This window comes from Marmota flaviventris, chromosome 1 (assembly GCF_047511675.1).
Source record: "Marmota flaviventris isolate mMarFla1 chromosome 1, mMarFla1.hap1, whole genome shotgun sequence".
Lineage (NCBI taxonomy): Eukaryota > Metazoa > Chordata > Mammalia > Rodentia > Sciuridae > Marmota > Marmota flaviventris.
In genome coordinates, this window is record NC_092498.1 from 170257647 (window position 1) to 170544252 (window position 286606).

General features: G+C 43.9%; 8 protein-coding genes across 17 annotated transcripts in view; 5 read left to right on the forward strand and 3 right to left on the reverse strand.

Moving 5' to 3' along the window:
- The first annotated feature begins 27450 nt into the window (after positions 1-27450).
- Positions 27451-71887, forward strand: Abhd6 (abhydrolase domain containing 6, acylglycerol lipase). The gene is made up of 10 exons (XM_027951323.2): positions 27451-27533; positions 38942-39006; positions 47634-47786; positions 57209-57365; positions 59060-59173; positions 60567-60699; positions 62059-62216; positions 64584-64638; positions 65191-65291; positions 71614-71887. The coding sequence occupies exons 3-10, from the start codon at positions 47668-47670 to the stop codon at positions 71788-71790; spliced, it is 1014 nt and encodes a 337-aa protein (XP_027807124.2). The 5' UTR covers positions 27451-27533; positions 38942-39006; positions 47634-47667; the 3' UTR covers positions 71791-71887.
- A 9047-nt stretch (positions 71888-80934) lies between these two features.
- On the forward strand, positions 80935-88467 carry Rpp14 (ribonuclease P/MRP subunit p14). The gene is made up of 6 exons (XM_027951321.2): positions 80935-81114; positions 83402-83499; positions 83604-83688; positions 86954-87030; positions 87484-87562; positions 88380-88467. Exons 2-6 carry the CDS (start codon positions 83423-83425, stop codon positions 88434-88436), a joined length of 375 nt encoding a protein of 124 aa, XP_027807122.1. The 5' UTR covers positions 80935-81114; positions 83402-83422; the 3' UTR covers positions 88437-88467.
- A 72-nt stretch (positions 88468-88539) lies between these two features.
- Positions 88540-97012, forward strand: Htd2 (hydroxyacyl-thioester dehydratase type 2). The gene has a single exon (XM_071619099.1). It carries the CDS (start codon positions 88540-88542, stop codon positions 89059-89061), a length of 522 nt encoding a protein of 173 aa, XP_071475200.1. The 3' UTR covers positions 89062-97012.
- A 1127-nt stretch (positions 97013-98139) lies between these two features.
- Positions 98140-173393, forward strand: Pxk (PX domain containing serine/threonine kinase like). 3 transcript variants are annotated; one of them, XM_027951312.2, is made up of 18 exons: positions 98140-98323; positions 125464-125514; positions 127805-127852; positions 135089-135275; positions 141918-141995; positions 143002-143075; positions 143837-143911; positions 147474-147578; positions 148270-148371; positions 150224-150385; positions 150749-150866; positions 152113-152191; positions 154760-154808; positions 158953-159030; positions 160050-160136; positions 160557-160626; positions 162850-162912; positions 172128-173393. In XM_027951312.2, the coding sequence occupies exons 1-18, from the start codon at positions 98222-98224 to the stop codon at positions 172337-172339; spliced, it is 1740 nt and encodes a 579-aa protein (XP_027807113.1). In that variant the 5' UTR covers positions 98140-98221; the 3' UTR covers positions 172340-173393. The 3 variants fall into 3 exon arrangements, with proteins under 3 accessions (XP_027807113.1, XP_027807115.1, XP_071475222.1); XM_027951314.2 differs by having other exon boundaries at positions 162853-162912; XM_071619121.1 differs by lacking the exon at positions 172128-173393 and adding an exon at positions 168316-168345.
- A 1085-nt stretch (positions 173394-174478) lies between these two features.
- Pdhb (pyruvate dehydrogenase E1 subunit beta) lies at positions 174479-179942 on the reverse strand. Its single transcript, XM_027951324.2, has 10 exons — positions 179861-179942; positions 179719-179772; positions 178147-178254; positions 177993-178055; positions 177854-177889; positions 177427-177712; positions 176669-176779; positions 176131-176222; positions 175317-175458; positions 174479-175012 (listed from the first exon to the last, which is right to left on the reverse strand). Exons 1-10 carry the CDS (start codon positions 179900-179902, stop codon positions 174867-174869), a joined length of 1080 nt encoding a protein of 359 aa, XP_027807125.2. The 5' UTR covers positions 179903-179942; the 3' UTR covers positions 174479-174866.
- A 40617-nt stretch (positions 179943-220559) lies between these two features.
- On the forward strand, positions 220560-230922 carry Kctd6 (potassium channel tetramerization domain containing 6). Of its 6 annotated transcripts, none has more exons than XM_071619169.1 (4): positions 220970-223192; positions 224261-224528; positions 227803-227872; positions 229496-230922. In XM_071619169.1, the coding sequence occupies exons 3-4, from the start codon at positions 227846-227848 to the stop codon at positions 230180-230182; spliced, it is 714 nt and encodes a 237-aa protein (XP_071475270.1). In that variant the 5' UTR covers positions 220970-223192; positions 224261-224528; positions 227803-227845; the 3' UTR covers positions 230183-230922. The 6 variants fall into 6 exon arrangements, with proteins under 6 accessions (XP_027807131.1, XP_071475270.1, XP_071475275.1 ...); XM_071619174.1 differs by lacking the exon at positions 224261-224528 and having other exon boundaries at positions 220970-221715; positions 223161-223192; XM_027951330.2 differs by lacking the exons at positions 220970-223192; positions 224261-224528 and adding an exon at positions 220560-220650.
- A 2250-nt stretch (positions 230923-233172) lies between these two features.
- On the reverse strand, positions 233173-261507 carry Acox2 (acyl-CoA oxidase 2). The gene is made up of 14 exons (XM_027951315.3): positions 261348-261507; positions 260484-260646; positions 260126-260277; positions 259625-259732; positions 257973-258092; positions 257555-257670; positions 256337-256509; positions 253983-254145; positions 252240-252430; positions 250452-250631; positions 248725-248830; positions 244525-244742; positions 237034-237166; positions 233173-233317 (listed from the first exon to the last, which is right to left on the reverse strand). Exons 1-14 carry the CDS (start codon positions 261505-261507, stop codon positions 233255-233257), a joined length of 2046 nt encoding a protein of 681 aa, XP_027807116.2. The 3' UTR covers positions 233173-233254.
- Positions 261508-273008: 11501 nt separating this feature from the next.
- The window catches only part of Fam107a (family with sequence similarity 107 member A), a 21868-nt gene continuing 8270 nt past the window's right edge, over positions 273009-286606 (reverse strand). For 2 of the 3 annotated variants that reach the window (XM_027951316.2, XM_071619134.1), the window contains exons 2-4: positions 279976-280150; positions 277987-278143; positions 273009-277553 (exon numbers count right to left, since the gene is read on the reverse strand). In XM_027951316.2, coding sequence (XP_027807117.1) covers positions 277446-277553; positions 277987-278143; positions 279976-280150 — 440 coding nt within the window. In that variant the 3' untranslated portion in view covers positions 273009-277445. Of the gene's footprint in view, positions 277554-277986; positions 278144-279975; positions 280151-285896; positions 285975-286606 lie in introns of those variants that run through there. The other variant, XM_071619141.1, reaches the window with a different exon arrangement.

The following is a 286606-nucleotide window of genomic DNA, read 5'->3' on the forward strand; positions in this document are numbered from 1 at the left end:
TGTCAACCTTGCAAAGACATAAATAAGTCCTGCTTGCATACTTCTGAGTGAGGTAAGGCAGTTTGAAGAAGCTATTCACTGCATGACCCACTCTTCACATGACACGCTGGAAGAAGGAAAACTACAGAGATGATAAACAGGCCAGTGGGTTCAGGGGGCAGGGTTGAAGCATTCTGGATGATGGTTTGATGAAGGATACCCAACATTATGCATTTGAGAATGCCTTTGGAAATCATGGTCTATTTTAATTATTCAGGATATAGAAAATACCCCAGGAGTCTGGCTTCGTGGTGTATACCTGTAATCCCAGGGGTTCAGGAGGCTGAGGCAGGAGGACCATAAATTCAAGGCCAGACTTGGGCAACTTAGTGAGACTCTGTTGCAAAAAAAAAAAAAAAAAAAAAAAAAAAAATTTAAAAGGGGCTGGGGCTGTAGCTCAGTGGTAGAGCACCCGCCTCGCAAGTGTGAGGCACTGGGTTCAATCCTAACACCACATAAAAATAAATAAAGCTATTGTGTCCATCTACAACTACAAAAAAAATTCTTTTTAAAAAGGGGTTTGAGATGTAGCTCAGGGGTAAGGAGCCCCTGGGTTTGATCCCCTGAAATCCCCCCACACCCCTCCTCAAAAAAAAATGAACCCATGAAACATATCTTTCCTGTAGGTAATGGCTTATTATCTCAAATCAGGTTTCTCTGTTATAAGTTGTACTTCTAACAAGTGCAAAACACTAATAGGCAATAATTATAAATTTTTCCAAGAAAAATACAAAACAAAATTAACAAGAGCCAAAAGCATATTCAGTTTGTATAAACAGTTTTGAACCAAGAAGCGTAATTTTTATAATAACACTAATAAACATTTGATATCTATTTAGCCTCTGTAGAAACTCAAAATATGTCAACCCCATCACACATAAAATCTTTTACAAGTTCTATTTATTTTAGGAACCCTTTCATAACCTTGAAATACCTTTTATAATTTACCCAAACTCTTATTTAGCTTTGCATTATATCTTTCTCTATTTGGGGATCACAGTAATCTTTATGGGAAAAATTCTTTTGAACAGAACTCTTAAATGGGCTTAATTTCAACCTATTTTGGAGGGCTGTCCTAACATGGCGCAAGCAACAGGCAGAGCATTATCCCGGGTGAGGCTGGCCTTTTGACAGATCTTAGCTGCAATTTTTACATTTGAAGCTAATCCAGGCCTCTTTCTAAACATCACTCCATTTAGGAATATAAGATAACAAAGGCTGAGCACAGTGGCGCAAGTCTGTAATATCAACAGCTCAGGAGGCTGAGGCAGGAGGATCGTGAGTTCAAAGCCAGCCTCAGCAACTTAGTGAGGCCCTAAACGCAACTCAGCAAGACCCTGTCTCTAAATAAAATATTTAAAAGGGCTGGAGTTGTGGCTCAGTGGTTGAGTGCCCCTAGGTTCAATCCCCAGTACCAAAAAAAAAAAAGGATAAAAAATAAAACAAAGGTTTTATACATTGTCTCCTGAGTCCATTTGAAGACTAGCACAATAACATCACACCTGAAACATGAATCAAACAGAAAGACTAAGAGATCTGAATTTTCTTTATGTAAAAAGTAGATAAGCCTTTTTTTGTTTCACCTTTAAGCTTTAAATCAATCAGGCTTTCCCTATTTTCTTTTCCAAAAATACATTGAAATTCCTACCCCAACATCAAGAATAACACAATTCTTCATATATAACTGACCAATAACAGGTAACTTTTAGCCAATTGTAAAATATTAAATCAAATAAATAAATCCCCATTTAATTTTGTCTTTTAAGAAAAAATAAAATGGTTTTAAAATAAAGTCAAATATACTTGTTTATAAATATATCCCCCAGGTGGCCGATGTCCAATCTTTATAATTATCCAAGTGGCATTGTTTGGGGTACCAAGTGTTTAGGCATATCTAACTATCTTTGCTCAAAGACAATAATCATGATAATTAGGAGCACACAACACAAAATGAAAAAGGCTGTCCCTTGCCAGTACGTGAGTTTGGAGGACACCAGCCTTGCAAAGTGTTCTCCTAAGTTTTGCATCTTCGGAGGTTCATACGCTTGGGTAACATAAATAAGTTTAACAGAAAGAGACCAGTACTGATTAGCATCACAGCTTCACAGAAGTCATGTTTGTGTATGCACGTGTGTGTGCGCGCGCGCGTGTGGTGTGTGTGTGTGTGTGTGTGTGTGTGTGTGTGTGTAATCTAAGCCCAAGAGTGAGGATGCTAGATTCTATTGAGCTATCAGTTTAGAAGGCCAGCCCTCTCCTGAATTCAGCCCAAGTTGCGAAATACTTTTCCGTGACTCAGCCGTGAGGTGACTGAGGCCCCTCCTGCTTTGGGAAGGAAGAAGAGATGTGCTGGAGACTGGGGGGTAGCTTAGGCCCTGGGCTCCATCCTCAGAACACAGAGACAGAGACAGAGAAAATCAATGAGAGGAGAGAGGCTTGTCTCTCCCTGGAGTGCATGGCTCAGTCCAGGCAGGTTGGGAGCACTGGTGGTGGGAAGACTTGCCCTAGGTTGACTGAGGGGAGCTGCCTGGAGCCCACCTGTCCCCCACACTCCTGAAAACTGACATGGGCCACTCCAAGGAAGACTGAGGGGGCTAAGAATAGGGCACTGGCTTTGATCCAGGTTAAATGTAGGCTCAACCATTTACTGTCTGGGTGACCTTGGGCAGGTCCTTCCTCTCTGTGCCTCAGTTCCCCCAGCTATAAGGGAAGCAGTAATCGTACCCACCCCACTGGGTTCTCTGGGGAGTAAATGAAATAGCACATGTAAATAGATTAGCAGCTCCCTGGCCAGGAGTTAGGGTATCAGTGGTAGCTGTTGTAAGCAAAAATAACCAAACCGGTTTCAGCACCATAATGAAAAGCACAAATACCCGTGGTGGGAGCAGACTTCATGGATCAGCTATGTCTTTTATTCAGCAGTGGAGTCAGGCATCGGAGGGGCTCACTTTCTGGGTAGAAAATGGCCCTCCGATTACAGGAGGGGTAATAGGTTTATGTAGGTTGCATTGGGAGGTGACTTAGTCCTTGAAGACTTTAACAGGATGTGCTCAAAAAGTTGCAAACATCTGGAACTTGTTTTTACTTGGCATAGTTTTTATTAGGCAGTGTTTTTACAGGGCATGGATGGAAGGTTCAGAGTTCAGGGTTCAGTGCTCATGTTGACCTCCAGGGGTCATTGTATTTTCCGGGGGACAAGATTAATGTGTAGTTTCATTGTTACTGGGAGAGAATTTACTTGGGAAAGGATCCCTCTTCCCAGGGACTTCTATTTTCTGATTGATGGTTATCTCCTTTCCAGGGTTTGTTTTGTCACTGGGAAATGATTTATTGGAAGGATCAAAGTTTTGGGCTCTCTCTTCCTCGCTCTTCCCGGGTCATACACTGTCTTGGCCGGGGCCCAGGGAGGGTACAATTTCTATATCCTTCAGCTGTGGCCCCTCGGACCACCACCTGCCATTATAACTCCCTTTCATTTAGTAATTGTAGACACCATTGGCACTTATTGATCATGCCTACACAAAAGGCACTGTCCAACCACTTATGTGCATGAGCTAATTTAATCATCCCAGGAAGGTGGCTCTACATGAGCCCCATTTTGCACATGAGTAAAAGAGGCACAAAGAAGTTCAGTAACTTACCAAAGCATGGCACAGCCCAAGTAAAATGACTTTTAGTCATCTGTGCAGGAAAATATGACGATCTGTAAAGCAAAAGAAACATGAAATCCAGTCTGTCTGTATTTTTGGACTTTGACAAAGACAATTCTGCAAGAAAAGTGAAGGGAGTGAAATAACTCAAAGCTAGCCTTGGGATCCCTGGGCCACCCCTCTGAATTAAGACATGGGGCTGTGGCTGGAGCCCCAGGGAAAAATGCAGGCGTATCACCTGAATCCATACGTCAGCGTTCCAGCCACACACACCCAGGAATTCTGAGAGATAACCCTGAACAGTACATGAGAGGAAATAATGGTTTCTTGAACTCAGTAAGATGAATTTGCCGCGTGTCTGCAATCTCAGAGTCAGGCCTGGTTGAGTCTCTGGTGTTTCCCTCCATGAATGGGTATCTTCCAGCCAGAGGAAGATGTAGAATGACATGTAGAAATGCTCAAAGAGATTCAGCTGCAGCACAAATTTTTCATATTTAAAGATGGAATCTGAGCCAGGTGTGGTGCGCACGCCTTTAAACCCAGTGGCTCAGGAGGCTGAGGCAGGAGGATCTCGAATTCAAAGCCAGACTCAGCAACTTAGCGAGGCCCTAAGCAACTCAATGAGACTCTGTCTCTAATATATATATATGGCTGGGGATATGGCTCAATGGTTAAGCACCAATGGGGTCAATCCCCAGTACCAAAAAAAAAAAAAGATGGAATCTGAGCATGTGTGGTATTTTATGAACTTGTAACAGCTGAGAGATTTCTGGCCTGCTAAATGGACAATGTTGCAACTCCAAGATAAAATGTGCAACTAGGCGGATCAATTGATTAGATTTGTGACTAAGTTGAAATCTTGCAAAGTGTATGTACCATTTGGGACACATCCTTTAAAGACTTTGGACTAGCCGTGTTTTATGAGATTATTAAACTTAGAAGCATTTTTAAAAAGTGGCTTTTTGTTGTTGTTGTTACTGGATGAGACAATTGAAGAATTTCAAAAAGGAAGTAAGGTAAAGCATATTTAATTTGTAAAAGAAGTTTGTTTAGAATATGTGTAAATCAGCTCCAAACCCCTTAAAAGTAACCATTTAAATTTCTGGATTTAGGGTTGCCAGATTTAGCAAATGAAAATACAGAATAGTAGAGAGATTTGAATTTTAGATCATTTAAATTTAATTGAGCAATGTGTATTTTATATGGAAATCCTAGCTGGAAGGATAAAAAGTGTCTGAACTTTTGTAAGCTGAATTTTAATATGTGGTACTTTGTAAGAGTCCTGGAAAAACTTTCAGTGTAGAATGACATGCAGAATTGTAATTTCATTGTTACTGGGAGAGAACCCAGCTCAGCATGGTGGCACATACCTGTCATCCCAGCAGCTCTGCAGGCTGAGGCAGGAGGATTGCAAAATTGAGGCCAGCCTCTACAATTTAGCAAGTCTCTAAGCAACTTAGCAAGATCCTGTTTCAAAATAAAAAGGACTGGGGATGTGCTCAGTGGCTTAGTGCCCCTGGGATCATCCATGGTACAGATAAATAAATTAAAACCCTGGGTGGAATGTTGCTCAGTGGTACAGCACTTACCCAGCATGTGTGAAGTCCCAGGTTCAGTCCTCAACATAATAAATAAATAAATAGCCAGGCTAGCCTGTAGGATATAGAGAGTTAACTGATTGGTTTTTCTTCATTTTTAACTTTGGTAATTTGAATATTCATTTGAAAAAAAAATTTAAATCTCTAAATACTGGTTTCTGTATATCAATGCTGTCCTTTAGGACTTAAAATTGACATGAACAGTCTGAAGAGATGGACACCATTCATTTCATGAAATTAGGCTTTTCTTAAAAGTGCCTGGATTCTGGAAGAAAATCCTGAGTCCAAATTTAACTGACTCCAATTTGGTCTACATCCAGGCTGTTTCAGGTCACTCGATTCTTGCCCAGGACCAAGGATACAAAGCTCGTGCAAGGTAGAGCTGGGATTCAAACCCAGTGCCTCTGACTCAGAGGAGAGTTTTCATGCTCCAAAGATTCATTTCCCAGAACCGCCCACACTGTGGTCAAGGGGCTGAACAGGGGACTTCCACTTCTTTATTTTGTTACTGAGGGTTGAACTCAGGGGCACTTAATCACTAAGCCACATCCCCAGCCCTTTTTATATTTTATTTTGAGACAGGGTTTTGCTAAACTGCTTAGACCTCCCGGAGTTGCTAAGACTGTCTTTGAACTTAGGATCCTCCTGCCTCAGCCTCCTGAGTCGCTGGGATTACAGGTGTACTTCATCATGCCCTGGCATATACCTGTAATCCTAGTGGCTTGACAGACTGAAGCAGGAGGATTCCACTTTTGATCATAACCATATGTCCTATGTGCATGTGTATTGCTTGAGATATATATATATTTTTTTCTTTAAACCAACACATGTACTTTAGTCATTGAAGAGAAAGAAGCAAAGGCCAAATGCTTTTCATACTAACTTTTCATACTAACTATGCCCATGCAAACACGTTTCTGTCTCTGGGTGCCACAGAGTCAAAAGAAGTTCCTGCTCTCAGGAGTCACTGAGAAGGTGGAGGGTCTGAGTGGACAGGGTAGTCCTGGGGGCCCAGGGAGAGAGGAGCCCTTCCTCCTGCTCTGAAGTTGGGTCCTAGTGCTGGGACTCGGGGTTCCCTGACAGCTGAGAACCTAGGAGGAAAGTTAGACACTGGCCTGACCCTCACAGACCATTCTAGGCTCTCCTTACTTCTGTCATTTAGTGGCTGTGCATGACATTTCCTGCTGCATGTACTTTCAAACACTAGTGTGCAGGATGCTCATGGAATAAAGGATAAATATGTATCGCTCCTTTCAAGAGACTTACAATGCCTATTAGTGCATCAAATGTTCTGAGATGACCTGTAATTTTAAAAAAGTTGCTTAAATGAGTTGAGACAGGATGTTCCAAATTTATTGTCCTTCTACTTCCCTTTTTCCCCCCATGGGGCTAGTGGAGCTTAACCCAGGACCTCACACATGCTAGCGAGTGCTCTACCCCTGAGTCACATCACCAGTCCTATTGTACTTTTTTCTTCAAGATTGCTTTGAATATTTTGAGCAACATCCACCTTGGGAAATATGTTTGATTGTGCAGGGTTAATCAGATGACCTCAAAGCCTCAAGCTCTTGTTCTTGTTGGTAAGTCTTATGCATGTTAGGTGAATGGGCAGAAATGAGGGCTGAGAGTTAAGACACATGACCCCAAACATCACCAGCAGCCACAGCCATTTGCCCAGGCCCTGGTGGACAGGTACCTTGGAATCTGAGGAAGATACAGAGTCCAGGAGGAGCAAAAGTGTCACAGGCCAAGTCGCTCAAAAGCAGCAAAGAAACAAGGGGCTGGCAGGAAAGTCCTCACTACTAGCAGGGATGGGCCATGTGATCCAAACAGGTGTTTCCAGTGATGGGTGCTGCCCATTGTCTAATGATGAATGAGCCCCGGCAAGAATCTCATAATGCATGCAGATTGCTCCGTGGTCATGTTTCACAACCAGCTTGTGGCATTGGGGTGAGGAAGGTGCATTATTTAAGGTTGTGTAATTGGGACAACTTCACCTTTGTAGGATGGTTTTCAGTTCATGAAACAGGCTCTGGATTTCAGCCTCACACAGCATCTTTTATATGGGACTATGCCTGGACCTCAATAGGGACATTCTATGAAGGGCAGGCCTGAATGTGTCTCTGCTCCAGTTAAAATTCTTCAGAGGCTCTTATTATAGAAAGACTGAGCTCCTTGATGGGGCCTCTACCTACCCACATTGTCAAGGCCATGTGCTCTACTCCCTCCCCACTTCCTCTCCCAGTGCCTCCCGTCACACTGCCCAGCTTTCAGTTCCCACATCAGGGCCTTTGCTTAGCTATCTCCTACCTGCAGTGCTGTACGTGTCTTCTGTTTTCACTTGTTGGCTTTAAGTTGTTCCCTCAGTAGTCTTCCTGGCCCCCTCAGCTCATAATGTATCAGTGTGTGTTTGTGTGTGTGTGTGTGTGTGTGTGTGTTTTTCCTCCTAATGTCTTGTCTCCCTGCGAGGCGGCTGGGTTGGGGGAAGGTGTAGGGACACCTCGATGTGTCTTGCTGACCAGGACAGGTTGGGCATGGAGCGGGTGCTCACTAAGTCATTGTTGAATACAAGATGTAATTCTCTGACTTCAGAACCCAGGTTCTTGCCGGCATGGTGGTACACACCTGTAATCCCAGCTATTAGGGAGGTGGAGACAGGAGGATTGCAGGTTCAAGGCCAGCCTGGGCAATTTAGTGAGATCTTGTCTCAAAATATAAAAAGATTTGGGGTATAGCTCAGTGGTGGAACACCCCTGGGTTCAATCCCCATACTGGATAAAAAAAAATGAGCCCACGTTCTCCACCACCACATAGGTGCTGAGCCAGAGGAACTCAGCTTCCCTGAGTAAGGAGAGGGAACCTGCCACACACACCACAAAAGGCAGCAGTGACAACAGCCACAATAGTGCCTCCTTTTATGCAGCTCTCAGTGCCAACTCTGGCTCTAACTCCCTGATTCAGGAGTAGAGCATAGAGCAGACTTCTAACCCTAACCCTAACCCTAACCCTACTGACATCTTGGGTCCTGCTACAGCTTGGATCTGGAATGTCCTCAAAGGTCCACGTGTTAAAGCTTAGTCCTTAGCTTGCAGCTATTAGTAGGTGGTGGAAACTTTAGGAGGTGGGGTCTGGTGGGAGGTGTGGTCACTGAGGCTGTGCCCTCAAAAGGAACTGTAGGATCCATCACTTCCTCTCTCTTCTTTGCACCTCAGTGAGGAGATGAGCAGCTTTGTTCCACTACATGTTCCTACCATGATGTGCTGCTTCACCACAGGCTCAAAAAAAAAAAAGTCAACTGACCATGAGCTCAAAGCTATAAAATAAAACAAACCTTTTCTTTTTTATAAGTTGATTATCTAAGGGGTTTGTTGTAGTAATGGAAGACTGACTAATGTAGGGCCAGATCATTCTCTGTTGTAGGGGGTTGTTCTGAGTGTCATCTGTGCATATTTAGCAGCATCCTAGGTCTCTACTCTCTAGTTGCCTAGTTGGACAAACAAAACTGTCTTCAACATGGCCAAATGTGAATCCAGGACAGGAGGGCTCACTCTATATTGATAATGTTGGAAGTTAAACTATACTCACTTCCACTTACTGAATGTTCAACCTTGGAAAAATTACAAATCTCTCTGTGTCCACTTCCTCACCTTTAAGATGAGGATAATAAAGCCTCTTATATTGGAGCTGTGAATATTTAGTGAGTTGATAATGAAAGGGCAGATTTAGCACAGTGGTCTTTAGGGGTACTCAGGTGGATCGTCTGTCTTCATAATTAACTGTGCTATCCTCATCTTACAGATGAAGACATTGAGACTTGGAGATAAAGATGTCAGTCTGGCTGATGGCTGTGAAGTGACCTCGAAGACAGGGGCATTTGGTTGGGTTTTCAGGACTAATTTATTTTCCCAGGCTTTTGGGTGCATATAACTTCAGACGTTATTTGACCAACTACAAGCTCTGAGGTGGTATTGTTGCAATGAATGAATCCTTAGATCTGCCAGGACAGAACTAGAACACTGACCTCAAGCAGCAAACTTAAGGGAGTGTCAAACAACTCAATCAAGATCAATAATCTAATTTTGTAGAAAAAAAATCAATGCAGAAAAAAAAATCCATGACGAATAGAGTATTTACGTTTTTAAAGACACCATCCAATCCTGCCCTTGCACCTGACCTTGATCCTGCCCCTGGGATCTGCAGATCTGTGGAACCTCTCAGCCAGTGTCCAAGCTTGCTGTGGCCAATCAGAGCAGGAAGCGGGAGAGACAGCGCTCTCTTCTGGCTGATGAGGAGCGCCGCTCCTCTCCTTGGAGCGAGGCTGGCCTTTCTTGTCCCCAACACAGCTCTACAACACTTCTGACCCTTCAAGAGACAGCTAAGTCAAAAGGGCGCGGGCAGGTCAAACGACGTCACTGGAGCCCCCACCCCATCTCTTTCCATTGGCTGCACCACTCTGGATCCACTGCCTACCGCCCATTGCACGCACGCACGCGCAGGACGCACCACTTTCGTGGCGATCCTAAAGTAGCCTGTTCGTATCAGGCTGACCACAAGAGGGCGCAGTGAAGAGGCGCGGCCTAGACTGGGGGTGCTCCTTACAGCAGCTGTCTGGTGGGCCTAGCGCAGGTCAGTTTCTTATTCTCCTAAGAATCTAGTCGTTTCTTAGCTTCACTTTACTTTTTTAATTTTTATTTTGAAATAATCTAAAGTGTGCATAAAAATGGGAAAAATGGTACAAAGAACTCTTATATACCCCCTTACCCAGATTCCAGGGGACATTCGCCACCTTGCTTTGTCACTAGTTTGCTGTACGTATTTTTCTCATTCGGGAGTAAGTTGTAGACATTGTGACTCTTTACTTGTAAACACTTCAGGCTGTATTTCTCAAGAACAATTACATTTTTTTACATAACCACTAGACATTGATCCAAACCAGAAGATTGAGCCATGATTTAAAATCATTACCAAAGCTATAAATCTTATTCCAGATTTGCCAACTGTTTTAATCATGTCTTATCAATTTTTTTCTTTCTGGTCCAGGATCCAATCCAAGATTGCAAATTGATTTAGCAGACTTTGGCTCTCTATTAATTGGAACATTTCTCCGTCATCTCTTTGATCTTTCATGACTTTGACATTTTTGGACTGTACACACCATTGATTTAGCTGAATCTAACTCCATCTGACTTTGTCTGAGGTTCCTCATGATTGGATTCAAAGGATGTATTTAGGGCAGTAACACTGCTTATAAGATGTATCTTGAAGAAAATCTTGTTTTATGGTGGGGTACCAGGGATTGAACTCCAGGGTGTTCAACCACTGAGTCATATCCCCTACCCATTTTTTAATTTTTCATTTTTAGACAGGATCTCATTAAGTTGCTTAGGACCTCTCTAAGTTTTTGAGGCTGGGTTTGAACTTGCGATCCTCCTGCCTCCGTCTCCCAAGCCGCTGGGATTATAGGTGTGCTCCACCACACCCGGCAGGAATTTCTTAAGTAAGCATCTTCTGTCCTTGCCAGAGCATCTGGGTGACTCTGAGTCACAGGAAGCTGATTCAGACTTGAAAGCTGTTAATTAAACTAGCTGACAGTTAATGAGTGCTTGTATTTGACACTCTGTTTGATGACTTGGGGGATATTTTCCCCTTGGAACAATGTCGTGTGGTGTGCTTCTGTTGGATCATCACATTATAGAACAATAATGATGACTGAGTCATATTAGGCACCACATCCCATATTCTTTTTAGATGCACTAGGTCCTTTAAGCCTGAGTACTATTTTTTTTTTGTACCAGGGATTGAACTCAAGGGCACTCAACCACTGAGCCACACCCTCAGCTCTATTTTGTATTTTATTTAGAGACAGGATCTCACTGCATTGCTTAGTGCCTCACCATTGCTGAGTCTGGCTTTGAATACAGGAGCCTCCTGCCTCAGCCTCCCGAGCCGCTGGGATTACAGGCATTTGCCACTGTGCCCAGCTAAGCCTGAGAATTATTATCCTCCCTATTTTACAGATGAGAAAACTGAGCCTCAGAGAGGGTAAATCACCTGCCCCAGATCTCACTGTAAGAGGCAGAGCCAGGATGTTTGACAGCACAGCCTGGTCACCGGGTTAGCCTCCTAACCATTTCTCTTCTGCAGGTTAACAGGGGCTGCCAGGCCACCATTCCACCTCAGAACACTGAGAACAATGCATGCCCCACCCCACCCCCCAGATTCCCAGCAGATGGGGATTTCTCCCTATATTCTGGAACTCCCCTGCTTAGTCAACTTAAATCACAATGGGAGAGAGATTCTTAAAAAAAATAACAATGTTTATTTTAGGACTAGCAGAGTCCTGCACTGGGAATATGTGTGCTATAGTAAACCATGGGCATGTCCAAAGAGGCTGAGGCAAGGGGAAGTTTTTCAAGGTAAAATGAGGGGATTACGGAAGATATTCTGAAACACTAATCCTTGGCCACAAGGCCACTAACAAAAGTGGCACCATGTCTGAGGTCAAGCAGACATGTTGCCAGGCAGACAACCTTGCAGAAGTATTTTTTGGGCAAGGCGATGTCCTTTGTGCAAGTTGGGGTTCTGGCAGAGTCGTCTGTGATAGCTGCCATCAGCAGTGGTGCGTGAGAAGCTTCCTTCATAACCTCCTGGCTTCCTTCTGTGTTAGGGTAAGGGATGCGGTTTCTATTCTGATGACTTTTGCACCTATGAGGCGTCCGAGGGATGAGAAAATCCTGGCTGGGAAAAGGGGCTCCAGGGATTGTGTGGGGTTTCCTGGGAGCAGACCCCCATCCTGAGTCATGGTGCAGGAGACGTGAGTCTGTCAATCTGCTGAAAACTACACCAGTGAGGCAGGAGGATCTCAAGTTCAAAGCCAGCCTCAGCAACGGGGAGGCACTAAGCCACTCAGTGAGATCCTGTCTCTAAATAAAATACATAATAGGGCTGGGGATGTGGCTCAGTGGTCGAGTGCCCCTGAGTTCAATTTCCAGTAACAACAACAAAAAAAGAAACCACACCAGTCTCCAAGGCCGGGTGAGGAGAGCAGGTCTGACCAGAAGGTGTTACTCCTTAACAAACAGTGACTCATGAGTAATTCTCCAGGCATTCTCCCACACCCCGGGGAGGGATTCCCCCACCAGAGGCAGAGCCTGCTGCAAAGTTGTCCCCCAACTGGATTTGGATGCAAGCCAGTGTCATTCATGACATGTGTTCTTAAGAAGTCAGCCCTAGATTGTTGGAACAAGCAGCTCCTGGTGTGGGACTTGGGATCATTTTGCAAGATGGGTTTTTAGATTTGATATTTATTCATTGAACAATTCACCCTCCTAAGGGTGAACGGCGCTAAGATTTGAATGTGGTTTGCCTCCCCCCCCAACACATGTTGAAATTGATTCTGATTATAATGGTGTTGCGAGGTAGTGGGCCTTTGAGAAGTGATTAGGTCCCTAAAGAGGGAGTAATGCCTTTCTCTGTGAGCAAGGCATTACTCCCTCTTGGGGACCTGTTCTAACAAAAACAGGTTATTAAATCAAGGCCACCAATTTGTTCTGGGCCTTTCAAAGCACCTGCTTCCTTTCCATTGCTCTTCCATGAGCTGAAGCAGACCGGGCCCTCACCCAACACACTGCCTGATCCTGGACTTTCCAGCCTCCTGAATTGTGAGTCAAGATAAACCTGTTTTCTTTATTGATTACTCAAGTCTTGGATAATCTGTGATAGCAACAGAAAATATACAAAGAGGGGGGGTATAAAAATGAATAAGAGGAGCTGGAGTTGTGGCTCAGTGGTAGAGCCCTGGCCTAGCATGCATGAGGCACTGAGTTTGATCCTTAGCACCACATAAAAATTAAATAAAGATATTGTGTCCAACTAAAACTAAAAAATATTTTTTAAAAAAAATGAATAAGACAATTTCTACCATTGAAGACTCAAAATTAGTTTAATTGATGGGGCTCACCTTGGGTTTCACTGAGTTTTCTGTACCTCTGAGTTATCATTCTGTAACCGATGGCTTTGAAACTGTCACAGTTTTAAGTTGTCAGTGTAAATCTTGGGCTTAAACCATCTTGAGCCTCATGGGCCTCCGTTTGATCTGGACTATTACGACTTCTCTGACTGCGGTATTGGGGGAGACAACCAACCAATCTGGTTTGCCCAAACTAGGAGCAGCGAGGAGGGTGTTCCCAGGTGTACCAAAGTTAGGTAACTTTGAACAAGTTACCTAACTTCAAGTTTAGGCTTTCAGTGGCCAATCAGAATAAGTCCCAAGCAAACCAGCAGGGATTGGTCACCCTAGTGTTGGGAACAGGGGACATGAAGAGGGAACAGGAGGGGAAAGGGTAGGTAAAAGAGGAATAATCATTACTAATGTGTATTTTAAGATTTTTATCTTTCTTTTTTCTTCCTTTTTAATTTTATTGTTGGTGCTGGGAAATTTGATAATTGAGTAACACCTGGAGCAAATTATTTATACGGTGTTACCTCTATTTTATAGGAGTCTAAACTTGGACCCAAAGAAGGTAAATCACTTGTCAGAAATGTCTACTTGGAGCTGGGTGTGGTGGTTCATCCCTATAATCCCAGCAGCTCAGGAATCTGAGGCAGGAGGATCACGAGTTCAAAGCCAGTCTCAGCAACTTAGCGAGGCCTTAAGCAACTCAGTGAGACCCTGTCTCTAAATAAAATACAAAATAGGGCTGGGGATGTGGCTCAGTGGTCAAGTGCCCCTGAGTTCAACCCCTGGTACCCCCCCCACTCCACCAAAAAAAGAAAAGAAAAGAAAAGAAATGTCCACTCGGTCAGGGGCAGAGTCCAGCCTGTCACAGTGCAAATCTGTGTCCCCGCCCCCATTACTCTTCCCTGCCTTACCGGGCCCTATGTAAATGTGGTGTGGATAAAGTCCTGAAACTATATTTGAAATTAATTCTCAGAGGCCAGAAGCAGACTCCTAAGGAATCACAAGTCAGTGGAAGATGTGTTGCCATGGATACCCACTCATCTCCAGCCAGGCTGTGTGCAAATGTAGCCACAGCGGTGGGGAGCCTCCGTCCCTAAAATGAGGTGCAGTCCTTAAGGAAGAGACTCTTGGAGCGATTTCCCGAGCTTCCCCCTCAATGCGCATGCCATTGCTTGCTTCTTCAGGAGAGTCTCCATGGCAGCACAAAGCCCTAGGAGGTGCTCATCGAGTACCAAGTGACAGAGTGGCTCAGAGCATGGATTTAGGGACAACTTCTTCCTCCACCAGCTGCTGGCCGGGTGACCTTGAGCAAGTTACCTAACCTTGGAGTTTCTTCATTGTTCAGTGGTGGAAGTAGTCACACTCACACTCAACGGCTGTCAGCTGTCATGAAGGTGGAAAGAAATGGGATGATGTCCCAAAAGCACAATGCGAGGCCCAGAGCAATCCAGGAAGAAACGTTCACTAGCTGCCAGTAGCCACCTGCCCACCCTGAGTCTTTAAATGAGAACAACCCACTTGAGAATTGACACGAAGGAGCAGATGGCATGCCAGTCGATTCTCCATTACTTCCTTCTTCTTCTAGCTCAGCCATCCCACTTCTGACTATTTGGACTGTTCCCAGCCACAGCCACATTGGGACCTCTGAGAATACATGACCGATCTACTTTTTTTTGGGGGGTAGGGTACCTGGGATTGAACTCAGGGGCACTCAACCACTGAGCCACACCCCCCAGCCCTATTTTGTATTTTACTTAGAGACTGGGTCTCACTGAGTTGCTTAGCACCTCACTTTTGCTGAGGCTGGCTTTGAACTCGAGATGCTTCTGCCTCAGCCTCCTGAGCAGCTAGGATTACAGGCATGCACCACTGCACCCAGCTACCAATCTTGATTGTGCTTGCTCCTGGCCCTGATGGGTCTCCAGAACTCCTTATCCCCAGAAGCTCAATCCATGCACCAGGACCACCATCTGAAGGGTGACCAGACTGTGACCCATCCTTATGAATATGTAACCCTGCACGCACATGACCTTAGCAACTCATCGAAGAGAGGAGATGGGGGAAAAAATGAGGATGTGTTATCCATGTGATGAATTAGGTGGGTTAGAAAGCATCGTGATTTATTTGGCATAAAGTAGCCGGCATCTCTGAAAGTTACATCAAGATGTTCATGTTTAAGTGGCAATATGGCAGGGTGCTTTAAGAGCCCCCGGAGAGACACCAGACACCAAGGACAGCTAAGGGGGAGAGGTCCAGGTACAATGCCATGGGTGATATAGAGACTGAAATGAAGCTTGTGAGGCATCCAGCAAGAAGCCCTGGGAGTCTTGTGTTTTCTCAGCAAGAACAACTCTGCCCTGAGTTTATACACAGGTGTGTGCACCTGCTGGTAGGCTTCACCCAATGATTCTCCACGTTTGAGGTCATTGCAATCTCTTCTACAACCAAAATTTAATCATTGAGGGAGTTTTCAGATCCTTGGAGGACCCAGTGAGCCCTGTAAATGCCTGCTGTAGGAACAGCAAGGATGCTGAGCAGCTCAGGTGGTGCACCGTGCCTCTGCCAATCTGTAAATATACCGATCAGCCGGGCGCCGTGGCGCATGCCTGTAATCCCAGTGGCTCAGGAGGCTGAGACAGGAGGATCACGAGTTCAAAGCCAGTTTCAATAACTCAGTGAGACCCTGTCTCAAAATATTAAAAAGGGCTAGGGATGTAGCTCAGTGGTTAAGCATCCCTGGGTTTAATGCCCCAGTCCCCCACTCCCCAAATGCCTAGTTTGATCTCAGAGCCCTGTGAGGTGGATGCCATTATCATCCCCTATTTACAGATGAAAACTGAGGTTTGGAGAGTTGAACAGCTATCGGCAGAGGGAGGCTTTATGAAACTGGAGTGCACAGATTTCTCCTGAGACGTGTTCAAGTGATTCAAATCCTTGGAACTGTTTCCCCTTCGCAACTGCCTGCTGTTCTTCTGCCACTCAGCCCCCTTACTACAAATTCAGCACCTAAACCCTGTTTCCTTGGTCCACCATTTCCCCTAGTCTCAATCCATAAAAAGCACTAAACATCAAGGATAATTTGACTATATTAACACCAACTGGGAAAAGAGATTTGCTGCATATTTAACTACTGACCATTAAGACAATAAGAAAGCCAGGAGCAATGTTGCACACAGTGTAATCCCAGTGACTCAGGAGGCTGAGGCAGGAGGACTGAAAGTTTGAGTACAGACTCAGCAACTTAGCAAGACTCTAAGCAACTTAGTGAGACCCTATCTTAAAATAAATAATAAAAAGGGCTGGGATATGGCTCAGTGGTTAAGTACCTGTGGGCTCAATAGCCATACCAAAAGAGAGAGAGAGAGAGAGAGAGAGAGAGAAATGGGGAAATGACAGGAGCAGATATTCCACTAACGCAGAAACACAAATGGCAAATGAACAAATGGAAAGTTGCTACACCTGATCCGAAGTCGTGGGCACAAGAATTAAGAACACAGAGTTTCCATTTCACACCCACTTGATGAGAAAAGCTCCAATCTTACGAGGTGTTGACAGAGATGGCCCCTAGATCCTGAAGATGGTTTCCTTGTTGTCTTCTAAAAGTTAAAAAACAAAACAAACAAACAAACCATTTACATTAAATAACTGCTATAAATAAGATGTCCATAATTTCTCCAGTTTTGGTCTGAACATTAAACTTACAATAAGAAGATGCAGGTTCTAGAACAGAATTTCTGGTTAAATGACCCTGGCCCAGCCAATTTAGATCTCTGCCTTTACCCACGTCAAACAGGGGTACCTTTTCTTAACCCTTTTTCTAGACAAGCAGACACAAGTTTATGTGGCAATATTTTGTTAAAGTTACTAAACAAAAATAGAGTCAAGTACATAAGATTTTTATCATATCAGCTCTTTTCTAACATTTGAGTAATATTTTTATAATTTAACCAAAGCAAAAATTGTATATGCTCAACAATACAAAAATGTAGGTAAACAAGGTAAAACAAAATGGTAAAACCAGTCATAATAATATATCCATTCACCCAATGTTTTCAATTATACTAAGAATTAATTGTGTGGTGGCACACACTTGTAAATCCTAGTGGCTTGGGAGGCTGAGGCAGGAGGATCACAAGTTCAGGGCCAGCCTCAGCAACTTAGTGAGACCCTATCATAAAATAAGAAGTAAAAAGGGCTGGGCATGTGGCTCAGTGGTTAAGTGCCCCTGGGTTCAACCTCTGGTACAAAAAAAAAAAAAAAAGAGTTAATTCTAAAAATCGGTAAAATTTCATGGAAATCTTCCCTCTTAGCTCAGGAATTCATGTCTTTGTCAACAGGTTGTCTGGTATCAGCCCCTGCTTCCAGTACTGGAGCAGTTGTATCGTCCATAGCTTTGGTGGAACAGATTTGGCCACCAGCCGTGATCTGTCTGTGAGTCCCTCAGCCAGATCCAGCCTGCCATTCTCCTCATCAGTGATTGTGTCTAACTTCTCAGATATGAAATCTTTAAAGATGAGGTGACAAGCCCAGGTTCCCTCAACAGCGCCCAAACCATCAATAACTAGATTATTTTCAACCACAACATTTAGCAGAATCACCAACTTTTCCTTTGGTTGTTAAGGTCACACTATCACGATTCATAAAATAGTCAGGGACCTTCTGAGTGATTAGGATTTTGTTTTAGCCTTGAAACTTTTTCAGCCTTTAGAGTTGCCACAGGAACAATCTACTCTAAAAGCCGACTGTAGTTCCAGAGGCTGGGAAGTCAAAAGCCAAGATGCCAGCAGGTTCTGTACCTGGTGAGGGCCCAGCCTCTGCTTCCAAGATGGCGCTTTGTTGCCGTGTCTTCATGTAACCCAGGGTAAAAGCAAAAGGCTAAATAGTTTTTCAAATTGTATTTTTTAGTTATAGGTGGACACAATATCTTTATTTTATTTTCATGTGGTGCTGAGGAGCGAACCCAGTGCCTCACACATGCTAGGCAAGCACTCTACCACTGAGCCACAACCCCAGCCCAAGGCTAAACATTTTTTAATTAAAGTCTGCAATCCATCGTGATTTGGGTTGTTTGGGTGGGCAGGTGAGAGAATGGTTATACCCTTTGTATTTCTATGTGGATCCTCAGTTGTCCTAGTACTTTTTACTAGATTCTCCCTTCTTTCCCAGTGTCTGAAATGTCATCTCTGAGATAAATCATTCCCCTGTGCACCTGAGTCTGTTTCAGTGATGTCTGTGGTGTTTCATGTTTTTGTCTTTGGCTACATAAGCACCATACTATCCTAATGATTCTTCTTTTATGATAAGGCTTGACATCATCTTTTTAGTTTTCACTCTTTTAGTTTAGTTTTGACTTTTCTTGACTTTGCTTTCCCATTTGAATGGTAGAATAAGCTCCTTAACTTCTTAGAAAACCCCGGTTGAAATTTTGATGACTATTGTCCTGTTTCTGAGGACACTGGAAGCAATGTAACTTTTCATTTTATTTCCATTATATTTGTTCAAAATATTTATTTTAGTTTTTTTTTTTTTTGTGGGGGGGACCAGGGATTGAAATCAGGGGTATTTAATCACTGAGCCACATCCCCAGCCCTATTTTGTATTTTATTTAGAGACAGGGTCTCAATGAGTTACTTAGTGCCTCCTTTTGCTGAGGCTGGCTTGGAACTCATGATCCACCTTGAAGTTTTTTCAGCCTTTAGAGTTGCCACATAGGAACAATCTACTCTTAAAGCAGCCTCACGAGCAGCTGGGATTACAGGTCGGCACCACTGCACCTGGCTCTTTTAGGTTTTTGGTAGATGCCTTTTATCCGGATAAGGGAGTTCTCTTCTGTTTTTAGTTTGCCCTGAGTTATTACCGTGAAGGTTGTTGAATTTTATCAAAAAATATTTTTCCAACTATTGAGATTGTCTTATAGCTCTTTAATATATTAATGTGGTTACTATAGGAATATGTATTTTCTAATGTTAAATTATACTGGCATTCCTGGGATAAACCCAACTTTATTATGATGTATCATTCTTTTTATATTTTGATAGAATGTATTTACTAATATTTAACTTAGAATTTTTTCCATTTTATTTATTTTATTTTTTATTTGTTCTAATTAGTTATACATGACAGTAGAATGCATTTTGACACATCCTACATAAATAAAGTATAAGTTCTCATACTTCGGGTTGTACATGATGTAGAGTTACACAGGTCATGTAATCATATTAACTTGGGATTTTCTGTGTTTTTGGTGATATTGATCTTGTCTTTTTTTATTTTTTTGAAGAATAACTACTTCTTTTTTAAAATTTATTTTGAACCCAGTGCTTCACACGTGCTAAGTGAGCATTCTATCACTGAGCCACAACTCCAGCCCTGGTCTTGTTTTGATATCGAGTTTGTTCAGACATCATAGAGTGAGTTGTGATATATTCCATACCAGAAGAGGTATGGAACAGAATGATCAATTGCTTGAAAGTTTAGTACAACTTGCTTCTAGGACCACTTCAAAATTTCATCAATTTCCTTAATAATTCTAGAATGCATATTTTCTGTAGTTTCAAACTGACATATTTTGCTGGGGAATTGAACTTTTTATCATTAGGTAGTGATCCTGTCCATCTTTAACAGTATTTTTTGTTAACCTGTGTTATCTAAAATTAATATGGTTGCTGGGCACAGTGGTGCACATCTGTAATCCCAGCAGCTCAGGAGACTGAGGCAGGAGGATCTCCAGTTCAAAGCCAGCCTCAACAAAAGCAAGGCACTAAGCAACTCAGTGAGACCCTGACCCTAAATAAAACACAAAACAGGGCTAGGGATGTGGCTCAGTGGTTAAGTGCCCCTGAGTTCAATCCTTGGAACCGATAAGTAAATAAATAAATAGAATTTAATATGGCTACACTGGCTTTCTTTGGCATAGTGTTTGCTAGGTGTATCATTTCCCCTCACCTCTCCTTTCAACCTGTTCAAATTCCTGTGTTTTAGGAGTACCTTTTGGAATGATCCCATTAAGAAGACATGCAATGAAAGCAGTAGGGACTTGGTAAGTACAGTAAATTGAAGCAAAATTGTCAGTGCACAATAATAACAATGACATTAACATAAAATTTGTGGGTTTGGAAGAAGGATGAAATGAAATATTGGACAACAATAAATTATCAAGGAGGGATTGGAGTTAAGGAAGGGAATGAAGATAACTAGGGCCTTGTTAAATATGGGTAGTAGAATGTTCCTGCCTTGGGACTTTGTGTAGTGAGCTCATACGACTCATCTCTTCTGCTGTATGTGGCATCTTTCAGTAAGCTCGGATGTGGTTCATCATGATCTATGGGAATCCTGGGTTCCTCCTTACAGAGCACCCTTCTTTGTGCATGCTTGGTTTGAAGGAAGGCTGTCCACCTGAGACCATCATAGCTTATTTGCAGGTTTTGGCTAAATATGGGGCTCTTAGGTTCAGCTCCTTCAAGTTACAGCTGGCCAAGGTTTAGTCTCCTGACACTATTAATAAGTGCTATGTCTCAGGACAACCCTGTATTTCCAATTTATTTGTTGCTCACTGGGCCCTATTCTAATTTTGACATGCTTTCAGTCCAATAACACATGGCAAAACCTGTTTTATCCAGGATAGAGGTGTTTGGAAAAGGGTTCATCTGGTCCACCATATGCTGAGATGCAATTTGAATTTTAAAAGCTTAAAGGTGAGACTGTTAAAAGTCACCAGCAGATTTTTAGCATATTCCAAATGACTGGAACACTTTGGAACTCCCTTTTCTTTCTTTCTTTTTTTTCTTTTTTTTGGTACCAGGGATTGAACTCAGGGGCACCTGACCACTGAGCCACATCCCTAGCCCTATTTTGAATTTTATTTGTAGACAGGATCTCACTGAGTTGCTTAGGGCCTCACTAATTTGCTGAGGCTGGCTTTGAACTCATGATCCTCCCTGCTTCAGCCTCCCAAGCTGCTGGGATTGCCACCATGCCCAACTGAACCCCGGTTTTCTTCTGAGCTTTGTTTGCTTTAAAATTTGATGAAGGGGTTGGGAATAGAGCTCAGTGGTTGAGGATGTGTTTAGCATACCCAAGACCCTGGGTTAAATCCCCAGTACCAAATAAATGAATTAAATAAAATTTAGGAGACATCCAGATCTATGTTCATCGAAATTTTTTTTTTTTTTTTTTTAATTTCAGGGACAGGGGCTGGGGTTGTGGCTCAGTGGCAGAGAGCTTGCCTAGAACATGTGAGGCACTGGGTTCGATCCTCAGCACCACATAAAATAAAAGAAAGAAAGGTATTGTGTACATCTATAACTAATTTTTTTATTTTTTATTTTAGGGACAGAGAATTGGGGCATCCATTAGAAAATTGCTTTTAGCCTGAACTTGTTGTTTTAAATAAAATTGAGTCACTGTTTTTAGCCTTTTATGAATCCACCAAAATGTGATATTTAGCAGATTAGATGTCTTAATTTTGCCCAGAAACAGATCATAAAACGCTTTGTCCAAAGCCTACTACAGTCTAAGTTCTGTATGTGATATCAAGCTTCCAAGATCTACTCATGGCAGTCACTGCGTAAAGTATTCTGTGGTGTAATTACTCACAGGGCACCAACACTAGCTCTGGGTACTCACCTCTTGTGCTTGAGTTTAATAATCAGGTGCAGAGGGCTGGGGCTGGGGCTCAGAAGTAGAGCGCTTGCCTAGCATTCGTGAGGCACTGGGTTCGATCCTCAGCACCACATAAAAATAAAATAATGGTATTGTGTCCACCTACAACTAAAAAAATAAATATTTTTTTAAAAAAATAATCAGGTGCAGAATTTTTCTGGGAATAGACACCATACCTCTTGGTTTCTGGATCTGTGCATCAGTCTATCTCCCCTATTTGAAATGGGAGCCTCACTCATCATTCCATCATTCTCAAAGATCACTGTGCACATCCAAGTGGCTCTGGAGGCGGAGGCAGGAGGATGGTGAATTCAAAGCCAGCCTCAGCCACAGTGAGAGACCCTAAGCAACTTGGTGAGACCCTGTCTCTAAATAAAATATTAAAAAGGGCAGGGATGTGGCTCTGTGGTCAAGAGCCCCTGGGTTCAATCCCTGGTACAAACAAAACAACACTATGTACACTTCTGAGATGCTTTTGGTACTCTGGTAATTTCTCTTGATCTGGTAACTTGGATCAGTATAAATTGCTGAGTGCTCTTTCCCCATCTTTCTTCCTATCTGGAGCTGAAGTTCTCTCTGCGTGATGTTCTAAGAAGATGAAGTAAAATAGGAAAGTGGGAGTCTTCCTTTCCTTCTGCTGCCTGTTAACATACCATATGCTCAAATCCCTTTTTATTCATCTCGATCCAAATCTGGGTTTCAATTGACCTTTTTCTGTCTAGCGTTTGAGTACCAACCCTTCTGCATCTTAGTCTCCTTTGCTTCTCCTTAATGGTACAGGTTAGTCGGAAAATTTCCATCACTTTCCAACTTCCACGCAGGTGCTTGGAAAATCTGAGTTTATCTGAGTAACTACTCCCTCAAAGTCCGCTTTGTCCTTCCCCTCCAAGACACTCCCAGGCCCAGGGCTGGGCGCAACTGGCATTTTCAACAAGTGAATCCATACAGCAAGAATCCCAAGTTTAGAAGTTCCTTATTATTTCGTCTTTCTGTGATCATATACTTCACTTTGACATATGTTGACTTGTGATATATTATTTTTTTGGAACTAGGATTAAACCCAGGGGTGGGTGCTTAACCCCTGAGCCACATCCCCATCCCTCAGCTTCTCACTGAGTTGCTTAGAGCTGGCTTTGAACTCATGTCTCCGAAGTTGCCCAGGCTGGCTTTGAACTCGTGATCCTCCTACCTCATCCTCCAAAGCTGCTGGGATTATAGGCGTGCACCACCTCACCCAACATGAATATATTCTTATTACTTGACTCTTGCATTGATGTAATTTTTTTTCATGTGTATGAAAGTCATCCTATAATTTAGTTTGTTCTCCTTGCAGGAAGGAGTCAAATTGTATCTTCCATAGCTTGAGTCCTAGGCACAACTAGATGCTTGATAAATATTTAACTCACAAATAAATGAAGAAGCAATATTTTGAGTCATTTGAAGAGATATTTTTTTGGGGCGCTAAAGTATTGATAATTCATAGATTTCTGGGTACAAGCTCTTTTAAGGTCCCACTTTGTTATAGCTTACACATTTAATTCCGTTACTTGTTACGAAAGCAGGAAGTTTAGTGATTAGAATATAAATTTGGGTGGGGGGGTCCTGGGGATTGAACTCAGGGGCACTCAACCACTGGGCCACATCCCCAGCCCTATTTTGTATTTTATTTAGAGACACGGTCTCCCTGAGTTGCTTAGCGCCTCATCATAGCTGAGGCTGGCTTTGAACTCATGATCCTCCTGCCACAGCTTCCTGAGCCGCTATGATTACAGGCGTGTGTCAAGATGCCTGGCTAGAACATGGATTTTTTTTTGTTCAGATATATACAACTTTGTTTGGGTATCAGCAGTATCCCTGATGAGCTGTGAGACCTAAGGTGGGTCGTTTAACCTCTTTGAGCCACAAAAATTTCCTCATTTGTCAAGTGGAGACTAAGAGTTCCATCTTGGAGAGTTGTTGTTGGGTGGCTTCAATGAGATGATGGACATAAAGCACGGAGTGCAAGGTGAACTACACAGGAACAGCTAACTGATACTTGCCTGTTTCCTGCCACTCATCGTCATCCTATTCCCTGGGGTGATGGAGGTGGGAAAGGTCACAGCCTGGTGGAGTCGAGAGCCACCCAAGAGAACAAATGCCCATGATGTACCATGGGCTGCAGGGCTGTGGGTGATGGAACAATTAATTTTGCCTGGATAAGGCTGCTGCAAGGTGGTGGCCACTGAGCTGCAGATTGGGCAGAGGGCTCGGTGGCTGGCTTAGAGTTGTCCTGCGGGGTCTGCTTGGGGAATGGATCATGCAAATGGCTTCTAAGCCCTGAGGTGTTGTCCAGCGGCATCTGTGTACGCACGGTGTCTTGTGCTATCCGTTTTTTCTCTTATACACATTCTCATGTGCCTATACGGCCTTTGTCTGATTCCATCACAGTTTGCGTGGGATTCCCTAATCAAATAGTATCTCATATTTTCTTCTTATAAACAGACTCTAAGCCAGGTGCAATGACGTATGCCTGCAATCCCAGCAGCTCAGGAGGCTGAGGCAGGAGGATCGTGAGTTCAAAGCCAGCCTCAGCAACTTAGCGAGACCCTAAGCAGTTTAGGGAGAACCTGTCTCTAAATAAAATGTGAAACAGGGCTGGGGACGTGTTTCAGTGGCTAAGCGCCCATGGGTTCAATCCCTGGTGCTCCCCCCCGCCAAAAAAGATAAACTCTAAGTCTTTGGAGGCAAGAAATGTGTCTTTGTTCACACAAACAGTACCAAACACATAGTGGGTCATGTTTGATGAGTGAATGAATAAAAGAACAAGTGAATGAATACCTCTGATGGCTAGCTCCACCATGTGCTGGCTATGAGATCATCATCCCTCTCTGCATTTCCGTGCTTCTGTCTGTAAAGTGGGTTTAGTAACAAGTGCACATTAGACAGTGGTCCCTGTAGGCACCATTCAGGTCTGGCTGATGTGCTGTTGCATTTGGGAGATATCTGCAGACTTGGGCAGGATGAAGCCTAGGCATTCTGCTTCAGTGGCTGATAGGAGAAGGCTTCAGAACTCTGCCAAGGCTGGGTTGGGACTTGTCTGATGATAAGGAATTCCTCTCTCTCTTATCTGCCACCCAGAAAGGAGAGTGCACCTGGGAAGGATCCCTGGCCTCCCACCTGTCTCAGGGGAGTCACTGATTCAGGGAGAGCTGGAGGTGAATTCCCCATCTCCTCCTGCCTCCTTGGCTATGCTGTGAAACTGGAGCTAATTAAAACTTCTTTCTTGTCATCCACTGGGTGAAGAAGAGTCACCCAGAATATGATTCATCCCTGGAGATCACCTAAGTATGTCTAAATAATAAAACTGTGACAGGGAAAAACCTCATCTGGATAAAGAAATTCCAGGCCCTGGGAGTCCTGGGGGTAGGGAGAGTCCACAGACTGTGAGTTACAAGAAAGAATGAACTGCCCTGTGCTGTGGCGCATGCCTGTAATCCCAGCAGCTCTGGAGGCTGAGGCAGGAGGATCATGAGTTCATTGCCAGCCTCAGCAACTTATGGAGGCCCTAAGCAGCTTTCAGGCTGGGACCTCCCGGAAAGTCATTTGTTAATTTAATTCCTTTATTCATTTATTCACCTGATGAATATTCCCAGAGCCCACATGTTTTGGTCAGATTTTTTTTGCTGCTGTGACCAAAACACCTGACAAGAACAATTAACAAGGAGAAAATGTTTATTTGGCACTCATGGTTTGAGAGGTCTCAATCCATAGATAGCTGCTCCATTTCTCTGAGTCCGAAGTGAGGCAGAACATCATGGTGGAAGGTTGTGGTGGAGGAAAGCAGCTCAGAACAAGACAATCAGGAAGCAAAGAAAGAGGTCTGCTCACCAGCAACAAAATATGGCTCCTTCAGCCATACCCTACCTGTGGAACCCAGTTAATCCACATCAGTGGATTAATGCACTGATTAGGTTAAGGCTCTCATAACCCAATCATTTCCCCTCTAAACTTACTTTCATTGACTCACTCATGAACTTTTGGGGGAATGTCTCATGTCTAAACCATAATGCCACAACTGCAGGACCAATACGTGGCCCACGGAGAAGAAAGGGCAGCTCAGTTTTATTTCTCCTTGTCTCTCTGTGGCAGATAAACTGGCTTGGAAAGGTGCAAGTTTAGCAGTGAGGAGAGATAAAACCAAGAGGGAGGAGTAAGGAAGCAGACTTTGAGGAATAAATTATCATGGGGACTGGGAATTGAAACTTGAGGTGTGAGTGAAGAGGCGGCCAAGAACTTGGAGGAAGATGCTCCAGCCCAAACCAGATAGATTGGCCCAAAGCCAGCATAAATTTCAGAAGCCCTGATAGAGTGAGCTTTCTTTCAGGCATGGGTGTTCGTTCACCAGTGGCCTCGGAGATGCCCCTCTGCTGTGTCTCTGAGGCTTCCTGCCCATGGCACATTCTTAATGGAATATGCTTAACTCAGCCAGGATATACCCCACCTGTCTGGAGGGCTTGGAGGGCACAGGTCTGGAAGGTTCCCTTGTGGTGGATTTAAGTGGTCAAGAGGCTCCCTCTCAAGTGGGAGGCAAGGCTCAGCGCAGCCAGAAGACCCAGATGAGGTCACACAGCAGGAGCTCACTACTCCTTGTTAACTGAATGAATGCTTTGATGAAAGAAACCCCACAGTGCAATGTGAGCCCAATATGGCCTTAGAGAAGACTTCCTGGTGGAAGTGACATTAAATTAAGATGTGTAAACAGAAAGGAGCAGCCAGACTGAGATGAGATTTAAATGTCCCTAAAAGAAAAGACCATAATGGGGATTTAACCAGTGGTTGTCTAAAGGCCTTTCCAGATGCTCCCCAGCTTTGGAGTCAGGCTGTCCTGGATTGGAATTCCCTGTTCTGTCCTTTCCAGGCAGAGCCCCTGGGCAAGCCCTCGCTGTCCGCGGGAGCCTGGGTTTCTTCTGAGAAAGGAAGCCAGTACCAGTGTCTGCTTCAGAGGATGACATAGGACAACTCAAGTAGCGTTACTCTTTTGGCCTGTGAACCCATATCAGTTCCGTTTCTTTCTCCTGGAGCCCTCTTTGGACAGAGATCCTGGCTGAGTCTCTTCGGTGAATGCAGCGCTCAGTAGCAACAGGTACATGGTAGATGTTCAATAAACTCGGCCCCTCGATTTCTGGCCTCACTTTGTGGAATCCTGCTTCCTGGGTTGCAATGCCTTCCGACTACACCCCGCCCCACTGTGCACCCTCTGGGAGAGTAATGTTCAGTTCTGACATCCAGAACATAGTAGGTGCTTGTGCAGCAACCCTGGCTTTAGGTCTTTGCAGAAAGGCTGTTGGGGTCTGGTTGTGCAGGATATCAACTTGTTCTCTGGGTTTAACGTTTTGAGCCGGGGTCGCGGAGAAGCCGGAGTTAACGCCCGGGAATCCCCTAGACCGAGCGCTGTTGGAGGCGGGGCCGGCTTTTCTGTCGGCGAACAAGGGCCGATGCGCTGCACCTTTAAGGAGTCGAGCCGGCAGGGGCGGGAGTGAGAGCGGCTCGGGAGCGTGCGCGGCGGGGCCGAGCTGAGCCGGGGTCTGGGGACCGAGGGCCGGGCCGGGCCGGGCGGGGCGGCGGGATCAGGCGGCTGAGGCCGGTCAGGTGAGCGGAGCGGAGTGTGTGTGTGTGTGTGTGGGGAGCACCCAGGAGAGGGCTGGGGGCGCCCCAGTGGCCCGTGACCTGCCCCCACTTTCCGAGTCCAGGCTGTCCCCTTCCTGCGACGCGCTGGGTGCAAATGGGTCCTGGATCCGCAGCTCCCTTTCTGGTCCGTTTTCCCGCGGTGGCATCTGCCCTCCTCCTTGGTGCTTGGAAGGGCCCGAGACTCCCGAACCCGGGTGCATCTACATCACCAGGCTTCCCGGGCCGAGCTGCCACCCTCCCGAAGCCCGGGGACAGGGCGAGGTCGGGGTCGGTCCCGCACCCTCCGGCCACTCCGCCTCCCACCTCCCGCGCCCGCAGCAGCCCGGACACCCCAGTGCCTGGAAGGCTAGGGTCCTGCGCTCCAGTTTCCTCCCCTGCCTGGAGAAAGGTCACAGTCGCCCTCCCAGGCTACAGCAGGTTCCATGTCACTTCCCCCGCGTCGCCCCCGATGTCCATCCATACCCCCTGACATCGCTCTCCTTGAACACCTCTCCACTGCAGCCTGTCGGCAACCCTCACCCCCGCCCGCCCCAACTCCCTCGCCCTTGCGCCCTTGCCCCGGGCCCTCCCGGAGACCCACTCGCGGGGTGCTGGTCCACCCACCCCGGCAGCCCGGTGCCCGCCGGCATCCCTGACACCCCGCCTGCGCGGACCCGGGCTTCCCGGGTGCGGGTTTTGTAATGCCGGCTGCAGGGCAGAGCACGTGCAGGATTTTCGTCCCCAGCCTGCAGCCGCCTGGGGAGGCCAATTGACCGGGAGGCATGGGGAAGGAAGAGGGTGTCGGAGGAGCCAGAGGCTTGGCGTCCGGGGAACACATCTTTTGAACCTGTTTTGATGCCCTGGAAGCTGAGAAGAGGAAATAAGAGGAAGGTCCTGCCCAAGCAGAGACCTGGAGGCCAGCATTTGTGTCACCCTCTTACCTGCCCAGAAATCCCTCATGGCTGGCTGCACCTGCCTTGCCAGTTAAAAATAGTTTATAATTAGCGGGTGCAGTGGCCCAACCTGTCATCCCAGCGGCTCCAGAGGCTGAGGCAGGAGGATGCAAGCCAGCCTGGGCAACTTAGGGAGGCTACCTCACAGACACACACAAAAGAACTGGGCAGGTAACTCAGTGGTAGAGCACCCCTGAATTCAACCCCCGGTACCCACCCACCCCCCAAAAAAGGAAAATAAAAATTGCTATAATTAATAATAGCTAACATAGAATAAACAAGTACTGAGTGCCAGGTGGTAATCCCCTTTAAAAGATTATAGCCCTTACTCCCTTCAAGAGCCCCTTGAGGTGGGTGCCACTTTTAGGCCCACTTGACAGGGGAGGTATAGGAAGCTTCCAGAGGTGGTCTTTTCCTAGGACACAGTGAGTGACCTCAGTTCCCCACTGTGAACCACTAGACTTTTTACCCAGTATTAACTAATCAATCCTTCTCAACATTTTGCTCTTTATTATTCATTTATATTTTTTAGTTTTTTGGTACCAGGGATTGAACCCAGGGGTGCTTCATCGCTCCCAGCCCCCACTTTTTAAAAACTTTTTTTAGATTCTTTTTCTTTTTTTTGTAGTTGTAGATGCCTGTAATCTTTTAAAAGGGATTATTACCTGCACTCAGTACTTGTTTATTATATTATGTCTTTATTTTATTTATTTTTGTAGGTGGTGCTAAGGGTCGAACCCCGTGCCTCACACGTACTAGGTGAGCACTCTGCCACTGAGCCACAACTCCAGCCCCCTCAGCCCTTTTATGTATTTTTTTTCAATATTTATTTTTTTAGTTGTAGTTGGACACAATACCTTTATTCCATTCATTTATTTATTTTTTTATGTGGTACTCAGGATCGAACCCAGGGCCCCGTGCATGCTAGACGAGCACTCTACCGCTAAGACACAATCCCAGCCCCCTGTATTTTTTTTTTAAAGACAGGGTCTCCCTGGGTTGCTCAGGGCCTTGTCTTTGCTGAGGCTGGCTTTGAACTTGTGATCCTCCTGCTTCAGCCTCCTGTGCCAAGGCCCCCTGTTTGTTTGTTTGTTTGTTTGTTTATCTATTTATTTATTTATTTTGCATGCTGAGGATTGAACCCAGGGCTTTGTACGTTATCAGTATTTTTATAACATAGGAAACTAGAAATAATTTGTGTTCTTGGCACCAGTTTATTTTCAAAAATTAGGTTCTGGGGCTGGGGATGTAGCTGTGTGGTAGAGCACTTGCCTAGTCGGTTGAGGCCCTGGGTCTGATCCCCAGTACTACATAAATAAATAAATTAGTTAATTAGCTCATTTTTCAGACGACCAAGGGGTCTTCGATGCCCTCCTCCAGGACATCGAGGCCCAGAGAAGAGAAGGGACTTGCTTGAGGCCACACAACTGGAAAGTGCCAGGGCTGGAATGCAAACAGGTTCTGGGATGGTTCATGGGTTGCTTCCTGGGCACCCTCTGCTGCTCTGGTCCCTTTGCCTAGGCTCCTGGAGACCATTTCCTCCCTCCTGGCTTCCTCTGCTGAGGCCCAAGAGGGGAACACACTTCTCCACGGGCTGCCTTTGCCTAGGCCCTTCCAGAAATCTCTGCTGCTAACTCTTACTGCCCTCTAGGGTGTAGCTCGGCAGCTCTGTGGATCCCTCCAGGAACACTTCCCTGATTTCTCTTGTCCCCAACTAAAAGCTTTTCCTGCCTCCCACTCCCATGGTGGCACTTGGAAAGTTCTGCTGTGTGCATCTGTCTTGTCCCTTGGGTGCAGTTGTGTTGGCAGGATCAGAAATGCTCCCCAAGGCCCCTCTCTCCACCTACCTGGTCAAGCCCCAGGACAGAAAGAGGGTGAGAGAGAAGGGGCAGGGGGAGGACCACAGCAGGTGCAGTGGGTCCCAAAATAAAAATAGACCCAGGATTTATGAACCCTGCATCACCAACCCCCCTCAGTGAGTTTCAGTCTGATCTCAGGGAAAGTTATTTCGCCTGGCGTCTACCATTGTAACCTTGCATATTTGCTTTTGTTTATAACACAAAGGATTTCCACCACAAAATCAGGCAGGCTGCGCCCATATCTCCCTTTTACCACTTGCTATAGCTATGTGTCCCTGGACAAGTTACCTAACTTCTCTGAGCCTCAGCTTTTGGAAACAGGACCTACTTCAGAGGGTAGTGGTAATCCTTAGCTAAAATAATGCACAGGGCCTAGTGTGTGGTAGACACTCAATAAACACCAGCCAGCTATTATGAAGAGCAGCAGTAGTTGACCACTACTTTGAATCACAAGAACTCTGTTAAATCATTAATAAACGGCTCACATCGACCCTACTTAGGAGGCAGGCAGGGGAGTTCAGGCCAAGCAGAAGTAATCATATTTTGTATTCACTAAGGCCATGGGCAAGCTGCTGGATGATGGAGTTAAGTTCCTTTTTTTTTTTGTACCAGGGATTGAACTCAGGGGCACTTAACCACTGAGCCACATTCCCCAGCCCTTTTTTATGTTTTATTTAGAGACAGGGTCTCACTGAGTTGCTTAGGGCCTTGCTAAGTTGCTGAGGCTGGCTTTGAATTCATAATCCTCCTGCCTCAGCCTCCTGAGGCCCAAAGATCAGAATTTTGTGAAAGCTCTCCCCGGGGGATTCAAATGGGTTGAGAAGAACTGCCTTAAGACAGTGAACTTAAACAAAAATCCTTGTGGACTGTAAGACGGTGTTTTGGGGTAGATGGTATGAGTGGTTACAATGTCTGTCACATTTATCACAGTGATGAGACCAGGTCAGAGTGGAGCAATTTTGTTTCCTCTAAAAGAATTAGTGGCTGGAAGTCTGGAGACTTTTGTTTGTTTGTTTGTTTTTGGTACCAGGGATTGAACCCAGGGGCGCTTAAACACTGAGCCACATCCCCAGCCCTATTATATTTATTTAGAGACAGGGTCTTGCTGAGTTGCTTAGGGCCTCACTAAGTTGCTGAGGCTGGCTTTGAACTCAAAATCCTCCTGCCTCAGCCTCCCGAGCTGCTGGGATTACAGGCATGCACTACCGTGCCTGCTGGAGACATTTTTGATTATCATAACTTGTGGATAGCATCAGTGGCCAGTTATGCTGCTGAATGTCCTACAATGCACAGGAAAGCCCCACAACAATTACTGGCCCCCATGGTCAGTTGTGCCAAATAGAGAAACCTGTGCCACGCGTGTTTTCCACAGCATTCTTTCTGACCTTGAATGTAGATGAAGATGTTTCCCCAGATCAATCCCTGAGAAGCCCTCTGGACCAGTCCAACCTTCCCCGTCCCAGAGCCCAGGTGGCCATCGCCGCCTGTGGCTGAATGCACTGGGTCTGTCCTGGGCTCCACTGGTACTCTGGAGCTGTGCCCAGCAAACTGCTGACTCAGGGGAGCAGACGGCTCCGGAGGGTGCGGGCCAAGGTCCTGACGCTGCTGCGGGCTGGGATCCTCATCTTAAGTCATCACCTAAAGTAATAGCAGCCTTTATCTGAGGCAGTTTCCAGAAGCTTTGGCTGTTTGACTGTTGGCATGGAATGATGTACCCAGACTTGGATGCCAGCCCTGGGTATAGTGACATCTGGGGACTGCGTTTGATAGGTGAGACTCCTGATTATAGAGACAGTGGCACAGATGCTGCCCACAGAGCTCTCAAGCATCTGGACAGTTCCTGAGCAGTGTAGGGCAGGGGACTGCGGTGTGACAGGGCTGCCTGACTCCCATGAGGGCAGGTGGGATCTCCCCAGCTGAGCAGGGAGCTCAGAATGTGCCAGTCACCACTCTGAACTGGTTCCTTGTACCATCTCCTCGTCTCATTTTGTCCCCATACTGATGTTCCAAGAGGTTCAAGGTCCCATGGCTGGTCTGTGGCACAGCAGAGATTGAACCCAGGTTATTGAAGTACAAAACTGAATCTTCCGAGAAGCATTTGCAGATGGTAGTGCCACGTTAACAGCCAGGACTGGCAGATGCGCAGAGCTTGCTAGGTGAGAGGGAATTCTGTGTGCCTGGAGAGGAGAGCCCGTGCATTAGAGTCCGTGCACTAGTGCAGAAGGGCATAGTGTGTTTGGGGTTGCAGATCTATCCAGGAAAGAGGTGGGGGGAGATGGGACTTGAAAGATGGACAGGCACCAAATCATATGTGGCCTTGCACCTCATGCTGAGGGCCATTGGCGGACCACTGGTGAGTTGGGTCAGGGGAAGAGAAAGGTGTGTGATGTTGGGTAGCTTGCTTAACCTCTCTGGGTCCCAGATCCCCATCAGGACTGGCGTCTCGAACCATGCTGCTCAGATGAATGTTCATTGTGTCAGTGGCTATAAGAATAGAGCAGCCCACATTGACGATGGCCCTGCAGCGTGTTGATTTATGGCTTGTTTCCTCTCACTCTGAGCAGCTGGTGGTATTTTGACTTTCCATCCTGGTTTTTGGTATTTATCAAATGCCACCAAGGGCAAGACACTGTGGATACTAAGGACTGAGACAGATCCAATGATGTGGTTGGACTTAACTTGGAGGAGCTGGCATCCTGTGAAGGGCACAACCAGTGTTCCCACCCCAAGGGACAAGCCACAGATGTCACGAGATGTGCAAACACCCTGGGCAGGAGGATGAGGGGGTGGTTGCTGGGCACCCAGGAAAGGCTAAGGGAGCCAATTGCTCTGTTAGAAGAGTTTTAAAGGAATAGATGGGGTAGGGAGAGGGTGTCTTACTGGTAGAGAGAGTGGGGACAGCCAGGCTAGGTGGCACACACCGTAATCCAGCAGTTTGGGAGGCTGAGACAGGAGGATGGCGAATTCAAAGCCAGTCTCAGCAACTTAGCAAGGTCCTAAGCAACTCAGTGAGACCCTGTCTTTAAATAAAATACAAAATAGGGCTGGGGTGTGGCTCAGTGGTTGAGTTGCCCCTGAATTCAATCCCTGGTACACCACCCTCCCCCACCAAAAGAGAGTGGGGACAGTGGAGGAAAACAGAAAGCCCATCCAGGGCACTCACAAGAGGGTCAGATCAACAGTGTGTCTAGTACCTATTCCCCGGGTTTCCAGGTTGTAGACGGAAACAGGTTTTCACACCAGGGAGATGTTACTAATGGATCTGTGTCCTATGTTCCGCTCCACTCTGTCTGTTCTCCACCATGGGACCTGCCAGGCAGACCCCAGGGGCATCTGTTTCCCCAGGTCATAGAATGTTTTGTAAATGGAAGACACACAGTGAAAAGTGAGATCATGACTCTTACAAGAGACAGGATTCTGCGCAAAGCAGGGGATGCTAAAATGTCACCTGAAGGACATGTCAAGGCTGTTAGAGGACCTAGCAGGGTGAGGCCTGTCGACCATTGAGGAAGGGAAGGGACAGGGACTCAGAAAACAGAAACCTGACAGACCCGTGAGAAATCAATGAAGCCATGAGATAAGTTTGTAAAAGTGACCTCTCTCTGGTAGGGCCACCATAGCCAAATTGAAGTGGGGAGGATTTTTCATAGAGTGAACTAATCTACATGAGGCTATTCTCTGTCCTGACAATTAGCACGGGTGATAATTACCACCTGATCTTGGTTTAGTATTGCTATTAAAATGGTGATTTTTCTGGGGAGGAAGGGGTACCTGGGATCGAACTCAGGAGCACTCAACCACTGAGTCACATCCCCAGCCCTGTTTTGTATTTTATTTAGAGACAGGGTCTCCCTGAGTTGTTTAGTGCTTCGCTTTTGCTGAGGCTGGCTTCGAACTCACAATCCTCCTGCCTCAGCTTCTCGAGCTCCGGGGATTACAGGTGTGCACCACCGCACCCTGCTAAAATGGCAATTTTGCTTTTGATTTTATTCATTTTGATACAGTTCCAAACAAAAGGGTGTGGCACTCTTAACCATTTTCCTGGGTAACTGAGACAGCCTCCTTGGGGGAGATTCTGGCTTGAAGGAAAGTGGGGACCAACTCCCAAAGGGCCCCCAATGGGGGGGCTAGACTTTTTGCAGGAAGCCAGAAATCTTGCCCCTGAACCTCGCCACCTTGTATTAACAGAGCCCTGATTTCCTTTAACACCAGCTTTGCTTCCAAAGCTAGAAAAGGCTGCAGGCCAGCTCCATCTGTAGTGAAGACTCTTCATCTCCTAGTTTTTCCTTTTATTTGGGAGAGTAAGTTGCATCAATGGGAGAATGTCTGTGGGTGCCCAGGTTCTAGTTTAGGCCTCCGCTATAATCCATGCATATCCAGGGCTATTTTATTCCTTTTAGTCATGGGGAAAATAGTTTCTTACATGATGCTGTTTCTTTCCTTTGAGCGGGGGATGAAGGCTCTTGTGGGCTCCCCTAGAGCCTGAAGACTTTAGGGTCCTTGGAGATAAAGGGTCAAGTGGCTTTGGCTTCTGTTTTAACCAGCAACAGGTTGGCTTGCATTTCAGCTGTCTTCTTGAAGACAAGATTTCAAGCAGGTGGTTCTTTCAGACTGTTATAGCCCACACACCTTGGCCCAAGAGTCTGACTTTTTGAGGTGCTCAGCCAGGCCAGTGTAGTATGGTTTATTGTCTTACTTTGTGGCCAATAAGTCTTTTTTTTTTTTTTTTGTCCCAGGAATTAAACCCATTGCATTTACCACTGAGCCACATCCCCAGCACTTTTTTTTGTATTTTTATTTAGAGACAGAGTCTCAATGAGTTGCTTAGGGCCTTGCTCAGTTGTGGAGACTGGCTGTGACTCATGATCCTCCTGCCTCAGCCTCCCAGGTTGCTGGGATTACAGATGGGTGCCACCCTTCCTGGCTCCAAAACAACTTTCTAGAAGCTGGGCCACAGGATAGGCCAGCCTCCTGCCTTTCAAATGAGCCCCTGATTGATCTGCCTTTTCTCCCCTCTGGCTGTGACTTCTCCCAGAGGACTGGGTAGTAGGACTTGCTGGTGTTCTCTGATCCTCCACCCACAGGCCCAACCTGGCTGGGCTTCTTCTCTTGCCCAGTGCTGCCCTAGTGGCAGAAGTTGCCAGCTGGTTCTTGAGCAAGGACCCCAAGAGGACCTGTTGCTGGTACTTTGTGAAGCAGGACAGTGATCCCTCTCCTCAGTCCCTCTCTACCATAAAGAAGATAGGAATCTATGGCTATTTATGGTTGTGTAATTCCAGGCCATGTGGTTCCAAAAGGGAAAATTCTTATCATTTGCTATCTTAGAGTGCTGGACTTTGATCCTTAAAGACTAAAGTTCCTGCCAGGCAGACTTAACCTCTGGACAGTGGCATAGGACAGGAGGGTCTGTCCCGAGCCTCAGGCCACCCAGCTCATGTTCAGATATGATGAATTTTCACTGTAACACATTCAAGTTCGTATTTCTTCTTATGAGAAATTATTAAGGCTTGATTACTGCCTCTCATGGGCCTTTTGAATGAATATAAAGCTCAGGACTGGGCTGGGTTCCGTGGAACACACCTGTAATCCCAGTGGCTCGAGAGGCTGGGGCAGGAGGATCGTGAGTTCAAAGCCAGCCTGAGCAACTTAATGAGGCCCTGAGTAACTCAGCGAGACCTTGTCTCTAAATACAAAGAAAAAAGGTGGTGGTGGTGGGGGTGGGCTGAGGATGTGGCTCCATGGTTAAGTGTCCCTGGGTTCAATCCTTAGTACCAAAGGAAAGAAAATTCATGTCTAGCCAGTAGGACTCTCTGTGATAATTAAAATGTTCTGGATTTTCATTTTCCAATATGGTAGCCACAAGCCACATGTGGCTATTGAGCATTTGACATGTGGCTGATATTGCTGAGGAGCTGAACTTTAAATTTCATTTAGTTTTAATGAATTTAAATAGCCACATGTATAATGGCTACTGTGTTGAACAATACAGAATAGAGTTGTTTTTTTTTTTAATAGTATTGGAGATTGAACCCAATGCTAGGCAAGTGCAGTACCACTAAGCTACATCCCCAGCCCTTTTTAACATTATTTTGAAACAAAGTCTCACTAAGTTGTCCAGGTTGATTTGCAATCCTCCTGCTTCATTCTCCTAAGTAGCTAGGATTACAGGTGTGCACCTCCATACCTGGCTTCAAGATAGACCATTTTATTTGAGTTCATATTGTATTTTTTAATTAAATAGGAAAAAACCCTTCATACCTGTGTACAGTAGCAATTCAAAATTTACAAAAAGAATATCAGTGAAAAATTTTACTCTCATCTCTGCCTCCAGAATCCCATTCCCTCCCACCAGAGCCAGCTACTAGTCCCAGTTTTGTGGGTTTTTTTTTTGTGTGTGTGTATCCATGTAGAATCATTTCATACATATGTAATCATAACATATACAATCTCTTTTTTTTTAAGCACAAATGGTGTTATTCTATCTACTGTCTTCTGTTCCTCACTTTTTTGAATTAATAATGTATCTTGGAGGTCATTACCTATGGGGAAAATTGAACTGCCTTATATTTAGTTTCTATTTGTATTTAATGCCTGTATGTAATTTTTTTTTTTTTGTAAAGCTATACCATTGTTTACTTACCAGGTTCCCTGTAAGTGGACATATGAATTTATTATCTTTTATTATGGTATAAATGAAACTGTAATGAATAACCTTGTACAAATATATTGTTACACATGTTCAGATATAAATATAGGTAAATTCTTAGAAGAAAAAATATTACTAGGTCAAAGGCAGGTGAATTTCCCAGGGCCACATATTTGGACTTTGTTGATGGATGTGTACTTTTTTTTTTTTAAGTATCAGGAATTGAACCCAGGGGTGCTTAACCACTGAGTCACATCCTCAGCCCTTTTAAATTTTACTTTGAGACAGTGTCTCACTAACTTGCTTAAGGCCTTGCTAAGTTGCTGAGGCTGGCTTTGAACTCTCGATCCTCTTGCCTCAGCCTCCCAAGCTGCTGGGTTTACAGGCATGTGCCACTGCACCTGGCTGGGAGTATAATATGTACATGATATGAGAGCATCTAGTTCTACAATGGCCTCAGATACACAGTCTGTTTCTAAACTTTTTGTGCATTGTTGAATAAAGACCACCACAAACCTGTAGACGTGATTTGCCTGTCTCTCTTTTAAATAAGATTGAGCACCTTCTATGTTTAAGAGTCATTCCAGTTTCCTTTCTGGTATGTTATTTATGCAGATTATTTGCTCATCTTTTCTTTAATGGATTTTGTTCTTGTTGATTTGTAGGACCCCTTTATACATTAAGGAAGTTTGTTACCTTTGATATGTGTTGACATATTTTAATCCTGTTGATGATATCACTTTTGAGTGGATGTTTAAAAAACAGTTTTAGCCATTGTAGTAATGCACGATTTAAATTGCAAGTCTGAGGTCAGCCTGAGCAACCGAGACCCTGTCTCAAAATGAAATGAGAAGGGCTGAGCATGTAGCTCAGTGGTAGAGCATTTGGCAGAGTTTGGCCTCAGTGATTAATGCTTTGACATTTTATTTCTTATGATCCCCAGAATCTCATGTGGGAGTCCTTGGGCTCGATTCTTAGTACAATAAACATTTTTATGTCATCAGCTTCTTACTCTTTTGTAATGATAATAATAATGCAAAAATTATTTTGTAAATAGTGATGTTTTTGTCATGGCTTCTGTTTTTTTTTTTAGTATTGATGGACCTTTATTTTATTCATTTATTATTTATATGCAGTGCTGGGCATTGAACCCAGTGCCTCACACACAGGAGGCAAGCCCTCTACTACTGAGCCACAACCCCAGCCCCCCCATGGCTTCTGGTTTTTTATACCTCTCTTGGAAAGGCCTTCCCCTTGGAGATATTTTAGGACAGAGTTCTCATGATTTCTTCTAGACGTTTCATGGTTAAACACTCACCTATCTGAAACAGTCCCTGGATCCTCTGGCTTTATTTTCCCTTACCTGTGGCTTCACACTCCTGTCACAGAGCCTTTGCCAGTTCCTCTGTGCTTCTGGCCAGCCCTGTGCGTGCTGTCCCTAACACTCCAATAGCCCTATTGACCTTTGGTCCTCACCCTTCCTCCATAACTTCCTGAATGCAATGTTTAGGGAAGCTGGGGTCCAAAAGGGGAAGGAGATTTCGGTATCTTTATCCAAGGTTCTTTGTTAAGTTTGTAGGCCTAGAGCCAAGTACATCTGGTCTTCCCATTGTTGTGCTTCCCACCCAGGGAACCAGGCTGTCCTGTGGCCCTTCCCTGCTTGACCTTCACCTGCTTTCCTCTTTGACCTGTAACCCTTCCTAGGCCTGGCTCCTTATCAGAGATGCCCCGCCCTCCATGCGCTTTTGCCTAATTGGGGAGGTAACCTGAACCTAGGGCAGACTATAAAGCCACAGGATGTTTGCACTCCCCTGTGCTGGCTAGGCAGAGCAGCTTTGCTCTATTCAGCCAGCCATTTGGCCGCTCTGAGCGCTCCATTCATATTCCCTAAGATGATTTAATGCTTTGTCATCTTATTTCTTGTGATTCCAGAATCTCATTTTCAGCTCCTGTCAAAGCCAGTAGCAGTTGGGAAAGAAAGCTGTGCTCTTTGCAGAGTAAGTATGGATCTTTTAATTTTATTTTTATGTTTTGAACTGGGGATTGAACCCAGGAGCACTTACCCACTGAGCCGCATCCCCAACTCTTTTTTATATTTTATTTAGAGACAGGGTCTTGCTGAGTTGCTCAGGGCCTCATAAATGCTGAGGCTGGCCTCAAACTTGCAATCCTTCTGCCTCAGCCTCCCCAGCCACCAAGATTACAGGAGTGTGCCACTACACCTGGAAAATATGGATTTTTAACACCATAGACAACAAAGTAGCCCTTCCTGAGGCTAGGCTGCTTCTGAGCCCCCTCCCCCCTACACAGGTCACCTATGTGGGTGGTTCTTTCAGTCTGATGGGAGGGGATTGGACTCCTGGAGGCTTTCAAAGCTTCAGCATTGGGCTGGGGATGTGGCTCAAGCGGTAGCGGAAGCGCGCTCGCGCTCGCCTGGCATGCGTGCGGCCCGGGTTCGATCCTCAGCACCACATACAGACAAAGATGTTGTGTCCACCGAAAACTAAAAAAATAAATAAATATTAAAATTAAAAAAAAAAAAAAAGCTTCAGCATCCACCCCTGCCCCATAAACAGTTCTCCAAAACTGTACCTGGAGCAGAGCTCTGATGTGAAAGAATTCTAGAAGGCCTAGGCTTCTGGAACCACTGTGCTTTCCTGTGGAATATGGTACTGGAACTGGCCCTGGATGCACAAAAAAAGTTCACCAGGTAGCCAGGATGGCAGGGCACTCCACTGGCAGGAGGCCGTGTGGGCCTGGCATGGGGCAAGGAACTGGTTAGTTGGTGCAGGCAGAATGGGGAAGTCAGAACTGGGCAGTGGGGCTGGGACCCTAAGGGGTGCTTCACACTTTATCTGGTAGACATTGGACCAGTGCAGTCCAATCCTGGAGTTGGTGGTGGAGGAACGCAAAATGTAAAATAATAGTTTTTATAGAAATGGGAGTCCGGCCCCTATGTGCTGCCGGGGGAGTTGTCAGATTCCTAGGAAGTCCTCCATCTGACATGAGAGCTGAATTTCAGATTTGATTGAATTTGATTAATTTTAACTTAAATGACAGTTTATCTAGATTCAGACAAGTTGACTTCAGAGACAGCGCCTCTCCGCTATTGCATAGCTGGAGTGGTGAGAGGAAGTGATGGGGGTGTGGAGGCCCATGAGTCAGGAGGAGCCGGGAGAGACATGCCTGGAGCATAGCAGGGCCGTGGGATCATTGGTGTGGTAAAGCAGGCATTTGGAAAAGTCTGGAAGGAGCTCTGATCTTGCAGAGGAGAGAGCTGGAGGATGGAAGTGAGGAGGAATTAAGGAGAGCATTATGGGAATATCCAAGGGAGAGAGTGAGGAGAGCATGTGGTACCCTGGCCAGGCATGCTCAGCCTTGGCTTGCTTCTGCAGTGCAGTTACTGGGGCAGCAAAGTACAGGAGAAATGGTTCAGCCAGAGTGAGAGGGAGACAATGAGGTCACGAAGAAGGCAGAGGTGAGCACCTGTGGACAGTAATCCTGGGGGCTTTGTCACCCTTGCATTCATAACTGGTGCAAACTAACTTACTTGTTTGGAAATTTCACTGTGATTTTCCTCTATGATGGAGAAGATGTATTGTTAAGGCAAGATTGCGATAAATCACCGAGTCGATCTTAAAGCGGGAGATGGAAGCTTTATTCACCAACCAGCAGTCTGGATCCACCAGCTTTTTTAGCTGTTGATCTTCAGTGATAGTTTTGAGAAATTCATTTTTCCTTCCAAGAACTCATTCCAGAAATCAGTGTGGGGTAGATGCAGTGCTGTTTAACAGTTGGGGACTTAAATTCATTTCAAGAACATACTGTTTTTCTAGTGGAAAACATTGTGGGGAGAATTTTTTTTCTATATTGCACAATTAAAGAAAAAAAAATTATAAGCAGCACCCAATAGTTTTTAAAACATACCAGCAAGAACAGGGAGTAAGCTTAATGGTAAATTGTAAAGTTATTAACATGTTCATTGCTGTTGCAACAGTTCTAAAGAAATATGGATATTGCCCATGAGGACATTGAACTCTGTGCCTTGTGCATAACTGATGCACAATGAATATCTGATACAGCAAGCTTTGCAAAGGCAAAGATAGCATGAACTGGGGACATCCACAGGAGAGGGTTAAAATTCAGGTCATAGCATTTACCAACTGGAAGACTAAGGACATTTGTTAACTTCTTTAAGTCTCAGTTTTCCCATCTTTAAAAGGGGAAGATTATGTGAACCTCTTCCTGGGACCTAGCACAGAGTCCTCAGTAGACGGAGGTTGTTGCTCTTAGGTCTCTGGTGATGGTCACAGTTATTGTTTTTTGTTGTTGTCATGACAACCATTGCTATTTTGGAGGGAGCAAAACTTCAGTTTGTCAAATCTGATGGACTATACAGAGACATATAGAGAAGGGCAAGATTCTAGAAAGCGCTCTACATTGTGTTTACTCTTGGGTTTTGCTTTACACCCTGAAGATTAAGGGATTGTAGCTCAAGATCCCCGGTTTTCAATGAGAGCATTGAAAGAGAATGGTGAAATGTCATGCCTGACTTCTAACCCCAGAATCACTCCATTTCTCTCATGCTGTGTTTTATTAGGATCCACTAACATCTCCTGTCCAATTAATCTTTGGCCCTGTGTTCAGAGCTACAGGCCCCAGATGCACAGCTTGGATGTTAACAGGTGGCAGAGGAGGTTGAGTGGCAGGCTCTGGCATGGGATGTGACAGCGTGTTTCCATCCCACGATGGCCAGCTTGACATTACCTCACTTCACACGGTGCTGCGGGGGGGTGGGGGGGGCCATGGGGTGCCTCACCTTATACAATAGCCATGGAAAAAAAGAGTGTTTTTCTTTTTCAGTTTATGAAATCAGGCATGAACATTATTTAAGCACCAAATGTCTGCTAGGTACTGTTTTAGCTTCTGTGAAAAATATAGGGGACAAGATGCTGGAGAGGATAAGCCAGGTTCTACTCTTTAATTGTCTGGCATAATTTCAGAAATGTTTTAAGAGTAGGAAAGAACAGAAGGGGTGATCTGGTTGAATGGTCTCATTTTATAAATGAGGAAAACAAGGTCTTGTAGTGGATGTGTGGAAGAGCTGGGTAGGGGACAGCTGGCTGGAACAACCCCCAGCCCAGTGGGCCCTGTGCACCTGCTCCTCCGCTGCAGCCTTGTATACACCAGGTCATGGTTCTCCTAGATCCATGTGTTACCTAGTTAGCATTTTTCTTTCTTTTCTTTTTACTTAAATTTCTTCTTCTTGTTGTTCTTCTTTTCCTTTTTTGGGGTGCCGGGAATTGAATCCAGGGCCACTTAACCGCTGAGCCACATCCCCAGCCCTTTTTTTTTATTTTGAGACAGGGCCTTGCTAAGTTGCTGAGGCTGGCTTTAAACTCATGATCCTCCTGCCTCAGCTGGGATTACAGGCTTGTGCTACAGCGCCTGGCTTAAATTTCTCCTTAATATTAATTTGCATGTCTACCATACTTGAAAGTATCCATAAAAATAAATAAAAGGGAACCATGTTACCAACTAGCTGAATACCTCCAAGAGGCTGTAGGATCAGATTGCTGTTTAATACCCTCATCCTGAGAGTTAGTCTTTGACCTAAATAGGACCTGAACTGAAAAGCACCTGTCATCCCAGCAGCTCAGGAGGCTGAGGCAGGAGGATTGCAAGTTCAAAGCTGGCCTCAGCAATTTAGCAAGGTCCTAAGCAATTGAACAAGGCCCTTATCTAAAAATCAAAAGATCTAGGGATGTGGCTCAGGGGTTAAGTGCCACTGGGTTCCATCCCTCGAATCAAAAAATAAAATGAAATAAAATAAAAAAGAGGTGGCTGTCTTAGAATGTATGTCAGTGTGAGCTGATGCAGCGTACCCCTGAAGCATTACTTAGTGTTCTCCCACTCCCTAAAATCATCTCACAAGCCATCAGTTATGTAGACCCCTAGTTTGGCAAACTCTGGGTTACATGCGATAGTTGGTTTTCTGATTTTTCTGTCATTGGTGGTTCCTGGATCCCAGGGAATCAGGTTCCTTTCTGTCTTCAGCCTTCCCTGGGGGTCACTGTCATTTATTAATAGAATAAAGTGCTCTATTAATAATACCCACCGGCAGAGGAGCTGCTCTTTTAAAGGAATGCTGGGTCCAATCCTTTGTCAAATGGAGGATGTCGCAGAGATAGGCATGATCCTCTGCTCCTTATCTGTATGAAAACACTGCCATCAGGAAGCACTTTGGTCTCTTCAGTGAGGGCCTGGCTTTATTTGACTTCATCAGGCAAAGTGTGCAGTTCTCTGTAATAAAACCAAACTTTACTAAAGGGATCATGCGCTACCCAAGACTTTATTTTGCTATTGAATGAAAAGGAGCCTGGTAGACCTTCCCTTGGAACTGAGGGTGACATCCACAGCAGGCACCTGTCAAGCAGGGAGGTTTCTCTTTTCCCAATCTTACCTTCAGTTCAGTCCTTCAGTCTATATATATATGGCTTTGGACTAAAGTACTCTAATTCCTGGTCCAAAGGTAAGTGGTGTATTAACATCCTACAGCTCTGGGGTCAGAATTCGCAATGGCCCTCAGCATTTTTTAAAGACTTTCTGAGATGTGGAAGAGTCTTGGCGAAGCCGACACTTCCCACATTCATCAGCTCACATGAGATCCATGATGTTCAGATTTGTACAAATCCCTTTCTCTCCGGGATGAATTTGCTTACCCCTTGATGGCAAGGCCTCTTAGAGCCACAAATTATGCCCAGCAGTTCTTTTATTCTGTTCACAGTGCTGAGGTCTGAACCCAGAGCTTTGCACAGGCTAATAAGTGCTCTACCACCCAGCCATGCTCCCAGCTCTTGTACCCAGAATTTACCAGGTGACTCCTCTGGCAATTTTGTGATTATTGAAAGCAATAAAACATCAGAGCTGGGTGGGCATGGTGGCCCATGCTTGTCATCTCAGCGGCTTGGGAGGCTGAGGCAGGAGGATCACAAGTTCAAAGCCAGCCTCTGCAACTTAGTGAGGTTATAAGCAACTCAGCCAGACCCTGTCTCTGAATAAAATGTAAAAAGGGGCTGGGGGTATGGATCAGTGGTTATTCAGTGGATTGGTACCCCTGGGTTCAATCCCTGGTATCAAAAAAAACAAAAACAAAATAACCATCAGGTCTCACAGTATCACTGGGAATGGTTGTTCCTAAAACAAATTAAACAGGATGGAGCCCATTTTGTAATTACTTTCCATTAATCCATTTGTAGTTTTTGTGTCCTGTGCCATAGCTGGCCCTGAGAAAGGGCAGGGATGATTGTCCCCACCCTCATGGAACTCTGCTCCAGAAGAAATAGGCCAACAATTTAAGCATGCTGGGAAAATTGCAAATAGTAAGAAGCCCAGAGGTAGCTGAATGAGAAGCAGAGTCGGCGCTGTGCCCTGGGAAGGAGGCAGTTGTCATCACGACCCAGACAAAATGTGCATGAGATGGAAAAGGACCATCTAACCCACCTACCATGCATCTGTCACCTGGGTCTTTTGGGTCTTCAGGAAGACATTAGGATACCACCTTATGGGCTTGTTTTCCCCTGCTTCTTACTGGGTATTATTTATTTTTTAATAGCTTATATACCAATATAATACAAAAGATTTAAAAAGTTAAAGACAAATCTCGTGTCTATCCCAGAAATGAGAGGGGCTCGTGGGGCCAAAAAACCTGTCTGAAAAATAGAGTTCAAATCTTCAGGAGAAATTGGGAGTGGAGTGATGAGTGTGAGTTCCTTTTTTTTTGTACTGGGGATTGAACCCAGGAGAGCTTAGCCACAGAGCCACATCTCCCTTACTTTGTATTTTATTTAGAGACAGGGTCTCACTAAGTTGCTTAGGGCCTCACTAAGTTGCTGAGGCTGGCTTTGAACTCTTGATCCTCCTGCCTCAGCCTCCCCAGCCACTGGGATTACACCATATGCCACCATGCCCAGTGAATATGTGTTCTTATCAGCAAAGTGATTACAAAGATGGCAGAAAGGCCATTTGAAAAAAATTAAGTAGACCTCCCTGCAAAGGCAATGTGCCTAAGTTCAAAACCTATTTTGTAATCTACCAACTGGATGACCTCTGGCAGGTTACTTAACCTTATGGAGTCTCGATTTCCCTAGCCTATAAAATGTGATGAAACACCACCTGGCCTCTCTGACAGGGTTGGTGTGATCTATCAAGGATTGGCAAATACAGCCTGTAGGCCTAATGCAGTCTACAGCCTAATTTTATAAATAAAGTTTTATTGGAACGCAGTCACACCCACTGATCACACATTGTTCACTACTGCTCTCTCACTCTGATGGCAGGCTGAGTAGTTGTGGCAGAGACTCCATGGCCCATAGCACAAACACAGGCATCATGTGGCCCTTTATGGGACACATTTGCCAGACCTTGTGCTCGATGGTTGTGAGGTCAGTGAGTTCATTATAAAATTGAAATAAATATCACTTGACAGGGGTGTGTGGGAGAAATCTCTTTACAGGAAACATAAGGAAGGCCATGATTTGGTGGGTCTTAATGCTTTTTCTTGGAGCAGTGTGTTCTGGGGAAATATATGGCTTTGGCAGAAAATGCTCTAATTCCTGGTCCAAAGTTCCATGGTGTGATTAACTTCTGGCAGCTGGGTCAGAATTCCCAATGGCCCTCAGCATTTTTTAAGGACTTTCTGATTTAACACAGGTAGCTGGGTGTCACGGCAGAGCATCACACCTGGCTTGCAGGTCCTTGCAGGAGTTGTATTCTGTGTCAGGGAGGGTAATGGGACTTGCAATAGTTTTCATTCCACATCAGAATGAACCATGTTGTGAGTTCATGAGACAGGATTAGATAGGGACTTTTGATTGAACTGAATTTCAATCAAAAGGGCCTGTTACATGTCAGGCTTTAGTCTCAGCTCAGGGGACATCGTCCCTGCCCTGTGGACCCTACATGCTAGCCTTATTTGTGCCTGGTGAAGGTCTTTTTTTTTTTTGATACCAGGGAATGAATCCAGGGGCACTTAACCACTGAGCCACACCTCCAGCCCTATTTTGTATTTTATTTAGAGACAGGGTTTGCTGGATTGCTTAGAGCCTTACTATCGCTGAGGCTGGGTTTGAACTCACAATCCTCCTGCCTCAGCCTCCCAAGCCACTGGGATTACAGGCATGCGCCACCGCACCCTGCTCCCCCAACTTCTTATGGTGTATTATTTTCAATAGGTTATATATTTATATGATAATTCAAAAGATTTAAAAAGCAAAAAACAAATCTCATATCTATCCCTGACATGCAGCTGCATGATTCCCCACCTTAAATGTAACCACCATTGCCAGTTTCTTTTATACCCATCCAGTGATATTCTGTGTGTATAAGCACACATGTCTATATGTCTATTCCATTTATTTATTTAAGGTTCTGTGTGCTTTTTATTTTTTATTATTAAAATTATTATTATCTTGGTACCAGGGATTGAAACCCGGAGGTGCCTAACCACTGAGCCATATCCTCTTTTATACTTTATTTAGAGACAGGGTCTCACTGATTTGTTTAGGACCACACTAAGTTGCTGAGGGTGGCTTTGAACTTGTGATCCTCCTACCGCAGCCTCCTGAGCTGCTGAGATTACAGGCATGTACCACCATGCCCAATTCCTCTTTTTATTTTTTAAAATTTCAAGTGTGTTGAGAGTAGAAGGAGTCATACCATATCATCCACCTGGATTCCCTAGTGGTTAACATTCCCTGTATTTGCTTTATTTCTTTCCCTCCCTCTCCACTTATATTTACATTACCTTTTCTCTTCTGAACTTTTAAAAGTGAGGAGCAGATACCATCATATGCCACTTAAAACTTCAGCAGGTACAGAAGAATGAGGTCATTTTTTGCTACACACATATATAGCCACAGCTTCTTTTTAAAAATATTTTATTTTTTAATTGTAGGTGGACATAATACCTTATTTTTTGTATGGTGCTAAGGATTGAACCCAGTGCCTCATATTTGTGAGGCAAATGCTCTACCACTGAGCTATAACCCCAACCCCATGGTTTCTTTATCATACTTAAGAAATACAGCATTAGCCAATGTAGCTGCGCACACCTGTAATCCCAGTGACTTGGGAGTGTGAGGCAAGATCGCAAGTTCAAGGCCAGCCTTAGCAATTTAGCAAGACCCTGTCTCAAAATAAAAAGGCTAGGAATGTAGTTCAGTGGTAGCACACCCCTGGGTTCAATGCCTGGTACCACAGACAGAATTGTAGCTGTGATAGAATAATATTATCTAATACTTAGTCCTTACTCAGATCTTCCCAGTTATCCCACAAGGTACCTTAAAGTTTTGATTTTCCTTCTCTAAAAATGCAAGACCTGGACTGGGGATCTAGCTCAGTTGGTAGAGTGCTTGTCTTGCATGCACAAAGCCCTGGGTTCAATCCCCAGCACCTAAAAAAAAAGAAGAAGAAAAAAAAATACACAAGACCCTCTGAAGGATTCCTCATTACCTTTGTCTGTCTGAAGCATTTGTCTGCTTTGCTTCCTCCTGATCTGTTCCTTTCTTGTGGATCTTTCACTTTTCCTCTCCGGAGAAGGTTTCAAAACCATTGCTCTCTCCAGCCCCTGCAGGTGTTGGCTGACCTTGAAGAACAGGATGGACCTGGACGTGGTGAACATGTTTGTGATCGCAGGCGGGACGCTGGCCATCCCCATCTTGGCATTTGTAGCCTCCTTTCTCCTGTGGCCTTCGGCACTGATAAGAATCTATTATTGGTAAGTTGATTATGTAATTGATGTTCTCAAGAGTACCATGATGTTATCTCCTCTGCCTGTCCCATTGTTCACCATCTGATCCTGAAATATTTCAAGCATGAAGAAAAGTTGAAAGACGTGCACTCTCCTGAATTCTGGGAGGGTTTGGGAAGAGTTGGTAGTTGCTTTTCACCAGGTTAATTCTTGCAGATTTCTGGTCTTACAGATTTCTGGTAACACTTTGCTCTTGAGGTCATCACAACCCCAGAGCCCCTGGCTGGCTATGAGCAAGGGCTGTGCATGTCTGTGAGGCTCCTTTGGTGTTTTTCTCATCTCTGGATTCTGACCTAGCAGTGTCCTGGCAGGTGCATCGATGTCATTGAAAAATGAACTACAGCCAGGCGTGGTAGTACATGCCTGTAATCCCAGCGGCTTGGGAGGCTGAGACAGGAGGATTGTTGAGTTCAAAGCCAGCCTCAGTAACTTTTAATGAGGCACTAAGCAACTCAAAGAGACCCTCTCTCTAAATTAAAAAAAAAAAAGTTCTGGCGATGTGGCTCAGTCAGTTCAATCCTTGGTACTTAAAAAAAAAAACAGTATTAGAAACTCCAGGACCAGTGAGAGGCATGTGTAGGGCAGAATGCCTTAGAGTTGCTCTAAATTATAAAGTGACAGAAAAAAGAAAGACATTTCAAAAATGTCTGACATTCTTGTTCCACCTGTTTCTGCCCTAAAAGAACTACTTGTTCTTTTCTTTTGTATTTTCTTTAGAGTAAGTCACCTTTTTTTTTTTTTTTAACCTCAAATTTATTCATTTAAAAAGTGATGTGCCAGACATGGTGGCACAAGTCTGTAATCCTGGCGCCTCGGGAGGCTGAGACAAGAGGATCACAAGCTCAAGGCCAGGATCAGCAACTTAGTAAGACCCTGTCTCCAAATAAAAAATAAAAAGGGCTGGGGATGTAGCTCAGTGACTAAGCACCCCTGGGTTCCATCCCCTGTACCAAAAAAAAGAGAAGAAAAGAAAAAGGACTGAGGACATAGCTCAGTGGTAGGTAGAGTGCTCCTGGGTTCAATCCCTGGTCCAAAACAAAAAAGTGATACAAATATCACCACTGTAAATTGCAAGCTTGCCCTGTGTACCATAAGCCGAAAGTTAGTATAAAAAAAATAAATAAAAAACACAGTGACATTAGAGAACCTTGTTAAGTTCTAGCCCTGATACTGTTGCGGGCCAAAGGCTCTGAGCCTCTTTTTTCCTTGGTACCTGGAATGAGAGGCCAGAAAGGTGGGGCTGCCCTGCACAGAGCCTTTGTCCTTGGGGGGAATCAGGTTAGCACTTGAAAAGGAAGCAACCTCTTCATGACTCTTTTCTTCCTGTCCATTTATCAAATAAACCTACCCCTCCTGCCACCATGGTAAAGTGGATACAGTTCCTCTGTGCTGGGTAAGCCCACTGGGGTTTAACTGGGACTTGGGGAAGGTGGAGGAGCTTTGGTAACTCCTGTGCACAGAAGACTGCTGTTGACTAGCCCTTCTTTCTGGCTCCCCTTGGTTTGAGTGTGGAATTTTCCACCTGCCATCAGGCTCTGATCCTGGAAAAGAAGCTAATCGAACAGAAGGCAGCTTTTCATCTTTTACTGTTTCACTGTCTTTAGGATGAGTAAGGAGTGGTGACCTCTTCAGAGGATCATCTAGGACCCTCTTCTGCATGGGCAAAAGCCTTTAGCTACTTAAATGGCAGTGCCCTTACAGTACTGGTAGCAGGAATTCTGGGTGGCCCCCAGATGGGGAGGCCAGGGATGTGCCCCCATCTCATGGCCCTTCCAAGGCACCGTGGGCTTCCACACACAAATGCCATTTTTTTGTTAAATCTAATTGGAGCTGAGAATGCAGCTCACTGATGTGGACTGTAACCATGGATATGGCTGCACACAGAGGTGTGATTATAAAAGGCTAATTCCACCCACCTCGTGGGAGGCCAGTCTCCATCCTGCCTTGGTCTCTCCACTCCCAGGCTCCCCAGGCTCTCAAGGAGAAGGCTGTCAGAGTAATTTTGATTTTTAAAGAGGAAAAATAAACTCATGGGAAATATTTCATCTTTATGTTGAATTCAAATTTGCATAATGTAAAATTCACCATGTTGAAGTAAATAGTTCAGTGGTTTTGTTGTTGTACAGTTGTTGCCACTATCTAATTCTAGAACTCTTCCACCTCCCCAAAGGAACCCCCATTCTGGTTAGCAGTCACGCTCAGTTGCTTTCTTTCCCCATCTCCTGGCAATCACTAATTTTTGTCTCTTTGGGATTTGCCTGTTATGTACATACACTATATGGCCTTTCTTTCTTTCACTTAGCATGTATTTTTAAGGTTTGTTCATTCCTGTTATAGCTGAATAATGTCTGTGCAGTGGTTTCTGTCCTCCACAATTCCTGTTGAGGTTTGATTCCCACCATAACAGCACTGAGAGGTAGTGGAGCCTTTTAGAGGTGATTAGGTCATTAAGAGGGATTAGTGCAGTTCTAGAAGAGCTGGATTAGCTATTGCATGTCGGTGGGTTGTTATAAAGCAAGGCAGATCCTCATGTTTGTCTTTTCTGTACATGCCCATTTGCCCTTCTGCTTTTTGCTCAGTTGAAGCAGACAAAGCCCTCACCAGAAGCTGAGCAGAGGCCAGCACCATATTCTTGGACTTGCCCACCTCCAGAATCATGAATCACCAAAAAAAAATTAAAAAAAATCCCCACAAACCTCTTACCTTTGAAAATTACCCAATGTCAGATATTTTGTTATAAAAACAGAAAACAGACTAAGACAATATGATTCTACCACATTTTGTTTATCCATCCAACTGTTGATGGACATTTTGGATGTTGCCACGTTTTGTCTATTGTGAATCATACCGCATAGCAAAAAATTCATTTTTATTGAGCCCGGGGGCAATCCACCACTAAGCTGCATCTTCAGCCCTTTTTATGTTTTATTTTGAGTCAGACTGGCCTCAAACTTGCAATCCTCCTGCCTCAGCCTCCCAAGTCACTGGTATTATAGGCATATACCTGGCTCAATGCATGTGATCTTAAAGCCTGCCCATTCTGGTTACCCAGCTCAGAGCAGTGGCCCAGAGACAAACACAATGCTCGTTATCTTGTGTACTCAAACACACAGGCCGAGAAGTCCCAGCTGGGTTGAAAAGGATGGGGGAAAAAAATCCTGGAAAACCTTTCGGATCATGCCAGATGGTATTGTGACATGGAGATTATGATGACAGTAATAGCGCCCAGGATGCCATGGCAGAGAGCTGTCAGAAGTCCTGTGAGTGGCTTCCTCTGCTGTTCCGAAAAGCACAGCCTGTTTCCACCAAAGAAACTCACGACAGGTGACATTTATGCAGTGGTTGTCAGAGAATGAGCAACTTTACCCTTATATCCCTCAATCACAGCTATCCCAAAGGCCTTCCTCTGCTCAGCTGCCCATAATAAACTGGCAGACCTGGGTGAGTCAGGTGAAGTTTCAAGATTGCCAGACAAACAGGAACAGCAGGCAGCAGAGGTAGCTCCACACCCGAACACACCCCCACACCCCCACCCTGCCCTGCTGCCTGTCCCAGCACAAGGGCTTGGTGAGGTCATCTCAGCACGCGCTCCTGACTCCCTCTGGAATATTGGAGTACAGGGAGAGGTGTCCCTGGTAGTCCGCAGTAAGTCTTAAGATCAGTTCTCTTTGGATTAAATTGTCCCTCATTTCCATAGTGACTGGAACCGTGAACCGTAGTTGCTCCTGCAGAAGGTGCCAGATGCTTTGCCGTGAGTTGACAGAGAAGCACAACTGGGGGTTCTGTAGCTATGGTGGATGAGCAGCTTCTGCTCCGTCAGAGACTATACTGACTTTCATTGCATAATGAAAATATCAGGGCTTCCCAGGGTGAAAAAGACTGAGATTTTTTTCTAAGTTTTTTGCTTTTCCAAAGAAACTTGTTTGTGCAATAAAGAAATCTTAGCAAATAATTTGCTTGTATACATACAAGAGAGAAGAATGGATAAGGGTCAGAAATGAAGAAATAAAACTGACACTGTTTGCACGTGGCAGGCTTGTATGCATAAAAAGTCTAAAAAAAATCTGTAGACAATTTATCGGAATTAATAGGTAAATTTGGCTAGGTTGCTGAATACAAGATAAGTAACCCCAAATCAGTTGCACTCCCATAGGCCAGCAACAGACAGAGAATGAGAGTGTCATGATACCATTTACCATAGTATCAACAATTATAAAATACTGAGGCTAAGTCTAGAGAACAATATGGAAGAATTCTACACAGAAAACTACAATGTATTCATGAGAGAAAGTTAAAAAGACCTAAATGAGGGCTGGGGCCATAGCTCAGTGGTAGAATGTTTGCCTAGCATGCGAGAGACACTGAGTTCGATCCTCAGTACCATAAAAATAAATAAATAAAACAAAGAGCATTGTGTCCATCTACAATTTTAAAAAAAATTTTAAAAATGACCTAAATGAATAGAAGAACAGACTATATTGTGGGATGGAAAACTTCTTATTATAGAGATGTCAGATTTCCCTACAGTGATCTGTGGATTTCGTGTACATGCATTTGAAATCCCAACAGGTTTTTTTTTTTTTTTTTTAATGGATTTTAATAAGCTTATTCTTAAGTTTACAAGGAAAAGCAAAGGGCTAATTAAGCAAGATGATTTTGAAGGAGAACAAAGCTAGATGATTTATATTACTAGCTATCAAGACTATTTGTAAAGTTATAATAAATCAAGTCGTGTGAAATTAGCACAGAGGGGAGCAGATAGACCCAGAGAGTCTAGCAAGAGACGGAGATATGGGGTTTTGATTTTTTTTTTTTTTTTTTTTTTTTGCATGGTGGATCAAACCCAGGGCCTTACACATGCTAGTCAAGTGCTGTTCCACCAAAGTGCTCCAGCCCTGTCTGTCTCTGTCTGTCTCTGTCTCTCTCTTTCTCTCTCTCTCTCTGTCTTTGGTAACAGGGATGGAACCCAGAGACACTTAACCACTGAGTCATATCCCCAGCCCTTTTTCATATTTTATTTAGAGACAGGGTCTTGCTGAGTTGCTTAGGGTCTCACTAAATTGCTGAGGTTGATTTGAAACTTGCAATCCTCTTGCCTCAGCCTCCTGAGCCACCATGGGATTACAGGCCTGGACGCCCTGCTCCAGCCCTATCTCTTGATCTCTAACAAAGGTAGCAATGGGGTAAGTGGACTGGGTTAACTAGATATCCATGGAAAACAGCTTAATCTTGACCCCTTTAGTTGGCAGAATTACTAAGTTGGTTTCTCAAAGATGTCCCTCCCCAATCCCCAGGATCTATGATTCTGATGACATACCATTCCCATGGTTGTTATGTTATATACAGTTATGTTGTATATAGCTGATTTTAAAACTGGAGGATGTCCACATGGGCCTGATCTAATGACATTAACCCTTAAAAGCAGAGGGGCGCAAGCTGGTTGTGTTGGTGCACATCGGTAATCCCAGCGACTCAGAAGCCAGAGGCAGGAGGATGGTAAATTCAAGGCCAGCCCAAATGAGTGCTATCGAGTATGAGTTTCTTTCTTTTTATTGTGGAAAAATATACATGACATTTAAAAAATAAACGTGGGAAGATATGCAGAAATTGTAACCTTTATGCATTGCTGGTGTGACTGTAAAATGGCATAGTGACTGCGAACAAATTTAGTGTTTCCTCAGAACAGAAAACAGAATTAACATACAATCTAGCTATTCCACTCCATAGGTATATACCACAAAGCACTGAAAGTAAGGACTCAAACAATATTCATATGCTAATATTCATAACAGCAATCTTTAAAATAGTCAAAAGATGGAAACAAATGGCTGGGCATGGTGGCACATGCCTGTAATCCCAGAGGCTTGGGAGGCTGAAGCAGGAAGATTGCAAATTCAAGGCCAGCCTCAGCAATTTAGCCAGGCCCTAAGCAACTCAGTCACTTAGGGCCTGGCTAAGTTGCTGAGGCTGGCTTTGAACTCATGATCCTCCTGCCTCAGCCTCCTGAAATGCTGGGATGACAGGTGTGTGCCACCGCGCCCAGCTTGGGCTTCTTGATTTAGATCAATAGAGTCTTCAATGACTTCTGTCCCTGAAATAGGAGCAGTTTGGCTTCTTTACTAAATCTGGGAAAGAACTTGATCTTGAGACATTTATTCATCCCAACTTAATTCTTCTGGTTGTTTCTGTTCTGTAAAGTGGCAGCTAAGTCTAATCTCCAAGTTTGTGAGTCAGAATTTACTATTATCATTCAACCAAAGAAGTTGGGCCACGGGGTTTTCCTTCTGGGCCATTGGCATCATTTTTTAGCTGGACCAACCGCTTAGAATCCTTTGGCCGTTCTTTCATTGAGGGTGTCATTTTAAGTTAATGAAAATATTTGTCCTTCTGCTCCCTGTTTCTGGAGCCATAGGTCAGGTTTTCCAGTACCAGAGAGCTCCACCTGGTGACGGGGTCCTCACTTGCCAGCCCTGGCTCTCTCCACCCTGGGTTCAGTTGGCCTAGCTGGCCACGCCCTGGCCTCTGCGGGTTTACACCTTTCCCAACGTCTTCAGCGAATGCTTGTTGAGTATCCAGTAGCTTGCTCAGGTCTCGCCTAGTCCAGAAGGGCTTCCCAGATCCTCCTTGATCTGTATGAGTTCTAGAGAATTAGAAGACTATTAAAAAGTAACGAAGAAAACACAAAAGAACCCATAATCCCTTGAATCATTTTCTTTAATTCCTCTGTTGTTCTTTCTGCCTCTCTCCCCCCCCACCTTATCAGTGTATAATTCAAAATGTTTTAGCAGAATCAGAATCAGAATCCATAGTATAAAAAATTGGGTCCTGTTTTTTTTGTTTTTGGGTTTTGGTACTGGGGATTGAACTCAGGGGCACTTGACCACTGAGCCACATCTCTAGACCTATTTTGCATTTTATTTAGAGACAGGGTCTCACTGAGTTGTTTAGTGCCTCACAGTTGCTCAACCTGTCTTTGAACTCCTGATCCTCCTGCCTCAGCCTCCTGAGCTACTAGGATTACAGTTGTGCCCAGCGGGTCCTGCTTTTTACTTGAAATGATGTCATAGATATTTTTCCATATTATTGAATATTCTTTGAAAACCTTTTTAAATAACAAAAACACTACATTGTGTAGCTATTTAGTGATTTAGGTAATACATTTTCTATTAATGGACACTAAGATTAACATTGATTAACATTCTGATTTTATTTATTTTCTTTTTTGTTTCCTTTCCCCGCCCCCCTGTCTTTATTTTATTTATTTATTTTTTCATGCTAGAGATTGAACCCAAGAGCACTTTACCACTGAGCAACATCCCTAGACTTTTTGTATTTTTTTTTCTTTTAATACAGGGTCTCACTAAGTTGCAGAGGGTCTTCACTAAGTTGCTGAGGCTGGCCTCCGACTTGCAATCCTCCTACCTTAGTCTCCTGTGCCACCATGTCCAACTTCTTTTTCTAATTTTTTTTTTTTTTACATTTTTTTTAGTTGTCAATGGACCTTTATTTATTTATTTATATGTGGTGCTGAGAATCAAACCCAGTGCCTCACACATGCAAGGGCTCTACCATGAGCCACAACCCCAGCCCATTCCTTTTCCAATTTTAATAACACTGTTTGAACATGTTAAAAAATTATTTTTCGGGGCTCAAGTGGTAGCGCGCTCTCCTGGCATGCGTGCGGCCCGGGTTCAATCCTCAGCACCACATACAAACAAAGATGTTGTGTCCACCGAAAACTAAAAAAAATAAATATTAAAAAAAATCTCTCTCTCTCTCTCTCTCTCTCTTTAAAAAAAATTATTTTTCTCAAGACTTCTGCTTATTTCCTTAAGACATTTTCTTTCTCATTTCTGGAAGTACAATCACTAAGTCAAAGGGCATGAGGACTGTTTTGTTTTGGTGGTGCTAAGGATCAAACCCAAGGCCTTGCATATGCTAGGAAGGTGCTCTACCACTGAGCTACAAAAGGTGTATCTTGTTGGGATTTTTTTTTTTTTTTTTTTTTTTTTTGGTACCAGGGATTGAACTCAGGGGTTCTTAATCACTGAGCCACATTCTCAGCCCTTTTTATTTTTTATTTTAGGACAGAATCTTGCTAAGTTGCTGAGGCTGACTTTGAACTTGGGATCCTCCTGCCTCAGTCTCCCAAGCCCCTAGGATTACAGGCGTGCACTTCCGTACCCAGTGAATTTTCTCTTTTAACCTTTCCTATATCCTTAGCAGAATGCAACATTTCCCCATATTGTTGATGAAGAAATTGAGGTTCAAAATCATATAGTTAAAGCCAGGTGTGGTGGTACATGCCTGTAATCCCAGCAGTTTAGGATGCTGAGGAAGGAGGATCACAGGTTCAATTTAGTGAGACTGCAGGCAACTTAGACTCTGTCTCAAAATAAAAAAAGGCTCGGGATGTGCCTCAATGGTTAAGCACCCTTGAGTTCGATCCCTGGTACAAAAAAAAAAAAAAGAAAGAAAGAAAAAGAAAAAAAAATGTATAGTTAGTAAATGAATGAGCCAGGATATGAATGAATGAAATGTTCACATTATGGTGCCATGATTTAGAATTTTGAAATATGCTCACTTCCTGATAAGGAGAGCTTTTAAGCTAGCCAACTTTATTGCGTTTTTAATCTTTTGAGTAGGCAATGCACTCATTGAAAAATACCAAAAAGAACACAAAAGTCTCCCTCCCACCTCTATTCTGTTCCACTTACTTCTCACCTCATTCTCTACCTCCGCTCTAGCTACTTGTCTTAATGATGCCTTTTTAGTGTTCCCACACTTTTGTGTGCAGATACAAGTAAATAAGACTCTAATTCCTTATTCCCCTTTCCCCTTATTTTTACACAAATGTTAAGACCAGTGGGTTAAGGTTATTTGCTTTTACAGGACTTTGCTTCTTTTTTAGTGCAAAGTACATCACAAAGTGAATCTCTGATTGAATTAATTATTTTTGATCTTGGAGAGCTTCTTCACATACAGAGTTCAGTTTGTTTCTATGGTAATTTCATATTGAAATTGATATGGGGCCAAACTGCACCACTGCCAAGTCTTATGTAACCAACAGAAGCCAAGCTTCAGCCCCCAGCCATATGTTGTGAGAATCAGAGCCAGAGGACGGGGGTGCACACGGTTCCCAGGAAAGAAGTTAGCCCTCTGGAGTCTCCAGAAATGTATTTTAGCAAGAGGTTTATTAAATGTGACCTGTTTCTTAAGAAAACACCTCTTTTCCCTTCTTAGTGCTCCTTGAGGTTGAAGTCCTGGGTGGTCTCCCAGACAGCAAGATCTGGGAGAAGTTTGTCCCACCACTAAGGAGGACATCTAGGGAGGACCTGAAGCCACTTACCAGAGCATGCTGCCTTCTGTTTACCTTTATCTCCCCTTAGGTACTGGCGGAGGACGTTGGGCATGCAGGTCCGCTACGTGCACCATGAAGACTATCAGTTCTGTTACTCCTTCCGGGGCAGACCGGGGCACAAGCCGTCCATCCTCATGCTCCACGGATTCTCTGCGCACAAGGACATGTGGCTCAGTGTGGTCAAGGTGCAGTTCCAAAGTCTTCTCTCTCAGATAGAAAGGGTTTCCACTTGTATGTGACATCATGGGCAATGCTAGAAAGCAAAGGGAACCCAGGACCGTGCAGTTCAAGTTCAGTCTCAAAATCAACACAGTGCCGTCTTCAAACTCTTTTGTCAGAAGAAGTCGATTGAGTTGAATATTATTTGTGAAACCTTAGAAAGCTTTTAACCTCGTGAATATTTGTTAAGGAAGGTTTCTGACCCAGGCTGGGATTTAAAAAACCATTTATTCCTTTTTTTTTTTAATGGGTACTGGGGATTGAACTCGGGGGCCCTCGACCACTGAGCCACATCCCCTGACCTATTTTGTATTTTATTTAGAGACAGGGTCTCACTGAGTTGCTTAGGGCCTCGCTTTTGCTGAGGCTGGCTTTGAACTCACGGATCCTCCTGCCTCAGCCTCCTGAGCCGCTGGGATTTCAGGGGTGTACCACTGCGCCCAGCCATTTATTATTTTATACTCCAGGATACCTCTCTCTCCCCCTGCCTCATGCTGGTTTTGCTCCTTCCTCCCCTCCCCCACTTCTACTTCTGCTTTTTTTTTTTTTTTTTTCTTAGCCAGAGAAATGTTCTTGATCTGGCAGCTTCCTGGAGTAGTTTTCCAACTCACTTTTTGCCCAGGTGTATGTGGTGTGGTGCATGCTGTACTTGGTAAGAGTGAACAGCTAATGAAGGCTGGAGCTTGCAGAAGTCATGGGAAGGCAGCGGCATCCCAGGCTCCCACCCCCAGCAGGTATTATTTGGACTGAGAGGAAAAGGCTCACATAGCTTCTAGTGTCTTGGTCAATGGTACCTTCTAGTTCCAAACACCACCATGAAGACAGCCTCACTTCCTGTCCCCACCTCAGATAAACATCTTCTATGTGACTGGATGTTCATTGTTGATAACTGATGTTTCTCAGTTTCCTGTTTAAAAGTGGTATCTTCTCTGCATGGAAGAGGTGGTTTAGGGTAACGATAGTCGCAAGAATTAGATCTTAGCTGGGCGCGGTGATGCACATCTGTAATCCCTGCGGCTTGGGAGGCTGAGGCAGGAGGATCACGAGTTCAAAGCCAGCCTCAGCAACTTAGTGAGGCACTAAGGAACTCAGTGAGACCCTGTCTCTAAATAAAATACAAAATAGGGCTGGGGATGGGGCTCAGTGATTGAGTGCTCCTGAGTTCAATCCCCAGTACCAAAAAAAAAAGTATTAGACCTTAATGCCAAGAAAAAAAAAAATTGAAACCAGCATCAGGGTAACCAGACATAATTTGGGGAAAACATTGCTTCTCTTGGCTCTGTAGATGGTCAGGTCTCTGGGAGGATAGAACCATCCTTCCTGTTTCCTTCGGTGGCTGTACAGCTAGAGTGAACTGTGGAAGGAAAAGGAAAGGAAGGTGGACGTGCTCAGCAGTGTCAAGGAAGAGCGGGAGAGAGCCTGCTGGCCTAAGCTCTGTCTCCTCTTCCCACTCCTCCCCGAGCCCCTTTCCATCTGTGTCTTAGTCCTTGGGGGCCTCTGCTCCCTGTGAGGCTCTGACCATGCTTATTCATAGTAGTCGGGTAAAACAGGCCCAAGAAAGGCTGTCCAGGTCTTGTCAAGACAGAGGGACCTCCCCAGCAAAGTGAGCAGACACCTTTTACACACCACACACTGATTCTCTGGGTCTCTGTATCCTTAGTTCCTGCCAAAGAACCTGCACTTGGTCTGCGTGGACATGCCAGGACACGAGGGCACCACTCGCTCCTCCCTGGATGACCTGTCCATAGATGGGCAAGTCAAGAGGATACATCAGGTAAGAAGGAGGCGCCCCACCCCACCCCCAAATTTCCAAGACTGGGTCTTGCCCATCATCCCATGCCCAACCCTTAGGAGCAGGAAAGAGAATTTCACACTGACTCCTGACCAGTCTCCAGAACATTCTGTCTGCAAGTGATCACAAACCAAACAGATGAGGTCGTGGTCAGCTGTGGAGGGCTTGGGCTAATTAGGTGCTGTTCTCCTCTAAGTGGACTGTGTCTGTGAAGAAGTACATTCTGAGCATTTTCTCAGCTCTTGGAAAAAGGAGTTGAGAATTCTTCAATTCTGTTTCCCTGTTTGGAGGTCTGTTTTTCTGCTCACCAGCTGCATGATAACAGCAGTAGCACCTCTGCCTAGCATCTGTCTCTAGCTTTCTCCCCCTGAGCTCTCAAGGTCATGGGGTCTCATGAGCCATTTCAGGATTGTGTAGCTCATAAGTTTCAGGTTAACATTAAGTATTTTCTCCAGATGAAGATATTGATTTAATAATGTCTGTCTCCTCTATTAAACCATGCGTTGTTGTTCTTATTATTATTATCTGCAGTATTGGGGATCAAACCCAAGGCCTTATGCATGCTAGGCAAGCTGTGTGCCACTGAGCTACATCCCGAGCCCATAAATTTTTTTAATAAGGTCAGGAACCTTATCTCTTTGACTCTTTGCTCTATCCCCAGCACCTGACCCTAGTTCCTTGTACAAAATATGTTTTTAGACAATAGGTGGATGGTTGGTTGGAAAGGACAGACTTTAAGTTAGGGCTGCAAATTTTTTTGGCTGGGAATTGAACTCAGAGGCACTCAACCACTGCTGCATATCCTCATCCCTGTTTATATTTTATTTAGAGACAGGATCTTACTAGGTTGCTGAGGGCCTTGCTAAGTTGCTGAGGCTGGATTTGACTTGCATTCCTCCTGCCTCAAATTCCCAAGCCACTGGGATGACACGTGTGTGCTACCACTCCTGGCCTAGGACCACAGTTTTTGTAAACAAAGTTAAACTGGAACACAGCCATGTTCATTTGCATAGGGATTGTCTCTGACTGCTTTTGTGGTGTAGCTGCAGAGCTGAAGACTAGGAACAACAGACTGTATGTCCCATGACACAGAAAATATTTACTCTCTTGACCTATATGGAAAAACTTACTGGCTTATTAATTAGGGGTATCCTTGGAGATTTATACCTAGATGGTCACTTGCCCTGGGTAAAGAGAAGTACATCCAGGCACCAGGCTTGTCTTGATAATGGATCTAGGAGGGTGTCAGACCTCTTATCAATAGCCATTCTCAGCTGTCCACAGCCATGTTCTGTTGGACGGGGGCCTCTGCACTGGAATTACCTTTGTCATCGTCTCAGCTGTATAACTACCTCCTTCTTGTTTCCCTTCCTAGTTTGTGGAATGCCTTAAGCTGAACAAAAAACCCTTCCACCTGATAGGCACCTCCATGGGCGGCCACGTGGCTGGAGTGTACGCGGCCTACTACCCATCGGATGTCTCCAGCCTGTGTCTCGTGTGCCCTGCTGGTGAGTCATGAGGCCGAACCTCCCTGTGAGAGACTGGAGCAGGGCGGGGTGAATCTCTGACCATCTTTTAAGATCATCTGTTTTTTTTTTTTTTTTGGTACAGGGATTGAATCCAGGGGCACTCGACCACTGAGCCACATCCCCAGCCCTATTTTGTATTTTATTTAGAGACAGGGTCTTACTGAGTGGCTTAGCACTCGCTTTTGCTGAGGCTGGCTTTGAACTTGTGATCCTCCTGCCTTAGCCTCCTGAGCCACTGGGATTAAGGCGTGCGCCACCGTGCCCGGATTAAGTGTTGCCCTTCTGTGTAATGCCAGCCACTGGACTCTCTCGTGTCATGCTTCAGGGTTATAGGAAAAAATGGGCAACCTCAAAGGGAATCAGTCTCAGCTGTGCCCTAATGCTCTTCTAGAGGCAGAAGGCCTATGTTCTGCCCCAAACCAGGGATAGCTCAAGAGAAGATTCACACACTCCCTATGCTTTGGGAGAGGACCAAGGGGGTCCAGGACAAGGGAAGAAGGAACAGTCCATCACTCCAGCCCTGAGTTTTCCTCCAACCTGTGGTGCCTCAGATAGCCTCTAAACGACACAGGTGTGCATAGGGCACAGGCCAGGTGCTTCTAGGCTTGTTCTCATATTGTGTCATATAAAATGCAGATTCTGCTTCAAGAGGTTGAGCCTCCTGCATTTTTTTTTGGTGGGGGGGGGCAGTCCAGATGTTCCTGAGGCATGGACTTGTGTGAATAACCAGCCCTAAAATACCTTGAAGGATTTTTATTTTTTTCTGTGTTGCTTAGAGCATGGTTTTGACTTTGAACACACATGACAGTGCCAATTAAAAAGAAATCTTGGGAGGCTGAGGCAGGATAATAGCTTGTTCAAAGCCAGCCTCAGCAATTTAGTGAGGCCCTAAGCAACACAGCGAGACCCTTCTCTAGATAAAATATAAAAAGAACTGGGGATGTGGCTCAGTAGTTAGGGAGCCCCTGGGTTCAATCCTTGTAGCAAAAGAAAAGAAAAGAAATCTACTGGTGAAAGAAACTGGAAATGTATTAGCTTTTGGCTGCTATTGAAAGTTGCCTACATAAAATGGGGGTTGGATGAGCTGGACGCAGTAACACATACCTGTAATCCCTGCAACTCAGGAGGCGGAGGGAAGAGGATTGCAAGTTCAAGGCCAGCCTTAAAAAAGCAACTTAGCAAAACTTTGTCTCAAAATTAAGAAAAAAAAAAAAAAAGGACTGGGGCTGTTTATGTAACTCAGTAGTACTGTAGTATTGCACCCCTGGGATCAATCTCTACTACCGAAATAAAAGAAGGTAGATGTATTGTCCAGCTGTTTGGGTTTAAATCCCACAGGTTTGCAGTATTCAACTGATAATCAGTTTGTACAACGACTCAAAGAACTGCAGGACTCGGCCGCCATGCAGAAGATTCCCTTGATCCCGTCTACCCCAGAAGAGATGAGTGAAATGCTCCAGCTCTGCTCCTATGTCCGCTTCAAGGTGCCCCAGCAGGTAAGGTGGTCTCAGCATGACGCTCTTGCCATCTACGCGGGGCTCTGGTGGTGAACGCCAGCTTCCCTGCTCCATCTGCTCATCTACAAGTAAACAAAAAATTAAAAATTTAAACTAGTTTTAGAAAGGAAATGAAGATCGTGTGTTGATTAAAAACAGAGGGACATGGATATCTCTAATAATCCTCTGTGAGGAAACCCCTTGTGCAGTATTGGAAAAGGCATACAAGTTCAGGGCTAGGGAAGGAGAGCAGATGGCTGGAGCTGAGAAAGAATGGGTTGTGATAACGTTGGAAAGGGAAATGGGGACTAAATCAGATTCTCAATTAAAAAAAAGAAATCTATTACGAGTTGTCAGGCATGGGAAATTTTTAAGACAAAATAAATGGCACTTCCAAAATCTTTCCTTCCCAGGAGAGCAGAAATACCCAACACGGCTCGCTGTGCCATCTTGTGATTGTATTCACTTGTCTGTGTCATCTACTCTAAGCTCTTAAGATCAGGGACTTTGTCTTAATTGGTTGTTCTGTCCCTAGATCTTAGCACAGTGCTTGCATGAGGTAGGTCCTGGGTGTAGAGAGGATTGACCGATGCTTGCATAGGATGCCTTGACAATGTAGGGATGGAAAATGTGTGGATGGGTGGATGTAGGAATGATGGATACATAGCTCATGCATGATCTATATGTGCATGATCTCTGAAGGTGCACGTATAGATGAATTAGTGGCTGAATGGTTGGTTGGATGGGTTGCAGGATGTGTGGATACTGCAGGAATGGAAGATGGATGGATTAATGAATTCAGGATGGGATAGACACAGGAATATATGACTCAGGGAAGCGGGGTGGATGGATTCATCCATCAAGCAAGCAGAGGTGAAGGATGGACGGATGCAGGATGGTTAGAGGCAGGGGTACAGGATGAATAGCAGAACAAAGAAAATGTCTGATGCCAAGCAGAGTATTGTGCAAAAAATTTTCATTGGTCTCACTTCAGCCTTTTTATTTCTAAAACCATTCAGATTCTAGTCATGCTCCAAGAGGTCGGTTTAGTCAAAGCAGCCATGAGTGGTTCTTTCCAGCTTCAGTCAGTGCACAGGACTCCAGAGAGAATACATTTGAGGGACTAGCTATGTTCCCAAGTAGATGAGAGGAGTAGCAGCTGCTCGTGTGAACCCTGTACTCTACCTATGACTCCTGAGGCAGAGGAAGTAGAGGACTGTGTTCCTTCTGGCTATAATAATATTATTATTATTGGTCCCAGGGATTGAACCCAGAGGCGCTTAACCACTGAGCCACATCCCAGTCCTTTTTTATGTTTTATTTAGAGACGGTCTCCCTGAGTTGCTTAGCGCCTTGCTAAGTTGCTCAGGCTGGTTTTGAACTCGCGATCCCCCTGTCTCAGCCTCCTGAGCCCCTGGGATTTCAGGCATGTGCCACTGTGCCCAACCTGGCCATGGCCACTTCTTTGGGTCAGCAGACTAGGTGCAGGTGATTTGGCCTGTCCACATTTGCTGCCACCCTTACCAGTCCTCAGCAAGAAGGGCAAAGATGATGCTAAATGATGAACAGAGCAGTATGAGACCCTCTCCAGAATTTTCTCAATAGATTATTTCTTCGTTGTTAATAAGCCCTTTATCCCCAATGTTTCAATTTAAAAAAAAGTTTTATATTTGGATATCACTGAATAATTCCTTGATATTATATTCATCCTCATTGCATCATGAGCTAAGCAGAGAATTTCTCAAGATAAAGCAGCTGTCAGGCCATGTTAGCTGTCTTTTCTATCCTGCAGGGGACCTTGGGCTTCACAGTATTACCCAAGTTCCTCCCTAATTTAAAAGAAAAGCCTTTTAAGATCCCACTCCCCACTGCATTGTATCATCATGAGAATTTGTAGGACCTGCCTTTGGCAATGCAGTAAATTGCTAAATTTTCTTCCCCTTTTGTAGTGAAGATTTTCTTCCTCTTTTGTAGTGCTAGGGACTGGGCCCAGGGTGCATGCTGGGCAAGCACACAACCATCGAGCTGCATCCCCAGCACTTTTAATTTAATTTGTTTATTTTTTAATATTTATTTTTTAGTTGTAGTTGGACATAATACCTTTATTTTATTTATTTATTTTTATGTGGAGCTGAGGATTGAACCCAGGGCCTTGCCCATGCTAGGTGGGTGCACTACCGCTGAGCCACAACCCCAGTCCCATTTTAATTTTATTTTGAGACACAGTCTCGCTCAGTTGCCCAGGATGGCCTTAAACTTGCGATCCTCCTGCCTCAGCCTCCCTAGTAGCTGAGATTACAGGTGTGTGCCACCGCCCCTGGCTCTGAGTCTTCTCTTGCCATCTAACTTTGGGCTCTTTATCCTCAGATCCTGCAAGGCCTTGTCGATGTCCGCATCCCTCATAACAACTTCTACAGAAAGTGTAAGTAGCCCCAGCTTTCAGCTTGGAACGTATTGGAAGTCACGCTTCATGACTGGCTGCCTTTCATTTCTTAAACCTCTGCAACTTTGAACCTTTCCTGGGCCCCTGAGGAGAGGAGGTAGTATCCTTGACTGGATGATCTCTTGTCTGTACTGCAGTGTCCCCAGGCACAACCTGGCATACAATTTTTTTTTAATTGTTTTTTATTGGGTCTTTTTAGTTAGACACAACAGTAGAGTGTATTTTGACATATTATACTCACATAGAATATAATGTCCCATTCTTGTGGTACGTGATGTGGAGTTTCACTGGTTGTGTATCCATATACGAACATAGGAAAGTCATGTCTGATTCATTCCCCTGTCTTTCCCATTCCCATCCTCCCCACCCGCACTCCACCCTGTCCAATACGGTGACCCCCCCCCACACACACACACACACAGAGCCCATCTTTTGTGAGTCAGCATCTGCATATCAGAGAGAACATTCAGCCTTTGGTTTGTTTGCAACCAGGCATACACTTAACTCCGTTTTCCTTTTGGTCTTGACAAGTGTTTTTAGAAATCGTCAATGAAAAGTCCAGATATTCTCTTCATCAGAACATGGACAAGATCAAGGTCCCGACACAGATCATCTGGGGGAAACAGGACCAGGTATGTCATAGGGCCCTGCAGAAGACTTGCCTTGAGGAAAAGCAATTTTCTGCTATCAGGAGAGGCGGCGGATAGCCATGCCACGTGCCAAGGGGCATAGTTCCCTGATTCACGAGTAGTGACATTTGATTTTTAAAATAAAAGGCAATTTAAAATTTATTTTTTTATATATCATACTTATATTATTAATAACAAATCTTATTAAACCTCTACCTATTTTCTGTAAATCATTCTCTTTTTAAAAATTTTTGAAATCTGTTTTAATTAGTTATATATGACAGTAGAATGCACTTCGATACATCATATTTAATGGAGTATAATTCCTCATTCTTCTGGTTGTACATGATGTAGAATCCCACTAGTCTTATAGTTATATATGCACATAGGATAATAATGTCTGATTCTTTCTACTGTCCTTCTTACCCCCTCGCCCCCTCCCCTCCCTTCACTCTCCTTAAAATTATTTTCATCACCTCTAGTCCCAGCCACTTGGGAGGCTGAAGCAGGGGACCCCTTGAACCTAGGAGTTGGAGCCCAGCCTGAGCAACTTAGCGAGATCCTGACTTGAAATATAAAGTGAAAAAGGGCTGGGCTGGGGGTGGGGGTGGAGCTCTACAGTCCCAGGAGTCCAATCCCCACTACTGTAAAAAAAAAAAAAAAAAAAAAAGGGCGGGGGAGAATATGGGAATAAATTTTAATAGGTTCTATCAGTTTGGTAGGGCAAAGTACCATAGCCTCAGCAACTTAAACAACAGAAGCTTATTGTCTCATAGTTCTAGAGGCTAGAAGTCCAAGATCAGGGTGTCAACCATGTTGGTAATTTCTGTGGGCCCAGAGGGAGAATCTTCTGGGGCTTTCTGGCCTCTTTGGCATTCCTTGGCTTATACATACATTCTTCTCATTTCTACCTTCATCTTCACATGGGATTCTGTCTGTGTGGCTGGCTGGCTCTCTGTCCAAATTTCCCCTCTTTATAAGAACACCAGTAGCTGGGCATGCATGCCTGTAAATCCAGCAGCTTAGGAGGCTGAGACAGGAGGATCGTGAGTTCAAAGCCAGCCTCAACAACTTAATGAGGCCCCAAGCAACTCAGTGAGATCCTGTCTCTAAATCAAATATAAAAAAGGGCTGAGGATGTGGCTCAGTGATTAAGCACCCCTGAGTTTAATCCCACCAGTCCTATTGAATTAGGGCCACCCTGTATCCACATTTTAATTAATTACATCTGTAATGTCTCTGTTTCCAAATAAGGTCACATTCTAAGGTACTGGGAGTTAGGGCTTTAATATATAGGTTTGTGAGGGGCACAATCAGCTGATTAACAGGCTCTGCAAAGAGATTCTGATTGACACTTCCAGAATCTCCTTTTCTAACTGCTATTTAGAAATCATGTCTTACTGAAAGTTCTTCAAAATGTGCAAAGCAAGAGGAGGCAATGAGAAATGAAGCCTTTAGAAGGTCTACAATGCAGGCAGAGTGATATTGTCTGCTCAACAGTATGCTATTGAATATTATGAGAAAGGATATTGAAGTTATAGTCAGTTTTCTGTTGCTGTAATAAACTGCCCAAGACCAGGTAGTTTATAAAGACTGAAAGTCTATTTGGCTCAATTCTGGAGGCTGGGAAGTCCATACGCAGGGTACCAGCATCTGCTCAGTGTCTGGGGAGGGTCTTCTTGCTGCTTTATAACATGGTACAGGGTATCACATGGTAGAACAGAGCATGCATACTAGACACAGCTCACTTTTATTTATTTATTATTTGATTTGGAGACAGAGTCTCACTAAGTCGCCCACGGTGGCCTCAAACTTGCAATCTTCCTGCCTTCGACTCCCAAGTAGTTAGAATCTCAGGTGTGTGACACCGCACGTGGACCTAAGTCACCTCTATAACAAAATTATTCGCACGGCACTGAACCTACTCCCATGGCAGTGATACTAATTTGTTAATGAGGACACAGGATAAAGTTTCCAACCCATGAACTTTTGGGGACACATTCAACCCACATTAGGCTCTGACATAAAAACCATCGTTGTGAGCCCGGTCAGGGCTATGAAAGCAAAGATAGGAGGTCAGGCTGCAGTCCCAGAGGCCCACGAGTGCACAGATGGCCCAGGCAGAAAACACTGGAAGGAGAAGTCAGCTGTGTGCTCATGGTGCGTGCGAGGAGGCAGGGGATGGTGTCTCAGGGCAGCCAGGTGCGACCAAAGATGCACAGCACAGGAATGGGAGCAGAGAAAGGAGGAGGGTCTCCTTTCTGCCGCAGCCAAGGGACTGAAAGAAGCTTTGTGCCTCATTAGAGAAGTGGGATCCAGGCTCGGCCAGAAGGGAGTCACTTGATCAGAGACCAAAACCAGAACAATGAAGGCCTTTCTTCATTGTGAGAATCTCAAAGGTGGATCGGGGCTCTCGGGGGGGCCAGCAGGGAGAAGCTGTGACTCGTGGTCCTACAGGAGCCAGAGCGCTGGCCTTGGGGGCAGCAAGTCTCCATTCCAGCCCTGCCTTTGCTCTTCATTAGCCTGTGACCTTGAGCAGGTCACCCAGCCCCTCCAAATCGAGGGTGTCTCTTCCACTGCTGGGGTTTTTGTGAGGCTCTCATGAGCTAATGTGTGTTGCAGTGGTCTTTCTCCAGTTATCAAAGAACACATGATTTATTACACATGTCCTTTGCCTCAACTCATGGTCCAGAATTTTCTCCCAGACTCTTGAGATTCATTTTGCTCCAGGGAAAGAGCCCAGCATTCCATGGGTCTGCCACAAATAATATGATCAGGTCCCTTACTTTTCATGGACCATCCCAGGACCGAGGCCAAACAGCAGAGGGGACAGGGGCCCTTTATTTCATGAACTTTTTGTTCTCTGGCTCTTCTTCTGCTCTGTCATCAACAGTTGGTGTTATAGCACCCATCCCCGTCAGGCTGAATTCAGCCTCTCTCTTTTTTGGACCCCATCACCTGCAGCTCTACTGCCCAACCAGAGGGGAAGCTGGGTGCACTGCCATCTATGTGAATAGGGCCTCCTGGATTTGGGCAATAGACAACCTGCACAAGTGAACCTGACCGCCCTTATGTCTCTTCTCCCTGCTGGCACGTGCCTAGTAGGCAGGAGACCCAGAGTACACGGTGAGTGAGCAAGCAAGAAAGTGAGTGAACGAACTAGCAGAGGGACAAACCCATCAGCTAACTGCCAACATGTCTGAAGTCAGTTAACAGATATTTATTGAGCACCTACTATATATCTGATACTATATAGGCCCAGGAGAGACTAAGACAGGACCCTGCCCTCTGGCAGCTTATGATCTACCAGCCACTGTAATACATGACAGGGTTAGAACATGGGTGAGATGACAGAGATGTATCATGCAAGTTCCAGGGTTGGATCTTATCTATAATTATAATTTTAGGGGGCGAGGGGTTTACCAGAAATTGAACCCAAGTGGTGCTTAACCACTGAGCCACATCCAGCCCTTTTTTATATTTGATTTAGAGACAGGGTCTTGTTGAGTTATTCAGGGCCTTGCTAAGTTGCTGAGGCTCACTTTGAACTCACAATTCTCCTGCCTCAGCCTCCTGAGCCACTGGGATTACAGGTATGTGCCACCACTCCCAGCTCATATTTATAATTTCTATAGTTTGCTCATCATGCATTTTTTGCATTTGTGTTTATTTTATAAAATATTTTAAATTTTTCATCTTGATTGCTGAGTATTCTGATGCCCATTTAAATTTTGTGCCCCTGGTGAATACCTCATTTGGCTCACCTCATTCTGTCCCTGGCCTAGGATAGAATGGAGGCAAGATTTTTTTTTCTTTGTCATTTATATGAATAATCTGTTTGAGAAATTGCTGCTCTGATTCCGCAATTGTGCATATCTCATCAGGGCCCATTGAGCAATTTCACATGGGTGGCAGTGGAGAATGCTGGTTTTGTAATGCCAGCCAGCGTAACAGTGCCCAAACCAGAACTCACATGGGGATTTTGCCCTTGAGTTGTGGTTTCTGGTTTCTCAGCAGGATGCAAGTTCCTATCATCTCCATCTGCATTCCCTTTCAGTATTTTTCCATATCACTGAGCTTCACTCCTGCCCAAATAGTGAGACCACAGCAGAAATGTCCAAGCTCCACTGGCTGCTCCCCTCCGCCTGGGCTCTGTATTCCCTGATCCTTTCCCTGGGTGCTCTGTAGTGCTCCTTTCCCTGGCTGAGGCTTCTGCCCACCTTGCTTCTGGGTGGGTAGAAAACCTTCATTTCCAGGCACGGTGGTGGCTCAGGCCTGTAATCCTGACAACTCAGGAGGCTGAGGCAGGAGGATCATGAGTTCAAGGCCAGCGTCAGCAATTTAGCAAGGCCCTCAGCAACTCAGTGAGACCCTGTCTCTAAATAAAACATTAAAAGGAGTGAGGATATGGATCAGTGGTCGAGTGCCCCTGAGTTCAGTCCCTGATACAAAAAAACAAAAAACTTCATTTAATAATCTGGGTGGATGAGACTAAAGCTCGAAAACAAAAAAATGCTAGAGTAGCTGGGCATGGTGGAGCACACCCCTAATCCCAGCGGCTCAGGAGGCTGAGGCAAGAGGATCGAAAAGTTCAAAGCCAGCCTTGGCAACTTAGTGAGGACCTAAGCAATTCAGTGAGACCCTGTCTCTAAATAAAATATAAAAAAGGGCTGGGGATGTGGCTCAGTGGTTAAGAGTGCCCCTGAGTTCAATCCCCAGTAACAGAGAAAGAAAAGAGTGCTCAAATTGGGTGGCCTCTTTGCTTTTGCCATTAAGGTTGGAGAGGAGGGGCCCTCTTGTCTGGGATGAGTTGCAGGTGAAGGCCATTAAGAGAGGGGCAGTGATTAAAAAATGACAAAATCATAGAATTTACAGGGAAATGGATGGCATTAGAGCAGATTATGCTAAGTGAAGCTAGCCAATCCCTAAAAAACAAATGCCAAATGTCTTCTTTGATATAAGGAGAGTAACTAAGAACAGAGTAGGGTCGAAGAGCATGAGAAGAAGATTAACATTAAACAGGGATGAGAGGTGGGAGGGAAAGGGAGAGAGAAGGGAAAATGCATGGAAACGGAAGGAGACCCTCAGAGTTATACAAAAGTACATACAAGAGGAAGTGAGGGGAAGGGGAAAAATAATACAAGGGGGACAAACGAATGTCAGTAGAGGGGGCAGAGAGAGAAGAGGGGAGGGGAGGGGAGGGGAGGGGTGATAGTAGAGGATAGGAAAGGCAGCAGAATACAACAGACACTAGTATGGCAATATGTAAATCAATGGATGTGTAACTGATGTGGTTCTGCAATCTGTATATGGGGTAAAAATGGGAGCTCATAACCCACTTGAATCAAATTGTGAAATATGATATATCAAGAACTATGTAATGTTTTGAACAGCCAACAATAAAAAATTAAAAAAAAAAAAAGAGAGGGGCAGTGAACGCAGATCCTCCAAGTAAGGACGCTGGGAGGGAGATCACCAGATTGGCATAAAGGTAAGGGAGAGGAAAATGAGAGCAAACAAGTTGTTTGAAAAGCGTGAGCCCTGGAAAAGTGCTGGCTTTCATGCTGGAAAAGCACTCCCTCTTATTCATCAACCTCAGGTCTGGGTCACACAGCCCTGGGGATCCCTGAAGCTTCTTCCAAAGAGGGACCCCCTGCTCGTGGTAATAAGCACTCACCTCTTCCTACAGTTGGGGCTGCCTTACTCCAGCTGTAAGGCTGGCTGCTCAAGTCACTCCCCTTTACCCAGCCCCTGGCTCCCAACCAGCATAACAGTGCCCAAACCAGAACTCAGTGCCTCGAGTGATGGCCTGCCTTCTGCCCCTCCCTACTTTCTGCATGCTCTGTCTTGCCACCTTGCTCCTGGCTGATCCTGTGCTTTCCATGACTTCTCGCCCTCCTCCTCATTCCGTGAAGAACCCGCTCCCCCACCCCCCGGCTTTCTTGCAGGATTCAGTAAGAACAATGTCTTCCTCTTCTCGGCTCCTCCCCTGGGCTGCCAGCCTCCAGGATCCTCCCCTAGCAGAGCCACTGTCACATCATTCTGCATTTGTTTGTTGACCTGTCTGCCTCCCCACCAGACCATAACCTCCTCCCAGAAGGCACTGTGTCCCTTCCACCAAAGTCTCATTGGCCGTGAGCTAATTCTTGATACCGGGTCCCAGAATCAAACAGGAGACATGCTGGTCACTTCCACCAGGGCGCCATCAATGGCACCCTGAAGTGACTTGGTCCTTCCGTTGGTCCCAACAACCTGACCCCTGCCAGGTCTCAGTGGGAATGGTCTTCACAGAGTGTCCCGTCTCTCTCCCTCCCTCTCCGGGCAGGTCCTCGATGTGTCTGGGGCAGACATGTTGGCCAAGTCGATCGCCAACTGCCAAGTGGAGCTTCTAGAAAACTGCGGGCACTCGGTGGTGATGGAGAGACCCAGGAAGACGGCCAAGCTCATCATCGACTTTTTCACTTCTGTGCATAACGCAGACAACAACAAGAAGCTGGACTGAAGCCCTGGCCTGCAGCCCGCATCCGGCACTCGGCATCCACTCCCGTCCCCAGAACCTGACGCGGCCACCACTCTCAGGGATCCTGCCCCAAATGCGGTCGGAGCGCCAGTGTCCCTGAGGAATCCAGTCCCCTTTTCCCAGTATCCTTGGATCCACAGAGCTTCAGGGGCCACAAGGAAACTCTCCAAGATCTTTTTCCCAAAATGGAAACTAACATGGAACAAAATCAGAACACCCAGCCATGAAGTCTCCTGAGAATTCTTCAGGTTCGAAGAGGCCATCTGGGACCATTGTCATCCAGGACGTTTTCTTTAGGAGGTTCCTCATACTGGGACTCGAGAGAGATTTGTTGCTTCAGATATATTCCCCTGCATGGTCAGTGGCTTCTGTAGGAGAATTAGTCCTCATTCACCGAACCCTCTTGTCTAGGTCTAAGATAAGGTGTTGCACAGGGGCCCATCTGTGAATGTGCCCATGAGCCACAAGATCAGGGAGGAAAATGGCATGTGCAGAGAGCCACAGCTCCAGCTTGGCCGGCCCTCAGAACTGCCTGAGCAGCAGAACAACAGGTGGGTGGTTTGTTTGGCACCCATGAGCAGGTATGCAGGGAGTGAACCCAGAAGAGTCGCAGAAGGAAGAGCACCTGGTAGGGTGGGTTTCTTAGATATAATTTATTATTTCCAAAAATAGGACTAATAAAGCAATAATGTTCTAAACATCTATCTAAATAATCAGACCCGAGTTCCACCCACAAGCGACTTGTGAGCCTCTTTTCTATTTTGCTGTGCTACTGAAAACCCTTGGATGTAAAATACTAGTTTGTTAATGAATTCTGTGAATTCTGTGAACAGTAACGTGATTGAAAATTGAGTCTAAACAGCTGTAAAAGTGACCACAATGATGTGAAATAAATAAGTCTAGATCAGCTGCTTGCAGGTGGTTTCTATTTCTGAGCTCCTAAGTAAGTGCAATGTTGGTGGATTTTCTGTTCACCTTAGAATATGTTTTTAAAATAAGGCATTAGGGATAGGGATATATCTTCGTGGTGGTATATGAGATATAGCTATGGGATATAGCTATGCCTAGGGTGTATGAGGCCCTGGGTTTGATTTCCAACACTGGGAAAAAATGATAACAATAAAGGAAGGCTTGTTCTACAAGCTTTGGAAGCCTTTGCTCGGATGATTGATTAGTTTCATTTTAAGAAATCATATTTGCAGTCAGCTATGGTGACACATTCCTGTAATCCCAGCTACTTGGGCTGCTGAGGCAGGAGGATTGCAAGTTCAAGACCAGCCTGGGCAACCTGTCTCAAAAAATAAAAAGGGCTGGGAATGTAGCTCAGTGGTAGAGCACCTCTGGGTTCAATCCCCAGTCCCTCAAAAGAAAAGGAAGAAATGATGATTGCCGTTTTTATTCAAGTAAAATTCTACATCAAAAACAGAAATCATCAAACTATTCCTTTTGACTCGCTTCTGTTGCATTTAGAAACCCTAAACTCAGGAGCTCTAGTCTTTCAAACCTTTTTTATAGAGAGTCTACAACCAAATAGTTCTGGAAATAAAGCAAGATGAACTTTAGAGTTTAAATGAGCATTCAGGAAGTGGTCTGAATATTTTAAATTTTTTTTAGAGAAGAGTAGAATATGGATCTTAAGAAGACACAATAATGTAACATCAAACTTGTGGGATGCAGCTAAAGCAGTATTCAGAGGGAAGTTCATAGGCTTAAGTACATATATTTAAAAAGAAGAAAGGCAGAAAGTTAATAAGTTGAACTTCAATCTGAAGAAGGTAGGAAAGAAATACTAAGTCAAAACCAGAAGAAAAAGGAAATAATAGAGATGAAAACGAAAATCAACAGACTAGAAAAGAAAGTAGATCATAGATATTTTACTTGTTCTAATCTCCTACTGTTACCAAGAATTTCATGGGAGAGGGGGTCCTTCTAGGCAGGTCTGAGTGGGTGAGAGATGGTTTCCTCGGGATCACTGAAGAAGCCCCAGATTTGGGATCAGTATCAGATCAGCAGCCTTCCTGAGTGAAAGAATTCTTGTCCTCCGGGTTAAATACCACTGAGGATCACATCTGAAGGAATCTCTAAGCTGGGTGTGGTAGCACATACCTGTAATACTAGTGGCTCAAGAAGATCCCAAGTTTGAGGCCAGCTTCAGCAGCAACTTATTGAGGCCCTAAGGACTAAGCAAGATCCTGTCTCAAGATTTAAAAAAAAAAAAAGGTTGGGTATGTGGCTCAGTGGCTAAGCATCCCAGGGTTCAATCCCCAGTACCAAAAAAAAAAAAAAAAAAGTAGAGATTTGTGTGTGTGTGGTTTTTTTCAGGGTGAGGGGGAGTCATGGCTAAGGCAGGGGGTATTGTCCTCAAATTACCTGCCAAGGTCAGGACCAGAGAGCAATGGTGCAGGGGCTGCTGTTCTGGTATTCCCGGATGCCCCAGGGCTCTGTGGCCCAGTTTTGCTGCCCTGTGGGCTGGTAACAACCAGGGTGTGAGCCTGGGGTTTCCTGAGCCCTTGGTGGGCGCAAGGGTCTTGAGTGACCATCATCACCTACTCTGGGAGAGGGAGAAGATGATTGCCTGCTGGGCTCTCCTTTGAGCAGTAGGGTAGCCCCTTCCCCCTTGGCTCCTGGAGGAACTTCCCTTTATGGGTTCCTGGGTCTTTGGTCTCTAGACCCTCACAACAATGAATAGGAACACTGCCACACAGCAGGACGTGGGAGAAGGCAGGATGCTGACAATCCCCGGGATCCAAGGCCAAGCTGGCTGGGGAAGGGCAGGGGGCAGATGACTGTCCCTGGAAGACCTATAACTCCTGGGATTATAGGTGTGCACCACCCCACCTGCTCTTTTCTGCATCTGTCTAGATAGCAACACAAGCCCAGGTCCACAACCCCTCACCAAGGTTCTCAGGACCAGAAGTGACTTGAAGTGTTCCCATTTAATGTTCCCACACCCACCTCTATGTGTGATCAAACAAACACATCCGTATTTTTGCCATGCACATAAGCTTAGCCACAGTAAATGGGACAAGAGCTGTAAAGAGCTAACTCTTAGTTCAGACGAAGTGTCGGTGTCAGATCAAGAGATCTGGTGTCCATATTCCCCCCTCCCCCCAGGATTGTTGATAAAGGATGGGAGAGCATAGTCCAGGTTCCAGCTGTCTTGAAAAGTGTTCTTTCAGCTGGGCGGGATGGCGCTTGCCTATAACTCCAGCAGCTCGGGAGACTGGAGGCAGGGGGATCACGAGTTCAAAGCTAGCCTCAGCAATGGCAAGGCCCTAAGCAACTCAGTGAGACGCTGTCTCTAAATAAAATACAAAATAGGGCTGGGGATGGGGCTCAGGGGTCCAGTGCCCCTGAGTTCAATCTTCGGTACCAAAACAAAAACAAAAAATAAATAGCTTATCTGAGAAAGAACACCCTCATCCTCACCCCACTGGTGCCTGGGAGCAAGCCTCAGGCATGCCAGGCAAGCACTCTACCATTTAAAAAGAAGCAACCTCCATGTGGTAAGCATCATAGCTCTCTCTTGTGCCTGTCAGTAGCAATATTTTACATAATAATTATTAGGGTTACCAAAATGATGTTCTGTCACTTGAAAATAAAACAATGTAGCAGGCATGGTGGCTGGTGACTCGGGAGACAGGAGGATCATAAGTTCAAGGTCAGCCTGAACAACTTAATAAGACCCTGTCTCAAAATGAAAAATAAAAAGGGTTGGGGATGTGGCTGGGCAATAGAGCGCCCCGGGTTCAATCCCCAGTGCTGCAAAAGCCGTGCATACACACAGGCATACCTAGGAACAGAGAGGTCCCTCTGGGTGGTGGTGTGGATTTTTTTTTTTAACGAATGGAGTCATGCAGGCCATTCCTGTGTCCACCCCACCTGCTCTTTTCTCTGACTTCTGTGCCTTAAGGCTATTCTAGACCCAACCCACAGATTCCTGAGTTCCCCTAACGGGCATGCAGAGAAAGTGTAGGGACCCCTCTGAATGCCTGGCAGAGGATCTCTGAATGTTAAGAAAGGATCCGAGGTGCCACCAGACGTGATCTGCTTTATTCCAGGATGGTTATCTTCTCCCCCCCCAAATTCTCCTTTCCTGGGCTTTATTTGAAAGGGGAGAGGTCTCTAAGATACTTCTAAGGGTAGTCTCCATCATCTAAATGCATTTTGGAAATCCTGGATGAGGCAAGGATCTAGAACCTGGCTCTAGTCCCAGCGCCCACATGGCAAGGAAATGTCTCTGACAGAGCCAAGACATCCTCAGATGGCAGTGAACCAAGGTAGTGGGTGCTGACGCAGGAACCAGGCATCCCACTATCACCCTGGATGACACAGGTGGTTTGGACCTAAGCTAAAGCCTCAGGTATGTTAGATCTTACCTGGTGAGCTGCCCAAACTTCTCCTGCCTCCTCGGGTTGCTGGATAAAATACAGGATACCCAGTAAAAATTTTATTTCAGATGATCAATAAATACATTTTTAGTATAAGGATGTCCTCCTGTTGATTGCTTATTTGAAACTCTGATTTAACTGGGCATCCTGTGTTTTCATTAGCAAATGAAATCTGGCCAGTGACAGTGGTGGAGGAGGAATAGGAAGGATTGCCCCCACCACACCCCCTTGCCTACAAGACTGAGTCTTCTGGCATCCTCTATGCCCCAGGGCACCATGGGTTCCACCTATTGGCTTAGCTTCTTCCCTGCTTTTCTCTACGTGGGTTTCACACTAGAGCCGGTTTCCCAGAAGCAGGGGCATGCTTTTCAGTGCTGCTGCTTTGGAGAGGATGCTCAGGTAGGCATCAGGGAGCAGCTCCCAGCCTAGTTGTGCACACGGGAGGACACAGAATACTGCCTTTTAGTCACCAGAGCCTGGCGTCTTAAGACGCATGACTTAACCTTCGTGCTTTGGTGTGTTTTGTTTGGGGAGAGGGGTTACTGGGAATTGAACTCAGGGGCACTTGACCATTGAGCCACATCCCCAGCCCTGTTTTGTATTTTATTTAGAGACAGGGTCTCCCTGAGTTGCTTAGGGCCTTGCTTTTGCTGAGGTTGGCTTTGAACTCACGATCCTCCTGCCTCAGGCTCCGGAGATGCTGGGATTATAGGCGTCATGCCTTGTTTTCTTCTGTTATGAAAGGTGGACATGACAGTGACAATGCAATCGATGGGACAGTATGAGCAAAAGCTGGCAAATTGGCAGTTCTCCCCGAGCAGAAACAGGGAGCGGCTGCAATTCCATAGCTTTCAGCTTCTGATCATTTTCACTTCCTTTGTCTTATCTTAACAAAATCTGCTGACACAAGGAGCGTCATTTCCTTTGGATGGATGGACAGTGGTGGGGCTGGAATTCCTCTTGGACCCCTCTCTTGCCTTTTCTTCAAGTTGAGAAAGTTCTTCCCCTTTAGCAAAAGCCACTTGACATCAGTTATTAAGGCCGGCAAAGCGGAAGGAAGTGTGGCTTTAGCTTCTTCTCAGCTGCCGTATCTTCTAGAAACATCAGTCCTCCAGATCTGCCCAACAACTTTGCCTTGAATGACAGAAATAGCCCCAAAGAGCCAACTGACTATACCCAATGAAATTCAGGGCAGTTCTATAAAGATTGAGGCAGCTTTGTGTGCTTTGATTTGGAGTGATGTTAAACTGCATCATGGAGAAGGAAAAGCCAGCTGAGCATGGTGGCGTACACCTGTGGCTCTAGAGGCTCTGGAGGCTGAGGCAGGAGGATCAAGAGTTCAAAGCCAGCCTCAGCAACTTAGGGAGGGCCTAAGCAACTCAGTGAGACCCTGTCTCTAAATAAAATACAAAATAGGGTTGGGGATGTGGCTCAGTGGCTAAACACCCCTGAATTCAATTCCTGGTTTAAAAAAATAGAAGAAGAAAGAGGAAGAAGCCCCCATACCACCCATTGGAAAGGACACTTCAACTCAAAGCAGTGGTTGCCTCTGGAGAGAAGATGCACTGGTTGGGAAGGGGTAAGAAGGAGTCTTACTTTTTATTGCATTGATATCTTTGAGATGATACACCGTAAGCCTACAGCACCCATCCAAAAAATAAAGTGTAGTTAAAAGCAAAGTCGACTAACAACATCTTTACCACTCCAAGGTATCTCTTATCCTCAACTTTGGATTAACCAGACAGCACTGAGAAAAGTCAAGCAGGTGGGAAGGCACTTCCTTTTCAGGGTTCGGTGCAGAAGGAGTGAAAACTAACCAAGGTTTTTTTGAACCCTGAAATACATAAGCCGTTCTGGGTTTTGTCTTTTTTATTGGGGGGTGGGGCAGGAGGGATATGGCACAGGCTGGCAAGATAGATGGGTTTGCCCGGTGGCTGGTTGAGGGAGATCCCCATTATTCACTGGTTCCTACGCACCAGACACTTTACACAACCAACCATTTTCCCTTATAACTTTGTGGGGTGACGGCTAATGATCTCTCCGTGTGAGGAGGAGGCCAGGCAGGCGGTATAGGATGGATTTGAAGCTCATTCTGGGAGCTTCCAAAATCCAAGCTTTGTTGAGAAAGAAAATGGCAGCATCCGCGGTCTGTGTGGATTTCTTCCACCTACTTCCCCATCTGGGAACCAGTCATGTCCCCTCTGAGGACATGAAGGGAGAAGGCAGGCAAGCTGGGGCCACAGAACTGGACAGCGTGGACAAGGGCAAGGACTGAAGTTTCAGGAAACAGCAGACAGTGGCATTTTGAGAACAGAATGAGAAGGAAGGTCTCTGCTCCCTCAGGGCATGGGTTTGGTTGTGAAAGGCCAACTTTGCCCATCCCCCACTCACCAGGCTGAATCAGCACATTCATGTATGAACTGACACATTCAGAAAAAATTTGTTTTGTTTTTGAGTATCAGAGATTGAACTCAGGGGCACTCAACCACTGAGCCACATCCCCAGTCCTATTTCATATTTTATTTAGAGACAGGGTCTCCACTGAGTTGCTTAGTACCTTGTAGTTGCTGAGGCTGGCTTTGAACCCGCGATTCTCCTGTCTCAGCCTCCTGAGCCACTGGGATTACAAGTGTGAGCCACTGTGCCCAGGATGGGGGACTGGAATGCAGTGGCGTATCATCACAGACAAGGCCTTGTCCTCATAGAACTTACGCTTGAGGATCCTTTCCCACCTCAGCCCCTCAATTGGTTGGAATATTATAACAAAATTAGAAGCTGTCTTTGCTTGAAGCACTAACATCATTTGGGCTTCAGGTACTCAATGGGTAACTAAAAGCAGGATAGTTTGGCCTCTCTGCCTTCATTTTGTATTTGTCTTCAGACTCCCTGCTCAGCTTTGCACACAAGTATGCTAATCATTTAAAGAATGTACGTCTAAAAACTGGTAATACAAGGTTTATTAGCCCTACACGGACCTAACCTATCTTGACCCCCTCCAAGACTTCAACACTAAGATAAAAATAATTAAGGTATTTTCAAGATTTGAAGGAACACTCCACTGCCAGGTTTTACAACGTCCTGTTCCAGATCCCTGGAGGGGTGCCTGAGAGTCTCCAGTTATTGCCCCTCACCTTTTCAGGAACAATGAAGCCTTGCAGGAAGACTAGCCCAGGATGAAACTTGTCAGGCGAAATCACTTGTCTAAGATGTGTCAGGCACAGGGGACTAAAAGGCAATATTTCATGTCCTCCCTCCTGTCCTTCTGCAGGAATAAATATCGCATTCAAACCAAATCGTCCCCTTCCATGATCACATATCTGCTAGATAAATGTCCTGAGCAGCAAATGGAAATTGCCTCCTCAAGTGATAAGAGCTTAAGTGATAAGCCACCTTGCAGAACCAGAACTGAGATAATGATAAACCAGACCCCAGCTTGACCACGATTGCTTAAGTATGCACAAGTCTCAGGCCCTCCCCCAATTCTTCCTCTTTTAAAACCTAAAACTCATGTCAGCACCCGAACTGAGACTCCTGAGCTTACTTAGCCTTCCCAATACAGCAATACTGATTAAAGTTCCTTGCCTCCTTTTCACTATTACTTTTCCCATTTATTGTTTGGGGCAAATGGCCAGACCAGACTTGTTGAGATCTCCAGAGTCTGGACCTCTGACCTTGGACTTTGGTTACCAATGCAGTACAGTGTAGAGAGCACTGGCCAGAATCAGACAGCCTGTTCCACCACTTATAACTGCGTGATCTTGGGCAAATACCTTGGCCTTTATGCCTCAGTTGCACCTGCATAAAATGGGCCTGATTATATAATAGCTACCACAGATTTGTATAAGTATTTCCTATAAAAGCATATGTAAAATCTTTTGTACAGTGCCTGGCACAAAGTAGGCACTTGATAAATATTAGCTGCCATTATTGTTATTATTAAATACACATTATGTTTCATGAGAGGGGCCATATCTTCTTATTCTCCTGAGTTTCCAGCACCTACAACAGTGCCCAGCAAATATAGACAGGGTCTCACTGAGTTGTTTAGCACCTCTCTGTTGCTGAGGCTGGCTTTGAACTCCAGCACATAACTAATTCAAACAAGTACTTAGTAAATAAATGCATAAGTGAAACGGCTTATGTTTGGAAATAGGACAAGCTGGATTTTTCAGGGTCCACCCATATAGAACACCTACAGTGTGCTGGGAGACACAAGGGGCATTCAGAGTGGGTCCTGTCCTTGGAGAGTGCTTGACACAGGAGATGTTCAGAAGAGATGCTAGGGCTGGGGATGTAGCTCAGTGGTAGACCAGTTGCCTTGCATGTACGAGGCCCTGGATTTGATCCTCAACACTGAAATAAACAAAGAACAGATTCTAGATAAATAAATTTATTGAAGAATGAATGCATAAAGCTGGGCGCGGTGGCACACGTCTATAATCCTGGCGACTCAGGAGGCTGAGACAGAAGGATCACAAGTTTGAGGCCAGCCTCTGCAATTTAGCAAGACCCTTTCTCAAAACAAAACAAAAAATAAAAATAAAAAGGTTGGGGATGCTCCCCCAAAAAAAGAATGCATGAAAAATCAAATGGCTATTAAAACTTCACCCGCCAAAATAAACATCCTATGCAGACAATTGCGCGCACTTTCCCCGGAGTCGGCACCAGAGGGCGCTGAGCTCCGCGGTCCTCAGCTCCTGCTCAGGATTCACATCGGGCTCCGTGGGAGACTCCGCGCGGTGACCTCATATCCGCTTGCCCACCTCTCATCCGGGGTCAGGGAGCAGCCAAACGTAAACACACCAGGAGTTTCCCGGACCCAGGTTCTGGCTCCTGCGTGGATCGCCAAGCCTTGGCGAATCCTTGCAGCCAACCGAAGTCAGAGGAGGCGTCAAGCTAGCCCGACAGACAGCGGGTAAGCGGAAGCCCGCACGAGAGTGGTTATTTCCGGGAGCGGTGTTAGACGGCCGCACTGCTGTTGCCCGCCACGCGCGCCGAGTGCGCATGTGCAAAGCGAGAGCGACCTGGAGGGTGGTCCGGAGAGCCCGAGGTACAGGTCCGCGGGGGCAGAGATGCCCGGTCGCCCTCTGTACGACGTGGCGTGCGGTCACTACCGCACAAGGTGACCTCGAGCAGTGAGTGGCACTGTGCAGGGCGCGCTGCCTGTGCCACGCGCAGAGGAGGGCCCTGAATCAATGGTGGTTGTTAGTTGGAAACAATCTAAGTGCTCAGCAGTATTGAGGATTTACAGCATTCCGGGAGTTATCCTTGGAACGTCTGCACGGTGCAACGCACTGCTTTAGGTCTTTGGAAAACAGCAGCAAACAAGACAGACCCCAGACTCGTGGAGTGGACCTACTAGGGGAGTAAAGATAAAGAATAAGTGAATTATGCAATTATGTTAGAAGGTGGCAAATGCCTTGAGACAAAAGAACAGGGTCGGGGCAAAGAGGGGGCGATGCAGTATTAGGATGGGCACTAGGCTACAGAGACAGATTGAGCAGAAAACCAGAAAGAAGGCAAAAGAGTGAACCATGTGGCTCCTTGAAGAAAGCTGAAGCTGAGGCCCAGAGGCGGGAGAGACAGGTGGAGGAGAAGGAACTGGGATGTGGGTCCAGTGGACAGGGGGTCAGGAACAGCACAGATCAGCTAGGATTTTGCAGGCTACTCAAGGACTTTGGTCTTGCTCTTGATAAAATAGGAAGCATTGCAGGGTTTGAACAGGGGAGGGATGTGCTTGAATAGATTTAAATAGGTTCACCGGGAGTGGGGAGGGGAGTAGGCATGGAACCTACTGCTGAGAGATGTTTACCTGCATCCCTGTAATTATTTTTAAAAGCCTAGGTAAAGGCCATTGATGGCAATGACTACAGGAGCGCTTAAACTCAGAACAGCCTGCAGAGGGCAATGCTGTCCCCTTCTCTGAGGACTCAGGCTTGTGGAGAAGTGACTGCTCAGTAAAACGTTTGCTCTGTGTAGTGGAGATGCAGCTCAATGGTAGAGTGCTTGTCTAGCTTGTGCAGGGCTCTGTTCAATCCCACACCACCAAAAAAAAAAAAAAAAAAAAAAACCCTTCTTATGTCTTAGTATAAAACATACAAAATATGAAACATGTCATTTTAGCCACTTTTAAGTGTATATTTTAGTGTCATTAAGTACATTTACATTGTTATGCAGTCTCTGCTAAGTCCCTTTCCTTGGTTGGACAAAGAAAAGTTTTTTTTTGGCTTATAGTTCTGATCCAAGGTCAAGAACAAGTTTTTTGGGGACAGGTCAGGTTCACACCATAATAATGGCTGTTTCAGGAATTATTCTTCTCAAGAGCCTTGCTGTCTAAAGTGAGAGTAATTGCTGAGTACAGTGGCACATGCCTGTAGTCCCAGTAAATGTTTGCTCTGTATTTGGGGTGGCGAAGGCAGGAGGATCCCAAGTTCTAGGCCACCCTGGGCAGCTTTGTGAGACCCTGTGTCAAAATTGAAAAGGCTGGAAATGTAGGTTCATGGTAAAGCTCATCAGCACTGGGGGGGAAAAAAAGGAATAATAGTTTTTACTTCATAGGATAATTTTGAAGACATAGAAACCAATGCACGTGATATATTTAGCACAGAGCTGGGTGGCTTAGTACCAAAAAAAAAAAAAAAAAGTCAGCAGGATTTATGTTAGTAGAATGTAGAATAAATCATACTTCTTAAAATTAAGAGGACAGGGCTGGGGATGTGGCTCAAGCGGTAGCACGCTTGCCTGGCATGCGTGCGGCCCGGGTTCGATCCCCAGCACCACATACAAACAAAGATGTTGTGTCCGCCGAAAACTAAAATAAATAAATTAATATTTAAAAAAAAATAAAATAAAATAAAATTAAGAGGACAGTGGTCTGGCATGTTGAAAACATAGGAACTTCCTTTCTATCTCTGTAGGTAACCTTTGACCAGAATTAGATGTTACTGTGTCAAGAGGTCTTTTTAAAATCAAATGGGTTGAATTCTCATTAAAAAGTTGAAAGCCTCAGGAGGCTGAGTCAGGAGGATTGCTAGTTCAAGGCCAGTCTCAGAAACTTAGGCAGACCCTATCTCAAAATAGAAAGGGTTAAGGATGTAGCTCTTGGTGGAGAGCCCCTGAGTTCAGTCCCTAGTACCCCTCCACCAAAACAATGAAATATAGCTTGTGCCTTTGTAACTACTAGCCTTTTTGATTTACTATAGGTGTGATCAGCACTGAAAAAGATGCCAGCACTGGCTACCACATACGAAAGAATAGTTTACAAAAATCCCTCTGAGTACCACTACATGAAAGTCTGCCTGTAAGTTCAGTTTCCTAAGTTACATTTTAAATTACCTTTTTAAAATGAATCTGAATAGCACATAATTTAATGTCCCTTTTTTTCTTTTTAATGTGTTTTTTCAGGGAATTTCAAGATCATGGAGTTGGTCTGAATGCTGCACAGTTCAAACAGCTGCTTATTTCTGCCCTAAAGGACCTGTTTGGGGAGGTATGAAGTTATTTGGTAGATTAAGATCTTTGTAAGAAATTTAGAAAAGGGGTAGGGGATGGGGATATAGCTCAGAGGTAGAGTGCTTGCCAGGTATGTGCAAGGCCCTGGATTTGACCCCTAGCACAGAAAAGGGAAAAAAAGAAAAGAATTCTGACAGCATTTGAAAACTGTAGATGATGAATTGCAGTAGGTTTGTCCTAAAATGCCTTGTGTTTTTTTTTTTAATATTTTTTTAGTACCTTTATATCATTTATCTTACTTTATGTGGTGCTAAGCTTGGAACCCAGTGCCTCATGTGTGCGAGGCAGGTGCTCCACCACTGAGCCACAACCCCAGGCCTATGCCTTGTATTTGACAAGAAACTTGTTAGACAAATATTTGTTCATTGTTACTTAGACTGTGATCTAGGCTGGCAACCTGCAAAGTGTTATTTTGCTCATCTTGAAGAGATGGGGCTTCACACTAGAAACCAGCACACCACTTCATTTAGTGAAAAGGTCTCCTTATAAAACATTGTGAGGGCTAGGGGTGCAGCTCAGGGGTAGAACATTTGCAGCTTGGGAGGCTAAAGCAGGAGAATTGCAAGTTCAAAGTAGCCTCAGCAACTTAATGAGGTCTTAAGGAACTCTGGGAGACCCTGTCTCTAATTAAAATATAAAAAAGAGCTTGGGATAGGGCTCAGTAATTAAGGGCCTCTGGGTTCAATCCCTGGTACCAAAAAACAAAAAACAAAAATGTGCTCAGTGATATTGTTGCTTTGCATTCTGGCACAGCTCCTTGTCTTATCACAGACCAATACTTTGCATCTCTTTGTCCTGACATTGACTTGAGAACAAAGGAGAGCTTTGGAAGTTAAGAGGGAAAGCAAAGAAGGAGTCTCAGGATATTATTTCCTGATTCATATATTCTGTCAAGTCAAATCTGCCATGTGGGGCTGGGGTTGTGGCTCAGTGGTTGAGTGCTCGCCTAGCACGTGTGAGGCCCTTGGTTCGATCCTCAGCACCACATAAGAGTAAATAAATAAAGAGATGTGTCCAACTGAAAAAAAATATATATATATATATATATATATATATATTTTAAAAAGTCTGCCATGTACCTTATCGAGATTAAAAACCTTTACTTGGGCTAAGCACAGTGGTGCATGCTTATACTCCAGCAGCTCAGGAGACTGAGGCAGGAGGATCAAGAATTCAGAGTCAGCCTCAGCAAAAGCGAGGCCCTAAGCAACTCAGTGAGACCCTGTCTCTACATAAAATACAGAGTAGGGCTGGGGATATGTCTCAGTGGTCAAGCGCTCCTGAGTTCAATCCCTAGAACCCCCCGAAAAAACAACCTTTAATTGGCAAAGGACTGTTAAGAGATTAAAAAGGTCAGTTACACACTGCGGGATAATATTGGTAAACTAATCTGACAAAAGACTCATATCTAAATATATAAAAAGAACCCTCTTTTTTTGTTTTATTTTTGCAGTACTGAGGACTGCACCCAGGCCCCTGTACTTGCTGTGCATATGTTCTACCATTGAGCTACTTCTCTAGCTCTTTTCATTTTATTTTGAGACAGGGTATTGCTAGGTTGCCAAAGCAGGCCTCGAATTTGCAGTTCTCCTGCCTTGGCTTCCCAAGTAGCTGGGATAATGGGTGTGCTCCACCATGACTGTCTAAAATATATAAAGAATTCTCAAAACCAAACAGTCCATCTAAAAAATGGACCAAAACATACACAGACATTTCACTAAAGAGGATGTATAATTGGCAAAGAAATACATGAAAATACATGAAAAGAAGTTCAATAGCATTGGATATTAGGGAAATTACATGATTCAGTCAGATACTACTACATACAGCACAGAGTGAATGAAACAAAAAAATAGTGATAACATCAAACACTGGCAAGGATGTGGAGAAGTTGGGTCACCATACGTTGCTTGTGGGAGTGTAAAATGGTGCAGGGACTCTGCAGCATAAACTGAACATGTACCTGCCATGTGATCCAGCAGCGGCACTCTTGGGCATTTGTCCCAGAGAAGAGAAGTCTTCTATTTACATAAAAACCTATACACAGACACAGGGCTGGCTGGGGTTGTGGCTCAGTGGTAGAGCGCTTGCCTAGCATGCGTGAAGCACTAGGTTTGATCCTCAGCACCTCATAAAAATAAAATAAAGATGTTGTATCCACTTATAACTAAAAAATAAATGTTTTTTTTAAAAAACAACCTATACACAAATGTTCGTTATAGTTTCATTTGCAATAACCCCAAACTGAAAACACCCCAGGTGTACTGCAGTGGGTAAATAGTTAAGCTGTAGTACATTCATACCATGGAATTTACTCAACAATGAAAAGGAATGAAGTGTTGATATTCACAATGACCAGATGAATGAAAAAACCAGTCCCCAAGATTGCTTACTGTGTGAGTCTGTGTCTGTAATACTTTTGAAATAACAATTATAATTAAATAATATAGAGGAAGATTAGAGGTTGCCAGGGGTCAGGGGTGAGGAAGAGTGATATAAAGGGGTAGAGTCAGGGAGTCTTGTTCTTTATCTTGGTTGTGGCAGTAGTTATGTGAAGCTACTTAATGTGGTAAAATTACATAGAACTACACATAAATACAGATACATGTCCAAATATGAGTACATGTATAATTGGCAAAATCTGAGTAAACTCCAAATTATACTGATATAGATTACCTAATTACCTATTATACTAATGCAAGATATTGGCATTGAGGGAGCTGTAGGGTACATGGAACCTCCTATATAGCTTGCTTTGCAATCTCCTCCAAGTGTATAGTTTATCTAAATAAAAAGTAAAAAAAAAAAAAAAAGATCTGTATACTTTCTATGTGTCAGGTATAAAACCCTGGTTTCTGGGAACATAGCTCTAAATAGACATGGCCTCTGTCTCATGGACTAATGTTCTTTTACATGGGAATATTTGTCAATTAGTGACAAGATGAGAATTGTGAGAGAGGAAGTTGGAAATCCCATATGGAAAGAGCAGAGCAAGCAGATCGAGCCTGAGCTTGGGAATCGAGGAAGGAACAATTCAAACAAGGGGTGAGGAGGATCAGCCACATGAAGGGGTGTGGGAGCAGTCCAGGCAAGGGAAGCATTAATCAGGCACCCGAGAGTACCAGCATCAGCAAAGGAGGAGAAACTCAAAAACAAGGCATTGACGGGAACTCATTAGACCTCACTAATGAGTTCAAGGGTAATGTTGATAAGAGTTTGCTAATACATTATTCCATATGTAGGTTGGTGCTGCCTTACCTGTGGATGTCCTGACCTATGAAGAGAAGACCTTGTCAGCCATCCTGAGAATATGTAGCAGGTACGATAAACAGGAACATTGTAGAATAACGGGGAAGAGAGACTGATGGAGAGACAACAAAAATGCTTGCTTCTAGAACAAGAAGAGTTTTGTGATTATGAACTCTGGGCAACTTTTGGAAATGTAAGCTGAGATGAATCTGAACATCTATCAGGGGCTTATGCACTAGAAAGAGCAAAACTCGTGGTTTGATTACAGCTAGAATTCCCTATTGATGGTCATGGTTGGACAGCCAGTAATATATATTTTAGAAATATTCTTGGGTTCATTTTATTCTCTGCCTATGATATACTGTGCTTTTACTCCCAGGTTTTGTTATTGTTTGTTTTTTTGTTTTCATTTAAATTAAGGTTTTCTGATAAAAACCACCCACTTTTCTGGACTTAAAAGTACTAATAAACAGAAGTACTATTCAAGGACAAATCTTCATTTGTTTTCTTGATTTTTTTGCAGTGGTCTAGTCAAATTGTGGAGTTCTTTGACCCTGTTAGGATCCTACAAAGGCAAAAAATGTGCTTTCAGAGTGATTCAGGTAAAGGTTTGTTCCTTCACATATTCCAAGTGAGACTGAATGTGAACCAACTGCTTTTTTACTCTGTGCTTGAATGAAGGTCATACAGTTACTAGCAGCTAGCAAGGAGGGCAAAATGTGGGACTTCATTGCTTCTGAAAATGTGAGACAGAGTATTTAGATTTTAGATTGGATGGGAGATGTTTGGGAATCAAAGTTGGAACACTTGTGATAAAGGCTTTTAAAATAATGTTTACACCTAGTGTGTTTTATATTGATACACGCATCCAGAGCTTTTGACTACTTGTTTAACTAAGGCCGTTCTTTAAAATGCTAGTGCAGCCAGACAGTGACTCAGGAAGCTGAGGCAAAAGGATCACAAGTTCAAGGCCAGCCTAGTCAATTTAGTGAGTCCCTGACTCAAAAAATAGTTGGGTGTGGTGTCGCATGCCTGTAATCCCAGCAGCTGGGGAGGCTGAGGTGAGAGGATTGTGAGTTCAAAGCCAGCCTCAGCAACTTAGCAAGGCCCTAAGCAACTCAGTAAGACCCTGTGTCTAAATAAAATACAAAATAGGCTGGGGATGTGGTTTAGTGATTGAGTGCCCCTGATTACCAAAAAATAAAAATTAAAAATAAAAAAGGCTGGGGTATAGTTCAGTGGTAGAGCACTTGCCTAGCATGTGTGAGGCCCTGGGTTCCCTCCCAGTGCTGCAGGTGATAATTAAAATGCTAGTACCCCAGCTTTGTTCATTCTATAAAACTGGGTGTGTTTCTGTGTTGCACTGTGGCAGTGCACTTTCTTCCTGGTATCACATTAACCTTTTTCATTCTCTTGTAGGTCTCTCCATTTCTCCTCGCGTTATCTGGTAACAGTAGGGAACTAGTATTGGATTGAATAGTCTTCAATTCCAGAAACTTTTCCTCTGCTCTCAAAAGTACTTTTTGGTGGCTGCATAGTTTGAAAACAGAAGCAGGCTAGAAGCTCCCATGGATGAAATATGAGGATGCTGAAGATGTTCCCAGTAGTATCCAGCTATTGCCTTCCGTGGGGTGGACTTCAAAGGAGATTCTGCCTGAGTCAACCAGCGTGGAGCAGACAGCTCCTGCAGCATGTGCACGTGAGGGTTGGGGACCGGGCTGAACTCAGCAGGGCCTTCACACAGAGGGACGTGGCTGCCTTCTCAGAATTAACGGGAGACGTCAATCCTTTGCATTTAAATGAAGATTTCGCTAAACACACCAAGTTTGGAAGGACAATTGTACATGGAGTTTTGATCAATGGGCTCATCTCAGCTCTCTTGGGTACGAAAATACCAGGACCAGGCTGTGTATTTCTCTCCCAGGAAATTAACTTTCCCGCTCCTTTATATATTGGAGAAGTGGTTTTAGCTTCTGCAGAAGTGAAAAAGCTGAAGCGGTTTGTTGCTTTTATTGCCGTGTCATGTTGTGTAATAGAAAGTAAAAAGACTGTTATGGAAGGCTGGGTTAAGGTTATGGTTCCAGAAGCTCCCAAATCCTAATTATAGGTGTTAAGTTATAAGTTCAAACACCAATGTGATTGTTATTTAAGAGCATCTGGGGAAATGGGCCACTTGCTATTCATCACCAAGGAAAGGCCAAGAGACTCAGAAGCTGAGAGACTCAGAAGCTACCTTAGAGAAGGGGAGCAGTTAGAGGGGTAAGCGGGTGTCCACTTTCCAATTTGAACTTCACCCAGAGCTGAGTAGATGCATTACTACATCATCAGTTAAGAATTTTTTTGTAGTTGTTTTTTGGAGTTTTTAACCATTGAGCCACATCCCCGTCCCTTTTGGTTTTTTATTTTTTGAGACAGGATCTTGCTAAATTGCATAGGGCCTCACTAAGTTGCTGAGACTGGCTTTGAACTTGAGATCCTCCTGCCTCAGTCTCCCGAGTTGCTAGGATTACAGGTTTGTGCCACTGCACCCAGCTGTTGAAGTTTTTTAAATTGAAAAAGAAAGTATCAGGAGGCTTACTTATCTGAAGGGTGTACTTTCAGAATTTAAACCTAGTTAGATTTGTGTTTGATAAATACCTACCTATATCTGAGTAGAATAGGTTTCTCACTGGATGTTTATAACTGTCAAGCATTTGCTTGCTGAAGGCAGCAGTGGAACTTGGCTCATCTTTGAACACTTACCCTTTACCAGTAAATATTCTTAGATACCTTCCTCTCTGTTTCTGGGTCAGTTTATTGTAATTTGTTATTTACACCAAGATGGCATCTTGCTCATCTTTCTGTGGAACTTGCCTTTCAGGTCACTGTTACCAGAGAAGGGCTTGTGGGCAGACTTGGATTCAATTATGTAAACTGTGTCTCATCTAGAAAATAGCGATAACATGTACTGGGCAGGATTATTGTTGGGAACAGCAGATACACAGTTAAGCATAAGGCTCAGCTGTGAACAGTAGCTGCTATTGTCCATTTCCTCTGTGAGTGAGGTTAGGAGTTTTCTTACATTTAAAGCAGGGTAGCCTACAATTAAGCAGGCATCAGACCATCTTTCAGGCTGTCAGTCAATCTGTATTAGTATTTTAATCTTGGAATTGAATCTTCAATGCAGAGTTTCTATTTTAACGATCCAGACAGATTATTTTCTCCCTCCCTTGGAAATTTGGGTTCACATTGTGTAGATACACAAATACATGCTTTATTGTAAAAATAGAAGAAATAAAAGGTATAAGAAGGCCAAGTTCTTCAAAGAGTTTTGGGGTATTGAAGGGGAAATGCGGACTAAATAAATGATCATCCCCAACACAGCCCACACTTTTTTTTCCCCCAATACTGTGGATTGACTCCAGGGTTGCTTTACCACTGAGCCAGTCCTTTTTATTTTTTATTTTTTTTTTATTTTTTATTTTTTTGAATTTTTTAATATTTATTTTTCAGTTTTTTGGCGGACACAACATCTTTGTTTGTATGTGGTGCTGAGGATTGAACCCAGGCCGCACGCATGCCAGGCGAGCGCGCTATCACTTGAGCCACATCCCCAGCCCTTTATTTTTTATTTTGAGACAGAGTGTGGCTAAATTGCTAAGACTTGCTTTGAACTTGTGATCCTCCTATCTGTGCCTCCCAAATCACTGGGATTATAGCCCCTGGTCATACAAGTGTTCCACCTGTGCTCTTGTAGTTTTAGATGGTAACTCTGACACAGTTAGATGCTTTGATTAAGAGGATAAGATCAGGAGTAACTGGTTGATTCCACCAGATTTCCAGGAAAAGTTTTTCTTGGGCTGGTGGATAAGTAACCAGATTTTAATTTTTTATTTTACTTCTTTATTATTTTTTTAAACAAAGGGTTGCAGTTGAACAGATAAGCAGAAAAAGTATTTTTCTAATCACTAGAGGGCAGTGTTATACATAAAGTGAGTGTTTCCTGTGGTTTGTGAAATTGGGAAGAAAATACCAAGGTTCACTTCAAAGGAAGCTGATTCACAGAATAGGCAGCGTGTGCAGACCGAGATCCACCTAAAGAAAACTCATTTATAGGTGAATTACTAGACTTACTGAAAGTTTCTGATAACATCAAAACAACAAAGAACTTGAGACCAAGTTGAACTCATTCCCTGGGACTTAACAGCAGTCTTATTAAGTGTGGGCCCATAAATGGACTGTGAGGTGTTCATTAATATTAGTAGCTGCCATTTTTGAAATTTATAACGAGCTGATTTTCTACATTTACTCTAATCCTTGAAACAACTTTTTGAAGTTAGGCTAATGTCCTTTATGGGCAAGGGAACAGACTGAGGCTGTGTGACTCGTGCCATGTTGTATAGCTAATGTGCAGTAGAGCTGGGATTCAGGCTTGAGGCTGCCTGGCTCCAAAAACTTTCTTTCATATGTCACCCTGTAGGTCTTACAGTATTACTGTTCTTAGAGCACTATCAGTTTTTTGTTTTTTTTCCTGGTATTATGTGTGCCATTAAAGTAATGGAAATCATTCTATGGAATTCTTACATTTTAGAATGTTCTAGAACTTATTCCTGACTACAGTTATTGTTTCCCTTTATACTAGGTGGCTTACACAAATCCACCTTAAATCCAACTTTTCCTAAGTTGTTACTCAATGATTGTCTTCAGAGTAAGAATTGCTAAAAGGGTTAGCTTAAAAATAAAAAGTTACATGCAAGCCAAGTATGGGCCGACAGGGCGGGGCAGATGTCAGATATGGCTGATAACTGTTTTGAATTGTTAACTTTTTCCCCTGCAATATGAGGGATTAAATCCGTGGGCTCTTTAGCACTGAAATGCATTCCCAGCCCTTTTTATTTAAAAAAAAAATTAAGACAGGACCTATTAAGTTGCCCAGGCTGACCTCAGACACGTGATCCTTCCTCCTTAGCCTCCCTGGTAACTGAGATTACAGGTGTATACCACGGTTCTTAGCTACACTGTATAATTTTCAAAAATAGCTTCTCAACAAGAACATTTCCACATTTTTAATGTTCCCTAGGAATACTGGTCTTTGATCTCTGTAAATCAGTTACAGTTGGAACAGAAAAGTAGGCAAGAAGGTATTGATACTTCTCTGTAAGTGGTGTCATCATTTTCTCTCAGAGCCAAGATTCTGAAACCACTCATGCTTTGTTAAACCTAGTTATGAAGAAAATTGGCTGTTTTTCTCATTTGGAGCCCCACGCAAACTGCTGAAAAATGACTATCTTAGAAAGAAAGCTTGGATGACACTCAAGTTAGGAAATGCGCCCCCAGATAATTGAGAGGTGGCTTTGACTATACCAAGTCATATGTGGAAGGAGAACAGAAATAATGAAGTAGGCCAAATGGTACTAGCACTTTCCACACAGGGGCATTATAAGACTGCAATTTATGTGATGCTTGATTACTACAGAAATACCCATCTTAAGCAATTTCAGCCTAATGTACTGGAAAATTGCTTAACAGATTTTTATATTCTATTAGAAACATTTTTATATTGGTGAATGCCACTCATTTTTTTTTTCCAGCAGCAAATCTTATAGCAAGTCCGGGAGAGCTTCTCCACGGCCACCAATTGTCTTGTGGACCTGGCTTCTGTATGCATCTAGAAAAAAGAAATTGCTAAATGCATACCAGTACCTCTGAGGTAACCACAGGCTTTTATTTTCTCCTGAACTATTAGGCATTTTTTTTCATGTTCTTAGAGCACGTTTCAGAGACCAATTTGCTCTCAAAAGAAAATTGCCATTAAATGACATCTATTAAGCTTTTTTGGGGGAGGGGGGTTAACTACTGGGGATTAAACTCAGCGGCACTGAGCCACATCCCTAGCCCTATTTTGTATTAAGACAGGGTTGCTTAACTCAGGATCCTCCTGCTCATGATCCTCCTGCCTCTGCCTCCGCCATCTGAGCCACTGGGATAACAGGCATGCGCCACCGCCTAAGTTTTCATTAAAACATATCCTACCAAGGGTTGACTCATTCTGAGTGACTGGCACTGTGACTCCCTAGGTTGGCATAATGTATTAAATTGCTCTTATCTGAGCCAAATTGTGCCACCCAGGAGTACTGTCTCCAGGGTTCCAGATGTTTTACTACCTTTGTTCTTTGTCTTCATTTGAGTTGCAAACACAGAAGAGAGATGGATTCACAATATCTTCAGAGAGATTTGGAGTTGAAGCAAAGTCACCATCCAGAAGAAACCATTTAAAGCTCAGAATTGTAAGAAACGCAAAAAGTTATATGTACGTAAACAGAGCAAGATTAACAGTAGACTCCAGAGACAGTTTATTTCTAAGGTGGCTCTTAACTATAAAGTGGCTCGAATGACCTTCTTATAACCCTGGGCAAGAGTCCTCTTTGGTATGATGGAAAATAACATGTAAGGGACATAAGGAGTTGAATTTTAAGTGTGAGTTGAATTTTGTTGTTTAATATCCAGATCATGAATATTTAAAGAAATAAAATCATTTTAGTTGGGAGGCCATCCTGCTTAGGAAACAGTTTTACAGGTTTCTGTCACTTGATTTTGTAAAGCAGTTGCCCCGCCTGGAAGCATCTTCACTAAAATTCATATTCAGTCAATCAGGCCAAATGTCAGGTTGCAAGGTAAACGACCTATAGTCATCTAAACATTTGGAAATAACTTTTTTTTCTTTCTTTTAAAAATTTCTCTTGTTGATCCTAAGTAGTTGTGTATGTGGCAAAAGTCAAGGTTCCCTTATTCCTCATTAGATTTACCCAGTCTGAGACTTGAAGCAAAGCACATCTAATTTAAATCAGCTCTGGCCTGGGGAGGGTTCCCCCACATTCATCAGGAGCCACTTCAAAAGCCAAATACAGCCCAACACAGTGATGGACACATGCTTGTACTCCCCAGCTATTTAAGAGGCTGAGGCAGGAGGATAGCTTGAGTGAGCCCAGGAGTTCAGGGCCAGCCTGCCCAACATAATGAGACCCTGTCTCAAAAATAAATAAATAAAAATAGAAAAAGGAAAACCAAATGGATGTTGAGGTTTTCCTGTGTTTGGGGCCTGGTCCCCAGATCTTAGAATCTAGGTAAGTCCAAGATTATTAGGGGGGTCGTTGATAGGCATTGATCAGGGTAGATAAAAAGAAATTAGTAATATGGATGGTTATTCTAAAGGGCTGTCTTTTAGAAAGAATTCACAGAGGAAGTTTCAGGCAGGATTTGTCCTTGGCTTTATTCCATCAAACACCAGATTTCTGACTCTGCTTTCAGTTTCCTTTCCCTAGAAGGAAGACTTAGGGGAGGTCGTTATATTAGGATCTTCAATTCTAATTCCTTTCCAGTTCTGTTCCTTTCCAGAGAGAAAAGCTCTTCAGTCCAACAGCTTCCTTCCCCATTTGGTTCTGCTGATTTCCTTGCTAATGTAAGAGCTGCCGCCTGCTGGGCCTTCTCTCAGCAGGAGCCTCTCTTTCAGGCTATTACCTTCATTAAGGCATTCAGTCCACTCAGTAATCCTTTGGGGCGGAGCCTGTCCTCATCTGCACTCCACAGGTGTGGAGAACTGAAGCAAAGTCATCAGGCTGCCAGTAAACTGTGGAGCAGTGTGACCCAAGGAGTAGCTTCAGAATTGGAATCTGTAATTTCCTCCTCAGGTTTAAGAAATCAGCTTTTTGCCTGGCTCTTGTTTTGTTTTGGGTTTTGTTTGTGCAAAACTGGGGATTGAACCCAGTGGTGCTCTTCACTTTGAGATAGCATTTCCCTAAATCGTCAGGCTGACCTCAAATATGTGATTCCAGCCTCCTGAATAGCTGGGATTACAAACGTGCACTATGCCTGGCTTTTATCTAGTTATCCAATCTAACATTATGACTTTTTTTCCTCTCATGGCAAAACTCTTCCCACCTCTCTACCTCCTGTACTCCCATACCAGTCTCCTCCTCCCTCTTGCTTCCCTCTTTGAAACAGCACTGCCCAGGTAAGAAGTGCGTATTAGTGGCCCCTGAAATCTCATAATGGTTCCCCCAAAACTTAGGGATATCTGTTCTCTTGAGAATGTTCTTAACTCACTCTCAGGAAAAGGTATAATAGCTTAGAATTCCAGCATATGAAAGTCTCCTTTTTCTCTTTCCTTCTTCTGGGCATCTCCTGCTGAGCCTATTAGGCATCTTACTGTCTGCTCCTCCAGTTCACAGGGCCCTGCTACTTTTGAGAGCTACTATAAACCCCTGGACTGGCTCATCACTGCACATCCAATTTTGTTTTTTTAGTTCCTTATGTGGCTAAGCAGCTTGATAGCAGGTGACATCTGTCTCATTCTTTAACTCCCCTGTACCTAACAGTGTCTGGCATGTAATGTATTTTCACCAAGGAGCTTGCTAAAAGAAGAAGTGATATGATCTTTCTCCTTAAAGACCCGGTTTTATGTTAGGTACAATGGCACGCACCTGTAATCCCAGTGACTCTGGAGGCTGAGGCAAAAGGATCTTGAGTTCAAAGCCAGCCACAGCATCTTAGCAAGGCCCTAAGCAACTCAGTGACACCCTGTCTCTAAATAAATATAAAAAGGGCTGGAGATGTGGCTCAGTGGTTAAGTTCCCCTGGGTTTAATCCTTGGTACAAAAAAAAAAAAAAAAAGACCCTGCTCACACTTCATCTCTTCCATGAACTGCCCCCCAATCTACTCTAGTTGTCATTACTCTGTGCTCCTTTATTCTCCCATGGTAACTGGCACCTCAGTTCCAGTACTCAATATAGATTGCCCTGAAGTCATTGTTTGTGTAATAAACTTTCCATCCTCCTAAAAAAGTATTAGAGGAAAAGAATTTTGTTCATTTTGTCATCCATTTGCACTGAGCATCCAGAGTCCTGAAATAACACTTTGAATAAAAGCACTATTGCCATCATTTGACAAGAATATCTGCCCAGAGTATCACATTTCAATCATTTAATCTTAAATTGGAAAACATCTAATTTGAAAATTGCAAAATGAGTTTCTTTGGGTATCTGAAATTATTTGTGTGTGATCAAGTTGGGTTTTTTTTTTTTTTTTTATTTTTTTATTTTTTTATTTTTTTTTTTTAATTTTTTATTGTGGGTTGTTCAAAACATTACAAATTTCTTGACATATCATATTCCACACTTTGATTCAAGTGGGTTATGAACTCCCACCTTCACCCCATACACACAAGTTGGGTTTTTTTAACTACAGCATTGGATTGGGTGTTTGTACAGTGTATAGTGCAAATGGAGCTGAACTCCAGCTGACTGGATTCAGAGAAGTCTTACTCTCAGAAATTTGTTTTACAGAACCAGTGGATTGTGAGAGCACTGGACCCTAATCATAAAAATAAAATATTTTCATCAGAGACATTTTGAAAATATGGAGAAGTGTAAAGAGCTCATGATTCTGCTATCTAGAGGAAACATTTTTGTGTGTTTCCTTTCAGTGTTTTTCCTGTAAATATATTGGGGTCACACAGGTGCATATATTGCTTTATTTACTTAATATATGAAGAGTACTTTCTCTGATTATTCTTCTTCAATAATCTGATTTATAGGGTAGGGTGCTGGGGATTGAACCCAGGGCCTTGTGCATATACTCTGTCACTGAGCTGCACCACCCCCGCCAATAATCTGATTTTTAAAATTGCAAAAAGTTTAAGAGTATACCATCATTTGTCTCATCCTTTATTGGATATCAGATATTTGTCCTTAATTTTTTTTTAAAATAATATGACCTTCCTACACACAGAATACTGAGTCACAGAGGGAGAACATTTTAAAGTCCTTGATATGTATTATTAAATCTCAACACCTGCCACTGGGCCCATTAGATGGTAGATACTCAGAAAGTAATGGTTGAATGAATGAATACCTTCCAGGTTGGCCACTTTATATCCCCACCAGCAGTATGTAAGCAGAGACTTGTTTTGGTCAATCCCATCATGGTAAGCAAGATTTTGATTTCAGTGATTCTGGCAATAATCCATTTGCCTTGAAATAAAGAAATGGAAATAAAAAGTTGAGTCCTCCCTAAATGATATGTGGTTTTGCTTTAATAAAGTGCTTTTTTAAAAAATAATTTTTAGTTGTTAAAGAACCTTTATTTTATTTATAGGTGGTGCTGAGAATTGAACCCAGTGCCTCACACATGCTAGGCAAGTGCTCCACCACTGAGCCACAACCCCAGCCCAATAAACTGCTTTTAAAATACATTGAGACAGGATTGGGATGCGGAAATAGTTCTCATTTGAGGCTAAATCATGAAGCCTGATGATTTCTTTTCTCACATATTCCTCTACTGGGTCTTGGTGCCCAAAGCCATCAATTATGGCCATTTGGTTACTTAAGGTTGCCCCACAATTTTTTTTTTTTTAAAATTGCAAAAAGTTTAAGAGTATACCATCATTTGTCTCATCCTTTATTGGATATCAATTATGGCCATTTGGTTACTTAAGGTTGCCCCACAATTTTTTTTTTTTTTTTTTTTTTTTTAAGTTTGAGATCTGGTGAGGATACAATATGTATAATCAAGGTTCTCCTGTCTGAAGATCCAGGTTCAATGGTCTCTGTAAAACCTGAATCAGACAGTTCGTTTTATAAAGTTTCTGGATCTCCAGGGTTCACTTGAAGGCTCTAGGTCCTGTGGTTCTTGTGTATGGTAGTTTGGGAGAGGCCCAGTTGTAAGGGTCTCAAGTCGGATAGCCCCAGCTTCTGAGGGTCTCATCTGAAAAGCCCAATTCTACCAGGCTTGATTTGGATGTCTCTGGGCCTGAAGTGTCCTGAATTCTAGGGCTCATGATAGAGTGAGTTATCTTTGCATCTGAGGATCCCTGGTGGTGTTAGCTTCGGATATTGTGTCCCCGGGTCTGCTGTGCAGCTACGAATAGCTGGGAGACCCAACCCCAGGGCAACGACAGAGGTCGTCAGGGGGTGGACAGCGGCTGTCAGGTGAAAGAGAGCCTAAGTCCTGCGCCGCGCAGCACAGAGTGCAGGCCGGCGGCCAATGGAAGATCGGCGCTAGGACCCCGCGGCTGGCGGCGGCGCGTAGGGTGGCCGGGGATGACAGCGACGGCGCCGCGACAGGTCGGCGCTAGGACCCGCGGGCGCGGCGGGAGGCGGCGGCGCGTGGGGCGGCGCGTGTTGACAGCAGCGGCGCTGCAGCGGGCCGGGCGGCGGGAGTGGCGCCTGTGGTTCCTGCCCCGCGACCCGAGGCGGCGGCGGCGGCGGCGGCCCGGCGGCGCGGGATGGCTTTCATGGAGAAGCCGCCGGCCGGCAAGGTGCTGCTGGACGACACGGTGCCGCTGACAGCAGCCATCGAGGCGAGCCAGAGCCTGCAGTCCCACACGGTGCGCGGCCGCCGGGCGGGCGGGCGGCCCCGGGCCTGGGAAGGAGCCGGCGGGCGGCGGGCGGCCCTGGCCCGGAGGGCTCGGGCGTGGCGGCGGGTCTGCAGGGCCCCCGGGCCCAGGCGGACGCGGAGGCCGGAGCGGCCGAGGGCGGGGACCGCGGCGCCCGGGCCGAGGGGTGGGAGGAGCCCGGCGGCGTCCGGGGAAGGACTCGGAGCAGGCGAGGTGGTGGGACCCCGGTCCCGGGACGCCTCCCGGGGCAATAGTGAAGGGACCGTTCGGCCCCTCTCAGCCCGCCGCCAGCCTTCTCGTCGGGGCCACTGGGTTCCCTCCTTCCAGCCGGGGGTCTGGGTGGTGGGGATGAGGGTATGCCGGGCCCAATGGAAGTGTGACTTCAGGGGACTGAAGCCTACTTAGGGGACTGCAGAGAGAAAATGGCTGGGGTCCTCAGCCCCAGGTCCAGGTCAGCTGCTTGGCCTTGGCCAGGGAAATGGTGAGGGAAGCAGTCAGGGGTCCTGCGGAGGCAGGTGTAGGAACGTGCTCCTTCCCTCCTCGGACCTACTGGGCAGTGGGCAATGGTAGAATTCATTTGCATTTAAGATGCTCTGGAGTTGCATGAAAGAGTAAGATCCTCGTAGTAAACCCAGGCACTGTTCATTTCTGTTACATATACTGTCTTTTATGGGGCTTTAAAGCCATGGTTGTATTCATTTGCCTGTGCCTTTTTTTTTTTTTAAAAGTCATACTATGAATTATGATTTACAAGCAATAAACCCAGGTACCAGCAAAAAAACCTCGGGAGTTGTTGCCTGCCAGCGGGACCTTGGGAAATAATGAATGGGGAGAGACAGATTCTATAAATTGTAATGTTTTGTCAGGCCACCAAATCAGATTCCAGCTCAGAGGCTTGTTGTTTACTATTGCAGTGTGTTTGGAGGTTCATCATCTGGAGGCTAAAGCCCCACAATAGCCTTCTGTTTCTCTTTTTGTTCAAAGCTCTTCTGGTGTTCAAAGAGACCTTTCATTTCTCTCGTATTAAAGTGGGACTTTTTTGAACCTCAGTTTCCTCTTCCGACAGCCATGCTTTGTAGGCCTTGGATTGTTCAAAGAGTTCATTTCCAGTTTGGAAAAATGATTATCTTTCTAAAAAGTGCATTTTATTGGGGCTGGGGTTGTGGCTCAGCAGTAGAGCACTCACCTAGCATGTGCAGGGCCCTGGTTCGAACCCCAGCACCACATAAAAATAAATAAACAAAATAAAGGTATTGTTTCCAACTACAACAACTAAAAAAAAAATAAATAAATATATAAAAAAATTTTTAAAAAAGTGCATTTTATTTCATTGTGCTTATCTTTAATTCTATTCTCCAGCCATGTGGACAGGCACCATAGACAATTGGATATGTGAAACTTGTAACTTGGTGTAAGGGAGTATTGAGGGTTGAAATTTAGGGCAGGGTCACAGTAATAATTCTGCTCTTCAATTACATTTCTGACTTGACTATTGGCAAATAAATCTTATAGCCTCTCAATAGAGTTGAGTCTTTGAAGTCTATTTTATACTAAAAATAAAGAGATGCTTGTAAATGCTCATTGACCACTTCCTTCAGGAAGCATTTCTTTTTCTTTTTTCTTTTTTTGGTACCCAGGATTGAACCCAGGGGCACTCAACCACTGAGCCACATCCCCAGCCTGTTTTTATATTTTATTTAGAGAAAGGTCTCACTGAGTTGCTTAGTACCTCGTTGTTGCTGAGGCTGGCTTTGAACTCTATCCCACTGCCTCAGCCTCCTGAGTCATTGGATTATAGGCGGGTGCCACTGCCCCACCTATGAAAGCATTTCTTGATGGCACTGCCCTATGTGCTCACCATCACATCATCATTTTATTCAGTGATTACTGCTTTTCTTTTCCACCAGGCTGTAAGAGGGACAATTCTTTTTCACTTTGGACTCCCAGCCCCTGGTATGTAGATAGGATTTCACATGTGAGTTTTTTCTTTTTAATGAATAAATAAATGAGTTGCAACCTTACTTGCCTATTCCTATTTGTGTAAATTGTTAACATAGAAGTTAGTACTTTAGCCAGGCATTGAAAAAAATTTTTTCCCCATTTTTATTGCAGAGTTTTTCTTTAAAAGACAAAATAATTTAGGGTAGAAAATGGCAGTTCTTGTAATTATGACTGAACACAAAAGACAATGACTCACAGGAGACCCATAGAGGCAGATGTTGTAGAGTTTAAAAAAGAAAAAAGTAGCATTGTCTTGCGTAATTTTTGACTATTCTGTGTTCTTGTCATTTTAGCTATAAAGTTTGAGACTAAAAAATGTTGCATCAGCTCTCAACTTTATTGAGAAAATCATATGCTGATGCAAACTTTTTGGACTATTAGTGTCTTATGAGTAAGTCCCTTTAAAACAAGAATAGTTGGAAATTATTGGGAAAGAAGCAGTAGTTAAAAGTGGTATGTAAAAGAGAAAAGCAATGCTTTCTGGAAAGAGTGAAAATGGCTTTCCACCTTGTTAGCTGAAGGGAGATATGTCTCAAAGGTCAGAGGTCTAACTTCTCTTTCAAATACTGAATCTCTAGGAAATTGCTCCTTGGCCATAGATAGAAATATATGAGGGAATATATAGTAGTGAACATTCTTTGGGTTGGGAGAGGCAAGACCTTAGTACAGGTCTGGGATGCTGGGATGATACTTGCTAGTCATGTGACATTGGTTGGGCAAATCACTGAAAAAAAAAATTTTTTTTTTTGTACCTGAGATTGAATTCCAGGGGTTCTTGACCACTGAGTCACATCCCTAGTTATTTTTATTTTTTATTTTGAAACAGAGTCTCCCTAAGTTGCTTAGGGCTTCACTAAGTTGCTGAGGCTGGCTTTGAACTTGTGATCCTCCTGTCTAGGCCTCCAGAATCGCAGGGATGACAGGCGAGTGCCACCGCATCCGACTCACTGAAACATTTTTGGTGATTAGTTTTGTCATGAGAGCAATACATAGCTGCCCTTGACTATGGTGGGAAGATCAAATGAAATAATCTTCTTGAAGTATTTGTAAAGTGCCTTCCTCCCTTTTTTCATCTCTTCATTCTCTGATAATGTATGTGCAAAGAGTTAAACACTTTAGAGTACATTATTCCAAGTAAGCTCCTTTCTGGCCATAGTTCCTTTCATCTCGCAATCTTGTTTTGCCTTAGGAAACAATTTCTAACTGAAAATTTTAGAGCACATCTGATGTAGGATTTATGAACTTGGGAGGGAAAAATTCTCTGGGGAAAATACAGACACCAGAAGGATGAAGGGAACACAAGGTCACTACCAGAAAAAGCACATTGGGTTGAGCAACTGACCAAGTGCGTGTTGATAGGTGATTCAGTGCCTGAATGATTTTATTTTCTTTTTTATGGCGCACAGTGAATTTAGCTATAAGAAATAGACTAGGCTTCTTCTGCAAGAAAATGAAGCTTCCATAAAACCAGAAAGGCCAGTGTTTGGGGACAGGATGCTTTCTGTCTGGAGTCAGAAGAAGGGGGAAGGTTTTCTAAAAAAAGGAATTCTGGTTAAAAGCTATATGGGTGAGTTAGGAGAAAGTTTGGGAGAAATAAGAGAAGACAAGGGAAATAAGAATTCTTAGCTACATGAAAGGGAAAACTTAAGTCAATAGCCTCAAAAAATGCTAACCTCACTGAAATAGAAACCAAAGGAAACTGACAGTTCTGGAGAGGATTGTTATCAAATGTGCAGATCGGCTTTTTGCTGGTTGGCACTCCACAATGTGGATAGCTTTTCATCTCAGTTTTCTTCTCTTTAAATATTCTTCTGTGAGGTTCATCTGGATCAGGGCCCATTTACTCTGCATTGGGTGCATTTTGTTCTTGAGAAACAAAAGATAATTTTAGGGATATTTGAGGCATAACAGAACATGTTTTTAAATCCGTGGAAAAGATAATATTACACGTTAAAAATCTTTATGAAATGGATCTGTCCTTGAACTTTTGATTTTTGCGAAACTATTTCTTCATGGTTTATTTATGCAACAACATTCATTCAACAGAGAGAATCGGCCTGTGAAATAGACCTGCTCTTATGGAGTTTTTGTTCTATCAGATTTGGAGGTCTTTTTTTTTCTTTTTTTGGTACCAGGGATTGAACTCATGGCCACTCAACCACTGAGCCACATCCCCAGTCCTATTTTGTATTTTATTTAGAACAGGGTCTCAATGAGTTGTTTAGTGCCTTGCCTTTTGCTGAGGCTGGCTTTGAACTCAACGATCTCCTGTCTCAGCCTCCCAAGCTGTTGGGGTTATAGGCCTGTGCCACTGGCAAGATTTGGAGGTCTTTTGTTTTCCAAGGTGTATACAAGTGAACCAGGATCTTTGCCTGTCATAACACAGGTGGATTTGGAATTCTTTTTATGACTTGTTTTTTTGCGGTTTGGCTTCTTAATTGGTGACCCTTCTTTGAAATTGTCTTTTAAGCTTTATTCATATAGCACCAAAATACCTATTCGAAAATGATGCCAAATTAAATGGTATCATTTTCTTCAGAGCCTGAAATATTAGGATAACCCAAAACTCAGTATCAGAATCTATCTGGGCTTCCTTTTGGGCAGTTCCTTTAGAATTCCTTGTTATACTGAACAATTTAGATTTTTTTTCTTTGAAGATGATTGCATAGACTATTGCAGACTATATGGCAGCTAACTTGGCAACACTTCTACCCATTATTCTAAGGTAATAATAGCAGTTATTTTCTGGGACTCTAATCACTCATACTGGTTATGTATTTTGGCCTAGTTGTCCTAGAAACCTTAATGAATGCAGTCAGAAAGCCCTAGTTAAAAACTTTTAGAGACTGGTAATTAGTTCATTTAGAGATCATAAGTAATTGCTTTCTTTTGAAGAAGTCAGTGTTTTGCCGCCTGATTTAGGGGCTGGTGATACTCAGTCCTCATATATCATCTCTTTTGAAGATTATCCCATAAGAAAGTTTTCCTATAATAGAAATACAAATAAGAAACTTGCTGTAGTTACTAGGAGGAAATGTAGGATTCTGGGGCTGGAATTTATTTTAGATGAAAAGATAGTTAACGTGTTTTGTCTACCTTCCAGCTGCAGAAATAGCCATGCCTTCCATATGGATTGTGATTGTTCAATATATAAATTATTGGTAAGGTTTAAATGGGTTCATTTGAAGCAAGTAAAACAAATGCTCAGCTCAAGCTTTGAGAGATTTTTGAGTGGCCTCATATGAAATTAAGCTATTTATTTATTTATTTGGTAAAAGGGATTGAACCCAGGGGCATTTAACCACTGAGCCAAATCCCCAGCCCTTTTATTTATTTATTTTTTTTTAAAAATATTTATTTATTTATTTATTTATGTATCTTTAGTTTTAGGTGGATACATTAGCTTGTTTTTATGTGGTGCCAAGGATCGAACCCAGTGCCTCATGCATGCTATGCGTGCACTCTACCACTGAGCCACCACTCCAGCCCCTCCCCAGCCCTTTTAAAATATTTTATTTTGAAACAGGATCTTGTTGAGTTGCTTAGGGCCTGGATAAGTTGCTGAGGTTGGTTTGAACTCCAGATCAGTTGCTAAGGCTGGCTTTGAACTCCAGTCTCAGCCTCCCAAGCTGCTGGGGTTACAGGCATGCGCCACCTTGCAGGCTGAAGCTCTTTATGTTTCCACTTTGGGCATCCTGGGAAAGGGGGAGCTGCACCTGAAGATTGTTTTGGAAGTCATAAATGCTGAAGTGTTAGGGGGATATGGGGGAGGGAGTAATAAACTCCATGGTTTTTCTCCTAATCTGAAAGTCATTCTTAGTGACTTCTTTTGTGAGCACCAGGCACATAGTGGGAGAGACAAAGATATGACATCTCTTCAAAGGAGAGGACAATGAACCTTCACTTGCCTTTTGAAACTTGACTGGTCCTAGGGGACAAGTGCTTTATCTCAGGAAAATACCTAGACCTCAGGAGGGGAAGCATTTGTGGAGACTGACCATGTAGTCTCTGGCTGACCTTGCTGATGACCATTCTTGGGGGAAGTCTGGCCATTTCTAGCTGAAGATTAAGATATCAAGTATTTCCTCCTGCCTCCTGAAAGAGCATAGTTGAAAGCTAAAGGAAGTCCTAAATGCCTTTGATGTCTTCAAATAATTAAGTAATTATTTCTTGGTGGCTAAGAGGGTGCTTTTCTAATTATTAGTATAGCTATCTGTTAAGTTGGGGAATGTATGCAGTAACAAGAGTCTTCTGGGAAAAGTGTTTGTTTTGTTTTTGGTACTAGCTTTCTGATTCATGTACCATACAATCCACCCAAAGTGTACAATTCAGTAGCTTTTAGTATATTTAACAGAGCTATAGATCACCACAATCTCAGAACATTTTCATTATCCCCAAAGAAGCCCAGCACCCCTCAGCCATCACCCTGGAAAATTTTATAACCTTCCAAGATGTTAATTAGACTCAAAATATAATCTCAAAACAAGTTCTTCAACTCTTTGAGTCCAACTCCTTTAAGAATCTCATCAGAGGGACAACTGCTCTCCATAAACACACATCTGTCTGTATACCTTCTCAGAACCTCACCAACCTATGGATCTTAGGGTAAGCATCACAGTTAGAAATTTTTAAAAAACTGTGAACTTGGAGAATTAACTTATTTTAGTTGGTGAGGTGCGTGCACCAAAAAAAAAAAAAAAAAAAAAAAAAGGTATTCTGCTAACTACCACACGTACCCTACTTTAGGAAAATCCACTGGGGCTGGGGATGTAGCTCAGTGGTAGAGTGCTTGGTGAGCTTGTGTGAGGCCCTGAATTCAGTCCCCAGCACTGAGGGAAAAAAAAAAAGAAAGAAAAGAAAACCAGCTGGGTACAGTGGCACATGCCTGTAATCCCAATTACTTGGGAGACTGGAGCAGGAGGATTTGTTTGAGGCTAGTTGCAGCAATTTAGTAGACCCTATCTCAAAATTAAAAAATAAATAAATAAATAAAACAAATAAATAAAAGGATGGGGAGCCTAGGGAAGAGGATGTTACTCAACTTAGAAGTGGAGCGTCCCAGGTTCAATTTCCAAATTTCCAGTATCACCGGAAAAAGAGGAAGAAAGGAAACCACAATATACTTAGAACAATAGATGGATTATGTCCTGTGGGCAAAAAACAAATTGCTTTAGTTTGCAGCTTGCTTGGTTCATTTCAGTGTGTGTGCTCTGGTGACTTCTACAGTGGCCCTGGAGAGGGCAAAGGGCTCTGGACTAGAAACAGGGTGTGTGTGCCCTCTCCTTGCTCCACCTGCTTGTCATAGCACCTCTGTTTATAATATTTAAACAAGTCTGCCCACATTTCTTTGATGTGGCTCATCAGCAATAGGTCATCTCTACTTATTTTTTCATTTGAGGCTTTCTTCTGCGGGTAGGGGAGGGAATGAATGGAGTATTGGTTATAGGAGAATACTGGATCTCGAAATGTCTAAGAAACACTCATAGAGCTGGGTACAGTGGTGCATGCCTGTAATCCCAGAGGCTTAGGAGGCTGTGGCAGGAGGATTGATTATCGCAAGTTCAAAGCCAGCCTTAGCAACTTAGCAAGGCCCTAAGCAACTTAACTCAGTGAGACCCTGTCTGTAAGTAAAAAATAAAAAGGGCTGGGGATGTGGCTCAATGGTTAAGCACAAAACAAAACACTTGTAGAGGTGAAAGGGGAAACAATCTTGTTCATGCAGTGCCTTTTTCCTCGTGAGTCTACCCTCCCCCAGGGGACACATTGCACTTTAGCCCTACACACTTTTCCTCTTTGCCCAAGCCAAGGGAAATGAAACTGGAAGTGGGCCCGCTCACACCGACCTCTAGTGTGAGGCTCACGGTCTGGCCAGCACGCAGCCCACTGGCCCACCAGAGTACCTGGAGTAGCTGGGACGCCCCTCGCCAGGCCCTAAGCATTCCTATGTGACCCTGTAGATCAAGTTCACTAGTTGTCCTCTTGGATTCTGCAGACACTTCTGAAGCTCATGCTCTCTGATGGCACTGGAGTTGGCTATAGGCTTGCAGTGGTGAACTGTCCCTCCTCTGGTGGCTCTGAGGTTACTGCTGAGGGTAGAGAGGTGCCTCTGGAGGTCTTCCCTCCCCCTTCCCATGGGAAAGGGCATGGGCAGTTCGTTCTGCCTCTCTCCATGTTTTTCTCTTGAAGGTTATTTTTTTACTCTAAGTCCAGCCTTTCTTGTTTACATATTGCTATTTTCATTTAATTTTAAACTAAAACAGTCCCTGGCACATGGATAATAAGCATCCAACACAAATATATGTTGAATAAATGAAGTCATTGAATGAATGCAGGTATTCAAGATACAACTCAGGACACCCTTCCTGGGTCTTGCTACTTCACCTCTTAACCTATCAAGTCACACATAATTTTCCTTCCTCAAATTTCCTCTCTATAGACACATGCATTTTATATACCTATTATTTCTTACTACCCTGTTTTCTATTTATGCCCCCCTCCACAGGTGCAAACTGTAAATAACATGAGGAGAGAGGCAGAATGACTTTGGACATATTGCTTAATCCCTCCAGCCTCAGTTTGTCCATCTGTAAGGCGGGATGGTAAGAGTATGTTAGGGTTGCTGATTAATAGGCTCATATAGCTGGAACATTCGAAGAGAGGCTAGCCCATGTCTACGGTTACCTCTGTACATGTCAGGGCACTGGCTCAGTGTCTTGTGCATTTTTTGGCACTCAAGTATGTTGAGTGGAAAAGGGGAAGTTAAATTTTTTAAAAGTTTGTCTTACTATCACCTGTGACTACTTTGCTAGTAAATGGCAAAAAAGATCAGTCACATCTCAAAGAACAACTACCCACCCTACTCCTACCCCCACCCCCACCACCTGCCTTTACCTGTTTACCCTGGAGGAACACGTTTTGACAGCCAGGCTCCTAGAGATGCAGCACAGTCTCCTTACTCTCCTGCCTGGAGGCAGAGTTGGCTGTCAGTGTTCAGAGGCAGTGGAAGGGACAAGTGGGCGGCTGTGAGGTGCCAGGGGCCTGGTCTGAAGCTAGGCAGCTCCTAGCCTGTTTCTGCTCTTCCCCTCCTGGCTTTTCTTCACCCCTGGAGGGGTTCCAACATGGGTGCATATACATTGGACCTCTGGAACATTTACAAAAACAAGAATCTTCTGGGTGCCAGGCACTGTGCTGTGTATCAAGATGAATGAGGCAGGAGGCTGACATCCTGGTGGAGGTAGCGAACACATAAACCAAAGGCCAAGTAAGACACTGAGAGGGCTGCTCTGCCTGGGAGAGTGAGGGGGGCATATGGGAGAGGGAAAGGGTGAGGTCCTCCCAAGGCTTAGGAAATGAGGAAAGGCTATTTCAGAGAAGACATTTCAGAGAAGACAGCAATCCTGAAACATCTAGCAAAGCCTCTACTGGTTTACACTATTCTAAACTTTAAAGTTTGGCTTTAGACATTTTGAATGATACTAAAAAGGAGTGGTACTTGTCATCATTCACTAACTCACCAGAAGGATCTCAGTGTAAAAACACTGAAGAATAATGATTCTGTTCTTTGCAGCCAAGGTTGTATTTGTAGACTTCAGGAGCTCCTTCAGCAGACACTGCTGTGTGGGATCCAGTTTGACAGGACTACAGTCATCTTGGTTATAACTGCCATTTTGCCTGCCAGGTAACCCTGGCACTTGTCCCAAACCCTATAGGACAAAGTTGTTGAGATAGTTAGCTATGCTGACTGACCACTGACTCACAGACTTTCTTAACTGACCTTGGGCATCTTAGTAGGTTTGTTTGTTTCTTTCTTTCTTCTTTTTTTTTTTTTTTTTTTTTTTACAATGCTGGAGATCAAGCCCAAGGCTTTGTGCATGCTAAGGCAAGCTCTTTACCACTCAGCCACCTTCCCAGCCCTATGTTAATAGTTTCTTTTCTTTTTTTAATATGGTATGGGGGATTGAATCCAGGGGTGCTCCACCACTGAGCTACATCCCCAGTCCTTTTTCTTTTTTTAAATATTGAGACAAGATCTTGTTAAACTGCCTAGGCTGGCCTTAAACTTGCAGACTTCCTGCCTCAGCCTCTTGAGTCACTGGGATTACAGCTTTTTAAAGAGTTTTTGATAAAGGCCAGGGATCTTCCATTTGGCCACAGCCCACCTTCATCTAGCTACATATATAAACACCTCCTTCCTGCCTTGGGTATGGAATCCTCCTGTTTTGCTGCTGCCAAAGACATACTTCTGTCCATAAGTGCCTAATAAATTACACTTCATGCAATCTTAGCTCTGTTGGCCTCTTTCTTCAGTCTCTTATTTCCTTCCACGTTTGGCTTGTTCTTATGCAGCAGAACTGGGATTTTCCAGAACATGCTGGGAGTATGCCTTGGGTTCTAGGCATTCAGTACTTGGGATGAAGGTCTAAACAGGATAGACTTGGTCCCTGTCTGTGTTTGTTCATTCATTTTAAAAGGGTTTATTTTACAAAATTCTAGTCTAGGGTAAAAGATGAAAAAAGGGCAAGTATGGCCAATTGTGGGGCCTCTTGGATGCCAGGCTAAGGGGACCCAAACAGCAATGAGGGGTGTTGAGCAGGTGTGTGGCATGTGAAAGTAGAGTTTTAAACAGCTCTTTGTTGCTGGTGTATAGGGTGTGGCTAGAAGGATGGAGGAAGGGAAGAGGAGAGTCCCTTCTGATAATGAAGCCCTGGAGTTAGAAAGACCACATCTCAGGTTCATGGCAAGAGAAAGAGAAGGAAGGGAGAGAAGAAAAGTGCCAAGTAGAGACCACGAGGGGCACAGAGGCACTAAGATGGTAACTGGTCTTGCAAGGAACATGATGAGTCCAAGTTTGGCTTTAGACATTTTGAGTAATACTGAAAAAAGAGTGCCACTTGTCCTAACAGCGAACATTGTTTAAACTCTTACTATTGTGCCAAGCCCTAGTTACAATAGTCTAATTTTCGCTCCCTCTATTTCTCTCTTTTGGGTCAGCCTCATTGAAGTATGTTATGGTTTGAATCTGTTGTGTTCCCCAGAGTCTGACGTATTAAAGGCTTGGTCCCCAGTGCAGCAATGTTCAGAAGTGTGGCTTTTAGGAAGTGATCGGATCATGAGGGCTTTGACCTCATCAATGGATTAGTCCATGGATGGATTAATATTTTTATAGCATTATTATGAGGTGGTACAAACTGTAGGAGGTAAGGCCTAGTTGGAGGAAGTAGGTCTCAGGGGCCCCTTCTTCCTTCTCTCTCTCTCTGATTTTCTGGCTGTCATGAGGTGAGCAAATTTTTCCTGTCATACCCTTCTTCCATGATGTTCTACCTCACCTCAGATCCAAAATAATGGAGCCAGCCAAACATAGACTGAAACTTCTGAAACCATGAGCTAAAAGAATCTATTCCTTTAAGTTGTTTTTCCCAGGTATTTTGTCATAGCAATTCAAAGACGACTAATACAAAGTATAATTTACATGTAATAAAATTTATTAGTTTTAGTGTATAGTTTGATAAATTTTGACAAGTATATACCTATTGTGTAACATTTTGCTCAACTGCACATATTTTCTGGGTATCATTTTGCAGTCAGTACCTTTCCTCTGGTCCTTGGCAACTATTACTCTGCTTTTTATTGCTATTGTTTCATCTTTGCTAAAATGTCATCAGTAAACGAAATCTTAAAGGATGTAATCATTGGTGTCTGGCTTATTTTAATTAGCATAAAGCTATGAGATTCTTCCAAGATATTGTACGTTTTTGTGTTTGATTGATTGAGGGACAGGATCTTGCTATGTTGCCCAGTCTTGCCCTGAACTCTCAGACTCAAGCCATCTTCAGCCTCTGCCTCCCAAGTAGCTGGACTATAAGCAAGCACCCCTACACCTAACTCCATGTTTCTTTCTTTCTAAATTTTTTTGTAGTTATAGATGGATAGAATGCCTTTATTTTATTTGTTTATTTTTATGTGGTGCTGAGGATCAAACCCGGTGCCTCATGCATGCTAGGCAAGCGCTCTGCCACTGAGCTACAGTCCCAGGCCAATCCATGTTTCTTTTTATTGCTAAGTAGTATTCCATTTTGGGGGGGGATGGACTACAGTGGAATGGACATTTATCCATTGGTAGACATTTGGGTTGTTTCTAGTTGGGGACAATTATGAATAGAGCTGCCATGAACATTTGGGTAAAGTCTTCATGTGGACATAAACTTTCATTTCTCCCAAGTAAATACCTGGAAATGGAGTTTCTGGGTGACATGCTAAGTACATGTTTAACTTGGTAAGAAACTGTCAGACTTTTTAGATTTTCATTTGATCCTCATACCAATTCTGAGTTGGGTTTTGTTATTATCCCTGTTTTTCAGTTGAAGAAAATAAAGTACAGAAAGGATAACTTGCTCAAGATCTTAGGGCTGGGAGTGGCAGATGAAGGTTCATGCTATACTCGTGAACTTTGAATCAAAATACAAGTTGTGAGCCATCCAAAGTGATTTGTTATCAGGGTCTGCAGATTGATGGACCTGTTCAATGGCTCTATGATGCCTACTCCCAGGAGAAGACAAGGTGGAGGTGTTCCCTGACTCACAGAGTCAGACAATGGTTTGGGTGGCTGCCTTCTAAATTCTCCCAGCTTGGCTGCATAGGAATGGAGTTCATTCATCACACACAGTGGCGGCCTTAGAGAATCACTGTCCAGTGAAGAGGTATTGTGAACCATATATATTATTTGCATTTTCTAGTAGTCACATTTAAAAAGTAAAATGAAATTAATTTAATATATTCTGTTTAATTCAGTATATCCAAAATATTATTTCAACATGAAATCAATATAAAATTGATGCTATATTCACATTCATTTTGTCAAAGTTTTTTAAAAATGTAATGTGTATTTTATAATTATAGTATATTTCAACCAGAAGTAATCACATTTCAGGTACTTGATAACCATATATTGCTTATGACTAGTATACTGGACAGCACAGATATAGACATTAAAAATAACAATCTTCAAAAGCACTAATATGGAGAGAGAGCCATGTTATATTAAGTGGGGAAAAAAGCAAGTCATAATACACTATTTAGTATGCATTCATTTTCATAAATATCTGTTAGTACCTGCAAACAGTCTATAACTACATTGCCTCATACTATATCCACTAGGCTACTTTAAATTAAATAAAATTAAAAATTCACTTCCTTTCACTAGCTCCATTTCAAGAGCTCAGAGGTCCCTTGGCCTTAGAGGCTACCATATTGAATGTCAAATTAGATGGCTGCTGTCTTCAAACAGCTAAACTGGTGGAGGAAGCCTGAGGGGCTGAGGCCTGTGAGCTCTGTGACCAGCAAGTTGGTGAGCATTGAGTCCTAGAACTTCTGTGTGTGTGTGTTGTTTGCTTGTTTATGGCACTGGGGATTGAACCCAGGGCCTCGCCATGCTAGGCAAGTACTCTACTACTGAGCTACATCCCCAGCCCTTTTTGCTTTAAGACAGGTTCTTGCTAAGTTGCCTGGTCTGGCCTTGAATTTGAAATTCAGTCTCTTGAGTAGCATGGTTTTAACAGTTAAGCACAAGAAGGAAGCCCCATAAGGGGCAGCCACAGTTGGTACCTTGGAGAGTTTAATAGGAACTTGGTGTGGAAACAACACAGTCTCCTCAAGGACCCTGTTCCACTTTTGTACAACGGAAATTAACTGCCATTCAAATTGTTGAGTTCCTCATAAACCTGGTGTCCACTTATGGCATCTTCATATAAAATGCTCCTTTCTGCTTCTTATTCTTGCATAGCAGGGCTTGCTTAACATTTGAAAGAAAATCATTTGTCATTTGTACACAGCTTCTATGTGCTACCTGGTTTCCAATCAACCCCAGAAGTTTGTGTTCATGAAGAAGGAGCTGGGCTGCAAAGTTTGGGGATATTAAAGTTAGGAGACTGTGGTCAGGTGGTGTTTAGAGAGCTGTGTCCCTATACTTAACTCTTGTGCTTGGGCCTGGCTGCATGTCCTTACTCTGCTCTTCATTCTCAGCTTCCTTCTGACTTGATAGACCAGTTCTGCCTGCCCAGATAACCTCCATTCATCAGAACAAGACTGTATATAACATGAAAGCATTCTGCCCAAGGCCATAGAATGTAGGAACTGCTGTACCCCTGTGTGAGGTAGGCCTGTCGTGCAGTCCAGTCTATTCTCACCACATACAAGCTTTGCAACCTTGAGGCATCTACCCTCTTGAGCCTTGGTCTTTTGTTGGGAGATGAAAGAAGCTGAGGGACAGAAGGCAAAGTCTTCCATAAGCACAGCAGTTGTATCTTCCAGGAGATGTATGGCCCCATGGCCTGTGCAGTGTGCCATCACGTACATGGTTGGTTATGAAATTGGAATAGTGACTCAGGAGGACACTGGCATGTTGAGGCTTGGTAGAATTGACTTAGGTATAATCAACTCTGTGGTGACCAACCATTATTAAAACCAGTAGGGACTTCTGCAGCTTGACTTCCACCCAGAATTTCAAGCTTTGTTCCCACCAAATGTTTTACCAGCCTTAATACAAATAGAAGAGTTCATTGACTTGACTTTCATCTTTTGTTTTCCTAGTCTTCCCAGAACAGTAAAAGTGCTGATGGGCAGTAAAAGGACCAAAAGGTTCCTCACCAAGGAAAAGGAGTGATTGATTGCACATGTCATTGATAACATATCAGGCTCTTATTCAAGCTCAGATAATCTCAATTCTTATCTTATCACTCAGAATTCCTTCAAGTGGCATGTTTTAAATTTCATGTGCAGCAAACTGACAAAGTTTTGTTTTTGTTTTTTTTTCAATGCTGGGAATTGAACCCAGGGCCTATTATGCATGCTAGGCAAGTGCTTGCCACTGAGCTATGCCTGCAGCCTGCAAACCAACACTAAAATTTGTCTTTTCTTATCATAATAGTAATATATGTTCATTGAGGATATCCAGAAAAATGTAGGGATGAAAAAAAAAAAAAAGCCTGAAATGGGCAAGAACCTGGGACAACAGAGTAATAACTCTAGAATAATCAAAGACTGAGGACATTGTTTCCGTGTTTTAAGAAAATGACTTTTTGTTTTTTACTTAATAGAGCTTACTCACTTACTAGTGTTACCACTGCCTCCTGCTTGCCAATTAAAACCACAATGCATTCACCTGCAGAAAGTTTGTGTTTGGCCCGGTGTGTTGGCCTGTAATTCCTCAGCTCGGGAGGCTGAGGCAGGAGGATCACAAGTTCAAAGCCAGCCTCAGCAACTTAGCAAGGCCCTAAGCAACTCAGTGATATCCTGTCTCAAAAGAAAATATAAAAAGGGCTGGAGATGTGGCTCAGTGGTTAGGCACTCCTGGGTTCAATCCCTGGTACAAAAAAAAAAAAAGCTTGTATTTGCTGTTTTCTTAGCTAGGAAGAAAACTAACAGTTAACAAAGCTGGTCATTATGCTGGCTGCTCTAAATATGCTATCTTATCGAATATTTATCACAACCCTAATGGGAAGGATGATTTTGCAGATGAATAAATTGAGGCCCAGAGAAATTAGTCCAGGAATCTAGTAAGTGGCAGTTGGGCTTTAAGTCCAGGTCTCTGTGAATAGAAAGCTTTTGTCCTCCTCCCCACCCCCCCCCACCCCCCAGCCTGTGGCTGTGGTGTGGAAGGGGGGGGGTGACACATTGTGGCTAATCATTACACAGTGACTGGCTTCTCCTTCCAGACCCTGAAGGTGTCCCTTGAGTACCAGCTAAGGTTGTAACGGAGTTGGTCACTGTAGGTGCCAGAGCCCACCTAAAAATCATCATTGGCAACAGAGATTGTATGTTTGACAGTCTTTTCTAGCTAAATACAGTGGGTGGTATTTAATCATTATTCATACTGCATCCATCTCTACAGTTTAAGAGCATATTGCACAAGTAAATGAAATCTTTATTTTGTTTTAATTGAGGCTTTTTGAATCCACCCCCGCCTTTCCTCTGATATAAGATAGAATTATTGGGCTCACATTTTAGCAAATTAGGTAATTTGCTTTGGCATCATTTAAGGGTCGTTGTTCTATAGAATGCTGCAGAATCTGGCTGTTTAAGATGCCATATCCATTCCATAGTCATGTCTGAGGTCAAGGGAGTTTGCAGTATTTCTCTTAGCTGGATCATCAGCTTTCTTTGAAGTCAGCCTAGAGACCAGTTCTCCTGCTGGGAGACCATCCCACAGAGGAGAGCTTGGACTTCAAAAGGCCTGCAGAGGGGAGAAGCATGCATGACCGTGGTTGCTCATCTCACTGCAGGGATCAAAGTGTGTTTGTGATATGTTCTGTGTCAATTCTGCTAGCAGAGAAGAAACTGGGAGATTTGCTTTGCATAAGGTTAGAGCACACGTTTCTGTGATCCGGTTGGTTGAATTTTTAAAGGAAATTCATTTCACATGGTGGGAAAGGAGATGCACTTGGCTTCACTCATCTGCCAGAATTTATTTTTTAAGATTAGTGGTGATTCTTTGGATGCCTTTAAAAACCCAATGTTTTCATTTGTTTGAGGGCCATTTTTACACATTACTGGCTTGCATAGCAATGGCTATAGAACAAAGGTAGGTCCCAGCACTGAAAATCTGCAGATGAAACTGCGATAAATAATGACAATTTAGCAAAGCAAGAAGTAATCATTAATTCGAAGTGAAATATTAAAGACTGTAAGCCGCGAGGCAGGTGGCCAGTGAGCTGAGCGGAAGTTCTATAAGCCGATTCTGTTATGAGAATTTCTTCAGAAACCTTGTTGTCCTTTGGCATGATGCAGACTTCTGCTTGTGAGGTGCAGCTGCTGTGCTGTGTGACACTGATTTTGAACATTAATTCTATTTTTATTTTTTAAAAATTTTTGCTGGGGATTGCCTCGTGCACACATGCTAGGCAAGCACTAGAGCAGTGAGCAACACCCCTAGCCCTCAGCACTAATTCTTATAAAGGAGTGGTAAGTCTGAGGCTGGGAGAGCCCATGGGAGTTTTCTCGAGAGTGCCATTTGACTCTACCTGTTGTAGGTGTATAGGCTTCCTCCTCCTGAGAATGCAAGGTCAGTCAGCTAATACCCATCAGCAGGTATTTGCTGTGCTTCTACCATTGGCCTGACATTGTGTTCAAGTGTTATTTAGAACACAAAGAAATGTGTGATTGTAGCTCTTGAAAAACTTAATTCAGTTGGAAAGATCCCCCTCCCCAAATGTAGACAGACATAGGACAAAAATAGCAATAACGTTTAAAAGGTAGAGCTTCCCAGGTTTTGAATAAGTAGAGCAGCAAAGCAAGGTGAGTAAGAATATTTATGTTCTAAAGAGTCTGACAGAGGAGGGTTGAATAGAAAGAAGGGTTAGGTCAGTTTTATCAGAAGGTAGAAAAATGTGGAAGCTAGGCTAAAGAGTTTGGGTTTGTCCTGTGGCCAGTGAGGGTCATGGAAGATTCTAGAGCCAAGAAGTGGCATGGTGCTGGATGTCCAGAAAGGTTTTTAGCATTTATACACACACACACACACACACACACACACACCAGGGATTTAACTGAGCCACATCCCCAGACCTTTTTATATTTCATTTAGAGACAGGGTCTTGCTAAGTTATTTAGGGCCTCACTAAGTTGCTGAGGCTGGCTTTGAACGTGGGATCCTCCTGCCTCAGCCTCTGAGCCACTGGGATTTCAGGTGTGTGCCACCATGCCTGACTTGCTTTTAGCATTCTTTGGGGGCTTTTCCTATGAAGGGGAGGTTCCAGGAAACAAGTGGGTTTGAGAGTAACCCCAGAGGAGTGGTGTGGCTGGTGGGTACTAAAGACCAAAAGGCCCGCCCTATCCAGATCCACCATTGCTAGTCCAGGCATCCATCCTTCAGAGACTTGGTTCCCCCAGCTGCCAAATGAGAGTAGCAGTTCTTCCTTGTTCACCTCAAACAACATCATTTGATATTGTGGGTGGTGCTGTGGGAGCCACCACTATGGGGTCAAGTATGAGAAGCTCAGGTTAGGTGCATAGTGTACCCAAGAAGAGCAGAGTTGAGCCCTAGTGGGAGTCAGGGAGGGAAGGAAGTGAGTGGGGAGGAGTCCGGTGAGATGTGACGAGTGCTTGGTTCATTGGTTTCCTTCCTTCTGTGCAAGGGTTTTTATTTTCATAGTGTGGAGCTGCTTCCGATTTTGAAAGGTTTGAAAACAGTTGTTCTTACCCTAGCTGCACATCAGAATCACCTGGGGAACTTCTAAACCTATTAATACCTGTGCCCTACCCCAGACAAATTAAACTTGCATCTTTGGGAGTCAGGGCCCAAGCGTAGGGATTTTTTTTTTTTTTTTTTTTTAATGTGTGTATGTATGTGTGTGGTCTGGGTTCCGTAGAATGCAGCCGGTTTTGAGATGTCCTGCTTAGGTAGAGGTGGGTACAACGAGAATTATCTGTAAAACATCTCAGAACAGCCATACCATGTATTTCTGTATTTTGAGTCTTGGGCTAAATCTGATAGCTGTGCTGAAAGGGAAGAGAGAATTATGAGATTTAGGCTGATTTGTAGGTTTACATAAGTGTTGGAACTAGCTTCTCTAACACCTTTCTTTCCAAGTGGTTGTGTGAGGGTCAGTGGTAGAGCCTTGCCTAACATGTGTGAGGCCCTGGGTTTGATCCCCAGCAACACACACACACACACACACACACACACACAGGGATCTGTGTTTGTAACTTCACTAAAGTTTTCCAAAAATCTCATCAAACCAAGGCATCTTTGAGCAACTAGACAGTGAAATCCTAAATACCCATTTGGAAGCTCAGGAAACACAAAATGCTCATGGGGATACTTACTTGGAAAATGGCCTGTATTGGAAGCATTTATCATCAGCTGTGGAAATGATGCCCCCACTCCTGCACCCTCAGGTTGGTCAATAGGTTGGCATCATCAGAGGTGAACCAGCCAAATGCCATGCACTAGTGTGGACTCCTGTCTTTTAGGGCTGCAGAAAGAGACTGGCCTCACAGCTACCTAGGTCAGTGGGGGGTCACCAGCCTTGTTTGGAAAGTTGGAGGGACTTGGGAGTCAGCAGGACTTGGATTCCAGTTCCCAATCCGCTGCTTTTCAGCTGTGCAACATTGGGCAGCTCACTATATCTTGCTGAGCAGAGATCTGCCCACTTGGGTGGCTGCTGAGAAGGATTGAATAAGGAGCGGAAAGATTGAATAAGAAGCTTTTGGTTAGATGCTTAGCAAAGTTCTTAGCGTGTGGTTAGTGCTCCTTTGACATTAATCCTCCCTTCTCTTTCTTCCTCTAAGTCAGAAATCACATGGTACTAGTGCAGGTCCAATTTGAAAAACTTCAGCACCAAACCACAATGACTTGTCAAAAGACCCACATGCTCAGGCCTCCCTGGCATGCCAAGATCAAGGATGTGGTGTCAGAGGAGCCAGAGGGAGAGGGCCCTTTGGGGAAGTGACAGCATGGGGCAGAGTTGGTGGTGGTGACGCCTAGATACCTCTGACTCAGGGCTGCCCTGCAGGGCTGACAGCTCCCCTTTCCTGTGTCTTGGTCCCTGGTGGTTTAAGTCCTCTTGTACACACATCTTAGGTTCTGTTCCACATCAAAGAGGGCCGGAAGGATGGGCAGGTTCACTGGAGGATTCTGGGCTGCTGACTCCAGTTTGGGACATGGAGGCCTGATTTCAAAGACTAGGTTTTACTGGTCTCCAGGTTTTCCTCAGAGTTTGTCTCTGCTTGCAAGCAGTAGACAGCCATGCTGTTTTCTTTCAGCAGAAATTTGAGATGAAAGTATTTCCTTTTGGCCAGTATGGACAGTGGTATCAAGCAATCTTAAAAAATCAAATGTTTTTATTATTAGGGACCAACTTGCCCTTTGAAGTGGAATAAAAATATATCTGAGTAGCCGAGCACAGTGGTACATGCCTGTAATCCCAGCAGCTTGGGAGACAGAGGCAGGAGGATCCCAGGTTTTAAGCCAGTTTTATCAATTTAGCCAGGCCTTAACCAACTCTGCAGGACCCTGTCTTTAAATAAAATATAAAATAGGGCTGCAGATATGGCTCAGTGGTCAAATGCCCCTTGTTCCTATCCCCAGTACCAAAAAGAAAAAAAAAAAAAAATACACCACCAGTAGCCAAGTGCATTCCACAGGTAGATATGAATGTGCTACAGATGGTATTGCCTGTGGACTGTGGAACAAGGGCAGCTGATGACAGAAGTGACTCCTAACCTCATCCTGTGGCCTAGGCCTCTGTAGACTGAGGTGAACTGGTATTTTGGACCTTGGCACTTTGACATTTGGGGTCAGTTCTTTGTTATGGTGGCTGTCCTATTTGTATAATAGCATTCTTGGCCTCAGCTTATATTCCCTTCCCCTACCATGATAATCAAAAACTTCTCCAGACACCAGGTGTGGTGGTGAGCACATCTGTAATCCCAGTGACTTGGGAGACTGAGGCAGGAGGATTACAAGTTGGAGACCAGCCTCAGCAATTTAGAAAGGCCCTAAGCAACTTTGTGAGACCCTGTCTCAAAATAAGAAATAAAAAGGCCTGGGGATATGGCTCAGTGGTTAAGCACCCCTAGTTTCAACCCTCAATACAAAAAAAAAAAAAAAAAAAGTCTTTAAATGTCACCTAGGAGCAGAATCACCCTTTTTTTTTTTTTTACCACCCTTCCCCTACTCCCTTTTTTTTTGAGGACACTGACTTAAACATATTTTGAGTCTCTTGGCAGAAACAGTAACTAGAATGTCATTTTGGGACGTCATGACATAAGGACCCAAGCACTGTTTGTAGCTACGGCTTCCCTTCTGCCAGATACTGCCCCAATCATTATTGGGGGCTATTTTGCAGCCAAGTTTATATTTTTAAAAAACCTCAACTACATGTGTGGAGAGGGAAGGAGCGGCCTGCAGTGCCTTTCTGGACAGACTACACATTTCTTGATGAGAGTTCTATCCCCAGCATGAACCAAGCTCAGACTGTGAACATGAGAGTCCTTTATTCACGTTCACAGGTGGTAACAACATCTTATAAAACACATGTCCAAACTTTGAACTGAAAAGTAAGTAAGGCAGGCCAGCAATGCCTAGCCAACACCTACCAACTGCCCAACACTGAGCTGGAATTTTAAAAATTCACATATTCCTCTGATAAATGAAGCAATGGATGCTCAAACTAATTTTTTTTTTATTGGTTGTTCAAAACATTACAAAGCTCATGATATATCATCTTTCATACATTTGACTCAATTGGGTTATGCTCAAACTAATTTTTGAAATTTAATATTTCCCCTTTTCCTTCCTTCCTCCCTCCTTCCCCCTCCCCCATCCTTCCTTCCTTTCATTCCCTCCTTCCATTATCCCCTCCCTCCTCCTCTCTTTCCTTCCCTCCCTCTCCTTTTCTTTTTTTCTTTTTTCCTTTCTTCCTTGAGATCAAACCCAGAGGCACTCAACCACTGAGCCACATCCTCAGCCCCTTTTATTTTTTATTTATTACTTTGAGACAGAGTCTTGCTAAGTTGCTTAGGGCCTCACTAAGTAGCTAGAAGCTAGCTTTGAACTTGTCATCCTCCTGCTTCAGACTCATGAGCAGCTGGGATTATAGGCATGTGCCACCCCAACCATCTCCCCCTCTACTTTAGACATCAAAAGAAAAATCTGTGTGTATTGTTAGGAATTACTCAATTAAATGTGCTAATTTAGATCTCTACTTATTAGAAATATAAAAGGTCAGAAAATTTGGCAGTGTAACAGCCCAGAGCAGAGAACAGTTCAAAGCCAAAGGACTGATTTCCCAGTGTAAGACTGTCAGATATTTTTAGCATTTTGTTTTTATATATTCAGAATTAATTGCATTAGTGTGTTGCTTAAGAAATTTGCCATACTACACAAATCAGTTTTGAAATAATTATTTTATAACCCCATATGAAACCCCCTAAGTGTGGCACCAGGTACACAGTTGTTGTTTCACTCATAATAATTGAGTGAATCTTGTTGAATATACCTTTTTTTTTTTTTTTTGGTACCAGGGATTGAACCTAGCAGCACTTAACTACTAGGCCACATCCCCAACCCTTCTTATTTTTTATTTAGAGACAGGGTCTCACTAAGTTGCTTAAGGCCTCATTAAGTTGCTGAGGCTGACTTTTTGACTCGAAGTCCTCCTGCTTCTGCCTCCCAAGTCACTGGGATTGCCACTGCACCTGGCTATACTGTCCTTCACATATAGGCAGAAGTTTCTGCTTCTGTGGACTTTATCAGCCTTTGCTGATAGAATGGAAATGAATGGTAGTGTAATAAGGTCAGTTCTAAAATCCAGTTGCCAGGTTAACAATGCTTCTTTGGCTTTATTTTCTAAATAATCTACTTAAGTCAGTGAGATTAATTCAGTAGAAAAGATTTGTGGAGTACTGTATTGAACATTTGTTGAGTAGTGACTAAGTAATGCCTAATTCATTCCACCCAAAATTAGTATAACAGTTCTGAGCATTTGAAGACAAAAAATGTTAACATTCTTTATGTGATTTAATCCATACCTTGTGAAATCCTTGTTTGTCTCTGTAGGAGGTTGTACTGAGTCTGGGTTTCTTTCTTATTTATTAATAAGAATTACCTGGGGAGGCTATTAAAACTTCTAATACCTAGGTTGTGTGTGTGTGTGTGTGTGTGTTTCCTAGAGATTCTGATCTAACAGATTTGATGCAGGCCTGGGAATATATTCAAATACACCACCTTGCCTGGTGATTTTTATGATTGGGCAGGTTTGAGGGTCAGGAGATTTGTTTTCTTTGGGAAATGGCCTTGATGCATATCTATTATATCTTTTTACTTGTTAATCATAGTCTTTCATAGCTGACTGGATATGAAATGCATACTTTGAACACTAAAAATCATAGTCTTCTGACTAATAGACATCTAGTTTTGAATGTCTGCATTTTGCTTAGTTTTAAATTAAACTTTATATTTGAGATAATTATAGATTCATGTGCAGCTATAAGAAATAATGCAGTGTGATCCATATACCCATATACTTCAATTTCCCCCAATTATAGCATCTTCCAAAAACTATAGTATGACACAATCACGATATTGACCTCGATGCAAAATAGAGAACATTGCCATCCCTCATTTGGTCCTTCTACAGACACATCCACTTCCCTCACCCACCTAGCCCCTATCCTCGCCTTAACTCTTAGCAACCACTACTCTGTTCTTCATCTCTATAATTTTGTGATTTCAAGAAAATGATATAAATTGAATCATTCAGAATATAACATTATGGGATTAGCTTTCTTCACTCAGCATAATTCTCTGGAGAGTCATCCAAGTTGTGTGTATCAATATTTCATTCATGTTTGTGTGTAGTATTCCATGGTATGGATATAGCAGAATTTAACCACCCATTGAGAAAGATCTGTCTGTTTCTCCTTGGGCACTATCAGTAGTCAAACTACTATGAATATAGACATATAATGGATATTCATATACTTACTTTTTTGGGGAGGAGGGTACCAGGAATTGAACCCAGAGATACTTAACCATTGAGCCCCAACCCCAGAAATTTTTATTTTTTATTTAAAGACAGGGTCTCACTGAATTGCTTAGGGTCTCACTAAATTTCTAAGACTGGCCTTGATCTCAAAATCCTCCTTCCTCATCCTCCCTAGCCACCGGGATTGCAGGCGTGCCACTACACCCAGCATATACTTACTTATTGATGCAAAGGACTTTTGTACCCTGAGGCCCTGTTAAAATTAATTATTAATTTAAGGAAGTTTTTTGTAGATTCCTTGAGATTTTCTACATAGATTATCATGCCACCTGCAAATAGAACCTGTTTATTTCTTCCATTTGATCCATATACTTTTTGGAACTGTGTTGAATGAGAACAGTGAGCACAGACATCTTGCCTTGTTCCTATCTTAGTGGGAAATGTTGTCTTTCACCATCCAGTGTGTTATCTCTAGGAGATTTGTAGAAGCTTTTTATCAGATTGACAAAGTTATCCTCTATTCCTATTTTTCTGAAAGTTTTTATCATGAAAGGGTGCTGAATTTTGTCAAACAGTTTTTCTGTATCTTTCTTTTTCTTTTTTGGTACCAGGGATTGAACCCAGGGGTGTTTAATCCTTGAACCACATCCCCAGCCCTTTTTTATTTTTCATTTTGAGACAGGGTCTCTCTGAATTGCTTAGGGCCTTGCTAAATTGCTGAGGCTGACCTCCAACTTGCAACCCTCCTGCTTCAGCCTCCAAAGTTGCTGGGATTATAGGCATGTGCCACCATGCCCAGCTTCTGCATCATCTTATTAGTTATAAAGATAGCAAATTTATCCACTTCATATTGGGTGAGTCCTTAGTGGTTTCGAGGAAGTGGTCTGTTTCATCTAAGTTGTGATTTTTTTTCTTCAGCTCATTATGGCAGATTTTATTGATTGATTTTTGAATAATGAATCAGCTTTATATCCCTGGAATAAGCTCGTATAATATATGTATATCTGTCTATATGTACACATATATTTTCTTTACATGCTAGGCAAGTGCTCTACCATTGAGCTACTTCCTCAAACCTCTTTTTACATATCGTTAAGTTCTATTTGCTAATATTTTGATAAGACCAGGCATGGTGGCACATATCTGTAATCCCAGCAGCTCAGGAGGCTGAGACAGGAGTATCATGAGTTCAGTACGAGCCTCAGCAAGGGCAAGGCTCTAAGTAATTCAGTGAGACTCTGTCTCTAAACAAAAAATACAAAATAGGGCTGGGGATGTGGCTCCGTGGTAAAGTGCTCCTGAGTTCAATCTCGGGTACAAAAAAAAAAAAAAAAAAAATTGGTAAGGATTTTTGAGCCTATGTTCATGAATGATATTGGTCTATAGTTCTTTTTTGTAGCATCTTTAGTTTGAGGTAGGGTAATACTAGCTTCATCAAATAAATTGGGAACTACTTCTTCCACATCTGTTTTCCAGAAGCATTTGTGTAGAATGGGTGTGAATTTTTAAACATTTGCAGAATTCTCCCATGAAAGCTTCAAGCCGAGATAATTCTTTGGGTGGAGTTTTTACATTATGAGTTCAACTTTCTTATTAGTTATAAAGATAGCAAATTTATCCACTTCATATTGGGTGAGTTGTGGTTCTTAGTGGTTTCGAGGAAGTAGTCTGTTTCATCTAAGTGGTCGAATTTCCGTGGGTAGATGTGTTCATGTCACCCTCTGATCCTTGCAGAGTCTGGAGTCTGAGTGACAGCCTGTTTCATTCCTGATGTCTGTCATTTGTGTCTTACCTCTTTCTTTCCTGTCAGCTTTATTAGAAGTTTGTCAAGTTTTTGGTTTTGTCAAAGAATTGGTTTTTCATTTCACTGGTTTTCTCTTTTCAAATTTCATTGATTTCTGCTTTTATCTGTATTTTATTTTCTTCCTTTTCCTTGCTTCAAGTTGATTATGATCCTTTTTTAGGCTCTTGGGGCAGAGCTTGGAGTATTGATTTGATACTTTTTCTCTTTTCTTACAAAAGCATTTAGTGCTTAAATTTTCCTTTCAGCACTACTTGAGCTGGGTCTCCTAAATTTTGCTCTGTTGTTGTAGCAGAGGAAAAGTTTCTTCAGCTCTCCTAGAGTTCCTGACTATGTCTGAAGAAACTGACAAATCAAATTAATAGGAAAACATAACAAATTTGTTTAATCATTTTACATGACACTGGAGCCTTCGGAAAAATGAAGACTCAAAGTCTCAAGGAAAACTCTTCCCCTACCCTCAACACTAGGACAGGGGATAGAACCAGATGCTCTATCACTGAGCTACATCCCCACCCCTTTTTAAAATTTTTGAGATAGAGTCTCTTTAAGTCTTTGAGGCTGGTCTCAAACTTGCAATCTCTTGCCTCAGCCTCCTCTCACTGGGATTACAGGCATGGGCCATTGTGCCTATCAGAACTATTTTTATGATTAGGTTCAATGAAGAATGAATAGCCATTTAGGCATGTGATTGGACATATATGTTCTATAGTAAAAGATTAAATGGGAAAGCCCTGCGAGGCTTAGTTCAGATCCTTCTTAGCCTTTCTCTGTGGCATTCCTCCCTCCCAGGTCAAGAGCTGAACCCTTCTGACATGAGGATCTTGTGAGCTATTATTAGACAAGGTAGATCAAAGAATTTCTTTACAGCCACACAAACATTTAGGAGAAGGATGGTGTAATATTTTTAGGTTTTATAACTGGCTTTTGGAGGAGAGGGGCTCTAGTTTCTGTGGCCTCCTCTGGGGGAGGAAAAGGGCAGGAGACAGATTTTGCTTCTGGTCATTTCCCTCAGTTCAAAGTATTTAATAGAGCAAGGCACCATAATTTGGGGTGTCTTGTTCTGAGCCCAAACATTGTGTTATTTTTCTGTTCAGTGGTTTTTTTTTTGTTTGTTTGTTTTTCTCTTGAGATTTCATCTTTGACCCCTGGATTATTTAGAAGTATGTGATTTAGTTTTAAACTGTTTGGAGATTTTTCCCTATCTTTGTTATTGGTTAAGCTTGGTGAGATTTTTCTTTTTTTTAAGGCTCAGGATGTGGTCTGTATTGGATATGCTGCATGGTCACTTGAAAGAAAAGAATGTGTATTCTTCTGTTATTGGATGGAGTGTACTACAAATGCTAATTAAATCCAGTTGGTCGACCGTATTCTTAGGTTTTTCTATATCTTAACTGATTTTCTGTTTAGTTATTCCTGCCACATCCCTACCATTTTTTATATTTTATTTAGAGACAAGGTCTCACTAAGTTGCTTAGGGCCTCCTTAAGTCACTGAGGCTGGCTTTGAACTTTCAGTCCTCTTGCCTCAGCCTCCTGAGCTACTGGGATTATAGGCGTGCCCTTCTGCACTTGGCTCGCTCTCTTTTTCAGTGCTTGGTGTTGAACTTTGGGACTTGCCCATGCTAGGCCAGCTCTGTACCACTCAACTACATCTCCTGTCCAATAAGCGGAAAGATTTTGAACATTATGGTGATGCTCACAAAGTTTCAGATTTTGGATATTAGATTTGCAGGCAATAGCTCATCTTGTTGTTTTCTTTGCTCTGAAGTCTACTTTATTTGACATTTTTACTTGTTTCTGATTCTATGGTTTTATAACTGAGGCTCTTCCTCTCTCCCCCATCTTTAGGAATATATCATTCGGGTGCAAAGAGGAATTTCTGCAGAAAACAGCTGGCAGGTAAGCACTTTTTATCAACTAGAAATATGTTTGAACTTGTCACCAAAACCCTGACTTAGGCCATCTAAAAACTAGAAAAGGGGCTGGGGATGTGGCTCAAGCGGTAGCGCGCTTGCCTGGCATGCGTGTGGCCTGGGTTCGATCCTCAGCACCACATACAAACAAAGATGTTGTGTCCGCCGAAAACTAAAAAATAAATATTAAAAAAATTAAAAAATAAAAACTAGAAAAGCAGAACATTTATAAATATAAATCATATTCTTTTAGCTATAAGCTGTTAGCTTTCCTTCATTTAAATGTTTTTTCTTTATTGCTACTTATTAATTATACAGAATAGTGAGTTTCATGGTGGAATATTCAGATATGCATATAAATAAGTACTTCCCCCTTATTCTCCCATCCTGTCTCCTAGGTACCCTTCCTCTACCCTAATGGAAACCTTTGACTTTAAAACAAGTATTATAAAAAGTTTTTCTGTTCCCAGTTGTTTGGTTATATTATATACAGTGTTGCCAGAAAGAGTATCTAGGAATTTGTTTTCTGGCTCAAACCAGAACAAGCAGGACCCCTACAGCCATGATTCAGGTGGGTGGGGTTAGAGGGAGTTTAGTTCACAGAAAGGGGAGTCAGTGTCCTGACTATTGTACAGTCAGGTCACTGCATTTTATGGATGCCCAAGTCCACTCCTGGGCCACTCCTAGTGCTAGCTCCCCCACTGTCCTTAAGGGAGGGTCTTCTTGGAGCCCCCAGCTCTGCCGTCCCCAGTGGTGGCTTCAGAAAGAAAACATTTTCTAGACAGATCTAGAAGTCTTTCCCATTCCAGTTGACTTGTCGTTCTGAATGGGGCCATTTCTTTCCTGTTTGCTTCTGTCTTGGTTTTGCAGTGTTGGGGTTTGGACACACCAGGCAATTGCTCTACCTCTGAGCTATGTCCCCAGCCTCTATTGTTTTAATAGTTATATGTACCATTCCACCTCTTTCCAAAAATGTAAACTTGTCCTTCAGAGCTCAGCTTGAACTTGATCTTCCACCATATGCAGTTACTTACTTTCTTTCTTTCTTTTTTTTAATACCTTTATTTTATTTTTATGGGTGCTAAGGATTGAACCCAGCACCTTGCATGTGCTAAGCAAGCGCTCTGCCACTAGCCACAACCCCAGGCCCCCTCATGCAGTTTCTTGTCTCCTCCCATGCAGTCTGACCACAGTGGCCACACTCAAATCTTTCCTTTGCCTAGAATTTTAAATTGCTGTTTCTTTAAATAATTATTTCATTTAACATCTATTGAGCATATTAAGGGTTCAGCACTGCTTCAAGTGCAAATGCCTTAATATTCACTTAATCCTTTAAAACCAGTCCTGTGTAGTAGAATTACCCCTTTTTTACATTTGAGAGCTTAAGTAACTTGTCCAAGGTCACACTTAGATGTTTGGCAGAATAGGTTTGAATTTTGCATAATCTCTGGGGGCAGCCACTGTACAATTTTTGCTTTTTTGCTCTTATCAGAGATGGCCTTAAATTTAACTTTTTCATGTGGATGTAGCAAGCAGTACCAACAGCAAGGTCCTACCAGAAAAATCATGCGGGGAAGCAGTTTTCTAGATCCAAAGCATTAGCAGCCTGGGAGAGCTGGGCGAAAATGGACTCTTAGGCCCACTCTACACCTACTGAATTAGATTATTCCTGAGAGAGATTCTGGATATTCCCAGGCAATTCTTCTGTATACCAACATTTGACAACCCCAATAAAGGCTGAGAGTGGATCTATTCAAAAGCGAAATAATCCCTTACCAAGAACCTTGGAATGACTAGTGGCATCAGTACAACTAAGAAAGAATGTAGACAATGAAAGGTGGACTGTCTGCCAAGAGGGAAAGCCTGAGAAATCAGGTGAGATGTGGCAGTCTTTCCTGCAGGTGTAATCCAGTCTCCAGAGTGATAGGCTATCTCCTTGGGAGTTTGATCCAGGGGAAGGATAATATGGCCTCAGAACTGTACCCTTCGTTTTGAGACTAAGCTTAGTAAAACTTCATTTATTTACTAATTTTGAAAATCATTAATTCATGTACTTGTTAATGTCTTGTAAGTTTGCCTGGCATTAACCAGTTTCCCATAGCCCAGCCAATTCAGGGCTTGTTTTCTGAGCCTGTCAAATAAAACAGAGGAAGCCCAGGAGGTCCTCCTCCTCTTAGCATAAGGGCCTCAGCACTGGAATGCCAGTAAATAGTTCATAAGGCAATGGAAAGAGATGTCTTTGCAGAATCAAAACACTGTTGTCTTGTCTCTTACAGATTGTTAGAAGATACAGTGACTTTGATTTACTGAACAACAGCTTGCAGGTAAGTGTTTTGAAACTCTAGTGACACACATTGCTTGGGGTATCTTAGAAACTGGTTGGAAATGGTGTGTTTGTCAGCTTCCCATCATTACAACAAAATACCTGAGATAATCAGTTATAAAGAGGAAAGGTTTATGGTAGCTCTCAGTTTGGGGGATTTCAGTCCATAATCAGTTGGCCCTATTGCTTTGGCCTGCCTTACTGCCGGGAGACAAGAGAAAACATGACAGGGGGGCAGGGTCTCATACTCCCCTTCAAGAGCCTATCCCTAGTGACCTCTCAACTAGGCCCCACCTCTTAAAGGTTTTACCACCTCTCAGCAGTGCCACCCTGGGGACAAGCCTTTAACACATAGACCTTTGGGGGACATTCACAGTCCAAACTACAGCAAACAGCAATATCAGGAACAAGAAATTAACAAATTTTCCTGACAAAGGAAATCAATTCATACTTTAAAGAGATGACGTGTGGCTCTAAAAATAAACTTTTGAGAAGGGACTTGTGATTTATAATTAATAGTCCCCTTGCAAGTGAGTCTCTTTGTGCCAGACCATATCCTTAATACAGCATAGGTGCTGATGTAGCATCCCCATTTCACAGATCAGGACTGGTTATTTGAGCTGGGACCCTCAAACTCTCCACTGGACTGGGCTGTATAGTTAGCCTCCCAGATCAACACCTAATAGTAACACCAGAGACAGCCTTTTTCAGTTTAACTTTTTTCTCTTAAATATGTATTTCTAAATCTCTCTGACGTGGATATTCTAACCTGATGGCCATAATGGAAAAAAGGATAAGCTGCAAAGTCTCGGTCTGCAAACAGCCAGTGCCTGTAGTGGTTGCAGGCAGGGTCCTGCAGGGGCTTGAGCACCATTAGAAGCACTAGCTGTGTCATCCCGAGCAGGGTGGTCTTCAAGCATGGTGGGTTACTGGAGACCACGGGGCCTGTGTCATTCCTCAGATTGGAGTGGTAACACAAGCCACTCTAGCTTGAACCAGAGAGCACGGTCTGGCCAGCTCAGCTGGGAGGCAAAGGGTTGCTGTGTTCATGGGCGAGCTGGCCATCAGCCTGTTTCCTGAGTGACCGCTGATGCCGTCCTCAAAGGTCAGGAGAATGGCTGGCTGGCTGGCAGGGAGGGACCGTGGTGCTTCTCTCCTTCCAAAGGCCACCTTTTATTGATTAGACTTCAGAAAATAGCATTTTAAGAGCCCGAACTTTACCGTTATTTACAACACCTACTGCCGAAAGCACAAGTGCCTTATTTTCCTTCTGGTAGAATTGGCCCAGCTATCTGCAAACCTGTGAGCAACTGCCATATTTGTCATACATTTGACACATGTTGTCCTTTTTTCCCGGGGTTGGGGGTGCTGGGGATCAAACCAGCAGCTTGGGCACACTGGGCAAGCTTTCTATCGCAGAGCCATATCCCAGTCCCTGTCTTTTTTTTAATTTTAATTTTAGTATGGCTAATTTAAATCTCTTGATAGAATATTGGCAGAGATTGAATTCTCCTCATTGATGGGCTTAATTGGTTTCATTTGTGGATTTTAATAGCGTATTCTTTGTGCTTAGATAAAAGCTAGGCCTGTGGTGACTTTGCAGATAAGCCACCAAGGTGCAGTTGATTCCAGGGGCAGATTTTCCCATCAAGTTCCCCCCCTGCAGCCATACAGTAATGTGAGCATCTTGGGAGTTAACCCTGGTCCTACCACGTGCTTCCATCTTTATTCACATATGAATCTTTGCCCAGTATTGAATGATCTTTATACAGCGTCTTTTTGTCACAGCTGAGTAAAGATTATGGAGAAATATTTCCAAAAATTGAAACTGACTCCACCTAGCCTCTGAGAACAGGGGTGGGGGGGAGGATTTTTAGGTCTTATTTCTCTTACTTTGGGGATGTAAGTTTGAATCTCCGTGATATTCAATTGTGGCCTTTTTAATGGAGCAGAATTTTATTTTTGTTTCAGTGTAATTTTCTCTTTTAAAATGGGCACTTTCAATGTGCATCTTATTTCAAATGCAAATACCCACATGTATTGATGTTGGCTTGTGTGGCGCAGAACACAGCCAGACAGCCTTTCAGTGGGAGGTTTTTCTTGATCCAAGTAAACAAACAGAAGAAAGAACATACAGCTTCTTGGCAACACAATAATTTCAAAACAAACTCCATAAAACAGACCAAAAAGACACCAGAACCGCATGATGAAACTGTGACCAGGATTTTCAGTGTCCAATTACTCATTCAACAGACAAATGAGTTTCTGCTGAAAAAAGAGAAATATAATCTGGTGGAGTGGTGTCTGAATCCAACAGGAACATACCTCGGTGAAACTAACAAAGCAGAATTATACGTGCCACACAATATGGTTACATGAAAAGTCGAGAAAAGAAGATTGAAAGGAATATGCCAATGGTGACCCCCAAGTGGTGGGATTATGCGTTATGTTATTTATACTTTTCCTTATAAATAAGCTCCTGTGAGCTGTAATAAGGAGAAAAATAGAAAAAGTCTGCATTTTCCAAAAATTCTGTAAGTGAACATATTTTGTGGTAACAATGAAGATGAATCATTTTATCTTAAATAAATGCAAATAAACATCAAATCAGCAACCATCTAAGGAAATAGCATAAAACAAAGACAAAGGAGCAGGTGGTTGAGATGATGGGAACCGGCAAAGAGGGAAGGAACACAAACTTTGTCCCTTAGACTTGGGGAGGAACCCAGACTGCCCCTTACTAACATTGAGAAGACCTCTGTCTGTCATTTCTTCTCTTAGCTCCTTTTTTTTTTTGGTCTTATTTTGGTACTGGGAATTGAACTCAGGGGTGCTTAATCACTGAGCCACATCCCCAACCCTTTTTTTTTTTATATTTTATTTAGAGACAGGGTCTCACTGAGTTGCAAGTGCCTCACTAAGTTGCTGAGGCTGGCTTTGAACTTGCTATCTTCCTGTCCCAGCCTCCTGAGTCACTGGAATTACAGGCATGGGCCACCATGCCCAGCTCCTCTTAGCCTCTTTTTCTCCATCTGAAAAGGGTTGAACCTGGTGATTTCCAAGGTCTCACATAACACCAGTGTTTTGTGATTTGAATATTCCTGCCCATCATTGACCTTGGAGAGACTTACTGTGCACTGGGAGGAAATTGGGACAAATTAAGGGTCCACTGAGAGCTTAGAACTCCCTAGAATACTAACTAGATGATTGAAGGTAGTCGGCAGGTCATTAAGAACTGATGATAGAAGTGAGAGAGATGAACGATTAATGTTGGATGTTTTGTTTTCATCCAGATCCAAGCTAGTTTTCTTGACACTGTGGTATAGTTTGTTGTGTCATTTAGAGGCCTCACTAGGCATCGGTCAGATTGTGGGCTCCGGGCCCCACCTCGGGCTGTCACTGTGAATGGAACTCAGGACTTATCTCTGGGCTTTGCTGTTCTCCTTTCTTTCTGAAAGGAACTCAGGGCAATCCAGAGGGCTAGTTAAAGGGGAAGGTAGTGAAAGAGAGGTGCTGAGGCCCTGTGAGGTGTCTAGGAAATCTGGGCTCCGTAACTTTATCACTGTCTGTGCTAGTGTTATTTCCCCTCCCTTCTAGTCATTGGCATTCTAGATTTTATATTCTGTGATTGGGAAGCATTCTAGAAAGTCTAAGAGAAAGCTGTAAGAGAAAATAAATGTCTCTTGAATGTTAATCTTCTATAAAAGGCAGTATTTTATCTTTTTTCTGGTACTGGAGATAGAACCCAGGGGCACTTCATCACTGCACTACTCCCCAGCCCTTTTTGTTTTTCATTTTCAGACAGAAACTTGCTAAGTTGCTGAGGCTGGCCTCCAACTTGTGATCCTCCTGCCTCTGCCAAATAGCAGGAATGACAGGCCTATGACACCCTACTGGGCAAAAGGCATTTAAAAATGACACATGTTGCATAGTTTTATACTTCTAGGAATATTAACCTGAGATCTTCACATAGGGCAGAAAAACTACCTCCAGCCTATCTGACATAGTAGGGACACTGTAATTGCAGCTGTTGGCAAAAGAACTCTGATGATTTGGAAAAAGTCATGGGAGGTTTAGGCAGATCAGTACATTTTCCTAGAGTAAAATGAAGCTTAGAAAAATAGACTGGTTGAAGCTTGGAAACCTAACAATTCAAGACAGCTATCAAATGCCTTCTTACATCCCCACCGTAAGTGAAAAATGGTGAAAATATTGGTGTTTGAACCTGATGACATTAGATATATATCCATTCTGGGTGTGGTAGGATGCAGTTGGTGCTGGTATGCGGTGGTGCAGGCCAGTAGGTTAATACTAGTTAATGGTAATTAAAAAAAAAAAAAAAAATCCTTGCTTCCCATATAATCAGTTTGAGAAGCAAAAGGTATTTTCTTGTTATTTAATTGGGAGGAAAAAGTAGTGAATGAGCATTATAAGCATCATAGTAAAGAAATAAAAATTAAGACTGTCACAGGAAATCTGACCGGATGGGCAGCCACCCGCCCCCCCAACTCCCCCCCCAACCAGGGATTGACCCATAGATGCATAACCACTGAGCCACATCCCTAGCCCTTTCTATATATATATATATATATTTTTTTTTTTTTTTTAATTTTTTTTTTTTTTTTTTTTAAGAAACAGGGTCTTGCCAAGTTGCTTAGAGTCTCACTAAGTTGCTGAGGCTGACATGGAACTTGTGATCCTCCTGCCTCAGCCTCCTGAGCAGCTGGGATTACAGGCATGCACCATCACTCCCAGATGCAGCCACCTCTTTCTGCCCTCTTGCGCCTTCCTGGGTCTGACTGTGTTATGGAGGAGGAAGCCAGGCCAAGGAGCAGCAGCAGTGGGGAAAGAGGCATAGTTAACACTGAGGATGGGAAGCTCTCAGCCAGGAGGAGTCATTCACTGCTAAAGTGTATCACAGAGAAAAGTGATAAGATTGCTCATTTTAACCTAGAAAACAAGGCAAATAAGAAAAAGAAGTCAGAGGATGGAGACAAAAGCTCAAGGAGAGAGCTTAAGCTGAAGGAATGGACAGAGAGGATGGCGCTCTCTCCACTGAGAAAGGCCACTCTCAGCAGGGACAGACCCCTGGGAGCATTTGTTGCCACAAAGGGAATTTTGAAGAGATAAGTAGAGAGTTGGAAGAAAAAGAGGTTCGGCAGCTTTTTGTGCTGTATTCTCCAAGTCATTCACTGCAAAAGCTAGCTTAACAGAGATTGGGAAAGTCCACAAATACTCCCATGTCTTCCTCAAGCACATAAAGAAGGCCTGTGTGTTAGTGGTGTCCTGGGACTTCCGTGTACTGCAGCTAATAACTGTGTTAGCGAGCAAACAGGATAGACTTTTTCAAGCAAAAATCATAGTTATTTTTCATTGTTTTGCATAATTTTCTTAGCTAAAAGATGATCTCTGAAAGATGAATAAAACTGTGTTTATGTAGTTATCTGAAAAAAAAAAAAAATTAACTTGCTCCAAAAGGTAGCTATTGTTAAGCCACCGTGTGAATTCTGCCAGACAATTTTTGTGCCTATATAAACTTATCTGTGGGCTTACACACACGCTCACACACACTCAAAATAAGATTATATCCTGCAATTTCATAGAATAGCTATATAAGAGGAAACATCTGCTACGTTTGGGTTATGTATTACCCTTGGTTAATACTTCATGTCCCTGATGAAAATAAAATGAAGTGATGAGCCTTGGATGTGGGATAGCTGGATGAGGATGCATTTTTATTTAGCTAATAAAGAAGCTGTCATTCAATAAAGGCTAATTGTATGAAAGAGGAAACCAACCTAAAACTGATAAGTTTGTTCTCTGGCAATAAATTGTGCCACGATAGAAAATTCGTTCTAATTTTGCTCTGATGTATTCTCATAATTACGTTGGAGAAATAGGCAATCAGCCAGCCTTTTCATCTCATCCAGTATCAACTTTAGGCTCTTCATCTGGCTGCATCCTTATTTGAAAACTGTAGAGTGGCACAGTCGCAGTTAGGCTGGCCCATACGAGTGGTCCAGATGACTTACTTTTCTGAATTCAAGGTGCCCTCCAGACCCTCCATCATTAATGCACACCACGTGGCTCTGATCTAAGCACTCACATTGAATGCACCTGAAAGTGACTTTGCTCCCCGAATTAAAATGCCAATTTGATACTTTGTTTTTTAAGTTTGAAAAATAGACTCAACATTTTAAATGATCTGGAAAATGATATTAGGTTGAGCACCTGCATTTACTTTTCTTTCCTCACCAAACCACTCTAGACAATAGTCAGTTGGTTTTATAAACACACACGTGCACACACACACACACACACACGCACATACCATCTCAAGGACAAATATAATAACAGAGAAGAAAACCACAACAAAATATTTTAGGTCGAAAATCCAATAGCTGAGAGCTCACTCATGAAGCAGATGGGGAAGGCACAATTTTGAGATGGGAAGCAGATAATTTTAAAAGGTCTTAGTTTACATCATAGAACCTCCAAAAGGTTTAGCAATTGTTATGAATATAACTATTATGAATATAATTTACCTAATATAAATATGATAATGATACACTAAAATTATAACCACATATGTACAGATGGGGATTGGATGTGTGTGGAGTAAGGTAAGAATTGTGAAAAAGAACTAATTTAATTTTTCCATAATGGGAAAGTACAGAAATTTCCCAAAAATGAGAAGTCAAGACATAGAAGACCGAGCAATATGAGCATTCCCCACTGCCAAAAGATTCGCAGAAAGAATTGAATGTGGCTGTTTCAGGATAGTGGAGAAGGGATTTCACCTGGTGGCAGAGAGAGTGGGAGACAAAGTACCACAGAACTGCCAGTAATAATTTTAAAAAAATTATTGGTTCTTTGCATTATGTTTATGTATAGCTTTGGTTAAATTTTTTAATTAGTTAATTTATTAACTTATTAATTAATTACTTAATTGTGGTGTAATTGAACCTAGGGCCTCACGCATGTTAGGCAAATACTCTACCATTGAGCTTCATCCCCAGCCCTTTTAAAATTTTAAAGTTACTATACTTCATACAGAATTTTATCAGTTCCAAGATACATAGTTTTTTTCCCCATTTTTATAATACCACTAAAATTAGGATGCATCTTAAAATCTATGTTATCTGAAATTTAATGAACTATGATGGCTTAGGATTCTGATATTGAATCTTACTAGTGGATGACATAAGTATAATACCTTTTTATTTTCTTTTTTAAGATTGCAGGACTAAGTCTACCTCTTCCTCCCAAAAAATTGATTGGCAACATGGATCGTGAATTCATAGCTGAGAGGCAGAAAGGTCTTCAGAACTATCTCAATGTTATCACCACAAATCATATTCTGTCTAATTGTGAACTGGTTAAGAAGTTTCTAGATCCAAACAACTATTCTGCAAACTACACTGGTAAGCCAAGGGATCTGTCCGCTGTGGTCACTCTGGGCACTATACTTAGCACATGGGGGAAGCTCTACTTCTAAACAGGGAAATGTGCACATTTGTAATAAGGTATTATTTATTTACAAAGACTTACTTGATTATAATTTAGATTTATAAGAACTTTATTTACTTGTAAAATGTTTGCATAGAAAAATAGGGAAGAGAAATTTTGTCATGTCTAATACTCACAATCTTTATTATCTTTTCTGACAGAACAGAGAGTATATAATCCACAGTGATGTACACAGTAATACAGTAATTTCAATTTCTTTTGGTATTTGGCTCTGTTTTTTTTTTTTTCAGGTACTGGGGGTTGATCCCAGGGATGCTTAGTCACTGAGCCATATACCTAGTCCTGTTTTGTATTTTATTTAGACATAGGGTCTCATTGAGTTTCTTATGGCCTCACCAAATTGCTGAGGTTTACTTTGAACTCTTGATCCTCCTGCCTCAGCCTCCTGAGCCACTGGGATCCCAGGTATATGCCACCACGTGCAGTTTGGCTCTGTTTTTATATTTACAATACATTGTGTATCTGTATTTTCCAGGGATTTATGTTAAACACAGCAATGATTCAGAAGGGTCCTTTATTTTTTTCCATGCTCCTGAGCCCCTCCAGTGCAAAGTATAGAGGGTACCTGAATCAGGATGTTACCAGGGGTCTGAGTTGAATGGCTTCTCTTCCAATACTGATTACACACAAAGCAGTATCAATAGGCCAAGCCTGATGCCAGTGGAAGGAGGAACAAGATATTAAGTACATTCTAGTGTGGACTTAAAGGACCAGTAGAAACCATTGCAGACCTGAACCCATGAGCCAAATTCAACTGATTGATTAAAGCCGAGCCCTGCTTAGAAGCTTTCTGTGTGGAACTCTTGGTATTGTTAATTTCCTTGCTAAAAGAATAGATTTTTGTCAGATTATTGGGTCTTCAAAACATTACTTTAAAAATAATTAGAGGGAGGCACTTTTTATTCCTATTTCAGAGAGGGGGAATTGAGGCTTATTTCTTGGGCACCAAACTCTTCTGTGTAGTGGAATCACTTGGGGGCTTTAAAAAGTTCCAGTGCCCAGGCCGCATGCTTGCCAATAAAATCGCAGTCCCTGCGGGTGGGGCTCGTGGTTTATAGAGCTGTCTGAGTGATTCCAGTACCCAGCCTGGTTGGAAAACCACAGCCCTTGAGTCTGGCTACTCAAAGTATGGTTCTCTGGCCACCCTGACTGCATCAGCACCACGCAGGCTTGTCAAAAGTGCAGAATTCAGGCCCCATCCCAGACCTGCTGATTCAGGATCTGCCTTGAACAGGTCCCCGGGTACACCTCGCGCACATTAAAGTGGGAGACATCTAGCTCTAGAAAAGGCTTGCCATCTTCCAGTTGAAGTTCTATACACGGCTAAGGAAAATGCCTTTTCAGAATAACCAAGAGAAGGAAAGTTTATTTCAAACTCACATTTACTATAACTTACAAAATCGTGCGTTGGGTTGTTATAAGGATTCCCTTCTTCTCCCTGCTGTTTTTTGGCATACAGAGGAGAAAAGACATCACAAGCAGGACTGGGGCTCTCAAGACAGCTCCAGTTTTGTCAGAGTAGCATCATTTGCAGCTTTCATTTCTCCACACTGCACCTCGATGGTTCCAGCCATGGTCAGCCGGTCATCTAGATTGGCTCATCAGATCAGCCCCAACTCTGTCCTATGTGTGTTTGTCTGCATCACTTCCTGAGTGTCTGTGGCTCTTGTCCTGCAGGCAGGCATCAAGGTGTAGCGCACATGTAAAGAAGCCATTCAGCCCACGCAGCCCACAGGTATCAGCCGAGTGTCGGGGAGGCAGGTGTGAGGCAGGCGCACTCTCTGCTCTCAGGGGGCTCGTTCTATAGGGGCATTGAGTCACAGTGGGGCTGTGCCAGCAGGAATCCCAGAGCTGTTGCACCAAGACTAATCTTTTTATTTATAGATGAGGAAACTAAGGTCACCAGAGAGGGACAGCCTGATCCAGTCTTGTACATTTGTGTAACTAAGTCTGATCTGAATTTTTTCAAGTTAAAATTCTATTTAGCTTCTGGAAGGTTGTTTGATCTCGGTTTCTCCTTGTACTGAACCTCCCCCACATGCTGTTACTGTTCTTCATCTTTCCCAACACCACAGCAGGGTAGGTGGTCAGGGTTCAAAGCAGATGTGGGCAGGGGTGTAAAAGGCCACCAGAAACTCCCACCAGAATCCAAAAGCTCAAGAGTCCAGCTGCTTCATAGAGGGCAGAGTCCTATAATGAAGCAATAGGTGAGGGGTGCTGTTTTCAGAAAGATGGTGATTAATTTCCGCCTTTGAATGAAATGTCAGAACTTGTCTTGGCTCTAGGCTGACTCACCAACGGCACCAGGAAAAGGAAGCCCACGCCAGCTCCACGGAGCCATTCCTGAAATACACCGTCTGACGTGGTTCCCAGAGGGCGCAGAGCACCACCCAACAGTGGCACTTCTCTATTCAGGGCCACTTCTCCCCCTGAGTGTGGATAATGGCCCTGTCTCTCCTCAGTTTTCTAATGGTCCATGGTCCCCACCCAACTTCACTGCAGCAGGATTTGAGTTTTGTGTTCAAGTGGTGGAAAGACCCACGCGGCCGCTCTTCCTGTTCAGTGCTCTGCCTGGGGTGAGAGTGCTTATTAGAGGGGGCTGTGCTGCCCACCCAGCTCCCCAGGATGGCTCCTCAGGAGCTCTCAGGACACCAGCAGCTGCTTCATGGCCTCCTGGAGTCCCCAGCCTGGGATTGTGGGACTTTCTTTCTTTTCTGGCTTTTTCCAAATGACCACATCCACAGAAGGGAACTGTAGGCCCTTAATACTCCGTGGGAGGGTTGTCAGGTGCTTGGGCCAGCTGTTGTACAAGAGAGGTGTCTCCTAGACCTGAGGAGTTTGTGTTGAGAACACACACACACACACACACACACACGCGCGCACACACACACACACACGCTCGTATCCATCTTGTTGACAAGCCCCTTCTGTCATTTAGAAGCCTCTGAGCTGTAGCCATCTTCCCATCTCAAACCTGCTCATCTCCTCACAATAAGAAATGCTGTTGCTTTTTTTAATGGTGCTGGGGATTGAGCTCATGGCCTTGTGCATGCTAGGCAAGTGCCCTACCCCCGAGCTACATCCTCAGCCCCCAGAGAAGACTTTAATGTCCACATAAGAGTCACTTGAACCAGAAATCAGGACACCTGGGCCCCGTTGCCACTTTTGTTGCGGGCAGCATTTCCCCTCTCTGTGCTCTGGATCCTGACCTGCAAAACTACAGGCCTGAGGAGGGAAGGCAGCGCTGAAGTCCGTCCAGTCCTAAGACCCCAGGAATCCCTTGAATAGGAGGGTACAAGGAGTGGGGACTGGGGGCTGGGGCTGGGCTATGATGTTCAGGACAAAAGCAGAGTGTCTGGGAGAGGCCACAAGCTTCTCTGAGACATGACACTGCCGGCCTGGTAGACTGGAGATTTGAAGCTCAGTAGCAGGGCTAGAAGAGCTCGTGTTTGTTCCCTGCTGTCATCCCACAGGGCTGGATCTAGAGTTCAAAGACTGCACACAGTGGGGGCATCTGGTACATCTGAGCTTCATGGGAAGCCCAGGATAGACTCAGAGGTCTGGCTCTGCATTTCCTATATTGGGCTTGTTCATCAGCACTCAGTGAGCATGTGGCTTCCCACATGTCAGTGCTAAGGAAATAGAGGACAGATGCCTTCCTTTCCATGGTTCACATCTATCAACCATATAATGAACCATTATTTGTATGTCATCAACTACTTACTGAGCACCTATTATATGCCAGGTGCTAAGCATTCAGCAAGGAGAAAGGAGTAGTCCCTCCACCTACACTCATCCATAAACCCAAGGCACTTACATAGGGAGATTGACAGGTGAAGATCTTGGCAGGTGAACACTGGGCAGCACCTTGAGGGAAGGATGGGGTGAAGGTTGGGAAGGGCAGATAGTCCAGACCTGGTGATGGAAGGGGGCTTTCCAGAGCAGCTGTTACCTGCAGTGAGACCTGAGGGCTAATGGAAGTGAGCCAGGCTGAGAGGCAGTGGCCGTTGCTTCAGGCAGAGCCCCCCAAGGGGAAGAGAAGTAGTAAATGGCTCTGGATTTTACCCAGATTAAGAGTTCCCTTCCAGCCAGTTTACAGTCTGGTGGAAGAGAGTCACCCTAATATAGGACAGACTATGGATAATTCCATAAGAAAGGGACAGAGAGCGCACTGGGAGCGTGCAGACAAGTCCTGGCTAGGGACAGCAAATTTGAGCTGAGCCTTGAGGAATAGATGGGCCAGGTAAAAAATGGGGAGGCACCATGGGAAGGCCAGCCTTTAGTGGCCACAGGAGGCAGACCTCGGGGTGCAGAGTAGGAGACCTCGAACATAGTGGGGGAAAAGACCAGAAAGATGAGGTAAGCCAGAGGTAGTCTGAACACGATGTTTAGCAGCTTGGGCTAGATTTGGTAAGGAAGTGGGGGCCAGTAAAGGCTTCTAAACAGAGGAGTGCTATTTAGGATTGAAACATGTTGCCTGAGTCTGGGGAGAGAAGGTGTTAAGATTGGGAGCATGGTAGCCATGGGGTTTATTGGACAATACATCACAGTTCAGTGGGAGGAAAGTGTCCTTTCTGCTCCTAAGGTAAAAAGAGAATCTGTTCCCTAGTCCTCAATTTATCATTAACAAATCCAGCATGTTCTATTTGTTCCCGCCTATGTCCCCACTCCTTAAACAACATATGGTATGCAGTAGCATAAATAAATATTGTTGACTAATGATGTTATAGGGAGTTATGAGTCACTGTTAGCTTTGCACAACTGTCCTTTCCAGTCTTTGGGATGACATGGTACTGTGTTGGAAAATTATTTCTCATGATCCTTCTCAAAGTTGATATGAATAATTTTCACTTAATTTCCTTTTATGCTTGCTTATTTGCAAGTTATTTTGGAAATACTAAAAACGCTTTATAGCAACATTAATTATAGAAAAGGTGCAAGGTTCCCAGAGTTGATAATAAAAATTTATATGCTTCTGCTTGTAAACGGTTCATTGTGCATTGGGGTAGTTACAACAAATGTAAATCGAGCCAATTTTGATTTGGGCACCCCGTGTTTTCTTCTGAGTGGATGTCATTGACACTTTACATATTGAGTTAATAAACAAATAGCTAGGAAATTGTTTTCTTCCCTGTCTCTCTTAACTCATAATGTACAGTAAAACATATCAGTAGAATGCTGTTTGTCAAGCTCTCTGCATAATTGGAGATGGGGTCATTTTGACATATGGAGAGTATTTCTGGCGAATCCCTCAGGCCTCACCAGTCTCCTTGGACAGCAGTTAGTGCTCAGCAGAGGTGGAATTCCACGGTGCATTGAGATGATGGCTGTTAGCTTCCAGGGATCTGAACTACTTTCATTTACTCCCTGCACTGAGAGGAAATGGCAACTTACAGATGTTGCTTTTTTGCAGGAAATGTAAAAAGCAGTTATTCTGATGGTTTCTTAATACAGTGGACTTTAAAGAACTTCCTGTTCTCATTGTCTTCTTCAAGGGGGAAAACATTGTCATGATAAGTGAACACCAGAGGAGGGGAGAAAGGATGGATTTTTTTTTTTTTTTTTTAATTTTCCCGTAAACAGGCACTCAGTGACTTCCCACAATAGAACCATGTTGTTACTGAACATAGATGTTTTTCTAAAACACTGGCTTTTATTTCCAGTATTTATTTAAGGCTAATCACTTCTTTGTTGGTGAAAGCTATAATTCCATGAGGAATGAAGATGGGATAAATATCACTTGGAACAACATTCAGTGCTGTTCCAGTCTGACCTTAGAATGTGTTTTGAGTCTTGTGCTTTGGTTGTGGTCTGGGGCATATATCAAATTCAGGGTTTAGGTCAGCTAGTTCACATGTTTTAGATTTTCCAGTTAAAAAATATATACGCATTTATTTTTTTATATCATTAATAATTACATTTTTTTTTTTTTGCTGCTTGATAAACTTTTAATTTGGGAATGAGTTTAGATTTACAGAGATGTTGCAATGGTATTACAAAGAGTTTCCGTATATTCCTGTCCTTCAATGTTAATATCTGATGACACACTTGTCAAAATATATTAATATTATCATATTACTTGTTTTTCTTTTTTAACTGAGGATTTAACTCGGGGGCACTTAACCACTGAGCCACATTCCCAGCCCTTTTTTACTTATTTTTCATTTGGAACAGGGTCTCACTGAGTTGCTCAGGGCCTCAATAAGTTGCTGAGGCTGGCTTCAAACTTGTCATCCTCTTGCCTTAGCCTCCCGAGCCGCTGGAATTACAGGCATATGCCACTGAGCCCAGCTCTCTTATTGCTATTAAACACATGTGTTACACAGATTTCACCAGTATTTCCACTAACGTGCTTTGGCTGTTTTAGGGTCCAGTCTAAAATCCCACATTGCTTTTGGTTGTCCTCTTCTTCCTCCTCCTCCTCCCCTTCTTCTTCCTGTTCTTTTTGTAATTTTTTCATTTGTGAGAATAATATCTGGAGCATATGGCCCTTTTCCTAATGTGTTTGACTAATGAGTTTCCACATGTCTTTGCAGAGATTGCCTTACAACAGGTCTCCATGTTCTTCCGATCAGAGCCAAAGTGGGAGGTGGTGGAGCCACTGAAAGACATAGGTGAGAAATCAGCAGCTCGATCCATTAAGGAGACAGGTCCCAGACCTGCATTCTTGGTCCTCTTTCTGTCAGATATCCCCAGATGTCCTAGGACTCTTCTTAGGTTCTGGGACTCCTTTTTCTTTTTGCATTCCTAATGCTTGAGGATGCGGTCCTTAACTTTTACTACTTAACGCATCTTAGGATTTGGATGGTAGTAACTTTTTGCACCCATCACTCTTTTTCTTTATTTTAATTAAAAAAAAAAAAAAACTTTAGTTGTAGATAGATGCAATACCTTTATTTTATTTATTTATTTTTATGTGGTGCGGAGGATCAAACCCAGTGCCTCACATGCTCTAGGTAACCAGTCTCCTCATGAGCTACAACCTTAGCCCCCGCCATTCAGGTTTTTTGTTTTGTTTGGTTTGGTGCTGGGGTTTGAACCCAGGGCCTTGTGCATTCGAGGCAATCACTCTACCACCTGAGCTATATCCCCAGCTACCATCCAGTTTTCATCTGTCTTTTTCACTTAATCCATTCTCTTACTACTTCCATGAATAATTTCTTTTTTCTTTTTTCCTCCTCCTCCTCCTCCTCCTTCTTCTTCTTCTTTTTTTTTTTTTTTTGGTACTGGGGATTGAACTCAGGTGTGCTTAACCGCTGAGCAACATCCCCAGCCCTTTTTTATATTTTATTTATAAATGAGGTCTCCCTGGGTTGCTAAGGGCCTCCCTAAGTTGCTGAGGCTGGCTTTGAACTCCATCCTCCTGCCTCAGCCTCCCAGCCACCCTGTTGTCTTCCTTTCTTTCTTCCTTCCTTCCCTCTCTTTTTCCTCCCCTCCACCTTGCTTGCTTGCTCTCTGGTATACCCTTTACCATGTGAACATAATCAAGTGGCTTTTTTACTGGTGCTTACTATGGGTAATTTTGCCAAGCTTAATTTTGATCAATTACTTTTAGTCAGTGAAGCTTAGAGCAATTGTAAAAATGATGCAGCTCTAAACACATTTCTGCTTTGATGACAGGCTGGAGGATAAGGAAGAAATATTTTTTGATGAAGATTAAAAATCAACCAAAGGAACGGCTAGTCTTAAGCTGGGTAAGCTAATTTTTTTGCTTCACATATTTTTTTCCTTTTTAGTGTTTTTATTGCATCAATTTTATTTCAGGAAATTTAGATAGATTTCTGAAAGCAGATTTGACAAGAGAATTACAAAATCGTACTGCACTATTAATGTTGATGTCAGGGCTTCTGCAGTCCCATATCAAAGGAGAGTCATTTTAAGTTCTCTTTGCAGTGTGTTTGGTTATATAGGTGTAATTATATTTAGTCACCTAGTAAACATTTGGAAAGAAATAGCTACACCTTAAAATAATCATCTAGGATCTCTTTAGGATTAACAGTTTTAGTACTTTATCTTTTTTTTTTTTTTTTAATATGGGGCATTGAATCCAGAGCCCAGGGCACTTTACCAGTGAGCTACATCCCCAGTGCTTGCTTTTCTTTTTAAAAATTTTTAAAAATTTTTTGAGATGGTCTTGCTAAGTTGTTGAGGCTGTCCTTGAACTTGCTGTCCTCCTTCCTCAGCCTCCAGACACCTGGTTACTTAGAGTCTTTCACTTTGGGCATTCAAGTGATACATTTGATCAGTAGAATTAGATGTGATCACAGTTAAATCCTGGTTTTTGTATGTTTATACACTGCCTTGACAGAAAGACCTTGAGGCAACAAGAGTTAGCGTGATTGTCATCTTTGATTTACCATTTATTTAGACAAATAAAATGAAAGGGAAAGACTTTTAAGAAATTTTTCTTTTGATGACCAAGACTGTACACTGATATTTCCTCCCATGTTTTCAGGCTGACCTTGGCCCAGACAAGTACTTGTCAGATAAAGATTTTCAATGTCTAATCAAACTCCTGCCTTCCTGTTTGGTGAGTACATGTCCTTCTGTTATTCTTAGGGCTGATCCCAGATTCATAGTGTTGAGTGTGAACATGAGGAGAAGAGCAGAAATGCTCGAGAATGGAGAGAGAGGTGGATTTCAGACCTGACAGAAACTGTGCAGGGCTCCTCCCAAGGATCACAGACCATTTGAAATAACACTCATGACATCTGCACAACCCATGAAATGTGATAATTTAAATATAACCTTAAATTATATTAGTTTTTTGGGTTTTGTAGTGCTGGGAATTAGATCTAGGCTCCACACATGTGAAGTGAGCATTTTATCACTGGGTTACATCCTGAGTCTTTTTCACTTTATTTTGAGATATGGCCTTGCTAAGTTGCTGAGGCTGGCCTCACACTTGCAATCCTCCTGGCTCAGCCTCCCGAGTGGCTGAGGTTACAGGTGTGTGCCACCATGCTCAGGTTAGCTCTTGTATTTTAAACAGATACTAGATTAGGAAAGCAACTACTCTTCTGAGTCTCTTTTTCTTGGTGAGGGTGTATGTATCAGTGGAATTGGAAGATCTCTTTCTAGTCCAGAAGACAGAATTTCAATAAGCTGGGTAAAGAGAAGGCAGAATATCCATTTTGTTGTCTGTTACTACTCTCACAGGCTTACTAGTTGACCTTCATTAGCACTACTTATGCAATGCACAGGTTTAATATAAGGCCTTTGTTGGAAAGGATCACAATGATATATTTCAAGCTAGGTGGAGAATATCTTCAGTGAAGACTAATCTGGCCAGAAATTTGAGTAAATGTTGATGTTCTTTATCTGTTGTCTGCATGAGGTTGTAGGAGTTCCTTAATGGCTGAGCAAAATTATGCTGACTTGTCCAGTTGAGTTAACACATTCGTTTTTAAAGACAGAGTGGCTTGTCATGCTATAAAAGGCCAGGCTTTTTACAAGGTATCATGTGTGACCAAGAAAAATGGTGTGGCCTTGAGTTTGGCAGGTTGTACGGTATGCTGTCTGCATTCAGTTTTAAATTTATTTTAATGGGCTGTACTTTTTCTGTTTTTAAAGTAGCATATATAAGAGGTACATGTTAATTGTAGAGAAGCCATAAGACCCAGATGAGCAAAAATAAGAAAATAAAACTCACCTGTAATCCCAACTAACCAGAAGGAGGAACCAAAATGTTGAGTTGTTACAGTTTTAGAACTTTATTTGACTTTTTGAAATTTTATACATACTGCTTTTTTTGTTTTGTTTTGCTTTTGGTACTGGGGATTGAACCCAGGAGTGCTATACCACTGGGCAACATCCCCAGCCCTTTTTATTTTTTATTATGAATCAGGGTCTCATTAAGTTGCCCAGGATGGTCTTAAACTTGAGATCCTCCTGCCTCAGCCTCCTGCGTCACTAGAATTATAGGCATGCACCACTTTACCATCTACATGCTGTTTGAAAACTTCCCTTAGTCATGTAAACATGATCATCTAAATAAATACAATGCAACATTATTATTAATGGTAGCATAGAATTTTAATTGGCTAGTTTACTTAACTAATCAGGCATTTAGGTATTTAATTTTTTTTTTCTCTTATTAGATTAAGAAAAACAGAAAAGAAGTCACAATGAGCAATTTTAGCTAAACATTTGTGCCCATCCTTAACTGTTTTCTTAAGATAAATACCTAGAATTAATAAATAATGTTTTGGGAGATAGTTTGAGACTACATGAAATATCCTGTTCTTTATCAAATCTACTAGTTTTAGCTTTCAGTGTGATTTCTAACTCATCATTCCTTTTGTATTTATTAGATCATAAGAAAGAGCTTTCCTTTTTTTTTTTTTTTAATCTTTCCGTGCTGGGGATCAAACCCAGGGCCTCATGCATGCTAAGCAAGCATCCTACCACTGAGCTATATTCCAGCCCTTTTAGTCATATCAGTGTGGACTCGAGGGTTTTTATTTTACTCATTGAATTTTTTTTTTTCTTTTTTTTGGTGGTGCTGGGGATTGAACCTAGGGCCTTGTACATGTGAGGCAAACAGTCTTACCAGCTGAGCTATATCCTCAGCCTTTCTCATTGAATTTTTTTTAATATTAGTAATAACTTTTATTTTTATTCAGAAACAAGTTATTATAGCTTCTTTTTTTTAAATTTTTTATTTTTGTACCATGGATTGAATTCAGGGGCCTTGGGCCATTGAGCCACTTCCCCAGCCCTATTTTGTGTTTTATTTAGAGACAGAGTCTCACTGAGTTACTTAGGGCCTCACCATTGCTGAGGCTGGCTTTGATCCTCCTGTCTCAGCCTCCTGAGCCGCTGGGATTACAGGCATACACCATGCGCTGGCTAAATTCTTTTTAGCTATACATGACAGTAGAGTGTATTTTGACATATCATACATGCATGGAGTCTAATATTCTAATTAGGATCCCATTCTTGAGGTTGTACATGGTGTGAAATTGCACTGATCATGTATTCACATATGAACATAGAAGAGTTATGTCTAATTCATTCTATATCTTTCCCATTCCCGTCCCCTCACTCTCCCCCCATTCCCCTTTGTCTATTTCATTGAATTTCTTTTTGGGGTGATGGATATGTTCTATAATTAGATTGTGATATCTTACCATTGAATATATTGAAAACCATTGAATGGTTAGGGTGAATGTAATGACATGTGAATTATGTATCAATAAAGCTGTTAAAAAGTCAGCAGCCACCATGCTGATGTGATGATCAGGAGAAACTTTCAGGATTGATTACTGTATTTTTCTGGGCATAACCTTCCACCCTCCCCCAGCCTCTCCACCCTCTAGCCCTGGGCAGCTCAGCTTCTGCTGTCTTAAATTTTCATGGAATTCCTGTGAGCTGTTGGGCATTGTCATGCCAATCTGGAGCCAGTTTGTTCATGCAACCAAAATTTGAGGTTATTTGAGGACTTTCTTCTCAGTCATTAAATAATTTGTCTTTTCCCCACCCTACTTGGTTGACGTCAGTGTCCCCATCTGAGGAGGACACTGTGAATCATCATATTGCAAATGTCTATGGAACAGCAGGGTGACCCATGCCAGCAGCTTTGGAAAGGAACAAAGATGCCAAACGATACTGCTTTTGCTTATTTCCTGGCTGCCGTGCTCCCTGGCTCAGCACCCTAACAGCAGCGTGGAATACCAGGCCAACCTGCGAGCAGAGGCACATTGATCCTGGTCCCACTTGGTTGTGCTGAGATTTGGCTGTATTCTTTATCCATTTATAGAGGCAGAATATCAAAATCATATTTCCCAAACTCACATTTCCTGTCTTCCACCAGGCTTTTGCCTGAACTAAGAGAGTGCAGATACCTTCAAGGTGGAGTTCACCATGTTCATTATCCACTTTCCTCTTGTCAATAACATCTCTTTCCCTTCCCCCATTGGAAGGAAGAGGAACTAGTTGATCATCTAAATAACTTGAAACTACCACCGTTCAGGAATATCCTCACATTTATATGCAACCAAACTACCAAGGTGGCTCTTGACTCTGCATAAGCAGGCCCTGGACCCTGATTCTCATGCCAATCAACATGAATTTCTTTTTTGTTTTGGCAGCACCCTTACATCTATCGGGTTACCTTTGCCACTGCTAATGAATCCTCTGCATTGCTAATCAGGACATTTAATGAAAAAGGAACTTTGAAGGATCTGATTTACAAGGTAAATGTACATGATCATGGTTACAAAGTTCTTTTGAGTTCCTTTAGATCTCATTATTAATATTCGATACCTAAGGTTCAAGAAGCTAGTCCTTGAGGATTTTATTTTAGTTTTCCTTTTATTTGGAAAGACTACACAGTTTGGTTAAAGAGTATTTCTTTTTTTTTTTTTTTTCTTTTCTTTTTTATTTTAGTTGAACATGGACACAATACCTTTGTTTTACTAATTTATTTATTTTATGTGGTGCTGGGGATTGAACCCAGTGCCTCACATGTGCAGGGCAAGCGTTCTACTACAGAACCCCAGCCCCAGCCCCAAGAGCATTTCTTTTCACACATGAGGAAAGATAGGACATTTAATGATTGTATCCATTTCATTGTAGGCTTGGGTCAATTTTAAAGTTTGTCTAGAACGTAACCAAGCAGTTCTGAAGAGTCCTGACAGTATGCAGGGTTCAGGGGACTACCAAGGCCTTGACTAGGCACATCATCCCTGGGAAAGAGAAGGGACAGAACCCAGGTCATTCTCTTTCTATCCACTTCACAGACTCTTGTATTTTTAAACCCACATCCTGTGGGCTGGCCGTCTCTGGAACCTCCAGTGTCTGTAGGCTATTCCGTGTTCAGGAAGCTCAGGTGCAGATATAGGCTCCTCTGACACTTTCTAATGTGCTCTTTGTTCTTTTCAAAAGGCAAAACCAAAGGACCCATTCTTAAAAAAATATTGCAACCCTAAGAAGATTCAGGGCCTTGAACTCCAGCAAATAAAAACATATGGACGGCAGATTTTAGAGGTAAGAGGTATTCAGTTTTTGTTTAAGTGGTGCTGGAGTTTTGTCCACAATTATATTCTTCTTATGGAAAAGTTTTCAGGCAATATCCAAAACTGCTGACATTGTCTGAATATTTATAAACTAATGGCATTGCTATATTTTACCCCCAAAAGCAAATATTTGTGATGAAGGTGGCAGTAATTTACATTTATAAAATTCTAAAAGTGTTAGCTATTAATAACTTTGGTGTCTGACTTTTAAGAACTTTGGTATGAGGATGCCTGGTTTTGTGTTTGGTTGACCTTCATCTCTGTGCCAAGACTTTTGTTTTGTTATATGGGATATATACCCATGTGGCTCCCTTACAGAAGTATAATCAGTATTGAAAGCCTTTCCCATTTGGGCTGGAGGTATATAGCTCAGTGGTAAAGTGTGTGCTTAGCATCACAAGACTGAGGTTCAATCCCTAGCACCAAAAAGAAAAAAGAAAGAAAGAAAGAAGAAAGGAAAGGAAAGCCTTTTCCCATATCATCCTCTAAATCATATTTTCTAGACTTCCTGACCTGTGCAGCCCTATCAGTAAAAAAGACTTGAGCATAAACCTCCATTGTGTATATTTAACTATATATATTACATACATGTACTACTCATAATATATTTTACACACTGTAAGTTAAAAAAGGTGAAGAGTTTAAAAGTCAACAGTAGGGGGCTGGGGTTGTGGTTCAGTGGTAAGTGCTTGCCTGGCATGTATGAGGCACTGGGTTCAAACCTCAGCACCACATTAAAAAAATAAATAAAGGTATTGTGTCCATCTACAACTGAAAATAAATAAATAAATAAAGTCAACAGTGGGGAAGTTGTGATATTTTCTTTCAGTCCTCAGTAGACTGACCTGGGCAGCCCCCTTTAACCGCTGTCGCTGTGACTCGCCAGGTCTTTGCAGGGGCTGTATTGTGGCATCTCTATTCTAGGGGCAAGCCACTTTTTTTAAATGGCAGCTGAAAAGTTTGCTTCTTTTTATGGGAGCCTGTTGTATGTTTCTGTTAATAAACAGTCACATGTGTCCTGAGAAGAGATTGGACTAAAGACGTTTGCAAGTCAGTCCCTTTTCTGAAGTACCTGTCAGAAGTGCTGAGAAAAGAGCTTCATTCATTAATGCAGAAGGAATCGGGACTGCCCTGGAGAGAGCTGGACTGTTGGGATCAGAAACCACTTAAATCAAAGTCTCTTGGCTTCAAAGCTATTTGCTCAAAACTCTTCTCTATTCTTTTTTGTTTATTTTTGGTACCGGGATTGAACCCAGGGGCATTTAACCACTGAGCCACATCCCCAGCCTTTTTTACATTTTATTTTGGGACAGGGTCTCACTGAGTTGCTTAGGGCGTCACTAAGTTTCTGAGGCTGGCTTTGAACTCGAGATTCTCCTGCCTCAGCCTCCCAAGCTGCTGGGATTACAGTAGTGTGCCACCATGCCCAACCCTTCTCTATTCTTTGGAAAAGGGAACTTGGAGTTGCCTCTCAGACTCACAGCCTGAGAGCATTCAGCATGACTCCAAAGGAACGGACAGAGGTCACATTTTTCTTTAGGAATCGCCCCAGTGACCTGTTTGATATTGTTTCAAAACATATTGACTTTAAAAGAAAAACCAGGTTGTTTTTGATTTTTTGTTTGTTTTTTTTCAGTGCTGGGGATTGAACCTAGGACCTTGTACATATTAAACATGTGCTCTACCACTAAGCTATACCCCCAGCCAAAAATAAAACACACACACACACACACACACACACACACATACACACACACAGTATAACCTCTCTTATATCCAAGTGAGTTGGGAGGAAAATGTAACCTATGCATATTTTTTAATAGGTATTAAAGTTTCTACATGACAAAGGATTCCCTTATGGGCACCTTCATGCCTCCAACGTGATGTTAGATGGGGACACTTGCCGGCTGCTAGACCTCGAGAATTCCTTACTGGGCCTTCCTTCCTTCTACCGGTCCTACTTCACACAGTTCAGGAAAATCAATGTAAGTCACTAAAGCAATGAAGCAGTAGCAGGACCCCTGATCTTCCCATGTAGGAAATAGTGCTAAGCAGGGAAAGGCAGAGCTGAGGTGGGCCTTACTCATTGGCCCTGTTTCTCCTAGGGAGCGTTGCTGGATAGGGCAAGGAAGGGGGTGAAATCATTAATTGGAAAATCACAGAGGTAGGAGCATGACGTTTGGTCAGAATGATACCTTGTGAGCTTTCATGAAAGGCTTTGGAATTGCATTTTTACTGCCAATTGGGAGTAGGGCTGCCCCTGGGCCTGGTTTCTCAGTGAAAGCTTTGGGCAGGAACAGGGGGTCTAGATGGAGGATGAATGTGGCACTGCTCTCTTTCTTCCACAGACGTTGGAAAGTGTGGACGTCCACTGCTTTGGCCACTTACTGTATGAAATGACCTATGGACGACCGCCAGACTCAGTGCCTGTGGATTCCTTTCCTCCTGCACCATCCATGGCTGTGGGTCAGTATAGGGTTTGGAGGGATCTCCCGGGCTCAGGCAGAGCCACTCACTCTGTTTCCAGAGTCCAGGAAGGACCTAGAGGACGTTACTATCCTCCACAACCAGAAATACACTTCAGCAAACATTCAGATGGCTTGACAATTGGTGAGGCCATCTGAAACCTTCAGGAAACTTCTTGTAAAATGCATTAACATTTTTTAAAAAATATCTTTATTTTTATGTGGTGCCAAGGATCGAACCCAGTGCCTCACACATGTGAGGCAAGTGTTCTACCACTGAGCTACAGCCCCAGCCATGCATTAGCATTTTTAAAGTAGAGGGACATAAAGAGAAGTATAGCCAGCATGAATCTTAATCAGAAGCAAAAGCCAGGGCCCAGCAACTTGAAGCCAGTCTTGGGGACACTGGCAGGTGTCAGAACAAGGCTGGAGCAGGACTGGAACACGAGAGCCATGGGTTAGAAGCCTGGCAGAGAAGAGCCCAGCAGGCCCAGCCAGGGGTGCAGGGTCACAAACATTCTGGATCCAGGAGCTCTTCCAGCATTACCTGAGGAGGCCCAGGAGAGCCAAAGGGTAGGTGGGAGTTACCTTCTACAGGAACTGAAGCTGACTCACCCAGGGGCCCTCCTGTTCTCTCCACAGCCAGCTGAGAACTCAGCTGGAGCAGAGAGAGGAGAGCAGGGTGGCTCTTGGACCATCATCCAGGAATATACAAGTCAACACTCCAAAAATGTGGAGAGAACAGGCCCCCAAGACAATTTTGTGTTGAGTTTGAACAGCCAAAACTGAACAGTGACCTTCAGGTAGAAAGTCTCTGCTGTTTTTGATGCCATCCAAGGTGTTGGATAACGAGGTATCAACAGCTGGCATTTCGTGTGCTGGTTTTGATTTAAATCAGGCAAGCAGCAAAATGACTTTCAAGTTCCAAATTGTGCTTCTGTGTAGGGTTTACTTCTTTTCTGAGAGAATAAACACTTTTTATGAATGAGTCCCAATTATCTTTGGAATACACTTGGCTTTCTGTCAGCGTGTGGCTCCTGAGGCATTTCTTTTGAATCATTGGGAACACGAGTGTTGCCAGCATCCCCCCTCCCCCCATGTATGCCATCTGTCTGTGTGTGAAGAGTTTTGACACTGTCCTGATCAGCCTGCAGACAGTTATTACAAAGCGGTGTCAAACTTTTCATCATCAAGTGGATTTGCCAACGTGTTCTGTGGAACTAAAATGTGTATCTGTTCATTTCAAGTGGCCGTGTTGGAGTCTACGCTGTCTTGTGACGCCTGTAAAAATGGCATGCCTACCGTCTCCCGGCTCTTACAGATGCCGTAAGTCAATTATATGCATTGCTTGTCACCTTGATAACTGTTGAACACCAGACCGCTGTGCCTGGTACTGTACTAAGGACTGAATTGTGGTCCCGGTGGAGTTGAAGTGACCTGCTTGCTGATGGTCACTTGCAGCATGATACCATGACCTCCCCACTCTCTCATGTTGTCCTTGAACATTAATGTTCTTTTATGTGTGTCTCTCCTCTGTCAACATTAGCATTGTGTGTGTGTGTGTATACATGTGAAGCCCCAAATTTAGGAATGCCAAAGGAGGGCCTTCTCAAGCCCCTCTCCTTGCTAACCTGTTTGAGCGTGTCAGTTAGCACCCAGCTGTGGGTAGTTCGCAAGCACAGGGCCTTGTGAGGTTTGCCCTTTAGGAGAAGGCAATGTATTTCTGGGCTTCTGAGCTTTGTTTGCTCATTTCCTCACTGGGTACTATTTGTTGAACTTCTAGCCTGAATCAGGCACTGTGCTAAGGGCTGTGCATTCAGAAGACGTTCTCCTTTAAACAGAGTTAACAATACTTTTTTTTTTTTTTGGTACCAGGGATTGAACCCAGGGGCACTTAACTACTGAGCCACATCCCCAGCCCTTTTTATATTTTATTTAGAGACAGGGTTTCACTGAGTTGTTTAGGACCTCGCTAAGTTGCTGAGTCTGCTTTGAACTCGCGATCCTCCTGCCTCAACCTCCTGAGAGATTACTTCATCAAAGCAGTTGATGTAGTGCTTTGGGGCCTTTCTTTTAGGTATGTTTTCTATTCCTTTATGGAGAAGAAGCTGAGCTAAGGTTAAGGAGGATGTGGCTGGAGTCAGACAGACCTAAGGTGGATCCCAGCTTTGCCACTTCCACCTGGGAAACTGTGGGAGTGGAGTTTCCCAGGCCCATTGCTTTGTCTGTACCAGCTTGTTGTGTAACAGATAGATTCAGAAACAATAACAGAGGTAAAGGAGGCAAGGGACAATTTGAAGAGTGTGCAGCAAAGTTCAAAGAAGGTGTATAACTTCAGATTCCTTGTTCATTATTCTCATGAGTGTTTAGAAAGGATCTTCTGTAGGCCAGGAGCAGTCCTGGTCCCTGGGGAGACAGATGAATGGTAGAAACAAACCTGCCCTGTGGATGTGACATTGGAATATTCCACAGATCCAGGAGCATCTATGTCCAGACCCACAGCCATTAATAAAAATATGCATGCATATGGAAAAATGGATCCAGTTGAGAAAGCAAAGTAATTTCCACCTGGGCATGGTGGTACATGCCTATAATCCTAGCAACTTGGGAGGCAGAGGCAGGAGGATCTCAAGTTTGAGGCTAGCCTCAGCAACTTAGCAAGACCCTATCTCAAAATAAAGATAAAAAGGTTTGGGTATATAGCGAAGTGGTTAAGTACCCCAGGATTCAATCCCCAGTATCAAGAGAAAAACAAACAAAAAACCCAAGTAATTTCCACCCAAAGTTTTATAACAAAATGCATTTGTAGGGAGGAGGCAGCCTGTTCATTTACTTGATTTTGCATTTGTACTCTCTTCTCCAAAGCACTTCCATTTTCCTCCCAGGCTTCTAGTTCTAAAGTGAATCCAAATATATTTTTCTTCACCCAAGTCTCCATCCTGTGGGCTTCAGCCTTGACAAGAGCCCAGGGCGAGGGGTAATTTATGTTCAATTAAATATGTTTTTTGGAAGTAAATAGAGGCCTGGCAGGGGAGGGTCAGGAGGTTGGGGAGTCCTCTGAGGAAAAGGCAGTCCTGTGGCTTCTGCTTGGGATGAATTTCCTGTCTTTACAAAGCAGGGAATGGTCAAATGGGCACTATCCAAGCAGCCATTTTCATCAAAGCAGTTCAGAATTCCTTATGCTATTGTTTTTGTTTTTAATATTTATTTAGTTATAGGTGGACATAATATTTTTATGTAGTGCTGAGGCTTGAACCCAGTGCCTCATGCATGCTAGGCAGGCACTCTACCTCTGAGCCACAACCCCAGCTCCCCCATGCTATCATTCTTAATGACTGGCTTTGGAAGAGAGAATTGCTATTCTCCAAAAGCTGCTGTTTTTTAAAATTATGCATGAGAAACATTAGAAAAAAAATATATTTCTCTTAGATTCCAATCAGGGCAATTCTTTTCCACTTCCTCTTTATTTTGCTGGGCTCTAGAATAAATTTTGTCCTTTTCTGAGGCATAAATAAATAAATAAAAAGAATAACAGATATTTTGTTTAGAAATATCTACTGCATGTATTATTTGTCATATTTTTGCAAAAATACTTTTTTTTTTTTTCCAAATACTATATTGCCCCATGGTGGGGAAACCATCTCCCCCACACAGCTGGTCCAGTGCTCCCTAATACCCCTAAGCCATTGGGGAGGGAGTTCCTGAGATCACACTGGGTGGCCTGTAAATTGCTTTGCCTTTGTGGGTAAACTTGGAGTGGTGGCTTGGCTGGGGCTGAGTATGTGGTGGGAGAAGGGAGACCTCAGGTATTATAGGTGTCTTAATATGCCTTGATCCTACTCTGGGAATATACCTAGTTTAAAAAGGATTTTTGTTTCTTTCTTTTCTTTACAGATTATTCAGTGATGTTTTACTAACCACTTCTGAAAAGCCACAGTTTAAGGTAAAGCGAGCGATTATATATTTTTTTTGTTTGTAACACAAATAAGTTAGCCTTGAAAGTTACCTTTTTGTTCAGTCATATAAGAAACGGTAGACAATAGGGAAAAATTGAAAGTAATCTAAATACTCTATAATTAGGAACTAGTTTTATCATCTCCAGTACATTCATTTGAAAAAAAAAAAAAGAGTAAATCCAATAAAAATGAAATGTATTAAGGCATTGTAATAGTATGTAAAGCAATTATGATTTGGGCTGTTTTTTTTTTTTTTTTTTTTAAGCTGGGTATGAAATATACTGTGTAAAACCACATATCTGTGTCTAGAGAAAAGTCTGGAAGGAAGTCGCTGGGGAAGCAGTGGTGTGGTGTCATGGGAAGAGCATGAAAAACCAGAGTAATGCTTTGCTTGTAGGATACCAGCCATTACCCACAGCGGGGCTTCTCAACTGTGGCATTTGATTTTTGGGCTGGATAATTCCTTAATGTGGGAGCTCCCGGCCCGTGCACTTCAGGGTGTGAAGCAGAGGCCCTTCCTTCATGTGGCAACCAGAAATGTCTCCAGGCAAGAACTGGGGATGTAGCTCAGTGGTAGAGCACTTGCCTGGCATGTGTAAGGCCCTGGGTTTGATCCCCAGCACCACACACACACAAACACACACACACACACACACACACACAAAGAACAAGAAAGAAAGTCAAAACAAAAATACCATGACAGTGTCTCCAGACATTCCAGATAAGGGTCTACAAAACTGCACCCAGTTGAGAGCCACTGACAAGTGGCCACCAGCAAGTATCTAACCTTCTAGTTGCTGTCTACTTGCGTGTCCCACTGGGGAGTAATACCAGCCTGTCATCATTGGTCAACTGAGACTACTTTCGCACACTCCTCATTCAGGTCCCATCTCTCACCTGCGTGCAGATTTGGGCGGGAGGCTGACATGTAATTTTGTGTCTTCTCTCTGTTTTCCAAAAAAACATGTCATGCTATTATGATGAAAACGAACAAAGCAAAGAAAGAAAGAAAAGAAAACCAAGGTGAAGCTAGATTGTATAAGTGAGAAATGTTTCCCTCTTCTCTGTTTGCTAGTGTTGTGATGGTCAAAAGGTGCAACTTATGCAGTCGAGGGGGAGAAATAAAGAATGTCCACATGCTTTTGCCCTTTTCAATGCTTTATTCACTCAAATCGCTCAATACAATTTCACTCTATAGGTTCTTACTCAAGAAAATGACAATCCTTAATGCTAGGCACTGCAATAGACATGATCAATTCACAGCAAACAATTCTAGATTAATTCTAAGCACTGCAAACACAATCATGACAGGCTCACGACAGACAAACATTCCCTCTGCATGCTAAGCTCAAGCGTCAGAACAAAAGTCTCCAGCCTTAGGTTTTAAGTCCAGCAGATGCACATTCACTCAGACCGTGGTGATCAGGTGAGGAACCAAGGCAGGCTTCTCCTGGGGTGGAGCTGACAGCCAGTTGAGGAGAGGGTCGTAGAGACAAGTCACCCCTCTCACCCCGTCAAGATATGACTGTAGAGTTTGAAAGAGGTGAGGAAGATGCAGAGGACCAGGCAAACAATGAGAAGAGCTGAGCTGTCAGTCCAGGCCGTCATCAGGCTCTCAGCGTGAGGGCATCAGTGTCTGGCTGAATGTCTGTTCCTTTGCTCCATCACTTATACTAAGTTGGGGGGCTTCTGACCACCCTTCCAATCCCTGTCAGCGGCCATCAGATTTCTCAGTGACATCATTTGTCCTGGGGTTAAAGCATCTGGTCTGGTGATCCCCACCCTGATTTTCTTGCCTCTTCCCTTTATGGGGTGAGGACAACATGGCAGAGACTTCACTTTGAGCTTGTCAGGGTGGGGAGAAGTGACTTGTTTATGTCAGGGCTATTTCTGATGATCATATTGGAGGGCTCCGTAGGTGTGCCAAGAGAGACTGCAGGTTTCAAACTGGAGTTTTAAAATGGAGTCACTTAGGCTCAGGCCTAAGGCCATCCTTACAGCTAGTCAGAGCAGTTCCCACAGAGTAAATGGTTTCTTTGGATTCTGAGGTAGGAAGAAATAAAAATAAATTCACCTCCTTCACTGAAATCTCTTAGGAAATGTATTAATTCAGGCTTTCAATAAATATACTCTCTCCCAGCCAGACTTTCTAGTCCCTAGGATTTGGGGATTAGTGTTAGATTTCACTCCTTCTCTAAGCCAGCAACCCTTTCCATAAAAACAATATGATTTTAAAAAGCAGAACTAAGTTCCTGTAGATGTATTGACTGTGGAGGTTACACAGGAAACTGGTGACACTCGCTGACCCCAAGGAGGGCAGTGAGGTAGGAGACTTTTCACTGTGTATGTACCTTTTTACACCTTTTGGATTTTGAACTAACTATATGACCTACTAAAAAAAATTAAATTTTAATTTTTAAAACAATAACAAAAGACAAAAAGTTCAACATGCTCTGGGTATCTCTTTCCAGGTCTAGACTCCTCCTGGTTTGAAAAGCTAATAAATTAAGAAATAACAGGGCCGGGCATGGTAGCACACACCTATAATCCCAGTGGCTTGGGAGGCTGAGGCAGGAGGATTGCAAGTTCCAAGTCACCTCAGCAACTTAATGAGGCTCTGAGCAACTTATCAAGACCCTGTGCCGCAGTCTGGCTGGGCACAAAATCATGAGCCACTCAAGCAGGAACAAACTTTGTTTCCAAAACTCCCGCGAATGCCACGCACCCTGCCTTCTCCTGGGACACACCACACCAACAGGAAATCCCTCCTCCGGAAATCCCTCCTACCACACTTCCCCAACCAATGGGAACTCTCTGGGAGTCCCCGCGAGAGCTCCAAAGTAGCAGGCCGAGGCGGACAGCAGGGGTCTGATATCCAATTGAATATACGTGTTAACATAACCATTATCATCTCAATGGCTTGCTGGCGTCACCTTTCAACCAAAAATGCCATGCGTCATTCCTACTCAGCTATGGCTCTCAGCAACCCTGTCTCTAGAAAAAAATATTAAAAAGGGCTGGGGATTTGCATAGTGGAAAAAAGTCCCTGGGTTCAATCCCCAGTACTGGGTGTGTGTGTGGGGGGTCATTGCCAAATCTAATGTCATGAAGCTTTTATCCAGTGTTTTCTTTTAGTTTTATGGTTTTAGGACTTACATTTAGGTCTTGAATCCATTTTGAATTAGTTTTATGAATGGTGTAGGGTTCAGCTTCACTCCTTTGCATGTAGATTTCCAATTTTCCCAGCACCATTTATTAAAGACAGTTCTTTGCTCATTGGATGTTCTTAGCACCCTAGTCAAAGATTATTTGACTGCATATGAGGGTTTTTTCTTAGGTTCTCTGTACTGTTCCATTATTCTAGGTGTCTGTTTTTACATCACTATCACTCTAGGGTTTTTTTGTTTTTTGTTTTGCTCTAGGGATTGAACCCAGGGGTGCTTAACCACTGAGCCACGTCCCTAGCCCTCCCCCCCTTTTTTTTAAGAGAGGGAGAGAGAGAGAGAATTTCAATATTTATTTTTCCGTTTGCGGCGGACACAACATCTTTGTTTGTATGTGGTGCTGAGGATCGAACCCGGGCCGCACGCATGCCAGGCGAGCACGCTACCACTTGAGCCACATCCCCAGCCCCATAGCCTTTTTTATTTAGAGACAGGGTCTCTGAGTTGTTTGGGGCCTCACTAAGTTGCTGAGATTAGCTTTGAACTCACGATCCTCCTGCCTCAGCCTCCTGAGTTGCTGGGATTACAGGCATGTGCCACCTCACCTGGCATCACACTGTTTTGATTACTGTAGCTATGTCATTATTTTCAGACTCAAGATGTTTGAGCTTTCCAACTTTGTTTTTCTTCTTCAAGATTATTTTGGCAGTTTGAGATCCACTTGAATTACTTGAACTGTAGATTATGCTTCTGTTTTAGTTTTATGTGTTCATTGCTAAAAAATGCCCAAGAGGTGAGTGTGTTAGGGACACTAAATGTGGCTGGGATAGCATTCAAGTGGACAGCTCGAACTGGTTTTATTCCAGAGAGACTCCTCTGGGTAATCAGGTACTCCTCATGGACTCCAGGATTCAGGAGACTCTCCAGCCCCTTCATTCAATAAATTATGTACTTTTTCTTCTTTCAGATTCCCACAAAGTTAAAAGAGGCATTGAGAATTGCCAAAGAATGTATAGAAAAGAGACTAATTGAAGAACAGAAACAGGTAAGTTGATCACAGTTCTTCATCACCTTTTGGTCTTTAGTGTCCGCATCCTCTGCCATGGTATTCGCCAGGGGGTTGAGTTTTTTTTTAATTTATTTACTTATTTATTTATTGGGTTCTGGGGATTGAACTCAGGGGCACTGGACCACTGAGCCACATCCCCAGCCTGGCTTTGTATCTTTGTATTTTATTTAGGGACAGGGTCTCACTGAGTTGCTTAAGGCCTCACTGTTGCTGAGGATGGGTTAGAACTCGGGATTCTCCTGCCTCAGCCTTCCTAGCCTCTGGGATTACAGGTGTGCACCACCACACCTGGCCAGGGGTTGAGTTTTGACTGATTTTTCATGCCCTACACATTTTGTGCTTGGTTGCTCTCAACCACATTCCAAGCTGGCTACTGGGACAAAGGGCCAAATATTCACAATCCTACCCACAAGCAGCTCAGTCTATGGGGGGAAAACACATGGCACAAAGGGTGGTCATTCTTTATGATCAGGGCATGCTAGGTGGTTAGGGGTATGTGTAGTCCATGCCCTAAAGATACCAGGAACTGGCCAGCTGTGATGGTGCATACTGGTAATCCCAGTGACTCGGGAAGCTGAGGCAGAAGGATCACAAGTTTGAGGCTGGCTTCAGCAACTTAGTGAAGCCCTGTCTCAAAATAAAATGAAAAGGATTGTGGCTGTGGCGCAGTTGAAAGAGTGTTTGCCTAGCTGCATGAAGCCCTGGATTCAGTCTCCAATACCAATAAATAAATTAATAAAACTAAGATGCAGGGAGGAACCTGGGGAGTGAGAAGTTGTGCATCACCTGGCATACTCTCCTCCCAGACATTCAGACCCAAGCCAGGAGACAGGCAGGCTGAGTAAAAACAAACAAACAAACAAAAAAAAAACCAAGATTGTTGATTGTTTTACCCAAATAATTTGATTTGGCAAAGCATATTGGAGAAGATTTTCTTTAGGAAAATGCCTTATGTAGGATGTGCTTACATTGTGGTGGATTGTGATCTCTTAAAGATTCACCAGCATCGAAGACTGACAAGAGCTCAGTCACATCATGGATCTGAAGAAGAAAGAAAAAAGAGAAAGATCTTAGCTCGGAAGGTAAGCCTGGCATCTCTGAGTTCCTGGTGAATGCTCGACTAGTGTGAGGAAAGTTCTAGGTGAACATTTAATGACTTTGTGCTGTATCTCCTTGAAAGCTGAAAGTACTTCCAGATGACTGGTTTGGAGCTTTTTAAAAGCCACATAACATCAGCAGTGTAATGGACCATATAGTTTCCTGGCTTACTGAGGTTGTTATGGCAAAATGTAATTGGTGGAAATGATCGGCCTGAGATAGTAAAGTCAGCATTCTGGGTTTTATTTCCCTCTTTAGTTTTGGCTTGTGGCTTCTTCACTGTGCTAAGTTATGAAGCCAAATATGACCTGTTTGTAGCTAGTTTAACTGTATGTCTGGAAAATTTTTTATTCTAACTCTCAGCTTCAGCATGTTTATTCTTTGCTCCCTTCTTTCTTTTAAAGAAGTCGAAACGATCTGCTATTGAAAATAGTGAAGAGCATTCAGCAAAGTACAGCAACTCTAATAATTCAGGTAACTGGCTATAGATTTTAGTGGGGCCCAAGAGTCAGAGGTCAAGGTCAGGTGCCTGTGGTTGATCCAGAGGTTTTGGATTCTTGTGGGCGTAGACTGGGCACCCATACAGAAAACAGAAGAACTCTGATCCTGATGAAGGATTGTGACAGCATTCATGGCTTCAGAACTCAAGTGCTAGAGGATCTCAGAGGTTATTAGGTAGCTCTGCTTCTTCATTGTCATTGGCTAATCAGCCACCTACACAGGAGCATTCGCCATGGAAGTAAAACAGACCCTACTTAAAATGCAAGGAATCCTATCTTTCCGTAGAGGCTTCATCAACTGAAAGAACCCTTAATCCTGCCCTCTGCTCTGCACCCCACATGGTGGGAGGATGGGCTTCTCTGCATAGATTAAGGAAAGGACTCAGTGGTGTGTGAGGATGGCAAGAGCATCATTCCAGAAAGCCCAAGATGATTCAAAGGGTGCGGTGGTACACACCTGTAATGCCAGCTGCTCGGGAGGCTGAGGCTGAGTTCAAAGCCAGCCTCAGCAACTTAGCAAGGACATAAGCAACTCAGTGAGACTCTGTCTCTAAATAAAATACAAAAGCAGCTGGAAAAAAACCATATTGAAACAACACTTATCTTTCATTAATTCCCCCATGTATTTCTGAGTCACTTTCTCTTGGTGTGCCATCTCTACAAGTTGAAATTCCTTTCTTTTGTCTAGTCATTTCTCCACGATTTATTGCCCTTGGTTAAAATGGTATATAAATCCCTAAGTCTAAGGGCTTTCTTGGGCTTATCATTTATTTTCTATGGAAACTCCATGCCACTTAAAAGTATTAACATCAAATAAAATTAATATGCTTTCTCCTGGGGGGGGGGGGGGGAGGCTGGGGATGTGGTCCAGTGGTTGAGTGCCCTGGATTCAGTTCCCAGCACCAAAAAAAAGAAAATGGTGGAGGAAAGTGAAGATCTTTACAGGTCATGCCTCATTCTCCTGGGTGAAGTCAGCCAAGAGGATATCTGCCTGGGCTGGAGAAAAAACTGAGAGAAAAGTGAAGTAAGGGTTGTTGAAGGAAATGTACAGATTACCGGGAGACACTACTGGGACCCAAGTTTGGTCTTCTCTCGGTGAAAATCTGTCAGCACTACAAACAGTGTGAATTTTACCTTCTGTGCAAGGCAAGCACTCTACCAACTGAGCTCTATCCCCAGCCCAGAGTTTTACCTCCTATTTCAGTAGAAAGCTCATATTTTATAGGGAGCTAAAGGAATATTGCGAATAAGGGAAGCTAGAGGAAGGCATGGCTTAATTAGGATGTCTCTCAGCATGCAGTGTCCATGAGGGAGGGGACTGGGAGTGTGGTCATGGCTGTGAGCTTAACCACAACAGCAAAAGGTGATGGCCCTCCTTTTTGGGGTGTGTGCCTATCAGCCCTGGAGGCTCTTGGTTAGGAACTCCATGTGCAAGGGAGGTGGGGCTTCTTGTCTTTATAGAAGAGGCTTATGTAGGAACTGCCATCTGCTTCTAGGGCTGCGTCCCTGTCCATCCAGTGCGATTATTTTTTAGGGATGTCTAAGCTACAGGGAGATGCTGAGAACTTGGGAGTGTTTGAAATATAACAAGGCTACTAGACCCAGGAAAAGCATGCAATGTGTGGAATTTTGCACATTGTTTTACTGTAAATACTGTTTTACTGTATTTACTGAATGTCATGTAAGAAAAAACATGGAAAATCCATAGGTTGCAGGCTGGACCCTGTCTAATTGATCGTACCCACTCAGAAATGTACCTTTCTATAGAAAGCAATGCTGGGTGGATTCTGTGAGGAGCTCTTGTTTTCCTTGGAGAAGCTCCCATCAGGCTGTTCTGTACCTCCCTGTTCCCTGTATTGCTCTGACCACTGTCATTTGTCATTACCCAGAGATGAGGTTGGGTCCGGAAGAGAAGTTATTGCCAACTTCCAAAGCTATTTTGATTAAACAAAGTTGGTTTCAAACTAGTCAAGCTGCTGGGGGCAGCGGGACTCAACAGGCCTTTGAGGACCTGGGGAAGTAAGCAGACCTTGGACTGGGATGAAAGTCTGTTGCCCTTGAGTCCAGTTTGTGAATTTTCTGTCCTTTATCACATTGTTCTACAAGGCCCACAAGGCAGCGATGGGTTTCTGCTTATTCCAAATTCCAAATGTCTGTTTTTGGTCCCCCATGAGGGTTTCCCTGTGTTTTATCTTAGCAGGATCTGGGGCCAGCTCACCTCTCACATCCCCATCGTCGCCGACTCCACCCTCTACAGCAGGTCAGTAATGGGGTAAGGTCATGTGACTCCCTCCTCTCCACCCATGGGAGAAGCGGGCTCTTTCTCTCGTGCCTTGGCCCAGGCATTTCGATATTAGGTAGCACTGCCTTCTCCTGGGAAGACCAGTGGGAATGCAGATTAGCTGTGTCTTCCAGGAGAGCTCAGGGTTTTCATTTCCAAGCTTGAGTTCATAGGGAATGGACTGGTTTCGGGGCCACTTACCACTCTGGCTCAAGCTTGCTCTCTTGGCTACAAAGCCTCACAAAAGGATCCTTGCGTCAGAGTTTGTCTTGGGACAAAACAAATGCACTACTGCCCAGGGCCCTGTCCTACTGGAGCTTTCTCCTTAGGGAGCCCATTCATGATCTGAGTTTTGTGTCAGAGCAGAAATGGTGAGCTGTCTAGGTGAGGTGCGAAATCCCACCACTGTCTTCTGGTTTCCAGATAACTACTTGCACTCTATTCTACTCTGTAATGCATTTAATTATTCTGATAGTAATTTATCATTTAGCCTTTGTTTCACCTATGTGAATTAAATCAGATACTGTGAATTTTGTTTGAAAATTTTAAAAAGAATTTAGCTTGGGGGCTGGGGTTGTGGCTCAGTGGTAGAGCACTTGCCTAGCATGTGTGAGGCACTGGGTTTGATCCTCAGCACCACATAAAGATAAATAAATAAGATAAAGGTCCATCTACAACAAAAAAAAAAAAAAGAGAGAGAGAGAGAGTTTAGCTTGGGAGCTTACTTACAGAACTCTGATTCTGCAGAATGGTCTCATAATACTTTCTTCCCTTTGAACAAAGATCTTTCTAAGCATTTTGCAAGCCCAGTGGAAACACTCTGGAGCAGCATATATCCTTTCACTTCTTAAATGAACCAGCTGTTCTAGATGTCTGAGGAGCTGGCTCTTCACTCAGAGCTCATCAACGATTCTTGGAAAGGTTCCTACAACTTTCTGAAAGAAGGTTGATACAGGAGTTGACAATACCACATTCATTACTGTTTAGGGTAGTATCCAGGAGCTACCAAGAGCATTTTCCGGTTGTTCTCAAATACTTCTTCCTGACCCTCCTGAGGAAATGACAACAAGCAAATGCAAGGGAGCTAATTTGAACCCCCTGCTTCAGGCTGGTATGTGCCTTCCTGATGGCTAAGAGTAGTTACCAGAGGCTTATGTAGAATATTCTGGGCCAGGACTTTTCTTGAGTAATGAAGAACCTGGCTCATAGCAGGATATTCTTGTCTTTGTCTTTATCAGCAGATTTTTTTTTAAAGAAACTCCCAAATACTGATCCAGGTTGATGTGTCTTTTATGAGGTGATCTGTTTAGGTTGATCACAGACTTCTGGAGATTCGCTGTCCAGACCACATTGTTGAGCTAATTTCTAAAAGTTAGAATATTAATTTTATACCACTTGGACATATGAAGAACATTAACTTGGAGATTCTATGAGCTCTCCTTTAACAAGCGAGGTGTCTCTTTACTGCACAGAGCACCTCACCATGTGTGTTAGATGTGTCTGGACAGTTCATCGCTAATTCTCATCTTTAAATGACATAGAAAATGTGCAATTTGTTTGGATTGGGGGGAAGAAGTCTCTAATTTACCTCTGCTTTACATGGGAGCTATTTAACACAGTAGTATGTTTGCATGAGATGAGGTAACTTAGAATGTGAGAAGAAAAAGGGGAATCTTTTGTCATTAGAGTTGGTACTGGGAAAACTTCCTCTAAGGTGAGTGGAAATGGCAGGAGGCAATACTGTGAATTTGACAGTACCTACCCTGAAGGGGAATCTTGAGGATTTAGAGGGAAAATATTGAGGTCTAAGCACAATAACTGACAGAGATGGGAAGTCCCCAGCAAGTAGGGACTCCTATTTTTCAGGGTTGATCAAATTATTGATGTCACCCCAAATACAGTACTCTGACCTCTGCTGGGCATTTCTTGTAATACATCTCATAAAAAAATAATATTTAGCATTTGCCTAGCAACCTAGCATTGCAGGCCCCAAATGGGGTTCCCACAGGGAGTTTCTTCATTCAAGATGCATTTTAGGGAGCGTGTGATTTCCAGGGGCTGTGTGACAGGTAGACAAGGTCCCAGCCCTCATGGAGTCACCTTTTCAGCATCTCAGGAGCTCTAGATTGGCACATCTAGTTTAGGCAAATGCGTTCCTCTGTTCACTGTTAGTTACCAAGGCCTGGAACCAGTCAGTTTCCACTGCTGGGTTTTGGTTACCTCCTCAGTAAATGGCAGAAAAGCAAAAGTTAGAAGAGACCATGTCACAGTTCCTTCTAATCTGCATACTCTAAACCCAGTGTGGACTCTGCCCTCTGGCACTTCACTCAGCTAGAGACCAACAGCAATAGGTCAGCTTAGGTGAGCTGAGCAGGCAGCAGTGCTTCTCTTCTGGAAAGCCTCAGTTTTACGGGTATATTTAAGGTAGCTAAGTGTGACCTAATTTTCAGTTACTTTCTGGATGGGGCAGATGTTTCTAAATGGAGGGGCTACTCCCTTTTCTCTGTAGCTCCTGCCTTGGGGTCTATTGAGTTCCTTAACAAATTGGTGGAGGAATATAATTTCCCTAAGGCTGGCAGTTCCATTGGGCAGGGTGGCATTCTCTAATACTTTTACTATGATCCTATTTTTTTCAGTGAGAACATTCCTAACACTTTTTTGTTCTTCTAAAGATTTTTTTTTTTTGCCCTAGGAAGGTCAGTCTTTCAAGAACTTTAAAATTCTTTATCCTGACTTGTGTCATAGTGAATGCCACCAACTAGTGTTTATACTCTGTTTTCATAGAGCTGAGCGGGTTAAAAGTTCTCACTTCCACCCCACTTAGGGAGCAGAAAGTTCTGTTACTTTGCTATCAATTTTTTTTTAATTATTTTAAGTAGATTAGTAAACGAGTGTTTTAGGAAACCTAAATAAGCAGGAGACCCTAAGCTGTTGTTTTTAATAATCTCACCTAACATATTTGGGGCACTTATTTTGTGTCAGGTACTATTCTAAATGATTTGTAACCACTGTTTCATTTATTCTCCATGAATATTTTCCAATGAGAGTTGACTCCAGTTGAGTTCCATTTTACAGAAAAAGAAACTGAGGCTATAGTAGGGCTGAGAGAACTTGGCTAAGGTCAGACAGTAGGGAGTGCTAGGGTCAGGATTGGAGCTTGGTTCTACCTTTGTTCATTTGCTAAGAGAACTTGGCTAAGGTCAGACAGTAGGGAGTGCCAGGGTCAGGATTGGAGCTTGGTTCTACCTTTGTTCGTTTGCCCCACTGATTTATTGAGTGCCTGCTTTTTTCAGGGTGCACTGCTGGGCCTATGCTGTTAAACACTTCTCAGCTTGTGTAGAAGGACCCCCAAGCCAGGCACAGTGGTACACACCTATAATCCAGCCACTCAGGAGGCTAAGGCAGGAGGAGCCCAAGTTTGAGGCCAGTCTGGGCAACTTAGCAAGACCCTATATCAAAATAAAAAATAAAAAGGACTCAGTGGTAAAGCACTCCTGTGTGATTGATAAATAAGAAAGAATCCCAAATATAGAATCAGGAAACCTGAAGTGAGTCCTGAGTCCTAGCTCTATCACTTGCCTGCTGTGATCTTGGGCAAATAATTTCCACTCTTTGAAGCTGTTTTTTTTTTTTTTTTTTTTAATACCAGGAATTGAACCAGGGGCACTTTACCACTAAGCCACATCACCAGCCCTTTTTAAAAAATATTTTATTTACAGACAAGGTCTCGCTGAGTTGCTTAAGGCCTTGCTAAGTTGCTGAGGCTGGCTTTGAACTTGTGATCCTCCTGTCTCAGCCTCCTGAACTATGGGATTACAGGTGTGTGCCACTGCGCCCGGTTGAAGCTGTCTTTTAAAAGAACTCCTGCACCTTATTAGGTAGATGCTGTACACAGCAAAGCTATAAGCAATGAAGTGCCATAGCTAAGTGTCTATCATCAGAGAATTTTAGCCCTTGTTGCTTACAGTTTAATTTTAAGCAATCGTTTTGAGGAAGGAGATCTGACAGTTTGTAGAAAACCCAGTCTATAAGAATGAGTGGAGAAAAAGAGAAGTTTTGACTCCAGAGAGCTGGAGGTAGCAAAGCAGAGCCTCGTGGGCATGAAGAGTGATTAGGGGCTTAAAGAATGGGACAGAAAGTGAAGGACTAATAAGGAGGAAAAGAAGACTTAAGGCACAAAGAAAGAGATGAGTTTATTTAGAATGTTGAAGTTTCTAAAATTTACTTAATCAAATCAAAGCCTAAAACCTCATTGTAGACTCAAAATTGCTGTGTCTGGCCATAAGAATGGTCTGTCTGTTTCTCAGAAACCACACATACACAAAGGCGCGCTCTCTGGGATGAGCAGGGCTGCCCTGCAGCCAAACTCTGAAGCATGTGTTGACTCTGTTCTCCTGCCCACTGCTGCCACCTGCTGTGGCCATTCTCAGCTCTCCTCCTCCTCTTGCAAGTCCAGCTCCTAGTATATGACCTCCTCCTTAGAGTACTCTCCTAGAATGGGGAGGAGAGGTGGGCAGGTGTTCCCAGCATCCTTTGTGTCTTCCAGACCATCCTGGTGTGAGTGGTCAGCCTGTACCGCCCAGGGGGTGCTAGTTCCTGGTCCACCTCCAGGGAGGGGATTTTTCCTCCAGGCAGTGTATGGAATTTGTTCCTTAGGAACTCTGGGATTCCCTCTCTGGAAAACCATTATCCTTCACATTAAACTGGAAACTTATCAGTTGAAAAGAAGACAAGAAAAATATTTGCCTTTCTTCTTCCTTTCCTCCCTTCCTTCTTTCCTTCCTTTCTTGCCTTATTCATGCTTTACCAAGGGAAGGTGACCTGTATCTCTGCCTGGGACGCCTCCCACCCAGGCGATTCACCTTGGACCTGCCCTATGCTTTTTCTCTTCCCAACTTCAGAAAGTCTCTATTTTAGACACTTCAAGTCTTGCTTGCAAAAAAAAAAATAAATAAATAAAATTAAAAAGTGCAGAGTTTTCCTTTCCTCCCCTCGGTCTTTGTTTGGAAATAGAATGAAGTACACTGCTGATGCTCTTCAGGGCCGGGAACCTCCCTGGCTCTTTTGAAGTGAGCACTGTGCTTATAAAGAAATAAAAATAGCACCTAACTGGCTCAGGAGAGAAAGACTCTGAAGAGGAAAGTGACTCATTGATTGCTCTATTACTAGATTTCCCATGTCCTAAAAGGGTCACAATCAGGTTTAAAAACCAGGGCATTTTGTGGTTAATTTGAGTATCTCCTAGTTTTGCAGTGAGATTAATTAGCATGTGATTCAGACTGTCTGATTTTACTGTCTGTTACTGTTTGATTAAATGACACTAAAACCTGAATAATGACTTGTGTCCTCTCTCTCTTTCTTTCTCTTTGCTGTTTTCAGTAGAGCATGCGCCATTTTGAACGTGAATTTTCGGTAAAGTAAGCTATGCTAATTTCTCTAACTTTAAAGATGCTCTGTTTCTGTATGTGACTAGAACCCAAAGTATCTAGATCACTAAGGTGATGAGCACGTGGGAGAGCAGATTTGAGACTGTGTCCTTATTGGAACATTTCAATGAAATACAGCATCTTTAAAAAGCACCCAAATGACTTCATCTATATTCATTTCATTTCCATCACGACCTTCAAAAGTCTTCATTTTCACTCTGATTTTCGTTATAAAATACAGCTCTAAAACCTGCTAATTGACTGCATGGCATTTTGATGTATTTTAATTTTGGAAACCATGACTCTCAAAGTCCTATTGTTACAGAAATATTGGTCCCTTCTCACTCTGATCTAGAGGAAAAGGTGTTAGGAAAAGGCTGTAGGGTTTTGGGGTTCCAGGGAGACAGCTTACTGGCTTGCGTAACTGATGATGGTTGGGAACAGTTCTTTTTAAAGCATCCTTAAAAATTCTCTAGTCGGGACCTAGGAATAGCCTCCTTCTTTGCCTGAGGTCAAAGTGAAGGTGGTTCCCAAGACCTGGGGACCAGGAGTTGGGGCTCTTCCACTCTCTCCTGAGAGTGGTAGGTAGTCTGGTAAGGCTTTAGAGTGGTCTGGTGGCCACTTGGCCTCCCACCTATGTGTGTGGACCAGAAAGGAACTCAGCCACAGAGACCTGTAAATTACCCTCTGCTAAAATTGGCCTGAGGACAGAGGATTTAGATGTCCTTTCCATGAGGCTGTCTAGGGTGTTTCTGGAATGGCATTCCTCCCTACGTCTCACCTACTTTCTTGGGGCAGCAGCCTGTACTTTCCTCTACTGGACAGCCTGGTTCCCATTGAGTTTGATGGAGGGGATTTCAGGAAGGGTAGAGTAACTGGTCTTGGAGATTTTTTCTAAGAGAAAGGGAGCTGGGAGAGATCAGGACTGACTATCTCCCATCCTAGATGCATAACGTGAGGCCAGCCTACTCTGTCACCTGGGGAAAGGACTATCTGGGACCTTTTGCAGGAGGAGCTTTTGCATTTGAGACATGGAGCACACATCAGGCAGTTGTTCCTAGGTTTGTCACAGGCCTCATAGTTCCTGAACCCCATCCACACCTCACCCCTGCCATTGTTACCAGTGTATTGTAGCTTAAGTCCCAACAGACCTTTAAAGGAAGCTTGTGACCTTAAAAAGGCAAGAAGAAAAGACCAGGGACAATAGATGGAACTTGTTGTCAAGACTCAATCCCTGGAGTGCAATTTGCCTCCTTCTGTTTTGACCTCTGACTCCTAGGCCTCCCCTCCCCTTGCAGAGGGGGTTCTGAGCTGGTAATGTGGGCTCTGGCCTTCCGTGAATGTGACTGTATACATCAAGACCTAGTTCTTGCAGGCCTAGTGAGGAAGAGTGGCCCTTTGATGCCGGTCTGACCCTCTGTGAGCAGACATAGGGGTGGGTGGGCAGCTCTCCTTTCACACAGCCCTTAGCATCCTTGCTGCAGGCACAGATCACCCCACAGCACTTTCAACAGTCTGTTTATTTCCAATATCTACCTTTTCAAAGTGATCAAAATGGCAAGTTTCAGCCTTTCCTGGGAAAATGAAGATATATTTACTGAACTCCCCCCACAACTCCCAAACTCTGGTAGTAATTTACACTCTTAATGTCAATGCTGGACAAAGAGGCCAAAGTTAAGGGTTGGTTCCCTGTGAGGCCAGGCACTTCTGTTCTGTGCCAGGATGGCCAGCCATACCTATAAGCCCATTCCCCAAGTCCCGTCTCTAGCCCTCCAGAATCCTGGGCTTCAGGAATAACCAGTCTCTGGGTGGCCAGTTCTGGACTGCCGGACTCTGTCTTCTCATTCTTAACCCTGCAGTGATTCTTCTGCCAGGGGTCAGAGCACAAAGCTGAAAGGAAGAAACCCTGGAGTCCTCTCTTCTGGCCACTGGGTGAGAGTGTCTGGTAGGGGGCATTGGCACCTAAGCGGGCAGGGCTCCCTTCTCCTGGCATTTCACTGGTCACGTCCAGAAGTCCTCTTCAGAGGAACACTTCCATCACACGCTCATTCCACCTGGGTTTTTCATCTCAACAGTCACTTCAGGTTTAAAGCCCTTTTTATAACCCTGTGACATAAAGTCAGGAACATCTTCCCACAATGGACGCCAGCACAGAATGTAATTGCCCTTCATGCATTAGTTGTTATCCAATAGATCAATGAAAGTTACATTTTGTTCATTTGTCTGTATTTAATCTTTATTTGTATTGATCACTGAGAATCCCAAGGCTGCAGAGCATGGGTGTATGTATTTGTGTCATTCTTCAATTTTAACTGTCTTAGGTTGGGGTAAAAGATATAAAGGAAGGTAAGTGGTTTTCTATGAATTACAAGATTTCAGCTGTTGCCTGTCACAGTTGGTGGGAAGGATATGCTAACTTGAATATTTTCTGGGTCACCCCAAGCCATTCATCCATACAAATTCATCCATACAGGTGTCTTTCCTGTTCTCACTGTAGCTCACCACAGTGTGGGGAGCCACCCAGCAGAATGTCTCCCTGCTGTAGCCCTAGCAGGGGTAGAGGACAGGGCAGCAATAAATAGTAGAGTTCCAGGGAGACACAGGTTCACAGGACATAAACCCACTAACCCTGTGCATAGGAAAGTTCTGTAAGGTAGTGCTATTTCTGTACTTAGTATTTATTTTGTCCCGAGAGAACAATTCACTCATTGATTAAAAAATATGAAATTCAAGTTGCAAATATCCATGTGCCTTAGAGGTGGGCATGTTTTAGATACCTGTCTAGCTTCCCCTCCTTGCCAAGTAGAGCTCAGCATTCTGGCCCCTCCTGATGCACCACAGAGATGCATGTCTGGTACAGTTCCATTCAGTTCCTCAGTTGGACTACCGTGGAAAGAACAGCACTTGACAAGAGACTTCTCCCTGAGAATGTCATTGCCAAGGAGAGACCCCTTTAAGTGCTTGCTTTACACTGCTCACAATCACTAGCGTTTTATATTTCTTTCACCCAACCCAGTAGAAAATGACTCTTCAAGACAGACTCCTTTGGGGAATGCATAACCCAGCAGGTGCTGGTTCCTTGCTGAGAATCCTCAGTGGTTTATCATTTTATTTTAAATCACATCCGTCAAAATACTGCACGTTAGAACCACTGAACTAGTCATCCCTTTGAGTAATTGGCATTCAGGTAGCTCAGTGCTGTGCAGAAAGATGTCTGCATCACACATCTAACTCAGAATGGGTGAGGCTGCCCCATACCTGGCTAAAGTGGCTGATGGAACTCTTCTTTTGGTACCATTACTTAAATTTGGAAAATGAGATCAGCACCGTATTTATGTAGACAAAGGATCACTGTGGCCTGGCATGGTAGCCAATGCCCGTCATCCCAGCAACTCAGTAGGGCTGAGGCAGATTGAAAGTCTGAGGCCAGCCTTGGCAATTTAGTGAGATGCTCAGCAACATCAAGACCCACTCTCAAATTTAAAAAAAGGAAAAAAGAATGTCATTGTGTATGTTGCCATGTAATCTGTGATATTTGTTCCAACAGTCTTCTCATCTGATATTTGAGGCAAATGACAATCTTAATTCCCCTTTGATGCTTCAGCTTTTCTGTTCAGTGTTTTAGAGAGTGGTACAGTACCGGGTATCTTGATCCCTCTGAGGAGAACATTTGCAGTCTCCCCTCAGTCCTTTCCACCCAGGTCTGAGCAGCAGCAGTGCCCAGGGCTGGGGGGGAGGTGGATACTGACTGTCCCCTTGCCTCCACAGGGTTATCTGCATTACCTCCACCTCCTCCGCCTCCACCTCCACCGCCAGCAGCTCCCTTGCCTCCTGTGAGCACAGAGGTGCCTGCACAGCTCTCATCCCAGGCTGTGAATGGTGTGAGCCGAGGGGCCTTGCTCAGCTCCATCCAGAATTTCCAAAAGGGAACTTTGAGAAAAACCGAAACCTGTGACCACAGTGCTCCCAAGATTGGCTGAGGCTTCCTGTTTACACTGAGGGAAGAATTCATGTCTGCCCCACTCCTACCCACTAAAGACCCTTCTTCCTGGATGAGCCCTTGAGGAATTAGTACAGCCGCGCACTGTTCTGCAGATGCTCGGCTAAGAGGCCTGTTAGGAGGGAGCCGTCCTCCAAATAGAATAAAGTGGAGCTGGCGTTGCTGCCTTAAGAAATGTGTTGTTCCTTTGTCAGCATTGTGAAGGAGTCTGGTCGTCTGCTAATGGACATCTTTTGGGGGCAGCCACATATTGGAATCAATATTTTCACCATTTAAAGGAAATGGACAGAGACAGAAGCAATGACAATGTTCCGTCACCATAGTGAATGGCCTTTCTGTTGCAATCCCTCCTACCCCATCAGAAATGTTCCTCTCATAGCTTATTTTCTCTGAAGCATTGTCTCATTATTTCTTAGCTAATTCCCATTTCTGCTACTTTTATTTCACCTCAGACATTAATACTGTGGCCCAAAGCACAGTTATGTTGTTGAGTCAGAGAAGCCACTGAGTTCTTCACATTTTTTTCTTCCCTCAAATAAAATGGGGGAGTTCCTAACAGTCTCAGGCTCCACCAGGAATCCCATTTTGGCTATAGAACTTGGGGCTGTGAGAACAACTACTCTGTGGATTCCTAGTTCATTTTAGTTAGAATGTACTGAAACAGACACAAAAAAGCTCTTGCCAGTTAGTTAGAGGATCTGCGTAGTCCTCAACAACAAAGTCATCTGGGTGGTTGTTATTATAACACAAGCAAATTTGGCATCTATATAAATCAATTCTGATTTTTGAAAGACTTATTGAATATATCATCTTTTTTAATGTTACTCATTTATTAGAAATCTTTTATCCTGATTTGCTTAAACCTTTAAATAAATTGCACTTTAAAGGATTATAAATAATCCATTTTAAAATTCAAGTACACACATCAGTGTTGGTTACTATGCAGAGAGAATGTCATTGTGTATAGTTTCATGTAATCTGTGATAAATGTTCAGCTGTATTTTTTATTAAAATAAACCAAGTCAAGAAAAACATGTTGTCTGGAGCTTGGCTACATGTTTCAAATGAGAACTTTTTACAGCATCTTTTGTAAATATAAAGCTTACATTAACACAGTATATCTAAAGTTTCCTTCCTACCTATCCGGCCTTTATTCTTTTGTGTCCTATCATTTGTCAATAAGAACTAACAATCATTATTTACATCTTAGTATTTAAATTCGATATTAGATAATTTAAATATTCTTCACTAACTGACTTAAACCTATCTTCTCCATCTCAACTTATGAGGGTAATGTATGACAATGTCTGTTTTTGGTAGTGAGAAAAACACCTGACATAAATTTTGTCTTCATTTTAAAAGGAACCTGTTAGAATCAGGTATTTGAAGAGTGTGTGGACAAGATCCCATTCCAAGTGTGATGGAGTCTAGGTGATCTGTTCCTGATGGTAGCTGTGGGCCTTCTAAAGTCAGCTTTGTTGTTTTACATAAAGTTTTAAATATACTGAATAAAAACAAGCAATGTGGAGCTGGGCCAGAGCTCAGTGGCAGAGCTTCTAGTATGCACAGGGCCCAGGGTTTGATCCCCAGCACCAGAGGAACACCACTGCCAAAAATGAAAATGATTTTGTACACCAGCTTTGTTTCCATTTGGCATCAATTTCTTCTTTTTTGCAGTACTAGGAATTGACACCAGGGGCACTCTTACATATGAGCTATATATCCAGACCTTTTATTAATTTTTAAATTGAGACATTAAATTGCCCAGGCTAGCCTTGAACTTGTAATCTTCCGGCCCCAGCCTCCTGAGTAGCTGGGATTACAAACATGTGCCACCACAAGAGGCAGCATTGGGTTTTGTTTTGGGTATTGGGGGTGGAACCCAGGGGCCCTTTACCACTGAGTTACATCCCTGGCCCTTTTTATTTATTTTTAATTTTGAGACATGATCTCACAAAGTTGCTTAAGGTTCAAGCTGCTGAGGCTGGTCTCAAACTTGCTATCCTCCTGACTCTGCCTCCTGGGTTGCTGGGATTATAGGCAATGCAATATGCATGGCTAATTTCGTAAAGAATTTTGAATTTTCCACCCACATTAATCATTTCATGAATATAAAAAATATAATCAGGAATTCCTTTATTCCTTATCAAAACAATCAAACAGTAAATGTAGATTATACACTTTATTTATACATATAAGTTATCTTTTTTGGATATAACTTTCATCAGTACTATGCCACATTCATACCTTGTCCTTCTAGCAAAAGAGGTAAAATTTTACATTAATGCATTCAAAGAACAGGACAACCGTAACAGTGAAAGCATGGAGTCTAGGGCAGAAGAGTGGCATCTTCCCCATTCAGACACATTCAAACATCCCACCAGTACAAAACACCTGTTGCTGCCTTAGAGAGAACTTGTTGAATTGTAAGGTCTTACAGTACAATCCAGGTGAAGTCCCAGCAAGTATTTTAAGTAAATCTCAGTGACTTGATATTCATGTACAAACTAGATATTTAATGTTTTCTTTATGGCAAATATGATGTCCTTGACCTGAGGTACAGAGTTGTCTTCTAGAATCTTTGCATAAGGCATAGGGACGTCAGCACCAGTGACTCGAACAGCAGGAGCATCCAGGAAATTGAATGCAGGGCCTAGGAGAGAAGGCAGGCTTTCCTGAGAGAGGCGACAGAAGCCAGCTGACTACTACCCACTTTAACACAGAGATGTGGTTACCCAGGAAAAGAAAACATAGGTGAAGAATTTCTAGTTGTGGGGAACTGTTTCTGGCTTTGCTTTTTAAAACACTTACCCAAAGGAAAAAATGCCAAAATGACAAATTGAATCGCCAAGTCTTTTGGCCATCCCTAGTTTTTTTTCTTTCTTTATCCAGTACGAATTAAGGCTTTGATTTTATTATAGCTTGACTACATTCTAGAACCAGTTTCTCTGAAATACCTTCCATGATCCTGGCACAAATTTCAGCTCCTACTCCGAATTGTGGCCAGCCTCCTTCCACAGTTATGAGATGATTTGTCTTCATGACACTGGCTTCTATGGTGTCAATGTCCATTGGTCTGATGGTACGCATATTTATCACCTAAACAGACAGTATAATAAATACGCTTTATGGAAGCACTGCAGCACAAAGATAGCCTGGACCCTATAATAACAACTTCCTTTTTTTGTTTCTTGTTAATGAATGTACAAAATGTAAAAGGAAAATTGTAATTAAAGCAAAAATCTCTTCTCTCAGCAGCTCTGTTCACATATAGAATTCATTTGTCCTCCTCAGCTCTAACTTCTATCTTGGCAAAATAAATAATAGCCAACTTGCACTGAGAGCTTAGCATGCACCAGGCCCTACACTCAGTATAATGCTTACAGCCATCCCACAATGGAGTAGTATTTACATTATCCTCATTTTATAGCTGATGAGAAGTGGAGTATGTATCTTGTCCAAGTGTAAATAGTAAGCACAGGTCCTACAGAGAAAGTTAGAATCATTAATTTCTGAGTTTGTGCCTAAGACCAGCCCCAAAGGCTAAGTCTTGAGAAAGCAAGTACTATTCTAAAAGACCTAGAACCTGAGTGGTAAAAAGCTAAGTTATGTGATAAGCAAGCTGGTTCTTAGGTCCATGAGAGACAGAACTAAGTGGCAAAGCAAGATTTTACAACCAACTAACCTATTACAGAACTCAAACTCCCATTTCTAGGTCTTATATTTAAAGAGGCTTTCTGATTTCTTAAGAGCAAATGAATGTCCACTCACCTCACATTCAATTCCCTCTTTAGATAGCACCGTAGCAGCTTCTAAGCAGTGGCCCACAGGTCTGGAGTGGGAAACCACCGTTATATGTGTCCCTGAAACAGAATGGTCACAGGTCAGAGGTCAGGTTGAGAATAAAGATGCGGTACCAGTCTGCAGTTAGCTGTGGCTCTTGTTCATCTGTCAAGTCCTCAATTTCATTCCAGTGAGCCAAGGAATGTGGCCGCCTTCCTAAAAATGAAATACACACCTACTGGACTGAGATTTGAGAAGCATAACTGTATGAAAAATCAGGCATCACACATCATACCTTTTCCCCCCTTTGTGGTACTGGAGAATGAACCCAGGGCCTTGTGCGGGCTAGGCAAGTGCTCCACGACCAAGCTACATCCCCAGCTCCACACATTCTTAACCTAAGCTCACCTTTACTTTTTTAGTCAAAATACATGGCAATACCTTCTAGACTTCATTTGACTTAAAAAAAAATAAAGGGGCTGGATTAAAAATAATGTTTAAATGTATATTAAATGCATAGTCTTACCTTGCCTTTCTACTTTGGCTTTTCCGATAGGAATCAGAAAATCTTTTGATTGAGCTTCTGTAGGAAATTCAAAAGGAACTCCGTACATCAATTCATTCTCTAGTACCACCACTGCAAAATATAAATATTTAAGCAAAAATTAACTAACTACATAATGACTAAAAATGCATGGACAACATCATTTATCATGTGAAAAGTTTCACTGTGTTTATTAGGAAGCCTTGTTTCTATTATGTCCAATAACTTAAGGATGGTCTATGTCGTTACAGTTGTAGTTTGGTCAATATAATTTTATCTGCTGCGGTTAAGACAGTATTGTGGAGTGTGCAGTAAATGTCACCTTTACCTAACTGCTCCCATTTTAGTTGGAACTAAAAAAACAACTACATTCTTTACTATCTTTACCATATCTATTATCTATAAATCATTAGTATTTGATATATCTAATCCTAAGTAGAGGCCTTTAATGATTCCTTCGATGCAAGGAGTTTTTAGTTTTTTTCATACTGGGGAATTAACCCAAGGGTACCTCACCACTGAACTATATCCCAACTTTTTCAAATTTTTTTTTTTTATCTTGAGAAAGAGCCTCACTAAGTTGCTTAAAGCTATACTATGTCTCTGAGGCTAGCCTGCAAATTGCAATCCTCCTGCTTCAGCCTCCCAAGTCGTTAGGATTTCAGATGTGTGCCACTGTCCCCAGCTTTCATTTTCTTTTTTTAAAGTTCAAAAAGAGACACAGGGGTCACTCTGCTGACCTGGATTGTTATCTCGAATGGCTGATTTGATGAGTCCTTTCGCATCTTCTGAATTCCAGGGGCTGACCACCTTCAAGCCTGGGCAGTGCCCATACCACGCAGCAAAGCACTGTGAGTGCTGGGCAGCTACACCTGCTGAGGCACCATTGGGCCCCCTGAAGACTATGGGCACACACTGGAGGCCCCCTGACATATAGTAGGTCTTGGCAGCTGAATTTATAACCTGGTCAATGGCTTGCATGGAGAAATTAAAGGTCATAAATTCACAAATGGGTCGCAAACCAGCCTGTCAAATCAAAAACATTGATGTTAAAAAAGAATAGAAACAGCAATGAAGAGTGGCAAACAACCTCTCCCTTCCTCCAACATGCAATGTTTTTAAAAGATCCTAATAAAAGAAGTCTCTTTGGATAAGCTTATTACATACCATAGCTGCACCAACAGCAATTCCAGCAAAGCCCATCTGTAAAGTAAAACACAAGCCTAAGACAAAGATCTAAAAAATCAGGATTGCAAACACTGATAGATATGCCCTTCAAAGATCAACTTCCTACAGGAGGGCTTACCTCAGATATGGGAGTATCTATAATCCTTTTGTCTCCATATTTCTTCCACAGGCCTCGGCTAACCTACAATTAAGAGATGAACCCATTACTTTTAAGCACATGTTGGGGTGAAGGGTCACTTCAGTTCTGAATAACTTTCACTGATTTTGGTTACCTTGTATGCCCCGTCATACTGGGCAACTTCTTCCCCAAGAAGAAATACCTTCTCATCTCTTTCCAGTTCCTCATCCATACCTTGATTGATAGCATCGCGAACTGTCATCTGTCACAGGAATAGAAAAACTATCAATATACTAGAGGATTATTTAGAATACCATTGAGATTCTCTTCCTTTACACTTACCTAGGCTGTACACGGTACGAAACATAAAATTAAAACAGGCTTCTCCTTAAAAGTTCCAAGAATTCTTAAATAAGTTATATTGCTATCTTAAACTGGATATGTCAGTTATAAGCTTACTGAACTTTTTTTTTTTGCCATACTGGCAATTGAACCCAGGGGTGCTCTATCAGTAAGCTATATCACCAGCCATTTTATGTTTTGATACAGGTCTTGCCAAGTTGCCCAGGATGGCCTCAAACTTGTGATCCTCCTGCCTCAGTTTCTTGAGTGGCTGAGATTACAGGTGTATGACACTATGCCCAGCCTTAATACTTTTCTTGATGTACATGTTGTTTGCAGGCCACCCTAGCTCACAGGCATATGCTGAGTTGTTTTGTTACCACAGTTAAGAGGGCTAAGGGGCAGAGAAAATCAGGGAAGCTTAACTAAGGCTAAGTATTGAGCACTCACTAGGTGCCAGGCACTGCCAAACACTTTGAATTAAGGTGTTATTTTAATACAAAGCATGGCAGAAACTTCTAGTAAAGAAAAAAAGGGGGTGGTGGTGGATATTATCATACACTCTAGCAATTCTGCTGCTAGGTACATACCCTAAAGAACTGAAAGGAAGATTCAAATATATACCTGCACAACAACATTCATAGCAGCATTACTCACAAATCCAAAAGGTGGAAACTCAAATGCCTATCTTTGCATAAATGAATGAAATAAGTGTATACACACAACAGATACTATTCAGACTGTGTAAGGAAACACATTCTGTTGTATCCTACATGTATTAACCCTGAAGATACTGTGCTAAGAGAAATAAGCCGGGCGCAAAAAGGTCAAATGAATTCCACTTACGTGAGGTTCTAGAAGAGGCAAACCCAGAGTACAACAGAGGTTACAAGGGGGTGGTGGTGGTTAAGGTATTATCGGGGAGTGGATGGTGTTTCTAAATGGACAATGAAAAAAAAGTTCTGGAAATGTATGGTGGTGATGGTTGCATATTATTATTATTATTTTTTTTGGTGAATGTACTTGATGCCACTCAATTATCACTTTAAAGGAGTAAATGTCAAGCATATTTTTGTCACATGAAAAAGAAAAAAAAAGAAAGATGGGGGTGGGGTTGATAGAGGAAGCCACTAGTTTTCTTCGATGGCTCATCTGATCCCAACCAGCCTCGCGGGGCGACAAGCCAGTGTGATTAGTGCCCGGCGGCGATAGAGGCAGCAGGAGCCCCACGCAGGATGCGTCCGTCCGCGGCCCCCAGAGCCTGCGAAGGCCACTTATCTCCGAGACGCGGACCAGCTAGGGCGCAGGCGCGACCCCGGCGTCTCCAGACCCGGTCCCGGGTCAAGGATTCCTCCAGGCCCTGCGGAGCTCCCGCGCGAGTTACCTGCAGGGCGGCCGGCGTGGTCCGATGAAAGCGCCTCCTCAGCAGCCCGGAGACCTGGGGCGGGGGAGAGAAGGACACTCAGAGAGGTCGCTGGGTGGGCATGGGTCGCGCAGGGTCGCGGGGGCCGCGAGCCGCTGCCTACCTGCTGAAGGGGTCTCCGCACCAGCCCCGGTACCGCCGCCATCTTGACCGTGTCCTCTAGCCGTCGCCTAATGACAACACAGCGCGGACGCAGACGAGGTAGGCCACGCCCCCCGCCGGCGCGGCCAATGGCAGGGCGCGGCGCCTGCGTGGCCCGCCCCTCCGCCCACCGGCCGCGGGGCCGAGCCCCCGGCGGGGGTGGAGTAGGATGCGCTGTCTTCCCTCTGCGGCCGGCTCAACTTTTATCCGCCCAGGGCGGCCGCGCACACGCGGGGTGCACGCAGGGCACACGCCTCTGACTGCTGGTGCTTGAGCAGACTGGGAGTCACCCTGTGAGGAGCGCGATGGCGTGAGGCTGGAGGGATTTTAAGAGGCCGCCCCTTGCGGGTGCTGGGATCCTTTGGGCACCAAGTAGTGCTTGCACACACACTAGTGATGGGGGACTTAAGGCTGTAGAGTGAGCCTGGACTCTGGACAGCGATGTTGGTTCCTTTTTTGGGGGGGCGGAAAGTACTGGGAATTGAACCCAGGGGCACTCGAACACTGATCCACATCCCCAGCCCTATTTTGTATTTTATTTAGAGACGGGGTCTCACTGAGTTGGCTTAGGGCCTCGATGTTGCTGAGGCTGGCTTTGAACTCTTGGTCCTCCTGCCTCCGGATTACAGGGGTGAATCACCACACCCAGCTGTTGGTTCCTTAAAGTGAAAACAATAGCTTTCATTGACATAGTAAGCACGCCTAATGTGTGCCAAGTTTTGTGATGTGTGCTTTATAGCTCACTGGGCACAATAACCCTCTGGTGATTCCAGAGGGTTATTGTCTCCATTTTCAGGTGTGTGAACTGCAGTTTAAATTTAGAACTGATTTTATTCATTTATTGTTTTTTTATTTGTTTCCTTGCTGAGGATGAAAGTGGGGGTGGGGGGGGGCTCCACCACTGAGCTACAATCCCCAGCCCCTCCCTCCCTTTTTTTTTAAGATTTTGAGACAGGGTCTCACTAAATTGCCAAGGCTGGCCCCCAACTTGAGATCCTCCTGAATCGCTGTGATTACAGGCATGTGCCACCACACCTGGCAGGACAGTCAGATTTTAAAGGGCAATCTTTCCTCACTAAGGTAGAAGTTGGAGGTCTTGCCAAGAAGGAGGTGACAACAGCGTGAATTGATAGCAAACCTAATGGGAATGTACCAAAGGCCTAACAAGGGCAATCTCTTGAAGCTCATTAGTCTGGCTCTTGGGTGGGGACTCAAGTCTCTGTCCTTTCCCAAGACATTCCAAACATTCCGTTCTGTAGACCAGTCAGCCATCTCTGAGTCAGGGCTTTGTGGGCTGTGAGGAGGAAGCTGTGTTAAATCTAAGGGTTCTGGGGGAGCCAGTTGTGGTATGGAAATCACTAGATCAGAAGGGATCAGTATGGCTGCTAAGGGAGAATAGGAGATGGGATAGCTAAGGCAGAAACAGACACCTGGGAGTCTGCAGGAGTCTGACGGAAAGAGCCCTGAATTAGAGGAGGGGACAGGAATGAGATCTGTTTGGGGCTGGAATCAATAGAATTGCTGTGAAGGTTTTGGATGGGGCAGAGGAGGAGCCTGGGGCAAGGCAGGGAAGTCAGTCCATTCTAATGGAGCTGGCTTTATTTTTTATTTATTTATTTATTTTTAAATTTTTATTGTTGGTTGTTCAAATGGAGCTGACACCCAGGAAAGGAATAGGAACCTGGAACCTAAAGGCTAGGTAGAGTCATAAATTTGGGGACTGCTGCCTAGAGATGGCCTCTACTCTCTGGGCCTCTGTCTCATTATCTTGAAAATGGAGAGATGGTCGCCAAGGTATGGAGTGGGCACCCCCCAAGTTTCCCTCACCTGCTGTTGAGATCTATTTCCTGCTAGCAAAGTCCAGGAATGCCGAGCACTTCCCTGACAGCCCCAGAATCCCTGTGAAACCCATGAATTTGAGAGGTCAGTCTCCAGGGATTCCTGTATCCCTGCTCTGAATAAAGATTTGAATGGGTTCCCTTTCCCCCAGCACTCAGCCCTGAAAACCTTCAGATTTCAGGGTCAGAATTACAAAGCCAAAGGTGATATCCAGGTGAAGGAACAATGACACAAAGAGACACCAGAATTTGGATGGTGGGGACCTAAACAAAGGACAGTATTCTTGGGCCTCGTATGCACAGATAACCCAAAAGGAAGAGTGAGTCTGTACAGCCACTCTGGCCAGCCCAGCCAGGAAGGCAGCGCAATCACAGGCCCCAGTGGAGAGGTTGCTTTTGAAGTAACGCTGGACATTTTAGACACATGGGTATATTCACTGGTGTTCATTGGTACCTGTGCTTTCCTTTCAAACTGACCTTTTGGAAAGGCCGGACACAATTTTCTGTTCAATAATAAAAGACCCAAAGATGAAAATATTAGATTTACAACTCCATAATCTGCTCAAAACCAAACTGTGGACTATGCTCACTAGATTTTCCCAAAAGGGATTGGGAAGTATAAATTGGTCAACTAGGCCTCTCTCAGAATTATATCTGCAGAGTTACAGAGGGAACTTTTATCCTCAAGTCACTCTAGATTCTTTAGTCACTCCTCAGAAAGTCCTTTATGCAAGTTTTTTTTTTTTGTCTTTTGGTAATGGGGATGTCCTGGTGGCAAGGGATGGTGGTGCAAATCTGTAGTCCTACATTTAATCCCATCTTCTCTATAGGCTGAGGCAGGAGGATCACAAATTCAGGGCCAGCCTTGGCAATCTAGTGAGACCCTATATCAAAATGAAATAAGAGGGACTGGGGATGTAGTTTCAGTAGTAGAGCCCTTGCCTAGCATATGGGAGGCTCTGGGTTCAATCCCCATTAAGGCAAAAACCAAAGCCAAACACACACACACACACACACACACACACACAAAACAACAAAACCTTGTGCTCTGCCACTGAGCCACACCCCCAGCCCCATCAATTTTTTTTTTTTTTTTGGTCATTTCAAGCAAAATTAATGAAGGCTTTTCATTCCTCCTCCTTTCTAGGTATAGCTTAAACAGAAAAATGCATATTTATTTTGACCACTCCAGACAGTTACTTCATGTCTCTTCATATCACTCTTCACCCAGCATCTCATAGGGGAACCACAAGTCTGATTTTCTTTCTTTCTTTTTTTTTTTTTGTGGGGAAGTGGGGTACCAGGAATAGAACCCAGGGATGGCTTAACCACTGAGCCACATCCCCAGCGTGTATATATTTATTTAGAGGTCTCACGGAGTTGCTTAGAGCCTTGCAAAATTGCTGAGGCTGGCTTTGAACTTGCGATCCTCCTCTTCAGCCTCCAGAGATGCTGGGATTGTAGGCATGTGCCACTGCATCCAGTGCACAAATCTGATTTTCAACATCGATTTTAGTTTGTCTCTTTTAGAACTTGAAATAAATGAATTATATAACATGCACACTTTTGTGTCTGGCTTTTTATAACTTGAAAGATTTTAAAACTCAAAAAAGTTGCAAAAATAATACAGAGTTTCTATGTATTTTTCACCTGGCTTTTCCCAATGATAATATCTTCTATGAGACCATAATATACTGTCAAAACCCAGAAACCAAGCTGGGGTTGTAGCTTAGTGGTAGAGCACATGCCTAGTACATATGAGGCACTGGGCTCAATATTCAGCACCACATAAATAACAAATAAATAAAATAAAGATATTGTGTCCATCTACAACTAAATTAAAAAAAAAACTCAGAAACCGACTTGATACAATTATACTATAATGCTTTATTCAAATTCCACCAGTTTTGATATGTATTATTTGTATGTGTGTAAATTCTTAGAATGTTATACAGATTCAAACAATCAGAATACAGAATTGTTTCATCATCAGGGAGAAAACGCCGTCACGTAACCTCATAGTCACATTTTTACCAACTCCTAGCAACCACTGCTCTGTTCTCAGTCAATGTGATTTGTTATTTCAAGAATATGTCTGAAGGGGATGTATCTCAGTGGTAGAGCATGTGTTTAGCATGCTTGATCCCTAGCGCATGCACGCGCGAACACACACACACACACACACACAAAGTGTGTTATATAAAGGGAATCTAGCCAGGCATTGTGTTACTTGCCTGTAATCCCTGCACCTTGGGAGGCTGAGGCAGGAGGATTGCAAGTTCAATTGCTGAAGCCCTAAGCATCTCTGTGAGATCTTATTCCTAAATAAAATACAAAACGGGGCTGGGGCTGTAGCTCAGTGGCAGAATGCTTTTGCCTAGCATGTGTGAGGCACTGAGTTGGATCCTTAGCACCACATAAAAAATAAACAAAGGCATGCTGTCCATCAATAACTCAAAAAAAATATTTTTAATACAAAATAGGACTGGAGATGTGGCTCAGTGATCAAGTGCCCCTGAATTCAATCCCTAGTACCCACCCACCCCCCCAAAAAGGAATCCAGTGATATGTAACTCTGAGGTTGATTCTTGTCATTAGCCTAATGTCCTTGAGATCCATTCAAATTGTGTGCCACATTTCTTTCCCTTTTATTATAGAATAGTTGTCTGCCTGATTGATTTATCCATTCATCCATTGAAGGACATTTGGGTTTTATCCAATTTTTGTTATTACTAATAAAGCTGTTATGCACGTTTTATAGCTTTTTGTGTGAAAATAAGTTTTTATTTCTCCAGGTAAATACCCAGGAACATGAGCACATGGTAAGCGTCTACTTAGCTTTTCAGAGACTGCCAACCTGTTTTTCCAGAGTTGCTGTGTCATTTTGTGTCACCTCCAGCAATGTGAGAAACACCCACTTGTCCTAGGTCCTTGCCAGCTCCTGGTAATATCAGTCTTTTTCATGTTAACCTTTCTAATAAATGTGTAGTAGCAATTCTGATTATTTTAATTTGCAATTCTCTAATGGTTAATGACATTAATAGTCTTTTCAAGTTCTTAATTGCCATTCACCTTTAGTGAAATGTTTGTTGAGTCTTTTGACCAAATTCCAATTAAGTTGTTGTTTTAAAAAAATTATGATATAAGTTGGATGCAGTGGCACACACCTGTCATCCCAGCGGCTCTGGAGGCTGAGGCAGGAGGATTGTGAGTTCAAAGCCAGCCTCGGGAACTTAGTGAGGCCCTAACCAACTCAGTGAGACCCTGTCTCTAAATAAAATATAAAAAAAGGGCTGGGGAGGAGTCTCAGTGGTTAAGCCCCCCTACTACCAAAAAAAATAAATGAAAATTGTGATATAAAATATGCGTATCATAAAACTTACCAGTGAGCCATTTTTGTGTTGTTAAGTGTACAGTTTAGTAACATCAGCCACATTCTCATCCATCACCACCATTCTGTCTCCAGAACTTGACATCTTCCCAAGCTAAAACTGTACCCGTAAACAGTAACTCCCCCCTGGGCTGGGGATGTGGCTCAAGCGGTAGTGCGCTTGCCTGGCATGCATGTGGCCTGGGTTCGATCCTCAGCACCACATACAAACAAAGATGTTGTGTCCGCCGAAAACTAAAAAATAAATATTAAAAAATTCTCTAAAAAATTCTCTCTCTCTCTGTTAAAAAACAAAAAAACAGTAACTCCCCACCCACCTTCAGCAACCACCATTCTATTTTTCTGTCTCTGTAAATTCAGCTACTCTAGATACCTAATTTAAGTGGCCTAATATTTGTCCTTTTGTAAGTGGCTCAGCATGACGTCTTCAAGGTTCATCCAGGTTGTAGCATGCATCAGGAATTCACTCCTTTCTTGGCTGAATAATATTCCATTGTATGTGTATATCACCGTGATTTTGATCTGGGAAGACTTGTGGTAAGTTTTGTCAGGACATGTGAGATTTTCAACTTTGTGTTTTCAGGTGGTTATGGCTATTCAGGGTCCCTTGAAGTTCCATATCCATTTTATGATGGGTTTTACTCATTTTATTTAAAAATGTATACCCACAGGAAACATGTCTACAAAGAGTAAGAAAATAGCACAATACCAAATTTAGAAATGAAAGGCAAGAGTAACAATAAATTTCACTTAGGAGAAAAAAAAATATGTATATATATATGTATGTATAAAACCAGGGACTGAACACAAGGGTCACTTTACCACTGAGCCACATCTTAGCACTGTTTTTTCCCCCCAGAGTTGGGGATTGAACTTAGGGCCCTACATGTGCTAGGCAAGAGCTTTACCACTGAGCCACGTCTTTTTTTAAAAAATATTTTATTTAGAGACAATCTCTCACTAAATTGCTTAGGGCATTGCTAAGTTGCTTAGACTGACTTTCAACTTGCAATCCTCTTGCCTCAGCCTCCTGAGTCTCTGGGTGTGTACCACCATACCTATTTTTAACTATTTGTATGTTCCTTTCCAATGTATTCGTATGCACTATGTTTTTTTTTGGGGGGGGGGTACTGGGAATTGAATGCAGGGGTGCTCTACCACTAAGCCACATTCCCAGCCTTATTTTGTATTTTATTTAGAGAAAGGGTCTCACTGAGTTTTTTTGTGCCTTGCTGTTGCTGAGGCTGGCTTTGAACTCATGATCCTCCTGTCTTAGCCTCCTGAGTTGCTGGGATTACAGGCGTGCACCACCATCCCTGGATCTATATATGCTATGTTTTATACTCTTTTTAGTAGGGATAGGATCAAAGGAGGAGCTGGAGAAAGTAAGGGAAGGTATTGGGGATTGAAGTTGATCAAATGGTTATATACATGTATAAAATATGCCACAGTGAACCCCACTATTCTGTATAATTAATATGTATCAATAAGAAAGTTTTTGAATAGGAAATTCAGCCCATTGTAGGAAAATAATTCTGTCAGCACAGAAAGTGTAAAATAAAGTAAGGACCTGTATTAGTTAAAAGTTCTACCACTGAGCTACATCCCCAACCCTTTTCATCTTTTTATTTGAGACGAAGTTTGGCTACTTTGCAGAGGCCGACCTGGAACCTGCAATCCTCCTGCCTCAGCCTCCTGAGTCACTGGGATCACAGTTGGGAACTTTGGTGCCTGACTGTGAGAAGGAATTTTCTTGGAAAGTTAATTCATTTTATTTTAAAGGCTGAGAAGTTCCCTGATGGATTGATTGTCTGCAAACTAGAGAACTGGAGATGCTGATAGTGTGGTTCAAATTCTGAAGACCTGAGGACCAGGTTAGCTGCTAATGTAAGTCCCAGAAACCAAAGGCCAGAGAATCTGGAGTTCTGCTGCTAAGGGCAGGACAAGGGTGTCACAGTCCCAGAAGAGAAAGAGAAAGTCAATTTACCTTTCCTTTCCCTTTTTTATTCTATCTGGGCCCTCCGCCAATTTCATGATGCCTACCTATACTGGGCGAGGGTGGAGCTTTCTTACTCAGTCTGCTTTTTCTAATGCCAATCTTCCTGAAACACCCTCACGGACAGACCCAGAAATGGTGTTTTACCCTTAATCCAGGCAAAGCAACATCTAAAATTAATGACACTGCCCTCCCCACCCCTGAACCTCAGTAACTGCTTCCTCTCCCTGCCATAGCAACCACTGACTGATTTCTTCTGTGGGTATATGGAGAAGGGCTATTTGGGCATAAGTAGATACATCTGTATCTCTCTTTCATTACACATGTCAGCTTTCAAAAATAATTTTAAATAATCATATCATAAAATTAGGTGTGTGTACATATATGTGTTTGTATGCAGCTCTGAGTTTTGAAACTTTGTAGATTTGGATCATGACAACCACAGTTAGGATACAGGAAAAACTCCCTAGTACTGTCCTTGTGAAGCCACACCCTCTACCCCAAATCCGGGATAACCACTAATCTATGTTGCTATTGCTCTACTATTGCCTTTTCCAGAATGCAATATAAATGAAATATTCACACTATGGAACTTTTTTGACTGGTTTCTTTCCCTCAGAATAATGCCTGTGAGATTCATCTAAGTTATAATGGGTCTCAATACTTTATTCTTTTTTAAAAAATTACCTTTTATTGTATGGATTACCACAGTTCATTTTATCCATTCACTGTAGAGGACATTTGGGTTGTTTCCAGTTTTCATTGATGACAAATAGAGCAAATACAAAAATTTTTGTACTGAGTTTTATGTGAATAAATTTTTAAATATCTCTAGGATGTGGTATTGGCGATTGCTCATCATATATGCTAACTGTATGTTTACGAAACTGTCAGATGTTGGAGTGGCATTCTTACCAACAATATATGAGACTTCCTGTTGGAATTTATCAGCACTTGGCTTTAACATTCGTTTTATTATTATTTTTTGTAACAGTTGTATAGCATTATCTCATGTGGTTTTGATTTGCATTTGCCTAAATTTTCCTGTGGAAAAATAATATTAAGCATCTTCTCTTTTTTAAAATATTTTTATTAGTTGTTGACAGATCTTTATTTATTTTTATGTGGTGCTGAGAATCGAACCCAGTGCCTCACATATGCTAGGCAAGTGAGCCACAACCCCAGCCCTAAGCATGTCCTCTTATGCTTACTGATCATGTATATGACATTATTGGTGAAATGTCTGTTCAAATCTTTTCCTCCTCCTTTTTTTTTTCAGTGTGGTGCTGGGGATTGAATCTTGTGCCTTGTATCTGCTAGGAAGCACTGTACCACTTGAGCTATATCCTCAGCCTTTTTATTTTCTATTTTGAGACAGGATCTCTCTAAGTCATCCAGGCTGGCCTGGAACTTGCCACCCTCCTGCCTCAGCCCCCTGAGTTGCTGGGGATCACAGGTGTGAACTACTAGGCCCGGCTTTTCACTCTAACAGGATCTTTTGTAGAGAAGAAAGTTTCAAGTTTTGATGAAATTTAATTTATCAAAATTTATTTTATAAATCACATTTTGATGTCATATCTAAGAAGTCTCTGCCAATACCAGGTTTCAAAACTTTTCTTTTGTGTTTTCTTTTTTTTAATACTGCTTCATCCTCCTGAGCCACTGGGATCACAGGCGTGTGACATGGTGTCCGGCTTCTTTTACTTTAACTTTTATAATGTTACAATTACATCTATGATCCATTATTGAGTTTATTTTTTTATAAGGTACAAGTTGTAAATCCCAAGTGATACCAAAAGCTCAGTCCTTGTCCCCGATGACATTTCAACAATGAGGACAAGGATTTGAGAAAAGGGAAAATGTTTTATTGCAAATGAGAAGGCAACAGACTCATTGTCTCGGAAGCTTCCATTCTAACTGCCGGGGGAACAGATGACTTTAAAAGGGGAGATAAAAGGGCTGATTTTCGAGTATCACTATCAGTAGATCGAATTAGATTAATATTTAACGTATACAGTTTACAGAGCTGTTATTTTAGTTTCTGCATCTGGGCTTTCTTTATTCTTGTGCTCAGTGAGTGGAAAGACAGATAACTTGACTTAAGACAGGAAGAATGTTTGTCTGACTTTCCCCACAGTTACGGAGGGGAAGAGGGAGAAGAAGAAGAAAAAATTATCAGTTTTAAAATAAGCATGATGGCGCACGCCTGTAATCCCAGCAGCTTGGGAGGCTGAGGCAGGAGGATCTTGAGTTCAAAGCCAGCCTCAGCAACTTAGCAAGACCCTGTCTCTAAATAAAATACCAAAAAGGGTGTGTCGGGGGGAACTGGGGATGTGGCTCAGTGCTTAAGTACCCCTGGGTTTAATCCCTGGTACCAATCAATCAATCAATCAACAAGCCACCAATGGTTGAACATCACGATTTATATTCAAAACATGAAGTGGACCCCTGGATTTTTGGTTTGCTATATGGCTAATTTTTCCAACATCATTTGATGAAAAGATCAGCTTTTCTTCATCGAACCACCTTTGGAGCTTTGTCAAAAATCAATCAGCAGCTGGCACTGTGGTGCTCACCTGTGATCCTAGGGACTCAGGAGGCTGAGGCAAGAGGATCACAAGTTCCAGGTCAGTCTCAGCATCTTAGTAAGAGCCTATCTCAAAATGAACAATAAAAAGGGTTGGGGATGTAGCTCAGTGGTGGAGTGTGCCCCAGTACAGGGAAAAAAAAAAAGGTTTGAACAGACATTTCAACAATGACGTACAAATGGTCAGCAAGCATGAGAACAGATGCTTAATATCATTTAGCCATTAGGGAAATGCAAATCAAAACTGTGAGTCTATTTTTGGACCTTTCTTCTGGTCCAGTGAGCTGTGTGTTTATATAGCGGTACAGCAATATTTAAAATCAGGTCATGTGAGCCCTCTAACATTTCTCTCCCAAAATCGTTTTAGAATAAGCTTATCTGCAGCTATTAAAAAAATTATCGATAGAATTTCAGTTGGAATAGCGTTCAATCTATAGAAGGTTTGGGAAGAACTGCCATCCTAACGATACTGAGTCTTCTATTCCATGAGCACAGCGTGACCTTCCATGACTTAGATGTTCTTTGACTGCTTTCATCAGTGTTCTGTAGTTTTCAGCTGATGGGTCCTGCATACATTTTATTAGATTTGTGCCTGAGTTTGTCTGGGTTTTATGCTATTACAACTTACAATTTAAAATTTTTCAGTTTTAACCTTCAGCCACTGGGATTACAGGCATGCGCCACTGCGCCTGGCAAACAGTTTTACTTCTTCCTTTATAAAACATCTTTTTCTTTTTCTTTTCTTTTCTTTTGGTGCCCGGGATTGAACTCAAAGGGCACTCAACCAGGGAACCTCATTCCCAGCCCTATTTTGTATTTTATTTAGAGACAGGGGTCTCACTGAATTGCTTGGTACCTCACTTTTGCTGAGGCTGGCTTTGAACTCATGATCCTCCTGCCTCAGCCTCCTAAACTGCTGGGATTACAGGCATGTGCCACCGTGTTGAGGGCCATAATCAAGTCAAGATGGCGCCTGGCACTTTGCCCAGAGGAGTGGTTTGTGAAGTAACGCCAGGGAGCCATTAAGATGATGAGGATTCCTTAATGACTGACTGCTGTATCTAGATGATGTTAATTAAGTTAAGCTGTGTGTAATTAGTTAAGTATATATACCTCTGCTGTCCCGTAATAAAGCGGCTCCCGCTGTTTCAACCTTCACAAGTTGCTTGTCACCCCCCCCCCCCACCCCCGGTTATTTTGCCCAGCCAGACTGCGGCAGGCACCACCGTGTCCAGCCATCTTTTGCTTTTCTTGCCTCATTATTGGCCTTCCTGTACAATATTGAATAGGAATGATAAGAATGGGCAGACATCCTTACCCTGTTCCCCGTCTCAGAAGGAAAACATTCAGTCTTTCACCATTAAATATGATGTTTAAATATTTTTAGCAAACACCCATATTCAGGCTCGGGAAGTTCCTAGTCTGCTTAGTTCTTATATTGTGAATGGCCATTGAATTTTGTCAAATGATTTTTCTGAACCAATTTATTTGAACATATGTTTTTTTTCATTCTTTAGTCTATTAACATGGTAGAATACATTGATTTGGAAATATTAAAACATTGTTGAATTCTTAGTATAAACACTACTCAGACACAGTGAGATATACACACATTGCTGTATTTGATTTGATAATATTTTGTTGAGGCTATGTCTATGATCATGAAAAAAAACTGATCTATAGTTTTCTTGTATTGTCTGATTTCGGTATTTTGGTGTCAGGGTCATGTTGACCACACAAAATGAGCTGGGAAATGTTCTCCTCTATTTTCTGGAAGAGAAGGTATAGAATTTATGCTATTTCTTCTTTAAATATTTGGCAGATTTTGCAAGTGAAACCATCTGGAGATTTCTTTTGGAGGGACTTTTAACTGCAAATTGAATTTATTTGATATAGCACTATCAAAGAGGGCCTAAAGAAGCCCTGCCCCGGCCTGCAGGTCACACCTCAGTGTTGGTGGCAGGAGTGTGAGCTGGCACTTAAAACTGAGGCCGGCTGGGCACCAAGGCACACGCCTGTAATCTCAGAGGCTTGGGAGGCTGAAGCAAGAGGATCTCAAGTTCAAATGTCGGTCCACTTCAACAAACTTGCTAAGTTTATATGTGTTGGCTTATTCATAATATTCACTTAGGAGCTTGCTATTTATTTATTTATGGATACCAGGGATTGAACCCAGGGGCGCTTAACCACTGAGCCACATCCCAGCCCTTTTTTGTATTTTATTTAGGGAAAGGGTCTTGCTGAGTTGCTTAGGGCCTCACTAAATTGCAAAGGCTGGCTTTGAATTCACGATCCTCTTTCCTCAGCCTCCCAAGCCAGTAGGATCACAGGTGTAAGTCACCACACCCAACTATTTATTAAAGTCTGTAGTTCTGTAGTGATTTTCCCTTTCATTCCTGAATTTAGTAGTTTTTGTCTTTTTTTCTCTTTCTTAAGTCAGTCTGACTAGGGAATGATTTTAATCTGAACAGAAAATCCAGAAAGTGAGGTTCAGGTCACAAGTTTCAACCTCCTTCTTGTGGGCTGTGTAGTAATTTTGAAACCATTTGTAATGCTGTTGAGATCAGCCCCACATGTGCGCCCCAAGTGGTCAGTCAGGGACCTGGCTGGAGGGCTATCTTGTACTCAGTTCATGAAGCCTTTGGTATTGTTTGGGGGTGCGTTTGTACATGCAAGCTCTGGGTGTACCCACAAGTTCATACACAACTTTCTGGGATCTCCCTCCCCCCACCACTCTTGCTGATTGAAGCTAGGGGCATTACCTTGAGCTAGCACCAGGCATTTTTATTTTTTTATTTTGAGACAGGGTTTTGCTAAGTTGCTGAGGCTGGCCTCAAACTTGCTATGCTCCTGCCTCAGCCTCCCCAGTCGCTGGGATTACAGGCATGTGCCACTGCACCTGCCTTTCCCTATACTTTCTGATCATACTTGTTGTAACTATAGAAAGCATGGACCAGGGGCTGGGGCTGGGGCTCAGCAGTAGCACTCTTGTCTGGCATGCGTGAGGCACTGGGTTTGATTCTCAGAACCGCATATAAATAAATAAAATAAAGGTCTATCAACAACTAAAAAAATATTTTAAAAAGGAAGCAAGCATGGAACAGCTATAAGACCATGAAAAGCAAATGGTGTCAAATGGTCAGGGGGAAGAGACCAGATTTCAAAGTTCCACCAAAATGGTAAGGAGTTCACCACTCTCCCCCTGTCCGTGTCTCCCAGCTTAGACTCAGGGGCAACTGCTTGAAACCCAGAGTGTGTATCAGATGCCGAAAGACAGAGCGCCAAAAGAAGCCCTGCCCCCGCCTGCAGGTCACACCTTGGTGTTGGTGGCAGTAGTGTGTGAGCTGGCACTTAAAACTGAAGTTGGCTGGGCACCAAGGCACATGCCTGTAATCTCAGAGGCTTGGGAGGCTGAGGCAGGAGGATCTCAAGTTCAAAGCCAGCCTCAGCAATTTAGTAAGGCCCTAAACAACTCACTGAGACCCTGTCTCTAAATAAAATATTAAAAAGGGCTGGGGATGTGGCTCAGTGGTTAAGTGCCCCTGGGTGCAATCCCTGGTACAAAACAAAACAGAACAAAAAAACAACCAGGGATACTTGTCTCCAGCCAGAGGAACTGTGCTTCCAAGGTCACAGGAGGAATATTAACTGATTTTTTTTTTCTTTCTGCCCTTCTTCGTTCCTAGATGCAGACAATTGGTAGGAAGTACACATAGAGCAGAGGGAAGCTAATGTCCTGCTTGGGGCTGAGTTGTATCTCCCCCAAACTCATATATTGATATGAGAACAAATTCAATGTGATTGATATCACCAAACTCATATAGTGCTAGAAGGGGAAATGTGTTTATCTCCTCTGGAATCAGAATCCTGTACTTTGGCTCGGATATTAGGTTTTGTTTTGTTTTTTCCCCACTATGTGCTAGGGATGGAACCCAGGGCCTTGGGCACCCTAGATAAGCGCTCTACCACTCAGCTACATCCCCAGCCCGGATATTAGTTTTTAAGACACACATATTGCCCATATTGCCCATTTGTTTTTTCATTAGCAATACTTCTTGGAGGGCTTCACATATCAGTGCCAGTAAATTTCCCCTCATTCTTTTTCTCCTCTAGGAACAGTCCACTTGGGCAGAGTAAGGCCCCAACCTGTAGCCTTCTGCTGGTGGGGAAGGTACATGTGGCTTTTAGGGACCTGCCCTCATTTGTGCCCAGGGTGACAGCAGTAGAGCCAGGGAAATCAGAAAAACAGGTACCTTGGGGGACAGGTGAGTCCCTGTGCTCTCTTTCTCCCAGGACTGGGTTTGTGAGCAACCCGCAGGAAGACCTGAGGCCCCAGAGTCTACCAGGTGTGGCTAACAGGGCAGGTGTGACTCAGATGGTTTGCTTAGAAAAATAAGAGCTGCAGCCCCTGGTTGCAAACAGGATCAGTCTGACCAAATATAATACAGTATGTGGTAAAAACCAAGTAGCTAGAGGTGATAACTAGGTTTCTAAATCTACCTCTCTTTATCCCTAGGACATGAGTACTGTATTACATGTTTGCTATTATGTGTTGCTGTGTTGCTGTGATTGGATCATGTCCACCAAACGTCCATGTGTTGGAACCTTAATTCCTCAATGCAGCCGTGTGGGGAGGTGGAGCCTAGCAGGAGTTGTTTGGGTCATGGGGGTGGAACCATCTCCTAGGGGTGAGTTCTCACTCTCAGGCCTGGATGAGTTGCAGCAAGAGCTGTTCATTATAAAGCAAGGGTTGCCCCTTGTTCCGAACATGCCACTTCCTCTTCAGCTTTCAGCATGAGGCTTTCACCAGAAGCAAACAGATGCCAGCACCTTGCTCTTGGACTTCCTAGTCTCCAGAACTATGAGCCAAAATAAAACTCCCACTGTGATGTACTGCTGGGCTACACACCCATAAACAATGCAGCCAATCAATTCTGGGCTGAAACTTCCAAAACTGTGAACCAAAATAAACCTTATCTCCTTATACGTTAATCATCACTGGTGATTTGTTACAGTACTGGAAAGCTAACACATATATTGCATACATATAGAGAATCAAGTATGTATAGTACATACATGTTTGGAGAGCTACTTATCTCTAACTACTTGGATTTTTGCCACATGCTGAATCATATTGTTTATTTATATTACATCTTCTGATACCAGCAAACAGCCAAACTTATCACAAGATAGTCTGCAGGCAAAGATGGCTATTTGTAGGCATAAAGCAATTTTCTTAGAGCAGCCTGGAACAGGGTAAGTGTCATGACCACCTTAGGACTCCTCCCATATCACAAGCTTATCTCTCACAGCTGTCGCAGGTCGGTGTCACTTTCCTGCAGGTGTGATTATCCTTTCTGCCCCAGGCTGGTTGGGAGCCCAGAGGAAGTTGAGAGCAGATTGGAAAAGTAGAAAGAGGGCTGGATTCGGAAAAGGCCCCTTGCTCCCTAGTGGATTCTGAGTCATTGACCTTTTAGAAGTTCTGTCTAATTAATTTGTGCTGTCTTTCTCAAAGCCAGGGTGGTCAGGAAATCAAAAGCCTTGAGTCAACTGTGGGAACCTAAAAGCAAAAGAAGGGAAACCTCAGAGTGACCATGACTGAGCACCTGTGCTTGGCACCATGCCAAGATATTTTACCTATATCTCATTTAATTCAACCTTCTTTCACAACTCTTCTCAGGAAAGGTTATTAATAATAATAAAATCATTGAAAGTTATCATAATATATTTATAATAATAAATTCATAATAATTTACAGTAATTCATATCAAAGTATAGTAACTAATAATAAGAATTATAATCTATAGTAAATTATAAATAATTTATAATGAATATAATAATTGATGATAACTAATTGATAATAATTAATTTATTGGGATCAAAAGGGTAAAGACTCCACTGTACATGTGAGTCTGAAGGAAATAACTTAGGCAAACTAATACAGAGATAAAACACAAATGGCAACTGGTAACACTTGGGGATCCTGGGTGGTCAATGTGTGGGAATCCATTGCACAATGTTCCCTACTTTTGTGTCTGAGAGTTTTTCATAATCAATGCTGGGGAAGGAGACAGGCTCCCTCCCCTCCCCATTTCCTCTCCAGGGTTTCCTCTCCAGGGTTCCCTCTCCAGGAGGCCAGCGCTGATATGGTTTTCCAGTCGTCCTTCTAGAGATGAGCAGAAAATGGGTGACATAGGTCCACTTGTGATTTCTGATACCTCCTTGATAAAATTTTTTTTGAATACAATTTTCCAATGAGTTTTTATTATTTTAAAATTGTTATTCAGGGTCGCAGAGTAGCTGAACCCAGGCCCCTCTTACCACCTGGAAGAAAGAGAAGAGAGGAGAGGTGGGTGGCCCCAGCTGCGACCTTCCCAGGCTCGGTCCCAGGTGGAGACCCAGAACAGGGGGCGGAGACCCTCGTACACACGCCCCGCCCACAGAGACACCGCCCCCTTTCAAGGCTGTGCCTTCTTGCAGGAGCGGAAGTCCAGGTAGCTCTGCCCGCCGTAGCTGGTCTGGTCCTGGTTAGGGAGGTGGCCGTCAAAGGCGCAGTCTTATAGCTCTTGATGTGCTGCCATGGTGTCTCCTGAAGACACCCTGAAGCAGATCAATATCAAATTTTGAACTTGGAAGCTATAGAATTCCTACATCCTCTCTCTCAGATGAAGGTGACTGCAGGTTGAGGGTCTCTTATCTGAAATGCTCAGGACCGGCAGTGTTTCAGACTTTGTATTCTTTAGATTTTGAAATATTTGCATATGCCTAATGAGATATCTTGGGGATGGGATCCAAGTTCCAACTCAAAATTCAGTCTGAAGGTAATTTTATACAATATCTTTAGTGCACCTGTGTTTTGGCTGTAACCTATCACATGAAGGCCAAGTGTGGAATTTTCCACTTATGGCATCATATCAGTGCTCAAAAAGTTTTGGATTTTTGAGCATTTTGGATTTTCGGATTAAGGATACTCAACCTCTTTTTCGCTGCCCATGCTCACCCCTAGGGGGCGCTCTCGTGGCTTGACTGCTGCTGGTGCTGCAGAAGGTGCAGGAACCTCTGTTAGAGTCGCTGCCTTGTGACTCATGAGATGGGTGGCCTTCCCAAAGTATTAACACTTATGTTATTTGGCCTTAGCCACATTTTTTGTGGGCTGCAGAACTCAGACACATTTTGGCTTTGCAGCCGCAAAGGCTGAAAGAGGGAAAAGTTGCCCAGGATGCTTCGCCCACATAATGTACTGTGAACTTTTGGAGGATGAATAAAATGTCCCATTTCCAGGCACAAAAGAGACACTCCTTAATATTTCTAACATTCTGATGCTAGGTTAAAAAAATATTTTTTTTGTACTAGAGGAAAGTCGTCTTGTTTAATACATTAAGAACTGATTTTATATCACTGGGGTTGGAAGATATTTCCCTGAATTAATGATAACACCAATCTTTTCCTATGTGTAGTTTTATATTTAGGGAGAAAAGACCTCATCACAGTATCTCTGGATCTGTGTAAAAATAAGCCACATTAAAATAGTGAGTAGATTCCTTTTTTTTTGGTACTAGATATTGAACTCAGGGGCATTCGACCACTGAGCCACATCCTCAGCCCTATTTTGTATTGTATTTAAAGACAGGGTCTCACTGAGTTGCTTAGGGCCTCGCCATTTCTGAGGCTGGCTTTGAACTCGTTATCCTCCTGCCTCAGCCTCCTGAGCTGCTGGGATTACAGGTGTGCACCAGTGTGCCCAGATTTTTTTGTTGTTGTTGTTATTGGCTATTGAACTCAGGAGCACTTTACCACTGAGCTCCATCCCCAGTCCTTGTTATTTATTTATTTATTTTTGTTTTGAGACAGGGCCTCACTAAATTGCTCAGGCTGACCTTGAATTTGTGATCCTCCTGCCTTGGTTTCCTGAGTAGCTGGGATTACAGGCATGCACTACCGCGCCTGGTAAGTTTCTTTTAAACATATTTATATCAACACCAATAGATGAGTGATGAATTTAAATTATCCAAATAGAAATATTGTTTTATTAATGTTGACGGTACACAGTAACTTGAACTAGACTGGTTTTTTTGCTACTTAGAATGTGTATATAAATATCTATTTAAAGAATTTTAAGATTCTTAAAAATTTTATATGTTGGCTTAAAATATAGCATAAATTAGCAATATACCATAACTGTTAAGAGAACTAGTTTTGCCACTTCAAGGAATTTGTGACTGCAAACATTCACAAAAACAAAGGGCAAAGCTAGACAGGGTGAGACACTCCTGTAATCCCAGCTAACTGGGAGGCTGAGGCAGGAGGATCACAAGTTGGAGACCAACCTCAGCAATTTAGTGAGACCCTTTCTTAAAATTAAAAAAAAAAAAAAATAGAAAGGACTGGGTTTTAGCTCAGTAGTCAGGTATCCTTAGGTTGAATCTTTCCACTTTATAAGAATGTTTTAGTCAGTTTTTGCTTCTCTGTATCCAAAATACCCAACAAGAACAACTTAAAGGAGAGAAAGAGTATTTGGGGTTCACGGTTTCAGAGGTCTCTGTCCATAGACCCCTGTCTCATTACTCTGGGCCCCAGGTGTGAGGCAGCACATCATGGGGGAAGGACCCAGTAGAGGAAAGCTGCTCAGCTCCTGGTGGGGTCAGGAAGCAGGTGGAGTGGGAAGGGGCCACAGGGAAGATGCACCCTTCCAGGGCATTTCCCCAGAGACCCACCTTCTCCAGCCACACCCCACCTGCCTAGTCAGTCCATTCAAGCTAGGCTGGGCTGGTTAAATCATGGCTCTCACAGTGTAATCATTTCACCTCTGCATTAACACAGAAGCTTCTGGGGGGTACACCTTATACCCAAACCATAGCAAAGAATTTCTGGAAAATGGTTATAAAGAGAAATTTGAGAAATCAGGTGATACTTTTAACCACGACTTTGTGTTTTGAAAACTTTTTAATGAAATGATTTGAGGAAGTTGCAAAGGTAGTACAGAGAGGTCCCCTGAACTCTTTACCTCATTTCCTGCAACGCTTACAGCTTATGTAACTATAGTACAAAATCTGAACATGGACACCAGTATAACGTGTAGTCCCCTGCTGTTTTATCACATGTATGGAATTGGAACTGGCTAACCCTAGCCACAGTGAAGATACAGAAGTATTCCATCGCCACAGAGATCTCTCTTGTGCTGTCTCCATCATAGTCACACTAACCCTTTCTCCCACTGTCCACTGTCTCTGGTAATCATTAATCAGTTCTCCATCTCTATAATTTTGTCATTTTGAGGATATTATATGAACAGAATCATACAGCAGGAGATTGGTTTTTCCCACACAGGATAATACCTTTTTGACATCCTTGCTAATTGCTGCCCATGGCAGAAGTTTGAGTTTGGAGCAATGGTGCACACCTGTAATCTCAGCAGCTCTGGAGGCTGAGGCAGGAGGATGGGAAGTTCAAAGTCAGCCTCAGCAACTCATCGAGACCCTGTCTGTAAATAAAATATTTAAAAATGCTGGAGATGTTGCTCAGTGGTTAGCATCCCTGGGTTCAATCCCTGATACCAAAAAAAGTTTGATCCTTTTTAATGTTGAATGTAGCATACTGCATGGTGTGGATGTACCACTGTTTGAATAATCATTCACCTATTGTGGGACATTTGGGTTGTTTCCAGTTTGGAGCTATTTCAAATCAAACTGCTATGAACAATCAAGCAGAGGTTTTTTTGTGTGAACATAAGTTTTCATTTCTCTGGGATAAATGCCCGGGAGTGTTCTTGCTAGGTTGTAGGATAAGTATATGCTTCCTTTTTTTAAAAATTTTTTTGAGAAACTGCCACATGATTTTCCATAGTTTGGTACCATTTTACATTCCCAGCCAGTTCTCTTTTTTATACAAAATGTTATTGATTACTTCTTAGCACAGTGGCTATGTGCCAAAGGCACATAAGAATCTGAGACACTTTTATTTTCTAGGGAAAATAAATCTAATATACATTAGATGATGGGAAAAAAAGAAAAGGGATCACAGTGGTTTGGGAGTCTGGAGCAGGAGGATCGTGAGTTCAAAGCCAGCCTCAGCAAAAGTGAGGTGCTAAGCAACTCAGTGAGACCCTGTCTCTAAATAAAATACAAAATAGGGCTGGGGATGTGGCTCAATGGTCTAGTGCCCCTTAGTTCAATCCTCATTACACCCCCCAAGAGAGAAAGAGAGAGATGGGGGCCGGGCAGGGGGAGAGAGAGAGAGACAATGGGGGGGTGTCAAATCCAATCTCTTTGCTGCTCCTCGAGGTCCCATGTTTAACCTCTTGGGTTATCAAAATAAGTCTCCCCTCACCAACAAGCTAAATGGTAGTTGGAAAGCTACAACACCACATTCTGTGGGTCAACTGATTGTAACTTGACCTCTGACCCAGGTTTGCATTCTGCCCTGAGGCTCTCTATCCCCCTAACTTGAGCCCATTCTGGAATGTTCTGCCCTTACATTCCCATTTCAGAAGCACCCTAATGAGGGGACGCTTGCACTGCACCCAAGCCCCTCAACATACTGGGCCTCACACTGAAATGGTCTTTTTGGTGGACAGGGGTACTGGGGTCTCACTGAGTTGCTTAGCACCTCGCTGTTACTGAGGCTGACTTTGAACTCATGATCCTCCTGCCTCAGCCTACCGAGCTGCTGGGATTACAGGCTTGTGCCACTGCCCTGGCTGAAATGGCCTTCTGACTCCCCTGTGCCCTATACTTAGAGCACAGGGTGAGGTCATTCCCACCTGTGCTGGGAGTTCGGGTCTCCGGGGTCACGCTGTCATCTCTGGTGTTCATTTCCCGAGCAACTAACAACTCCTGAGCCTGAATTTCTTAGGATTAATTTCTGAATTTTATATCTTGAACATCAGAGTCAGAAAGGATCACTTGCTGACAACACACAACTCTGAAGGGTCTTTTTATAAACTTACAACAAAAGTCCTTCACTGTGTGTGAAGGTTGATATATTATCAAAAGCCTCTCACGACCAAGAGAGATTTCATGGTTTATAAAAGGCAACACATTTCATAAATACTTAATCGGAAATATAAAAACCCTTAGAAGAAATTAATTTTTAAATTCTTAAAAATGCCCAAAAGTGGGCCCAGGATTTTAGTTCAGTGATAGAGCGCTTGTCTCGCATGTGTGAGGCCCTGGGTTCCATCCTCAGCATCACATAAAAATAAATAAATAAAGTAAAGGTATTGTGTTCATCTACAACTAAAAAAAATTGTTAAAAAAGATAAATTTCTTTAAAAAAATGCCAAAAAGTGGCCCAAAAAAGCATATAATATGTATAGCATATATTTATGTAGGCTGCCTCTATATTATATATTATACACACACACACACACATATGAGACAGCTGAATGAATGCAAAAAACATTTAAAGAGGTCTGAATTTGAAAGAAACTGTTCACTGTGCAAATTGGCTAATAACCGAACTGATCAGGGCTAGGGATATAGCTCAGTTGGTAGAGTGCTTGCCTTGCATGCACAAGGTTCTGGGTTCTAGTCCCCAGCACCACAAAAAAAAAAAAAAAAAAAAAAGAGAGAGAGAGAGAATTGGACACCAGGCAAACTAATCATTAGGATACATATGTGGTTCGGGTCAGAATAGTGGGGCTGAACCAATATGGTAGCCATGGGTGGACTGGACATTTAGGAAAGGAAAAATAATTATTTTTCCTCAACCCTCATAAGTTCTTAGTTGGAACGGACCTCAATAACAGAAGAAAGATTAACAAGAGAGAGACAAACACAAGTATCAACGTAGGGATTTCACATACACATGGTATATATCCAGGAAATGGAATCATTCTTAAAGAAACGGCTTCGAATCCCACTTCAACAAAGAATAGGAAATTTCTAGAGAAGAGACTAGGGAAAAGGACTTAACGGGTGGCAACTTGTGAGCAGGCAAATCAATAGCAAATGAAGGCTTGAAGTGAGGAATCAGAAGACAGGAGAGAGAGAAATGAAAGACAGAGACCAGGCGCGCGCGCGCGCGCGCGCGCGCGCACACACACACACACACACACACACACACGAGAGTTCATTTGTCAGAGCTGACAAATCAAGGCCACCTCTCCATAGAGGGAGAGAGGCAAAACAGGCGCTTGGGGTTAGGGACTTTTATGGGGCAGGCTCAGGGATTAGAGCTGGTGGGTCCTAATGCAGGAGGTTGAGGGTGGGGTTTATATGAGGGGGTGATAAGCCTTTCTCAGAAAGGTCCTTGGGCAGGAAAGCGAAATTTTTCTTAAAATGGTGACTGTCACTTAAGATGGCTGTCCAGATGCTAAGCAAGGACCTTACAAAGGGTACTAGGAGTGTGTAGTTTCCTCCAGTGTCATCTCTTGGCCTGGAAGAGTCTAAAGTTGTCTTGAGTGTTAACTTTGTTGTCTCTCTTAGAAAAGGGGGACAGGGTACCTTTTGTCTTTATAAATTTATGTCATGCTTTCAGGCAAATGGGGTAAGGGCAAAGAACTCTCTTGCATCTGCTTCTTGTCAATTGTCTTCGGCTTCATGGATTTTATACCAAAGAGGGGTACTTGGGGGCGTCACATTCTGATCTCCACAGACATTACTGTAGTACTTGGTGGCTGTGTCCTGTTGGCTGAATTTTGGTCACACTGCTGCTTCCAGGACGTGGTGAGAAGGCTTTGGGGGCCTCTTGGGTATCATGACCCATGCAAACATGGAAGCCTCCAGCCAGATGCCTGCCTGTAATCCCAGCAGTTTGGGAGGCTGAGGCAGGAGGACCACAAGTTCAAAGCCAGCCTCAGCAACTTAGCTAGGCCCTAAGCAACCCAGTGAGATCTGACTCTAAATAAAATATAGAAAAGGGTTGGGGATGTGGCTCGGTGGTTAAGGGCCCTGGGTTCAATCCTCAGTACCAAAAAACAAACAAATAAAAATAACAACAAAACGTGGAGCCCTCCAAATGGTAACCCACAGATAGATGTTCAGTATGGTGAATGAGTAGGCCAGAGTCAAGGAACACGGACTCCAGTCACAGCTCAGTTTGAAGTTTGACTTCTCAGCAGTGTGACTGGACAAGGGCTCCCTAACCGCTCGCTCCGCGGCCTGTTTACTCCTGCAGAAAATGCCAGAGTGGACTGGATGGTAGCCACTGTCCCCACAGGTCTGAGATTTCACTGCTCCTCCCTGTTTCGACCTTTCTCACAGACTCCAGGCTACACTGGAGATGAGCGGTACCGTCTTCTCATTAGGCACTCAAGGCAGCCCAGACTTGGCCTATAACAAAGGTTAACGTCTGTCATCTCAAGATCCATTTCCCCAGGCTCTCGCTTGCTCGGAATGTAAATGTTAGGGTGATGAAAACACTGGAGTCTAGGTTCAGGTTCATTTGAGAGCTGCTCAGCCCTCCTCCAGCACCCCAGGAGCACGGGGCCTCCTATGTGGCCTGAAACTTCATAACTTAGGTTTAGCCTGTCAGCACTGATTTAAAGAGATTTTCTTTGTTCCATTTGCTTCTGGGGAGGAGCTGACATTCGCAGCAGGGTTGGGGGGGATTAATAGTGAAATCTGAGCTGGCTTCTGTGTCCCCCCCACCCCTAGGGGCAGAGTGAGTCAGATGTTTGCACAAAAAGCTGTGGTGTCAAATCCACAAATTGCACAGGCTTTAGGCCTTCGCCACTTTATTTTTTTGTATTTTTATTTTTTAGGAACTGGGGATTGAACCCAGGGGTGCTTAACCACTGAGCCACATCCCCAGTCCCTTTTTAATATTTTATTTAGAGACAGGGTCTTGTTGAGTTGCTTAGGGCCTTGCTGAGTTGCTGAGGCTGGCTCTGAACTCACGATCCTCCTGCCTCAGCCTCCCCGGCCGCTGAGATGACAGGTGTGCACCACCATGACTGGTTAAGCCTTCACGGCTTTAGACCAGAAAAGTGTAGCAGAATAACGGATTTAATTGCTAAACCCTAGCTACAAACTCAAATCTCTGGATTTAATAAGAGTTGGTTGTGCACAGCTGTGAACATGGTGGTCTTCTGCCAGGTGGGTCTGTCTGTTCCTTCGCTCCCTCATTTCTTCCTTGTTTGTGCCAGAGCCCCCACCAGAAGCATCTTGGGCCATGCTGCCAGGCGCTCTCCTCCTGGCCAAGGACCCATGGTCTCACCAGTAGTTTACCTGCTTTCCTGCTCCTTGCTGGGTCTGTGGGATACAACATGGCAGTCTCTTGGGAACAAGCAAATGGGAATTTTTCACACCAGCTGGAACTGGTCCAGATGCCAGTGCACAATTCTAGTGGACAAGAAAAAGCTTTCTTTTCTAGAACTCAACCCTGAGCCCAGGCCTTGGTCATGCTGACCTCATGTAAAACCTCTACCTGCAGCTTTTGCTGGGCATGTACCCTTCCCTAGCAGCACATGCAGATGGGGTTCTTCACAGTCCTAGGGGCTAAGGCAAGGCCAAGGTAAGGGAGAGGTGAGTCCCCTCTGGTCCATGAGTCTACTGGCGGAGGGATGTGTGGGTCCTGGGACATGCCCCCCTTAGTTCCAGGTGCTACCACGGCTTTCTTGCCACCCTGGGAGCCCAGTGGCTAGGTTGCACCACCCTCCAGGGCCTTCCACAATCTGGACAGTATCTCCAGAGTTGGCTCCCTTGTTGATGGGGATGGAGAGAGAAAGGAAAACACAGGAAGAACTTAGAGTGTGGATTAACACCCTCCAGCACGATCCAGGCCGGATGCCAGCCCTTCTATTTATGCCAGCTCTGTTTCTAGATGGGAGATTGCAGAGCTCTACTTTTTTCAAAAGGAATAATAAAATGATAAAATCTGTAATATCGGTGGAGTTCAGACTGGAACTGGCCCAGGAGCCTTTCAAATGAAGTACTATCATTATTTGCATTTTACAGATCAGGAAACAGGCTGAGAGAGACAGAAATGAAGTCAAGATCACACAGCAGGTGGTGAGAGATGGGGCTTGAATCCCAGACTTCCTGACCCTAGAGCCCCAAGTCCTTAGTTCTAAGCAGTCTCCACTGCATCTTAGATACTTTAAAAATCCCAGAGCTGGCTGGGCATGGTGGCACAGGCCTGTAATCTCGGCGGCTTGGGAGGATGAGGCAGGAGGATCATAAGTTCAGAGTTAGCCTCAGCAACTTAGTGAGGCCCTAAGCAACTCTTCCCTGTCTCTGAATAAAATACAAATAAGGGCTGGGGATGTGGCTCAGTGGTTAGGCACCCCTAGGTTCAATCTCTGGTACAAAAAAAAATTAGCGTTATGAGCCTGCTAGGGTATTTTGGAATCATATCTTTACAGTTATTCTTATTTTTGTCCTGGAGTTTGGACTATAATCCTTCTCTCAGTGGGACTAGAAACCACAGCACCAGGGTGGCATTTACCCCAGCTGCCAAGCCTGTGTTACAAGCTCAGAAAATGCTTGTTGAATGACTGAAATCTCACAGCAATTTTGATTTTTCAAATATTATTGTGTGTGGATCAAACGTAGCAGAAAAAGTAAGAGGCTGCTAATGGCATTGTCTTCTCTGAAAAATAGGAAAAATTCTAATTCTGCTTTTTAATTTTTTTTTTAATTGCCTGCTGGGCTTCTTTCAACCCTCCATTCTGACTTACCATACCCTTCCTAGCCTAATTCCCTCAGGGTTTTGGCAAGACAAACAGGCTTGAGTTTCACTTTATTTTTTAAATTAATTAATTAATTTTTGTGGTACTGGGGATTGAAACCAGGGGTGTTCTACCACTGAGATATATTCTAAGCCATTTTAAAAAAATTGTTTTTTATTTTTTTATTTATTTTTTTTTAATTTTGAGACAGTTTCCTCACTAAGTTGCCCAAGTTGGCCTGGAACTTGCAATCCTCCTGCCTCAGCTTCCCAAGTCATTGGGATTACAGGCCTGTAGTACCACGACAGGCCAGACTTGGGTTTTAAATCCTGGCTCTGACGTTTGCTGACTGTGTGACCTGAACTGGGCCTGTTTCCTGCTCTATAAAACAGGAGCAATAATAGGACCTACCTCAGGGATATTATACCTGTTCACAGTAGGCATTCAATGTCTTGTTCCAGTCTCTGTTAATTAAGTCAACCTCACCAGAAATTTTATCAGTTTGAACTTTAAACTTAGGTCATTTTGTAAATTCTTTAAGAATGCCATCCCTTTGGATGCAGTTAGGGAATTTATTCTTACCAATATAGTTTAAAGCTAATAGATCTACAGAATGTTTTCACTTGCAAGGAGGAGAAAATTCTGACCCCAAATGGCATAAACAATAAGAAAACATATGATTTGAAGGAGTGCAGGTGGGTTGATTCAGTGGCTCAGTGGCTGCAGTAAAGACCTAGATATTTTTCCAACTCTTTTTCAGTTGCCTTTAGAGCTATATCTGCTCATAGCCACAGATTAACTGGAGCACCATGTGACAATAGCATGACCAGTCCCCCTTACTCCTGGGGACTGTATTCCAAGATCCCCATTGGATGCCTAAAACCACAGATAGTACTGAATCCCATATACATGGTTTCCCCTCTATATATGTACCTATGAAAAGTCTAATTCGTAAATTGGACACAGTAAGAGATTAACAATAATAGATAACAAAATAGAACCAGTGTAACAATGTCTTATAATAAAAATTATGTGAATGTGGTCTTTCTCTTTCAAAAGATCTTATTGAACTGGAGATCTGAGTAACTCAGCAGTTGGTCTTTTTTTTTTTTTTCCTGTAGTTGAGCAACTTTCATGTTTTCATTTAAAGGTTTATGGTTTTCTTTAGCATATCTGAATTGCCTGCATCACTCACTACCCCTGTGCTTTGGGGTCATTGTTCAATAAAATAAGGGTTACTTTGATCACAAGCACTTTGATGCCCTGACAGTCAATCTGATAACAGAGATGGCTATTAGATGACCACTGGGCAGGTGGCATATATACTGGACAATGGTATTATGGTTTGGTTTATTATGGATTTTGAGATGTTCCCCTAGAGCTCTTGTGTTAATGTAGGAATGTTCAGAGGTGAAATGATTAGATATTAAGAGCTGTGACCTTATCAGTCCATCCACATTTAAATGGACTAGGCGGTAGTTGCAGTTAGGTAGGGTGTGGCTGGAGCAGGTGGGTCCCTGGGAATATGCCCTGGAAGGGTTCATCTTCCCTACCTTTCCCCCTCTCTGTTTCCTGGCTGCCATAAAAGGAGCAGCACTCCTCCATCATGCCCTTCTGCCATGGTATTCTGCCTCACCTTGGGCCCAGCTCACCATGGACTGAACCTCTGAAACCATGAGCCAAAATAAACTTTTCCTCCTCTAAATTGTCCTTGTCAGGTACGTTGTCACAGCCACGTAAAACTGACTAATACAAATGGGATGATTCATGACCCAGGCAGGTCGGAGGAGGGTGGCCCAAGATTTTATCATACTACTCAAAATGGTGGCAATTTAAAGCTATGAGTTATTTACTTCCGTAGTTTTTCCATTTCTTTCTTTTTCTTTTCCTTTCTTTGTCCCCCTCCTAAGAGCCAGAAGTCTTTTCCAGAAGACCTCCCATCAGATCCTTGCATTTTAATGAGTCACATGCTAGAGTTTAATGGGATCAGTTAGATGGAATTAAACCAATTAGGATTTATCTCTGAGGCAGAGATGATGTGACCATTTCCTGAGTCATGCTGGGGAAGGTGGCTCCTTTAACAGAATCCAGGATCTTTCAGCCAAGAAAAATGGGGAGGATCATTTTGATTTGTGTCCTCTTCACCCCATTCGTGAGGGAGGGATTCTAACCTAGCGTTTTTGGGATGACCAAACACACCACACCTGACACCGGAGAGGTGCAATTAGATGGACATTTATAGGCACATACACTCCAAAGCCACATGGGAATTAGGCTCAGGAATGGAGTGAACAACCAGGGTCTGTGGGAGGCAGGTTTGGTAGTATCAAGAGGAAGTGATTGGCTTGTTGGAATAACTCTGTGGGTTTCACCTTGGAGAAGCATAGCCCACTACTCAGGGATAAACAGGAATCATGCCTGCTCCCTGTGACGAGAAGGATTAACAAAGGACTGTAAGTGAGGGGTCTTGTAGTTAGGTCATGTGAGGCCCTCCCAATTCAAGGCTGCACATAATATTGAGTTTTAATTTTTGGCATTACAACTCAGGGATGGATGTGGGATACATACAAACTCCCTTCCTGCTTTCTATCCATCCATCCATCCATCCATCCATTCATCCAGTGTCCATCAATCCACCATCCATTCGTCTGCCCACCCAAACATCCATCTGCCTGTCCCTCCCTCCCTCCGTCATCCATTCTACTGTCCATCCATCCATCCACTCTTTTATTCTTTATACATCCCGCAAAGAATTGAGGCCACCTCAGTATTCTGGCTCCATCTCTTGTTTTTAATGGTGTTTAGTTCATAGTTGTTTGTGAGTCATCAATATTGGAATCAGTCCTTCCTGCCCTGTCACCAACTTACTCTTTTCATTTCTGCACTAGTTAGTAGGTCAACTCATTGACCCTGGAATGTGCTTTCCTCTGTTCTGCTTCTGATTCTAGAACCATCTGCCCCTTCTTTGCCTGTCTGTATTCAGTTTTCCCCTGAGCCAAATCTTTCATCATCCAAATACACTCTCTCTCACCTCCCTGAACTCTGCCTTCTCCTGTGAGCCCAAAGCCTTTGTGGCAGCTGCTGCATGCCAAGTGTAACCATGCTCTCCTGGATTTCACTGTGTGCCCTGGGGACTGTTCTTTCATGCTTTACTGTTAACTGTACTGTTAACTGCTCTTCTTGTTTTGTATCTTTTCTCACCAAACACATCCTTAAACAGGGATAACCTTGAACAAGCGAACTTTTTTGGAGCTATCAAGGATTCTAAAACTGGAGGGGTAATGATGGTTGCAAAATTGTATACATTTAGATAAAAACAATGAGACTGTATTGTGTTAGTCTGCTTTCCATCACTATAACATACACCTGAGGTAATCAAGTTATAAAGATACAAGGTTTTATTTGGGGATCATGGTTTTGTAGGTTTCAGTTTATGACTGATGGGCCTCGTTGCTTTTGGGCCTCGGGCAGCATATCATGGCAGGGCAAAACTGTCCACCTTCTGGCCAGGATGCAAAGGGGAGGACAAGGAAGGGATGGGGTTCCACTGTCCTCTTCAAGGGGCCAATGACTTTTTCTTTTTGGAACCAGGGATTGAACCCAGGGGCTCTTAACCACTGAGCCACATCCCAGCCCTTTTTAATATTTTTGGTTGGAAACAGGGACTTGCTGATTTGCTTAGGGCCTCACTAAGTTGCTGAGGCTGGCTTTAAACTCAGGATCCTCCTGCCTCAGCCTCCTGAGCTGCTGGGATTACAAGTGTGCACCACTGTGCCTGGCGCCAATGACCTTTATAAAGTCCGTCCACTCATCCCCTCCTCTTAAAGCCTCCCCCACCTCCTGATAAGACAGAGCCTTTAACATATGGGCCTTTGTGAGACATCCCAGATTTAAAGGATAGCATGTATATTTATAATTGATATGTTTTAGGGCTTGTAAATTATATCTCAAAAAGGAAGGAAGAGAAGGAAGAGAAAAGGAAAAGAATAAAAGTAAAGGGAAAATCAGCCAGGAATGGGCAGAAGGGGGCTTCTAGAATACTGGGGATATTTGGTTTCGTGACCTACATGTTGGTTGCAAGGGTATGGTCACTTTGTAAAAATTCATCAAGCTGGCCGGGTGCAGTGGCACATGTCTGTAATCCCTGCAGTTTAGGAGGCTGAGGCAGGAGGATCATGAGTTCAAAGCCAGCCTCAGCAACTTGACAAGGCCCTAAGCAACTTAGCAAGACCCTGTCTCTAAATAAAATATAAAAAAGGGCTGGGTAAGCACTTCTGGGTTCAATCCCAGGTACCCCAAAATAAATAAATAAACAAAGAAACAAACAAACAAATAAATAAATAAATAAATAAATAAATTCATCAAGCTGTTCTCATGTATGCTTTGGGCATATTTCTATATGAACACCACACCCCAGTAACAACATTTATTAAAAAAAAACTATTAAAGATATATTTAGCTAATCACGCAAGTGCCATAGAACATTGGTAGAGCCATGGTTCCTTAATTATTCCTAGTGGTAATCAACATGGACAATATTCAATATGCAACCAAAATAAATGGATGTCTTAAGAGGTCTTGTTGGAACAATCAAATATCATCAGCCTCAAAGAGTTCCCTGGGCTCAGCCCAGCTCTCCTGCTGCCTGAGAGTTTCCATTCTATATTTATCTTTTCAAATCAGCGGTGCAGCAATTAGTTATTATAATAAGGGCTACCAATTTATTGTTTTGCGACTTCATGCCAGGCGCTGCATTATCAGAGACGTCCATATTTTGATTGTCTCCTTTCACTGTTGAAACAACCTTGAGAAGGAGTTGCTTCTCCCATTTTGCAGTTGGGGAAGCTGAGGTCGAGAGGTGCTGGTGACAGAGTCAGAGAGCAAGCTGGGGTCCCACCCTGTCATCTCAGACCTGATGTCAGTATCAGGAAATAAATGACATGTGTGAGATGATTGAGCCAACACATGGCTCTTGATGCAGTTACTATAGTAACCACACTACATGATGCTGTCTTTTATTTTGCGAAGATGTCAATGGACCCACGGTTAGCCATGGAGGTCTTGGGCCCCCATTACCGTCGCCAATCCTGAGGGACATTTTAATAGGTTTAAAATAGCCTTCTTGCCTTGTAATCATAGCTTTTATTTCATAAGCTCTTGGAAGATTTAGAGAACCCCCCGACTATGGCAGCTTCACAAATATTACCAATGGCACCTCGTGTAAAACTCAGGAGCTCTGGGAGGTAACTATAAGAGGAAACGGTCTCTTTCCTTCCTTTGGCAAAAGACACATTAACACGAGAAAAATACACAAATGTACTTCATGTAAGGGTTACGTGAAGGAGAAACCATCCTGAGGATACTGGAAAAAACAGTTAAACCTGGGTGTTTTTACACTGGGTTTGATGAAGAGTGGGGAGTGGTGGGAAAGTATGAAGACAAAAGGGTGTGAAGGTCAAGTGGGAGAAGGTCACCAGTGCCCAAGGCCAGCTCCTTCAGATTCCTCTCAGCCCCCCTCCATCTTTGGGTGTGGAAAGGGCCTCTCTTCTCATGTCAGGGGCTTGCGACCTGCTACAGGGGAAAGCCAGCAAGTCCCCTCCTGCACCTGCTGTCTCTCCAATGCCTTCAGTTGAAAACATTCAACATCCAAGGTGCCATGTTTTGGGGTAGCATGCCATGAACCCCAGTCTTAACCTAATTGTGTTTCAGGCAGTCACGCTCCTGACAAAGCAATGCATTGGAGGTGACATGGGGCAGTTCCTGGGTCCCCTCACTGGGTTGAGGAAGGGGATGGGCATCCAGATAGGAAGAAGTAGGCGAAGGTAGGCCCTGGGACCCCTAGAGATGCAGCCTGGGAGGGGCTGGACAGAACGGGCAGGGGCAGGGCTTTGAGCTCTGGCTGAGCAGAGCAAGTGGTCTGGGTTAAGAATGAGCTTGAAATACCTTATTTAAAAAAAATTAATTTATTTTTGGTACTGGGACCTTAATCACTAAACCACACCCCTACTCCCTTTTTTATATTTTATTAAAGATAGAGTCTGACTAAGTTGCTTAGGGCCTCCCTAGGTTGCTGAGGCTGGCTTTGAACTCGCAATCCTCCTGCCTCTGTCTCCTGAGGTCCTGGGATTACCAGCCTGTGCCTCTATGCCAGCATTGAAACACCTTATGGACAAGTGGGGGGTGGGAGTGGGTGCTGAGCAGTCAGGGAAGATGAGGACTCAGAATCTGGAGTTGGTACCAGCCTTTGCAGGCCAGCTGGCCACGCTATAGCCAGGCAGTTTTATTCCCAGGTAACAGGTAAACTTTTCCAAGGTGACAGACACCTGGAGATACTCTTGGGACGAAGGACGGAAGTCAGGGCTTCTGAGTCATGGGTGGATGAAAGATCCATTCTCTATAATTACAGGGAGTCATAATGGGGAAGAGGATGGTGACGTCCAAGGACAACCACAGGCCTTTCTCTCCAGGTTGGTGAGAACCAGACTCCTTCCCCTGGTTCCTTAGCTTCCAGCAGAGTGCTGGAAGCTGATTAAAGAGGACGTCAGAAACAGCAGGTAATTAGGAACCTTATAAAAAAGAACCCTCTTGTCCAACTAACTTGAGCACCTCCACGGTTGGAAGTGGGGGAAGGGTTGGAAACTGCTGGCTGAAAGGGTCACTTCTGCCAGAGGGGTGGCCAGGAGGCTGGGGCAAGTGTGATGAGGGACAGGGCTCTCCCTGGAACAGGGATGGGGAAGGCGATGATTAGGACTTTAATTCCAAGTTGGGGCAGCTGGTAAATACAAATGTTAGGGGAGGCCATTTACAACCCCCAAGGAAACCTCAGCTGATGAAACTAGTGGCACAGAAACCATAGGGGACTTAGAGAGGGACAGTACACACACACACACACACACACACACCACCACCACCACCACCACCACCAAAAAGGGGCAGAATGGAGAGGATTTTCCCACTATTTCCTTGGCTGCTCTCCTTAAAGGGGTAGTTGGAAGGAGCTCAACAAAGTCTTGGGTCCGAATAACCCGTACAGCTGGGTACAGTGGCACATGCCTGGAATCCCAGCTGTTCAGGAGGCTGAGGCAGGAAGATCTCGAGTTCAAAGCCAGCTTCAGCAACTTAGCAAGGCCCTAAGCAACTCAGTGAGACCCTGTCTCTAAATAAAATATAAAAAAGGGCTGGGGATGTGGCTCAGTGGTTAAGATCCCCTGGTACCCAAAACAAACAAACAAAACTGAATAACCCATGCAATTGACAGGGGTCCTAACCTCCTGGGGTTTCCAAGGACAGCTCCAGCTTGAGAGGTTGTGTGTGGCTTGCATGCAGGTTGGACTTTCAAATCAACTGAGCCCCAAACCCCAATCTTTGGGGTCATCTCTCTCCATGGGGCATTCTCATCCTTCAATCTCTGGCCCAACACAGATTCCCCCATTGTAATGCTCAAGTGGCTGTTTTTTATTTATTTATTTTTTTTGTACCAGGGATTGAACCCAGTGGCGCTAACCACTGAACAACATCCCCAGCCCTTTTTATATATTTTATTTAGAGACAGGGTCTCACTGAGTTGCTCAGGGCCCTGCTATATTGCTGAAGCTGGCTTTGAACTTGTGATTCTCCTACTTTAGCCTCCCGATCAGCTGAAATGACAAGTGTGCACCACCACACCTGGCTTCAAGTGGCTGTTCCCAAAAACCCCCAAAGGATCCGGACAGTTTTCTTTAGCATTCATGTTCCACAGTATCCTAATGCTCCTGTGGCTGCGGTGGGGAGAGGAGACCTAGTGTGGGGTGTGCTGGGACTGACAGGCAAAGCCGCTGGGGTGGAGGGGGCGGGAAGGGAGCTGCCCAGTGCAGGCAGTCGCCTGGGACTCTCCTCCCTGTCTCACTTTCCTGGTGGTGTTTCATTTACCAGCTCCTTTTCCCATCTTGTTGCCTTTTTCCTCTTGAATGCTCTTCCATTTCTCAGCTCTGTAAACATGACCGTCTCCTATGTGCCAAGGTCATTCCAGGTGAAAGAGGCTCCGGATGAAGACAGAGACACAGTCCTCTCTGTCAGATCACAGTCTAGTTGGTGATGAACCATTTCAAACCAGAATGAGTTTTGTGCTCAGTGGGGGCAAGCATGGGCTGAATTGGGAGCCTAGAGAGGGGGTGAGTAGGGTTAGGGGGTGGGGGTGGATGCCAGGATCCATCTCTCCCCTCCCTTCCCCTCGGCTACCATTGTGCTGGGTGGATTCACCTACTTGGGGGTGATGGTTCCTAATGGGTTACCAGATGAAATGCAAGACACTTGTATTTATTTATTTTTGGTACGAGGGATGGAACCCAGGGGTGCTTAACCACGGAGTCACATCCCCAGCCCCTTTTTACATTTTATTTAGAGACAAGGTCTTGCTAAGTTGCTGAGGCTGGTCTTTAACCTGCCATCCTCCTGCCTCAGCCTCCCAAGCTGCTGAGATATAGACGTGCACCACTGTGCCCAGCTAGATGCTTGCACTTAGTACAATATTTGGGACATACCTATCTGAGAGCATTATTCGTTGTTTAACTGAACTCCACATTTAATTGAGCATCCTGTCTTCGTTTGCTAAATCTGGCAGCTACAGCTGCGGATGAATGAACCCGAGTTAGCTGAGTGAACAAGGGAAGGGCGTGTCTGCAGAGAGAACAGCATGTTCCAAGACCTGGAGGTGGGAGGGGTCCCAGAGTTCATCTCAGGAACTGAACCTTGTCCCTTTGGCTTGAATGTGGAGTGCCAGGGGGAAGGGAGGTGGTGGAGAAGAGGCACCAAACTGTCATGTAGTTGTTGAGTGTTGCCGGGTGCAATAACACACGCCTGTAATCCCAGCAACTCAGGAGGCTGAAGCAGGAGGATCATGAGTTCAAACCAGCCCCAGCAATTTAGCCAGGCCCTGTGCAACTTAGCAAGACCCTATCTCTTATTAAAATGTAAAATAAAATATTTACAAAAGGGCTGGGGATGTGGCTCAGTGTTTAAGCACCTCTGGGTTCAATCCCCAGTATCAAAAATAATAATAATAAGAAAAAAATAGTTGTTGAGCATGTGATAACTGTCAAGCACTGTGGAATTCTGTTCTTACTGCAGGGTGCTGTTCCAAGCCATAGATGCAGCCTATGCCTTCAGGGAGCTCACAGTGCCACTGAGAGGCAAGGAGGTAGAGAGAGGGAAGGGCAGACCCTGTATAAGTTATAGCTGGGGGACCTCAGCCTCTCTGGGAGGTTGGCAAAGACCTCCTTGAGGAGGTGACCATATGCTGAAGAAAGAACAAAGAGACAGGCATCTAAGAGCTGGTGGAAGAGAATTCTAGGCCCAGGGAATGGAATAATGGAAGGCCCTGAAATGAGAGAGAGAGAGAGAGAGAGAGAGAGAGAGGAGAGAGAGAGAGAGAGAATGAATATGAACGAGCCCTAGAAAGAGGTGAGAGGGTGGGGGAGGAGGCTGGACAATTGGGCCGAGCAGAGCACACACACCACAGCGAGTTTGAATTTGATCCTGAATGATCCTGAAGGTAAGGGGAGCCACTGCAGGGGTGTAAGGCGGGCAGGGTGACACAACCCAATTTGTGTTCTTGAAGGTGACTCAGGCTGGAGAGAGGAAGACGGACGGGAGGCGTGGGGGGGCAGAGAGAATGAGGAAGACCAGTGAGGGAGCTAATGCAGATGTCCAGAATGGACGCCTTGGTGGCTTGGCCCGGCGCAGTGGTGGTGGAGATACAGAGGGGGAAGGAGAAACGGATCCAGGCTGCGCTGAGGGGGAAGGCTTGGCAGGCTGGGTGCTCTGGCACTGGGAAGTGAGGGGGAGGCAGGAGCAGGCATGACTCAAAACTTCTGGTTTGGGCAGATGGAAGGACGGTGGCACCATTTGCTGAGCTGAGCTGAAGACTTGGGAGTTTCGGGGGTGGTGGAAGAGAGTTGTGGTTTGCGTATGTGATGGAAGAGGAGGCCGGTGGTGGACCATGGACTGTGAGGGAGGAGGAAGACATGTGGAACAGGTGGAGCTGGGTTCCAACCTCCCCTCCCACACGGCTGTGTGGCCTTGACCAATGACTTCACCTCTCCTTGCTTAGTTTTCTCATCTGTACCATAGGATGGAGAGGCTAATCTGCCCACAGAGTTGTGGCAAGGGTGTATGATGGCAGCCTCTAAAATAAGTCCTGGTGACCTCGGCCCCCCAGTGTTCATGCCATCCCACACTAGGAGGGCTGGTGTGCAACACCAACATGATTCGGGTATGGCACTTTCGAGGCTGAGTTATAAATAAGACATGGTGGCTTCTGTCTTTTTCTCACTTAGATCACTTGCTCTGGGGATGTCAGCTGCCATTTGTCAGGGGAGGCTCATGTGACAAAGAAATAATGCCTTCTGCTAGAAGCCACATGAGTGATATTGGAAGCCAGTTCTCTAGGTGGCTGATGATGGTAGCCCCTGGTAACAGGTGGATTGCAAGCTCTCGACAGACCGCTGCTTCCAAATTCTTGACCCACAGAAACTGAGATGATAAATGTCTTTGGTTGTAAACTTCTACATTTGGGGATTGACAGGAGTAAACATCAAGGATGAATAAACAACATGAATCAGCAAAAGGACTTGTTTTGGACTTGTTTTGGACTTTGCAGTGACTAAGTGACTTTTTAGTTGTAAACATGTTTTGGTTATAGGATGACTAGATAGTATGCCCATGTTAGATAAGTTGATGATGTAACTAGGTAGTGTGCTTATGTTAGATAAGTTAGACATAAACAAGTTTGTTGTAAACATATAGAGTATATAAGCGCGAGGGAAACTCCATGTATTTGCTCACAACTAACTCTCGTCGCCTGAGAGTAAGATCGTGCAGTTGTGTGCCAGCCACCTCGTGTATTGCTTTGTGTGGTGTGCGAATAAACCAGCATTTCAAAAGGCAATCGAGTTCGTGCTTGGTGTTCGCGTACGTCGCGGTCCGGGGTCCAGTGCAGATATCCGGAAGGGAACTCCTGGTAACCAGACAAGGCTGAGAAGCTGCTCGTGACAGGGATGATGTGTTACAGGCAATAGGTAACTGACACAGAGAGTGAAAGCACTTAGCCCAGGGCTTGGCACATGTTTGAGGCCGTAGAATATTCAGGATCTGCAGCTCTGGAGTTTAGGCGACAGGGCTGGGCTGGAGATACGGGACTGGGAACCTTTGGCTTAGTGGTAGTAATGGAATCCATGGAGGTGACTGAGCCAGTGCATCAGGAAACAGCAGACAAAGAGGAGAGGATGGTCTTAAACACAAACCCGGACATAGCTGGGCCTGGTGCCCACGTCTATAATCACAGTGACTTGAGAAACTGAGGTGGGAGGATTACAAATTTGAGGCCAGAGCAGGTAACTTAGTAAGACTCTGTCTCAATATTTTAAAACAGAGCTGGAGATAGAGCTCAGTGGTAGAGTGCCCCTGGGTTCAATCCCCAGTACTTGGGGCAGGGGCATTAGCGGGGAGGAAAGAAAGAAAGAAAGAAATTTGGGCATAAAAGCCAAGCACAGATAGCATACACTCCTGTAATCCCAGCTGCTTGGGAGGCTGAGGCAGGAGAATATCAAGTTCAAAGCCAGCCTCCACAGTTTAGTGGGGCCTTAAGCAACTCAGTGAGACCCTGTCTGTAAATAAAAAATGTTGCTCAGTGGTTAGTGCCCTAGGTTCAATCCCTGGTACCGAAATAATAAATAAATAAATAAATGGAATTATCAAATGGAACCCAGGATCATATTGAAGAAACTATATGTCACAAATGTATCCCAGGAATGAATGAATGGTTTCATAAAATCCATGATAATAATTTGTTTTATTAGGGGGAAAATTTTACATTTGATGAAATTCAGCACTCATTCATAGTAAAGCAGAATAATGTTTCCTTACACTAAAAAAAGGTTTATCAAAATCTATGACAAACACTATTGTTAATGGTGGCACATTAGAAGCAGTGGAGAACTACTATCATTACTGCTATACTGTGTAAGGGAATTTAGCACAGAAAAAACAAGGAAAAGGAAATAAAATAAAGCCAGGACAGGAGATGCAAACTATCTTTACTTGCAGACTCTATGATGTTGAGGATGACAATCATGATTTTTGGGTATTGGGGATTAAACTTAGGGGCACTCAACCCATGAGCCACATCCCCAGCCCTATTTTGAATTTTATTTAGAGACAGAGTCTCACTGAGTTGCTTAGCACCTCAATTTTGCTGAGGCTGGCTTTGAACTCGAATTCCCCCTGCCTCAGCCTCCCTAGTCGTTGGGATTACAGGTGCGTGCCACCGCACCAGGCTCTATGATTAGTCACACAGAAAATTCAAGAGAACTTACAGACTTATTAGAACAAAAAAAGTTCATTACGTTTGTTGAATAAAAAATGATTTAACAACCAATTTTATCTCAATATCCATAAGCAAATGATGAAATATAAATATATATGATAATATAATTTATAATAACTATCAAGCCTTTAAGGAATTGATCAGACAAAACAAAACCAAACCACTGACAAAGTTAATCCTCAGCAGTCTTTATTTCGAGGAAACAAAAGACCTGAAAGAGTAGATGACTTTTTCAAGGACACCGTTAAACTGGAAGCAATTTTGAATTTTCAGTGGCACTGAATCCTAGAGATCTGTCTTGGGTAATTTCTGTTTTGTCCTCTTGTAAAAAATAAAACTCATTGTTGGGCTGTGAGTATAGCTTAGTGGTAGAGTAGGTATTGCTTGAAAAACCTTGGGTTCTATCTTCAGCACCACAAAAACAAACACAATGGTACAGTTTAGATGTGAGGTATCCCCCAAAAACTCATGTATGAGACAGTGCAAGAACGTTCAGATGTGAAATGATTGGGTCATGAGAGCCTTAACCCACTCAGCAAATTAATCCCTTGATGGAGATTAACCAAGTGGTAACTGAAGGCAGGTAGGGGGTGGCTGGAGAAGGTGCAATATCATATATCTGGGGCAATATCATATAACTGGGAAAAGCATTGGGGGGTATACTTGTGGGGGATATATTTTGTATCTGTCAAGTAGAGTCTCTCTTTCTGCTTTCTGGAGCCATTCTCCCAGCTGCTTTCCTCCACCATACCCTTCCGCCATGTTCTGCCTCACCTCCAGCCCCAAGGAACGGAACCAGCTGTCTTTGGACAGACCTCTGAAACCATGAGCTCCAGGTAAACTTTTCCTCCTCTAAAACTGTCTTGCCAGGGCTTTTAGTCACAGCACTGAAAAAGCTGACTAAAACACACCCCTACCACCAAACTCATTGTATTTTTCTGATTATAAATTCAATATCCATATAAAAGTCTAGACAATAAGTAAAATTAAGAAGAACACTAAGAAGTAATAAGTCTTGGGCTGGGTATATAGCTCAGTTGATAAGAGTGCTTCTCTCACATGCACATGGGCCCTGGGTTCAAACCCCAGCACCACATAAATAAATAAATAAATAGAAGTAATAAGTCTCTAACATTTACATTTTATTACCTGCAACACTAAGACTAATGGTGGAGTGTTTTTCCTTTGAAATAACTGTCTATGTATATTTATTTATTTATTATTTATTTATTTTGAGAATTGAATCCAGGGGTGCTTTACCACTGAGCTGCAACCCTAGCCCTTTTTATTTTGAGGCAGGGTTTCAGAAAGTTGCTTAGGGCCTAGCTAAATTGCTGAGGGTGCTTTTGAATTGGTGATCTTCCTGCCTCAGCTTCCCACGTGGCTGGGATTACAGGTGTCTTTCATGGTGCCCAGCATACATATGTTTTTAAAAACAAAATTAGGATTATACCATGTATACTATTTTGTGTACTTATTATTTTCACAAACACTTCCCTGTATCCTCACCTAGTTTTTGTGAATATGTTAATGTACTCAGTGAGTTGATGAAGTATGTTATTTACTTAGCCTATCCATTGGAGTGTGTGGAGAAAATCCAAATATCAGATATGACTGTGATGATCATATTTATTAAGAATTCAACTTTGAGCTGGGCAGGGTGGTGCACTCCTGTAATCTCAGCTGCTCAGAAGGCTGAGGCAGGATGATTGCAAGTTCAAAACCAGCCTTAGTGACTTAGGGAGGCCCTAAGCAACTTAGTGAGATCCTGTCTTTAAACAAATAGGCCTGGGATGTGACTCAGTGCAGTGAGTTTAATCTAGGTTCAATCTCTGGTACCAAAAAAAAAGAAAAAAGTTCAACTTTGAGAAGCACCTCTCGCCCGTGCAGACATGAAATCCAGCTGAGGCAAGTGGTTCTCCTGGAGAAGGGAAATGGGCAAAATCAATGTCAAATAACTGGGAAAAGCATTTGGAAGGAGACCAATTAGCTTTAAGGCTTTAGGTATTCTGCACCTTGACCTTTTGGCGTGGCAACCACCACCAACCTCAACTAGGGCAGAGCTTCTAGCCTCCAAGTCTTTGCACGACGTCACTTAGGCTGTTGCAGTTGGCTCTGTCCTCTCCATCTGGCTGCCCCTGGCTGCTCTACCCACCGGGCCGGATAGGTGGCCCCAGGGGGTTCCTTAAAGTCCTTTTTATAGGGCGTGCTTCCTAACACAGGACAAGGCCAGGAGGGGCTCTGGTCAAATGCCGGGAATTCAGGTCTTCCTTGCCTACAGCGTCTGAAGCAGGGGTCCCCTTCCCTTATTTCCACCTAAGTCTTCTAATTATGCCCCTCTCAACACTTATCATATTTTGTCAACTAGCTGTTTCCTTGAGTCTTGGAGCCCGCCGCGATTTTGGTGGCCGCTGTACTCCCCAGGCTTGGCACGTAGTGGGTAGGGTCCATACAAGTTTGTGAAATGAATGAGGAGAAACACCTGTGGAGACACCAGCGCAGAGCACACAGCGAAGAGAGGGCACAGACTTTGTGCGCACTGGAGTGGGAGGACCCGGGACTGCAGCCGGAGGCGGGGAGCGGGGACGTATCCTGGGCGGGGCTTAGATAGCCGGGGCGGAGCCTTGGGGCGGGACTGGCGCTTTGGGGCGGGGCTTCGGAGCTGCGGTACAGCCCGCCTGACCGCTCAACTCAGGCTGCGCTTGCTGAATTCCCCCGACTGCGGGGCTCTCTGGCTTCCGTGGCTTCCCGCCCGCGCCGCCTTTAGGGGGCGCCCGCGCTCGTGGCGCCGTAGCTCTGCTGGGAAGGCGCCGCCCGCGCTGGGCAGCTGGAGCCGCAACTCTGGGCGCCGGCTCAGTCGTCCCTTCTGCCGCCGCCGCCACCGCCTCCGGGCGCGGGCTCGCTCGTCCCCGCGCTCGCGCCCTCCGGCCGCCGGCATCTCCCGGCCGGGCCGCCGCCGCTGTCGCGCAGTGAGTGGGGCGGGCGCAGGGCTTACGGGGCCCGGGCACAGGAGGGCCGGGGATGAGGAGAAGCCGGCGCCCGGTGGCTAGGGGAGCGGAGCTGAGAGGATTGGGCAGGGACGCCTGGAGCCGGGAGGTGGCGGACCGCGCTGAGGGGACCGCGGGGGAGCTCGGGCCGCGCGTCCCGGGGCTGGCACGAGCCTGCGGCGAGGCTGCCCTCGGCCGGGCCTGGGCGGGGATTCCGGGGCCCGCCCGGCAGGGACGCGCGGCCCCGCGGGCCGAGGTTCGGGGCTCCGGTGCGCGCCCCTCGCCCGGGCGGGGAGCATCGCCCGCTCCGCGCCGGGGCCGCGTCGGGCTGCGGGCTTGGCTCCCGGGGCGACGGCGAATCGGGGGCCCAGACGGGACCCCCTCTGGGTTTGCTCCGAAACGCTGTGTTTTGGGGGGTGGCGCTTATTAGCTAGCGCTTGCCCTAGTTTAAAGCGTGAGGAAGGAGGAGGCTTCTGAGCCCTGCCTTTGGGATTTTCTGGTCTGAAGAGACACACCGATTGCAGCCGAGTTCGTGACTCAGATGCTCAGATTTGTGGAGGTCGTGGCATTTCTCGTGCTTGATGTCAGAGGGGATCCGTGACCGTGGTCGTGGGGAGCCCCTGCAGCACCTGCTGGGCTGACGGTGCCGTGGAGGCTGTGTCTGGGGGTGGGACCGGGAAATGAAACGTGACAGAGATCCTGTTTGGATATTCTGCTGAAGTTATCAGGTTTCTTGGGTTCGAGTATACCAGTTCTAGAACAAGTTGATAAATCCAGTTTTGAGACTTTGTGAGAGAAGAGATTTGGGTGGCAGATAGATTTGGGATCACCCCAAAGGCTAAGAATGTGTTTGGGGTAGCCCAAGTATCTTAATCTTTCCCATATCTTCCTGGCATGTTCATTTTCTTCGCTGCCACAAATGCCCTAGCACGAGAAGGATCCTGGAATAAGAAGCTGAGCTAGCACAGGCCCGAGCCCCAGATTGAGAGGTTTTCAAGTGAACAAACGTGTAGCTAGGAAAAGAATATTTTTATGAGCAGATTGTTGGTAAGTTGAGAGAACTTGCTCTTTAATTGAACACCATCAGTCAATATGGGGTACTTGATTTTTTTTTTTTATTTGTAGTGTCAAGTATCAAGGATCGTGTGGTCAAGATAGTCATAGATGCCATTGCTAAATTTTGTGATTCAAATAGTTATAAATCATATTTTAACCAAAGCATTTACTACATAAAGGAGTCCCAGGTGAATCCTGTGAATCCCTCCTGTGTCTTGGATTTTGATATTTGAGGGCTATTTAAAATGAAATTCACATATTTATTTGCATTTGGCTTTACCTGGGAGATAATCCTGAGTCATGCTTTAGAGAAGTTCCTTCTCAGATCAGACATTCAGATATCTGTGCTTTGTAAACACTGGACTCTGCCCTTTACCTGTAGCGGACCTGTCTGGAACTCTGGGGAAATGTGGTCTTAAGGACATTGGAAGCACATTGAGGCCATCACCACTTTTTTGCCCTCTCTGCATGCCTATGCTCTAAATTACTTGTGTTCACATTCTCAAGTTTCTTTACCATAGAAATTTTGTTTACGCTACTGCCACAAGTATTTTCACATTGGTATAATACTTGTTTTATATTCATGATCTTGTTTATTTTCTCCATTTCCCCAAAGAAGAAGCTGGGCATATGGGTGGTTTACTCAGGGTCTCATAATAATGAAGCAGTTGGAATTCTGGTCCTTCCCCTCTGGTAGTCAGTTCTCTTTCCTTTGCACTGCCTGCATGTGACTTCAGAACCCTACTCCTGGACTATTGCACTATAGGCCAGTTTTTACTTTCTTTCTTTTTTTTTTAAATTTATTTTTTAGTTTTCGGCGGACACAACATCTTTGTTTGTATGTGATGCTGAGGATCGAACCCGGGCCGCGCTACTGCTTGAGCCACATCCCCAGCCCAGTTTTTACTTTCATGTAGGGTTTAAATGGTCTAATTACTTTTGGGAGAAGTGATATTATCTTATTTTATCTCATGGAAACTGAGGATAAGAGGAATTTTATGATTTTGTGACTCTTTGACAGTTCTTTAGCAATCAGTCGCTTTTTAACCTAGAGCTCTCTCTTCTAGACCACATGGTTGAGAGAGGAGAAAAAATAATTACTTAAGATCCAGGTTAGGTTATTATCCAGGGCTGGGGCGGTGGCTCAGTGGTAGAGTGCTTACCTAGCATTTGTGAGGCACTAGGTTCGATTCTCAGCACCACATATAAATAAATGAATAAAATAAAGGTCAACCAACAACTAATATATATATATGAAAAGATCCATTTCTGCATTGGTTGAGTTAGGGCTAATCTAACACCATAATCGCATTATCCTTGTATGTCTGGCTACTTGTGCTGGCTTGTATGTGGATGTTAACCCAAAAGACTCCTTTAGATGTCGCTGAACTAGTTACTATAAAAAGTATTTCACTTTCAAACTCCCACGTTTCAAGAACAGAAACTCAGTACAAAGGCAATTTTGAAGGTAAGTATAGATGGAGAGACTTTATTGAGTCCTGCCTTCGGAATGCCAGACACAAAGGTTTCAGTAGAAAAGCAATTTAAAGGGCTACCTGGAAACTCTGGGAAGGTAGTAGTTAGAGATTTTTCTTATTACTTGTTCAAATTTGGAGGTTTATATTGCAGTGTATAGAGTAATATATAGGAGTAGGACTTTTGGCCCTGCGGGATTCTTAGTCTGTAGCAGAAAAGATCAACCCAGAATTTTGGGTTAAATTTAGTTCATTATAACTCATAAGCCTATAAATGCAGTTTTATTGTGGTAAGGAAGGTGGCATTTAGGGGTTAGTTTTTTTTTTTTTTTTTAAAGTTGTATATGGACACAATATCTTTATTTTGTTTATTTAGTTTTTTTATGTGTGCTGGAAATTGAACCCAGTGCTTCACACATGCTGGGCAAGCCCTCTACCCCTGAGCCACAACCCCAGCCCGTGTTAGGTTATTTTTTAAGCTAATAACTTATTATTGGATTGTGTGTTCTCCAGATTTTCTACCTTGAAAAATCTGTAATTTCTTTTTAAAAAATATTTTAGTTGTAGAAGGACATAATACCTTTATTTTTATTTATTTATCTTTATGTGGTGCTGAGGATTGAACCCAACGCCTCCTGAATGCTAGGCAAGCACTCTACCACTGAGCTACAACCCCAGCCCTCTGATTTCTTTTAAACTTTTGAAAGTTCTTCAGTATGTTTTCCTTAACTGAACTACTTGCAAACATTACACTGTCTAACCTTTTAAGAATAAACATAGGCAAATTTTTGGTGATGATTTATAGACTTTGGGACAAGAATTTATTTTCATCAAAGGTCAGATCTTTTCAGATGAACTGTTTTTTCCAGGTCAGGAAGTGTTGTGTTTTGAATTTTATAATTGTGCTTGGTTGCTTTCACTGTCTTTTAAAACAATCTTTAGTAAGGAAAATCACCATAAAGAGAAATTATTTGTTGTTGTTGTTGTTACCCTTAGAATATCCGTTCCTCACAAATTATCTGACATATAAGATTTTTCTTTACCTTCATCAAATGAAACAGGCCCATTTGATGCCCATTTCAAGGTCTTTCTTCTACTGCCTGTCTTGTGGTCACTTCTCATTAATCCTCCAGGGAAGACTGTGCAGAAGAGAGAAAAGATGAAAAGCAAATGAATCATTTTCTAATTGTTAGCAGCTCTGGAAAATGATTTGGTAGAAGAGATTGAAGCTATTCTGGAAATTCTTTTGGATTTTGTTTTATGTCATCCATCTGCATTGCCTCTGATATGTTCTGAATAATAGCCATTAATTCAGAATCCAACTATTGGGTAAGCAGTAATCTTCCTGGCCTTTTTTTTTTTTTTTTTTGGTTTCTTGCTTTATCAGAGCATCTCTACTTAGGACATTTAGAAACAAGGAGTAGAGGTAAAATTTAATATTTTTTCCCCTTTGAACTCTTTAATGAGCAATTTGATTTTTTTTAGAATTTAGTTATTGTTATTGGAAGTGACTAACCATGCCTGTGCTTCAGTTTGTTTTGATGAATCTTATACACAAGTATAGGAAGACTTTTGGATGCTTTTTAAGAAACATGGGCTTATGTAGATTTCCATAATTGCTTTCCTAAATTATTAAGTTTGAAGTTTCTTTACATCTTTGTATAGATTCTGGGCTTTTGCTGTGGAACAGATTTATGGGTATCATCAAATTTTCTTTTATGACTGCTCAAGAAATTACCCTGTTTTGATTTAGAAGTAAAAAAGAAAAAAGAAGGAAAGAACTAGAAATAGACCTTGCCTAACAGTATAACATCAGTGTCTATTGGTATTCCATTTCTCATTTAACAATTAGGATATTGATGGATTGGATTCTTTATGTCACTTAAGTTCTTTATGTCACTTCATTTCTCATTTAACAATTAGGATACTTAACAATTAGGATTGGAGTTCTTTATGTCACTTATTCACACTAGTGAGTAGGTTTCTGCCTTTTTTTAAAAAAAAAAATTTTTTAGTTGTAAATGTGACTTTAATATTATTTATTTATATACGGTGCTGAGGATTGAACCTAGGGCCTCAGACATGCTAGGCAAGTGCTCTACCACTGAGCCACAACTCCAGCCCCAGGTTTCTGCCTTTTTAAAACTTAGATTCAGAGGAATTTTTACAGACCCTTTATGACTGGTTAGGCTGAGTTATGTACAATTGTAAATAAATCCCTAGTAGGTGGATAGGTTTAATAGGTAGTTATAGAGAGTCTAAAATTAATCTTTTTCAATTTCTTGGTTTTGGGGATTCTCTTTTTTCAATTTCTGTTCAAGGAGGGTATTTATGGAAAGATCTAGACAAGGGGCCAGAAAACCCAATACTTATTCAGTTACTTCCCAGCTGTGGGCCTTGAACAAGCCACTTAATCTACTTGGTTTCTCTATTTTGCATCTCTAAAATGGGGGCAGTAATCTGTGCTTGGATTATTATATCAGCAGTGTTGGGGGGTGGGAAGATGTACAAATCATTGTCTATTTAAATTGCTTCTTCTTTCTGGAATCCCTTCTCAGGTTGTGCAAATTTTCTTTGTTCCACTGAGTGAGCTCTTTCTTTATTTTCTGATTTGGAATCTTGGACTTTCCTCCTGCAGGCTCTGCCAGTCCATCTCTGTAGCACTTTGGAATTCTGTACTTCAGTTGCGTGTTGCCTTCTTTTGTAGATTGAAGGCTCCATGAGAGCAAGGGTTGCCCTTTTCCTGTTTCTGTATATCTATATTTGCACATATGCTCCCTCCCCCTAGTTGATTCAAAATAAATGTTGGTTGAATGATCAATTATTGAGGTATTAGGAAATAATACTTTGAGTGACAGGGAATGCCAAAGATGAGCAGAACTTACCAGAACTTCCTTAGGACTGGCCTTTTCAGTTGCACAGTTACTGATTTGTTATCAGTATCAGCATGAGATGCTGGCAAGACAAGTTGGTAAAGTTCACTTCTTGGTTCTGTTTACTTCAGACACCATTTATGAAGCAAGTCAGAGGAATACAGATTTGTCACAGCAGCCCTGAATTTGACATTTGTTCCATTTCTCACTCAGTAGCATGACTGTATCCAACTGCTGAGTGTAAAGAGTAAAAGCTGCACATCCTCTGGTCTACATTTTAGCTTGTTTGCTTTGAAGAATTTGCAAGGTGGAGAAATAGATGCTTCAGGCTCTGATTTCAGCCCATGCTGTGCTATGCAAATGTTCTCTACATGCCTGAGTGACCTTTTGAGAAAGAGCCTTTGTGATCTTTTGTAGCCAGAGCTTGTTCTGGGAATTGTGTGCCAGATTCCTCTAAAAGTGGGAAAAGTGGATCTGTTCAAAGACTGCATTAAAAAAAGCCGATGCTTTTCCTGGATGAATACGGAGAAGTCCGTGTTTCTTACCATCTCTTGCCAGCGCTTTTGAAATTTGCTCTACAGTTTGCTTTGCAGGTTGATTTGGGGAATGGAGTGTGTGAGAGGGAACTGACTAAGGCTGGGAAGTGTTTAAGTGCTCTTGAATTGTAGATAAAAATAAATTGAAACTGGCATCATTAGCATATGGGTGTTTATTAGTGTCCTAAGGCTGGCTCTCTAGGAGTGCTGGCTAACAACTCTGACCCCAATCAGAAAGGTTCTTTTTGTCCCAAGTAGTGCTCTACCAATTTGTCATTTAAATTGCTTTCTTTTTGTTTTGATTATTCATGAAGATAAATACCTCATTATTAAAAGTATAACTTGTTTATACAATAAATACTATTCTGATATATTTCTTTGGAAAGTGATACTTGTATCTTGGGAAATTTATTATGTTTAATGCGTTTACTGAGATGTTTAATTTATGCTGATGAATAGAATTTTCCTTTTTGTTTTCATACTGGGGATTGAACCCAGGGGCATTTTACCACTGAATTGAATCCCAGCTCTTTTTATTTTTTTATCCTGAGACCGGGGTCTGGCTAAATTGCTCAGAGTGACCTCAAACTTGGAATCTTCCTGCCTCAGCCTCTGGAGTTGCTAGAGCCACAGGCATGGCCACTGTGTCTGGCTTTCCTTTTTTACTCTCTCTCTCTCTCTCTCTCTCTGATACTGGGGATTGAACCTAGGGGTGCTGTTGACCACTGAGCTACATCCCCAGCCCTTTTAAAGTATTTTTGATTTTTGAGGCAGGGTCTTGCTCAATTGCCCAGGCTGGCCTCTAACTTTTGATCCTTCTGCCTTTCTCTTAAATGACCTTTCTGAGAAAGACCATCATAGGTTTGTACCAAGATAAGGTTGAATAGTTAACCATAATATTCTTTTATAGACATTCTAAAAACTGACTTTTAGAGAAGAGAGAGAATTTGAATGGCTGATTTACTTCTATGCTTCTCCTTTTACTCCAAGTATAGGATAGTTCTCTGTTCTGGACAGGCTCTCAAGATGCCCATAGAGCGTCCTGCCTGGTCTTTGCCCTGTAGTAGGCTCTAGTTGAACAAAGACAAGTAGTTTTTCTGGTGTTTGGCCTGCTCTGTTAGGTGAGAGAACCTTTTTTTTCTCTGTTTTCATAACTGCTTATTCTATCGTATGTCCTTTTTTCTCTTTCCAAAGTTTTCCTGGAAGCTGGGCTCCTGAAAACGCAGCACTGGAACAGATGGATAATGGAGACTGGGGCTATATGGTGAGTAGTTCTTGCAACTGCACTTTGAAGGCTGGAAAATTATTTTTGTACCTTTTTTCCCCCTTATGTAGCCTTAGATATAACATATCTTACAAGAATGCAAATTAGGAACTTGTGCAACTCCTTCCCCCTTCAATTTGTTTAGATGTATTTTTTTGGAGGGGGGTGTTGTTTTGTTTGGTGTTTTAATGGAAGCAGACTTAGTATGGACTCTTAAAGCAACTTTTAATAATCATTTATTTGAGAGAGACATCCCTTTTTGATCTTTAAAGTATGTTACTCTTAAACTTTATGGAGTGGTGATACTAAAGGATCTAGTAGGTGATGGAGTGGAGGACATTTTCTTGTGGCTAGGGAGATGACAGTTGAGAATGTGCCTCTTCCCCTTTTTGTGTGTTCCTGTGTCTCCCTCTTTTTCTCCTCCTCTGGTAATATTTCACTTTCCTAGTATCTGAACATTACCTGCATCTTTACTTTTTCTTAAATATGACTTCTAAAAGAAAGATATGTGTTATTTAAAGGGTTTTGTTTCTCACATTAAAGGTCAGATTGCAATATTAATGTTACAAATGTGAATACACTATCAAGTAATGAAATTTTAAAATTACTACTACTCTTCCAGTATGTGTTGGTTTAGTGGCTAGGTTGTGTTGACCCAGGTGTGTGTGTGTGTGTGTGTGTGTGTGTGTATGTGTGTGTATTTAAATATTCATTTTATTTTTAGTTATAGGTGGACACAATATCTTTATTTTTTAAAATTTGGTGCTGAGGATCGAACCCAGTGCCTCACGCATGCTAGGCAAGTGCTTTACCTCTGAGCCACAACCCCAGCCCACCCAGCAGTATATTTCAACTTAGTGTTTGACACTCTTTATTTCCATAAAAAAGTTATCAAGATTAGGTATGCACAAAGTTTTATTTTTAAAGTTGATTTTATGATTTGTTCTTTTTTGAGTGGGGAAACCTCAAAGAAATATTAAAAGTAGATATCTTTACATTATCAGATAATTTTATCTATCTTATGTTAAATTGAGCTAAGAAAACTGAAGATCTTTAAAAAAAAAAAAACAAACCTGAAAAAAAAAACGAGTGTATTTTAGTTTTTCTTTTGATTTCCTGTGACCCAAACACTTAGATACTGGTCCTGAAACTGTATGGCTCTGAAGTCATGCCCTTGATTATTAAGTCTTTGAAGAACTGAATGTATCCTTCTTTCTTCCCCTCATCCCTGCCCTCCACCAGGGATTGAACTGAGGGGACCTTTACCACTGAGCTCCATTCCAAGCCTTTTTACATTTTATTTTGAGACAGAGTCTCATGAAATTACTGGTGCTAACCTTGAACTTGGGATCCTCGTCTCAGCCTCCCAAGTCTCTGGGATCACAGGCATATGCTACTATGCCCGGTTCCTTCTTTCTTTTCTATTGAAGCAAATGTTAGATCCCTTAATCTGTGTGGGCTTGTCATTGAAAGTAAAGCCATTTGCATTATAGGTTTGTCAAATATGTTATAGTTTAAAGGAATTTTAGTACTAGCTTTGCTTGTTACTTTTAATTTTCTTAATTTGTCAAAGTTAGGATTTACAAAATTTCAGGTGACTGATTATCTTTTAAAAAATTTCAGATGACTGACCCAGTCACGTTAAATGTAGGTGGACACTTGTATACGACATCTCTCACCACATTGACGCGTTATCCAGATTCCATGCTTGGAGCTATGTTTGGGGGGGACTTCCCCACAGCTCGAGACCCTCAAGGCAATTACTTCATTGATCGAGATGGACCTCTTTTCCGATATGTCCTCAACTTCTTAAGAACTTCAGAATTGACCTTACCCCTGGATTTTAAGGAATTTGATCTGCTTCGGAAAGAAGCAGATTTTTACCAGATCGAGCCCTTGATTCAATGTCTCAACGACCCAAAGCCTTTGTATCCTATGGATACTTTTGAAGAGGTTGTGGAGCTCTCTAGTACCCGGAAGCTTTCTAAGTACTCCAATCCAGTGGCTGTTATCATAACTCAATTAACCATTACCACCAAGGTCCATTCCTTACTAGAAGGCATCTCGAATTATTTTACCAAGTGGAATAAGCACATGATGGACACCAGAGACTGCCAGGTTTCCTTTACTTTTGGACCCTGTGATTATCACCAGGAAGTTTCTCTGCGGGTCCACCTCATGGAATACATTACAAAACAAGGTTTCACGATCCGCAACACTCGCGTGCATCACATGAGTGAGCGGGCCAATGAGAACACAGTGGAGCACAACTGGACTTTCTGTAGACTAGCCCGGAAGACGGATGACTGATCCCCAGCGCTGGAGAAGAAGTTCCTGGAAACTGACTCTCCAGGAAATGGAAGAGACTTTTTTTTTTTTTTTAAATCACAATGTGGGCTTTTTTTTTTTTTTTTTTAATATTTGTATTTATTTGAAGGCATTGAGAACTGAGAAGGAAGTTTTATGCTTTCGCAGACTCTTCCATGTTTTGTTTCCTTTACCCTGAGTATGCATGTGCCTGTTCTGAGTCTCCAGATACCTTTTTTATAAAAAGAAGTCTGAAAATCATTATGGTATATAATCTATCCTTAACAGAGCTTTTTTTTTTTTTTTTTATTACAGTGCTAAAATGATTTCTGATAAAATGGCCCCAAATAACTAGAAGGCTAAAAATACAGGAATGAAAAAAAAAGCAGAATACTCATGATGCCTTTGAAAAAAAATCAAATATCATGTAGGGTGACCTAGTTTCCAAACCAGTAAGCAGTATTATAATATTAAAGGAAAACTGTTCCAATCATTTAAAGGTACTTATTAAGTACTGCTTTTCACAGTTATGACAACTGTTACTTTCTATGCATATAAATCAAGCAACCAAATATCTGTAGCCATGGAAATATCTGACTAGAAATATTTATATTGGATTCTGAATACAAAATGTCCCTGTGGTAGAAATCTTACTTCTTATGCCTGGTGCAGTATAATTCCCAAGTGTTCTGTCTACCAGGAAAAACAAAAAAAACCTAATAAAAAATGAAATAAGAAAATTAGATCTGTATTTATTGGTTGTTGTTATTACTTAAAGGAGAAAAATCATATTCATTGTCTGAAGTATGCATTGTTTATGTCCTACTCTTTGAGAGGACTCAATGGAACCTTAGATTGTAGTTTATAAGAACTCTATTGTGTCATTGAAGCAGGGATGGATAGAATTTGTCTCAATGTCTAAAAGAGTGCATATTTGAATGGTGAACGTGCTGTTTGACAAAGTTTCCATTGGCACTTATATTAAAGATTACAGATTTTTCTTCAGTTGTCATAGTGCTGAATATGACTCATTATTTCAGTTTTGTCCTAAGCACGGGGACAAGAATGACTAGCTATTTTATCCTCATATATTGTGGTTACCCACAATTGCATGTTATTATCAAAGCTAAGTTTATTTCTAAAAAGAAGAAATAAACTGTTGTAAATGAAGAAGAATCTGGAATAGTTGGGGAAATGTATGTAATTTTGTTTATTTCATTGTAGTCTCTCCGGCCCCCTCCCCTGCCCCCCACTGGAGATTGAATCCAGGCCTCATGCATCCTCAAAGCTACATTCCCATCCCTTTTTATCTTACTTTGAAACAGGGTCCTGCCAAGTTGCCCAAGGTGGCCTTGAATTGGGATCCTGTTGCCTCAGCCTCCCAGGTAGCTGGGATTACAGGGATGTATCATGCCACTGGCCTGGCCTGGTTCTGGTCTTATTTTGCATTTGATTCTATTTCTTGAAAGTTACTCACAGGAAGGATTGTGTTAATTATAGTGAGACTTCCTGGTTTGCTAGCACACCTTATAAAAAAGGAAGGCATGTAACTTCTGCCCTGTTTTCTAAGGGAAGAGTGGAATTCTTGAGACTCTGTGCCTTGGAGCAGGCAGGTCACTCTTTTTCTCCTCCTCTCTGTGAGAATATTCCAAGATTCTCCCTCTGAAAAGATAAGAACATTTACTTTGCTAACTTTTCCCCATGTCTTCCTGAAAATTTATTTTAAGATTTGATAAATTACCAGAAACCTGTAATCAACCCATTTTTACCATCTTCAGACTAAGATTCCTTAATGTTGTTGACAGGTTGCTCTGGTTTTGGTAAATTGATGTACTAGTTCAAGGCTACCACTTTAGAAGATTGGCTCTCACTTCAAATTGATTGATGGTTGCCAAAAAAAAAAAAAAAAATCCCCAACTGGTTAGTTGATTACTGTTGGTTATTTCATAACTTGGATTTCCAACTTTGTAATAGTGGTCGAATGTATTTCTCATAGGCAGGGCTCTCCTGTTTTTAGAAAGAGATCAATATGAAGTAAAATGATTGTAATTAAAAATAGTTGGGGAAATAGGAATATACTAGTTGCTCTAGTTGCCCAACTTTCTGGAGATATTTGCTTTGGTAAATTTTCTCAGGTTTACTAATTATTAATAACTAAATGATTGTTTATATGAGTAAATTGGGAAAAGCAGCTGCTGAAATTTTTATTCAATTTCATTTGTTAGTTGATAATTTGAGTGTTTTATCAGTTGGATAATTGGAAATGGTATGAAAAAATGTCCCTTGATTATGTTCAGTTAATTTTAAACAATTGTGTCTGTTTCTATGAAGTTTTTGATCATTCTCACTGCAGAAGAGGTTGGTTTTTTTTTTTTTTTTTTTTTTTTTTGCTGTGCTGAGGATTGAACCCCAGGGCCTCTACAACTCATGGTAGGCAGGTGCTTTACCACTGAGCTACATTCTCAGCCCAGAAGAGTTGATTTTTAAAAGTTGATACTTCAGTGCATTCTTAGGGCTTTGTATTTTATTTAGGTTACACCAAGCATAGGCATTTCTGGAGGACAGTGTGTTGGAATGTTTGTGTCCTTTTAAACCTGAGGATAAATGCTAAGTGTAGCTCAGTAGTGGAGTACTTGCTTAACAAACATTCATGATGCCTTGGGTTTGATCCCCAGCCAAAAGAGAGAGAGAAAAAAAACTGATTTGGCTTTGCTATATCTGAAACAAAGATCTAGTACAAATGCTACAAGTGGATAATGGTCCCCCACCCCCCACCCCCGCTTTTTTTTCTTTTCTTTTTTTTTTTATTGTGGGAAATTTCAAATATCCAATGAACGGTAGAGAGAGTAGTGTAGTGAACACCAAAATACCTACCCAGTGACCAAATTTAATAGCTCTTCACGCCCCCTTTTTATAGACTATTTTGAAGTAAATCACAGATTATATCTCATAGATACTACTTCAGACTATGTCTAAAAGATGACTCACACACATATGTATATCAATTTTAATTTTGCCAATATATGCTATAGAACCATTGTAGTGCTGCTTGCTCCTTGATTACTGTTGGTTATTTCATAGCTTGGATCTCCAACTTTGTAATAGTGGTCGGATGTATTTTTCATAGGCAGGGTTCTCCTGTTTTTAGAAAGAAATGCATTATTAAGCCAAAATATTTCTGCCAGGATTAATGATTTTTTTTAACTTTCAAATTTAATGTTTAGCTTCAGAAAAGTAACATTCCATAAGATTCTTAATTTCTGTAATTATTTTTTAAATTCATTTTGTGTGAGCATATGGAGAAACATTTTTCCAAAGGGCACCCTTCCTTTCTCATTGCAGCTTTTAAATTGTGAATGCAGGTGGCCAATTTAAAAAAAAAAAAAAAGAAAGATAGAAAAAGAAAAGCTAAACCAAACAAAACAGCTTATCTTTGCTTTTGGAATTTAATACAAATAAAAGGCCTGACTCTTTGAGGCTCTTTGAAATTGAACATGAACCACAAAACAAGAAAACCAGAAAGCAGAATCAAGTAAGCAGTATTCTGTGTCTGAATAGGTTTTCCCATTGTTCTCTAATGCAATGTCTAGATTCTTTCCTTTATAGAGTTCTAGCCTCATCTTTTATAATATTTACTTGGTTTTGCCTATTTATGCGAAAACTTTTAAGCTCCAGGGTCTGTGATTCTTTTTTTTTTTTTAAAGAGAGAAAGAGAATTCTTTTTTTTTTTTTTTTTTAATATTTATTTTTTCAGTTCTCGGCGGACACAACATTCCTTGTTTGTATGTGGTGCTGAGGATCGAACCCGGGCCGCACGCATGCCAGGCAAGCGCGCTACCACTTGAGCCACATCCCCAGCCCCAAGGGTCTGTGATTCTTGTTCTCCACTGGTTTTTGTTTGTTTGTTTGTTTGTTTGTTTGTTTGTTTTTGGTGCTAGGGATTGAACTCAGGGGCACTTAACCACTGAATCCATCTCTAGCCCTTTTTATTTATTTTGAGACGGGGTCTTGCTAAATTGCTTAGGACCTCAATAAGTTGCTGAGGCTGGCTTTGAACTTGCAATCCTCCTGCCTGAGCCACTGGGATTATTGGCATGTGCTGGTGTACATACCTCCACTGTATTTTTAATACCTAGAAGTTTCTGGCACCATAGTATAAGCTCAATAGACACTTCCTGGATGCAGGAATGACTAAGTCAATAGATGTGTTTAACACCCCTAACTACTACTAGGGCAGATTTTTACAATATAACCATTGGGGGATAATAGGATTCATGATTTGAAATTGTCCCCAGTGGCTCCTTCACTCCTTGCCTCCATAGGGAATCTCTTAGATGTGAGTTCATGTAGAGAGGGGGAACTGTTTGTAGTTTTCTTTGGGGAAGCTGGATTGAAATAGCATCCAGGTTGGGCAGAAAATCAAAAAAGCAGAAATCATGGCTAGATTAAACCAAGAGAGAGCACACCATCTTGTCTAGGGAGAAAGCTCACCATAGCCTGCCCCAGACAGAAGAGACTCTTCTGTGATTTTAAGACATTCAATTCAGCACAGCACTTTACTTTCAGTAGAAAAGCCACTGAAATACACTCCCATTTGTACTTGTGTGTCTACATGGCATATTTCAACATAGCTGCTGTTTTAATTTATTTAAAATACTTGTAATGTGCCTTTTTTACTGTGCAAATGAGGGAAAATGTCTCTTTACTGCAGCTTCAAAATTATCTATATTAGGTCAGAAAAAATACACTTTAAAAGTTCTGGTGGTTTCTATAGGAACCAGAAATGTATTGTAAAATCATGTGGCAATATATTAGTGGTCAAGTGATTGTCATTTTGATTAACTGGAAACAAGGTCATTTGTAACCACACATTCCTAAATTGCTATGCATGAAAGAGTCATATTGCTGTTCCTGTCACCTTTTTAGCAAGGTAATGTATAGTAGGATATGAGAGTCTGCTGCATTTGTTTGCAGAGGGCTCCTTTATCTGTGTAGGTTATAAAGCCATGTTCATTTATCCCATAAATGTGGCGTGTCTACTCCATGACAGATTCTGGAGTTAGGCAGGGGAAGGCTCCACCCTTACTTGCCATCAGGCCGAAGAAAAGTGAATGGGATGAAGTGCATCCGTATTTTGCCATATCTGTTTAATGCCGTGGGTCAGTCATACCTCATTTAGAAAAGGCTGCTCTCATGTGGTATCCAGATTAAAGTCTTTAAAGGTGAAAAACAAGAACGCCCCCACCATTCTTCAGTGACCATGAGAAATCTGGAGAACTGGAATGTTTCCTGTTTTCAGTAAAACTGGACTGAGCTCTGCGTGTAAGCATTTCCTATCAGGTATACAGCAGGGCAGGTTCTTTGGAGCATCAAAGGGCATATGTATATCTTTGGACCATAAGAACTAGGCTGGGCTAGGCAGACTGCTTTATTTTTATGTCAGGATTTAAATGTTAGAAAGGAGAGATGACTATAAAAGAAACACTCTGGAAGTAGGCAAACTGTATTAAGTAAGCAGTAAATATATTTTCCTTCAGCAAATTGTTTGTATTTCCTTATAGATTTCAAAGAATGCCTTTCTGGGGATGGGGATTGACCGAACAGATTGGCCACCTGAGAGCTGTTCTGGGGGTAACTGGTTGTGTTATAACTTCAGAGGATCATGTTAAATTAAGCTATGAGGTATGACAGTACAAATTGTTAAGAGCAAGTCTAACACTGTGCCAAGTGTGAATGAAAGCCTGGGAACTGCCAATTTGATGAGATGTTAAGACACCTTTTTTTCTGAAATTGGACTGAAGAGATAGAAAAGCAAGTGTTACCATGTGAACAACATATTTGCATTATACATCTCTCTCTCTTTTTTTTTTCCTGGTACTTGGGATTGAACCCAGGTGTGCTCTACCACTTAGCTACATCTCAGCCCTTAAATAATTTTTTTTTTTTTTAAATTTTAAGACACAGTCTTACTAAGTTTGCCCAGGTTGGCCTTGAATTTGCAGTCCCCCTTCCTCAGCCTCAGAGTCTGGGGCTGATATAAGATCTGTGTACCTATAGACTTTTTGTTTTGACCATCTGTCAGGTTTGCTGTTAAACATTGGTTCCCCACATTCTTAACTACAGAGTTTATTTCCTTGTTCCAGTTAATGCATTCATTGACATTTGCAACTTATCCCAGTGAGGCTGGGCACAGTCTAGGACCCTCGCCTTAAATAGTTGGGATTTTATGAGTCCTCCCTCTCTTCTTGCTGTTAAACATGTAGAGTGTTCTGGTATTCTCTCCCAGGAGAGCTGGGGATCTTGTTGCCATAACCCTTGTAATTGTCATTTTTGTGGCTCTGCTGGCTACCATGGCTTTGAAGCAGCCTTCTATGCTCCTGAGATGCCAAGAAGAGGCATCTCTAGCAGGCAGTCAGGTCTGAGTGAGACACCCCCTCAAGCTTCCTGTCACCTCTGAATGCCTACTTTCATCTACAGAACACTGGGAGTTAAAAGACTGAATATAAGATGGTTAAGTCACCACTGTGATTTATCTTCTTATTTTTGTTACTTAAAAGCCAGTTTACCACTGTGTATATATGCTCTTGGGTATGTCAAGGCGTGATTTAGAGCTTCGGCTTCCCTCCTAATTCCCTTTACTAAGTTCTGAGCAGTGCATCTGCTGATTACAGTTCCTGCCAGGCCACACTCCTACTGCTGGTGTCTTTAATGTATTCTCTAAAAATATTTTAAACAGACATTCTGTATCAATCGATTTTCAACTTAATGGAAATCAATGAAAATGGGAAAACAGGTGTATTTACTGCTTGTTCTCTGCTCTCTTACATAATTTATAATGTGTTCCACTCGTCTACCTGAGCATTGCTTGGTGACTCCCGAGCCCACTGGAACAGACGTCCATAGACATTTCCATCATAACAGCCAAGTGCTGAATTCAAACACTGGTCGGTGAAGTCAAATGCATCAGTTAACAAGATAGCATCCTTCCTGAGACAGGAAACAAGACTGTGAGTATTTTGGATGTGCTTACAAATCTAATTAATCTAGAGTGACAGATAGCAACACCTAATTAGAACTTGCATCAGTATTCACTTTTTGAACAATTCAGCTTTTTTTTTTTTCATCAGTTATACATGCACAGTATAGAGTCAAAAGAGTTCTTTAAGGCTTGCTATTTAAAAAACAGCATATCCTGGTCTCTCTACTAGAGGCAGTTTCAAGAGGCTGATATTTTGGTGTTTTACTAAATACCTGGTTTGTATTGCTAGCAACTTTAAAATAATTTTTTTTATTTGTTCTTTTTAGTTATACATGACAGTAGAGTGTATTTTGATATATCACACATACATAGAGTATAACTTCCCATTCTTGTGGTTGGACATGATGTGGAGTTTCACTGGTCATGTGAACATAGGAAAGTTATGTCCGATTCATTCTACTGTCTTTCCTATTCCCATCCCCCCCCTCCCTGCTAGCAACTTCTTGATGGTTCAGGTGTGGATGTTATATGTTGACTTCCCATTACAGAAGATAAGGATTTACTTTGAGCATCTTTCTCTTCACCCCTTCCTCCCCTCCTCCCATACTCCCTTTCCTTGGCTTTCCTGCCTCCTAATAAAGTTGTAATTTTGGCCAGACCAAATTCAGTGTTGACATTCTGTTGACTGTATGGCATTCAAGCATTGGAGGTAGCTAGGTACTGTCCTTAATCTGTCTTGGATGATTCCTCATTGTTATGACCTCCCCACCCCCACCTATTTAATGTCTCTCATGCCCCTAGTGGTCTCATTTCCCTCCTTAGGCAGCTGAAATTCCATTGTTCATTATATTTACCCTCTCAAAAATAGATTCATCAGTTTTTCTTGCTTTGTCATATTAGTTTAGCAAAGCCCATCCCTTGTTATCTCCAGTTTTCCACCAACTTCCTGCCACCACTTTTGTAGTTACATATGGCTGCGAGAACCAGCCTAAGGGTTCAAGGGTTCAAGTGGGCCTGGTGGCTGTTTTGCAATCATATTACATTGTTCTAGTTCTTTCTCTTTTACTTCTTTGTTCTCATAATTGTCTTCCATCCTCAAATTTACGCTATTCACCTCCCCATCTTTCTTTCTTTTTTTTTTTTTTTTTTTTGGTACCAGGGATTGAACCCAGGGATGCTTAACCACTGAGCCTCATCCCCAGCCCTTTTTAAAATTTTGAGACAGGTCTCACTAAGTTGCTTAGGGCCTTGCTAAGTTGCTGAGGCTGGCTTTGAACTCACGATCCTTCTGCCTCCTAAACTGCTGGGATTACAGGTTTGCACCACTGTGCCTGCTCACTTCCCCATCTTTCTTACACGAATGACTTTGCATCTTATTTCACTGATATAGTGGAAGGAGTAAGAGACTTTCCACAGTTCCCACCCCTGCGTTTATACACAGTGCCCCCTGTCTTAGTGAAGGTACCTGTCCAGGATCCCAGCTCAGGCCAGTCAGTCCCTTCTGTGTACTAGCTGCCTTCTGCCCTTATCTACTGGAGAACGATATTCCAGAAATTCTCTTGCCTTACTCCTACAGTGTCAAAATTCCCCTTTCTGCTGGATCATTTCCATTAATATACAGCATGCTGTCATCTCTCTAATCTTAAAAAACAAGCTTTTGACTCAGTTTCCCTTTCTATCTTAACCCCATTTGTTGGCTCCCTATTATGACAGTACTTGCAAGTATTTTGTTGTCTCTGCTGGGTATATTATATCTCCAGTGTTCCTGTTCCTCCAGAGAGAACTGGATTCATTCATGTTCTCACCTCCACCACTCCACTGACAAGGTCACCTCTTAATATCTTTGTAGGGTCCTGAGACTCAGTATGTGGACCTCTCTCTTCATGTTGTCACTTCCTGTGGTATCATCTCTCTCATGGCTTTAAATATCAACCATATGCCAGTGACTTCCAAATTTATCCCTCTGTGTCACATCTGTATTTGGATTTCAAATAGGCTTTTCCAACATAACATGTCTAAAACCAAACTCCTAATCTTTTTCTGTCCATCCTGCTCAAACCTGGCTCTTCTGTAGTCCTCCCCATTTGATTCTTCTGTCTCACCCCACATCTATCTAATCTCTCAGCACATCCTGTTCTACTTTCAAAATATAAAACTTTGATCACTTCCCACCACTCCAGTGCTCCCACTCTGGTCCAGGCCAGGATCCTCTCTCCCTGCTGCTTTCTACTCCCCTCTCACCAGGTGGGGATTGAACCCAGGGCTTCACATATGCTAAGCAAGTGACCAGGTGCTCTCAGCCCTGCTTTTCTTTTTTTGTTTTGGTACCCAGGATAGAACCCAGGGGCTCTCAACCACTGAGCCACATCCCCAGCCCATTTTTTATATTTTATTTAGAGACAGGGTCTCACTGAGTTGCTTTAGCCCCTTCTTTTTATTCGAAATTCTTAGTATGGCAGCTGGAGTGATCCTTTAAAAATAGACATCGGATTATTTCCGATCGTGACTATCCTGTGCTCAAGCCCTCCTAGGCTCATACAGAGTAAAAGCATTGACCTCCAACATTTGTACCTGTCCATACCTGGAAAACCTTCCCCTGACCACTATACGGCAGCCATATGACATTCCTCAGGTCTTTCCTCAAATATCACCTTCCCACAGACCTCCCTGCTCCCTCAGCTCCATATTCCTATCCCCTTTCCCTGGTACCCTTTCCTTTCTGGCACTGATTAACACTTCACAGGGTGTATTGACAATGTGTGCACATGCGTGTGTGTGCGTGTCTCTCTCCTCTTTGTAGGCACTGTGCCCTTTTCAATCTGAAACTTGTATTTTTCTCATGAGGGATATTTACTTGAATTATTTTATTAATAAATTACCCCCCGCCCCAAAATAAAATAAATTGCCTCTTTCCATTTTTTCTGTCTTCCTCTTTCTTTGTTTCCCCCTAGACCTGCTTTTTAGAAGATGAATAGCTAGGATAGGTCCTCTTATTTTTTAAAGATCTTTTCTCTCGTTTTTTGTCCTTTTCTGCTTTCTTTCTGTGAGGTCTCTGCAACTGTATCTTCCAGTCCTTAAATTGAGTTTTTCATTTCTACTACCTTTTTGTTAAATTTCAAAGAGCTCTTTTTTTTCTTTCTTCTCTGAATATTACATTTTAAATAATTACATTCTGGTTCTTATTTCATAGTTGGGGTATCTCTTATTAATTCTTTGAGGATATTACTATGTTTTTTTCTTTTTAAAGCTTTCTACTCACTATATATTCTCTTTGTGTCCTCTGAGTTGCCTTGTTCTTGCTCCTTCTTTTATGTTAGCAGCATTCAGTGCATCTGGTGATCCCAGAGTGTCTGGTCATAGCTAAGAATGGGGCATGAGCTAGCTCAGTACAAGTGTGTATGTTGATTGTTAGCGGGGCTCACTGTGGACTGTGCCCCTGCTCCCTTGGATGGTCAAATTCTTCAGAGAAGGATTATCTTGCTATTCTCCTACAGGGTACCCGCCTGGCTGTCACTCTCCTAGTACCAAGAGGTTAATGAGCACTGGAGGAGGAAGTGTTAATATTTGGCTTGTGAAATCCCTGCTTTCTGTAGGGTAGCCTCATCCTCCACTATGCCTAATGTTCCCCATTCCCCTTGGCCCTATCAGAGTAGGGCCAGGAAAGTCACAGGGGAGGAGGGGAACCGAGGTTTCAGATCTCTCTGAGCTGAACTTCCACCATCCTGTCAGTCCCATCTCACTCTCATCCCCATTGCCTGAGGTACACAGTGCTTCTCCTTGGGGTTCTCTGCTGTGACTTGTCTAAGTCATTGTATGCCCATTTATCCAACTTTCATTTTCCTCTCCTGTTCTTTTTGTAGGCTCATGCCTTTAAAAATTTTCTAATTCTCTTGCTGTTGTTTAAAGAGTGCTTCCTAGCATGTGCAATGCCATGGGCTCAATTGCTAGTGCCAGATAAAAACAAAACAAAATGCTGTCAAAAATATATCTGAAACAATTATGCCTGGGGTATTAAACTTTCCCTAGTCTAGGGAATCCAGTGGCAGACACCATTAAGAGCATAATTAAGTACAGCACAATTCAAGCCCAAATGTGTCTTTAGGAAGGAACAAAATTAAGTGCATTTGTGCAGTCTGCCTTACCTGAGATTTACCTCAGTCTGCCATCTTTACCCCAGCTGAGATTTTACTAACACATTTTTAAACAACTAAAACCCCTTTGGGTCAATTCATTAATGTGACACAGAGAGCTGGTTTTAGTGTCACTTAGAATAGTGTGCTGCCTTTCATTTGTCATCTCAGAAGTCTGAGAGAGATAATGACTAATCAAGGCAGGGAACTGTGACAAAGAACCGTTAAGCATGGACTCTGTTACATACCTAATTACCCTGCAGTAGTAAGGTTACTTAGGAACCATAATGTAAGTAAATCATTTTGTGGGTTTGATGCTTGCGTGAGTTGGCAGCTTGCGTCAGTGCTGTCTTGTCTTGATTTGTAAGCCTCTGGAGCAAAGGCAAGCACTTAGAAATGCTGTTTGCAGATAAAAATGAAACCCCAAAAACTCCATACTTAAAGATGTTAAGGTGATCTTTGTATTTTATCATCACCACCAAGCAGGACCAGAATATTATTTTTATCATGTGCTTTTAAAATGCCAAGTGTTTCAGAAAGACACATTTGGGCTTGAATTGTGCTATACTTAATATGCTCTTTTTTTTTTTTAATTTGTTCTAATTAGTTACATATGTCAGTGGAATGCATTTTGACAAATTATACATTAATGGAGTATAACTTCTCATTCGTCTGATTGTACATAATAGAGAGTTGCACAGGTCATGTAATCATATTATGCATATAGGGTAATAATTTAACACGCTCTTAATGGTTTCCACCAGTGGATTGCCTAGATTAGGGAAAGTTTAATACTTGGGCCATCATTGTGTCAGATATAGATATAGATAGATATTTTTTGGTACCAGGGATTGAACTCAGGAACCCTTAATCATTGAGCCACATCCCCAGCCCTTTTTTGTATTTTATTTAGAGACAGCATCTCACTGAGTTGCTTAGGGCCTTGCTAAGTTGCTGAGGCTGGCTTTGAACTTGTGATCCTCCAGTCTCAGCCTCCTGAGCCACTGGGATTACAAGTGTGTGCCACTGTGCCCAGCAGTCAGATTATATATATATATATATATATATATATATATATATATATAGAGAGAGAGAGAGAGAGAGAGAGAGAGAGAGAGAGAGAGAATACCTTTATTTTGTTTATTTATTTTTACTTGGTGCTAGGGATTGAACCCAGCGCCTTGCACATATAAGGCAAGCGTTCCACCGCTGAGCCACAACTCCAACTAGGCAAGCACTCTACTGCGGAGCTACATCTCCAGCCCTGTGCATATTTTTTTTAAACCTTTATTTAATTTTTAAAAAATATTTATTTTTTAGTTGTAGTTGGACACAATGCCTTTATTTCACTTATTTATTTTTATGTGATGCTGAGGATCGAACCCAGGGTTCTGCACATGCCAGGCAAGCGCTGTACTGCTGAGCCACAACCCCAGCCTATTTAATTTTTTTTAATAATTATTTTTTTAAAATCTTGTTAATATTTTTATTTATTTGTATTTATATGGTGCTGAGGATCGAACCCAGGGCCTTGCACATGCGAGGCGAGTGCTCTACCACTGAGCCATAACCCCAACCCCCTTTATTTAATTTTTAAAAAAAAATTTTTATGTGGTGCTGAGTTTTAAACTCAGTGCCTCACACATTTTATTTAATTAAAAAAAAATTTATGTGGTACTGAGTTTTAAACTCAGTGCCTCACACATGCTAGGCGAGCACTCTACACTGAGGTACAGCCCCAACCTCTGTGCATATTTTTTTAAAACCAAGTTCATAATCTTACCGTATGTGTGTGTGTGTGTGTATTTTATGTTTATTTATTTTATTTAGATTTATTCCTAACAGTATAAAATAACCTCACAGTATAAGATTCTTTCAAATTATTAAATATTTTTCATGGACCCCAATTTTGTTTTCAGTACTGAACCCAGGGTCACTACTACTGGGCTATATCCCCAGCCCTTTTTTGACAATTTGTGATGATTTAATTGAACAAACATTTACTAGCTACCATCTATCTAAGTGCCTATGTTTTGTAATAAATAGCACGTAAAATACTGTATATTGTTAGAAATAAAAAGAATTTGGTTTATTTTCTTTAACTCTGTCATGGAAATTTTATTTTACAACAATTTCAAGTTTATAAAATTTTTTAAAAGTGTTGCTGATAATGAGAACTATCAGAGGATGTAGGGGAAAGGCCACACCTCCCAATGTACAATAGGCGTCATATTTTCTGCCCCATGGGGTCTCAAAAGGGTGTATTCTCAAGTTATCCTATTTTTTAAAAAAAATATTATTGACAATGGTAAATAATTCATATTTTTAAAATTTGTTTTCTAGAACCCTGACCAGGTGGGCCTGTGGTTTTGATGTTTTTCAAGTAATTATTTAGGTTATGTGAAATGACTGGATGAAAGAAAGCATTTGATTAGTGTTTCATGACTCCAGATTGTACTGCATTAATTCCACATATCAAAACTATTTGTATTATTGTTCTATGAATCAATATATAAATTACTTGAGTTTTAAAAAAATTTTTCATCTTGGTACCAAGGCAGTAAAGTTTAGTCAACTTGGAAATTATTTGCTCATGCACATTCAACAAAGACAGGGGTATACCTAAAATAGTACTTCGACCTTCACCCACAGGTTAAGGGTGCATGCTCAGGCGTCAGAGAGGCCTGAGATTGTACCAACTCCTACTCTGGCTAATTATGTGACTTTGAGCAGGTTAACTCCCATAAGCCTGAATTTCCTCTCCAGTAAAATACAGAGATTAAGTCCATTTCAAAGGGCTCCAAGGATTAACTGAGATGATGTTTGTAAAAGCTTTTGGCACAGTGCCTGGGCACATAAGTACTCCTTAAGTGTTAGCTATGATTCAGACTATTAACACATATTCACATGTGGCATGCTTTATTTTATTCATATGTCTGTGACATTGTTCCTCTTTCCTTGACGATGTTGAAGAGGTCAATTGAGGTAGCTAACTTATTTTTAAGCATTTTTATTTCTAATTATTCCTCACTTGTTTCTTTCACTAAGCCTTAATACTTCATGTTGGCATAATAATGCTGGGATGCGAACCTCCCCAGGGCCCTTGCTGGTTTTGCCAGACATACCCCAGTTAGCAAGATCTTGGAGTTTGAGGTGACCTGTGAACTAATCTGTGAACTAGAGTAGAGGGCTTTTCTCCGAAGGCTAATATCACGGTTTGAGGGCTTGCCACTCACCTGATCAGGAGGAGTAGGTCCAGGTAAGCTTTTCTTGCCATGTCTACTTGGGCCCCAGACAGAAAGCCATCGTGGAGAAAGTCACCTGAGTTTGTCAAGATACCGTGTAAAGCAAAGAGATCACAGAGGCGTTGGAGCACTTGCTGAATTGCTGGTTCCTTGTCTAGTTTCTCCAGAGCGTCCGTGAAACTCTTCACAGTGATATAGTAGCAGTGTGCCTACAAAGACAAAGGTGTATCAGACACTGATAGATGGTTTCCAACTCCAGAAGTCACCCTGGAATCTTGGCAAGACAGATGAACACACTGCCACAGCTGTATGCTTGCCAGAGGGCTGACAGCAGGCCCCCTCCCCTCCAGCTCGCTCAGGGTTTCCTTGAGCCTTTTTGGTACAGTGTGTATCTGTATACATGCACACGTGTGTGTCTGGCCCGTGGGCTCTGGAACTTGGCCTTTGGTATCCTCATTTTGCTTGGGGCAGCTTCAAGTAGAGTTGAAAGTAGAGAGTCAGGTGTGCTGGTGGCTGGCTCCGGGGACTTGGAGGGTAGCACGTGTGTGTACCATGTGGTGGGAAAGTGAGGGTACAAGATGTAAAGGCAATTTATCCTAGCCATCAACCTAATGAGAGCCCCCTCTGCCAGATGGACTCCTTCCCTGGACCCCCTTCTTCCCATAGCCCAGCAACTAAAGGATTAATGCTTGTCTCAGCAGGAACCTTTAGGACCCTTTATCTCCTGCCCTTTTGGTTATTAAATATTTTTAATATCCCCCCTTTACCCAAGACAAGTGCACATCAGTATTTTATCAGGTAGGATACGAGTTGCTTGAGGAAGAGTTTATAATACAAACAGTTTGAGGCTTTCAAATTTGTATGTGTGCAGGGCACCTGGATGTCTTTTCAGAATGCAGATTCTAGCTGGGTGTGGTGGCGCACACCTGTAATCCCAGCTGCTCAGAAGGCTGAGGCAGGATGATTACAAGTTCAAAGTCAGCCAGCCTCAGCAAGTTATCGAGACTCTAAGCAATTTAATGAGACCCTGTCTCAAAATAAAAAGTAAAAAGGGCTGGAGATGTGGCTCAGTGGTTAAATGCCCTTGGATTCAATCCCTGGTACAAAAAAGAAAAAAAGAATGCAGAGTGAGAGTAGATCTCTAACTGTCTTGTGATGTCCATGCTGCTGCTAGTAACTTGAAATAGCAAGGTTTAAAGTGTCTTGGGGTTCAAAAGAATTCTCCCTGCAGGACAAGGGATAGGGCAAGGCCATCTGAGGCAAGGGGAACTTTATGAGCAAAGGCTATACTTTCAGGAGGTAATTTCCTGAGACCGATGCACTGGAATTTAATGAGGCAATGATGGGCACTTTGTAAGTTTGGATTGACCCACACCTGGACCCACATCAGTGAAGAGCTGTGAATGACATGGCCGGGGTTTTATTCTGTAGGGGCCAAGGAGTCACCAGAGCTTTCAGTGGGGCAGCGAGTGGTCAGGTTTCTCATTTGGAAAGAACCTGACTTCCTCACACAGGTGCTTACAGCTCTGCTTAGGCAGCCAGCCATGCTCCTCACTGCCGTGCTGGGTATGCAGTGTTTGGAGGTGGACGATGATCAGATGGGTCCTGCCGCCCAGCAGCCTTCTGCGCTCAATCTGCATTGAGGGACAAAACTGGAGACACCTGTACTTTTGTCACTGAAGCCCCGCTTTCCCTTGTCTAGCCCATGGACCACACCCGAAGGTCTCCAGGCTCTGCTTGAGGAGTGAAGTGATGGTGAGCTGCCCCAGGGCCCAGTTCTGTCTTGGAAAGCAGGATGAAGACCAGAAAGAGAAGGTGGCCTTTAGGCCATAGGGATAAAGTATGTCCTTATCGCTGGGTATCTCTTAAATTTTTACACATGTCAGCTCAGTCTTCATAATAATCCTGTAAAGTAGGTGCTGGTAATAGCTCTGTGTTGCATGAAGAGACAGGCTCTGAGACTTAAGTTCCTTGCCCAAGGTCATATGGCTGGTAAGTGGTAGCAACAAGAGCCAAACCAGGGTTGTACTCCTAACTGCTACCTGTGCTGCCAAAGCCACCAGGGCCTGAGGCTGGGTTATACCGAGCACCAGCATTAGCTCCAGGATCCTGGGAACTGACATCTCTCCTGGGCAGAGCCTGACCTTAGAGGACCAAAGCCTATCAGAACACCTTTGTTGTACAGACTGGAAAGGGGAGGGAGTGCTTGAGGTCAGATGGCATGTCACACACACAGCTGGGAGACCAGAACTTAGCTCATGGTTTTTCCTTGTCTATCCACCTACCAGTTTTGTCCCCTGCCCCAAGTTGTAGTAAAGTCATTCTCTCTCTACCTGCACATTTCCAGTTTCCAGATGAGGCCTGGTTGGGCCCTTGAGGTTTCCGTAGCGTAGCGAACCCCACAAAGCACAGGAAGTATAGAACCCCTTCCCACTGTGACCTCGGAGACTCAGCTTGGCCACCATCCCCCCAGGAGGCCTTTGGACTCACTCCTCTCTCACAAGCTGACTGAGCTTCCCACCTTTGGTGCCTCCGAGCTTGAGGAGCCCTGAGGACACAGCTTGCCTGTGGTGTGTGGCACAGGAAGCCATCTTGACTCAGCCATTTTCTACTTCTCGGACCTCATGCCTATGAGATCTCTTTCTTCATCCTTAGAGGAGAGATTCTGCTGGTCTCCTGCACAGGCTCACATGTGCTAAATGAAGGAAACTGGCGAGCAGCGTCTGGCCCCTTCGAAGGCAGGGCTTAGGTTTGGAAAATGAATAATGGGGGATTGTGGTTCCTTTTTTGGTCATCTGTTGAAAGAGTGCCGCCTGGGCTCACTCCGTGTTGACAGGGCATTTAGCACGATAGGGAGTGCCCCTGTGGTGGGCTGTGGAGCTGAGAGCTGTGGCTACTGCCAGCGCCCACGAGTGTGGTGCAGGTGTTGGGTCACCAGGTGGTGCTCATGCACAGCCTGCCAGCCAGTCCTGCCCTCCCAGGGCCTCTGCAGACCTTCAGGCCTCTCCTGCTTGGCAACCATTTTGGGGGGTCCAAAGCCTGATGATTGGAGTGGCCGCTTCAGTTTTCAGTTGTTGGCATGACCAGCGTTCCAGTTGCCTAAGCTCAAGAGGCATTCTTACCTCTTTCCCACCCCATGACTCTTGAGGCCTGTTCCTTCCTCTACCCCTTTACTATCTCTGCATTTCCCCACTTCTCTCCGTGGCCTCTGCCAAGTTCATGGTGGGGGCTGGTCCAGGCTGCAGCAGCTTCCTTCTGATTAACTTCCAGCCTCCAGTCCATTCCTCCCTCTGCAGCTTGCATGATCCTTCTGGAAGGAAACTCTGCTCCCTTCATTTTTGCCTGATGCAGACTCAGCCATGGCTTCCCGTCACAATGGAGACAAGACGCAGGCTTCTCACACTGCAGAAGGTCTCTCCTGTCTCCTCTCCCTGTCTACCCTCCTCTCCTTGATTCTTCCACCTTTGGCTCCTCCTGAAAGGTCTGCATTTCCTCCCAAGCACCAGGACTTTTCCTGTCTCCTCTTCTTGTACCTGCTTCTCCCTTTGCTTGGAAACCTTCCTCTGCAAAGCTGCCATCTGCCCCCCCTCCAGCCTCCTCATCCCCCACCACCCCCAGCATGCTAATTTCAGCTTATCTTGGAAGCATCAGCCTGTGTGCCACCCTTTCTGGGAAGCCTCAAGGTGAGTAGAGATGCACCTGCCCCAGAATCCCACAGCAGCCTATATTCTCCTGCCCAGTGCTTCCTTGATAGGTGTGGGCAGCAGCTTCACCGTTTGAGCACCGAGCCCAGGGCTGCTGCAGAGTGGGTGCTCAAATATTTGCCGACTGACTGTGAATTATGCACAAACACAAACCATAGTGGAAATTGAATCAGACATCCAAGGATTGCCTGTGGGGCTAAGAGGAAGCTTGACCTGCTTTTCTATCTGGGAGGAAATATTTGAACAACCTGAAGCAAATCCAATAACACTGCCTCATTACCTTTCCCCCCAAGAGCTGCCAGCAAGATTGCTTTGGAGTTAAGTCCTTTAATTAAAATACCCTGGACTAAAGCCTTAGAAATGAAATGAGGGCAGCCGCTGAGGCGCAGGCTTGGGGAATAATGGCACAGCCTGGGTTTTCCCGGCAGGGTAGCCAGCTTGGAAAGACAAGCGGGTCCCTTGCAGCTTTGGCTGATAGGCAGCTCACCTTAGCAGCCTGGAGGTGCATGACAGAAGTCTGGTTCCAAGCCTCCTGCTGGTCAGCCCCAGATTGTGTGAGGGTCCGTAGATGATGCACCGAGTCCTCTATGAGCCTGAAAACCAGAAAAGGGTCAGCTTCTTGACTGACTGGGAAAGATAACCAGTAGCTATGGGGGGCCCTCAGAAGTACAAATTCTGTGTAGGACTTCTTGTGTGTCATAAAGCTAAATGCTTGATAAACATTCTCTCTCAAGGAATGCATTTCCTGTTTACAGTGGGGAAAACCTGAGTGTCAGAGAGGTTAACCAAATTGTCCAGGGTAACACAGCTAGTAAGGAAGGAGTGGAGCCAGAATTTATTTTTGTTCCTTTTGGAACCCAGAGGTGCCTAACCACTGAGCCACATCCCCAGCCCTTTTTAATATTTTATTAGAGACAGGGTCTAGCTAAGTTGCTGAGGCTGGCTTTGAACTTTTGATTTTCCTGCCTCAGCCTCCCAAGTCATTGGGATTACAGGCATGCGCCACCACTTTTGGTTTGGATTTTTTCTTAACCACCACATTTTAAAGCCTCAGGGATTTGGGCCAGGAGCATTCCCCTCTTTTTCATGCACCCCAATACCAATGTTTTTAGGCCATTCCATTGTTTGGCTTCCTATGATCCAAGGAAGAAAACAAAACAAAACTTGTTAAATGTTAGTGAGGCCTGTTGGTCACCCAGCCTGCTGCAAGGAACCTAAAAACAAAACCAGAAAACTAACTATTGTCCTCCAAGACACTAAGTTAGTCATTTGCCATTATATTAACCTTTAATCCCCTTTTATTGTTTGTTTCCTGCATGACCATCCATAACCCTTGAAACTTGTGTGTAAAGCAAACTGTTAAGCAATATTTATTTTGCTTTGTCAGGGAGTACATAAGCAGATGTCACTTTTGAGTTCCAAGCAAAGAGAAACACAATGGCATCTTAATTACCAGTCAGTTCCCCCAAGTGAAAATCAGTTCTTTGAGGCCTGAAGGTTTTATTAGTGTATCTATAGATCCCTACATCTTAAAACAGTGCCTGGCATATTGTAGGCACTTAATAAACATTTGTGGAATGAATGAATGAATGTCTCAAGTTCCTTGTGATCTCAAAATAATTATCAATCATTTCTGGGACCACAGGTTGGGATATAAGACCACTTTATACTAAAAAAAATATATTTTTTCCAGTTTGTTGTTTTTGGCATTTTAATGTTGGGCAGGGTGAGAAGCTTTTTCTTTATAGGTCATTAAATCTTTCCTTCTCTCTGTGATGGTGTCTGTGCTTGGCTAGGCCTTCTCTTTATTCCAAGCTTGTAGCATATTTAGTCATTCCTGACTGGTGGGTACCTGACAATATTGGTTGAGTGACAGAATGGATGACCCCTTGGTTTTGTCTATGTTCTCTGGAGTCTATCAGATGCTGGAATTAAAACGGAGTCCATCCTCTGCTGGAGTCATATTTTAGAAAATTATTTTTAGATTATGGACTATTTTCCAATTTAGAAGGGTTGCTGTATTTATTGTTATTGGTTTGCATATCAATATACATTGGTAGTATTTTCATATGGGTACATTTGTTGGATTGTGAGTTATTCCAGGAATCTAAGGATTTTTAAAATTTCTCTCATGGCAATAGGAGCTGCGGGGGCGCCCCCCCCCCCCCCCCCCCCCCCCCCCGTGTGGGGTGCTGACTTCTCAGCGCTTCTCACCTGGCGGCCGCGTGTGCCCAGGCTGCAGTGTATAACTCTGGGCAGAGGAAGTCGGCTGCCTTCTGGGCTGGGCAACGGGCCAGGACAGGCCTGGCAAGATATTCAACAGACTGAGGTAGAGGCTTCTGTGGTGCAGAGTCTGGGGACACCTTGGCTTGCGGGTAGCTCTTTACCAGAAACCTGGAGGGTGGAAGGGGAGGGGACAGGGGAGACAATGGGGCTCTGTGGGGCACCCGCCACCTCAGCTCCCAGAGACACACATCACACATTCTTAGCCTGGGCTCCAGCCTTCCTGTGGAAGGACCTGGGCCCAGACCTCCACCCAGCTGCCCTCTGAAGGGTTACTCCTCACCCCAGAGTCCTCTCCTGCCATCCTGCTGGGAGGCCCTCCGTGGGGCACACTCCAGGCTTTAACAACTAAATGGCGCTGCAGGACTGGGGCAGACCTCTTCAGGTCCAGAACATAAACTCTTCTGAGATTCTATGCAAATTGAATCTTTTTGTGGGAATCTTGTGATTTTAGGATTTATGATGACTTGTACAGTGACTGTGGGAATTAAATTTTCTAAGTTGAAAGAAGGAGGATAGGTACTGACGTGAATGGGAAGATTATAGGTGACTCTGAGCTGCTGCGTTCGTCAATCCAGTGGTTACAGGTTCTGGCCTCAGGCAGCCCTGGACTCTCAGCCGAGGCCTTCGTGATGCTCTAGGATTGATTCACCTCCCTAAGCTTTCCATCTCTAGATGGGGATGATCATACTCACCTGATTAGGAGGTGGTTTGTGAAACTGAAAGATAATATTTGTGAAGTGCTTGACACAGAGCTAGGCACAGAATGCCTAATGCACACTATTGTGTTCTTTTCATAATCTGAAAAAGTAAACCTGCAAATGTTATGTATTAAAAGTATAACATGTCACATTTGCCAGTGAACTCCTTTCTCCATGCGTACAAAATTATTTTCCCCCTTCAGTCATCTGAGAATAAGTGAGTGTGAGAGGCTTTGTCAGCCTCAAAGAGGGTTGAAAAGAAACCACTTGGAGCTGGGCATGGTGGTGCAGGCCTGTCATCCCAGCAGCTTTGGAGGCTGAGGCAGGAGGATCACAAGTTCAAAGCCAGCCTCAGCAAAAGCAAGGCACTAAGGAACTCAGTGAGACCCTGTCTCTAAATAAAACACAAAATAGGGCTGGGGATATGGTTCAATAGTCAGGTATCCCTGAGTTCAATCCCTGGTACCTTCCTCCCCCCAAAAGAAACCACTTGGAGGAGGCTGACTTGGCCATTCGCTCCTGCCTCTTAAGTTGGGGCCTCCTGTGTAAGATCTTCACTAAGCCTGGGATCCTGCATTGAGCAAAGCAGATATAGTCCCTGCCCTTGAGGAACTCCCAGTCGAGCTGAGGACCAGAACTAAAAAAGTAAACAACACAAAAATGTAGACAATTATAGATTGTGTTCCAAAAGACAGCCGTGTGCCACTGAGTGTTCCTGGCTGAGTGGACAATTTTAAGCAAGAGAAAGATATGATATTCTGTAGGCTTTGAAAAGATCCCTCTTGGATGCCTGTAGTGAAGTGGGACCTGGTGGAAGCAAGGGACCCTAGGTGAGAGACGGTGGCAGCCTGGCTAGGAACAGTGGATGTGCGGACGGGTGGATTTGAGACCTGTCATGGGATTTGGACAGCCTCCAAATGGTGCTTGCCAAAGCCTGTCCCTCCCTCTGTGGGCATCAAACAGAAACCTTGACCTGAGCAGAAGCCTGGACAGGGGCCTGGGCCAGTCTGGTCCTTACCTGGCCACTTGCAGGTAGAGCACTGTATTCTCACCCTCATAGGTGCAGGAGGCTGTCACTTGGGTGACCAATGATGGCAAACCACTCAGTTTTGAGTAGCCGTGTCCCCCGCAGGCCCTGCGACACAGCTCGGCCCCCTGGGTACACAATTCAGACATCATGGCCTTCATGCCTGTGCTCAGTGCATGGAGCTATAAGAACAGGAAGAGGTGTCAGGTGGTGTAAGGGGATCCCACACCTCCCATTTACTGAACATTTCCAGCGTGCTGAACACATCCCTGTGAGGTAAGGAGTGTTTCCTTACCTCACAGCTTTATGAATGAGAAGGCTGAGCCCCAGGCTGGGACTCACCCTGGGTCACACAGGCACTGTAGCTATGGGGCAATCAGAACTAAGGAAAGGCTTCCCAAACAGCGTCTCCAGGATCTTTGGAGAGGGTGCTGCCTGGATTGGGCCCACCTCCCTTCAGGAGGTATACAGTTTGGAAAACTGACCTGTGAGGGTGAGTGGGGTGCAGTGGTCTGAATGTGTCTGCCCCAAATTCATATGTTGAAATCCTAACCTCCAAGGTGATGGTATTAGGAGGTGGGGCCTCTGGGCAACGATTAGGTCATGAGGGTAAAACGTTCATGAATAGGATTAATGGCTGCTGTGGTTTGCATTGCCCCTCCAAAACCCATGTCGAAATGTAGTTGTCATTTTAAAAGTACTAGGAGGTGGGACCTTTAAGAAGTGATTAGGTCATGAGTGCTCCACCCTTATGAATGGATTAATGCTGTTGTCATGGGTGTGGCTTGGTTATAAAAGAGAGCTCTGCCCCCAACACTTTCACAGGATCCTTTGCCATTGGTGCCCTCTGCCATGGCACAGCACAGTAAGAAGGCCCTCAATAGACAGATGGAGGCAACTTGGTGGAGGCTAGGAAGTCTCCAGAACTATGAGAAATAAATTCATAAGCTGCGTAGTTTATGGTGTTTTGTTACAGCAGCCAAATAGCCTGAGGGGTTGCCAGATAGCAAGCTTGGTTAGAGTTTTTGATTCTTGAAAGGCCCAAGCCATCTTTCAAACATTCAAGTCCTTCGGAGGAAAGTCATGTCCTACCTTTCTTTGTGTTTCCTCATCTGTAAAATGTGGATATAAATCGTGTCTACTACACAGTTGGAAAAATTAATGAAGCAATGCTTATAAAGCACAGCACCTGGGTAGCCTGAATCTTAAGAACATGTAAGTCCACAGTGATTTAGCTGAGACCTATGGGCCAGATGTGCTTTAGAATCAGAGTAATTTTTGGATTTTAGAAAGGCAAAGCAGGGTGTTTAAGGTAAATTACTTGTTTAAGGTGTATCCAGCCGGCTGTGGGAAAGCCTTCATAACTGAATACATTAATATTTTTGCTTATTCATGTTCAGTAGAATAAATCAAGTCTGTTCAGGTCAAATTGTGGTAACAAATGAGTTCCAGTTTTTTGTTTTCAGAGCTTTGTGGGATTCAAAAGCTCATCAGGGATTGTGACCTGTGTTCTTTCTACTGTGAGTGAGTATTTCATTTAACATTTTTGAGCTCTCTGGGGGCCAGGTGTGGGTGGATTTATGTGTCAGGGCACAGTGCACCCCAATACCCTGGGATGCTGGAAGGCTGTAGGAGTGGAGGAGGGCCTGTAGGAGCCGGGCTGAGACTGCTTCTCATTGGGTGGGATAGCCTTTGCCACCCTGCAGCAGCTGCTCCACAGCAGACAGTAGATACCTCAGGAAGGAGGCTGAAATCTTTGCGCAGAATCTCATCGTAGGAACGGTGGAAGAATTCCAAGAGGCTGACCGCTGTGAAGTGGAAGGCGTAACTCGTGGCCAGCTGAGGAAGGAGTTTCTGCTGCTGTGTCTGGTAGTCCAGAATTTTTGCCTCTGGGCCACTGGGGGGGAAAAGAAGCCAAAGATTTGGATGATACCTACATGCCATGTCCACCTCCTTCAACACCACATCCCCAACACCATGTAAGCCTTAAAAACAGTTCTTCATATTCATTGCAAAACTAACACCAGACTATCACTAATCTTCTAGTCTCATCTAACATGAACATTCACATATTTCCCTATAGATAATATTGACACTCTTGCTTGTAGGGTCTGCCTCTTGTGGAGTGAGGGTCACACAATTCTTGCATGCACACGGACCATCTCATCCTAAAATGTGAAAAGTTCTGAACTCTGACATATCTGATCCCAGGGGTTGGGTGAAGGATTGTGGCCCTGCACCGCTGATGATTTGAACCTGTGATCTTTCACTGCCCATGTGCACTTGCTGTGTGCTAGGAAATGCGTTGAACCTAAATAACAGCTCTTTGGATGTGAACCTGGGCCCACTGAAACCCAAGGAGTGGCCTGGGGCTGCCTTGTCCATTGCTATGTCCTCAGTGCACAGGACACAAAGCTGAGAGAAACCTGAGGCCTCTCAGGGGAGTAGCTCCTCACCCAACAAGAAGTTCTTATCATCCTTGGGACATCTCTACAACTCAGGTACATGGGCTGCAGGCAGGACAAGCAGTGTGCTGTCTTCTAGTGCAGATACCCTCAGCCTGGGATTCTGGTGCCCAGGCCACCGAGGGTGCTGTGGGTTTGCCAGAAGACCCTGGGTCAAGGCCCACCATGCTTTCCTGCATGTTACCCACGACACCATCCCAAAACATGACTCCTGTCCACCTGGCATACAATCCTCAGTCCATTTTGAGTCAGACTATCCTGGAGCCCATAGCATAAAAAAACACTAGACCCAAAGGCTGAGAGTCCTCAAATTCCAGTCCTGGAGATTTCACTCTTTTTATGCTTTTTTTTTTTTGAGATGAGGTCTCACTATGTTGCCAGACTAGTCTCAAGTTACCCTCTAGGCACCCACCAATATGCCTGGCTAGTGATCTGACTCTTTTTTTTTTTTGAGGGGGAGGACTAAAGATTGAACCAAGCAGTGCTTAACCACTGCACCACATCCCCAGCCATTTTTATATTTTATTTAGAGAGGATCTCACTAAGGATGGCTTTGAACTTGTAATCCTCCTGCCTCAGCCTCCTGAGCTGCTGGGATTACAGGCATGCACCACTGTGCCTAGCTGTGATCTTATTCTTGATAGGTAGAAAAGAGACCTAGAGGGCTGGGGATGTGGCTCAAGCGGTAGCGCGCTCGCCTGGCATGCGTGAGGCCTGGGTTCGATCCTCAGCACCACATACAAACAAAGATGTTGTGTCTGCCGAAAACTAAAAAATAAATATTAAAAAATTCTCTCTCTCTCTCCCTTCAAAAAAAAAAGAGAAAAGAGACCTAGAGAGGGTCAAGGATTTGCCCAGGGTCAGTCAGCAGAGCTGGGAGGAACATTGTTTCTTGAGTACCATGGATTTGGTTTTGCTGTAACCAACTCTACTCCCTATTCCTCTTCTCACTCAATTTTGCCACATCCTGGGCGTGTGTGCCTCTATTTGGGACAAATTTATCTTAAAAAGAATCATTTGCTGTTTACCTAAAATTCAAATGTGTGTCCTGTATCTCAAGACAGTGTGTGTCTGGGTGCACGCATGTACGTGTGAGCAAATGCACATGTACCTGCACACAGGTTAAAGCAGTATGGAGTAGACTTTGGCATTCTGTGCCCCGGAGTATTGGGAATAGTAGCCAGACACAACCAGGCATAATGAAAGGTATTCAGACCTAGACATACCACAGTCAGATGCTGACAGTCACAGCCAGACAGAACACGTTCATCCACACAGTCTGAAAAGACACTTGGGCTTTGCTAGAGAGAACGGCCAGCCACAGTGAGATGCAACCTGGTAACTGGCCGACCCAGACTCACTAGCCAGTCACAGGTTTGTAGGACACAATGGGATCTGGACAGACACAGACTGACATCAGATGCTGATAGATAGAAACTGGGCCAGAGAGACCCTGTCAACATGGCCAGACTTGTATGTGTGTATGAGGGGGGGGGGAGGGGGAGGGGGAGGTCTGCTCCAGCATCCCAGCTCTGGCAGAGAGATACTGCTGGGGAGCAGGCACTGTGGGACTGAGTGTCAGCCCTGTCTACCGCAGTCAGTCTCTGGGCTCCCTCTCCTTGCCTGGGCCGGAGCCGGGATTGGCGGCGGACGACTGAGTAGCGCACAGCGATGACACAAGCCTTCTGCAGTAAGGGTAGGATGGTAGTCAACAGCAAGCGCACTCGCGTCACCACCATGCCAAGATAGTTGCTCTGTGCCGTCCCAAACTTGATGTAGGTGCCATCTGGCAAGACCTGCGTGAAACAAGGATAGACATTGGGCCATAATGAAGGCACTCCAGCCAGCTGACTCCCACGATCATGGGCCTCCACCCCGCTTGGGTACCATGGCGCTCTTGCCCATCTGGAGACGACCGCTGGTGTGGCCACAACAATCAGTAAGATACAGAAATGGGGGCAGGGGTTGTGGCTCAGGGTATTGCGCTCACCTTGCGTGTGCGAGGCCCTGGGTTCGATCCTCAGCACCACATAAAAATAAATAAATAAAACAAAGGCATCATGTCCAACTACAACTAAAAAATAAATATTTAAAAAAAAAAAGATGCAGAAATGTAGCCGGGCACAGTGATGCACACATGTAATCTCACCAGCCTGGGAGGCTGACGCAGGAGGATTGCAAGTTCAAAGCCAGCCTCAGCAAAAGCAAGGTGCTAAACAATTCAGTGAGATTCTGTCTCCAAGTAAAATACAAAAAAGGGCTGGGGATGAGGCTCAGAGGTCGAGTGCCCCTGAGTTCAAACCCTGGTAGCCCTTCCCCCCCAACACAAAATACAGAATGTTTCCCTGCTTGTTGCTAACTAGCCACCTCCCCAGGTGCCCTGTTTACATTCCCTCTGTGGGAACACCCCAGGCTTTCCTTTGATCCACAACTAACAGGGCACAGCCTGGCAAAATGAGAACCTCCAGGTCTCTGCAGCACTCGGGTTAGCGTGTGTTCAGTGGCTGCTGTGTCCAGGCCTCACCGTGGGAAAATGTTAGCACATGACTCTCAGCCCCCTTTCTTCTTTCCCTGGGGTTGCTTGGCCATCCAAGGTGGAGAGTCATGTGAAGTCTGGGGCTCATCGAGGCAAAGCAACTTGCTCAAGATCACACCGTCTCTAAGCTGGGGCTTTCCTCCAGTCAGTGGGACCGAGTCCTTCTCCCTAAAACTGCTCAGGCCAGAGTCTCTCTGGGGAATTGTGGCCTAAGCAGTTTTAGGGAGAAGGACCCAGACCCAGTGTCAGCCTGTGCAAGATGCAGGTCCCCTGCCCAAGCAGTAATAGCTTCCCTGGCCTCCAACCTGTGCAAAGCGACTCAGCATGTTCTCCCTGGGGACCCGCACGTGGTCTAGAAGCAGGAAGCCATTGTCTACATTTTCCAAGTCCATCTTGGGCCCAATATCCCCAACAGTGATTCCTAGAGGGGGATGGAGAGGAGAAGGACTGTCATTTGAATGACACATTTGCTGTGCCAGGTACCACATACCCATTTCAGCTCACAGCAGCCTGTGACACTGGGGTTATTGCTGAGGTCAGACAGATGCTGACTCTTGCTCAGGGTTACCCAGCCAGTCAATACCAGGACGTTCAACAGAACCCCTCCTGGACCTGGGACAGCAGTCCCAACTTCTCCCATAGATTCCTTGGGCCCTGAGGACAAGGGAAGCTTGGTGGGACCTTCTCTTGGAAGGGGTCCCTGAGGGAACAGCATGGGCTTACCTGGCAGTGGGGTGTGGTCCTGGAGGCTCCGGATGGGCACGATAAAAGCGTGCATTCCCTGCCTGGCTCCCGAACAGATCAGCTGGGCCAAGACCAGGGCATGGGTGGCCGACCGGCCCACTGAGGGCAGAAAGATAAGAGGCACATCGTGGGGAGACCTGTGTATTGTTGTCCCCCAGCTTAGGCTCCTGGGGTTGGGGTTGCTCAAGGACATCTCTGAGGCCTCCAAAAGTTATTGATGATAGAGGAGATTTGTCCCCAGAGAGCCAAACAAAACTAGCAGTGACTTGACAAAGGAACTGAAAAGAGTGAGCTCTCGAAAGTTCTGCTGTCCCCCCAAAACAAAAGCAAAAGCAAAAAACTATTAATGGATCACTCTGTCATCAACCTCATAATAATGAATACAGATATTTATCAAAATCCAGGTGTCATCTGACCCTATACTGACGTTTTCTAGTTCTTACAGGGCAGGTATCATGAGTCTCATTTTCCAAGATAAGGAAAAGGAGACTCGGAGAGCAGAGTGACATGCCGGAGGTCACTAGCCTGGTGGGGGGCAGAGCTGGGATTGGAACCCTGGTCTGCTTGATTTTTTTTTTTTTTTTAAAGGATAAAGGACGGAGTTCCTTTTCTTAAAAAATTTGTTTAATTGTATCTTTGTTTTTAAATTAATTAATTAATTAATTAATTTTTATTTTATTATTTTTATGTGGTGCTGAGGATTGAACCCAGTGCCTCACAAGTACTCAACCACTGAGCTACAAACCTAGCCCTCCTTTTTTTTTTTTAGTACCGGGGGTTGAACTCAGAGGCACTTAACCCCTGAGCCACATTGCCAGCTTCATTTTGTATTTTATTTAGAGACAGGGTCTCACTGAGTTGCTTAATGCCTCACTTTTGCTGAGGCTGGCTTTGAACTCGTGATCCTCCTGCCTCAGCCTCCCGAGCCACTGGGATTATAGGCGGGCCCCACCACGCCCAGCGGTCTGCCTGATTTCAAAGGCGTTTTTCTCTCTGTGGTTTTGGTCTTGTTCATTCTCTTACTCTGTCTCCCTTCTTCTGATTTTCTCTCTCACCTCTACTTTTCTGCTTTAGTTGAACTCCAGGCATTTGTTTTATTTATTTTCCACACGAGGCCTGGGTCCCCAAATGCTGCAGATCCGTCCGCAGAGCTGAATTCTCAAACCCAAGGGAGGAGGCCTTGGTGGGCATGGCACCCACCTGGTGGCCATCTGATTAGAGCTGATGGTGGCACGGGATTTTCTGGGTGTCTGAGGCAGGGGCAGGGAGGTGTTTTTTCTACTCACTGTCGTCACAGGGCCTCTGCCCTGGCTGGAGACAAGCTTAATCATCGACTCAGGACAACTGGGACTAGGCCAAGTGTGCACATGTGTCATGTGCATGCACACACACGGGGGCTGGGAGGCAGTGTGTGCGTGTGTGGCCTTGTCTCTTATCCTCGTCAAAGCCCCCCTCCCAGGAACCTGCCAGCTGTTCACTAATGAAAGTCTTAGCAGCCCTGCTATTTCCAGGCAACTGGCGTAGGAGAGGAAATCAGCCTGCAGCCTCTTGGACAACAAATCCAGTGCTGCTCTGCCCTCTGATGTTGTCTTCCTTGGGCAGGGACAGAGCAAGAGAGGACGGATACTCACTGTCCCCAGGCCACCACTTGGCGGCAGTCATGGTGGGGCTGTGTATCACAAACTCCTGGGTGGCTGCATCATAGGTGGCTTCAGTCTCCAGGCCTTGAAGATATGACCCTGGCATCCAAGGAGGAGAGTGAGACATTCAGCCAAGGCAGGGTTCTTAACTGGGGAGCAGCTTCCGGGTGGGACTGGACTCTGAGCTACCAGCCAGTATGTAGTAGGGCCAGCTCCCCTCTGTACTTGGCAGGTATTTCTCCCCTTTGATCTATGGGTTTTGTGGGGATGCACAGAGTGGGGTGCTGATACTTCTAGAAGGAATGACTTATCCAGCTGGTAGTTCATACAGTACAGTTGTGAAAATTAGAAAAAGCCACCCCTTCCTTAAGACCCTTGACTGCCATCTGCTGGAGAGTTTTCAAATCAGATATGCAATCTATGAGATGCAATGGGCCCTCTGGGGTTGTACAGTGCACGACCCCAACACTATATGCAGCACCCTTGGCTCACCGTGTCCCAGCTCTGTCTGGGCATACGTTGTGATGATCTGGAAGTTTTCACAGAGTGGTATCCATTTAGCAATCTGTTCCTCTGAGCCAAGGCTCCTGAGCGCATTCATGAAGACACCATTTAAAGTTAAGGCCACATCTCCAGAAAGGGCCCTGTGGAGGAGAGATGCCATGATTCAGTAGCCTATTGAAGACAGGGGTTGTACCCTCAGCTAGGGTGCAAGAGGGAAGGGACACCTGCAATCCTGGTTTCCAAGTAAGTAATGGTTTTGTTGGGGAAAATGGCTCATGGGACTGGGAGGTTTATAAGTGATCCCAGGTAGATTCCTCTCTGGCAGGGCCACACCAGGCCTAAGTACCTGAAAGCATAGGCCAATTCGCAACCATCTGCCGGCCAGCCCAGGCGCTGTGCTATCATCTGTATGTGGTATCTCTTCCGCAGGGCGGTCTCATAATGCTCATTCTGGGTCATGAAATGATTGTTCTTAAGGCTAAACACTGGGTCATTGTGGATGATGCTTTCTGCAAGAGGTGGAGAAAAGAGGGCATAGGCACTTGGGTGAGGTTTCTGGCATCAGATCTTCCCACACACTTGCCTCATGGATCTGCAAAGGAAGTCACTCATTATTTTACAGATGAGAAAACAGAGGCCCAGAGGTGAGAAATGTGATCTGTCCAAGGTTACAAAAGCAAGGCAGTGGCAGAATTAGGACCAGCATTCAGGTGTCCTACTGCCTGGGACCCTTCTGTCACTCAGATGGGCTCGGGGAATATTGGCATGTTAGTAGTGCCTTCATAGTCCAAAGGAATGACTCTGACAATGGTGTTTCAAGGGCAAATTTGCCCTTTTTTTGGTGGGGGCGGGGTACAGGGGATTGAATCCACGTGCACATCCCCAGCCCTTTTTGTATTTTATTTTAAGTCAGGGCCTCACTGAGTTGCTTAGGGCCTTGATAAATTGCTAAGATGGCTTTGAACTTACGATCCTCCTGCCTCAGCCCCTGAGCTGCTGGGATTACAGGTGTGCACCACCAGACCCAGCTGCAAATGTGCTATTTGAAGATGGGACTGTGACTACTCTCCCATCATCTAAGGAAAGCACATAGACATAAATACAATGCATTAATAAAAAAATAAAGAGAGAAATTCTGATATATCAGAAAGAAAGAAAGAGAAAGAGAGAAAAGAAAAGCAGGATACTCTGTGTCTCAGCCTCCTCTTACCGACTTTCCTCCGGATCGCAGTGTTCTGGGCACCTCTGTCAAGGATGTTGGTGAGTCGTTCCACGTTGAAGGACGGCACACGCCTCTCACTTTTTATGTCAGGGTGCTCTTGCCTGCTCCACTTGTCTCCCAAGGACACGCGGTGCACCGGGCTACCCATCCTACTCTGCTGTTCAAGGAGAGACACTTCCAGCCCAGCTGCTCTGAAGATCTCTTCAGGACACGGGGGAGGGGGGTGGTGTCCAGGAACCTGTGTGCACAAGGAATCACCTGAGGCTGGGTGTCAGCAGGTCCCGGACCTGGCTCCCCTCTGAGCTTTGGACAGGATTGCACTACAAAGCTCACGCTCCAGCCTCTGTGGCTTGGGTAATGAGCACCATCTTCATAAAGAGCTGGAGACAGTCACTCAAACACAATGATCTTAGGTTAGGTGAATGACCCCTAGTGACACCGCTGGAGTTGGCCAGAACTGGACGGGATCTGACCACAAAGCACATGCATTGTCCATACGGTGCCCCACCCTAGGGACTCACTGTGGGACTCAACCCCATTTCTTGAGCTCTGAAGGATACTGTGATACTGAGGGGAGGAACCTTGCCCTCCGCCTGGGAAGTGGCCCCCTGGGACCCCAGCACGTCTCCCATACCCAGGGTGGGTCCTGCCTCCTCCATGCCAAACCCTTGGACTCTTAGAAACTCCCATTCCCTACAGTGAGGCAACCACCAGGTACAATCCATCCTACTTCCCAAGTCACTTGAATCTAACTGCTCCTTGCCAGCTTGTTGGCTACCACCTAGCCACCATCACTTCTTACCTGCTTCTGTGTCTCTTTTGTCTGTTTTTATTTTTTGGTACCTGGGACTAAACCTAGGGGCACTTAAACACTGAGCCACATCCCCAGCCCATTTTAATATTTTATTTAGAGACAGGGTCTCACTGAATTGCTTAAGGCCTTGCTAAGTTGCTGAGGCTTGTTTTGAACTTGCCATCCTCCTGCCTCAGCCTCCCAAGTCCCTGGGATCACCTGCGTGCGCCACCACACCTGGCCCAGGTAAGCTCTTAAGTGAAAGTCACCTTGTGTTTCTCCCTGCTTGGAATTGGCTCCTCGGTGTCCACCATTTTTGGAATGGAGTTACTGCCATGTCCCTCTCCTGCATTAAGCTACTTCCCCATCCTGGGCCCCTCTCACTTCCTCCTGCCCTTTGCCCCTGATGGCCCAAGGCTTAGCTCCCTGGTGTTCTTGGTGAGTCCCAGCTTTCAGGACCCCAGCTCTAGGAAGCCCTCCTGCAGGCAGCACCCCTGGGAGAACTGGATCCCCACTAGCAGTTATTGGTACTGGGGACAAGTTCCCGTTTACTCACATATCCCATCCCCAAGGCAGGGAGAGGTGCTTTGGGTCCCCAGAGCCTGGCTCACAGGAGGCAGGCTGTAAGCCTTTCCGTCGGACGACCACACCTTTGCATTCCTCTATCCCTCACCTCCACCCTGGGATGTGCTGCAGTTATTACCATTTTGTAGAGAAGGCAAGGGCTTGGAAAGAAGCCACTTGGTCAGCTCACAGCCACAGGTAGCAAGTGGGATTCTTTTTTTTTTTTTTTAAGTTTTTTGGTATTGGGGATTGAACCCAGGGGCACTTTACCACTGAGCTACATCTGCAGTCATATATATATATATATATATATATATATATATATATATATATATATATATATATATATTTAGAGACAGGATCTCACTGAGACTGACTTTGAACTTGTGATCCTCCTGCCTCCGCCTCCCGAGTTGCTGGGATTACAGGTGTGCATTTCTGCACCTGGCAAAATGCACTATTATTATTTAGCAGGGCTGGGGATGGAACACAGGGCTTGGTGCACATTCTACCGCTGAGTTACATCCCCAGCCCAGCAAGTGGGATTCTTATGTGAGGCCCCTGGAGCAGGGCTGTGGGTGCTGAGAAGAAGCCGAGCGTCTCCATCAGCTGCCTCCGGGATTCCTGGGAAGCCACTTAGCCCAACTCCTCTCTCTGCCCCTTGCTCCCTCATTCCAAATTCCCCTGCCTCCTGGCTGTCCCCAACCTCCCAAGAATCTCCCTCCCACAGCCTTTGCCAGGGCTATGCCTGTGACCAGAACACCCTGTCCTCATATATCACCACGGCTCCCTCCATCTCATCTTCATGTCACCTCTCAGGGAGGCCCGCCTGACTACTTTAACATCCCAAGTCCCCTGGCATGTGATCCTGTCCCCGCTCTGCTTTGTGTATTTTCTGTTTACATACACGCAAGGTCATTAACTGCTCTGTTCCCAGTTGTTTTTGTTTATTGCTGTCTGTAGCCACCCTGCCCCCACTAAAATGCCAACTGTAAGTGGGCAGGGACCTTTGCCAAGCTCCTGCTCTAACAGGGCAGAGCCTGCCGGAAAGAATGTCTGCTGAATAGCTGTGAAAGAAAGAAGGCACTGCTCACAGCCACTAGGAGCTGCCCAGGCTCAGTCCTGGGGTGTCATGTCCTCAGGATCTCCCAGTTCTTCCCTGCCCTGCCCTGGCTCCCTGACTCACCTCTGTCCTGTGCCCACACTTTAGGTCTGGGCTGGCCTCTTTCTGGTGCAGATCTGAGCCTTCCAAAGATAAAGGTGAGTGGCTAAGCCCTTTTCTCCTCCCCCTGAGGGGTTGGGTGCCTAAAGGGCTCTCCCACGTGCTCCCATACTTCTGAGTCCCCGCCCCTAAGCCACTGAGTGGGTGTGACATGCATATACGCTGGGTGCCAGGCACTGGGGCTGCCTGGGTGCTTGTAGCTCCCACACATATCACACATACATGGTGTAACTTCCCATTCTTGTGGTTGTACCTGAGGTGGAGTTTCACTGATTCTGTGTTCATATATGAACATAGGAAAGTTCTGTCCTGTTCAAAGCTGGGGATTGCTTTGAAAGTACTTGTACTTGTGTCCCCCAGCTGTGCTTCCAGAGTGACACCCCTGATCTGTCCTTATGGCGTCCTCTATCTTGCCATCAGGAACTCAAGCCGATCACATCACAGGGGCTTAACGGGCTCCCTGCAGGTGATCCTGCTTGCTCTGTGAGAGGACTGTTTTTGTGCCCTCTCCCCTGTCTGCTGTAAAATTTGGCCTGTTTTATGGTTAGCATTAGTATTCACGTGCCCTCTCCAGGTTTCCTGGATAGATGTTTGTGGAATGCTCCAGAGCTACAGGAGTGGGGTGGGATACTCCGAAGGCGCCTCAGTTCCCCTCTTAAAACCCCAGAAGGAACTCATAATAATCGGGGTGTGGGGGGGCAGTGGGCGGGGGCGGTAGAAGTTCACTGGATGAGACAAAGAGGAATGAAGGGAAGGGAGGGGGATGGGAATGGGAAAGTCAGTGGAATGAACAGGACAGAACTTTCCTATGTTCATATATGAACACAGAATCAGTGAAACTCCACCTCAGGTACAACCACAAGAATGGGAAGTTACACCATGTATGTGTGATATGTCAAAATACATTCTTCTGTCCTATATAATTAAAAAGAACAACAAAATTTGATAAATTTGGCTACATTAAAGATTTAAACCAGTGTATGACAAAGAATGTGTTCAATAAAGGTAAAAAAATGCACCACAGACTGAGAAGAAATACTACAGTGCATCTAATTGACAAAAGATTACTATGCGAAAATATGTTAAGAACTCCCAAAGCCAAAGAAAAACAAAAACCCAATAGAAAAAAGTGGCAAGAGATGTTATTTAACAGTTCTGGAAAGAGGAAACCTAATGGCTAACACAAACGTGAAAAGATAAATAAACTACAATATCAATTAGGAAATGCAAATTCAAGTCAGATCCCCACCCATCAGCAAAAAAAAAAAAAAAAAATTAAGCTTTGATAATCCTGAGTATGAGTGAGGAGCAGAAGAGGTATAATTTTCATACACTTCTCATGGAATGTTAAATTGGTACAAGTCCTTGGAGAAGAATGTGGCACTATCTGGTAAATGCAAAAATGTTGGGCCTTGAACTTCAGCAATTCTGCTTGTGCTTATTTACGGGCCCTAGAATGCAAAACTAAGATAATCTCTAACATACACCAAGAAATAGAAACGCTTGAATATGCTGGTTATTGCCAGATTTTCCACCAAAACCAAAGTACTACTATACTACCAAAAACATTTGAGTTTCCCAGTTTCCCCATGACCTTTTATGACCATCCACAATGGATAGAAAACAAATCCATTTTTATTTCAATCATATTTATTTAAGTTATGAGTGAGGGTGTACATCTTTTCAAACTTTTGTCATCTGACAACTTTTATTGGACATTTGTACTCCTTTATTCTGGAAAGGGCCTATTTATACCCTTTGCCCTATTTTCTGTTTTGTTCTTTGTTGAGGTTTGGATATAAGATGTGCCCCCAAAAGCTCTTGTGTTAATGCACAAATGTTTGGAGGTAAAGTTCTGAGATTGTGAGAGCTGTAACCTAATCGGTCTATCCTAGTGTGAATGGACAGACTGGATGGTAACTGTAGGCAGGTGGGACAAGGCTGGATGAGGTGGGTCAAGAGGACATGCCCTGGAGGGATGCATCTTCCCTGTAGCCCTTTCCCCCTCCCTTTCTCTGCTTCCTGACCCCACATCAGGTGAGCAGCTTTCCTTTGCTGGGACCTTCCGCCATGATGTTTGCCTCACCTTGGGCCCAGAGCAATGGACCTGGCCATTTATGGACTGAGACCTGTGAAATCAGGAGCCAAAATAATTTTTTCCTTCTCTAAAATAAATAAATAGATAGATGATAGATAGATAGATAGATAGATAAATCCATCCTGGAAGGTAGCCAGCAGCTCCCCATTTTGCTGATAAAGAATCAACCTCAGACATGATATTGTCTGCCCCAGGTTGGACAATAGCTAGATTCCTGATAGAGCTGGAATTTGAACCAGGTCTCTGAGGAAAAGGATTAATTATTGACCCATTAGTACAAAAGTGGGAAAGAAAGAGAGTGGGACTCTTGTCCTGGCAGGACATAGGACATTTGGCACTCTGGGCAGGTTTCTTCCCCTCCTGGGCCTGGGCCTCTCTTGTGTGTGATATGGGGGTGTCTGTGCACTTAGGGGCTCACAGTTCTCCACTATATTCCCAAGGTGGCATCTAGCTTGGCAGGCCGGAGGAGGCAGACCCTGTGACCCAGGCTTTGAGGTCACAGGTTCTGCCTGTAGGACTGTGCCAGCCCCAATTCCTTTTGGCAGTGGGTATACACAGGGTGATGGCTTCAGGTTAGGTAGCCTTGATCTCAGTCCTTGGAGATGAAAGTTCTGGCTTCCAATCTGGCCTTTGCCAAGGATTTGTACACTCCCTCACCTCGGCAGATTGCTTCATTTGTCTTTCTCATGTGTTCCACGTCTCGTAGCGAACGCCTTTCTCTTAAATTATTTCTTCATCAGTTTGGGAACCGGCCCTGCTCTGTAGGATTTGGATGGGATAATTTTGATTTGTTGTAACCAGTCTATTAAATTCTCTAGGGTAAAAAAGTTGTAGTTCTTTTTTTTTTATGAAAAATTTTAAATCCATAGAAAAGTGGATAGAAGAATACAAGGAACCTAGATAGATAAATCCATCCTGTCACCTAGCTTTAATGATGATCCTCTAATGTCTTCTTCTCCTTCTCCCCTCTCCCCCTCCCCTCCCCTTCCCCCTCCCTCCCTCCCTCTCCTCCCTTCCTCCTCTTTCTCCTCCTCCTCCTCCTCCTCCTCCTCCTTCTTTTGGTGCCGGGGATTGAACTCAGGGGCACTTGACCACTGAGCCACATCCCAGCCCTTTTTTTGTATTTTATTTAGAGGCACCACCACACCCAGCTTTTAATTCTTAATCTTGAAATGACTCTAGATGTTGAGAAATTTGCCAAAAATATACCCTCACCCATCTTCCTCAAACTTTAACCATGTTATCGTTAAGGGACCAAGAAATTAACACTGATGCAACTAACTGATCTTCAGAATTTTTTTTTGAGGTTTTCAGAGGGGTCCCTAAGATCAACCTCAGGTATAGCAATGTGTTGGAAAGAACTCAGGAACTATTATACTTGTGGTTTATTAGTGAAAGGATACAGCCCCGATTCCTGTTGGCAGTGGGTATACACAGGGTGATGGCTTCAGGTTAGGTAGCCTGTAAAAGGTGCTTGGTGGAAGAGTATGGCGGAAGAAAGCAACTCAGGATAGGACAGCCAGGAGTCTTGGTTGTTTATCCTCATGATTATGTGGCTGATTGGGAGCTGTGGCTAGCTATTATCTGTCCACATGTTGCTAGCCTTGGAAAAGATCAAAATTCAAATTTTGAAGTATAGCTTATACTGAATGCATATTGCTTTGTCACAATCCTAAAATTAAAAATTGTAAGTCAAAACTTTATAATTGGGGGACTATTTGTACTGTGTATCCATTAAAAGTTATTATAATCATTTTTAATAGTTTTGCCTTTAAACCTTCAGACTATAACATAAGTGATTTGCATACCACCATAACAGAATTAGAACATTGTGAATTTGATTGTTTTCTTATTTTTACCAGTGAGTTTTTTATTTTCATGTTACTAATAAACAGTCTTGTCTTTGAGCTTGAAGTCCTTTTCTCACTTCTCGTAGGGCAGATCTAGTGGTGATGAACTCCTTCAGCTTCAGTTTCTCAGGGAAAGTCCTTCTCCTCCTCCTTCTTTGGTATTGGAGATTGAATACTGGGATGCTTTACAACTGAGCTACATCCCCAGTGTCGGGGTTTTTAGACGCCCCTCTCCGTTCCCTCCTGACCTGTGGGAGAGATTGGGGGAGCACGCCCCGACCAGGACAGGCCAAGAAAGGTAAAGGTTGACTGGCCACCCACACTCAGCCCTCCTTCCTCCCCGAGGACAATCAGGCGGGCTAGGGAGAACTGTCAAAGCAGGATCTTTGACAGTTCTTTAATGAGAAAACATACCCAGCTAATCTAATGTAATCTAATGTACAGGAGCCAATCAGGGTAAAGGTCAGCAGGGTGAGGAGAATTTACATCTACACCCATCCTACAGGCAGTAATAGGAGACATGAGCTGTCCTTGAGGGCAGAAGGGTTCTGAGCCGATTCTTCATCACAACCCTTGGCAATGCCTTCTGGCTAATTGCTAGGTGCTCTCTTAGCCACCTATGGCCCCAGGACTGGGAAGCGAGTAGCAGCCAGCAAGTTAAGTTTCCTCTTTTCTGATGCAACATGCCCCACGTTACATTATGCCCTACACCCCAGTTCTTTTAATTATTTTTAACTTTTGAGACAGGGTCTTGCTAAGTTGTCCAGATTGGTCTTATACTTGTGGTCCTTCTGCCTCAGCCTCCTGAGTTACTGGGATTACAGGTGAAGTGAGTCTCTTGCAAGCAGCATATAGTTAGGTCTTGTTTTTTAAATTCTATTCAGCTATTCTTTGTCTTTTTATTGCAGAATTAAATCCGCTTACAAAGAGCCACCACACCTGGCTCTTGATTTTATTTCTGAAGGACAGTTCTACCAGGTGATGTATTCTTGGTTGGAAGTTTTTCCTTCAGCACTTTGAATATATCATCCTGTTCTCTCCAATATAAGGGTCCTGCTGAGAAATCTGCTGATAGCAATATTGGAGTTATCTTCTATGTGATTGGTTTCTTTTCTTTAGCTGCTCTTAGGATCCTGTCTTGTTTTTTTTTTTTTCTTTTAATTATAATATGTCTGGCTATCATCTTGTTTAGATTGAATCTTATTGCAGAACATTGAGATTCCTGTATTTGGATATTTATGTCTTTCCTCAAGTTTGAGAGTTTTTCTGTCAGTTCTTTAAATCAATCTTGATTTTGTAATCTGTTTGAGTTGTGTTTCTGTCTTTTGTCACCAAATAGTCCTGACTTGTAAGGGTCCGGTGAACGACGGAGGAAGAGACCACCAAGAGACCAACTCATGCAACAGCAAAAGGGGGTTTATTGAGGATCCAGCACCCTGGGGCTCCGTGCTCACTCAAGAAGGGAGAGCAGCCCAGAGCCCCGAGCAGGGGTTGAGCAGTGCTTAAGTACACTTTTTTTTGGAGGGCAGGGACTTTACATACATCACAGTCCCCTTTAACAAATCAACATACACCACGGGAAAATCAAACAACAATTCTCAAACATGATTAGTACATTCATTGGCGGGAACAGGTCGGGCGGGAGTGATAGGGCAGTCCTAAGGAGGGGGATACATTCAAACTGATTGGTTTGGGCCCTGAGATGCCTACATGCCAAGCTGCACAGGGTCTAGGTTATTAAACAACTAAATGGTCAGGGGAATATCTACTGGGCAGTCCCGGGAATTGTCCTAACAGCTACAGGAATTTCAGGTTTTGAGTGTAGCATAGGAACTTAACAATACCTGGTCCTTTACATTTTAACTCAGGCTTTGCAGCTTAGAAACTTTACCCTTTCAGACTGATACAGGTGCACTATTTGCCAGTCTTTGGATATCTTCTGGGGCCTTCAAATCTCCTTAGATTAATAGGATGACTTTATGATATCAGTTCATATTTCTGACCAAAAGGTTTTTTTCCCCCCATCTTTTCTTAGAGCATCTTTTATTCCTATTAGTGTTTTTTAAAAAATCACATATTTTGAGTTAAATTAGCATCCATGTTATTTATTTACTTGCTTAAAACATTATGTCAAACATTGCCCTTTTTTATAAGATTACACCATGATAGGAATTCCATAGATTTTGGTGACTTTAGCTCGTACCCTTCTGCATTAGGCAGAATGCACTGGACCAGGCTGCAGGAATGAAGTGGCCCCCCCAAAGATGAATTGCTAAACATAGTTATTTATTCCACACCCATTGCTGTCCTGACTGACCAGGACAGCCGCCCTCTCTGTGGTGACCTGAGAGCCAGGCTGCTTTGATTTGAGGCTCTTCCATCTTAACTATAAGCCCTGCATATGCCACAATGGGAAGAGAAGGAATTGAGAGTCCCTGGGGCTTCTCATTGCTTCAGCCCAGAGGCGATCCTTGTCATGCTTTGATTCTGTCAACCAGAACTAGTCACAGGGTCTGCGTCAAAGTGTGGGGAAAATAATCCTTTTACTGCCTGGGAAGGAGAGGGGAACCAGGCAGGGAAGTCATGCAACGCCTCACTCTGGGCTCCCTGGGTTTGGGGTAGTGAATTAAAGCAGAAGGTAAATTCTCAGTTGTTTTAAAACAACAGAAAAATGTTAGATAACATGGGGACCCTCAGAGCCGGCATGAGAAGATGTGGGGTCAAAACTCCCCCAAAAATGAGGACAGGGAGAAGAACACAGTGGGGTTCTTTTTTTGTTGTTGTTGTTGCGGTGCTCAGGATCAAGCCCAGAGCCTCATGCGTGCCTGGCAAGCACTCCACCACGGAGCCACATCCCCAGCCTGGGCATGGTGTCTTGAAGTGGTCCAGCCACGCTGAAGGGCAGGCTGTGTGTGTGGGTGCTGGATCAGTTTATGGACTGAGAGAAAAGAATGAGTGGAAACAGTGAAAACATGTATTTTAGCAAGAAATAGATGGAGTAAAATGAGTAGGGAAAAGGAAGGTGATAATAATTAACTTTTGTTGGGTACTAGCCGTGAACCTGGGGCTTGTAAATTCAGCCCTCTGCAAAACCCAGGAGGCAAATATATTGCTACCCCCCACCTGACAGATGAAGGACTCAGAGTTATTAAGTAACTTGTTCAGGGGTCACTCAACTTGTGGGTGGTGGAGCTGGATCCTCTCATCTCCTCCCAGATGTCTGAAGTCCATCTCAGAGCCTGAAACCTGGGCTCTCAGTCACACTTGCCACCTGTCAAGATATCCCTAAAGGGAAGGGAGGCAGGGAGCTCCTGCTGGCTAGGTCTCAGGAACACAGAAGAAGCCCAATATGTCTTCTGTCCTCCTGCCCCTTCCCTGAGCTCCCCAGAATGAGACAGGAACGTGGGCCCTTGTGTTTCAGGTGGCCACGGACTTTTCTATCACCTGTGAGCGGGACTAAAGTGGGTGGCCACCGGCTGTTCGTAGAGGAGGAAGGCCACTGGGCCTCAGCATGCTCTTAGAATGTTCTAGAAGAGCTGGGAACACTCTAATATGGGTGCTTTGTAAAACACCCTCCTGGATCCTCCCCCAGTGGGTGCTGCCTGGGTTGGAGAGTCAGGCAGACGCAGGCCCACCTAAAACAGGGGTAATGATAGTCTTGGGGATTACAAGAGCTAATCCATACAAGGTATTGAACAGGAACTGTGCATGGTCCCTGGCACACACACCGGACATTCAACCAGTGGAGCTCTTTATCACCCCTGTCACAGACGTGGAGAGTGGACAACGGGGCCCAAAAGTTGTCCAGGCTTTTGACAAAAAGTGATAACCACGCCCTAATCCCGGCAGGACAACTGTGAGTTCAAAGCCAGCCTCAGCAAAAGTGAGGCCCTAAGCAACTCAGTGAGACCTGTCTCTAAATAAAATACAAAGTAAAGCTGGGGATGTGGCTCAGTGGTTGAGTGCCCCTGAGTTCAATCCCCAGTACCAAAAAAATAAATAAAAATAAAAAGTAAATGGCAGAGCTGGGACCTAAATCCAGAAGAAAGATAAAAATTTTCTCAACTAAATCCAGGTCTGAGCCACAGAATTAGCACCTGCTTCCTGTGGACCTTGGGGGACCATAGCTAAGCAGTCCACCCGGGATTTTAGCTATCCAGAATTACAAGAGGAGAATTCCTGCCTTTTCCGTTAAAGTTCTGTTTTGAATATAGAATATTATACAATTAATGCTCCTTCTTTTGTCATATCTGAGTGCTGAATCCTCTCAGAATTTTGTATTAAAAAGGTTTTTCTGAGGGGCTGGGGCTCGGGCTCAGTGGTAGAGCACTCACCTAGCACGTGGGAGGCCCTGGGTTTGATCCTCAGCACCACATAAAAATAAATAAATAAAATAAAGATATTGTGTCCACCTACAACTAAAGGTATTGTGTCCAGCTACAACTAAATATACATATGAAGTTTTTTTTGACAAACTGGCATGATTGTTAACAACACTGTAGGGAAGAAAATAAAAATTTTCTCAACTATCAGGAGTTATTGATTTTATTCTTGCTGTGCTGGGGATCCAATCCAGGGCCTCATGAGCTCCACCCCCAGCTAGCTGGTACTTAGAGTAGGCCCTTATAACAAAAGACAAATTAACAAGAAAGACAAAACAATTTACTAATGCATGCAGCTCATGTCAACTGGGAGAAACCACAACAAAAAGCACCACCTAAAAATAAATAAAATATATTGTGTCCATCTACAACTAAAAAAAAAAATATTAAAAAGAAAAAAAAAAGCAAATCAAAGTGGTGGCTTAGAACTCTGGTTTATATATCAACTTCAATAAAGAACAATATATTCATGGAGAAATAGCAGAGCAAAAGAGTTTAAGGTTTTTTTTGTTTTTGTTTTTGGTACTGGGGATTGAACCCAGGGGCTCTTAACCGCTGAGCCACATCCCCAGCTCCTTTTTTATATTTTATTTAGAGAATTACTGAGTTGCTTAGGGCCTCACTATGTTGCTGAGGCTGGCTTTGAACTTGGGATCCTCCTGCCTCAGCCTCCTGAGTTGCTGCCCTTAGTTCTTATGTGGACTCTCTGGCTGGTTCTAGGAACCAAATTAACCCAAGGCTGGTTGAGAAGAGTTTTATTAAATTTACATGAGGATCTTTACAAGTGTGAAGTCCGAGAAATGATGAATGCATGATGCTTTTATACATTTTTAGTCAAAGAACAATACATTTGTAAAGGAATAACAGGACAAGTGGGTTTCAGGATGAGGGTAGTGATTCCAGGCTGACACCAAGATATAAATGGGGACACATAAGTTAGTGGAAGATGAGAGTTACTTCAACCAATGTGTTTATGCAGGTTCATAGAAGCCCCAGTTACCAGGCTCTGGTGCTCAAAGTCCTTTTCCTGCCTTGGTATCGGGAACCTTCATGGCTTTACATAGAAAAAGACAAGTCAAGAATCCCTTTCTGAAGTTATAGTTGCTCAATTATTACAGTTTCCTATGCCAATTCGACATATTGAAATGACAGGTCTTTGACTCCTGCAATAGGAAGTGTGTAGGTGTTGACATTTTATTTTTGGGTTTTTTTTTTTTTTGTACCAGAGATTGAACCCAGGGGCACTCTTAACCACTGAACCACATCCCAACACCTTTTAACTTTTATTTTGAGACAGGGTCTTTCTAAGTGGCTTAGAGCTTTGGTAAGTTGCTGAGGCTGGCCTTGAACTCATGATCCTCCTGCCTCAGCCTCCGGAGTCACTAGGATTACAGGTCAGGTGTGCACTACCACATCCAGCAATGTTGACATTTTACATGGGGCCTTGTTTAGAAAGAAGCATCCAAAAAAAAAAAACCCAAAACCAAAAACCTGAAGAAAATCAGAGAGTGGACCTGGTGGCTCCCAAGGGGAAGGATCTTCCTGGCCCAGGAAAAGACACAGAAGTGGGGTGCACCTGGAGAGTGTGGGGAGGCCAGGGCAGCCAGAGCTACGTGAGTGAGGGGGAGAAGGGGGGGGAGGCCAGAGGTTAAGAAGGAGCCTGACACATAGGACCCTTGAGATTGCAGGAAGGACTGGATCCTGATGGTTGGCTCTGTGCACAGTGGTAAGATCTGCCTAAAATTGAACAGGGTCATTTTGGCTGCTCTGTTGAGAACCGGCAGTAGAGGCAAAGGCTGTACAGGGAGAGCTGTAATCCAAGTGAAGGACAGGCACTTTCTCTCCACTGTGCCCAGCGTGCCCCTAGTATGCTTCCTGGCACAGAATGGGCAGTCAACAAATATTTACTGCATTAGTGATGTCCAAGTTCCAGCTCTCAGACTGGTGCCCGGGGGCTAAATGAAAAGGTATAGAAAAAGAGAACCCCGCTGGGCGCCGTGGCACGCGTCTGTCATCCCAGTGGCTGGGGAGGCTGAGGCAGGAGCATGGCGAGTTCAAAGCCAGCCTCAGCAACTCAGTGAGACTCTGTCTCTAAATAAAATATAAAATAGGGCTGGGGATGTGGCTCAGTGGTTAAGTATCCCTGGGTTCAATCCCCAGGACCACCACCACCAACAACAACAAAACCCAGGCCAATAGGTTGCTAAAGGACTTTTATACATAATTTTCTTTTGAGAAATTGGAATTTGAATTCTAGCATGGCCTGCAGGTATTTCTGGGCAGTCAGGGCTGGCCCTTTGTATCACTTAGGAAATACTTTTTTGAGTCCAGGTAACAGAGATTGAATAACAATGATTTAAACAAACAGGGATTATTATTATTATTATTATTTTTTACAAGAATCTGGAGAAGGACATTGGCTTGGTGAAATGATGATAGGGTTTACATCTCTGATTCTCTCGGCCTTTTTCTCATGTAGCAAAATGGCACCTGCAGCTCCAGGTATCATATCCTCAATCAAGGCAGGGAGAAGAAAGGAGCAAAGGGAAGGAATTTGCTATGCCTCTTTTGATCATAAAAGCGTAAGCTTTCCCAGAAGCTCCTGTAGACTTCCATTTAAATGTCATTAGCCATACTCGGTCTCAGCATCACCCCAAACTGCAAAGAAGACTAGAACAGTGAGAATCTGGAATTATAGCCTCCTTGGTGGAAGGCGATAGAGAGATGGAGTTGGGACTGATCAGTGGGGAGTACACCGAGGGTGTCTGCTGGGGCTCCCCTGAATGACATGGTGCTTGAGGATCCTTCTGTTTCTGGGGCTTCCTCTTCCAGAAGCACCTCTGGCCACCACCGGGTGGAACCTCGGGTGCTCCCTTGGGTGGTCCTACTCAATCTGGAACACTCTATCTTGCTTCTCTTTGCATGTTTGAATGGCATGCTGACCCCTGAAGGTGACTTCTTCCAGGAACTGGTGGCCTTTGTGTAGGAATCATGCATCTTCAGCGTAAGCCTCACCCAGGAGACACTTAGAATAACTTTGCCACATTCTCATCAGGACAGTCACATTCAGGGACATTTTTAAAGCTTGGCTTATGCACATGCGCACACACACAGGTGGTGTACCTATTCTTACACCCCTATGCTGGCCCACCCACAGGAGAAGGACGGCATCTCAGTCACCCTCAAGCCACCCAGTTAGGGTTAAGACCAGGATGGGGGGGTAGGTGGGAATGGGAAAGACAGTGGAGTGAATGGGACAGAACTTTCCTGTGTTCCTATGTGAACACACGACCAGGGAAACTCCACATCATGTCCAACCACAAGAATGGGAGGCTAGACTCCATGTATGTGTGATAGGTCAAAATGCTCTCTACTGTCATGTGTGACTTAAAAGAAACCCGACCAGGATAAACCCTTTCCTCCCGTAAGTCCACCTTTGCTTCAAGCTATCAGAGGGTGTCCCAAGGGCAGCTCTAACCCATCTCTGTCACCTCTAGTGAAGGGCTTAGAAAGCCCGAGGCAGGGATTTTATTCTTCAAGGGAAAACAAACAAGCCTGGTTTGTTCTCTAAGTCTTTAAAACTTCATTGGGGGAAAAAAAGGTTAGAATATCTGGGTCTCACCCAGGAAGGGATCCTCGGGGAAGGAGGGTGGGGGAACTTCCTGGAGGGGCTGCAGGTGGGGGAGGTCTCTTCACATGACAGCCTGGAAAGGGTCGCTGAGGAGGCCAGGCCACAGATGTGGCAGTGGAGTCTTGAAGCTACTGTTTGTACCTTGAGGAGCCTAGGGGAGATCTTGGTATGTTTGCTTTCCACATTGTTGTAGAGAAGGTAACATTGTTCTTTTTTTGGCGAGAAGTGCGCAGTGGTGTGGTCAAACCGGTAAGGAACACAGTTGGCAATAATATGCAGCTCTGGTGAACAAAGCAAGTCACTGAGGAACAGAATTTGTTAAACCAAAGTCTTCCAGGGCCAGGAGTCCCTGCAGGTGGGCTGGATAAGGAACCAAGAGTCCTTGGGCTGCAGAGGTGGCCTTGGGAACCCCCAGGGCAGAGGTTCATGGGAGTTGAATGGTGTTTCTGATCTGAACCACTGAGCACCTCCCCGCACCCTCCAGTTTTGCTCAGGGTGGTCCTCAAACCAGCAGTCTCAGCCTCAACAGGAGCTTGTTACCCATGTAGAATCTAAGCCCCTGCCCAGATCTATGGAGTCGGAAACTGTTTTTAAATTTTTTGGGGGGGGGGCGGGTACTGGGAATTGAACTCAGGGGTGTTTAACCACTGAGCCACATCCTCAGCCCTTTTTATTTTTTGAGACAGCGTCTCACTGGGTTGCTCAGGGCCTTGCTAAGTTGCTAAGGCTGGCAATCCTCTTGCCTCAGCCTCCAGAGTCTCTGGGATCACAGGCGTGTGCCACTGCACACTGATCTCGGCAGCTGTGTTTTAAAGAGCTCCCCAGTGATTAGTATGCACAGTAAAGTTTTCGAAGCGCTTTTCTAAACTGGGACTGGGAATGCTGTATCCCTGCCAGGTGTGGTTCCAAGGCCCAGGTAGGGTGGGCTGTGGAGGAGGAACAAGGAAGGCATGGGCACAGCCTGCAAACCCTAAAAGGCTGTCTGGATTAGTACCCTTCCCCCCTCACCATCTGACCTCCTGGGGACCTTGCTGTGGACAGATTAGCCTTTCTCTGCTCATTGGCTCTCAAAGCAGGTGTTCCCCAGGCTAAGCTCTGCTTATCTGCTCCTCACCTGACCTCAGGTAAAACTGCAGCCAGAATTTTCTGGGCCTAGGAGCTGGGCTGCTCTGAGAGGCAGGGCCCCATGGGGCCCTGGAGTCTCCCGGTGGACAGTCCTGGGCAGAACAGAGGACTCGGCAGGACACAGAGGGGACCTGTCCTTCCTTTCCGATTCTGCCAGGCTAGTTTCCTGTGCAGGGCTCAGGATCAGGGAGGGGTGCCTTGGAGAAGGTTTTCCTGGCAGTGAATTCCTCTTGGGGCAGGAGACATGGAACAGTGTGGGAGCTCAGGGTCCCCAGCTTCCCAGGGTGAGCCAGGCCCCCTGGGGGGACACATTTCTACGGGAGCAGGTGTGAACATCACGGACAGCCCCGGGCAGCCAGGTGCAGGGGGCTGGAGGAGCCTGGGCCAGGGAGCGCAGGGCGGGCAGTGCCCAGCAGCCACTCTACAGCGCCCTCTCCTCACTGCTCAGGGTGGCGATTCTCCGCAGGTTTTCCCGGACTTTGATAAACTCGGGGGCATGTTCCTCTTCCTTTTCTGGTGGTTTTTCCAGCTGAAGGAGACAGAAGTGGTGGTATGAAGTGGGCGGGGCCAGGAAGACTCCTGTTCTCAACAGCCACGGGGTTTGGGCCAAAGGTCCTCCCCTCAGAAACAACCTGGGGATTGGTTTTGCCACCAGCCTGGTGGACCGCGGGGACAGCATGAGATTTATTTCGCCTTATAAAGGCGGATTCAGATCCCTGGCCTCTGGGCCTCCTCCGAATTGGTAATGTCACCTGGCTGAGAGGGCAAGTTATGATCATCAGAACTAGCCTGCAGTGTACTGGGCTGGCACAGAGGTTCAGAAAGGGAAGCCATTTACCCAAAGTCACACAGCAGGGTGGCAGAGTGAAGGCTTAGGCCAGTGCTTTCTGTTGACCTTCCTCCCAGGCCCAGGAGACAGCCTTGGAGGAGACAGGGGCTGGGACTGGATGCCCCCTACCCACCTGGTTCAGCCTCTGCTGCCGTCTCAGCAGCTCCTGCTCAAAGGGGCACTGAAGCCGCTTGGCCTCCAGCTCCTCCTTCTTCTTCTTGATGAGCTGGTTCCTGCGGCGATGCTCCAGGACACGCTGCAGCTCTGGCTTACTGTCCACGCCGAGGCCCCTGGGGTGGGGGTGGGGGGGCGTTAGGAGAACCCCTCTCCTTCCCACCTCCCCCAGTCCCAGGGCTACATCTCATGGTGACACCAATCCCACCACCCTCCCTCTGACTGCATAGCCCAGATTTTGGGTTCTTTCTTTTTCTTTTTTTAGGACGACTTTCTTTTCTTTTTTTTTTTTAATATTTATTTTTTAGTTATAGGTGGACACAATATCTTTATTTTATTTTTCTGTGGTGCTGAGGATTGAACCCAGTGCCTTATGCATGCTAGGCGAGCGCTCTACCACTGAGCCCCAGCCCTAGTCCCTAGGATGAGTTTCTAAAGGTAGAATTGTTGGGTCAGGCTTAAAAGAGGGTGGGTACATATTTCCATTTGCCTCTAGAAAAGTTACCCAATGTCTGCTTCCATCAGCAGTGTCTGAGGGCATCTCTTTCTCCTCACCATCACCAGCCAATCTTTCTATTTGAGAATCTGATAGGCACAAAATAAAATCTGGTTTCCTTTGTTTCCTTGATTATTAGTTATAGGGAACAGCTTTTGATAGATTTACCAGCCAGCAGTTCTCTTTTTGTGAATTCACTGGGCCTATTTTTGTTCATCTTTTCCTTGTGGATTAAGAGATGTGAAGATATTAGTATTTTTCTGTATATATAGCTTCCCCCCCCAATATAATGTATTTATATGACAAATATTTCTCCTGGCTTGTTTTTATGCTATTTCTGATTGTGTTGATGTTTGTCAACAGGATCATGGGCTGCAGGTGTAGCTCAGTGGGAGAGCGCTTGCCTAGCATGTGTGGGGGAGGCACTGGAGTTGATTCTCAGCACTGCATATAAATAAATAAAGTTCCATCAACAACAGAAAAAAAAATGAATTAAAAAAATAAAAGGAATGATCATCCTGAAAAGCAATCATAGAAAATTCTCATGTTATAACAATAAGCAAAACCAAAACCAGCCCCATATACAAAAGAATATCTGCTAGAGTATGGGGTTCACACACCTGACACCCAGAACGGCCATCACGAGTGACTGTAAAACCAGAACTGGCCAGGAGGGGGAGCTATGAAGGCACTCTTGCCTCCATTCTGGACCCGTGGGCAGGGAGGGGTTTCCCAGGCCTCAGAGGGGAGCCTCAGTCTCCCTCTCCCTATTGATTGTTGAGTACCTCCCAGTGAATTTATCTTGGACCCTTTCTCTTCTAGAGTCCCAGACCCTCTGCCCCTGTGTAATCACCCATCCCACCACCTGGTTACATGTCTATCCCCCTCTGTGAGGGCAGGAAATTCCTTCTTGTACCCTGGGTCTGGGTACAGTGCCTGGCACACAGTGTGCTCTCAGCAAATAGATCTGGAGTGCTGGCATGAAGTGGGTGGCTGGGAGGGAGAATGGGGCTTTATTTCTCTTTTTTTTTTTTTTTTGTACTAGGGATTGAACCCAGGGGCACTTAATAACTAACCCACATCCCCAGCCCATATATATATTTTAGAGACAGGGTCTCACTGAGTTGCTCAGGGCCTTGCTAAGATGCTGAGGCTGGCTTTGAACTTTCGATCCTCCTGCCTCAGCCTCCCAAGCTGCTGGGATTAGAGGTGTGCCACATCTCAACCGGCTAGAATGGGGCTTTTCAGGGCCCTCTGCCTCTTAGGGGCCCACAGAGGATCAGAACTTCAGAGTCTCTGCTGGGTGATCACATGAGGCACCCTCAGCCCCCCTCAGCCTCCAGGAGCCCCAGGATGGTGGCCATGCCTGCTTTCCATGAGCGGCCGCCCCAGCCCCAGCAGGCCCGGGGAGAGGCTTGCTTGCTGGGCCCAGGCAACCAGCTCCATCCCTACCTTCTGTGGTTCATGAGCAGCTCACGGTGCAGCTCCTGGTGGCTCCGGGAGGCCTTCACAGGGTTCAACAGCTTCTTGGGCTTGATGAGCTCTGGGTTCCACTCTCTGTACTCTGGCCGGGCCATTAGGCCCCCAATGTCTGCCCGCTCCCTCTGGATCTCTGAGTACATTGAAGCTGCGGAGATGGACGAAGGAATTGGTCAGAGCCGGGTTCATGACCCCACCTGTCCCCACGAGGCATGCGTTCTCTTCTCAGGTGGATCTTGGATACTTACTAATGTGACACCCTGACCAGGATACCTGACTTTCTTGTTTTGGTAACAGGAATTGAACTCAGGGGCTGTTAACCACTGAGCCACAACCCCAGCTGTTGGGAGCCGCTCTGGACACGAGCTAGGTACACACCTTTAAGTCCTGAGTAAAGGGGTACCAAACAGTTATTGCACCCCACAATACATTGGACTTTTAGTCCCGCTCAGATAATGAGGTCTGGCTCCAGGAGTGGGCGTCACCTGGTGGGGTTGACCTACATTCACCTGTTCCTTTGTAATCCTACCCCTTTGCCCTTTTTGGGATAGAATGTTCCATGGAAACTCCCCATGTGTGTCCCCTATATAATAATGAAGAATTCCAGTGGCTCACTCTCTTTCATGGACCCCTAAAGTCACAGAGCCGTCCCCAGATTTTGAAAAGGCACTTCTATGTATTTGCATGCTTTCTTCACCGTTTTCTTAAGTTATTGGCATAGTCAGATTTGTGAACCCAGCATAGGTTGTCAGCTCAGATGGATGGCGATACCCAGCCCTTTTTTTATATTTTATTGAGAGATGGGGTCTCGCTGAGTTGCTTAGGGCCTCACTAAGTTGCTAAGGCTGGGTTTGAACTTTCGATCCTCCTGCCTCAGCCTCCTGAGCTGCTGGGATTATAGGTGTGTGTGTGTGGTGATGAGATTTCTTTCCTTTTGATGCCTATTTCCAGTCCCAAGTTCCACTGGTCCTCTAAAAGAGTAGTTCTCAGCTACACTCTTTCTTCCCCATATCCTCAGCTCTCAGCATTGGCAAACTACACTTTAATAGCCACCGTGACTCCCTGGCTGTTCACCCTCCCCTTAGTCCCTCTATGCCCCAGCTACTTCCCCAGTTCCGCCATCTTTAAAAGAACTAACTGTATGTTGCCAACATGATAAAGCAGGAAACAGAAATAAATGGTCCAACTTTAGAGAAGGAGATGGCAGGATGAACATTTGAAAAAAAAAAAAAAATCATACATTCGTACCCAGCAAGCATTGGGAGAGGGAATTCAGTCCTGTGGCCAGATAGGAAATGAGGACACAAAACCAAGAGTGTCTCCATAACAGAATGACCATGGAGAAAGTATGTGATCATTAAAAAGTCATGCATTCCCTAAATGTTTGAGTTCCTATAATCTGCTGGGTGCTGTGGCAGACACTGGACATGCAGAGGGACACTGAATGATAAGGTCCCCACTCTCACAGAGCTGACACTGGGGTGCGGGAGACAGACAGTAAATAGCACACACGTGCAAACCAATAAAAACAGTTATAGATGTGGCAACAGGCGGGCTCCATAGAGTTTGGTGAAGGACCCATCTCCAGCCAGGTGCAGCGGGAGGGCCTCTCTGGAGAGGTGACACTTAAAATCTGACAGCTGAGATGGAAAGAGGAGGCTGCTTGGGGCCTGGGGAATAGCACTTGTGACTCATGCACCTTGAACAAGCCGGCCTGTTCAGAGAGCACAAAGACACAGTGTGCCCAGGGTGGGGAGAGTGAGCGGCAGAATGTTCAGAGAGAGGGTGGCCGGGTGGGTTCAAGTCTGGGAGAAATCGTGCTTCTGATTCCATTTTTAAAAGGTCATTCTGGGGGAGAAAACTGTCAGCAGGTTTTGGGGATTTTTTTTTTTAATGACTTTGGTTTTCTTCATTTCCAGTGGGTGGTCTCTGTCTGTCCATCTTTCCCATTAAATTCCAGAGGGAAAATCCTCTGACTGGCCATAGGTCACCAGTAGCCAGTGGGTTGACTGCTACAGAGTCAGGCCTCACCCTGGCAGGAAGGCTCAAAGTAAGAGTTCAAAGCCAGCCTCAGCAACTTAGCAAGGCCCTAAGAACCTTAGTGAGACCCTGTCTCTGAATAAAGTATCAAAAGGGCTGGGATGTGGCTCAGTGGTTAAGTGCCCCTGGGTTCAATCCCGGGTACCAAAAAAAAAGAGGGGCCTTGTTTGTTTAACCTGCTGCTGCTGCCTGATACATCTTGGACAATGGCCCTGAATTTTTATTTGGCACCGGGATCTGAAAATGATGGAATCAGTCCTACTCCCAGGGTCCAATCAGTGGCCATGCCCGGCTCAAGGATCTGCTCCAAGCCCTCTCCCCTCTTCAAATAAAATCACCAGTGTGTTAGGTGAGGCAGGGATGTGTCTGGTTCTTTAGCCCAGAGTTGCAGCTGGGAAAATCTGCCTTTGCCTCTCAAGATGCTGAATTAGGTAAACAGCATGGGGTGGGAGTGGGGGGGCGATGGCAAGGAGAGCTGTGTACACACTCATGTCAGGGGTCGGAAGGGAAGTGCTAGGAACCCCTAGGGTTTAAGAATTGCAGCACTAGCCTTCCTTTTAATTTAATTAAATGAGACTTCTATATAAAGATCTGTCACAACACAGGCTTTTTCTTTTGGTGCCAGGGATTGAACCCAGGGGTACCCAGGAGCCACATCCCCAGCCCTTTCTATATTTTATTTAGGGACAGGATCTCACTAAGGTGCTTAGGACCTTACTAAGTTGCTGAGGCTGGCTTTGAACTCACAATCTCCTGTCTCAGCCTCCCCAGCTGCTGGGATTACAGGCATGTGCCACCATACCTGCTGGCCTTTGAGGGTTTTAAAAGTTCCCAGGTGATTCCAATAGCCAGCCATCTTTGCAAATCATGGAGTTAGACAAAGACACCAAAGCAACCAAGCTTATCTGCATTGGCCTGGAGTCCTTGGGAGCAGGTCTGATAAGAGCACGTTCTCAGCCGTGGTGTGATCTTGGGCAACTCTAACCTCTGGGGACACTTTTCTGTAGAATCATGCTGGTTGTACACTGCTGAGCTCAAGGACTGGGCAAGGGAGCCAGTAGGTGACAACTAAATGGAGTGTCTTGCATGACTATAAAATGGGCAAATAATTCTCACTTAATATGCAGAGTGTGCGGCTGACCTCATCTTGCAAGGGTGGGTGTAATAAGAGTTGGAGGAGAGACCCAGGGCGCCTTGCTTGCTTCTTTCCTGGTTCTGCTGATGACCCAAGAGGTCCTGTCGCTCCCTGCTTGAGGCTCTGCAGAACATCAGCCCCATACCAGGCAAGGCTCATCTGGGATCCCTGACTGCAGGGTGAGCTCATCAGGTTGCTAGATGGGCAAGTTAATATGAGGGTGACAGCTTTGAAGCCAACATGGGTGCCTCCTGGGCACCCGTAAAGAGAGGACAGAAAGGGGGCTATACTGATGGGATTCCAGGTCCCAGTTCATCCTGCAAATAGCGGTGAGACCCCAGGCTCTCTAAGGTCTTAATGTCCCCTCTATCTGCCTCTCCCCTCCCTGATGGTTCTGTTATATCTTTGATGGCATCAGTTATAACAAATGACATAAAAACCAGTAAATCAAGATGGTTAAAACAGCAATGTTTCAGAAGAGACAGACCAGGTTTGAATCACAGTGGCCTCCTTTCCTAGCTGAGTGATCCCAGGCAAATAGCTTGACCTCTCTGGGCCTTTATACAGTAGGGATAATGGTAATACCTACTCATGGGGTCATTTGGAAGGTGAAATGATATAACGTGCATGTTGTGCTCTGCCCAGGGCTGTCCTGAAGGGGCTTTGTGATGAGCCCTGCCTGGGCATTTGGTTTAGTTCTCATAATGAGCCTGGGAAGCAGCTGCTATTCTAGGTGAGAAGATCAAGGCCCAGTGAGGCCAAGATATGGAGCAAATAAGTGGCAAAAGCAGGATCTTTGGACTCCAAATTCAGTGCTCTTCTACGGTGTCTCTGTCTTCCAGGTGCAAAAGATTTTTCAGTTGAGAAATCGGGGTTAGGCGTAGCCTAAGAAATGCCAATGCAGAAGTAGCGGAGCCCATTTTATAGATGCCAGAGGGAGGACTGTTAACCCACATGAAATACAAACATTGGCTGAGGCGCCTGGCTGGCCCCGGCAGCTTTTGGCTTAGGCAGAACCCACAGGCCTGGCTGTCCATGGCTGGCCTCTGTTAAGGAGATGACCAGATGGTGGCCTTCCCTCCTTGGGCTGCTGGCCAGTCTCCCCCCTCCCGCCCCACACCCAGGGCCGTCCTGGCTCAGCATTTAACAGGGTGGCAGGACAGAGGAGAAGAGAGGCTTGTAAAATAGCGGCCAGCAAGGGAAAAAGGGGCCTTCAGTCCCAGTGACAAGCGTGGCCACTGGATTTCCTGAGCCTTGTCGCCTTTTCCCCCTCAACGGGCCAAGTGCCCATTTGTGTTTTCCATCGGCCGGCCACTGAAGCCCAGTGTATCTGGAGGCACCTCCAGATTTCCTAGCAGCCTCTGGCTGATGCCTGGAAGCCCCTGGACCCCTTCAGGATTTCTTGTCCATTTGGATGCAATGCCCCAAGACAGACTCAAAACAGAACTTCCCTTGGCCTCAGTCCATTCTAACTTCCTGATTTGTGAGGAGGTGGTCTGGGTGGACATTGGTATCCATTTCATAGCAGAGTCCTGGGCTGGACCTGGAGGGTTCTTAGGAAGAATTGTGCAACGTGTTATAAGGTTAAGCAGGGAACAGGCACCAGCAGACCAGGTGTCCTGCTGGCTCCCCAGTGGCAGGAGGCTGGCCATTCCACCTGGCAGGTACTTTGCAATCCACAGAGCTAAGAGAGCCACCCAAGATCTAAGTCACATGCTGGGCACAGTGGTGCATGACTGTCATCCCAGCGGCTCAGGAGGCTGAGGCAGGAGGATCACAAGTTCAAAGCCAAACTCAGCAAAAGTGAGGCACTAAGCAACCTGGTGAGACCCTGTCTCTAAATAAAATCCAAAATAGGGCTGGGGTTGTGGCTCAGTGGTTAAGTGGCCCTGAGTTCAATCCCCAGTACCAAAAAAAAAAAAAAAATCGAAGCTAACTAGAGACATGGGTGCTGGGGGCTGCCTCCAGGTCAGAAGCCATGGGGTTTGGTAGCAGTTTCAAACAGGGACATACATACAATCCTCTAGCACCTGATTTCTGGCTCAGTCTCAGAAACATGTTACAGCCAAATTCACCAGGAAGGCAGGCTGGTACCAAGTAAGTGACCTCACCACTGTGCCATCCCCTGGGGGCTGAGCACCTAGTAGCTGAGTCTCATGAAATTCTCCTGACCGATGGAGGAGGTGGGGGATATCACTGTCCCTTTTGAGACCAAGTCACTGAAGCTCAGAGAGGTTATCTGATTTCCCAGCTGACGCAGCCAGTGAATGAAGGTGACAGAATCCCAGCAGTCTGAGCTGTCTGATGCCCAAACCTGTCTTCTCTCAGCTGTGTCATCCAGCTGTTAAGCAAATCCACCGGCACCAGCTCTGGTCCCCCCCCCCCCCCCCCCCGCCCCATTCCCGGTGCTGTGTGATCACAGATTTAGGTGAGGTCATTCCCATGCATTAATTCAGATTCCCCCCAAGTACTGAGAAGCCAAAGATCAACAGGAACATAGCCCTGTCTGGATGCCTGCTTTGCCTCCTTTTCCCAAACCTAGAGTGTCAGGAGGCACAGTCTCCGCGACCCCATAGCATTTCACCGATTTGGGGACAAGAGCGCAGGTATCCAAACTCAAAACTGCGCAGCCCAGGGGACACCCGCTCCAGGGCTCCCCAGCCGCCCCCTCACCTCCTCCCTCCCAGGACAGCACCCAGCCGGACCGCAGGGGACTGACCAGGAGAGACGTGGTCTTACTTCTTGCTCGGGGTCCTGGAGCAGACAGATCCGGAGCGCTGTCGCCAGGTCCCACGCTCCACCGGGAAGTCCCTGAGCGGGAGGAGGGCCGCCTCCCAAGGGCGGTTCTTAACCCCGAGGCCGCTGCGCGGGGCGACCCGACCCGGGAGGCCCCTCCGCATTCCTGTTTATTCTGGTATCAATAAAAAGGAACCGTTGCTATAGTAACCGGCTCGGCGCCCCGGGCTCGGCCACTTGCGCCGCGATCCCTGCGGAACGCCGCGTCCGAGCCACCCGTCGCAGAGGCCCAAATAAATGCCTATTTTGTTGCGTTGATGGGGACCGTGTTCTGAGCAGGCGGCTCCCGCCCGGGAGGAGTTTCCACGGCTGCAGACCCCGCGCTGCCCGCGAGGATCGCAGCTCTTCCCCGGGGGAAGGGGAAGCCAGGCTTCCTGCAGCGCCCCCCCTCCCCCGCCCCCAGGAGTTTCTTGGGGTGTCAGGGGTGCAGGGAGGGGAAAGGACACAGCACTGGCTCAGCACCTGGTCAGGAACTTCTGTGCATTATTTACTTGACACTGAACTTTTTCCAGACTTTGCAGAGAAACCAGCAGGAGAGTGTGGGAGAGTGACAGAGGACAATGTCTGGTCCCTGGCAGGCTCCTGGGACAGTCCTGGTAATCAGTGCCTCTGAGCCTTGGGGCTGCTTGTTTG

Excerpts from the sequence above, each read along its gene's own strand:
- Kctd6 (XM_027951330.2), top strand. The coding sequence starts at position 227,846 with ATGGATAATGGAGACTGGGGCTATATG. Across the intron at positions 227,873-229,495 it reads ATGGAGACTGGGGCTATATG|ATGACTGACCCAGTCACGTT; the intron begins GTGAGTAGTTCT and ends AAAAAATTTCAG.
- Abhd6 (XM_027951323.2), top strand. The coding sequence starts at position 47,668 with ATGGACCTGGACGTGGTGAACATGTTTGTGATCGCAGGCGGGACGCTG. Across the intron at positions 47,787-57,208 it reads CTGATAAGAATCTATTATTG|GTACTGGCGGAGGACGTTGG; the intron begins GTAAGTTGATTA and ends ATCTCCCCTTAG. Across the intron at positions 57,366-59,059 it reads TGTGGCTCAGTGTGGTCAAG|TTCCTGCCAAAGAACCTGCA; the intron begins GTGCAGTTCCAA and ends CTGTATCCTTAG.
- Htd2 (XM_071619099.1), top strand. The coding sequence starts at position 88,540 with ATGAGGATGCTGAAGATGTTCCCAGTAGTATCCAGCTATTGCCTTCCG.
- Pxk (XM_027951312.2), top strand. The coding sequence starts at position 98,222 with ATGGCTTTCATGGAGAAGCCGCCGGCCGGCAAGGTGCTGCTGGACGAC. Across the intron at positions 143,912-147,473 it reads AACTCCTGCCTTCCTGTTTG|CACCCTTACATCTATCGGGT; the intron begins GTGAGTACATGT and ends TTGTTTTGGCAG. Across the intron at positions 152,192-154,759 it reads TCCCGGCTCTTACAGATGCC|ATTATTCAGTGATGTTTTAC; the intron begins GTAAGTCAATTA and ends TTTTCTTTACAG.
- Rpp14 (XM_027951321.2), top strand. The coding sequence starts at position 83,423 with ATGCCAGCACTGGCTACCACATACGAAAGAATAGTTTACAAAAATCCC. Across the intron at positions 83,500-83,603 it reads CACTACATGAAAGTCTGCCT|GGAATTTCAAGATCATGGAG; the intron begins GTAAGTTCAGTT and ends GTGTTTTTTCAG. Across the intron at positions 83,689-86,953 it reads TAAAGGACCTGTTTGGGGAG|GTTGGTGCTGCCTTACCTGT; the intron begins GTATGAAGTTAT and ends TTCCATATGTAG.
- Pdhb (XM_027951324.2), bottom strand. The coding sequence starts at position 179,902 with ATGGCGGCGGTACCGGGGCTGGTGCGGAGACCCCTTCAGCAG. Across the intron at positions 178,255-179,718 it reads CCACGCCGGCCGCCCTGCAG|ATGACAGTTCGCGATGCTAT; the intron begins GTAACTCGCGCG and ends TTCCTGTGACAG. Across the intron at positions 176,223-176,668 it reads AGCCAAAGTAGAAAGGCAAG|GGACACATATAACGGTGGTT; the intron begins GTAAGACTATGC and ends ATTCTGTTTCAG.
- Acox2 (XM_027951315.3), bottom strand. The coding sequence starts at position 261,507 with ATGGGTAGCCCGGTGCACCGCGTGTCCTTGGGAGACAAGTGGAGCAGG. Across the intron at positions 250,632-252,239 it reads CTCTACCTGCAAGTGGCCAG|GTTTCTGGTAAAGAGCTACC; the intron begins GTAAGGACCAGA and ends TCCACCCTCCAG. Across the intron at positions 248,831-250,451 it reads TGGGCACACGCGGCCGCCAG|GCTCATAGAGGACTCGGTGC; the intron begins GTGAGAAGCGCT and ends TCTGGTTTTCAG.